The sequence below is a fragment of the Pan paniscus genome, chromosome 3 (assembly GCF_029289425.2).
Source record: "Pan paniscus chromosome 3, NHGRI_mPanPan1-v2.0_pri, whole genome shotgun sequence".
Classification (NCBI taxonomy): domain Eukaryota; kingdom Metazoa; phylum Chordata; class Mammalia; order Primates; family Hominidae; genus Pan; species Pan paniscus.
In genome coordinates this window covers 27,098,882-27,387,239 of record NC_073252.2, presented here as the reverse complement: position 1 = coordinate 27,387,239, position 288,358 = coordinate 27,098,882, and the positions used below count along the sequence as shown (strand labels likewise).

At 39.3% G+C, this 288,358-nt stretch overlaps 1 protein-coding gene and 1 pseudogene across 7 annotated transcripts; one reads left to right on the top strand and one right to left on the bottom strand.

The window, feature by feature from the left end:
* Positions 1-109,840: 109,840 nt before the first annotated feature.
* On the bottom strand, positions 109,841-271,172 carry STIM2 (stromal interaction molecule 2). Of its 7 annotated transcripts, none has more exons than XM_055111261.2 (14): positions 271,007-271,172; positions 270,432-270,580; positions 209,523-209,653; positions 176,225-176,339; positions 138,501-138,612; positions 134,648-134,763; positions 131,604-131,781; positions 130,895-131,072; positions 126,297-126,464; positions 125,991-126,014; positions 125,469-125,569; positions 124,994-125,232; positions 116,045-116,318; positions 109,841-111,510 (listed from the first exon to the last, which is right to left on the bottom strand). In XM_055111261.2, the coding sequence occupies exons 3-14, from the start codon at positions 209,643-209,645 to the stop codon at positions 111,033-111,035; spliced, it is 2,106 nt and encodes a 701-aa protein (XP_054967236.1). In that variant the 5' UTR covers positions 209,646-209,653; positions 270,432-270,580; positions 271,007-271,172; the 3' UTR covers positions 109,841-111,032. The 7 variants fall into 7 exon arrangements, with proteins under 7 accessions (XP_054967236.1, XP_034814295.1, XP_034814292.1 ...); XM_034958404.3 differs by having other exon boundaries at positions 271,034-271,171; XM_034958405.3 differs by lacking the exons at positions 270,432-270,580; positions 271,007-271,172 and adding exons at positions 112,961-113,034; positions 267,383-267,965 and having other exon boundaries at positions 111,377-111,510.
* LOC100996167 (protein PIMREG-like) lies at positions 254,335-267,376 on the top strand (annotated as a pseudogene).
* Positions 271,173-288,358: the final 17,186 nt, after the last annotated feature.

The following is a 288,358-nucleotide window of genomic DNA, read 5'->3' as shown; positions in this document are numbered from 1 at the left end:
AAGAATACTGAAGAAGCTCTCCAAGGTCCAGCCCAAGTCTAGCATTCTGTGACTTTAATTCCAGACCGACTGCAACTTCTGGCATCATGGTACAAAGGTGCAAGCCATCCCACCCCCACCCTCCTTTCAGGTACTATAAAATTTTAAGGCCAGGTGAGGTGGCTCATGCCTATAATCCCGACTCTTTGGGAGGCCTAGGTTGAGGGATTGCTTGAGGCAAGGAATTCAAGGCTAGTCTGGGCAAAATAACAAGACACTGTCTCTACAAAAAAAAAAAAAAAAAAAAAGATTAAAAAAAAGTAGCCAAGTGTGGGATGTGCACCTGTAGTCCCAGCTACTTGAGAGGCTGAGGCAGGAGATTGCTTGAGCCCAGAAGTTCGAGGCTGCAGTAAGCCATGATCCCACCACTGTACTGCAGCCTGGGTGACAGAGCAAAACTCTGTCTCAACAAAAAAAAGGATTCCCTGGAATTCTCAGGAAAGATGGTATCCTGGGACACTGAAATATTTTTTCAGTTGCAGGACCAAGACAAAGGCCAAAAAACAGAAATTTTTCACCAAACCTTTTACAAATTCTCCCTGAAATATCTATAGACCATTGTAACTTACTAAGTGGAGCCATATAAACATAAAAAAAAACTTTGATATTCTGAATCATGTGGCACCTGAGGGTCATCATTCTTTTTTTTTTTTTTTGAGATGGAGTCTCGCTCTGTCCCCCAGGCTGGAGTGCAGTGGCGCGATCTCAGCTCACTGCAAGCTCCACCTCCCGGGTTCACGCCATTCTCCTGCCTCAGCCTCCTGAGTAGCTGGGACTACAGGCTCCCGCCACCACGCCCGGCTAATTTTTTGCATTTTTAGTAGAGACGGGGTTTCACCGTGTTCGCCAGGATGGTCTCAATCTCCTGACCTCGTGATCTGCCCGCCTCAGCCGGGTCATCATTCTTAACAAGACACTGTACTTGGAGTAGGAGTAGCCCTCCCAAAGCAGGAGGAAAATACTTCACCCTGAGGGACTCAAATCACGGAATTGTTCCAGGTGAGTTCTCGCCTTCCAAAAATTATTTGGAATCACACCTATCCTATTTAATCCAGGTCTCAGGAGCCTGAATCCAATCCAAGTTTCCTTCTCACCATTTTCAAACAACAACAGCAAAATCTGGATCGCAATAATTACCACTGAGTATGATTTAGGGGAAAAAAAGTAAACAGTCTTCAAATTGCGATCTGCCGCAATTTCCAGCTGAGGTAAACAAGCTTCACAAACACAGACGTTTGCAGAAAATTCTTCCTGTGCTGGTAAAAAATGTTTTCAAATGGATGCAGGTGGTCCTGGTGAGATTCCAGCACAGCATTGGGTATTCCCTTAAGGGCATGTTCCCTTCCTGATACTTAACTGTTATTTTTGTCTACAAATTAATAGGTGCAGTTAACCCAGAGTTGGGATTTAACCAGTGAATGGGAAATTGGAACCTCAGAGATTGCTGCACAAAGGAGAGAAACTAGGTTGTTCCCACAAGCCCTGTCAGCTCCGGGTAATGACGCCTTAAGGTCAGAAATAAATGTCTTTCTTTCCAAGGCAATTGGCCTGAAGGAAGAGCAAAGGAGAGCTCATTTACCCTACAGCAAACTATCCAAAAATGGTGGAACTTATTAGAAGACATGTCATGTCCTGTCCCCAGCCTTGCATTGTGCTACTTGCTACCCATTTAAAGCAGGGAATCTAGAGACCTCTACTTTCTATCTTCATTCAATGGCATGGTTGGACACCACAATGAACAAGGTCCCGAAGGCTGCTGCACAAAGAAGAGTAAACCAGATTCTGCCCCAAAAGACTAGCTAAAGAGGTAACACTTATCTAGATAATTGATTAAAGAGAAACAAGAGGCCGGGCGCGGTATATGATCTTAATTTCCCAACCTTAAAATCTCTGGCAACAGGATTTTCTGAACTTTAATTCTAAGTTTGATAAGGGATAATGTTTACATTTATCAGGCCAGGAGCGGTGGCTCACGCCTGTAATCCAGCACTTTGGAAGGCCGAGGTGAGTGAATCATGTGAGGTCAGGAGTTAGAGACCAGCCTGGCCAACATGGTGAAACTCCATCTCTACTAAAAATGCAAACATTAGCTGGGCATGGTGGTGTGTGCCTGTAATCCCAGCTACTCGGGAGGCTGAGGCAGAAGAATCACTTGAACCCTGGAGGCGGAGGTTGCAGTGAACTGAGATGACACCATTGCACTCCAGCCTGGGTGACAGAGCAAGACTCCATCTCAGGAAAAAAAAAAAAAAAGAAAGAAAACAAGAGTGCTGCATGTGTCCATGGGTAACTTTCTTATGGTTAGTTTAGACTTGAAAACAAGGCGTTAATACTAAAGCTTCTGAACAGACCTGGTTTTTCAGGCATTCTTAGTCCATATTGACTGAATGAAGGTGAATGTGATGCTTTATCTTCTCAACAGATTCTGCTGAGGGTTTGATAAATCCAAATGATAGCCCAAATTTAAATGATCCAGATTAATCTATCAATAAATGATTACCTACTACCTATTGTGATAGACTAGCCAGGATTCTTCACTCTTTCATGGAAACAACATCCCAACTTTGTTCAGTGAAATACTCTTTCCTTCAATCTCATTTGATGAGTTTACATCAGTGGTCCCCAACCTTTTTGCCACCAGGGGCCAGTTTCATGGAAGACAATTTTTCCACGGACCAGGGCAGTGAGGATGGTTTTGGGATGATTTAAGTGCATTACATTTATTGTGCACTTTATTTCTATTATTATTACATTATAATATATAATGAAATAATTATACAACTCACCATAATGTAGAATCAGTAGGAGCCTTGCACTTGTTTTCCTGCAACTACATGGTTCCATCTGGGGGTGATGGGAGACAATGACAGATCATCAGGCATTAGATTTTCATAAGAAGCACATGACCTAGATCCCTTGTATGCCCAGTTCACAGTAGGGCTCACACTCCTATAAGAATCTAATGCCACCACTGATCTGACAGGAGGCGGAGCTCAGGCAGTAATGTGAGCAATGGGGAGCAGCTGTAAATACAGATGACGCTTCACTTGCTCACCTACCACTCACCTCCTGCTGTGCAGCCCAGTTCCTACCAGGCCATGGACTGGTACTGGTCCATGGCCCTGGGGGTTGGGGAGCCCTGGTTTAGATGGTATTAAACCCACACCTGGCCTGGCTGATGAGAACATTACATCCTTCAGCTGCCAGGATGGACCAACATAAGCGATCCAACTAAAACCAATGACTTTTGCTGGGAAGACAGGTGAAGAGACAGAGAGAAAAAAACAGAGAGAAACTGTTTTGTCTTCTCATTTTCTTGTCATCCAGAAGCCTGGATTAATCGGAACCAGGTTGCCACCCAGAGGGAGAGGCCTGAACTGAGTGATCACAGAGATAAACCAAGGGAAGTAGAACTGAAGGATGGAGAGAAACCAGGACCTGACAATTACTGGTGACATCATTTGAGCCCAAATCCAGCCATGTCTACAGGTGAGCTCCCCAAAACTTTTCAGTTAAGTCAATAAATTTCCTTTTTTTGAAGTTGTTTAAATATATTCAGATAGGAGATTTTTGTTACTCCACACTGAATTAGTAAAACTTTGCATAAGTATGTGTTTAACACTGGGAAAGTAATTTTAAAATATGAAATACATAGACTCTTCCAAAAAGAAATTTACATGCTAGTTAATAGAACACATATTATGGTACACAGGAGTAGACACTCATTGTTATGGTTTAAACAACCTGGCACTCTGATAAGTTTTCAGAAAAATAGAGCCTGACAAGTTATTATAGTTCCACGGGAAAAGGAAGTGGGGTTACCCAAGGTCCTGTTTTAAATTCTAGCTATTGAGTACAAAAAGGACCCATTACAATGATGATTTGAGAGTCTTTTTAGAGCAGATTTAGAGACCTTGAAACCTCCACCCACCACCATAATTTCTTGCTTTATTGTTCAGAGTGCCTGAAGCTTTAGATTCTGAATTCTAAGTTCTTCAGGGTAAAGACCTGACATTGGAATCTCAGCTACACAAAGCACAAAGAATGTCAGAGATGCTATATAAATTATACACAGCAGCAGTGATGACAGAAAAGGAGTTACAAAGAAATTGTACTCCTCAGAGTTTTATGAAAATAATATTTCACACTGAAACAAGAAAATCTGGGAAACAGTTTGTACTGCATAGAAGTGGAAAATTGGGAAGTTAAGATCTGTGTTTTTAACATGTCATGATTAACTTAGGAATGGAAATTGGAAATTTATGATCTGGATCACTCTCCCTCAGTGAAATAATGCCTTGTGCTTATTTTTGTAAACTATATAGAAATGAATCTTTAGGTTAAAAGCCCAAATCCTTTCATGGAGCCATTTCTTCCTTTAGTGATCTATGCATTTAGAAAATTGGTATATAAAGTAATATATTAAGATGAAAACTATAAAACATTTTTAAAAGTATTCAGAGTTTTGATGTATTTCAGAAAAATATATAAAATTACAAAGTTTTACAGACATAGGAAATGATACAAGCAAAAATAGAAGATCCTAAGAGATATTTACAAATGATAAACACATGTGAGGTATAGACAAAAACTAATTGACATTGGCATCCTCTGAAGTTTTCCTATTTTCTCTTTCACCTATCCTCCCCTTCTGCCTATCCTCGCCACCAAAAAACAGATAAAAATGCCCCATAATACAGATAACCAAAGGGCAATTACATATATCCTATAAAATGTTCAAGCTACCGCTAGCTCTTTGTGACATTCAATAAATCAAGAAGGAAAAATTGATCATCAGACTTTTTTAAAATAACAGCTTCATTGAGATATAATTCACATGCAGCTAAAGTTTACCGTTTTAAAGTTTACAACTCATTGGTTTATCATATATTCACAAACTACTGAAACTGCCTCAGGAAAGTCTGTAAAGAGATTAGTATTTGTCCAATTCATTGAGGTTATCTAATTTGTTGCCATGCAATTATTCATAATATTCCATTATAAACCTTTTTCTGTAAATCAGTAGTTATTTCCCTTTACTGTCCCTAATTCAAATAAGTTTAATCTTTTCTCTTTTTTTCTTGGCCAGTTTAAAGTTTGCCAATTTAAGTGACCTTTACAAATAACCAATTTTTTGTTTCAATTATTTTCTCTATTGTTTTTCTGTTCTTTCTTAATTTCTGCCCTGGTCTTTATTATTTGCTTCCTTCTGTTTGCTTTGGGTTTAGTTTGCTTTTCTTTTTATAGTTGCTTAAGTTAGAAGGTTAGGATATTGATTTGAAATCGTCATTTTTAATATAGGTAGTTAAAGCTATAAATTTTCTTATAAGCACTGTTTAAGTTGCATCCCATAAGTTTTGGTACGTGTGTTTTTGTTTTCATTCATTTCAAATTATTTTCTAATTCTCCTTGTGATTTCTTCTTTGACCCATTAGTTATTTAGGAGTGTTTTGTTTAATTCCCATTTATGTGTAAGCTTCCCAAATTTCCTTCTATTACTGATTTCATTTTTGTCCTTTTAATCCTTTTGTCATTTTAATCCTTTAAAATTTATTGAGGCTTATTTTATGGCCTAACATATAGTCTGTTCTGGAGATAGTTCCATGTGTGCTTCAGACAAATATGCATGTTGCTGTTGTTGAGTGTGGTGCTCTATATAAATGTCTGTTGAGTCTAGTTGTAGTCTTGTTCAGGTCTTTCATTTTCTTATGGATCTTAAGTCTGGTTGTTCTATCCATTATTAAGAATGGGTTATGAAATCCTCCAACTATTACTGTTAGATTGTCTATTTCTCCCTTTGATTCGATCAGTTTTTGCTTCATGTATTTTTGGTGCTCTGTTGTTAGGTGCATATATGTTTATAATTAGTATATCTTCCTGATGAATTCACCCTTTTATTATTATAAAATGTCTTTATCTCTAGTAACAATTTTTATCTTAAAGTCCATTTTGTCTCATAATGTAGCCACTCTAGCACTCTTTTAAGGATTGTATGCATGGTATATATTTTCCATCCTTTTATTTTCAACCTATTTGTGTCTTTGATCCTAAAGTATGTCTCTTATAGAAGCATACATGTGGATCACAGAGGGTTTGTCCAGTCTGCCAATGTCCGCCTTTAATTGGAGAATTTAATCCATTTACATTTAATTAATTACTGATAATGTAGGATTTATGTCTGCCATTTGCTGAGGCAGGAGAGTTCTGTGTATCTTATGTCTGTTTTTTGTTCCTCTATTCCTCTAATACTGCCTTTTTGTGTTAAATAGATATTTTCTTGTGTATCATTTTAATTCACTTGTTGTTTCTTTTACTATATCTTAGAAGTTATTTCCTCAGTAGTTTTCATGAGGAATACAATTAACATCTAAAAACAATCTAATCACATTAATACCAATTTAACTTTAATAGTATAGAAAAACTTTGCTTCAATACAGTCCCATTTCCTCCACCCCCCTTTGTAGGACAGGTCTGCTGGTGATACATTCTCTCAGATTTTGTTTTGGTTTTCTAGAAATACCTTAATACCCCCTTTATTTGTGAAAGATAGTTTTGCTTGATATAGAATTATTGATTGACAGGTATTTTTCTTTCAGCAGTTTGGATATGTCATTCCACTGCCTTCTGGCCTCCACAATAGGAGGTGAGTTGTTAATCTCCTTGAAGATCCCTTGAACATGATGAGTCACTTCTGTCTTGATATTTGCAAGATTCTTTGTCTTTGTCTTTTTCTTTTTCTTTTTCTTTTTTTTTTTGAGACAGAGGACAGAGTCTCGCTCTGTCACCCAGGCTGGAGTACAGTGGCATAATCTCAGCTCACTGCAACCTCCGCTTCCTGGGTTCAAGTGATTCTCATGTCTCAACCTCTCAAGTAGCTGGGACTGCAGGCATGCACCACCATGCCCGATAATTTTTTTGTATTTTTAGTAGAGATGGGGTTTCACCATGTTGACCAGGCTGGCCTTGAGCTCCTGGCCTCAAGTGATCCCCCCACCTCAGCCTCCCAAAATGCTGGGATTACAGGTGTGAGCCACCATGTCCGGCCTCCTTGTCTTTGTCTTTAGATAGTTTGGTTATCATGTGTTTGTTGTGGATCTCTTTGGGTTTATGTTCTTGAAGTTTAATGAGCTTCTTGAATGTACGGATTAAATTTTTATCAGATTTGGAAAGTTTTGGATATTATTTCTTCAAACACTTTCTGCCCCTTTCTCTCTCTGCCTCTCCTTCTAGATCTCCTACTATGCATGCATTAATACATTTGATGATGTCTCTCAGGTCTCTAAGGCTCTATTCACCTTTTTATCTTATTGTTTCTCAGACTGGATAGTCTCAATTTACCTGTCTTCAAGTTCACTTATCCTTTCCTTGTTTGGTTCAAGTCTAGTACTTCTCATAAATTTTTCATTTTAATTATTGTTCTCAACTCCAGAATTTCTATTTGGTTCTGCTTTTTTTTTCTTTTGGTAATTTCTATCACTTTGCTGATATTCTCTATTTGGTGAAGTATCATTCTCATACTTTCTTTTTGGTTCTTTAGACACTGATAGCAGCAAGGGGCAGACAAATGCCTATGCAAATGGGGCACATCCCTGGTGAAACACACCTTCAAGCTAAAAAACAACCTGAAGGCTGAAAGACTGGACTCCTGGTCCTGGATGAAACCCAGACCCAGAGTGAGAACTTCTGTTTGTGTTTGCCTGCCCTTTCCTGATTGATTCTTTCTGAATAATGCCTTTTAACCAATCAAATGTTGCCTTTCCATTACTACCTATGGCCTGCCCCTCCCCTATTCTAAGCCCATAAAAGCCCAAGACTCAACCACATTGGGGGTACTTTCCTGCCTTTTAGAGGGACCACCCCCATATTCCCTCTCCCTGGAAAGCTGTTTTGTCACTGAATAAAACTCTCCACCTTGCCCACTCTTTGACTGTCAGTGTATCTTCATTCTTCTTGGACACTGGACAAGAACTCAGGAACTAGTGCACAAACCAGAGTCAGCCTGGGTAGGATGATTTGACAGAGCACCTCCTACAGCAGGTAGCATGCCTCTGGCATTGCTGACTGGAGGTCCCTGACTGGCAAAGGGACAAAGAAATATCCTGTATCACTGTCAATTAACAAGAAAGATTTTGTTACAATAGTATGATAAAAATAAAGTCTCAATGGCTTAATCTTCATATTGTATATCTTATTCCTGCTACACATCTAGAAGTAGGGTGAGGGGAGATCTATGGCCATCACACAGAGACCCAGGCTAATAGAGGCTTCATTTCTGCAGGTGATTTCAACATTAACATGGTAAAGTGAATCTCCCACTGGTTCTTTTTTAAAAAATTTTTCCATAAAGTGAAAGTAAGTTTATTAAGAAGATAAAGGAATAAAGAATGGCTATACCATAGGCAGAGCAGCCCCCACAATGGTTCTTAAAGAGCTTGGATTTCATTGGCCCAAACAAATCACTTGACCATACCTAACTCTGAGTGGATCAGAGGTGTGTAATTCTATCATATAACAGGAAGAAGAGAAAAGCCAGTTTATGAACAGTTAAAATGTCTATGACCATGAGTCTTATCATTGTATTCTTTATCATTCTTAATTTAACAAGGACTATTTAGTGCTAAGTATAGATGTCAGTTTTCAGAAGTCTGCTTAACAAGTAAACACAGAGAAAAACTGCCTAGTAATATATTAAATTTTGGTCACCACTCAGTTTATTTCCCTAGAGAAATCTGGTATAATAAATTCCACTAGCAGAATTCTGGATTCCCCTGTTAGAGTTGGCAATGATGATAACTCTGGGGATATTGTGCCCCCAAATGATACCATTTAGTGTGGAAAAAAAAGGGAGGCAGATTTTCAGTGTCATTCTTAATATCTATTCCTTCATTTAACAGACAATGATTGGCCAGCACACACTAGTCTATTTCACTCATTTAAAAAGCATTCCATAGCAGTGTATTATTTGGCAGATTCTGTTCTACAAATATGCATTGCACCTGCAATGTACTAGAAACAAGCAATGCCGAGATGAATTCAATCCAACTCTACCCTGAAAAAAGTACACAGACCAATGGAAGATAGTGGTCATGTCAGACAAATGGAAGATAGCGGTCATGTGATTAATAGACTACAATGCAAGGGTAGTGTTTGACAGCCAAGTTTTACTCTCTCAGTAAAACTGAGTTTTACTCTCTCAGTAAAACTGATCTTCCAGACCCATGGAAAGCCTCAGAATGTCTGCCCTCCTACCAAAACTACAGTAGAGAAAATAGGTAATTGGTTAGGATAAAGTAATGGCCCCACTTCTAGGTCATTGATTTTCAAATTTTCATACATAACAGAAGTACCTAGAAAAACTGATATCAATGTAGATTCTCAGGGCCCATCTCAAATGTTCAGATTCAGTTGATACAGTCTTTGCTGTCAGACCCATGGGTGACAGTTATGGATTTTACTGTGTCTTCCAAAAACTTCATATGCTGATGTTCTATCCTTTGGTATTCCAATATGTGAGCTTATTTGGAAGTGAGGTTGCTGCAAATATAATTAGCTAAGATGAGTTCATATTAGGGGTGGGCCCTAGTCCAATACGACTGTTACCTTTACATATTACTCTGCTTGGGCCCCCATAACAAAATAGCACAGACTGAGTAGCTCAAACAACAGAAACGTGCTTCCTCACTGTCTTGATGCTGATGGTCCAAGATCAAGGTTAGTTTACCATCAGCAGGCCTAGTTTCCTCTGAAGCTTCTTTCAGTGGCACCTCCTTCTCACGTAGACCTCTTTCGGGTCCTCACATGGCCATCTCTCTGTGTGCCCATATCCCTGGTGTCTTTCTGTGTGTCCAAATTTTCTCTCCATATAAGGACACCCATCAGATTGGACTAGGGCCCATCCTAACCTCATTTTAACTTAATCATCTCTTTAAAGGACCTACCTCCAAATATAGTCACATTCTAAGGTACCAAGGTTAGAGTTTCAACATATAAATTGGGCAGAGGGAAGGCAAACATAATAGAGCCTATACACCTTATAAAAAGGGAAAATGTAGACATAAATGCACACAGGGAGAATGCCATGTGAAGATGAAGGCAGAGATCTGGTGACATAGCTAAGGCCAAGGACACCAAAGACTGCCAGCAACCCATCAGAAGCTAGAGGAGAGACCTGAAACAGATTCTCCCTCATGCGCGCAGAGGGAGCCAACCCTGCCAACGCCTGGATCTCAGACTTCTAGTTTCAGAATGGTGAGACGATCCACTTGTGTGTAGTCCACCGTTTGTGGTCCTTTGTCACAGCAGCCCTAGCCAACTGATCCACTCTCCTTTCCCGCCACAGTCAATGTCACTAGACGTCCTGGTTAATAGTCCTGAATTTCTTTGCCTGAGACCTTTCCCTGGCTGCCAGAGTTTACAGGCTGGGGTATTAATGCTCCAGAAGCCGCCTTCAAATAAGAAGTGATGGAAGTTGATGTGTAAATACCCCAGATCCCTGCCCCTCAGGAGTAATAAATGTTCTGTAGCACAGAGTTCCTCTAGAGTATTAACCTTCAGTTGCCCCAGCCATAGGGGGCTTGATAACATACCTAAAATCAACTGACTCATCTTCTCTGCCCTCTTCCCCACTCCCCTACTGGGGTTTCCTTCACTGCCCCCACTTTACTCAATGCTTGCCTCAGGCTCTGTTCCTAGGGGCTGCAAATTAAGATATCGTTCCGGGGTAGGGCCTTGAGATTTTCATTTTTTTAAATTATACTTTAAGTTCTAGGGTACATGTGCACAACGTGCAGATTTGTTACATAGGTATACATGTGCCATATTGGTCTGCTGCACCCATCAACTCGTCATTTTAACAAGCTCCCCTGTCACTGGAATGCAGGTAGTTTGTGGATCACCACTGGAGGCATGCTGTTTTGGGGAATCCAAGTTCTATCCCTGAGGCCAGTGAGAGAAACCCAAGGCTACAAAATTAACTCCTATTGATTCCTATCTGGCACAACCGTTGTGCTGAACTGAGCTTTTATGTGACATCCTTGATCATTATAAGTGAAATAGGAGTTAAAAATAAGTCCTAAATTCATCATAAAACTCTATTTCTAAATTCATTATAAAACTCTCACCATATATATAAAATTCCTCCCAAGATTTTTTTTTCTCTAAGAATTTTATGCCAGAAAACATTAAATTTCCTCTAAGAACCCAGAATGCTTCTCTGTAATAATGAGAGGTGTGGATTTGCTCTTTTTCCCTTTTCGGCCTGGCGACCAGGAAGCTCTAAGGCAAATCAGATGCTCAGTCACTATAATTATGGAGGCCACATTCATATTTGCTTCCCATCTCTTTCATGCTCTTACATTTCAATTCTACCTATATTTCTTCTTTGAAAGAGTCAAGGGAAAGGGAATAAAACAAACATTAGAGTGTGAATGAAGAATAATAAATTTTCTAAGGTTACCGAGGCAGCAAGCCAAACAGCTTTTCCTCTACATTTTCTATGATGGAGTTTCTCCCAAGGAAATTTTATGTGGAGCACTTCATTGGCAAAGAATACCTAGGTGAAAGGGACTCTGAGTAAAAATGATTAATGGCATTTGACCTGAGCCAGTCCCCCAGTTACACCTATTTGGCCTCTAAATCTGAATACATTCTGTGCTAGAAAAAAATATGTCCAGGAAAAGAAAAAGATTGACTCAGTCAATAGGATCCCCAAAGGGAAATTTTACCATTGCTGCAGAACCGTGGTTGGGAAAGAAAGTACCCATGCACATTTCCTCTTGGGAAACCCCTGTTGAGAAGACAAGAGTTCTATTTTCCTTTCAGTTCAACTCCAGAGTGGCCCACTTCAGACAACTGCAATTCTCTCTACTGAGTCACACTCCCCAAGCCCAAATTCCTGCCAGCCCCATGGGGGCTTCGAAGAAAGCTTAGAGGCTTTACTGTGCAGAGAACATGCCCAATGGTACCCTGAAAGTGATAGCTTCTCTTCATAAGGAGAGACACAGAGAAAAGACACAGGGACTGATACTCAAATAGAGACAGAGTGTGCAAAGCACAGCTTCATCTTCTCTAGCAGTTGTCTTTGCAGAATGTTCAGCATATTGTAGGCATTCAACATTTTGAGTTTGAGACATAATTTATTGATTCAACAACACATTATTTAATTCTTTCAACGACATCCTCACAAGACAGATAAGAGAGAAAACCATTTGTATCTCAGAGGTGGGCAAAAAGAGCACAGAAAGATTGTGACTTATTTGAAGTCATATATGGCAAATGACTTAGGACTATTTATTCCCAGTCATTCCCTAGCAACCTGCACCTCCTCTTGGGTTTGATATCTCAGTTGATATCATCGCCACCCACACAACCTCTTTGGCTGAAATTCTCAGAATCAAGCGCAGCCCCTCCTGCTCCTTACCCTCCTATATGAATTGCCACTAATTGCTTCTGTCTACCCCGGAGTCTAGCCCCTCTTCTCTGTCCTCATGGCCATGACCTGGCTCCCTCTTTGTCTCTCATCAGGACATTCAGCCAGTCAGGTGGTTTCCAGTCCATTCCATTTTGAGACCATGTTTGCAGAATCTGAACTAAGGGACTAAGCAATTGTGTTAAAGGAAGGAGAGGAGTGTTCCCTGCTCCAAAGGAACTTACAGTTGTGAGAAGACAGACAGAAAATTCCAGCGTGTGAAAGTGCTAAAATGGGGCCATGGTGCCACAAGGCACAGGCATCCATTAATTCATTCATTGAACAAATACTTACACAAACATTGAACAAACTCTATGCCAGACACTAGGCGAGGTGCTGGAGATCATCTGTGAGTAAGACCATCCAAAGACCCCGTACCCATGGAGCTTGTACTTTCATGGAGGAGACAAACAAAAATACTCCATTGATGATAGATGAGATAAATGATAGATGAATAGAGAGAGGGTAATATAAATTACTGTAAATTAAAAGGAAGCCAGAGGGGTATCAGTGTAGGTTCTAATATAAACAGGGTGATCGAAGAAAGCCTCTCTGAAGATGCCGTGGGAGCTGAGACTGGAAGAAGTGAAGCAGTGCACCGAACACCAGTGCAAAAGCTTCCAGGCAGAGTGAATGGTAAGTATGCAAACTGTGCAACAGGAATGTGCATTTCCCTCCAGCCAGAGCCATAGCCCAGGAAATCCTCATGGAGAAGACAAATGTGGGCTGACTGAAAGAATGAATGAGGCAGCCAGGGATGGTGGCTCATGCCTGTAATCCCAGCACTTTGGGAGGTCAAGGAGGGTGGATCACCAGAGGTCAGGCATTCGAGACCAGCCTGGCCAACATGGGGAAACCCTGTCTCTACTAAACATACAAAAATTAGGCAAGCATGGTGGCATGAGCCTGTAGTCCCAGCTACTCCAGAGGCTGAGGCAGGAGAATCACTTGCACCCGGGAGGCAGAGGTTGCAGGGAGCCAAGATACCACTGCATTCCAGCCTGGCGACAGAGTGAGACTCCGTCTCAAAAAAAAAAAAAAAAGGAATGATGCCGGGCGCTATGGCTCACGCCTGTAATCCCAACACTTTGGGAGGCCAAGGTGGGTGGATTGCCTGAGCTCAGGGGTTCGAGACCAGCCTGGGCAACATGGCAAAACCCCCTCTCTACTAAAAATACAGAAAATTAGCCAGGCGTGGTGGTGCGTGCCTGTAATCCCAGCTACTTGGGAGGTTGAAGCACAAGAATCGTTTGAACCCCAAGACGGGGAGGTTGCAGTGAGCCGAGATCGTGCCACTGCACTCCAGCCTAAGAGGACACAACGAGACTGTCTCAAAAAATAAATACATAAATAAAAGAATGAGTTGCTGCCAGATGGAAAAGGACAAAGAGCGACCAGCTGAGGGCAGACACAGGCAGAGCACAAAGCCAGGAAAAAGGAGTGCTTTCTCCTGGGATCTCAACATAGAAATATCTGGCCACCAAACGGCTTTGAACTGTGACACCAGCTTCCTATCCCATGAACTCTCCAGGCTTTTTGCCTCATCTTTGTTCAATTTGAGCCATCTTTTTACACAGGCATTTCACCAAGAGAAGCTCTTTGAGATCGGAAGCTCCTATTAAAAGCTGGCCCACTCGCACCACAGTGAGGGGTTTGGCCCATTTCCACACGCTGGACTGGCCTGAGGGTCCTGATGAGAAGAAAGGAGGTGGGGAAACCACAACCCTGGCCCACAGGTTCCCGGGGAGGTGCGCTGCAGCTTTCAGGGGTGCTTGCCCTCCATTCTGGGCATTAGCTCAGGATATGGGCTTGGACATCGCTTTGCTTCACTGACTTTTTTGCAACGCTAAGCACTGCCTCAGTGTCTCCATCTGTTACACTAGGACCAAAAGTCTGTGCCCTCCCCTTGCTTTTCAGAGCCCTGTAAGATTATTTATGCATAGCCTATAAAGCCTGGTAAACTCCTCCAAGCACAGCTTTATGCAAATACAAGATTAAGCCTTCATCGGCAAGCAGAAGGTCGGTTTTCATTTCTACATCAGCTCTCTTTATTTTTTTGCTGTAGAAGGAAATCTATCACTCCAGTATTCACAACTGGAGGGGGAAAAAATTCCTAATTTTACTTCCATATAATCCAGAAGCCTATGGCTCCCAGAACTATTGCGGAAGAAGCAAGAAGAGGCCAGATGAGGCCTCGCCAGGCAGAAGGAGCACAGCAGGGGCAAGCACTAGGACAAACAGCAGTAAAAGAAAGAAGTAATGGCCAGGTGCAATGACTCATGCCTCTAATCCCAGCACTTTGGGAGGCAGAGGCGGGTGAATCACCTGAGGTCAGGAGTCCAAGACCAGCCTGGCCAACATAGTGAAACCCTGTCTCTAATAAAAATACAAAAAATTAGCCGAGCGTGGTAGCAGGTGCCTGTAATCCCAGCTACTCAGGAGGCTGAGGCAGGAGAATCACTTGAACCTGGGAGGCAGAGATTGCAGTGAGCTGAGATCGTGCCATTGTACTCCAGCCTGGGCAACAAGAGCAAAATTCCGTCTCAAAAAAAAAGAAAAAGAAAAAGAAGAAAAAGAAGTAATTAGGCCAGGCTGCAAGAGGAGAAGGGAAAGAAAGTAGGACACACAGCAGAGGTGGACAACCAGCGCTTACCATGCACACATCCCCAGGATCAGGAGGCTTAGAGGAGGCACCAGGCGAAAAACCAGCAGCTCATTGCCTTATCTCATAAACCAACTACTTCTGCGTGACCCCCTGCAATCCGCGGAACCATCTGAGTCTCAATCATCTTGCTGAGAACTTGGGTATCATCTTTGGGTCTCCCTGTCATCTCACAGTCTAGTTAAGGAAGCTTGTGAGGCACAAAGTAGGGCTTTAAAGACAACCCTTAAATACAAAGGTTAGCCAGAGTGGTGGTGGGTGCCTGTAATCCCAGCTACTTGGGAAGCTGAGGCAGGAGAATTGCTTGAACCTGGGAGGCAGAGGTTGCAGTGAGCTGAGATCATGCCATCGCACTCCAGCCTGGGTAACAGAGTGAGATCTTGTCTCAAGAATTGAAAATAAATAAAAATAATAAATCAAAAGTTAAAGACAACCCTTAACTGGAAAACAAGACTATTCTACCCATGAAGTACCCAAAGCCAGACCACACCTATCTCCTGGAATGAGTTCTCCCATCAAGAAGTGACTCCTGTCTCCAGTCGCCTCATCTGTTTCCCAGACCCACTCTCCACTCCCACCTCCCCATCTGAGGTTTACACCTGCCCTACGGGACCCTTGACTTCTCAGCCAAGAACCAAGCCCCATCCATGCATGTCTGGCACTGACGCTCTATATTCAGGCTTGTTATGTCTCATGTGGAGGGAGGCATGCCAAATTCTACCTCTGCAGTAACTACTGAGTCTTTTATCCACTTACTCTCATGCATTTAACAAATAGGCACACCACTCCTACCATGTGTCACAAACAATTGTGAACACTAGGACTCAGATGCACAAGGAGCAGAAGATTCCTGCTCTCAGCTTAGCACTGGAGACAGAAGAAATGCCAATAGGACAGGGGTAGTTGATGGGTATCTGGACCGCTAAACACAGGTGGTCAAGGAAGCCCTCTCAGAAGAGGTGATATGTGACAGATGAGAGAGAGCCCGCCATGCAGAGATGTGGGGGGAGAGAGGTGGGGCATGAAGGAGGACAGCCAGTTCAAAGGCCCTGGGGCAGAATCAAGCTACATTCAGAAACCAGAAGGAGCTATGTGGCTGGAGCAGAGGGAAAGGGGGGAATTGAGATGAGAGCAGAGAAGTTCCTCAGGCACCAGATATTCTAGGGCCCTGTTGGCTATGGTAAGGATTGAGGGTTTCGTAAGCGAAACTGGAAGGCATTCAAAGGTTTAAAACAAAGGAGTGATTTGTTCTGATCTGGGTATATATTTAAAGATCACCATGGCTGCCGTTTGGAGGGAACAAAAGGAAGAAGAGAGGCCTATAGGGGCAGTTGCGGGGTCCAGGTAAGGGAGATGATGGCTCTGGAGAGGGTGCAGCCATGGAGATGGTGGTCCTTCCTGCTGTTCACCTGCCTTCATGCAGACCCTCCTCACTTCTTGCCCAGACTATTACAGTAGCTTCTGAATTCTTTATCCTTCTTCCCCAATCTCTCCCACATCAAATCAGCTCTAACACCATTACCTGGTAATGCATCCTAATGATAGTTGTGGAGCCACTGCTGGATGCCTATGGAATCTGATTCACCTCCTCCTTATTTGCACATCACCGTCACCCAGTTTAGGTTAATGAGAGGCATATGAGCGCCTACAGGGTGGCGCCTCCCAGAAACCTATTGCTTTCCTGAGATAAACAATAACAGACTTGGCTGATATGAGATCTTGGCCCTGTTTTTGCCTATGGTACAGGCACCATGCCCAGAGGTGGCATGACCACCTCTTAAGGATGGTGAAGCTCAAAGCTAGAAGAGACCTAGTTCCCAAGAGCATCTTTGAGCCCCTGGAGCATCCCCTGGATAGCCTGCCTCTGAATTCTTTTTTTAGCTGAGGAAAATGAACCTCTATTTGTTTAAGCCACTGTAGTTGAATTTCTATTAAGAGCAGCTGAACACATTTTCTCACCAAAGCAAGAAGCTCAGGGAATGAATTCACCTACAGCAATAGAAGATGTTAGCCCCAAGCATGTGGCTCATAAAACAGAGGGAGAATCGGGTTCTGATGAAAGCTAAGTCACTATCACATAAGGATTTTCAATAATACAAACTCTTAGTTTCTGTGGGGTAGTTGCTAGAATTCCACGATCTCCATATGGGCAGATGTGCTAATAGAAGAACATTGGGCCAAGGCCCAATGGCTCAGCTCCCCAGGGGAGTTTGTTCTGGATGCCCAGGTTCACTCCCCTAAACTCTGTGCATCGTGGGAGCATCCAGAGAGGCCTCAGAATGTGAGCTCCAAAGCAGTCACCTGAAAACAAATCATGGCCAGGCACAGTAGCTTACGCCTATAATCTCAGCACTTTGGGAGGCAGAGGCAGGTGGATCACTTGAGCCCAGGAGTTCAAGACCAGCCTGGGTAACATGGCAAAACCTCATCTCTACTAAAAAATAAAAAACTAGCCAGATATGGTGGTGCATGCCTGTATAGTACCAGCTACTCGGGAGGCTGAGGCAGGGGGATCGCTTGAGTCTGGGGAGGTCAAGACTGCAGTGAGACAAGATTACGCCACTGGACTCTGCCTGGGCAACAGAGTGAGACCTTGTCTCAAAAAAAAAAAAAAAATCACTTCCGTTAACTGTTGGGTGTCAGAAGGCTAGATAGGGTCTGGAACAGAGACAACTCCTTCTCCTATAATTGTAATAGGTAAATTGTAACCATAATAGGTTCATTGCCTGAAGCACATGGCAAGTCAGTGCACCAAGGCATTGAGTTGTAGCAGAGAAAGAGGTTTAATCACAGGGTCACCAAACAAGGAGACAGCAGGAAACCTCAAGTCTGTCTCCTTGAGGAGTTTGGGGCCAAAGTTTTTAAGGGTTTTGGAGTGGGCCAAAGTGTGGAGATCATTGATTGGTCTGAGAGTGAAGGATTTAAGTCACGGGTCAAGGAGGTAAAGAAGCTGTATTCTCATGCTGATTTGGTTCCTCTGTGAAGGTCTTTTAACTGGTTGGCATCAGCTGTTTTGCTGGAATTCAGGATCTGCTTAAGCAATTCTGAAACAAAAGGCTTAGGATTCTAACATCAGAAATCCTAGCTACAGAAATAATGGCGATGCAAATAGCCAGTGTCTAGCATTGAGTGCCTTTCAGTTACACGGAAGTGGGTCAAAGTGCAGCCTGGTTAATGCTTATAACTATATTTCTGTCCAGAATTCTTGTTAACCATGTGAGAACAGCTCCACTCCAAGGTCCAAAAGAAACTCAGAGGTGGGGCCAGGGGCATCCATGGAGGCCACCAGTCAGGCTGAAGCATAACATTACAGGCTCTGGGGGTCGGTCCAGACACAGGCAGGCAGCATCTCGAGGCCCTGTGTTGGAAAAAGGAAGGTTTCCCAGCAGGGAGAGGGCAGAGTATATGAGTCACCAGGGAACTCGTTAAAATACAGATTCCAAGTCAGTTGGTCTGGAGTGAAACCTGAGAGTTGCTAACAAGCTCAGAGGACGCTGAGGCTGCTCAACAGGTGACCACACTTTGAATAATGAGGAGTAAGAACACAGAATAGGGAGTGTGCCCTATGGGTATAACCAGGAAGCTACTGGGAGGTATGTGTGTGTGTTGTGCAGATGTGTGTGCTCATATTTTGACAATTGGGATGAGCAGGGACTCAGTAGGAATCAGATGAGTGAGAAATGGCATTTAACACTGGGCAGGTTACCTATTGTTGACAAGAATTAAATCCTGTAAAAATATTTAAAGAGGTTTATTCTGAGCTGAATATGAGTGACCATGGCTCTATTTACAGTCCCAAGAGGTCCTGAGAACATGTGTCCAAGGTGGTTGGTTTACAGCTTGGTTTTATTCATTTTTGGGAGACATAAGGCATCAATCAATACATGTGAGGTATACACTGGTTTGGTCCAGAAAGGCAGGCTCACCCTTCCAAACTGAACCAACGTATACCTCACATGGTTTGGTGGGGGTGGGTAGGGAGGAAGCCTACAGATCACAGGTGGATTCACAGATTTTTCCGATTGGCTGTTGGTTGAAAGAGTTATTGAAAAACCTGGAATCAATAGAAAGGACTGTCTAGGGTAAGTTAAGAAGTTGTGGAGACTGAGATTCTTGTTATATAGATGAAGTCTCAATAGGTGGCCACCCTCAGAAGCAATAGATGGCAAATGTTTCCTATTCAGACCACTAAAAGGTGATAGACTCTAAGTCAATCTCTTCAGGATTGGGAGGCCCTGGAAGGGGAAAGATCTAGTTACCTTAACAGAGATTCTTTACAGATGCAAATTTTCTCCCACAAAAGATGGTTCTGGAGGGTCATTTCAAAATATATCAAAAAAAATCTGGGGATAAAGAAGTTTGATTTTCTTTTTTATCTGTCACATGATGTTATGCCAGAGTCGGGTTGGAAAGTAAGTCATGTTATAAAGGGTTAAATAAAACCCATCTGATGAGATTTTATGGTTTGTAGGGCATGACAAACCTTGGTCCCTCAGATAGGAATTTGGGCAAGAGACGAAAAGGTCAGAGTTTAGTCCTCACTATGCAGAAAAGACATTGCTGAAGAATGTCCCAGGACAAGAGACACCCTTAGGAGCCCTGCCCGGCTGCCATCACTGCAGCTGTGAGCACTGCAGCACATGACTGGGGCCAGCATCCTCTTCAGATCCTCAATCTGTGTGGCTGCAATACACAAACTAGAGAAGCTGTCAGTTTCTTCCTATGCAGTTCAGGTCTTCCTATGCAGCTGCCAGTTTCTTCTTGTGCACTCGGTTCCGACTGTGGTAACTGAAACTGAGTGCTAGGACTGAGTAAGGTCCTTGGAGTTCTTGGACTTGACACAGAAAAAAATAAAATAACCCAGAAAGGTCAATACATTCCTGCAGAGCAAGCTGGTGCTCAAGCCATGTGATCTAAATATAAGAAGGGATTTGACCTCAGTTTGAATTCTAAGCCAGTAAAGCCAGACAGATTGCTTACCTCTATAATCAGTGAAAACAATAAAGCTATTTTCATTTGAAAGAAAGTAAAAATGCATAAAGGGCCTGGCCTTCTGAAAATTGCTCTAGATTGACTGCAAAACCAAGCATGCCCACGCTTTGCCAAAACTTAACCTGTACCAGCAGCTCAAATACTTAAAAGTCACAAGAATGTTCTTCTTAGCTCTTAAATGTGGACATGGGGGGAAAATGAGGAAGAAAAGGAGGCTGGATCTAGAGGAAATATAAAAGCTGGAGTGGATTTTTCCTCTCCTCTTTCAAGTTTGTTTGGAACTTTGTGAAGAAAATGTCCTGGTCTGTTCCATCACCCTCGGTTCTCATTTAAGCTGCACTGAGACTGTGTTTTGAATAAACAGAGCACAAGAGCAGTGCTTCGGAAAGAGCTTCATAGAGATTGAATGGATAGCAGAGAAAAGAGCCTAAAGCATGAAGATCTTGGGGCTCAGAATCAAACCTGAGTGTCCTAGGAAGCCTGTGTTTTCTTTCTCAAAAGTTTCATTTTTCTTCTCATCTCAAATTCTGATATCATCAGTTTGGGGTGGAAAGAGTAAATCTGGGAAGGATTGAGCCCCAGGAAGGAGCCCATTCGATCTGGTGCTGTCCCCAACCTACCCCACATGCATACAAACCTCCAGCTCAGCCCGCAACAGCCCTGACTCTATCTTGCTGGCTGCCAGGAAGTCAACCCAATGAGGCTGGAGGCCACACTTGCTATCTCCCTCCATATTTGTTCAATAACTTTGTTCTGGGATTCTCCGTTGAGGCCTTCGAATCTTTTTTCTCAGGAGATACGTGTAAAAGTGTCCTTAGGCTGGGCACACTGGCTCACACCTAAAAAAAGTGTCTTTATGAGCAAAAGAAATTCCCTTTTATCCTTCTGATATGGTTTGGCTGTGTCTCCATGCAAATCTCATCTTGATTTGTAGCTCCCATAATTCCCCCGTGTTGTGGGAGGGACCCAGTGGGAGATAATTGAATCATAGGGGTGGTTTCCCCCATATTGTTCTCTTGGTAGTGAATAAGTCTCACAAGATCTGGTGGTTTTCTAAGGGGAAACCTCATTTGCTTGGTTCTTTCATTTCTCTCTTGCCTGCCACCATGTAACACATGCCTTTCACCTTGCGCCATGATTGCGAGGCCTCCCTAGCCACATGGAACTGTTTAAACCTCTTTTTCTTTATAAATCATCCAGTATTGGGTATGTCTTTATCAGCAGCATGAAAATGGACTAATACACCTTCCTTCTTCTCATTGGCATAAACCTATCTGCAGAAAGCTAAGACAGACCAGAGCATGTCAATCACCATAAAGAAGGAAAAAAATTTAACATTGATATCATATAGATAAGGAAGGTTGAAAGATTTCTGGAAGTTTTTTAAGCAATATAGCAAAAATGTAAACTTTATAAAAAGTAAACTTGTGGACATAGAATTGTTGTGAATCACATTCTTTTTTTTCTTTTTTGGTGGGGGAGGCAGTTAAGGAAATAGAAACTGGCAAAGCATTAAGCTGTTCACTCAGTTTGCTCTTGTGTTGCTTTCAAGTAGTGACCACAGCCTTGCACATTGCTGCTTGGGGTTCTGGGGTTTCAATTGCAGCTCTTGTTAAATGCATGTTTCATGGTCAATTAGAGCTTGAAAAAAATTGAAGTAGGAGACAGGGGCCGTCCAAGTGAGTAAGTTCAATTGATAAAAGCCAAAGGAAAAGATCTACTTTCATATTCCAAAGCATGTAGAAAAGTGTCTTATGTTCAGCCCCTCTGATAATAATTAACCCAAGAAGCCACTCAAAAGATGTACCACAAAACGTGACTTGTAAAGCAAAAGTAAAACGTAAAGAAGCGGAAGATGAAACTAGAAAGAATAACTCAAGGGATGAGGCTAACTAGATCAAAAAGATTTATAGTGTGGAAGATGACAGACATAACAGGATTGAGGAGAGCCCCGAGTCTAGCTCATAGCTGACACAGTTTCTCCAAGTCCCTCTAGGAGAGGCTGGAGGGGGCTGTGGGTAGACCTGTGGTGTGCTGTAGTGAAAAGAAAACCAGAATTAGTGATTTCAGGGCCAGTCTTAGATGGTGGTAGTTAAACGTCTCACCCAGTATCCATTCTAGAACTACCTACTGAGGATCTGCTAGGAGCCAAGCTCTGAGATGGACATTATGGTTCTGTCATGAACAGTATAGACAGGCCTAGAAGAATGCATATATATATATATATTTGCATGTGTAAATGTGTATATGTGCATATTTATGCCCCTGTGCATACAAATATGCACATACACATACAATCACAGAGAAAGTCATGGAATGGAATGGACAGCTCTAGGGAAATGCTTATTGAGGAGCACTGACCTGACCTAAGGTTAAGGAAGCCTCCCTGAGGACGTGATGTTTAAACTGAGCCCCAAACCTTATAGAAGGAGGAGGAGGAGGAGGAGGAGGAGAAGGAGGAGGAGAAAAAGAGTCAGTTGTTGGGTACTTACAATGCATACAGCACTGTCGTAAACATTTAGCATGTACGAACTCATTTAATTCTTGCAACTTTACAAAGCATGTACTATTATTATCCCCATTGGGTAGATAGGGAAACTGAGGCACAGGGATGTAAGTAGCTTGGCTAAAGTATCCTCTCTGATGTATCAGTGATGTTCCTAGTCACCTGCACTGACTTTAAAAAATCTCCAAAGAATAACTAAAGTAAACATGATGCTATGGACAAACTCAAATGCCACTTTGCATTTTTAATCTCTTCAACCCCCAAATCATTCTCTGCAATAGGAAGAGGCAACAGCCATGTGGCTGTGAGGGCTGGGCTGTGGGGGCTGCCCGGGAGCTGTGCAGCCTATGATGGGATGCTCTCCTGTGCCCTTCAGTCACAGTCAATACATGAGTGGACTCTGGGGCCAGCCTGCCTGGGCTCCAATCCCAACTCCAGGACTTAGCTGAGAGGAGTGGGTGACTTATTTCTCTCTGTGTGCCTCTGTTTTGTCATCTGTAAAATGGGAATAAGTATAGCACCTTATTATTATAAGGTACTTACTATAAGGTATTACTATAAGGAAGCCTTGCCTTTGAACTGGGGTGGAAAATCATTCAACACTAATTTATGTAGTTTTGTCCAAAAATTCAATGCTTTTCCAAAAGGGGTCATATGTGTAAGCCAGAGGTAAAGTCAGGCAAGGCTTCATGGAGGAGGCAGAACATCATGCATTCATTCAGCAAAGATTTCCTGAGCAGCTGCTAAGTGCAGGCCATTCAATATTCTAACAGGAAGAGAACAGATAACAGCTAGTGAATTGCTGTTGCTCCAAGCCTCCAGGCCACCCCTGCCCGAGGGCTTCTCCTTCAGGATCCTGGGACTTACCCCCAATCCACCAACCAAAGAGGCAGAAAGAGACTTCCAGAACCTCAGGACCTGCTCTGAGGCTCCCATACCCATGCTCTTTAGCAGGAGAACACAGTCTAGTGGAGAAGATAAAGAAGTAAACAGCTTCATCCATGTCCCTACAAAGGACATGAACTCATTTTTTATGGCTGCATAGTATTCCATGGTGTATATGTGCCACATTTTCTTAATCCAGTCTATCATTGTTGGTCATTTGGGTTGGTTCCAAGTCTTTGCTATTGTGAATAGTGCTGCAATAAACATACGTGTGCATGTGTCTTTATAGCAGCATGATTTATAATCCTATGGGTATATACTCAGTTGTGGGGTGGGGAGAGGGGGGAGGGATAGCATTAGGAGATATACCTAATGTTAAATGATGAGTTAATGGGTGCAGCACACCAACACGGCACATGTATACATATGTAACAAACCTGCACGTTGTGCACATGTACCCTAAAACTTAAAGTATAATAAATAAAAAAAAAGAAGTAAACAACAAGTTACCAAACAGTGTGGCAAGATCAGAAATAGAACTGCTCACAGAAGGGAGCACCGGCCAACAGCCTCATGGGTGGGGCATGATAACTGGCTTTACCAAGGAGGCAATTACTGACACCAGGCATAACTAGGAGCCACAGAGAATCAGCACCCCAGGCCAAGGGGACAGCAGCAGAAGAGTCCCAGAGGTGAGAAGGAGCAGACTCTGACATGTTAAGAGGTCCAAGAAGCAAGATTATGGGGCATCTGTTAAGAGTATTTTGAGGCAAGGAGAATAGGAAGGTGAGTGGGGGCTAAATACTGGCCAGCCTGGGATGCAATGAGAAGTCATTCAGGGACAGGAAGCTGGGGAGTGGGTTTTGATAAAATCGCCCTTGCAGTGGAGTGGGAAATGGACCAGAGGTACAAGAGGATGGAGACAGAGAAGTTGGTAAAGGAATCGGGATAAGAAATGACAAGGTTCCCAATCTAAGTAGGGACAGAGTGGGTGAAAGCTGACAGGGGAATTGCAAAAGAAGCAGAAAGAATGGGTGCAGCTGCTGAATGGAGAGTATAAGTGAGGTCGGGCAGTTCAAGGAAGGTGTCCAGATTTCTACCCGATCACACAGTACATGGGATGCCACCTCCCAAGTCAGGGTACCCCAATGGGAAAGATGATGGCCAATGATATATATACGGAGAGGACAAGAGATCATGCAGCCACTGCCATTGTGAGATGGCAGCCAGGGGGATTTTTAACAAATGTGCAAAAGATGACATCACTCCTGTGTAAAATTCCTACAATGTCTCTCTCTCCCTCAGAATAAGATCTAAGTCCTTTGTTCCCTTAATCACATAATCAGGCCCCGGCATTTCTCTAACCTCATTACCTATCCTCGGCTTACTGTTCTTCAGGGACACTGGTCTCTTTCTTTTCCTTTTTATTTTTATTTTTAGTTTTTGAGATGGAGTTTTGCTCTTGTCACCCAGGCTGGAGTACAATGGCACGATCTCAGCTCACTGCAACCTCCGCCTCCCAGGTTCAAGTGATTCTCCTGCCTCAGCCTCCCAAGTAGCTGGGATTACAGGCACGCGCCAACATGCCTGGCTAATTTTTGTATTTTTATTAGAGACGGGGTTTCACCATGTTGGCCAGGCTAGTCTCGAACTGCTGACCTCAGGTGATCCACCTGCCTCAGCCTCCCAAAGTGCTGGAATTACAGGCATGAGCCACCATGCCCAGCCCTCTTTCTTTTCTTTATAGCAAACTCATTCTTTCTCCTAGATACTTGTCCTTTGCTGTCCCTTTCATGTAATTTGTGTTTCTCCCTATTTTTCTTGTCATCCAGAACTCCTCCTAATGGTCATCTTCCCAGAACAACTCTCTCTGACCACATGACCTGAGGTTGCCGACCCACCTACACCCACCCAGCTATTCGCTGTCACCTTTCTTTCTTTGTTTTCTTTATAGTCTGAACAACCATCTGAGATGATCTCAAGGGTGCGCGATTGATTAGTCTTTTTCTAGTCTCCCCCACTGAGATGTAAGTGCCATGAGGGTAAAGGCTGGGTCTGCCATTTTGCCCCTGTCCTCCTCAATGCTCAGAACAGTCCTGGCTTACAGTAAATAGTCGGTAAATATCTCTGAATGAATGAAGGGACCCACGTGGGGCATGGGACCATCCACAGTGTTTGGTTTTGACTTTGGGGGAATACTGAGGGGGGAATGGGGTATACAGTATTATCAATCAAGTTGATAATAAGAAACAGACATCACACTCATGGGATGTTTGAGGTGAGCTTAGTAAAGAGACTCTTTAAAAAGAGGTGTGCAGAATGGAGGAAATTTACAAGGGGTGAGGAAGAACCCCAAGGTTAAGAATAGCCAGAAGCTGTTACTTCTCCTGGTGAAAGGTATAAGGGAGACAGTTCCTAGAACCCAGAGGCAGTTGCAGGCACCTGCATGAGCTGGGAGCAACCCAGAGAGAAAGAGCCTGAGAAATAACCTCATCCTCCCAGCACTGGTCTCCTGTCGGTGCCTCTCATTGGATGAATCCAACCAGAAGCCAAGGAGAAGGGAGCCCAGGTGATGAGATTCCTATAGCTCAGCCCCTCAGGCAAAGAATGTGGAAAAAAAAAAAGAAAAAAGAAAAAGTAGAATGTGGCCCTGAAGGACAAAAGGAAGTAACCTGTGCATGGTTTTATCAGCACCGTCAGAACACATACAATAGAGAAGAAGTGATTCATCAAAATGAGGCTGGACGAACAACAAAAGCAACATATTTCCACCATGCATACAGAGTGACAAAAAAGAGCCTCATTTTTCATCACCTCTTTCTTGTTCCTTTGGACTCCAGCCTTCTCTTTCTTCCTGGAGCCCCACCCCCTAACCCCCCACAGCTTTGCACTGCCCTTTGCTTGTCAGACATGGGAGCAGCACAGTGCTGCAATCTGTAGAATCATCCTTTACATGTTGGCATTGCCTTGGGTTGTGGTGCAGAATAAACTGGAGGCATAAAAACAGATCGCTGCTCTGAAATTCTCACTGAGCTCAAAAGCAGCAGGAGACAGTAGAATAAGAGATTTGAATTTCATGCCGTCATCACCTGGGCCACGAGTTTTGAAAATGCAGAATTTTTAAAATGCTTACCTTGGAAATGACAGGACTCAAGCTTGGAATCCTCAGGAGGATTTGGGCTGCCCCGTGTGTTCCCCCACAGATCTGGGCATCTGCTTTTTCAGCACAGAGTTAAAGCCTGCAGACGTGGGTACACATATTCCATGATTTCGTTGAAGTATTTTGTGTCATTTGATTCTTAGGCATCTAATTCTGTGTTTTGTCACAGTCTCTACATCATAGGCATAATCAAGAATTACCTATTAAAATCTTTAAATGTAGTAGTGTTTAAAGTCCCTTTCTTTCACGTAATAGAAACTATGTGGAAGGGAGAAGAGAGGGAAAAGTTTAAATTCCATCTTCCTCTTGTCTAAGGAGGCATACGCCCTGTGGGGATGGACATCTTCTACCTTAGGAAGAGTTGGTGCACGAAAATATTCCTGCTTTCAGGACTTGCACTTCAGTGAATGGCAGTGCCAAGCAAGCCTGACCCCCAGAGCTCCAGGCCCTCAGGGGTTACCATTTGCTCCTGGGATCCCCCATCACTGTGAAGACACCTCCCTAATGGGGCCCCCACCATTGAAGGATATCTGTTTTCTTCCCTTTACATCATTAAAATCAAAGATCGATGCTGTGCTCTGGGAGGGATTTTGCAGGGCCAATTGGTGCCCCTGATAGATTAAGCAGCAGTGCCTGATAATCAAAAAGTTTTCTCTTTGCAGAGTCACCCTCAGGCTTTAGAAATAGCCTGGAGTTGGACTGGGAGAGCTGTACGCAGGCCCTGGGCAAACGCTGGGCCCTGTGATGGCCCCGCTAGAGGCTGCGTGTGAATAGTTAAGAAGCAAAAGTGGAAAGAGAGAAAATGAGAAAATTGGGGTGGTGGGGGAGAAAAGGAAGCAGAAAAGAGAAGGGAATAAAATAAAGATTAACATAATGTGTCCATGGTCACTCATCTAGAAAGTAGGACAGGCAGGACTTAGATTCAAACCTGGGTCTAGTTGACTCCAAAGTCTATCTTCCTTCCTCTGTAACAGGAGAGGAGCCACAGGCTAGTCCCAGCATATGAAGGGTACTCTTACAAGGAGAATTCCCAGTTGATCTGTCTAGTTCTCCTGACTTCCACAAAAGCATTTTCAGTGTGAGCCAGACAATGGGCTGGTGTTTGAGGCCCAAACATAAACAAGACATAGTTCCTACCCTTGAGGAATCCACAGTTGCACAGAGAGGTAAATGTGCCAACAAATAACTACATCCAAAAAATGTAGTAAAAATAAGAACACAAACAAGTATAAAATGCCAACAGATCACAGATGGAGGAATAACAATTGATCTAGAGAATACGACAATGATATATAAAGATGGGGTTATTTGATATGGGTTTCAAGGAATGATTAGGAATTTCAACAACAGACGATGGCAAGAAAAGATATTACCAGCAAAGGAAGAGTTATTCCAAAAGGGAAATATGGGAACAATATGTGGACATGATGAAGTGACAGATTTGGTTCCATAAAAGCATGAACGGCCCCAAAATGGAGAAACTGTCCTAGAAAATAAGAAATTCCCCATTGCTGCAAAGGTCCAAGCAAAGTGTAGACCAATCGTGTGTCAATAAAAGGGCATCATGGGGAATTCTGCTTAGATTCCTTGATGCTCTTTGCAGTGTTCCTGATTCCCTCTGTCTGTGACTGAACCTTGGCTCACTCTGGAATTGGAATATGGTGCCCTGATGAAGGGCACAGTCTTGAAATCAGACAGTCCTGAATTGGAACCCCAGCTCTTCACTTGCCCGGGGTCATGTGACTGAACCTCTCTGAGCCTCAGATTCTGCACCTATGGACACTATCGCCTACCTCACCTGTTAGAATTAAATGAATTTGTGGTGTAGAGAACTCAGTAGTGTCTGGAGTGGAATATGAGTCCACAATATATAACCACGAACAAAGACATTATGATTACAGCAAAAGGTGGTGATATGATTAGGCTTTGTGTCCCCACCAAAACCTCATCTTGAATTGTAATCCCCATAATCCCCACATATCAAGAGATGAGGTGAAGGTAGTTGAATCATGGGGGTGGTTTCCCCCATGCTGGTCTCGTGATAATGAGTGAGTTCTCATGAGATCTGCTGGTTTTATAAGGTGTTCTTCCCTTCCTGCCCTGCCAGCTTGTAAAGAAGGTGCCTTGCTTCCCCTTCACCTTCTGCCATGATTGTAAGTCTCTTGAGGCCTCCCCAGCCATGCTGAACTGTGAGTCAATTTAGCCTCTTTCTTTATAAACTACCCAGTCTTGGGCAGCTCTTTATAGCAATATGGAAATGGACTGATACAGGTGGGAACACCACCGAGGAAGAGTAGAAGATAGCTTTGACCTGCTTTATCACCTACGACACTCTTAGGTGCTGGGGTGGCAGTCACTGATAAGTAGGCACCATGGACAGGGCAGGGAAGGGTAGAGGAGGGTGACTTGTCTGAGTGCAGGGGTTGATCCTATCTTTATTTAAAATTTTATGTTTTGTTTCTTATAGATTATTTTTGCATTCATTTTGATTTTTTAAATATTGCGTTAATATATTATTTATATTGATTCTTGGTCTTTTTTAGTGCTGTCTTAAATTTAGGCAAATGCCTCACTCTCCAAGACTAAATGAAAACAGCTTTTAAGTTTGTGTTAATACCTGACTTCACTTGCTTCATCTTTTTCTTCTTTCTTTCTTTTTTTGCCTGCCCTATTATGAATTTTATAAAATAAAATAAAAAAACTTCAGAATTGGAAGGTAAGAGCTTTCCACTCAAAAATCAGCCTGAATTGTGTCATTACCTTGAGAAACCAAAGGAGTGAATTGAAACTAATACATACAATTCACATAACCTCCAAATGAGTAGTCTTCATGCAATTTTTGCCAAGAGCCTATGCTCAAAGGGCTTGTTTTCCAGGTGTAAAGTGCAGCAGGCTTCTACTAAGCGATGGCCAGGCATGTTTTGCAAAGTATAGAAGGCTTAATAAGTCTCCACGTTAGCAACTTCCTTAAGTCCTGGTCCTGCTGACTTCTCTCCCTCTGCACCAGCCCTAAACGATGTTGTTAAGTAATTCAGTTTGAAGAACTCTTATGGAGATCAATTTTACTAATGCACACACAGCATAATAGAGACTCAGCTAGTGTAAAGAGAGGAATCACTTTTTTTTTTTTTTAAATCAGAGAACAAGAACAGGAATTACCGATCAGGTTGGAGCCGTGGCCTAGGGATGGCTTCCCTATGGATTAACATTTCCTGACTTTGCACTTTGCAGAAAGGTTACAACTATTTATGTTATGTGCAAGCTATGCATAGTAATTAGAACTTCTGCACAGCTTTAACCGTGACAGTTTGTGGGATTTCAATGCAGACATCAAAGGGCCTGAATTTCTGATGACAGTTGTCACTCAGAATTGGCAGCAAGAGCCTAGAAGAAGCCTACACTTCTCTCCCTCTCTGCATCACTCTCTCTTTATATATAAAAAGCAGTATATATTTTATATACTGCATATATATGTATGTATGATAGCTTCTATCATTCCAACGTAGTCTTGATTCTTTTCTCAATTAACCCTTCTGTTATACATTTTTATTTTCCGAATGTAAACAGTTGCATTGTGAAGTCTGCAACTTAGCGACTATTTGCAAGATAGAGATCTAGTTCAAAGCCAAACCTTGGTCAGTGTAATGACTTATTCAAAACGTGCTGTGTTAATAGAAGGCAGGCATCAACAAATGGCAAACCATATAGAAACAAAGCATTTTAAAAGATGTGGCCTTAAATGCTTTTAAAAAAGCATTTAAAAGATATTCTAGAAACGACTCACAGAATCATTTTGGACAAAGACCAAGTGACTGCCTTGGTCTATTTGGGCTGCTATAACTGAAAGATTCTACCTGGGGCCTGAAAGCTTAAGGGAATGAATAATTCCTCCCTTCTCAGGCCCAGTCTCAAGGCGCAAAACTACTTGCACCAGCAGCGTGCACCAGCAAGATAGCAGAAGCAGGAAGAGAGCCAGCTGGAAGACATATACCCTGGCTGGAAGACACCTACCCTTGAAGATCGAGAAAGAGGCCATCTGGGTACCACATAGCAGTTATGTCAGGCTAGGACACTTCCTGTTTACAGGAGACTATGAAACCCCTGCCCCGTCCTCACTTGGGGCTGACACCATTTTAGGCCTCAGCCCGCCTCCACCCAGGCGCTCATTAAAACAGCATGTTGCTCCACACCGCCTCGTGTTGTCTGTTGGCGCGCTCTTGGGGTTCGAACCAATACAAGAAACTTTCAATAACAAAATGCCATAAACTGGGTAGCTTATAAACAACAAAATGTTGTTTCTCACAGTTCTGGAGGCTTGAAAATCCAAGATCAGGTTACCAGGAGTTTCAGTGTCTGGTGAGAGACCATCTTCTGCTTCATAGATGGCACCTTCTGGCTGCACCCTCAGATAGTATAAGGGACAAGGGTCTCTCTGGGAATCCCACTCAGGAGGGTGGGACCCTCATGACCTAATCACCTCCCAAAGGCTCCACCTCCTAATACCATCCATTTGGAGGTTTGGGTTTCAGCATATTAGTTTTGGGGAGACACAAACATTCAGACCATAGCAGTGACCTGTGAAGTTTATGCACATTAAGCCGAGCAGTTTCTGATTATGTGAGCAATCAGACTAAGATCCTGTGTATCTTCTGGTGTGCCCAAGTGTTCTATAGAAAATCTATTCTCTTAAAAGCCATGATTTTCCAGTAACAGAGCTCCCCATTTATATGCCTCCGTGACTCAGATTTTCCCAATATAATTTTGGCTATATGTTAAGTGCATTTGCAGCTTGAGCCCACGAAAAAGTAGGACATCAGAGAAGCATTAGATCACCCGGGCTACTTCATACCACTTAGAAGATTAGTAATCTACAAGGACACACAAAACTTGTTTTAAAATGCCTTTTGCTTTCCGGCATCTAACTTGAAATAGATTTCCAGGAAGAGAAGATAAAGGGATGAGAGGACAGGACGAAAACTAACATGGATGGGGCTCTGTTAAGCATCACACACTTTACTAGGCACTCACAGGCCTTCTCACATACGCTAGGTTGTAATGATTTGGAATAATCAATCTTTTTGCCTTTTTCTTTATTTTCAGAGAAACCCATTTACTCAAAGTACCTTGTGTATCTCATTTTAATGAACGCTTTGTATTAGTTTGGTTGCAAGTGACAGAATCTCAATTCAAACCAGTTTTGGCAAAAATGGAAATTTATTGGCTTTACTGCAAATAAAAATTGAGAAAGCAGATACGGGGGAAGAGCAGGCATGCAGCCCAGTTTGATGAAAACTGGAAAAGCCTGGAGATTGAATCTCATCAGGATTTTTTCCCTAAATCTTCTTTTTTCCTTTTGCTGTTGGTTTATTCCTCTTCAATGCACACTGCTTTTATCCTCATGTTGGAGGCTGGGGGAGGGGGGACGTGCCCTCCGCACCCCCACCCCAAGCACTTAAGCGTAACATCATACAGCCTCTACTTCAGGAGGGGGACTAACCAATGTCTCTTAAGACCAAAAATCCCAGAGAGAAGATCCATTGACCTAGCCTGGGTCAGGTGCTCAAAGTGAGGGTTCAAGATGGACATGACTGTGTTGGTAGTCACCATGGTGATGGGACGTGAGCACTTTCCCAGGAGAAAGGGGACAGTCTGCATGAGGCCCCTTTGAGTTCCCTCGACCCATCCAGAATATCTCTCTCTCCTTGGTAAATGCCTAGTTTTATTCCTAACACATGAAAGGCTTCAGTAAGTATTTGTTGAATGTCAAGGGTTAAAAAACTGGAAGTAGAAGAAAGGAAAATGAGCAGAATAGACAAAATCCAGGGCTGACGATGATACCAGTTCAAAGTAATATCTCTTTCCTGCAGGGGAGCTCACTACCTACAAAAGTGCCATTGAAAGCCCCAGGGGAAGTCACTCAAGGGTGTTCAGAAGAAGTGAGGATGCCTCTCCCCTCTGCTGGCTCTCAGCTGGAGCAGACCCTCGGTCCATACGGATAAGATGCTCCAGCTGCCAATGTTCCCAGGCTTATTTTATCTTCCCCCGCAACAATATTATTTTTCTTCCTTTTAGCAGCTGGTATGAGAATCCTTCCCCCAGGGAGAGACCCAGTTTTGTCAGGCAAGTGCTTTGATCAACGCACGAAGGGGCTTGGGTCAGCTGGTGCTGGGATCAGAGGAGCAGGTGGGGCTGCTTTCCTCCTGAGAGGAGGGAGAGGTGGAGGAGCAGAAGGAGGAGACAACAAGTCATTGGCACTTCCAAGGAAGCCTCAGAAGAAAAAAGGCTCTAATGGTGTGAGGTGCCTGGGCTCCAGTATGTGAGCTCTCCCCATGACTCCCTGCATCCTTTACAAAACATCAGCAAGCCTCATTCACTCAGGAGGGTGGACTTCTTGAGGAAGCCTGAGAAGGGAATAGATTTTGTGGCAAAGTCTGAGTGGGGCACATGAAGAGTCTGACTGCATGGGCAAAGGAGGCAGCACTTGGCTTAGGTTCCCAACGCACAGATGTGAAAATGATCTGCATGCCATGCCATACTGTGCACCTGCTGGGGCCCATGCAGGGCAACACTGCAAGTGTCCAAGGTGAGGACAGCTGGCCTGCCCTTTCTGTTCTGTAAGGGAACAAGTCCAAGTTCTAACAAGTCCATCTGTTATGTCTAGTCCTTGTAAACAGGTCCCAATTTCCTGTTACTTTGCTGGGTGTTCTGACCTGAGGTCTTTGACCCTCTCCTCTTCTCTCTCTATTATCTCTCTCTCTCCCTCTCTCTCTCTCTCTCTCCCTCTCTCCTCCAATCCACTGTGCTGTGCCTCCCTGTTTGCTGTTTATCCCACTGTTGTCTGGAAAACTCTTCTTTCTCTTTCAGATCTCTCTCTCTGTCTCTCTCTCTCTCTCTCTGTATGTGTGTATATATATATATATATATATTTTTTTTTAATTCTAGGGTACATGTGCACAACGTGCAGCTTTGTTACATAAGTATGCATGTGCCATGTTGGTTTGCTGCACCCATTAACTCGTCATTTACATTTGGTATTTCTCCTAATGCTATCCTTCCCCCTGCCCCCACCCCACGACAGGCCCCAGTGTGTGATACTCCCCGCCCTGTGTCCAAGTGTTCTCATTGTTCAATTCCCACCTGAGTGAGAACATGCAGTGTTTGATTTTCTGTCCTTGTGATAGTTTGCTCAGAATGATGGTTTCCAGCTTCATCCATGTCCCTACAAAGGATATGAACTCATCCATTTTTATGGCTGCGTAGTATTCCATTGTGTACATGTGCCACATTTTCTTAATCCAGTCTATCACTGATGGACATTTGGGTTGGTTCCAAGTTTTTGCTATTGTGAATAGTGCCGCAATAAATATATGTGTGCATGTGTCTTTATAGTAGCATGATTTATAATCCTTTGGGTATATACCCAGTAATGGGATCACTGGGTCAAATGGTATTTCTAGTTCTAGATCTTTGAGGAATCTCCACACTGTCTTCCACAATGGTTGAACTAGTTTACACTCCCACCAACAGTGTAAAAGCATTCCTATTTCTCTGCATCCTCTCCAGCATCTGCTGTTTCCTGGCTTTTTAATGACTGCCATTCTAACTAGTGTGAGATGGTGTAGTTTTGATTTGCATTTCTCTGATGGCCAGTGATGATGAGCATTTTTTCATGTGTCTGTTGGCTGCATAAATGTCTTCTTTTGAGAAGTGTCTGTTCATATCTTTTCCACACTTTTGATGGGGTTGTTTGCTTTTATCTTGTAAATTTGTATAAGTTCTTTGTAGATTCTGGATATTAGCCCTTTGTCAGATGGGTAGATTGCAAAAATTTCCTCCCATTCTGTAGGTTGCCTGCTCACTCTGATGGTAGTTTCTTTTGCTGTGTAGAACCTCTTTAGTTTAATTAGATCCCATTTGTCAATTTTGGCTTTTGTTGCCATTGCTTTTGGTGTTTTAGACATGAATTCCTTGCCCATGCCTATGTCCTGAATGGTATTGCCTAGGTTTTCTTCTAGGGTTTTTATGGTTGCAGGTCTAACATTTAAGTCTTTAATCCATCTTGAATTAATTTTTGTATAAGGTGTAAGGAAGGGATCCAGTTTCAGCTTTCCACATATGGCTAGCCAGTTTTCCCAGCACCATTTCTTAAATAGGGAATCCTTTTCCCATTTCTTGTTTTTGTCAGGTTTGTCAAAGATCAAATGGTTGTAGATGTGTGGTGTTATTTCTGAGGCCTCTGTTCTGTTCCATTGGTCTATCTCTCTGTTTTGGTACCAGTACCATGCTGTTTTGGTTACTGTAGCCTTCTAATATAGTTTGAAGTCAGGTAGTGTGATGCCTCCAGCTTTGTTCTTTTTGCTTAGGATTGCCTTGGCAATGAGGGCTCTTTTTAGTTCCATATGAACTTTAAAGTAGTTTTTTTCCAATTCTGTGAAGAAAGTCATTGGTAGCTTGATGGGGATGGCATTGAATCTATAAATTACCTTGGGCAGTATGGCCATTTTCACAATATTGATTCTTCCTATCCATGAGCGTGGAATGTTCTTCCATTGTTTGTGTCCTCTTTTATTTCCTTCAGCAGTGGTTTGTAGTTCTCCTTGAAGAGGTCCTTCACATCCCTTGTAAGTTGGATTCCTAGGTATCTTATTATCTTTGAATCAATTGTGAATGGGAGTTCACTCATGATTTGGCTGTTTGTCTGTTAATGGTGTACAGGAATGCTTGTGATTTTTGCACATTGATTTGTATCCTGAAACTTTGCTGAAGTTGCTTATCAACTTAAGGAGATTTTGGGCTGACAAGATGGGGTTTTCTAAACATACAATCATGTCATCTGCAAACAGGGACAATTTGACTTCCTCTTTTCCTAATTGAATACCCTTTATTTCTTTCTCTTGCCTGATTGCCCTGGCCAGCCCTTCCAACACTATGTTGAATAGGGGTGGTGAGAGAGGGCATCCCTACATTATGCCACTTTTCAAAGGGAATGCTTCCAGTTTTTGCCCATTCAGTATGATATTGGCTGTGGGTTTGTCATAAATAGCTCTTATTATTTTGAGATACATTCCATCAATACCTAGTTTATTTAGAGTTTTTAGCATAAAGAGCTGTTGAATTTTGTCAAAGGCCTTTTCTGCATCTATTGAGATAATCATGTGGTTTTTGTCATTGGTTCTGTTTATGTGAATGGATTACGTTTATTGATTTGCGTATGTTGAACCAGCCTTGCATCCCAGGGATGAAGCCAACTTGATCATGGTGGATAAGTTTTTGATGTGCTGCTGGATTCGGTTTGCAAGTATTTTATTGAGGATTTTTGCATCGATGTTCATCAGGGATATTGGTATAAAATTCTCTTTTTTGTTGTGTCTCTGCCAGGCTTTGGTATCAGGATGATGTTGGCCTCATAAAATGAGTTAGGGAGGACTCCCTCTTTTTCTATTTATTGGAATAATTTCAGAAGGAATGGTATCAGCTCCTCTTTGTACATCTGGTAGAATTCAGCTGTGAATCCATCTGGTCCTGGACTTTTTTTGGTTGGTAGACTATTAATTATTGCTTCAATTTCAGAGCCGGTTATTGGTCTATTTAGAGATTCAACTTCTTTTTTTTTTTTTTTTTTTTTTGTGAGACAGAGTCTTGCTCTGTCATCCAGGCTGGAAGCACGATCTCCGCTCACTGCAACCTCTGCACTCTGGGTTCAAGCAATTCTCTTGCCTCAACTTCCTGAATAGCTGGGATTCCATGTGTGTGCAACCATGCCTGACTAATTTTTGTATTTCTAGTGGAGACGGGGTTTCACCGTGTTGGCCAGGCTGGTCTCGAACTCCTGATCTTAAGTGAACCACTCACCATGGTCTCCCAAAGTGCTGGGATTAGAGGCACAAGCCACTGCGCCCTGCCCAGATTTCATCTTTAAGGATCCTTTTTCTAGGGAAGCTTTCCCTATCTCCCCAAAGCTAAGTCCATGTTCCTTTTATGTGATCAGAGTCTCCTGGCTCATCTCAAACATCACCTTGACCATGTTGAGTTATGATGGTTTACTTGGAAGTTATCTACCTGTCTCTCCTACTAGACTATAAATGCAAGGAGGACAAGAGCTAGGTGTCTGCTTTGTTTGCTATGCCATCCCTAGCCCTCTCCAAAGTACAGTGCCTGCCACATAGCAGGTGCTCAATAAATATTTGTTGAATTTATTGAAGAAACCTACTGATCTGCTAACTCTTATGATCCACCTGGCCACTGTGACAACTTCCAGGAAACAAATACATGAGCCCTGATGGCATCAAATATGTGCTTTCTCTAGGGCAGCTGTGTGAAACCATAGAAGCAATGGCAGAACCTTCTAGGAGCCTCTTCATTGTCCTTGCTCTCTAAGCACATGAAACAGACACAGTACGGTCCTTATTCTCAAACAAGCCTGAACTCCCACGAAGGATAATGGACACACAGAAAGCCAAGGCGCACCCACAAAAGACAACAGCAGAGAGAAGGCAGTGAGCAGTTAAAGCCCACAGAAGAGTGGTCTCTTCCAAGAAGAGGCAGGGACCATCCCCAGAGGACGTGGCAAACAGATAGCATCTGAAAAGGTGGATTAAATTGGCAAAGTGTTGAAAACATGCAGACTCTACTCTTCAAGTCTCTGCAAAAAGGTAGCCATGGGAAAACCAGAGCCGCCCTGAGGTGGGGGAAACCCTTGTAGCTAGAACCGATGATTCACAAAGGAAGAGGAGAAGAACGGAAAGCCTAGAAACAGCTCAGATAGATCATGGAAGTCTGAACTCCAGGTTATAGAGTTTGCACCCTGATCTCTAGGTAATAGAGAGCCTTGGAGAGTATTAGGGGCATGTTTCCCTCAAAGTAGAGGTTGGGGACAATTAATCTGGCAAGATGAAGGAAGTGTCAGAAGAAGGAGGCTCCAGCAGCAGAGGGGTAGGCTAGGAGGCTGCAGTAGTGGTAGTGAGGTCAGAAGGGACTCATCTCTTCCAGATCAATCTGGACCATGGAGGCCAAGTGAGGAAGAAATGAGGTGAAGGGAAAGGAGGGCCAGGCTTGGGGGTGCATTGTGAGTAAAGAAAGATTTGATTTTTTTTTTTTTGAGACGGAGTTTCACTCTTGTTGCCCAAGCTGGAGTGCAAGGCATGATCTTGGCTCACTGCAACCTCTGACTCCCCAGTTCAAGCAATTCTCTTGCCTCAGCCTCCTGAGTACCTGGGATTACAGGTGTGCACCACCACGCCCAGCTAATTTTTTGTATTTTTAGTAGAAACAGGGTTTCACCATGTTAGCCAGCCTAGTCTCAAACTCCAGACCTCAGGTGATCTGCCTGCCTCGGCCTCCCAAAGTGCTGGGATCACAGGCGTGAGCCACCACACCTGGCCAAGAAGGATTTGATTTTACCTGAAGTATTTTAATTCTTTACAATAAAAATGTATTTATGTGAAACTTAAGTGATTAAAAAGTATTAAAAATTTTTGAAGGAACAAGCAAGGGAAATAATAAGAAAGAAAGAACTAAAGGAAGTTGAAAGAAAAAGAAAGATTGAGGCAGAGCAGGAAGAAAGGAAGACAGGGAAGAAAGAAGATAAGAAAGTATAATTCAGTAGATTCAGGAGGATTACTCATTGAGAAATATTTACTGGGTGCCTTCGATGTGCCAAGTGCTCTTATAGGCACTAGGGTAAAATAATAGATAGGATAGAAAAAATTTCTCCCCTCGTGGAACTTATATTTAATGGAAAAGACAGATAATAAACAAGCTGATGCATAATTCCAAATAGTGATATGAAAATTTTTTAAAAAGCTAGCAGTATAAAAGGAGAGAGAATGTTCCTGCTATCTATTATTATATAAATATCAACCACCAAAGAGTGGGTTTTAATAATCATCATCCTTTGTTTTTTGTCTTGATTCTGCAGGTTGGGCAGAGCTGAGTGGGGACAGCCCATCTCAGCTCTACTCAGCATCTCTGGAGCAGCTCTGAGGTTAGAGGCTGGAACCATCTGGAGCCTTTTTCTCTCACCTGTCTGGAGTTGATGCTGGCTGGCAGCTGGCACCTGACACGGTACTGTTGGCTGGAACATCACATGGCCTCTCCACGTAGTATAGGCTTCCTCACAATATGGTAGGTAAATCCCAAGTGCAAACATCCTAAGATAGATGAGAGACAGGGACAGAAAGGGGGCATGAGCGGCAGGCTGGCACTACCTTGCATCTTCTAATCTAGACTCAGGGGTCCTCCAGCACCACTTCCATTGCATTCTCTTCCTAGAGGTGAGTCACTAAAGCCAGTCCATATTCAAGAAGTGGAAAATTGGATTCCACCTTTTTATAGGAGGCGTGCTAAATAATTTGTAGATGTCACAGACAACAATGTGAGAGAATGGTATGTATACAAGATGGTTAGTAAAGGGGACTCCAAATTCCATATCAGTCAGGATTCTCCAGAAAAACAGAACCAATAGGAAATTAGATAGATAAATAGATAGACAGATAGATTGATAGATATGATACACACATACATATATGCACAGATCTATGTAGATACACATGTACAGTACCTATATAAGCCTATATACATATGTATATGTATATGCAGGCATATGTGTGTGCGTGTGTGTGTGCAGGTATATGTAGATATAAAGAGTTATATTTTAAGGAGTTGGCACATACAATTGTGGGAGCTGGCAAGTCTGAAATTCACAGGTCAGGCCAATAGACTGGAAACTTGGGCAGAAGTTAGAGGATTGGGAACCACTGGAAGATTCTGGGCAGGGGAGTAGTACGATCCACTTCACTCCATTTAAAGACAGCACTGGCTGCCGGGGAGGAGGTATGCTGGAAGGATTGCCAAGTGTGAGCAGCTCCCAGGCCCAGGAGTGGGGAAGGATGAGTCAAAGAGGCACCGTGCAGGACAGCCCTGAGCTTCCCATGCCCACTGATGGAGCACAGTCGCCATGAGACAGAAACGAAGAAATCATCCTGGGGAGTGGCTTAGGGATTCTGTTAGAGAAAAGTTAGTTTTGAAACAAAAACTGTACAACCCTCTAGAATAAAAGCAGTGGGGATTCAGGCCTAGAGCTGGCCTGCTGGCTCAGGGCTGCAGGTACGCTTCTCAAAGGCAGGGCTTAGAGGTGGTGTCTGAAACCATGGGCCTGAGGGGCTCAGGAAGGGCGAGAGAGGGAAGAGGGCACAGGACCTCCCAGCCACCAGCTCCTTAGGATTATCTATTCATGGCCACAGACAGAGGTTTCACGTGTTGAGGGAAGAAAAAGAAAACAGTTTGAAGAGAACACTCCTCTGTTCTCAGCCTCCTGAAAAGGTCACGCGTGTGATGAGGTATTAAAGGCAGTCCGGGAGACAGTTGAGGGCCAGCAGTATGCAGGCATGCATTACTTATGAGACTCCACTGAAATGTAAATTGGGGTGAGTTTATTGGTTCCCTTGGTCTTAAATGGAATCATAAAGTATTCACTGGGTCCAGCGAAGGCCTTTGAGATCTGGAGCTCTGCAAGAAATATGCGGCATACTAAGGTTACATTAATAAAAAATAAATAAATCCCTGTCCAAGAAACTCTTGCTTGTGCACTATAAAACTGCCCATTCTGTAGATATTAATGTTTAATGTGTTTGTAAAAAGCAGTCGGCTTTGCCGAGCACAGCAACAAAAACATCCCTCACCCCTCAGTACTTAACATCTCAGCACGTCTCCTAAGTGCTCTGGTGGAGAACACGCCAGGCTGGGTGGGAAAAGAGAGTTCTGGACAGTGCCTACTGGAGCCACAATAAAACACTCTTTCCCTAAGAGAAAACGTGCTCGTTTCCTCACCCATCAGCCGCTGCTACTGATGTAAGGGCGAGTCAGACTTGCATGCCCCCCTCCACATACGACTGGCCTGCCGTGCTCAGGAGAAATGGTAAGAGAAATTGCTGTTCTCAACTGAATACATAATGACTAGAAATCTGTTTAGAGAAAGGCACTCAAAAGATAACTGCTTCAAAACAAACCAGGTTTGTTTTATGGAAAAGATCTGATAAACACCTGACTCAGAGGAGCACAAATATTTCTTTTGCTTCAGACCACAGACGCAACCCCACCTGTTTCCTAGACGTTTCTAGAAAGTTCACACCAATCGATGGGCATCATCGCTTTCCTAGGCACGTCTGATCGGCTGCACTTGGTAGCTGTGATGTTCTGCTTTTGGTCCCAACTCAGTGCAAAGAAATTTCTGCTTCCCCTAAGCTGATCTGCAGTTGGGAAACAGGCTGCCACACCTAGACCTGCTGACCAAGCCTTACCGTGTTACCTTTCACCTTGAGGAGCCACTTGGAACTAAATGGTAAAATAAGAACGGACAGTTACACAGAACAGAGCTAAACACTCAGGAATGGGAATAGATCCTTAAACCCAGCATCAGGTGCCCCACCCCACTCACCAGCAAACTGTAGCAAGGATCTGCAAAAAAGGAGTGGGAACAACAGCTAGAGACAGTCTCTCTCTCTCTCTGTCTCTGTCTCTCTCTCTCTCTCTGTATCTCTGTCTCTCTGTCTCTCTCTCTCTGTCTCTCTGTCTCTCTCTCTCTGTCTCTCTGTCTCTCTGTCTCTGTCTCTCTCTCTTTCTCTCTGTGTCTTTCTCCACATTCTGGAATTCAGCAGATCCATTTTCATTTCTGTCTAGACTTCAGCACCCACTGACTGTCTACCTGATGTCACGGACCAAGCTCTCCCTGACAGAACAAGCCTTCTAGCTTTAGAAGTGCTGGGAGAAACTTGGGGCCCTGCTTCTTATATGATAAGTGGAAGTCAGGCTTAACATGCTCCAAAGGAAAAGCTTTGCTTCTCACATCCAGTATTGTGGAGTCAATCGTATTCCCCAAAATATGTGCTGAAGTCTGAATCCCTGGTACTTGTGAATGTGACCTTATTTGGAAACAGGGTCTTTAGAGATGTAATCAAATTAAGATAAACCCCTCCTGGCTTAGAATGGGCCTTAAATCCAATGACTGGTATCCTTGCAAGGAGAGGGAATGGGAGACACACAGACATACAGGGGGAAAGACCGTGTGAAGATGGCAGCAGAGACTGGAGGGACGCTGCCACAACCAACAAATGCCAAGGACTGCCTGCAACCACAAGAAGCTAGAAGAGCCAAGGAAGGATTCTCCCCTAGAGACTTCAGAGAAATGATGGCTCTGCCAACATCTAGATTTCAGACTTTAGTCCTGTAAAACTGTAAGACAATACATGTCTGTCGCTATAAGCCACCCAGCTTGCAGCAGTGTGTTATGGAAGTCCTACAACACGAATGCACCCAGGGATACATGTGGGAAAGCTTAGGAATAAAAAAAGAGAAATGCCTGAGCTCAGTGGCACCAATGAGCTCACGGTGAACATGAAGATATTCAGAACTGGCCCCAAAGAGGCCTCCCATTAGGGCCACACTGAGGTTGCCAATAAAGCCCAACCAGGCAGGATGTGCTCAGGACATATCTGTCCTCCTGAAGTTTCCAGGCAGTGTCAGCCACAAGAAAGGTGTCTCCAAGAGCCTTACCAAGGCAACAGAAGAACTGAGATGAGAGAAGTTGAACGCCCAGAGAGGTTGGGAACAGGGAGGAGGCTCAAACAGCTGTGTGCCCAGACAGCCACGTCGCATCATAGTCTGCTCCAAGGAGGGGGGCTGACTATCCCCAAATAGTTCCCCTCCAGCCTGCCACTAAATTGTTGTTTATTTCTAAAATGCCTTAGCTAAGAAGCACATAAACCACTCTCCACTGGTGCCATGACTCTTCCCCACTGGGACCCAGGAGCTGGAGCAGGACCTAGTAGAGACTAGACACTCCATAGCAATGAGCTGAATGACTGCACTGTGAAGGAATGCATGATTTGGTAAAAGCAGAGAGAAGAGAGGAGCCCCCTTAGATCCCAGAAAGTTAAGCGGAGGAGAGTCGAGGGCTGCAGGAAGCACAGCAGAGAGGGGCTTCTGGAAATGGTGAGCAGAATGGGTGCCTTGGAGGGTGGCTCTGAAATGCCAGGGTCACTTAGTGACCCAGACTTTGCTAACCCTCCAGCCTTCTCTCACTCCCTTCTCTTACGTTTTATGCCCAATTCCTAATTGTTTCCAGTTGTCTGCACTTGCCTTGCTATTTTGGGCATCAGGCCTTTGCGCATGCTGTTCCCTGAGCCTGGAAGGCTGTCCTGTTGCATTCTCCAATACCATTGCTTGTCATCCCCTCCTCTAGGAAGCCCTCCTGGATAACCCCATCCAGTGCCTACTTGCACATCCCATGGTATTGCAACAGCCTGGGGCCTTCCAGGGCTCCCTCTTTAGCTCACCTCTATAACTTCAGAAACTAAGACAAACTCCAGGTGAATGTCTCACTTAACTGGGGTGGGATGGGATGGGATGGACAGGATGGGACAGGATGGGATGGGAGTAGGGGGATGTGGAGAGGCAAGAAGGACAAGGATGTGGATGGGGCTGGCCCAAAGAGGGGAAATACCAAATGAGGAATGGGCCAATAACCAAGACAGATTTGGGGAAATACCAAATGAGGAATGGGCCAATAACCAAGACAGATTTGGGGTCTGAAGGGATTCTGCCTGGAATAAACCTGGTTTTGAGTCGTCCATGAATGTCCTTTAAAACAGAGTGTGGACATATTTATTTAGGGAAGAAACTAAAGTAACGTGATTCGCCCCGTTTTTTGCTCCAAGTCCTCCTGGTTTGGCTTCTGGGATCTGCTTTCCCCAGACAGCCTCACGCTGGCATCCGGCAGCAAACAATCTTGTGGACAATTAATGTCAGCTGTTCTAGAAAGTCAAACCATGACTTCTTGGAATCAAGTCTGCCATCAGCTCATTGAAATGGACCTGCCTCCTTCCTCTTTTCTCTCTTGAATGATGAGGAAGTGAATGAATGAGTGAATGAATGAATGAATGAATGTGGTTTATCATGGCAGGATAAATAATACTTGGCCCTAACAACAAGCATAGCAGTGTGGAAACAGCACAGGTTTTGGAGTCAGATGGGCCCAGTTTAATGTCACTTCCTAGCTCCATGACCTTCTGCAAATGGCTGTCCCTCTGAGGGGCCCCAGTCTCTCAGCAGCAATATGGTTGTTAGCGAGAATTAAAGATCAATATATAGTTTCCAGCACTTAACAGGTGTTTCGTATCAAGAGTTTCCTTCCTCATTCCTCCATCCTCTCCTTCCTCTCTCCTTTGTTCCTTCCTTACAATCACTAACATTTGATAAACACCTGCCAGATGGCAAGCCTTGCATGCAAGGGGCTTTCCTGTACATCATCTCATTTAATCATTGCTCACATCCTTATAGAGTGAAGGCTAAGGTTAAATACTCTCCTGCATTCGTTGTCTAGGGCTGTTGTAACGAAGTACCACACACCAGGTGCTGAAAATCACAGAAATTTATTATTTGACAGTCTGGAAGCTGCAAGTCCAAGATCAAGGTGTTGGCAGGGTTGCCTCCTTCTGAGTGCTGTGAGGGAGAATCTGTTCCACACTCTCCCATCGCCTCTGGTGGCTGCTGGCATTCCTTCGCTTGTCGATACATCACCCCAGTCCCTGCCTTCACCTTCACATGATGTTCCCATTGTCTGTGTCTATCTCTGCATATAAATTTCCCTTTTATAAAGAACACAGTCATATTAGCTTAGGGCCCATCCTCATGATGTCGCCTTAACTTGATCATCTGCACCGCCCCTATCACCAAATAAGGCTACATTCACCGGTCCTGAGACTTCAACATCTTTTGGGGGACACGATTAGACCCATAACACCTCCCAAAGGGGAGAACCAAGACTCATGCCCGTATCCTTCTGTCTCTCTGCCTTTCTCCCAGAATTGCCTTGAGTTTAGCTTTTCGTGCAACAGTTCAGGAAAAATGCAGTGTGAGCGCTCTCACCACAGGGAGACTGCTTGGGGGACAGCAGGTCAGACTGGAAAGAGATCTTAAGTGTCTTCCAGTACGATACTATCATTTTACAAATAAGTATATTGAGGTCCGAAGAGGGACAGCAACTTGTCCAAGGTCACACTGCTGGATAGAAATGAGCCAGGGCTAGGACTCAGGTCCCAGATTCCCCCTGCAGACCTTCTCTCTGCTGCAGAAAATTCCTCCACTAATCCCGCACCAAAAAGCTGCTAGCTCTTACGTTCACACTCCCCATTAATGTTGAGAAAGAAAACATTTCTTAAACACAAATTTCTGGATAAAAGTCTTAAATGCTCAGTTGCATCAAATGACTGCAGTAAGCGAAGTGTCTGTTTTAACCAGATGAAGAGACTATTATTATTATTATCATTATTATTACAATTCTAATACTCAGGTCAAAATTGTCAGCAAGTCCAAGAATGCCACTTCTGTCCAGTTTGAAGAAAACAGGTGTAGAAAACGACTCGCAGAAATCGAGTCACAGTTTCAGCTAAACACATTTTTAATTCCTTATGTATTTTTTATATTTTGTTTTGTACAGGACTGTTTACTCAGTTAATGGTGAAGTGGAATGTATTGTCACCAAGTTGCTGGGGGTTTTTTCTTACTCAGTCTTGAAGTGCCCCCTAGTGAAATGTTTTTACATTTAAAAAGTTGAGAATTAAGCCAAAAATAAGATTTTCAAAAAGCGGAAGAACATTTTAGAAAAAAATGGGGACAAATTGGAGGTGGAGGGATGGCTCCTTTGTTTTAAGGGGATTTGAAAGTGATTATTTTACAATCCATTCCTGAGCCCTTTTCTATATGCGCCTTCACGCCGGTTGCCTTGTAGACTCATCCCTGAGAAAGGAGGGTTTTACCTACAGAGCGCACAGCAGAGAAATCTTGCAAGCTGACTTGCAGCCAGGCAGAGGGGAGTAGCCAGCCCACCAAAGACACACCGTGGCCACAAAAAGGCCAGGGATTCCGCCATTTTTCCAAAGAGGTATTGTGAAACCTATGCCAACACTAGGTTTGTGCTTAGGCAGTTTTAGGGAGCATCTTGTGATGTGAGGAAATCTGAGAGTCTTTCCTTGGTCACTGCAAACCATGCAATGCTGTTTGTATGGAAAACAGCATTTGAAAGGGGAGCTTGCGGAGGGAAAGGGAGAAGGGAGGAGGGTATATTGGAATTCCCTCTACTTTCTGCTCATTTTTGCTATAAACCTAAAATTGCTCTTAAAAAAGTGTGTTAATTTTTAAACAACATTTGACAGAGCAAATAAAACCCAAAGAAAGTGGTCTTAAAAGGCAACTAAACATCAGCTCCACCTAATTGACAGTTTGCAACCTTGACTATAAAAAATGTGCATTTCCAGTACCCACCTTCAGAGGTTCACATTTAATTGGTTTACGGTGGAGCAGGCATTAGTCTTTCAAAAGCTCCCTCAAGCAACCTGATATGCAGCCTTGGTTGAGAAACATGGACCAAAATGAGGCCCCCTGCCAAGACACAAAGCTCTCACCAAGTTTCTTCTGGAATGTGCTTTGGGTTCCCTTGGGGTCCTCCTCCTGCAGGCAGGAGGACAGAAGCCACTGGCCATGCAGAAGGGAAGGACATGCGGTATGCCCTATCCCCTGAGCCCCTGTGGCAAGTCACTAAAGTGGCTTCCCAGGTAAGCAGCTCACAAGAGAATTCAGCTGTCCACGTCAACTCAAATAATCTGGGTAATTTGATAAATGGGGACGGGCCACAAAGTAGTGCTGCAGTATGGGTTCCTCCCCAACCAGAATGCAATGCTCAAGAGGGCAGTGTGCCTCCCAGGAAATGCACCTGATACTGATGAGGCTGCTGGGAACAGCCCAGGGGCCACAGGCACACCACACAGGCTGAGGTCCTAGCCATGTGTCTGTCCTCAGCATTTCCTGGCCTCCGTCTGTTCCATCACCACAGGTCTCAGGCCTGGACACTCCCCTTGTTCTTTGCAGGATGGAGAAGGAGAGGCTGGTGGGAAACCCTGCTGATGACTTCATATAAAAACAAGAGCTTCTCAACAGTTCTCTCTTTTTCTCCCTTTTAAGAGAAATTGCCATAGGATTCAGCTGTAGATTGGATATGGGAACAAGCCAAGGGAATGTCCAAGGTCAAACCAGAAAAATGGTGGCAACTACCAGTTTCAGTGGTTCCCAAATGCTAATGCTCTTAAGAATCACCTGCAGCTCTTCAGAAAGATTCCCAGATTCCTAGTCCCATAGAGAGACGCTAATTCAGTAGGCCTGGGCTGGTTTCCAAGAATCCATTCAATCGTTCAGCAAATATTTAATAAGTTCCTACTATATGCCAAGCTCTGTTTCTGGGCCTAGGGACGTGGTATTGAACAAATAGCCCTTTGCTGTTGTGGAGATTACATTCTAGTGAATGCGATCTGCATTTTTAACAAGCTGTGTATGTGTTTTAGGTGCAGGAAGTTCCAGATCATGCTCTAAGAAGTGCTAATCATTCAACGTACTCACATTACAGACATGGAAGTTAAGGACCAGACAGGGAGGTAACTCATCATGAATTCCTCTGTCCTGTCTGTGGGCCAGTTCTGCCAACACCAGCCCCTCTTCTTGGCCACACTGCCTAGAGCCATCCAAACATTCTGCATATGAGACTTTTGTTTTGGTCACTCCTTTCCATATCAGAATCGAATAAAGGAAACACCTGCATTAGCTGCTAATCTTATATGTCTGAAAATCAAACGACCAATGGTATGGTTGTCTGATCAGCAGTCACACAGCAAATCAATGTCAGAGGTGCCAAGAATGTGAAGGGTTGTACTTCCCACCCTCTCTCAGGAGCACAGTCCCTGCCCAGGGCAACTGCAGCCTTCCTCTGGCCTTAGGATCGCCACACTCATTGCACTGTGGCGTGGGGCAGCAGTTCCTGTTACTGAAAGGCTTCTGCAAAATGCTGATTCCCAGGCCTGCCCCAGCCATCTCTGGGGATGAGACTTAAGAATCTATATTTTATAAATGCTCCCTGGGTAGTTCAGATGTTATTTCCAGGTGTGGAAACAATCAATATAGGAGGAAAAGCACAAGATTGTATTATGTCAGAAAGATCCAGGGTCAAGCCCCAGCTCTGCCACCTATTAGCTGCGTGGCCAGGGATAAGTTGTTTGACTTCTCTGAGATTCAATTCCTTTATCTGTTAAACTGGAGTAAATATACCTTCCCTCACAGAGTTGAGGGTGAGGATGAAATTTAAGAGTGTTTGCAGGTGTCTGGCTGGAGGTCCCCCATGTGCAGTGGGGCGCAGTCAACAGATACATTTACTGATAAATTGCAGCCCTGACCAGGCCTGGGAGTAGCTCAGAGTAAGGTTCTAGACCCACTCAACTTTGGGCAAGTTATTTCACTTATCTGAAACTCAGCTTTCTCACATTAAAATGAAGATGATGCTAGTCATCATAATAAATTATTGAGTTGTTTTGAGGATTAGATGAAGGGTGAAGCAAATGTTGGCTGCTTTTATCACGTACTCCTTCTGTACCATTGCTCATTCCATTAACTATTTTTTTTTGTATTTTTTTAATTTTTATTTTACTTTAAGTTCCAGGATACATGTGCAGAATGTGCAGGTTTGTTACATAGGTATACTTGTGCCATGTGGTTTGCTGCACCTATTGACCCGTTCTCTAAGCTCCCTCCCCTCACCCCCCACCCTGCAACAGGCCCCAGTGTGTGTTGCTCCCCTCCCTGTGTCCATGCATTCTCATTGTTCAACTCCTACTTATGAGCAACAACATGCAGTGTTTGGTTTTCTCTTCCTGTGTTAGTTTGCTGAGGATGATGGATGAAGCTGGAAGCCATTAACTCTTTTTAAAGCCTAACAATCATTCTACCGCCTCTGTTTATCCAAGCCAGCTGCAAGAAGCCATCAAGATGTAATGGGAAAACCAGAGGCTAAGGAAGCCAAAAGTTCTGGGTTTGAATCTCAGCACATGGTCTTTGCAGTATGTGTCTTTGATTGTTTGCATAACATCTCCGAACCTCAGTTTAAATGCCATCAGTGAAACAGGCATACAACGTTCTCCAGACTTCAGGAATAACTTTCGATACTCATCTAATGCAGTCTGACCCCTCTGCTATGACTTTTATGAGCTTCCTCTCTCATTGTATTCCTGAGAGCCTGTAGGGAACCTTTCCATGTTACAAAAAGCAGCCCCTGCTGCTGCTTGGCAGCCCTCACTTCAGACCCCTGAGCCAGCACCTCTGCTGCTCCCCTCTTGCTGTCATGCTAGAATTGCCTCTTCAAGCCAATATCCTCTACATTCTTCTGTATCTCAAGCATGGGACATCCCCTTTCTATTTTTCCTGCAAGCACCAGTAGCATAAGTTGTGGTGTTTTTGTCTTGACCAAAGGCCTGAGCAACGCATCAAGAAGTCTCAATATTAAAAAACACTCTCAGTTTCTATCAGCTCTGTCAACTGCCCCTGCCCCCAAAATCCATCAGCTTTGCCCCTTCTTGGGGACTCCACTGAGAAAGAAAAAGGGACTAGAACTTCTTGGAGGATGGAGGGACAATGTCTAAAGAGGCCTCGGTCGTGGAGCAACAGCCTAGAACATACACGCTTTGACAACTGATTTGAGATTGTCACCCAAGAAAAAAGGAGGAGTCTCTACCCAAGAAAAGCTGAGTAAGGGGATCCAGAGAATGACCACTGCAGAGGCTTTGCAGAGGAGGCCCAGTGGCCACATGGAAACCGAGAATTCACTGCTGTCGATGACCACTGGCTCCACAGGCCCTACGGCTCTTGTCAGTGCAGGAGAGGCCAGATCCCTAGCCACTGACTGTCCAGCCAGAGTGACACCTGTCCATGCCACAGCACTGCCTGGCATCATCCAAGACCCCATGTGAATACACAAGAATACCCCAAGACACCTGGGAACACAAAGGTTGATGGACAGGGACATTTCACTGGGTGATGAGAGGACAGAAAGCCTCCCTACTTGTTTCAGAGGGAATTCCACACCTCTCCTAGTGACCTCTATCAGGGGTTAGTGACAGCACTCTTTGTGTCTGAGGCCAGCTCTGCTCTTTCCCCACCCCACAGGGAGAAGCATCATTGTTCTCTGACACTTGGCACCCAGCAGACAAGGGCTCCAGCCAGAACCAATGTGCTGCTTGGCGGAGGTGCTCAGCTCCCTGCTCTCAGGAGGTCCCTCGTTTCTGTATGGAATGGTGGATAAAAGACATCACACATTTGACAAGAACTATGGAACTGTACAACACACAGAGTGAACTCTAACATAATTTTAGTTATTACTACTGTACTAATATAGGTTCATCAACTGTAACAAACATCCCACACCAAGGCAAGATATTAACAGTAGGAGTGCCAGCTGCAGTGGCTCACATCGCTAATCCCAGCACTTCTGGAGACTGAAAGTGAGGATTGCTTGACCCCAGGAGTTCAAGACCAGCCTGTGCAACAGAGTGAGACCCCATATCTACAAAAAAATAAAGCAGGAGGATCACTTGAGCCCAGGAGTTCAAGACCAGCCTGGCCAGCATAGTGAGACCCCATCTCTACAAAAAATCAAAAAATTAGCCAGGCATGGTGGCACACACCTGTGGTCCCAGCTACTCAGGAGGCTGAGGTGGGAGGATACCTTGAGCACAGAAGGTCGAGGCTGCAGTGAGCCGTGATCCTGCCACTGCACTCCAGCCTATGCGACAGAGTGAGATCCTTCTCAAAAACAAAACAAAAATAATAGGGGGAACTGGAGAGAAGAGGCCACAGAGAATATGCTGCAATCTCTGTATTTTCTGCTCACTTTCTATAAGACTAAAACTGTTAAATTGTAAAAAGTGGGGGAGCATTGGCCAGGTGAGCTTCCCTTGCAATGGAACGTATGGTCTCACCCATCAGAGTAAGAATCAGTTTAAATGTCAGCCAGGCAAATATATACTCATCCCTGTGCAGAAAAATGAAGCCCACCTGAGCAAATACACACATGTGTATGCCCACCCACTCCAGCCCTTCTGGGACCCCAGCACAGTGGCCCCACAATGAGACCACTAAGTTCGGGGGGCGTGGGGCCACCCTTCATGCACTCCACCCCTGAGGTCAGAGAGGCCCTGGCACCTCCTTAATCGTAATGAGCAGTAAAATCAGTGTAAATGAACCAGCCCACAGGAGACCACCAGTGGGGGCTTTGTATTATATCCCAGCCGCTCTCAGGGCTGAGAATTATTTACTCACAAAGGTGACTACTTTCTCTGGGGCTGCTTCCTGCCAGCAACATTTCCCCGCGTCTGCCTCCTGATAAATGTGTACAGAAGATCGCAGCCAGAAAGTCTGCATGCCCCAGTGGGCGAGCCCCCGTTAAATCTATCCAGGGCTGGTGAAAGCCACGTCTGCCCACCCTGACTTAGTCAATTTGTCGGCTCTAAGGGGGAAAAAATTACACGGAAAAGAATGGCCAATTTTAAGACAGAGGTTGCTTTTTCATTATTGTAAAACGTTTAGTGTAAAGGGGTATTTATCACCCTTTGCTTACCGCATTCGGCTCTGCTTGCTAAAAATAAGGAGCACAACATTCCCATTATCCTGCAGGTGGTTACGTTTGCCTTAGCAAAGCTACCAGGGAGTTGAGTAGCATCCCCCCCTTTGCCAGGAACACAGCTGAGGGAAGTTTCTGTGCAGCCACCCCACCAGGTGCCTTAACAAATGCAAAATGACACCACATGATGACAATAATCAAGTAGGAGGAAAGCCTTTGGTGGTTTTAAAAAGATGAAAGCATCCCTAACGCAAAATTTTCTCTCTGTGCAGAACGCCAACAGAAATATTTCCAGGACATGCCTGTCCTCTTGGTGCCTCCAGATCACCCGCTTGCTCACCACTCTCCCAACGCCCCTCACACATTCCAGGTGGGTATAGGATTCTCCACTCTCTGCTCACATATGTGCCCTTTTAAAAGAAATCATTAGGCATTTACTACAACTTCCTCTCCCCACCCATGTCCAGGAAGAGCACTGCACCTCACAGAAGGCCTGGCCCATAGACGATGCTCAATAGATATTTGTTGCCAGAGCAGAGAAGGGAGGAACAGTAGCAGAGAAAGGTGGGCAACTCGGGCTCCATATACAGGTAGGGAGAAAGCAACTCTCTCCCTAAGCAATCTGGCCATGGTAACAGCCAGGGAAAAGTGATGGTGTTAGAGTAGGTGGCTAGGCTGACATGAGCAGGGCAGAAGAGGCACCCTGCCCTGCCCCCATGCCAGCCCCTGGCCACCAGGAATGTCAGCCAACCATCAAGAGCTTATGTCCAGTTGGTTGTTAAACTGTCTCTGTAAAATAATTGGTTGCTGCCACTGCCAGGGAAAAGCAGTCTCCTAGTAGACAGAAAACACCTGAAGCTGGTGATCAGCCGCTTCCCAAAAAGATCTCAGGAGCTGGGCAAGTGGGCTCAGGCATGTGCACTAAGAGGCAAAATGGCAGAGTTTAACTGGTACATGACCTTCCTCTAGGAACACTAAACTGCTAAGGGAAGAACGCCTCAAGTGAGCACATGCCAGTGTGCTCATGAGAATACTGGGAAAAGCCATCTCAACAGCAGAACGAACAAGAGCAGAAGACCTGAGCATGGAGCGAGTGTGGCATGTTTGGAGAAAAGCAGTCACCAGTATGAGTAGAGGATGGTGAGAGGGGCAGGGTGTAAGAGGTGAGGACTGGGGACATAGGGGTAGGCAGGGGCTAGGTCAAGGCCTCAGCCAGAATTCTGACACTGCACTCAGGGTCCTGCTCAGCCGAGCCTTTAGTGACTTGCATTGTCACTCCCTGTTCTCAACATCTAAAGATTTCCATCACAAATAAAGTTTGAATGGGGCAGGAAGTGGGGAAGCCTGGATTAACCAAAATGCAAATTTTCAAAAGGAACAAGGAGCAGCTCCAGATGAAGTTTGTTGGGTTCAACTCTGAGCCCCACATTTAAGAAGGACAATGATAAACCAGAACACAATCAGGGAAGATGACTGGGTTGTCAGGGAATAGTCTGAGAAATCATATCATGTGAGAAACTTGTCCAAATGTTAGAGGAGTGTGAACCAGAGCAACTCCATCTTGAATAGGGGCTAGGTAAAATAAGACTAAGACCTGCTGGGCTGCATTCCCAGACGGTTAAGGCATTTTTAGTCACAGGATGAGACAGGAGGTCAGCACAAGATACAGGTCATAAAGACCTTGCCAATAAAACAGGTGGCAGTAAAGAAGCCGGCTGAAACCCACCAAAACCAAGATGGCGATGAGAGTGACCTCTGGTCATCCTCACTGCTACACTCCCACCAGCGCGTGACAGTTTACAGATGTGATGGCAACGTCAGAAAGTTACCCTATATGGTCTAAAAACAGAAGGCATGAATAATCCACCCCTAGTTTAGCATATCATCAAGAAATAACCATTAAAATGGGTAACCAGCAGCCCTTGGGGCTGCTCTGCTTCTGGAGCAGCCATTCTTTTATTCGTCTACTCTCTTAATAAACTTGCTTTCACTTTACTGTATGGACTCACCCTAAATTCTTTCTTGTGCAAGATCCAAGAACCCTCTCTCAGGGTCTGGATCTGGACTCCTTTCTGGTAACTCAAATACCTGAGGCTACTTATTTTAAAAAGCAGAATGGGTGGTAAAAAATGGAAATAATCCCTGATCCAGTGCAAGCAGTGAAGTCAGTGGACAGGAGACCTTCTCTTGCCTTTGCCTTATACTCTTGCCAAAAGACACCTACACCTGTTGGGTATCAATTGGACAACCAGCTTGCAAATCCTATCTTATTCAATCTCAACCAGCTATTACGATCTCATCATCCAGATATCAGAGAAACTACTTGAAGAAGTTCATATTACTGTAACAACAAACATTGATTAAGCACTTATGCTAGGTCAAACATGTTCTAAGCACCAGTCAAAAATCATTTGCTCTTACCACTTTATGAGGTGAGTTCTTTTGCTGTCCCCATTTTAGAGACAAGAAAACTGAGGCTTAGAGGAGTGGTAACTTAGAAATAAGATATGGTTCCAGGATTTGAACCAAGGCTGTTGGATTCTGGGATCCTTATTCATAGCCACTAAGCAATACCGCTGCCCATAAGTGGAGGAAGAATGCTAAATTTGGAGCCCTAGAGTAGCTAGCCATGGTCCCTTCACTCCTCCCCACTGCCTTCATGCCAAGTGACTAGCTAGTCAAGAATTCTAGAAAGGTTAATAGTCAAGGAAAATAGGAATGGGAGACAGAAGAAGGACAAGAATTTTAAAAAGGAAAATAGCCCCATGTGGTTAGAGGTTGCCGAGGGCTGAAAGGAGAGTGGTGCTCCATGAACATGGGGTTTCCTCTGGAGATGATGGAAATGTTCTAGAACTAAACAGTGGTGATGACTGCACAACATTGTGAAGGTGTAAAATACTACTGAATTGCACACTTTAAAATCGTTAAAATGATCAATGTTCTGTTGTGTGTATTTTATCACAATTTTTTAAAGCATGGCATGCACTCATTACTAAGCACCTTTGAATTCCTGCCAAGTCCCTTCTTGCCCTGTAAGTCTTTTCCAGTTCCCTCCTTAGACTGCAAAAGAGAAGCAGTTGACTCTTCATCAGGTTGGCTTCCACACTATTTTAGGAGTAGTCATCAAGATCCTAGGATAGTGGGCCAATGTGGGCTGGACAAATGCACAGAACGGGAGCCCTGGCTTTCCTTTAAAAATGTTTGGAATTTGCTTCTTAGCTTAATATATCATGAACAGTTTCTCCTATTAATATCTGCATAATATTCCATTTTTGGTTATATCTTATTATGCCTTAATGTTCTGGTTGGTTCACTTTTACAAATGCACTGCAGTGAACATCATCATGTATACATCTTTGTGCCCTCCTCTGGATATTTTTAGGCTCTTTTTCGTGTCTACAGAAAGAGCCAATCTCCTTGGACTCTGCCATCTGTCTTCCCCAGTTCCTACCCAACGAGGATCCCAGGAGCTCACTTCGGCTTCAGCACACAGCAGAAGACCCTGAGAGATTTGCGCAGAATTTCCTCTCAGCCCTAGATCTTCATTGAGAAATATACTCATTCTTTTAGAGGGCATTCATTGATCTTCATTTGCAATTCGAATCATTCATTTAGAAAGCATTTGCAGACATTGTTCTAGGACATTAAACCAGGGCACGGGCGGCAAGGAAGGTAAACCCACTATTTAATCAAAGGAATTTAATCAAAGGGGAAAAAAGGAAAAACATTTTACTGGGGGCTCCCTAAGCTCACTGGATAGTTTCTTTCTTTGTAATAAATTCATCTGAGAATTGTACTTAGCCACGGTCATTTCTGAAGCTCTTTTTCTTTTAAAAAGAAAAAGGGAAGGGGATGTGCGTTTTATGCAATGAGATCGCTGCAAAAGGTTTGTATTCGTTTTGCTCAGTGCTAATCCCCACATTCAACCTCCACGCTGCTGTCGCTGAGTCAGCGCCGTTCCTTTAAGTGACCTGATTCTGTAATTCCATTATTAATATTATGAAAATGGCTTTCCTCTACAATATTTTGTGCTATCAATGGAAAAACCACAGTTCCAAAATGCATTAGCCGTTGCAGGCTCCGGCAGGATTATTTGCATCAATATAAACCGAGTTAATCATCGGCCCATTTGAATAATCAGTCACGTGGCGCCCGCCCCTCGCCGGTGGCTCTGCGGCACCCGCCGCGGGGAGACGCGGAATTTCATTTGGGTCCCGCATTCTCCTAAGCACTGCAGATTTTCCTGCTCGCTATCGCGGCAACATCTTGCCATTTACTTTGCAATTTTTCCTCTCCTGCCCTGACAGTGATGTAAGCCCGTTTCCAGCCCCCTAATCAGCGGGTCGGAGGTGGTAAATGGCATGTGTTAAAACCGATAAGCGTAAGGAGAGAAAGAAACGTTCATTAGGAAAAATAACGAGTCCGGGAATAATAAATGTCAGAACAGCGAAGATGCCTCTTATTTTTTCATAGTATTAAATTGTCCTTGCTATCTGAGGCCTTGAGCTAATACTTAACTGATTTACAATTTTCAAAACCAAAATTAAGGCAGAAGGGAATCTGGGGCAAGGTGGAGGTGCAAATTAGATGCTGAGAGGGAGGCTTTTGATGAGCTCCGACCTAGGCATCTCTCCTTGCTTAAGCCTCCCTGTATTGCCAGGGATTTCCCACCGACAATATTGTTGGCAATTATTACAAAATTAAGGAGTTGAAGGCCGGGGAGAAAAAAAAAAAAAAAACAGGAGCCAAAGAAATCTTTTTAAAATGCGAATCAGATCACTTTACTCCACTTAAAACCATACTACAAAGTCCCATCGCTGCCGCAGTGGAATCCAAAGCTCTGCACAAGGCCACATGGGCTGGAAGATCAGAACCCACCTGTCTCTCTGTATTGCTCCACTCTCTGCCCCTCCACGGCCTCCACACAGCCTCTGTGTTCCAGCCACGCTGAGCTGCAAGATCAGAACCCACCTGTCTCTCTGTATTGCTCCACTCTCTGCCCCTCCACAGACTCCACACAGCCTCTGTGTTCCAGCCACGCTGAGCTGCAAGATCAGAACCCACCTGTCTCTCTGTATTGCTCCACTCTCTGCCCCTCCACGGACTCCACACAGCCTCTGTGTTCCAGCCACGCTGGGCTTGCCTCTTACCCTGGGAGCTGTTTGCTCTCTTGGGCCTCTTTCTTTCTTTGAGCCTATCTGCCTGCCTGCAGTTTAGCAGGGGCTTACTCTGCCTTCTGCTTCCAGGTGATACCACTTCCTCTGATGCCTAAAGAAGAGGTTGTCCCACCAATTTTTCGAACACCCTACGAGTCCCCTTTGTAACACTCTCCACACTAACAAGTGTTCACCCTCTGTAGTGAGTGGAATGGTGGCTCCTACAAAGATTTGTCCATGTCCTTACCTCTGGAAACTGATAATGTGACTTTATTGGGAAGAAGGGTCTTTGCAGATGTTTCTCTTAAGGAACTCAAGATGAGATCATCCTGGATTATTGTGGTGAGCCCTAAACTCAATAAAGTGTCCTTATAGGAGACACACAGAGAGAAAAAGGAAAACACCATGTGAAGTCAGAGGCAGAGACTGGAGTGATGCAGCCACAGCCAAGGAATGTCTGGAGCCACCAGAAGCTGGAAGAGGTAAGAAAGGATTCTCCCCTAGAGACTTCAGAAGGAGGATGGCCCTGCTGACACCTTGACATTAGACTTCTGACCTCCAGAACTGTAAGTGAATACATTTCTGCTGCTTTAAGCCTCCAAGTTTGTAGTAACTAACTTGCCAGCCGCAGACAACAAATCTACTATCTCTCTTCCGCAGACTGTAAGCTTCTTGAGGCCAGGTTATGTCTACACTGGTCACCAGTCCCTCCAAAGAGATTAGCACAGTTCCCAGCACATAGTACAGCTCAATATATCTCTGTTAAATCAATGGATGGATGGATGGATGGATGGATGGATGCATGCATGAATGAATGAACAGTGGTAAAGTGCACAGTAGTATAGGAAGAAATAATTTTCTTCAGCATACGTCTCCAGCCTATACGTATCTAAGTAGAATAACTGAGTACCCTAATGGAAAGAGCTATTTTGTTTGCTAGTGAGAGAAACTAACCCAAGCTATGGGACAGTGTCTTGAGAACAGAAATGGAGCCAGACCTCGGAGGACCCAGGAAGAGGAACTGGGAGCAGTGTTATTGCTCTCTCTCTCATCTCAGCAACCCCCACCCCAAAAAACACACACATAGCTGCTTCATTCTTCTCTCTTGCAACGTAAGTTTTTTCTGCTTCTGCCTGGGAGAATCCGCCAAGCAAACCTTGTCTTTGGGGCAATCCAACTACCCAGAAAGAGTGACTCTCTTTCTCCATCCCAATCTAAATTCTCAGGGAAAAAATCTCTGATTGGTTAAACTTGGGTCAAGTGTCCACCTTTTGTTAATCAGGGGCAAAGAAGCAAACATGGCTATAAGGAGTGGCCTACCTTTGCAGTTCTTAAAACAGAGGGACTGAGCAGGTAATGCAGTAGACACCCTCTCCAGCTACTCTGAGCTTGTCCTATATCGCAAATATCTGGGTGGCCTAATGTCTCTGGAGGCACCACAGCCTTCACAAGCTAGCAGCCTTGTGAACAGGTGGACATTCGGTACTTGAGAGTAGACTTTGATAGTCAGGTTGCACTCAGTCCTAATACACCCAGACTTATGCATGTTACCTTTGAATAACTGCAAACCACAGCTGCACATGCAGTACGGACATGTTTCCTGGGAAATCTCAAGGAAGCTACACCCAGAGCTGCATCAGCCTGAGCAGGAGCTGGAGGCCAGCCCTAAAGCTGGAAGATGATTTCCTCATGCACGGCACGCTCACTGCTAACTGGCCAGTGCAGAGTGCAAGAAACACGACCCACAAGAGGACATGCTGGAATTGATGTCTCCCTGAGAAATGAAACCCCCAGAAGCCTTTGCAAAGGACTAAGAGTGAGGTTAGTTTCTGTCTGTACAAGCCAGAGACTCAGGCTTTTGCAGATATGATTATACCATAGGGGAAAGCCACGTTAAAAAAAAAAAAATCCAGAATCAGAGAAAACTACTTAGAGGCACTTATCATAATGAAGCTACATTAAATTACAACAAATAGATGTCCTCTTGAAAGAACTTGCACAGATAAAATGCCTTAACTGGCTGAGGGGGACTAAGAGTGTCAGAACCAGAAATGTCAAAACCAAAAGGGAAACTAACAGGAATCTAATTCAGGGGCCTCGCTTGACAGATGGTGAATTTCCAAGGGGATGAAGGAACTTGCCCTCTCTCATAATAGCTAGTGAGAAAGCCCTGGTTAGAAGTTAACTCTGCCAGGTCTCTAGTGGGTCCTATTATTGCCTCTCTTTCCCCATACAGCAGTGAGTAAAACCAAGAGAGAGGGTAATTAAAGAGTGTTAAAGCAAAGGAAGAACAGAAACCAGGAGAAAGCAAACAAACTCATCCAAACAAACCAGAATGCAGTAGTCAAGAAATAACATAGTCGTTCCCTCTGAAACCAACCTGGGATATGGTAAGTGTGCAGTGAAGAGCATTTCATCAATTGCTAATTGCTAATACAGGGTAGGGCTCATAGTATACACACGACAAAGTCTCTTTTGAAAGGACAACAGTCAGTTTACAAGAATATTCCGTAAGGTCATTTTCTCTTTGCTTCTTTCACAAAACAACTATGTTCTTTTTTGCATGAAGACAAAGACTAACAAACTCTTACTAGAGGGAGGAGTGGCCAGTGGAGGGGGCTCTTTGAGGGAGTGCCCAAGCCATCCTCCCAGGATGCTGACTCTTGATGACCTTCCCTAAGAAGCTAGGGCAGGTCTACAGGGTGGACAGCTGTTCTACATTTGCTGAATTAAAATAGGAGCACCCCTAACCCAAGCCTGTTGCAGCTGGTCATTGCCACTGGAATCGTGGGTCAAGTTGAGCTAGCTAATGAGCTGCATGAACCAGGCCTAGACATGAACTAGGAAATGTGTCCATAGAAATTAATATATCCGTTTTTGCCAATGAAAATTTTAAACGGTTAACTCCAGTCATCAAATCCATTTGGTGCACACTGATCCTATTGCCTTCCAAACCAAACTTCCCTCACTTCTCTTCCAATTAACTTCCCAGAGGGCAGCTGTGGTTTGGGTAGAACTTCAGAGAATCAGCTCCTCTCCAAAACCTAAAGAGAACACAAGCTGAGCTCTTGTGCCAAGTTACTACATTTTGCCTGTCTGGGGGTGAAGGCTTCACATACAGAGATGAGAAGGAGAAGCCGCCACCGGGCCCTGTTCTGTCTCATGTTGCACAACACTCAGGATAGTTGGGTGTCATGTGTACAGAATAGGAAGGTGCCAGCCATGTTGTGTTCGGTGCTCTGGAAATAGCCACCTTGCTCCCATATCTTGCTCCTAAATTTCTGGGTCCCATTCTCTTGGCACCTTCTTTTTAATTAAAGAACTAAAACTTAATGAAGGTCCTCAACATGGAAAGAGACAGGACCCCAAGGAAACAGAGAAAAAGCAGATGCATTTGGATGGGCAAGGAGAAGTAGGGCCAGAGGATGGGAGGTCAGCAGGCACAAGAGGGTGTGCTCACAAGAGAGTGGGAACAGATAGAGCTAATGGGATTGAAGTTGTGAGTCTACCCTGAGGCAGACTGAAGAGTCTGGCTGTCAGGAATATCCTTCTGTGCTGTGCAGAATGGAGGTGATAACCTGTGAGGTCCAATGGGGCCATGGAAGACAACACACGGGCAAAAAGATTCATAGGAAAAATGTATCTTACATTCTTGCCATCTGCAATAGGAAGGCAGAAGATGCTGTTAAGTCCCATACAAGTTCCAGGCCAGGTTCCAGCAACCATGACATCTCAGATCCAGGATGACCATGCCTGATTCTTCCTTCCTGATCCTGGCCAGCCCACTGATCCCAACTCTCCAGCCTGATAGTAAAATTTTTCAAGGACTCTGTTGCCCTTCACTGTCCCTGGGCCTTGGTTGGAATCACCCTCCCCTAATGTCAACTTTTGGGCAGCAGAGGTTGAGGTATGGGTGCTTTAATGCCCAGAAGGCAGCTGGACTCCTTGTCTGTGCAGGCACCTTCCCTCCTAGAACTCTGAAGGGGGAGGCAACATTTGCCAAAAGCACAAAGCAATAGTTATAACCAGTTCTCAGGAAAATGGGAGTGTCTTCCCATTACTGGTTCTATGATCCCTGGATCTATCAAAGAAAACAACCTACTGAGTCTGTTTTCTTTTTTGCCAAATGAAAATAACAATAGAGAGTTATTTTGTAAATTTAGATGAGATAATCCATGTAATGCACTGTGCATACACATGCTCCGTGAATGCTGGGTATTATATAAAATGCTGCATCAGGCCAAGCACAGTGGCTCACGCCTATAATCCCAGCACTTAGGGAGGCCAAGGCAGGTAGATCACTTGAGGTCAGGAGTTTGAGACCAGCCTGGCCAACATGGCAAAACCCCGTCTCTACTAAAAATACAAAAAAATTAGCCGGACGTGGTGGTGCACTCCTGTAATCCTAGCTACTCAGGAGAACTGCGGTGGGAGGATCAAGTGAACCTGGGAGGCAGAGGTTGCAGTGAGCTGAGATCACACCACTGCACTCCAGCCTGGGTGACAGAGTGAGACTCAGTCTCAAAAATAAAATAAAATAAAATGCTATATCATTATCATTCACCTACAGTTGTGTAAATAAGGATTTTCAAAAGACCCTCTGGGAATGAAGAACTGCTTCAAACTGGCTGTATGCCTCAGCCTATTCCTTTTGCAATTGGAATCTTCTCTTAGCTAATGCCTGACCTCTTCAACACTTGTGCCAATTGACGGCCCCAGCACCCTGGCTACATCAAGAGTTAATGCAGACTTTTCATTAGATTGCTGTCTGGAGGTTATTCTGCATATCTATGCACTTCGCCATTCATTCATCTCTGACCCCCTTCCACACTCACAAGCACAGCAGCTACTTAAAAAAGAAAATAAATAAAAGGCTTTCAGGAGACAGAAAAAATGTCTCATGTAATCCCTGTTCTAGTCTCATGATGCACTGACACAGAGGAGTGTACTAGAGCCCATGTTTAAGTCCATTTGAATTAAATCGTGCATTTGCTGTGTCTCTGTACTACCTAGCACACAAGGGTCTCTGTCCAATAATAAAGGTTGCCCACACTTTTGTAGTTCAAACCTGGGGACAGCAACCACTTTGTAAGCATCCAGGATCACCTATGCATTCATTTATCTCCTTACAAAATAGGTCCTTTGCAATTGTCACTTAAATCTGATTAGGATGAGGAAATAAAAGGAAGCCAGGATTTAAACAGGCTAGTGAGCTTAAATGAGATTCTATCGAACACACAAAATCATTAGCAAATGTGAATGTGATTGATGTAATATTGCATTAAGAGCTGTTTTAAAAAGCGTTCCTTTTGCAGTGTTTATTTATGGGAAGGCCGTTGATCTCTTTCCCTATACATTTCCTCCTCACCACCCACTTCAGTGTTTGATTTGTTTTCCCTCTAAGATGTTGATACAAGAGAATCATTCATTCTAACTGGCTTCCGTTAGGCCCCTGTGATGTTCCCTGAACTGTGCCAACATTGAGACCCAGAAATGAAAACGTCACGGGCCCTGCCTCACCGGGACAGTGGTGGAGTGTGCAGCTGTGCAGGCTAAGGGCTAGAATGCAGACACAGGGAAAATGTTTAGGGTTGCAGACAAGGAAGAGAGTTGCTCATTTCAGAACCCTAAGAAGACATCACCGAGAACACATTTCGGAAGAGCTTTTAGGGGTGAGGAGTTCACCAGGAAGAGAAGAGACCTTGTATGTGGAGGAAATAGTAGAGATTGGAAGGAGAGAAAGGGCTTAATGTTTTCATAGATGGCAATCCCAACAATAAGCCTAAAAGGAAAGTGATTCGCATTATGTATCAGGTAAGTTATTGACCACAAGTAATGGAAAGCAATACCACCAGTAAGTTGCCTGAACCATTAAGACAATTATAGTTTCTTTAAGAAACAATCTAGGAGTCTGTGGTTTCTACCTGGTTCCAGGGTCCACTCTGTGCCTCAGCTGTCATCAGATACCCAGGCTCTGACTATTCTTTTCTTCTACCATCCTCAGCTTGTTGGCTCTCTGCGCTCTTGCTTTGAATTTGCATTTGCCTTGCTTGTCACCTCATGATTGCAAGATGGCTGCCACAGCTGCAGACATCACATCCTCATGTTAGTGTCCCAAGAAGGAAGGAAGAGGTGGAGCCAATAGGATTTTTTTAAATCTGAAAGTAAAAGCTTTCCAGAACCATGCTCTCCTCCTCCAACTGACTTCTTCTTAGGTCTAAAAATAGATAATTGTCCACTCCTTATATATAAAGGGAGAAGGGATAAATGAGTATGTGGCAAAGGGAAATGGAATACTGTGACTGGATTGAATCAATCCTGATTTGTCCCTGAGGAAGGATACATGTTTGGGTTGATAACCAACAGTGCTGTTGAATTTATTATGGAATATCTAAGACATACAAAACAGCTTAAACGATAACGTAATAAGTAACCCAGTATTCATCATCCAACTTCAAAACTAATTCATAGCCAACATAGTTAAATCCCCCATATAGGACCCTTCTAGATTCCTCCCCTGTTTCTTTCCTCCCAGGAAGAACCCCGTCCTGATTTTAGAGATTTATCATTTATTTGCATTTATTTTTTTCTTCTTTTCTCTCTCATTCGATAGCTCTCTCTCTCTTTCCATCTATCTACCTATTGAGAGAGAGAGAGAAAGATCTCTACTCAACTTACAGAACTTTTGAATACATTGAACTTTCATGTAGATATTATTACTACAAATATTTATTTGCAAATTGCTTTCTTTAATCAACATTATGTCTGTGGAGTTAGTCAATATTGATTCATGTAAGCTCTAGTTCATTCTTTTTCACTGCGATATAAAATTCCATCATAGAGCTTAATTTATTTCTCCCCAAATGGACACTAGGAAGTTTCCAATATTTTACTATTGTAAATCATACTTTTATGATAATTTTTAATGTTTCCTGACATATATGTGTGTGTGTGTATATATATATATATCTCTATATGTAGATATATGTATGGATATGCACGTATATCTATATGAATGTGTGTATATGTATGCATGCACATTATATATATGAATTCATATCAGGTATGTATCTAGAAGTGTAATTCTTAGTAATAGTGTATGAATATCTTCAACTTTACTGGATGTTGCCAAATTTTTCTCCAAAGTGGCTGTAACAATTTTCATTTCTACCAACAATGGATAAGAGGTCCCATTACCCCATATCCTAACCAAAACTTGGTACCATCATACTTTTTAGTTTGAGTTTTTGTCAACCTGATGGTGTGAAATAATGCCTAATTTTAGCTTGCTTCCTTTATTTATTTATTTATTTTTTATTATTTATTTTTTTTGAGACGGAGTCTCGCTCTGTTGCCGAGGCTGGAGTGCAGTGTTGCAATCTTGGCTCAGCGCAACCTCCACCTCCTGGGTTCAAGTGATTCTCCTGCCCCAGCCTCCTGAGTAGCTGGGATTACAGGTGCACGTCACCATGCTAGGCTAATTTTTTTGTGTTTTTAGTAGAGAAGGGGTTTCACCATGTTGGTCAAGCTGGTCTCAAACTCCTGACTTTGGATAATCCACCCCCCTTGGCCTCCCAAAGTGCTGGGATTACAGGCAAGAGCCACCGTGACTGGCTTAATTTTAACTTTAATTTGCATTTTCCTTATTACTTGTAAGGTTAGACATCTTTACACGTGTTTATTAGCAATTGATGTTTCCACTTCAGTAAATTATCTCTTAACCATTTTGCCCATTTTAACTAAACTGTTTGTCTTTTGCCTTTTGAATTTAAGAAGTTGTTTATGTATTCTAGATATTAATTCTTTCTTTCTTCCTGTGAGTTATCTTTTTATTTTCTTAAAGGTAACTTTTGACAACCACGTTTTGTTTTAATGCAAATCAAATTTTTCCATTTTCGCTGTGGTTTGCAAGTTTGGAATACTATGAAATTCTTTTCAACATTATGTTTACAAAGATGTTCTATTTTCTTATAACCGTATTTAAAGTTTCATATTTAAGTCTTTCCATAATTAGGTCTTTAAGCCACATGATGTTAGGAATCTCATTTGATTATTCTCCATATTAATAACCAATTGCCAAGAAATAAAAACATATTATTGATAAATGCCCAGTTTCCCACCGCTCTGTAATGCTCACCACGCGTGCATGGAATTGTGTCTGGCCTCTCCCTCCTGTGCCAGTGACCTAGTTACCTGCGCCAACACTCTTCATCTGTACTCCAGCTTCACCTCGGTCTTGCTATCTGGGAGGAAAACTCCCCACGCCTTGTCCTTCCCCTCCACAGTTGTCTTGTCCAGGCATGGCCTTTAGCACAGACTAGAATGTGGAGGCACCCCTGTTCCCATTCAGCCTCTTCCAGCAAGTCTCCACCACTCTGGCTTCTTTACTGTTTAACCCATTAAGAGCATCCCTCACCTTTTCCTTTGCACAGTAAGCAAAGAGCAGGTCATTTTGCACTTCTTCAAGTTGAAAGATTCGTTTCCCATTTGAAGCCCCATCTGAAAACCTACCCCATAAATAAGCAGAATTGCATTCACCAGTACAACGCCAGCATAGCAGTGAAACATGCCCTGAGCTCACTAGTGAGAATTCAGGAGGGGAGTTTGAATTCTCTCATGCTTAACTGCAGCATCCCCCAACAAAAGCCAAGCAAAGCCACCGTGTAGGGGGACTTCAGGAAATCTCAGAGTCAGATGAATAGCAGGAAAGAATGGGGATTGGAGTGGAGGAGTTTTATTGTGACTCCATGTTTCCCCTCTGTCATCATGGGCTAGCCCAAGCCCCACCGGCACCCTCAATTCACTCTCTTCCCATTTTTTCTTTAACCTGATTGGGCAAGAAAGAACTTTCGGATCCACCTCTTCCAGGCCTTCCCAGGATGTCCAAGGTCTCAGGATCTAATTTAATGTACAGATTTTCTAATCCAGTTCCCTGCCATTAATCTCTGTTCAATTCTCCTAAGAAACTCCTCATTTCTGTTTATATATTTCTAACTTCTACTTGACAAGTACTCAAATTATAAGCATCTTCCAAAATGTTTTAGGGGAAGGTATAATCTAGATATATGTTCCATTTCACAGAGAAGGAGCTGAGTGTCAGGGACATGAAGCAACTCGCTCCAAGATTTGTGACATATCCAGGGCTGGAATGTCCAGGCCAAGCTCTTTTCTCTTCTTACACATCCCTCCTCTCTCATTGGCCTTCTGGCCCAGGGAACAAAAACTCCTGTGCCCAGTTAGGCTGACCTGCCATGCCCTTCTTTGCTAAGAGCTTTCCAGGAAACCACAGTGAAGTGGAACTTGGCTTCAAAGAACAAGGAAGTTGTTGCCCCAGCTGTGCGGGGTGTGTATGTGCGTGTCGTGTGTATGCACTTTAATAATTAAGTGTGTGCCTGAAACTCTGCAGCAATGGTGACCCCTCACGCCAATTCCCTTTTAATTCCTATGCCCTTAGCACTCCACCTAAGGCAAGGAGTTTTTTAAGCTTTTCACGCAAGGAGGAAAAATCTTGACACCAACTTAAAAGCTCTATTCACCCAGCAGGAACCATCATTTTGCTATTGGCGTGGAGACCTTGACTGATAAGCAGGGCCAGCTGCCCTGTCCAGAGTTCAGAAGCAAGAATTGTGGAGTGTGTTAGCGCAGGTGACAAGGGTCGCAGGGCAGGCTTGCTCAAAGATCTCAGCGGCCACAGGTAGACTCTCTCAAAGGGCAAGCAGGTTGAGCTGGTTGGAACATGTTCATTCCAGCAAGGGCGGGGTGGCCCCTTCGCATCTGTGTGTGTGCAAATGGTTATCAGGTTCCCCAGCCCTGAGTTCCCTCTCCCATGTGCATCTCATGTCTAATCCAAAGGGCTTGGGGTGAGGTCCAATAATTTGCATTTCTAGCTTGTTCCCAGGAAAGCAGATGCTACTGGAACATGAGCCACCCTGTGAGGACCACAGCTCCAATTAATTCAATTAAACATGGAAAGCACCTCAAATCTGATGATAGCTCTCCGGCTCCATGGGAACAGAGAAATAAATAGGACACAGTCCGTTCCTCGAGGAGCCTCAAGAATCAAACACCTCCCCTGTCTGCTTGGGGGGTTGCTTCTTATGCTTTCGAGATAAGCCTGTGTTTCCAAATCCCGGCTAATCAAAAGAGCCATCCAGGAAGTGAGTCCATGAGCAATTACAAGGGTGACTGCACCTGTAAACTTCAAGGGGTCTGAATAAGGATAGGCATCATCCTTACAAACTAACACAGGAAGCTGATGGCCTGATGGCCAGGAAGCTTGAAAATACACAGAAGCCCAGGCTTCTTCCAGAAAATAGAGAATTAGTACATCTGTGATGGAATCTGGGAATCTATATTTTCAACAAGCTCCCAAGATAATTTTCATGATAGTGAGAATTTAAGACAGACTTGATGACTGGGTGTGGTAATCCCAGCACTTTGGGAAGCCGAGGTGGGCAGATTGATTTGAGTTCAGGAGTTCAAGACCAGCCTGGGCAATATGGCAAAACCCCATCTCTACAAAAGAAAATTAGCCGGGCACGGTGGCCCATGCCTGCTGTCCCAGCTACTTGGGAGGCTGAGGGAGGAGAATCGCTTGAGCCTGGGAAGCAGAGGTTGCAGTGAGCCAAGATAGTGCCATTGTACTCCAGCCTGGGTGACAGATCAAGACCCAGTCTCAAAAAAAAAAAAAAAAAAAAAAAGACAGACTTGAATTAAGTCACAGAGTTTTTAAAAGCCCAGAACTTCTACTACCAGGAATGTCTTAAAGTAACCCTTTAGTACTCTCACTTCTATTATCTATTACCTGGCACGAATTATTTCTAAAATAAGCTGGATCTCTCCCATAAAAAAAAAAAATCCTGAATAAAGAGCCCTGGAATAACAGGGAGAAGACAAAAAAAAAATGGGTGAGACCAAGGACAGGTACTCTTAGTAGGCCTGGGTGGAAGGCACTGGTAGATTGCAGATGGCCACAATGCTTCAGAGCCCCTCCCAAAAAGAAGTGAAGTCTACCCACCCCTTGAATCTGAGATGTCCTTGTGACCTGCTTTGAGCAACTGAGTATGACAGAAGGGACACTGGACAAGTTCCAATCCTAGGTCCCAACAGGTCTGACAGCTTCCCTTTTTGCAGGACTTGAAACCCTGCTATCACCCTGGGAACAAGGCCAGGCTAGCCGCTGGAAGTTGAGTAAGACCTCATGGGGAAACTGCAGTCAAAAACCACCCTGATCCTTCCTAAGCCAGCAAGCCCCAGCCTCTAGCCACAAATGCTTGAACAAGATGGACCAGACACGCTGGAGCACAGTCCAAATTACCCGCAGAGTCAGGAGCTAAATGGATGGCCCTTGTTTTAAGCCACCAAGTTCTGGGGTGGTTGTTACATAGCATAAGTTGACTGATACAGGAAAGACACCAGGGAATGTCAGGGCAATCCTAAAAACCAATTCCATCACTGGACCATTTTGCCTTGGGCCAGATCTAAGCATTGTGCCCCTGCTATGTGATAAAGCCACCCTCTGGGTCCCCGACGCCTTGCTTCCCCAAAAGTTCAAAGCTTTTCTCTGAGTAGTAAACTGGAAAACTCATCCTTCTAATAACCCAGCTTTGCTCATTGCCCCATTGCCCTAAACCCAGCCATAAGATTCATGAGAGAAGGGAAACAGCAGCCATTACATCACTTGCTTCAATTTCCATATAAGAAAACAGAGCAGGTCTGTCCTCAGTGTACACACATCTGAGTGTTCTGCAGCATCAAAGATTCTCCATGCAGTGGGGCACTCATGCTGAGCTAACTCTTAGCAAATGGGGTTGCTGCCTAAGCAGGTGGCAAAGTGATACGGTACAGTAAGCAGTGGGCCACGGATCTGGAAACCTGGATTCCAGTCCTGCCTGTCATCTTGGGCTCTCTGGATGGGCACTTACCCTCCCTGAATTCCAGGTCTTCAATGGTTGGATTTGATCACCAACACATTTCTAGGGTACCATAGAACAAGACATGAAGCTCAGGTAAGAGATCTGAGCCCCAGTTCTTGACAGAGCTGGCTTTGTGTATATGCGACTGTCATGCCAGACCCCTGTTGATGCCAGCAGGGATGGCACCGTGTCCAAGAGGCCAAGGAAGAGACCTGGAGCTGGCAAACGAGATATAGGGTATAAACAGTGCAGTCCAGGACCAGCGAGCTGGACAGGAAAACTGCTCTTGTTTGTAAAAAAACATACAAGTTATGTGGCATTTTCACTTAGGAACCTCCATCTGGCAACTTCTATTTAACCCAGAACAAAGAGCCTCAATCCCCTGTCCAGCATGTGTTCCAAGGGATGGGCCCTAGGGGTTCAGATGGCCTTATAAATAAGGAGTGAGTTTCTGGGTTGGCCACTCCTGGATTCCTTAGCTGAGAGCTCTGAATACACATTGTTCTGAGACCATAGGGTCATTCTCAGGGTATGATTGAGTTATTGCTGTCAGGTGTATCTGCCATACAGCCACCCAGGCAAGTTGCACAGGGCTCCAGGCTCAGAAGATCCCCATACTTGGTTTAATACTCAATTATTGCTATCTTACAATCTTCGTAATTTTATCTTTGAACTTGGTGTTTTTTATTGTGTTTGGTTTTGGATTTTGGAGTTTTGTTTGTTTGTTTTTTGTTTTTTGTTTTGAGACAGAGTTTCGCTCTTGTTGCCCAGGCTGGAGTGCAATGGCACAGTCTTGGCTCACTGCAACTTCCACCTCCCGGGTTCAAGCGATTCTCCTGCCACAGGCACCTGCCACCATGCCTGGCTAATTTTTGTGTTTTTAGTTGAGACAGGGTTTCACCATGTTGGCCAGGCTGGTCTCGAACTCCTGACCTCAGGGGATCCACCTGCCTCGGCCTCCCAAAGTGCTGGCATTACAGGTGTGAGCCACTGCGCCTGGCCTGAACTTGGGTTTTATAAGTGAAGTCCAAAGAGACAGTAGAGCATGCACAAGAGCCCAGGAAACACATGAAATATGCATATCTGCCTCTGTTCCTTGGTAGTACATTTGCATACAATGTTCATGGTTCCCAATGAGCACAGAATTCCAGTGCATCCAAGATGTGTGGGACTTCAGCAAAACTCAGGTCTACGACTGAATATGGGAGACACTGACAGCACTGAGAAGTCATGCTTTCTGTTCAAACCACAACTTGCTTCAAGAGCAGAAGGAAAGCAATAGTGTTTTATGGCATCCAAACAACCAAAGAGCTTGCTGTGGGTTCAGTTGTGTCCCTTGCTCCCCCAAAATTCATATGTTAAAGCCCTAACCTTGAGCACCTCTCAATGAAACCGTATTTGGAAATAGGGTTTTTGCAGATGGTAATTAGGATCAATTAAATCAGGATGAGGTCATACCGGGATAGGAGGCCCTACTGCAATATGGCTGATGGCCTTAGAAAAAGGGGCAGTGTGGGCACAGCACACAGACGGGGAGAATGCTATGTGAAGATTAGAGTTATGCTGCCACAAACCAACCAACTGCCAGGAGCTAGGAGGGAGACCTGGAAGATCCTTCCCTATCCCTTTCAGAGGGAGCAAAATCTTGCAAACACCTTGATCTCCGATTTCCAGCTTCCGGAATTGTTAGACAGTAAATTTTGGTTGTATAAGCCACACAGCTGATACTTTGTTATGGCAGCCCCAGCAAACAGATACAGAACACACTATTTTTTCTTCTTCACATTACCTCCCTGTTAGTCAACCACTACTGCAGAAAATGATGACACAGAAGGAAAGGGAAAGACATGCGACTTATAAATCCTTTTCCTTTCTGTCCTTCCTTATGCATCAGTAAGCAAAATGTGGAGAGTGTTGGTAGAATGTGTGCATATCAAACAGTGAAATAGCCAGGCACGGTGGCTCACACCTGTAATCCTAGTACTATGGGAGGCCGAGGTGGGTAGATCACTTGAGCCCAGGATTTCAAGACCAACCTGGGCAACACAGCGAGACCCCGCCTCTACAAAAAATCAAAAAACTAGGCGGGCATGGTGGCATGTGCCTGTGGTCACAGCTATTCAGGCAGCTGAGGCAGGAGGATCACTTGAGCCCAGAGGGTCAAGGCTGCAGTGAGCCATGATCCCACTGCTGCTCTCTAGCCTGGGCAACCAAGCAAAACCCTATCTCAAAAAAAAGTAAAAAAATAAAAAAAAGTAAAATAAAAACAATTGAGTTAGTTTTGTGCAGCATTTCTACTGTACTGTTGAGAACAAAATATATATGCATTTACAAACTATGAACGAATTATATAATTTTGATGATTCTACATTCAAGTTAAATGCTATTATGTTTGCATTTAAAAGTGGCATTGTACAATATAAAGATGAACAGTGAAATTCATGTAAATAATGCAAATTTTAATTTTTCTTTCCTTAGAACAACATTAAAGAGCAAATATGAAACACCGTGACAAGTTCAAAAAGAGACCAGGGAAAACAGGAAACAGCTTTTTCTATTTCACTACTTTTAACAGCATGTTTGCCCCTGCTTTTAAAAAGGGGGACCTGCATTCCATTTGCATTGGGCCCTTCAAATTATGTAGTCAAGAGCTATAGGAGGGCCGCGTGCAGTGGCTCATGTCTGTAATCCCAGCACTTTGGGAGGCCGAGGTAGGCAGATCACCTGAGGTCAGGAGTTTGAGACCAGCCTGGCCACCATGGCAAAACTCTATCTCTACTACTAAAAATACAAAAGTTAGCCAGGCATACTGGCAGGCACCTGTAATCCCAGCTACTCAGGAGGCTGAGGCAGGAGAATCGCTTAAACCTGGGAGGCAGAGGTTGCAGTGAGCCAAGATCACACCACTGCACTCCAGCCTGGGCAACAGAGTGAGACTCCATCTCAAAAAAAAAAAAAACAAAAAAAAAAAAACACAACTCTAGGAAATGCTGTTTCTACTCAGGTGCTCTAAACTTTGCTCTTCTCCAACTCCTAAGTCTGGATCTTTCTGATTTTACCTCTTAATAACTTTACATTCATATAGAAAACAAATGTTATATAATCACAATGCTCAGGTATGCAAAAATTCACATTTTTTATTTCTCCATGACTGATACTTAGTTGTTGAGACTCCGTTTACCATTTAATGATAGAGGAAAAAATTTTGAAAACTCAAAGAAACTCAGTGATGTGGAGATTTGAGTTCGGTCAATTCAGGATACTCTCTCTTTCGCTATTTACATGAATTTCACTGTTCGTCTTTGTATTGTAAAATGCCACTTTTAAATGCAAATATAACAGCATTTAACTTGGAAGCAGAATTACCAAAGTTATATAAATTGTTCCCAAGGGAGAGATTAAAATCTAAGATGAAATCCTTGACCTCCCACGTTTATCCATGCTGATTTATGTTGAGATCTACAATTCCAGTTAGCCTTTGGTCATCAGTCCTCCTGCCACCGCAGATGTGGCGAAATGCTCACATCCTGGTCTGCGCTCCAGTCCACCCAGGTTCTCTGCATCCTTTTCTCGCTCACTGAGAGGTCAGGTCCAGCAGTTTGTCTCAGCTTCTTCTTGCTTCTCTTGGGTCTGTTAGAGATTCAGGGGTTTGACTTAAGTCTTCCTACCCTGGACCAGGGGTTGGCAAACTATTGCCCAGGAGCCAAATCTGGCCCACTCCCTGTGTTTATAAATAAAGTTTTACTAGAACACAGTCATGCCCATTCATTTACATTTTGTCCATGGCTGCCTGCACTCTACAACTAGAGTTGCAACTGAGACTATATGGCCCACAGCCTAAAATACATATCATCTGTCTCTTTATAGAAGAAGTTTGCCAGCCCGTGACTTAGATACACTGGCTGTTATCTTACCTTCTGTCATTTCAATGAAGTAGCTACTATTTTCTTTAGGAAGCTTTCTGCTTCCTTGAGAAGCAAGACTTAAGTCTTTTTTACTTTGCAGAATCCTACAGACTTGCCAGGATTTTCCATCAACTCCAGGGACAATTGCCTATGTCCCAAGATGAAGAACCATCATTGCCTTAACCCGAGTGACATTCTCTCTGCCTGTCGTCTATCATCAACAAGTCTTCAGGTCTTTCTCACCACTTTGGACAAGAAAACTGGCTTTACATCACTGTGCATTGCGCACTTGTATTAGTTATCTATCGGCATATAATACATTTACCCCAAAACATAGCAGCTCAGAAAAACAAACACTTAGGATCTCATGGTTTCTCTGGGTGAGGAATTGTGCATGACTCCGCTGGAGGCCTCTGGGGCTCATTGTCTCTCATGAGAGTGTGTCAATCTGTTTTTGACTCTGCCACCGTCATCTCAAGGCTCCACTGGGTGAGCATCTGCTTTCAGGACTACCAGCAAGTCTCAAAAGGTCTGCTTCCAAACTCACTCACATCTTCTCTCCACAGGGCTGCCTCGTGACACAGCAGCTGGCTTCCCCCAGAGAGAGAAACAGCTCCCAAGACGAAAGCCACAGTCTTTTAATACGCTACTTTTGATGTGATGTCCTGTCCCTTCTGCCATGTTCTCTTTGTTACAAGAAAGTCGGAAGTCCAGTCCACACTCAAAGCAAGGGGAATCGAGCTCCACTTCTAAAAGGGAGGAGTATCAAAGAATGTGTGGACATGGTCTTAAAACCACCACATCCCAGCACTCTTAGGCTCATGACAAACTCTGGCCTCAAAACACCTTTTCCAAAAAACCCTGGGCTATCAAGACAATTGTGTCTACCACGATCTCTAAAACTCCATTCAGAAACCTGTTTGAAAACCATTTGGGAGCATCTTTTTTTTTTTTCTTTTTTTTTTTTTTTTTTTTTTTTTTGAGTCAAAGCCTGTCTCTATCACCCTGGCTGGAGTCCTGTGGCATGATGTCAGATTGCTGCAGCCTCTACCTCCCAGGCTCAAACCATCCTCTCACCTCAGCCTCCCAAGTAGCTGGGACTACAGGCGAGCATTACCATGCTGGCTAATTTTTTTTTTTTTTTTTTTAATAGAGACAGGGCTTCACCATGTTGCCCAGGTTGGTCTCAAACTCAGGACCTCAAGCAATTGGCCAGCCTCAGCCTCCCAAAATGTTGAGATTACAAGCAGGAAACACTGCGCATAGCCCATTTGGTGACATCTTAATGCTCCCTTCATCTCACTCTTCCCATAGAAACAATGAATAGTTTGGGGGCAAAAAAAAAAAAAAAGCCGGCAAGAAAAACCTTGGTTATTATCTTCTAATTTTATCCTATGGTATTTACTTGAAAAAGCGTTTTGGATGTCTAAAATCTATCTGCTCAGACAAATAAATCAAGCTGATAAGATGAAATAAATGAATACAGGTAGCCATAGCAATGCACAATAAATGCTCCGCAGTTCTAAGCACATGATTATTTGAGTAAACATTTAGATCCACATAAAAATATTAGCAAGCCAGTCTTTCAGAATCAGATCACTGGAAAGAATTAACTGAAGAAAATCAAAGCCACTGCTCAAATAGAGTCCATTCTTTACAAATATATATATTTTCTTCTCTCTTCCAGGGTCCTTGCTCAACCCCACAACAACGACCCTGGAATTGTAGAAGTTTCATAATGTCCAATTTTAAGATCTCAGCCATGATTAAGACTAGAGTAATCAAGAAGATTAAAAATATTTCTTCACTTTCCTCCTTCTAAGAATAAGTAAGCATAAAAGTAATAGCCGCTAATTCTTATGTGCATGTTACCAGTTACTTTGTTGGGCACTTTACATACATTATCTCAAGTAATTCTCATCTTCACAACACCCGTGCCAGAGAAATATTGCTATCTTGTTGGGTTTTTTTTTTTCAGATGAGAAAACAGGCTCAGATAAATTATTTTCCCCAGGTCACATGCTATAAAATAATGAAGCCAGATTTCTAACCCATGTCTATCTGAGTCCTGAGTCTATTCTCTTAACAGTATTACCACACAAGGAATAAACCTGATACACACATCTTCCCGGAACATCAGTAATGTATGAAGATGAAGACAGAAATACTGTTTCCATATTAAAATAAATATGACTATATTATGTATAGGAAAAATTAATATGCATTAAGATCAAATCAATGTCATGCTTTCAGCCTGTGGATTTGGACCACACATCAACATCTCTGAAAAGATTGGTTTCTCTGGGTTGCAGTCGAGGTTTCCAGCCAGAAAAGAAAGTTAAAGAAGCCCAGCACCCCACACCTCTCCCAAGTGAGTAAATAGCAAACTGAGAAGAATATCAAGATACTACATAAAGTTTTTTGATTTTTCATTTTAAATACTGTCTTGATTCCTCCTGGGACTTTCCCAACGCAGAAACAGCGATGACTGTACAAGGGAAAACAGATGATTATTTTGCTCGTTCCTGTCCCACCCTGCCCTCCTTGCCTTTGAGTTCTCATGCAATCCTATTGGGATCTTTGCAGGGGAATGAAACATTTTGATTTGCTTGTTGATTTCAAAGACAGCTCCCTGGGAAATACCACAGCGATTGTGTTCAAATTCACCTGAGTAAAATGTTTTTGCTTATTAGAAAACAATCTTTGCAACAGGAGCAAGCCATACATGAGATGCAGAGATCAGAAATGAGAGTCTTTCAGAAGGTTACTGATATTTCCTGAGATGTGCTCATGTGTCATATTTGACAGGAAGGTGAAGAGAGCAAAGTGGGGCCACCTGAAAGAGCACAACTCAATCACTTAGACCCCATTCACTGAAAATTCAGACGTGCCTGAGCTAATAGACAACTGCCTGCCATTTAGAGAGTGAGGATGTGTTACAAACGCTGCAGACGTGGACCTCATCTATTCCTCACGACAACCACTGTGGGGAAAGAATTGCCATCCCCATTTCGCACATGAGGAAAATCATGTGTAAAAATGATGCAAGAGATCTGGGAATTTCCATAGGTCACTGAGCTAAAAAGTAGCAAGGCTGAGCCCCCAGCTGGTTCTGCAGGGCCATCAATCACAGAGGCCCGCTAGACCCCAGAAGGTCCTGTATTATAACAGTCATGGCATTCTAATTTCTGATGTAATTGGAAGTCTTTTCTACCAGAGGCTTTCACATCCTTTGGAAGGCCTGGGGAAGCAGAGGCCAGCAAAGCAACTGCTTGAGTTCCTGAACCCATGAAGCGCCAGAGCCGTGGAGAAGCAGCAGGCAGTCCCTGGTGTTGTCACCACCAGGGAGGTGTATTTTCACAGCAACATCCAATTAGAAGATAAATGCAGATTTGCTTTTCTAAACAGAATGCACTTACACCAACACTCAGCAATCCTTCCCTTAGCAGCTGAACAAATTCTCAGGGAAAGCTACTGGCTACAGAGGAGCCTTTGAGATCACTTTCAGGTATTGTTTGGTGAGTGATTCCTGCAGGCTCACCCAGAAGCTGCTGCAAACCCCATGATGATCCCACACTTCTGCTGACAGTAACCCTGAAGGATGATAGCTTCACCTGTTCTTCCACTTTCCAGACCTCATTCCAGTGCCTCTGATTGGCTGAATATAACCCAAAACCAAGCTGGAAACCATCATTCTCAGCAAACTATCGCAAGGACAAAAAAACAAACACCACATGTTCTCACTCATAGGTGGGAATTGAACAATAAGAACACATGGACACAGGAAGGGGGACATCACACACCGGGGCCTGTTGTGGGGTGGGGGGAGGGGGGAGTGGGGAGGGATAGCATTAAATGACGAGTTAATGGGTGCAGTACACCAACATGGCACATGTATACATATGTAACAAATCTGCACGTGTGCACATGTACCCTAAAACTTAAAGTATAATAAAAAAAGAATTGGGGGGCATGTAAGTAGTCCCTGATTCTTCCTTGCAATGCAGAAGAGAGCGGACAAAGACACAGTAATGGTATTGAGCTGACCACAGCCAATAGTATTAATAAATAGTATATGCATCACCAATTTATTATCCCAATGTATAGATCTGGAACTATTAAAGGGAATTTTTAAAATGGCTGCCACCGTTGTATCATTAATCTATGGCTGCGTAAGAAACCACTCAAAAATTAGTGCCTAAAGCAACAACTGTTTACTTGGCTCACAGTTCTCAAGGTCAGCAATTTGGGCTGTGCTCAGCTGGTCCTTCTTGTGTGTCTGTGGTCGGCTTCCAATAAGTCAGGTGGCTCCATTTCTCAGGGTGCACGTCTGGTGGCCGGGACGGTGGGGATACTGGGCCACATTTCTCTCATCTTCCAGAAGATTACCCAGGCTTACTCCCACAGAAGCTGGCAGAGTTCCAAGGGTGTGAACAAAAGCTGCCAAATCTTTTGAGGGCCGGGCTCAGAATTGCTATCATGTCATTTCTGCCATATTCTACTGCACAAAGTGAGTCACAGGGCCCACTCCACTTCAGAGGACAGAGAAACAGACTCTGCTCCTGAAGAGAGAAGCCACAAACCCACATTCCAATGGGGCGGCATTCACAGAGTGGAATCACGGCGACTTTCGCAGACATTTTGGGAAAGAGTAAGGCAAATAAAGTTCAACATGTTTTTCAAGCCCCTTGCAGGACTTTAATACAAGGAAGTAGATGATCAGTCTCCAAGAAGAAGGCGTAATGTGTAGGGTCCCCACAACTTAGGTAGCCACAAAGCCCTTTTGGTTTGGGGCATCTTGTGGGCCAGTTGCTCTGGGAATCATCTCTGTGAAATACCACTCAGCCCCATTGTGAATTTCCAGTCTGAATCAAGGAAGAGGTCTATTTTCATCACTGAGAGGATGGAATGTCATCAGCGGGGTAGACGTTGTGTGGGGGAGAATGCTTTGTTTTATAGCGGGGCAGAGCGGGGAAATAAAGTGCCCTGTAGTACCTTAACCTTTGGTTTCCAGCCTGGAAAGACCACAACATGTGTTCAACGCCTCCCTGAAGTCATTATTGCTTCCGAGCCAGCTGAATTGCTCGATAATAACAATTCTTTGCACTTATGGAATGCGTTTCCTCCGAGGAGAGCCAAGTAATTTAGAATCACTTATTAATTAATCCTCAGCCCCCACATGAGATGAGGATGGGTTATTATGCATCTTTAACGGATGTGTGAAGTGGGTAAAGGGAAACAAAATGACATTAACCGTCTGCCCAAGGTCACTGTGTTGTCAAACTCACTGGACACCCTCCCAGCTCCGTAGACCTCACTCTTCATTTTGGGTGCCTCTCTCACAGTGGCAGCGGAATTCCTCGGAGCTGGGTTCCGGCCATTTCAGCAAAGTCTGTGTTTACTGAATCAACCATGAGGATTTTGCTGTTTCATTTCATGGGGGGGCAGGGGGTGGGGTGGGGGCTTCATTTTTACTATTCCGCTTTTGGGTTTAGTGTTGATTTGAAAATTTAGTGTTCGGGTGTCCAAGAAGAGCTGGTTCTAATTGCACTTATCTTGCATTTTGTTCACAGAGACGTCACTTACTCGGGGAGAATATGCACTCACCAAGCTGAAACAGGGTGCCGCTGCCCACCGCACGCGAAAGCAGGACTCAGAAAGGAGGAGGGAAGCATGTGTTGTCCCCACCAGGGCCGCGTATTTTCACAGCAAAATCCAGTTAGGAGATACATGCAGACTGGCTTTTCTGAACAGAATGCACTTACCCCAGCACGCAGCTCTCCCGGGGTCCACTTCCCTTAGCAGCTGAACAAATTCTCAGGGAAAGCCCCTGACCACGGAGGAGCCTGCGCGATCACTTTCAGTCACCGTTTCCAATCTGTTTCCGAAAGGAGTTCTTCCCTAAATGTGTGTTTTTCCACACATACAAACCAAACCAACCTTAGTGGGTTTATTTTTGTAAAGGGAAGGGAGAACCTGTCACATCGAAATAGCTACAAAGCTCATCGAAAACTTAGACACTGTGGGGTCTAGTTAAAACACGTGTTTTAACTAATATCCCCATGGCCAGGTAATGAGAGCCAAGGCCAGGCTTCTGAGTTGCACAAAACCAGCTGCAGCTACCCCTGGTGAATGAGAATAGGCACTTCAGAGGACACAAAAATCTAGGAGCTGGTAAGGAGCTCTTCTTGCACATGGTCACTTTCAGGGTCAACTCAAGGGAAGAAAATTCTGCAACGTTTAGAACTTGGAGAAACACTCTTTTGATTCGATGCGGTTCAGGTTGTGCAGACTGACGGAACTTCATCTGTCCTTCATTCATTCCCTCTTTCATCAAATGTTTATTGATGTTACTTTGCTGAAGGCCTGGTTCTGGGGCTCTTGGAGGATGGATCCAAAGCCTGCGGCCTGGAATGAAACTTTCAATGAATTCCTTTTCTCTCTCTCTCTTCAGGTCTGTGTGCCAGGCCCAGTGTCAGGCTCTGCCTGGGTACCTTATGATTCCCACTCCCAGAAGCTTAGGGTGCAAATCAGAACTGTCTAGGAAGCAATCTAATTAAGGCTTCCTGGTAGACCCAAATGCCCCAGGTCTCAAAGGAAGAAGACAATGATGGTGGAGCAGGAGTTAGAAGAGTAGAGTCCACCATGCGTCCAGATCATGGCGTGTTGTAAAAGGGGATCTCAGGCAAAGAGGGGCACTAGAGGGCCAGGGGACAAGTGTATCATTGTGCCTGAGGACTGGCCTGCAGCTGGCAGCTGTTGGCTCACATGGTGAGATTCCCACGGGACTACACCAGCATCTTTTCTTACTTTCTCTCACTGTGAGCCACAACACTGCTTTTTTTGTTCCTGGGTCCTGAGATTAATCTTGCATGTCTGTGTGTGACAGGTGGAAGTATGTCCTTACACGTGTTTTAACTAATGGCTCATTACTGGCTGAAATTTATCATCTTCAGCCCATCCTTGTCCCTCCCATCTGCCTTCACCTGCTAAATCCTCTTGATCATATTCCAAAGCTATATTTTACTGGTTTGAATCTCGTCTCTGCCACCACACGGCCCTGGGTAAAAGACTTAACTTCTGAGTTTCACCGCTTGCATCTGATAACATTGTGAAGAAGAAATGAAACAACCTACATAAAGCACTTGGCACAGAGTTGGTAGCCAGTAAATGTTAATTCTTTTTTATCCCCCTTGCAACTTCTTCCTCTGTGTTCCCACCGCGGGTTGCTTATCCAGCTATATTTGACTAAGGTTAGAGGCTGCTTTGTATAACTGGTCCATTACATTGATGATGAATAATTTAAAGGGAAGAAGAATCTATATTGACTATAAGGTACCAGAGATAGAAATAAAAGCCCAGCCTTGGAGTGGGGGCAGGGCGGGAATCATAGCTGATTTGCATATGCACATTCACCAGGGAGTTAGAACCAGTCATTTGTTTATAACCCAATCCTATAATTTCGAATATTTACAAAGCATTCATCAAATCATACACAACCCTATTTTAGAAGAAAATCTTCCAGACATTGGCCACATAAGAAACTTACTCTATGTTCCAAGGGACAAAAGTAATTGATGGATGATGATAAAACAAATTGCTACCAAAAGGGGACATAAATGTGGAACCAAAGAACCCATGAGAGGATGAACATGTGACACTGCCGAAGGATTTGCTGGCTTTGGCTGGATCCCTGGGTGACTGCCAACGTTAGTGTATATGTAAGTTTCTAAAATATGTACCACATAGAGTGCAAAGTTTGGCAGACACCTGAGAAACAGCAACTAGTGGATAATGAATTAACACATATACCTTTTGGAGACGACTCCATTTTTTTCTGACCCATTTGGAAATGAAGCATTAAAAAGGAGATCCTGTAAGAAGCAAACAGAAATGCCAGCTCTCTACCAATGTTGTCTTTCAAGAATTCTTCCCAAATTTGGTGTGTTAATGACTTGTTAAGAATCAAGTGACCCAATATAAGACGGCAGTTATCTACTGAGTCTGATTTTTCAAAGACCACCCATTTCATGAACCAAGTTGAAAAATATCTTTCCCTTATGAGCAAATAAGACTATTTGGGGAAAACAATAAGAGAGTAATAAATTTAACATCTTTTTCGACTCCACTTCTTACACCATGAAGAATGTTTTTGCATCTTCAGCAGGGAGGTTCTTGGTCTAAGTCACCAACCAGGTGCCTAAGCCACAAAAGTACCAGAGAAGGACTAGCCAGCACCTAAATTATCCACCAACCCTTCCCTGTAACTGGCTGGAGAAAAACCAGAAGCAAATCTTCAAATACCTACCCACTCTGAGCCCTGCTCAGCACAACAGTATTGTTATAATTCCATGCTCTTAAGGGAAGAAATGTACCTTCACCTGAATTGTATTTTGAATCAAATACACTCTGGGCAATCAAAAAGAGATGATTAGTAATTGCCCCCACCTGGCAATGTCTTGGGGCTTAATTCAGAACAGTAATGGCTCTGGGGATAGAAAACATGTTCGAATTCTAAGTCAGCCCTAGCTTAACACGTTCCCTCACCAAGCAGGAATCAGGAAAAGTGGTGAGATAGCAAGACAAGGCACAAGGTCACTAGAAGGCGACCTTCCAGTTGGAGGAAGGTGACCACATTTCAGTGGTGAGGGAGAGGTGTCCACCTTCCAGTGGTGGGGTGGGGAGGTGACCACCTTCCAGTTCTAAAGAGAGCAGCAGAAAAAGCAAGAATCAGCGGCTGTTCACCCACAGAGCTGTACTTATATATGACCAGGGAGACACAGACACACAAATTACAGATATACTCACATGTGCAATACACACGCTCAGCAGTGTGAACCACAATAAGGATAGCCCTGTTGGTAAGATGAGTGGGCTTCACACACACATACACACACACAGAATGCATGCTTTCTGATACACGCACATGTGCACAGATCAGAAACATTTTCTTTAAAGAGATTCATAAATGAAGAAATACGCTTTTTCTCTGCAAATTTGGACCTCTGTGACCTTCTGCACTGAAGGCATGGTATGACTCATCTGAGCTAACGCAAGCCTGGTCACGTTAAGGGTGTGTGCCCACCTCAGTTCGGCGACCTCCACATTTTCCATCATAATAAGAGATCCTTACATCGTTGCAGCTCTACTTAGCATTTGGGGTGTCAAAATCCCCTGGGACCCCAAAAGCCCCCTTTCTGTCACTTATCACAGTGTAGTAGGGCAAACATAATAGATTTCATCCAACCCAACTGCACAATTGGGAGATAGTTTTTAAATTTTATTCAGTAACGAGAGTGGTTTTATTGTTGTAGATACTGGAGGAATACAAATCGGCCAGATTTCTCGTCCATAAAAAAAGCCGGCATTAGAGTTGGGAGGAATGTGAAGTCGAAAAAGAAGAATTCTTCTCAAGATTTACATGTAAATAAAGTTAAAGCACAAAACGGGGAAACTGGACTCTTTAATATGGCTCTCCTTTAGAAATATTTATACAAGCCTTTGAACCGAGCCCAACAATTCAGAGTTGACGCCATGCGGTGTTCTCAACATCTTATCAAATATTAAAAACCCCATTCTGCAGAACAACGACACTTTACATGCCGAAAAGGCAAAATAATATTTGAGCAAACTCCCCTTTGTTTCCACCAAGAGAAACTTGAGCACTTTTTTTCACCTTTTACATTTTCAGAAGAAACATCTTTTCCTTTGCTGCAGAATCTATAAGAAGCTGGCAACCTGGAAACGCTTATTGCACTCATCCTGGATTCCCCCCACAGGACCTCAGGATCTCAGGCTCTGAGCAGTGCTTAAGCACAATCCCAGGGCCTGGGCCAGATATGGAGGAGGCAACCAGTCTCCACGGCCCTCCTGTCTCCTATCCTATCTCACTCGGTAAGAATGAGACAGGTAGGCTGGGCGCGGTGGCTCAGCCTTTAATCCCAGCATTTTGAGAGGCAAGGCGGGAGGATCACTTGAGGTCAGGAGTTTGAGACCAGCCTGGCCAAATGGTGAAACCTCATCTCTACTAAAAACACAAAAAGTAGCCGTCCATGGTGGTGCACATTTGTAATCCCAGCTACTTGGGAGGCTGAGACAGGAGAATCACGTGAACCTGGGAGGCAGAGGTTGCAGTGAGCCGAGATCGCACCACTGCACTCCAGCCTGGGTGACAGAGCGACTCTGTCTCAAAATAAAAGAACAAGACAGTTAACAACAGTGAAAGTCACCGTGGCCTGAGATGATCTGGGAAAGCTTTCTGAAAAAGGCAGGAACGTAGCTGAGCCTAGAAGCAAAGGGTGTACCTAGACAGCTGTTTCAAATTCCACGTCTTACGTATACTATTCCCTCTACTGAACGGCCTCTTTTATCTTCTCAGAAAATACCTATGTAAGTCTAAACACAGGACGTCTCTCCACTGACCTACCTCTCAGCCCAGTTCTTCCCGTCCTGCTCCCTCCAGCCATTCAACTTTTGCAAATTCTGCCGATTACACAGCCAGCGCTTTGACAAGAGAGCTTGATTTCACATGAGGCCTCCAGACCTGAGGTGAGAGGAGATTGTCCCCAGGTGGAAATAAAGATCTGGTGCTTCCCATAACAAGTTCTCATTAGCCAAAGGCTATAGTGTTGAAAATACATGCTATGTATAAAAGGTGACTTGTCTTCAAATTTCTCTTGTAACTAGAAAGATTGTCAGAATTTTAAATGCTCCACCACCCTAGCCAACGTGGTAAAACCCCATCTCTACTAAAAATACAAAAATCAGCCAGGCGTGGTGGCACGTGCCTATAGTCCCAGCTACTTGGGAGGCTGAGGCATAAGAATCACTTGAACCCAAGAGGTGGAGTTTGCACTGAGCTGAGATCCAGCCACTGCACACCAGCCTGGGCAATAAAGTGAGACTGTGTCTCAAAAAAAAAAAAAAAAAAGGGAAGAATGTGGATATTTATTTGCTTGAATTCAGAATCCATTTACCTGGAGTTGAGGCCTATGAAAACCTGGACAAAAAGATCACCAGGCCCCATGCCTATCGGGGAAATCTTTGGAATGACTGCTAATGGGGTGGAGCTGGGCACTGGAGGCACTGAGTGGGAGGAGAAATTCTGTCATGGAGACAGAGGTGTGTCCAGGTAGGCTTGGTGAGAGACACACAGATTCGACATGGGTCCTGAAGGATGCAGAAGGGGGAGGGTGGTGGAGAGGAGGTGAGAAGGGCGTCTGGAAGGGCCAGGAACAGTGTGGATGGGTCAGCATGATCCCTGGTCAGGGGTGAGGGAGGAGCCTCTGTGACAAGATTGGGCTGCTTCTCCATGTTGGGCTGCTCTTGCTAACAGGGGAGATGACTGAGAGCAAAGGTTACTTAATGAGATTTTTCTAGACATCTAATATGAGTGTCGCCCAACTGGAACCACAGGCCAGAGTCCATGTAGGCTGTGGGAAGTGGGGTATGGCCATAGTGGAACAATGGGAAAACCATCTAAGATTCAGGGCATTTAACTTAGGGGTAGAGAGGAGTGTCGCGCTGAACCCCTATTGACTCCAGTGGGGAAGGTACCAGGTTCAAGAGGCTGGAGAGGAGACCCAGCACCAGCAAACGAAACATGAAATTTTTGGGGCGTTTTTTGAGACAGAGTCTCCCTCTGTTGCCCAGGCTGGAGAAAGTGGTGCCCTCTGAGCTCACTGCAGCCTCCACCTCCTGGGTTCAAGCAATTCTCCTGCTGCAGCCTCCTGAGTAGCTGGGATTACAAGCGTGCACCACCATGCCCAGCTAATTTTTGCATTTTTGTAGAGATGGGGTTTTACCGTGTTAGCCAGGCTGGTCTCGAACTCCTGACCTCAAGTGATCTGCCTGCCTCTGCCTCCCAAAGTGCTGGGATTACATGCGTGAGCCACCGCACCCAGCCCATGAGATTTTATTGGAGGCTTACATACAGGGGAGAGGGTCCAGTGGCCGTGGGCTGGGCAAGATATCGGCCTTCCCTACAGTAAAGTGGTGGCGGCTAGGCAGGAAAACCACAGCTCCTTGCAAAAAGCCCACAGTTTATGTAGCATTTCCACTTAACACTTTCTCCCTAACAACCTCCACCTGGCAATCCTCACTCAACCCAAAACTCAGGGCCTGAATCCCCGTGTTCCATGGCGTGGGCCAGGGGCTCAGATGTTCCTGATAGACATGGAACAAATCTCTGAGTTCGCCACTCCTGGATTCCCTAGCTCAGAACACACATTCAGGTGCATCTGCCATACAGAGTCCTTCTCAGGGTACACTTAAATTATTGCTATCATGTGCACTTACCTACAAGGAGTCAGGGCTCAGTAGAAGTAAGGCTGTCTTTCTCATAATAGAAGGGCCAGGTCATGGCAGACTTTGCACCTGGGTTAAGTCGAGGCAGAGAGGTTTCCTCTCATGTGCCATTTCTGAGGAAATCATAGCACCTGCCTGGAGGGCTGTGCTGAGAAGGACATCAGCTCCTCAGAATTTCCCACAGGCCTCTGCGTGAACAGCCCTGTTCCCCTCCCTGACTGCATTTCCCACCGCTGTGCTGAGCTGGGCTCATCATGGGGAAAAATGGCCCAACGGTTAGCCCTACCCCTCAGTGGGGCCATCTTTACGTTGACACAATGCCAACCACAACATTCCCATCCCTGAGCAAGTTTATGCAGCAACTGTAACACTTGAACCCTGGCTGGGAGAGGTCCCTGTGGAGCTTTTCCAACTCTAACGTTTTAGGATGGAACCAAGGTGATAAAAACACAAAAGCTTAACTCCTACTTAGATGGGGCCAAGATGAAATTGACCAGGCTTTTATAACAGAGAACTGCAGAGTCCCTGTTCACCTTCGGCTGTCAAGTGGATTAACCAGTACTCAAAAGGTGTTTCAAAACCCAAATCACCACACCAAAGAATTCAACCAGTGAAATATTAATGGGTTGTGCTGGAAGATAAAATTAAATACTTAGTATTTGTCGAATACCAAAGCAAATTACACCAAATAACAAAACGAAATATTTAATTAGCTGCTCTGAAACGGATTTGTTCCGAAACCATTAATCTCATTAACACACACAACTTCCCTTTCACAGTACCTGCTTTGTTTTTGTATGAAGCCGACACGCAGCTCACATTTGTCTACTTGTGTATGTGGATATCTCTAAGAGCCTCCTCGTAATACAAACTGTGTTTCTGCTTCCTTGCTTCCCATATTTGTGGGTAACATTCATTACCCACAAAACAAAATAAAGAAATTGCTCCAAATGAGAAACAGTCGATGTTTCCAACTGCACAGAGAAGGGGCTATTTTTCCAACGTGCACTGCAGATGTGGCAGCTGAATGCATGTGCACACGAAAACGCTAAATGAACAGCCCGCATAATCGTGACAATTATACGTTGCAATATGTTCTGTTTCTACTCATTAACTCGGGAAGTTCCAAGGAGGGGTAAAAAGTCGGTCGTTCTGTTCTCTTAAAACTGCAGCTTTGTGGACTCTACCTGCTTACTGATAAATTTGACATTATTGAAAAAATACTGTAATAAATTTAGAAACAAAGATTATTCCCACTGAAAAATTATATAATTAACATTTTGAAAGCAGCTGGAATCGGGAGTATTGGAAATAATACCAATACAATACTGCCATCTAGAGGAAACTGGGAGAAACCACAGCCCTTTTTTATTTTTCTGATTGCCGTCTTCCCAGTTGTAAAATCAGCAGCGTAATAAAAGGGTTTGCTGGCTGTTATAACGATGGGGTATAACGATGGTGATAACGATGGGGAAGGGAGACTCACAGTTCCAAATAATGCAATCTTTAGATGAGAGATCTCAAAATTTTTCTTCACATCCCTGAACTCTGAGGCGTCGGAGACGTTGAGGAGGGGCATGTTAACCAGAAAAAGAGGGGCAAACTCAGATCTCCACGAGACCCGCCAAGAGCCTGAATGCATGTGCAGCCCAGTCTTAGTATTGCCCTTCCTTTTTCTGCGTGTTTTTGGTTGTTTGTTTAAGGAAAGCTGAAAATGTGTACGTGTGTGAAATCTCCAGATATTTTAATTTGGCAACTTCTAAAAAATTGAGCTGCGCGGTCTGAATAAAACATGTCTGAGGACCAGCTTTGGCTCAAAGACAGCCAGTTTGTGACAGCCAGTTTGTGATCTTTGGGATAGAAGAAAAAATATTGCCAGTGAATACTGACCAAATGAGAAAGGAAGAGAGAACCCAGGGGGCTGTTACCAGCTTAGAAATGTGTCAAGTGCTTATGTGCCACACTGAAATGCCAGTCTAGTCAAGTGAGAAGACAAGATTCGAACACAGCATTGGATTTAGCTGTCCTGCCCTCTGTAATTTATACACCTGTGCAGTGTAAGGCTTAATGAAACCGTGCACCGTCTTTATTTATTATTATTATTATTACTTATTTAGTTATTTGAGATGGAGTTTCACTCTTGTCACCCAGGCTGGAGTGCAAGGGTGCGATCTTGGCTCACTGCAACCTCTGCCTCCCAGGTTCAAGTGATTCTCCTCCCTCAACCTCCGGAGCAGTTGGGATTACAGGCGCGTGCCAGCACGCCTGGCTAATTTTTGTATTTTTAGTAGATGGGGTTTCATCACATTGGCCAGGCTGGTCTCGAACTCCTGACCTCAGGTGATCTGCCCGCCTCGGCCTCCCAAAGTGCTGGGATTACAGGCATGAGCCACCATGCCCGACCTGTGCACCATCTATCTGCAAATGCAGTAAGCGGTTTCCCCACTCACATGCTGATTCATCAGTAGGTTAGGCCAGTCCTTTCTCTAACCCTGGTTACACCTGAGAAATCTCCCCCAGGAGTTCATCACCAGGTAATGGAAGACACAATGGGAGAGAAAGAAAGGAGAAGAAAGCACTAAAATAAAGTCAAAGACAGAAATTGCCAAAGAAGACAGGGGCTGTTGTTCTGATGTTTTCAAATAATCACATCATTGAACAAGGAAAAAAAATCATAACTAATAGTGGCCACAATGTCAAATAACCAAAAGAGACTTAGAGAAAAAAATGTGTACAAAGTGATGCCAGGCTCTGTATGTGTCTCTATTGAGTAAATAAATTTTTGCAGGTAGGAAACACAGTGCCAAACAAGTTGAGAGGTTGCCATTGATTTGCACTCTCAGCTAATTTGCACTGAGGTGCTCCAGCTCGTTTTCCCTCTTGGTTAAATAATTGAGGGGTTATAACTGTCACAAAACAAAGAAAACCATGACATGTGTATCACAACTTTTGTATCTGATTCCACATACTTCTGACAAACAGATTAAGGAAGGACATTTCAAATACGTGTATGGGAGAGATCGGGAGGGAAAGGTTCACGGGCATGAGCAGTCAGAGAGGTGAGGCAGGTGCAGCTTCCCAACTCGCCCTTCTCTTCCTTGTTCCATTGTTTCAATGTATGAAAAAGGAGTGTTGAAATGTACTCTTGTAATTGTGGATTTGTCTGGTTCTTGCCTTAATTCCATGAGTTTTTGTTTCATGCATTTTGAAGCTCTGTTATCATGTACTTCTTATATAAACATATTTAGGATGTGTGTGCTTTGTTGGTAAATTAACCCTTTCTTCAATATGAAATGTCCCTCTTTATATGTAGTAACAATCTTTGTCTTGAAGGCTACTTTGTGTGAAATTGATATAAGCATACCAGCTTGCTTATGCCTACTATTTTGTAATACATAATTTCCCCCTCCTTTTTGACATGTGTATTTATACTTACATTTCATCATTTATGAGCAACACACTGTGGGTCTTACATTTTTATTCGGTCAGAAGTTCTCTGCCTCTTGAATAAAGAGTTTAGGCAGTTCACTTTCAGTAATTATTAATATGACTGGGTTTAATTGTATTATCTTGCTATTTGTTTTGTGTTTTTCCAGTTGTTGTTTTTTTTTCTTTTTCTGAGACGGAGTCTTGTTCGGTCACCCAGGCTGGAGTGCAGTGGCGCAATCTCAGCTCACTGCAAACTCCGCCCCCCAGGTTTAAGCAATTCTCCTGCCTTAGCTTCTGAAGTAGCTGGGATTACAGGCACGTGCCACCACACCTGGCTAGTTTTTGTATTTTTAGTAGAGGCGGGGTTTCACCATGTTGGCTAGGCTGGTCTCGAACTCCTAACCTCGTGATCTGCCCAACTCAGCCTCCCAAAGTGCTGGGATTACAGACATGAGCCACCGCGCGCGGCCTTTCCATTCTTTTTTGTTTGTTCTTGTTCCTCCATCTCTCCTTGCTTGTTTTCTTTTGAAGTAACCAGATTTTTAATATTCTGTGTCTTCCATTGAGGTTTTAGCTATGTCTTATTTTTTATAGCAGCTACTCTAGTGAGTACAACATTCACCCTTACCTTATTACACACTACAGAGTAATATTCCACTTCATGTGAAGTGCAAGGTGCTTTCAAGAGTATAGTTTCATTTTTGTCCCCTGAGCTATTATTGTCATATTTTGTTCAACATATATTGTAAATTTGAAATGCAATATTACCTTTGCTTCAAAGTGTTACATGTTTCTTAAAGAACTTGAGAAGTAAGGTTGGACATAGTGGCTCATTCCTTTAATCCCAGCACTTTGGGAGGCCAAGGCAGGAGGATCACTTGAGGCCAGGAGTTCAAGACCAGCCTGGCCAACATAACAAGACCCTGGATAAAATAACTTTTCATCTTCCAATTGATCTCAATTTTTAAAAAGATAAAGAAAAAAAGAAATTGAGAACAAAACAGTATTTTATATATTTATCCATGTATTTAAAATTTCTGGTCCTTGCTTTACTTCCGTAGGTCTGAGTTTTCATCTAATGTCATTTATTTGGAGGCTAAAGAACTTCCGTTAGCATTTCTCATAGTGTAGATCTGCTGGCAACATATCTTTTCAGCTTTTTAAAAATGGATCTGAAAATCTATTTTATTCTAATTTTTGAAGGATATTCATGCTGGATAAAGTTAGCACGAAAACACCTGTCTTTGCTGACAGTTTTCCTTCTTCTTTCAATGAGTTTAAGAAGTTCTTATATGTCTTCTGGCCCTCATTGCTTCCCAGTAGAAGGCATTTGTCATATGCATCTTTGTTCTCCTGTGTTGGGTCTTTTATTCTTTGGCTTCTTTTAAGATTTTCTAAGTGGAGTTCTCTTTGTACTTATCTTGTTTGGGATTTACTGAGCGTCTTGGATGAATATTAATTTTTTACTACCCAATTTTGGGGGTTTTCAGGTATTATTTTCTCAAATATTTTTTCTGCCCATTCCCTCCCTTCTCCCTTTCTTGAATCCCAATTATGTGGATGTTAGACAACTTAATAATCTCACATGATCACTAAGTCTCTGTTCATTGTTTCCATCTTTCCACTTTTTTCTCATTCTTCTTCAGATGGAATAATTTTTATTGATTTCTCTTCAAGTTCACTGTACCTTTTCTTGTGAAGTCTCCAATCTGCTGTCAAACCCCTCCAGTAAAGTCTTCATTTCTAACAGCACACCTTTTGGTTATAGAATTTTCATTTGTTTCTTTTTATAATGCTCATTGCTCTATTGAGGTTTTCCATTTGAGGTTTTCCACCTGTTCACTTATTGTGGCCATTTTTTCCTTTTTACCTCTGAACATATTTGTAATGGCAATCTTAAGATTTTAGTCTTTACAACATCTGAACTCTATAGTTCAGTTTAGTCTTTACAACATATAAAACTCTATTCCCATTAACTGGGTTTTGTTCCCTTGATCATGAGTAACATAATTCTAACTTCTTATATGTCTAGAAATTTTTTATTGTATGCTGGGCATTAGGTGTGATACATTATGAAGAGTCTAGATTATGTTGTCTTCTTTAAAGAATGTTAGTTTTGTTCTGCAAAGCAGTCAGTTGGTGCCAAGTTCCCCTACTCTGGCTTGGTTTTATTCCTTTTTCAGGGTGGTTCTGTTTTACATTTATTCCTAGTCCAGGACATTATTGCAGGAGTTGGCAAATATTGTGTGCATAGGACCAGGTAGTAAATATTTTGGCCTTTGTGAGTCAAATATGGTCTCTGTCTCATTTTCCTTCTTCCTCTCCTTTCCCCCCTCCTCCTCTTCCTTCGCCTTCTCCTGATGCTGCTGCTTCTAAAATGCAGAATTATTCTTGGATTGTGGGGTGCACAAATCAAGCCCAGAAGCCAGATTTGGCCACAGTTTTCTGACCTCTTCCCTAGAACATGATCCGACTCCTAGCATGTGGCCTTTATGAGGTTTGAAGCATTCACTGAAAACATTCCATCTGGTTTGTCCAAAACTCCAATGTCTCACAGTACCATACAACCCCTAGCCAATCAAAAGCCACTCTCTGCTAAGCCTCATGAAGCCTCACTCGGTGTATCTGCCTCCTAGCCCTGAGTGAGGGACCCGTAAGAAACCCATATCCTCCTTACCTGCACTAAAGTCCATAAAATGCACCAGACAGAAAGCTGCAGTGACTGTGTGGTTCATTTCTCTCAAGGAATATGGTCTCGCGTTACTTGTTTTTCAGTGCGTGAAACTAACTTCCTCATATTTATTGACCTGTTTTATATTTGCTTGTGGCAGATCAGTTACTCTTATCAGAGCCAGAAATGGAAGTCCCTATATGTTATGCTTTGAACACGTTGTGTTTTAGTGACTCTGAAACCTACAAGTGGAGCTGTATAGGGGGCAGATTATAAGGAATGGGTGGGATGTATAAAAATACAAACTGTTAGTACAGGACACTTGATATTACATCAAGGGGTAAAACTTCACAGGGAAAACACACAGTTGATAAGAGAAAAGGGTGAAGGACTGGATCAGGATAAACACAAAGATGAGAGCTACCTGAGAGCTAAATGGGGAGAGTTGTCCAGTGGAAGAGAGCTCAGCCTTCTCTGGCTTAATTTTTTTCTCTGAGGTTTTACATTTTAGGAATGTCCCAAAGAGTTGTCAGTGTCCTCACTGTCTGTAGTATGTCCTTACCCTCAGGGGACATAGTGATTCAAATCTTACAAAATGGTTATTCATTGCATCTTTGTAAATGATTTTGCTCTCTTCCATTCCAGTATGATCAATTACTGTAATAAAAAAAAGAGTCCCACCACCATTGAGTCCTGTCATCAACTTCTGGTTTTTCTCTCATACTTCCCTGAAGGTTCTGCTACAAGCTACAAGCTAAAAAGTAGTCTTTGAACAGACAGACATCCTCAGAACCTCAATGAAAAGGATGAGGTACTTTTACCCACCAATACTTTAAGTTAATAGACTCATTACTTAAATGAGTACAGACTTCCAAGCAGATACCACTTAAACAACTACAGATTGTAGCAAGGGAGTCAGGATTTTTAGGGCTCTGTTTTAGTACGGAAGCAGCAACTTTGTAAAAGCAGAATGTAGTCTCTAGAGCCAGTGCAAATAATAATTACATGAGACTGAATGAACTGATAAAATGAATATAATTGTGGTTGTGATATTTGTAATTTACTTATTGTGTATTAACATTTTTAATATTCTAGTTTATTATAGGCATACAGTGAAGCCCTTTTTCTTTCTTCTTGCCCTATCCCTAGCCTTTAAACTAAGGGTCATTGAACTATGGTCCATGGGCTAAATCCAGCTCACTACAGGTCAAATGCAGCCTATGACAGGCAAAATCCAGATATGCCCCCTTTTTATACACTGTCTATGGCTGCTTTCACGTTACAATGGCGGATTTGAGCATAAGTCTTACATCAGACACTCATGGCCTGCAAAACTGAAAACATTGTGGTGGCACATGCCAGTAGTCCCAGCTACTCAGGAGGCTGAGGCAGGAGAATCGCTTGAACCCAGAAGGCAGAGGTTGCAGTGAGCCAAGATTGCACCACTGCACTCCAGCCTGGCGACAGAGCAAGACTCCGTGTCAAAAAAAAAAAAAAAAAAACTGAAAACTTTTATTATCTGGCCCTAACAATGAGATCATCACATGGACACAGGAAGGGGAACATCACACTCTGGGGCCTGTTGTGGGGTGGGGGGAGGGGGGAGGGATAGCATTGGGAGATAGACCTAATGCTAGATGACGAGTTAGTGGGTGCAGCGCACCAGCGTGGCACATGTATACATATGTAACTAACCTGCACAATGTGCACATGTACCCTAAAACTTAAAGTATAATAATAAAAGAAAAAAAAAGTTTGCTGACCCCTGTTTTAAACTATGCTTTCTCATGCTAAAATGAAATATTATTAAAATCGTGTTTTATTCTCACTGACAGCTCAAAATTCAGGGACAAATAGTTTTAAGTTTCTTTTCCTTTAAGAGCAGGGTAGTATTTGCAAGGAGCCAATAAGAAGCTCTTGTTGTTGTTGTCGTTAATCAAGATAAAGTCAGGAAAAAAATCAATTGTATAACCAAAGCCTTAAAGTGTTATATCAGAATAAATCTTATTTAAGCAGGTATGGCAAGTCCCCATTGATAAAAGGAGTTGTGTTTCATATGTGGAACCAAGGCTCACAAAGCCCTCCCGGGAGATTGGTCTATTCTATGGCTTTTGGAGTTCTGGATATTTAGTTAGAGGAGAGAATGACTTCCTAGCAGACTAAGTACCTTAGCAGATTGGAAGTGGGAGGAGGAAGAGGTCAAGAAAATAAATTCATCAACATTTACAGGTACTCTAAGCAACGCTGGTAGAAATTAATTTCTTGGGGTTGGTTTCCTAGCTTCAGGACATGAGCACAAATGAGTGATACAAAGTTCTCTGGAATAATATAGCCTGTTGAAAACACAACACTAGATTCCCTGTTAGTTCTTATGACAGAGGTTAATTTTTTGGCCTTATTAGTTGCTTAACACTATATGGCACTGAATTTACTGACCATAGTTCAAAGAAATTTACATATACTAATTAACACGTCTTGCTGCATTGTTAACTAACAGGACAAAATAAAATAAAAACAGCTTTTGAGATCAAGGATAATATTCAGGGATTATTTATGATCACAGAGGATGGCTGTTAGAAAAAGTATCCAACAAAGGAGAAAAACTGCAGCTAGGAGGCAGGACTATCAGCCCCCACTTGGACAGATGGAACAGTGTGTGGAGACTCACATTGTGAACTTTTACTCCAAGAACTACTGCAGGAACATACCAGGAAAACCAAAATAATTCACAGACCCTTTGAAGGAAGCGGCTTGCTGCTGCAAGCTCCCTAAGATAGACATAAAACTGTGAGTGCCCAAAGTGTGAAAAGGGGAAGGCTGCCTCCAAACACACATCTTCACTAGAGGACCTGAAAATCCAGATCACCAGAGAAGGATTTAACCTTACCTAGAGCTGAAATAAACTTAGAGAGCCCAGTGAAATATAAAGGTAGAAGAAGCAGTGAGAAGAGCCCTGTGGGTACTCCCAGTCCCCAGGGAAGCCATTTCTGACTTTGTCTCACAGGGGTCCTTGGGGAGGGCTGCCAGTAGAACTGAGGAAGGGCCATAGGCGGAAGGAAACTTCCAGATGAATTTTGTAATAATTTCATGAGCATGAACCTTCCTGGGCAGAACCTTCCAGGGCAGCAAACAGGAAGTACAGATATGAGCACAGAAACAAGTGGGGAAGGGTGGGGCCTGAAAGCCCTGCCTGCATTCTCAGTGGGGAGGCTTGTAGGTTGGTGCAAGATCTCAGCCCTGCTCGGCCGCTGCCTGGATATAAATTTGGTGCTGGTGGCGAGAGTGAGACTAGCCTTACTGGCTGTGTGGGAACTGGGTGAGGCCTATCACTGCTGGTTTTCCCCCACTTCCCTGGCGACCTGTATGACCCAGCAAAGGCAGCCGTAATCCTTCTGGGAATATAATTCTGTTGGCCTGAGAACCATTCCCCCATCTCCCATAGTGGCCACAGCAAGCCCCACCCAAGGGAAGTTGAAGCTCAGGCTTGCTTATCCCTGCTCCCACTTGATGGTTTTTCTCTACCTGCTGTGGTAGCTGAAGACAAAAGACATAATCTTTTGTGATTTCTATGGCCCTGCCCATTACCTGAGAAACCTGAATACCTATCCAGGTGAACTTAGGGCAAGCCTGTATCAGCTGATGCTCTCTTGAAAGCAAAACCTGGCTGGGCACGGTGGCTCACGCCTGTAATCCCAGAACTTTGGGAGGCCGAGGCAGGCGGATCACGAGGTCAGGAGATCGAGACCATCCTGGCTAACACGGTGAAACCCCGTCTCTACTAAAATAACAAAAAATTAGCCGGGCGTGGTGGTGGGCACCTGTGGTCCCAGGTACTTGGGAGGCTGAGGCAGGAGAATGGCGTGAACCCAGGAGGCGGAGCTTGCAGTGAGCCAAGATCACGCCACTGCACTCCAGCCTGGGCAACAGAGTGAGACTCCATTTCAAGAAAAAAGAAAAAGACAGCAAAACCTCCTGGCTGGAGGCCAACCAAATGCTACCACAACCAGCTTTGAGAAAACCAGCGCACGAAACAAAACTACAACCAAGGACCCTCACAGAGTCCACTTCACTCCCCTGCTACCTCCACCAGAGCAGATGCTAATATCCACCGCTGAAAAACCTGAAGATGAATCACATTACAGAACTCTTTACAGACACTGTCCAGTACCAGCCCAGAGCCCTATAGCTCTGCTGTGTGGTAGACCCAGAAAAGCAATAACAATCACTGTAGTCTGGTTCTCAGGAAGCCCCAGCCCTAGTGGAAGGGGGAGAGGGCCACATCAAGGGACCACCCAATGGGACAAAAGAATCTGAACAGCAGCCCTTGAACACCAGATCTTTCCTCTGACATAGTCTACCCAAATAAGAAGGAAGCAGAAAAACAAATCTGGTAATATGATGAAGAAAGGTTTTTAACACCCCTAAAAGATCAGACTAGCTCATGAGCAATGGATCCAAATCAAGAAATTTCTGAGTTGCAAGAAAAAGAATTCCTACGTTCGATTATTAAGCTATTCAAAGAGGAATCAGAGAAAGGTGAAAACCAATTTAAATAAATTTTTTAAATAATACAGAATATGGACCAGGACAATCTCCAGAGAAATAAATAGCACCAATAGAAAACAATCACAATTTCTGGAAACAAAGAAACACAGAAAAATGCAAAATACACCGCAAAGTTTCAACAATAGAACTGAACAAGTAGAAGAAAGAACTTCAGAGCTCAAAGACAAGTCTTTCAAATTAACCAATCTGACAAAGACAAAGAGAAAAGAATCAAAAGAAATGAACAAAGCCTCCAAGAAGTTTGGGATTATGTTAAATAACCAAATCTAAGAATAATTGGTGTTCCTGACAAAGACGAAAAATCTAAAAGTCTAGAAAACTTATTTGAGGGAATGGTTGAGGAAAACTTCCCTGGCCTTACTAGACAGCTAGACATCCAAATAGAATAAGCTCAAAGAACCTCTGGGTAATTCATTGCAAAAAGATCATCACCTAGACATATAGTCATCAGATTATCTAAAGTCAAGATAAAGGAAAGAATCTTAAGAGCTGTGAGGCAAAAGCATCAGGTAATCTATAAAGGATTATCAGATTAACGGCAGATTTCTCAGCAGAAACCCTACAAGCTAGGAGAGAGTAGGGTCCTATCTTTAGCATCCTTAAACAAAACCATTGTCACCGAATCATCCTGTATCCAGTGAAACTAAGTTTCATAAATAAGGGAAAGATAAAGTCTTTTTCAGACAAACAAGTGCTGAGAGAATTCACCACTACCAAGCTAGCACTACAAGAACTGCTAAAAGGAGCTCTAAGTCTTGAAACAAAGTCTCAAAATATACCAAAATAGAACCTCCATAAGGCATAAATCCCACAGGGCCTATAAAACAATAGCTCAATGGAAAAAAAAAAAACAAGGTATTTGGGCAACAACTAGTAATATGAACAGAATAGCACCTCACATCTCAATACTGATGTAGAATGGCAGAATGGATAAGAATTCACAGAAATTCACAAGTATCTGCTGTCTTCCAGAAACTCACCTAACACACAAGGACTCACATAAACTTAAGGTAAATATAAACTTCAGGGTAAAGGTGGAAAAAGATATTCCATGCAAATGGACACCAAAAGCAAGCAAGAGTAGCTATTCTCATAACAGACAAAAACAGACTTTAAAGCAACAACAGCTAAAAAAACTCAAAGAGGGACATTATATAATGATAAAAGGACTAGTCCAACAGGCAAAGATCACAATCCTAAATATATATGCACCAAATACTGGAGCTCCCAAATTTATAAAACATTTACTACTAGACCTAAGAAATGAGATAGATTGCCACACAATAATAGTGGGGAATTTCAATACTCCACTGACAGCACTAGGCAGGTCATCAAGACAGAAAGTCAACAAAGAAACAATGGATTTAAACTATACCCTGCCACAAATGGACTTAAGAGATTTTTACAGAACATTCCACCCAACAACTGCAGAATATACATTCTATTCTTCAGCACATAGAACATGAGCATATGGTCTACAAGATAGACCATATGATAGGCCACAAAACAAGTCTCAACAAATTTAAGAAAATCAAAATTATATCAAGTACTCTATCAGACCACAGTAGAATAAAACTGAAAATCAACTCCAAAAGGAACCCTCAAAACCATGCAAATATATGGAAATTAAATAATCCTCTCCTCAATGATCATTGGGTCAATGATCTTGAAATCAAAAAGGAAATTTAAAAAACTCCTTGAACTGAATAATAGTGACACAATCCATCATAACCTCTGGGATACAGCAAAAGCAGGGCTAAGAGGAAAGTTCATAGCATTAAATGCCTATATCACAAAGTCTGAAAGAGCACAAACAGACAATCTAAGGTCACACCTCAAGGAACTAGAGAAACAAGAACAAACCAAACCTAAACCCAGCAGAAAAATAGAAATAGCCAACATCAGAGCAGAACTGAATGAAATTGAAACAAAAAAATACAAAACATAAATGAAATAAAAAGCTGGTTATTTGAAAAGATAAATAAAATTGATAGACCATTAGTGAGATTAACCAAGAAAAGAAGACACAAGATCCAAATAAGCTCATGTAGAAATGAAATGGGAGATATTACAACTGATAACACAGAAATACAAAAGATCATTCAAGGCTACTATGAATACCTTCACAAGCACAAACTAGAAAACCTAGAGAAGATGGATAAATTCCTGGAAATATACCACCCTCCTAGATTAAACCAGGAAGAAATAGAAACTCTGAACAGATCAATAACAAGCAGTGAGATTGAAATGGTAATAAAAAATTGTCAACAAAACATAGTCCAGGACCAGATGGATTCACAGCTGAATTCTATCAGACATTCAAGGAAGAATTGGTACTAATTCCATTGAAACTATTCCAAAATATAGAGAAAGAGGAATCATCCCTAAATCATTCTATGAAGCCAGTATCACACTAATACCAAAATCAGGAAAGGACATAACAAAAAAGAGAAAACTACATACCAATATCTCAGATGAGCATAGATGCACAAGTCCTCAACAAAATACTAGCTGAGTCCAACAGCATATCAAAAAGATAATCCACCATGATCAAGTGGGTTTCATACCAAGAATGCAGGGATGGTTTAACATATGCAAGTCAATAAATGTGATACCCCACATAAACAGAATCAAAAACAAAAATCACATGATCATCTCAATAGACACAGAAAAAGCATTTGACAAACTCTAGCATCACTTTATGATTAAAACCTTCAACAAAATCAACATAGAAAGGACAAACCTTAAGGTAATAAAAGCTATCTATGACAAACCCACAGCCAACATTATACTGAATGGGGAAAAGTTGAAACTATTCCGCTGGAGAACTGGAACAAGACAAGGATGACCACTTTCACCACTTCTATTCAACATAGCTCTGGAAGTCCTAGCCAGAGCAATCAGACAAGAGAAAGAAATAAAGAGCATTCAAATAGGTAAAGAGGAAGTCAAACTCTCGCTGTTTGCCAATGATATGATCATATACCTAGAAAACCCCAAACACACATCCAAAAAGCTTCTAGAACTGATAAATGAATTCAGCAAAGTTTCAGGATACAAAATCAAGGTACGCAAATCAGTAGCACTGCTATACACCAACAGCAACTAAGCTGAGAATCAAATCAAGAAATCAATTCCTTTTACAATGGCTGCAAAATAAAATAAAATACTTAAGAATACACGTAACCAAGGAGGTGAAAGACCTCTACAAAGAAAACTACAAAACACTGTTGAAATAAATCATAGATTATACAAACAAATGAAAACACACCCCATACTCACGGATGGGTAGAATCAATATTGTGAAAATGACCATACTGCCAAAAGCAATCTACAAATTCAACGCAGTTCCCATCAAAATACCATCATTATTCTTCATAGAACTAGAAAAAACAACCCTAAAATACATATGGAACTAAAAATGAGGCCACATAGCCAAAGCAAGACTAAGCAAAAAGAACAAAGCTGGAGCCATCACATTACCCAACTTCAAACTATACTATAAGGCAATAGTCACCAAAACAGCATGGTACTGGTATAAAAATAGGCACATATGGCTGAGTGCAGTGGCTCACTCCTGTAATCCCAGCACTTTGGGAAGCCAAGGAGGGAGGATCACCTGAGGGTGCGAGTTCAAGACTAGCCTGGCCAACATGTTGAAACCCCATCTCTACTAAAAATACAAAAAAATAGCCTGGCGTGGTGGTGGGCACCTGCATCCCAGCTACTCAGGAGGCTGAGGCATGAGAATCTCTTGAATCCGGGAGGCGGAGTTTGCACTGAGCTGAGATGGCACCAATGCCCTCCAACCTGGGCAACAGAGTGAGACTCTGTCTCAAAAATAAATAAATAAATAAATAAATAAATAAAAATTTAGAAATAATAATAATAATAGGCACATAAACCAATGGAACAGAATAGAGAACCCAGAAATAAAGCCAAATACTTACAGCCAACTGATCTTCAAAAAGCAAACAAAAACATAATAAAATAGGGAAAAGACAACCTATTCAACAAATGGTTCTGGGATAATTGGCAAGCCACATCTACAAGAATGAAACTGGATCCTCATTTCTCACTTTATACAAGAATCAACTCAAGATGGATCAAAGACTTAAATCTAAGACCTGAAACCAAAAATAGTCTAGAAGATAACAGAAAAATCCTCTAGATATCAGCTTAGGCAAAGACTTCATGATCAAAAACCCAAAGGCAAATGCAACATAAACAAAGATAAATAGATGGTACTTAATTACAAAAGAAGAAATAATCAGCAGAGTTAACAGGCAACCCACAGAGTGGGAGGAAATATTCGCAAATTGTGCATCTGACAAAGGACTAATATCCAGAATCTACAAGGAACTCAAGCAAGTCTCCAAGAAAAAAAAATAATCCCATCAAAAAGTGGGCTAAGGACATGAATAGACAATTCTCAAAAGAAGATATACAAATGGCCAACAAACATAAAAAATGCTTGACATCACTAATGATCAGGGAAATGCAAATCAAAATCACAATGTGATACCACCTTACTGATGCAAGAATGGCCATGATTAAAAAACCAAAAAAATAATATATGTTGGCATGGATATGGTTAAAAGGGAACACTTTTACACTGCTGGTGGGAATGTAAACTAGTACAACCATTATGGAAAACAGTGTGGAGATTCCTTAAAGAACTAAAAGTAGAACTACCATTTGATCCAGCAATCCCACTACTGGGTGTCTACCTAGAAGAAAAGAAGTCATTATATGAAAAAGACACACGCACACACGTTTATAGCAGCACAATTCACAACTGCAAAAATATGGAACCAGCTCACAATGAGTGAATAAAGAAAAATGTGGTATATATATACCATGGAATATATACCAGCCATAAAAAGGAACGAAACAATGGCATTTGCAGCAACCTAGATGGAGAGGGAGACCATTATTCTAAGTGAAGTAATTAGGAATGGAAAACCAAACAGCCTATGTTCTCACTTTTAAGTAGGAGCTAAGCTATGAGGATGCAAAGGCATGAGGATGCAAAGGCACAAGAATGATTTAATGGACTACAGGGACTCAGAGGGAAGTGTAGCGGTGGAGGAGGATAAAGGACTGCAAATTGGGTACAGTGTACACGGCTCGGGGGGTGGGTGCACCAAAATTTCTGAAATCACCACTGAAGAACTTATCCATGTAACCAAACACCACCTGTTCTCCCAAAACCCACTGAAATAAAAAATATATTTCAAAAAGAAATTGACATAGAAGCCTAACACCTGCCCCCTCCAAATTTGGAGTATGGACAGACATGGATGTCAGGTGGGGAAATGGTTTTCTCTAAGTGGCTGTGTTGGTCTGAATTCAGATTTCCTTTATTGAGCAGTGGACTTTGGCTGGCTGCTAGGATTCATGGAGTGGCTCCTCAACTCTACATTTCAGTCATAAAAGAACTTGCAAGTTGCTTCATCTCAGAGAATTTTGAACTGGAAAGAAGCTTATGAGGTCATCCTTCTCCCTTACCTCATGTCATCTTTTCATCTTTTGGAAGAATTTCCATTTAGTGGTCTCTGACCTAGAGTTGCCTGTACTTTCTTCTAAGATCTTCCTGGAAACTGACGTGCAAAATCAGCAGCAGTGGCAGCAACTCACCTTTCTCCTGTCCACATTGGTACACATTTGAACATTTTACTGAGTAGCTCCATAGCTATCTTTTATCTAGATTAAATAAACTTTTTATTTTCCTAAAAAAAAAACAGTGTTCAAAACCTGGAATTAAGCAAAAGAGATTTTTACATGTCCTTTTAGTGTTGTGTTGAACATTGCATAGTAGGCCTGCCCAGAGTTCTGATTCTCTAGGAGTGTATGCCTTTATTTGACTTGCTATTTACTATTTAGGATATTTTTCAACTTTGTAAGGGTGGATATTAATTGGAAAGAAAGCTGATAGAAATATAAGTTATTCTTGTTCAATAGGAAGGAAAATGAAACTCATCCCTGGAGAGATGCAAACAAAAATATTATAAGGTTATGGTTTATTTTGTATGTAATTAAACTATCTTATTCCAATGACTTTATATGCCCAGTTCTTTAGGTTTTCTTTAATTCAGCTTTACCATGCTGCTGGCCCTTTCATTAATGAGTTTAATGATTCTTTGACATCACTTCCCTTAAAAAAAAAAAAACTTAGATATATAATCATTGGCTATCTTCCTAGATGCTTGGATGAGATATGAAAGCAAGAGAGTAAAGAATTTTTTTCTTTTAAGATAAAGATTTGAGCTTATTTCATAATGTGAAAAAAAGCCATGGAAAGAGAGATGTTAGAGAAACAGTAAAGATGAGACAATTAATGAATCAAATCCCAGAAAGAGCAGGAGGGCAAAAAATTCAAAACATGAATGTCTGGATGACTCTTGGTTACAAAAATAACTTTTCCTCTGATAGTGAAGAAAGGAAGAAAGGCTGGCTGTATGTGTATACACACACACACACACACACACACACAATTTTGTAAGTTAAGGGCAAGAATTTGAAGACGTTCATACCAAATGAGCAGTCTTACTGAGAGTCAGGATTGGGTGGTGCAGCACCCGATGTGAAGAGATCATATGGATTTGAATATTCACTGATGGAAACAGGAAAGGGATCTTATTGGAAAAACCGGGGAGTACGGGTAAAAAGAGAGTTGGCTGTACTCATCTGTGGCGGGAAATCAGGGATGTGTGGGAAAAGTTGGGATGATTGCAGTGATGTGCTGTGGGATTGAGGTAGGTCAACATAGGAAGGAAAGCCAGTGTATGGCAAATGGACACAGAAAACGTGGGTGATATCAAGAGTAGGATCCATGAGGCCAGGCGCAGTGGCTCACGCCTGTAATCACGAGGCAGATCACGAGGTCAGGAGATCGAGACCATCCTGGCTAACATGGTGAAACCCCGTCTCTATTAAAAATTACAAAAAATTAGCCAGGCATGGTGGCAGGTGCCTGTAGTCCCAGCTACTCGGGAGGCTGAGGCAGGAGAATGGTGTGAACCTGGGAGGCGGAGCTTGCAGTGAGCCGAGATCCGGCCACTGCACTCCGGCCTGGGCAACAGAGAGAGACTCTGTCTCAAAAAAAAAAAAAAAAAGGTAGGATCCACGACAAGGCTGAAAAGAAGTGGAAGCAAAGGAGTGGCTCCCTGGAAGAGTAGGCAGTTTTGGCCAAAAAGGCACAGGAAGAGGTTGGGTATAATGAGTCCACAGGTAGACAGTTCCAGAAGATGACAAGATTTCCATGTGAGCATCATTGGTGTCTGTCACTCAAGTAATACAAAGGTCTTATCTCAACCTCTGAAAAGACTTTGGGATGGGATGCCGGAACAGGCTGGGAAATACGACTTCATTGAAGAACTTCAGTGTGACATGGAGCTCTCACACACTGGTAAGGAGTTAAGAGGTGCTTTTTTCATAGAATCAGCATTTGACCTACCCCCAAGACACTCCATGTGACACAGGGCTGAAGATCACAGGTAGGGGGAGAAGGGTTCAGTGGACTTACTTGCAAAGGACACACTTAAGAGGGACCCAGCACTGTGGTAAGCCTTTCTCAGGCATCATCTCATGTAATACCCACAGCAATAGTGAAGGAGCATTATTAGCATCCCTACTTCATCCATAAGAAAACAGGCTCTGAGAGGTAAGTTATTTGTCCCATGTCATAGGTAAGAAACGCCAGGGGTCTCATGCTGAGAACTATCAGACTCTGAAGTCTATTTTCATAATTACTACAGCACATAATCCCCCAAAAATAAGGAAACAGGATCCAGGAGAGGGAGAGAAGTGGGAAAAGGCACTTAACGATTTATCAAGATGAGCATTCAGGCACTTTGTTTTTTCCAAAGGGGGAGGAAAGCCCTAGGTACCACTACAGAGGTTCCCTTCTACACGTAGTAAAACTGTACCCATGTCCACAGGAAGAAATAATGTTTTTAAAAATTGAGAATCCATTAAACAAACATACACCAGGAATACAAAGGAAACCCAAAGCCTTTGTACCTGTTGCTCCTGACTGTTCCATCTCTGCCTGGGATGTTCTTTTCTAGCTATTTCCATGACTGTCACTCACTTCCTTCATCTCATTACTCAGATGCCACCATCTACTTAACACAGGTCTTCTCTGACCACCCAAGTTAAAACCGAGACCCACTATCTCCACCATCACTACTTGGGCACTCCCTATTACCTTCGTCTAACATATTGCGTATTTTATTTGATTACCGTCTGCACCACTAGCATGTAAGCCCCAAGGGTGAGGGGCTTTTTTCTGTTTTGTTTACTGCTATACTCCTGGCATCTAGAAAGATTTCTGGCCCATGACAGAAACGCAAATATTTTAAAATTTATCTCAAGGCCAAGCAAGGGTCCATTGACACCCCTGCATTCATACACATGCACACGCACATGCATACATGCACACGCACACACACTTGTCCTGAAGAGCAAAGTTCCCAGGTAAAGCTAAACATGAGAACTCGGCTTGCGCCTGTGGCATACATTTCTAACTCTACTCAAAACCCACTCCCTCCTTCTTTCTTATCAGTAGAACCCCAATTGTGTTTGAGGGCAGAAGCATACAATCAGTCAAGCAATGAATCAGTGCTAACCTGCTATATTTATCAGCTTCTGTAGCTGACGATGACTACATGGCATCTCAGTTCCGGCCAACAAGCTGAAAAGTGAGGTTGTCGGGTGAGGCTTCGCAAAAAGCTCTTTACAAGGGAGTAGCATCACTGGCACACACCATCCTGCCTTTGCCCTTCTTCTTCCTGCCATATGAATGTGATGTCAGAGGTTACCTTGGGCCATCAGGCAATTCAGGATGGGTAAGTCTGCTTAGTTTTCTGTGACTTGCAGCTGAATGTGATCCTGTCAAAAACCCTGAGGTCAAAGTTGTGCTTTCCACTCTTCTCTCTTTAGCAAAAATGCCACTTCTTCAGCAAAGCCTGTCCCTGCCTTCAAGTTAAGTTAGGCCCCCTTTAAGTAGTCTCACAGCCCTGTGAACCCTTTTTTCATAGCACTAATAACAAGCATGGTAATTTAATTACTTGTGAATTTGTTCAACAAAGTAGGAAAGGGCTGTGCTTTTTGTATTGTTTGCCCTGCACACAGCACATTGTATTCTCTCACTATTCAATAATTATTGAAATAAGATTGAATTAATGTAAGAAATCACATTAATTATCAGATATGTAGTATAGCCATTTCTGGTCATTCCATTTGCAATGGCCTTTACCAACCTGGACGTGGAAGGCAGCAATACTGTCTGTTGTTCATTTATTCACTCATCAGGCATGCAATGTATTCAGTGCCTAAAGTGCCAGTTCTTGGGAGTTCGAAGCTACACAAAGCAAAGTCTCTGCTTTTAGGTAATTCGGTCTGTTGGGCAAACAAGTAAACAGGTCATTACAATACGATGTGTCAAGTGCCGCAATAAATACAGAAAATTCTGCACATCTAATGGCTTCAGCACAGGAATTCAAGACTAGCCTGGACAGCATGGAGAAACATCTCTACAACAAAGAAATACAAAAGAAGCCGGGGGACTGGGTGCGGTGGCTCATGCCTGTAATCCCAGCACTTTGGGAGGCCGAGGTGGGCGGATCGCCTGAGTTCAGGAGTTCGAAACCACCTTGGGCAACAGGGTGAAACCCCGTCTGTACTAAAATACAAAAATAAAATAAAAATAGCTGGGCATGGTGGTGCGCGCCTGTCGTCCCAGCTACTTGGGAGGCTGAGGCACGAGAATCGCTTGAGCCTTGGAGGCGGAGGTTGCAGTGAGCCAAGATCGCGCCACTGCACTCCAGCTTGGGGGAAAGAGAATCTGTCTCAAAAATAAATAAATAAATAAATAATAATAATAATAATAATAAAAGAAACCTGGTGTGATGGCGCACACCTGAAGTCCCAGCTACTTGGAGACCGAGGTGTGAGGACCTCCTGAGCACCCAGGGAAGTTGAGGCGACAGTGTTTCATGATTGCACCATTGCACTCCAGCCTAGGCAAGAGTAAGACCCTGTCCCAAAACAAAAAACAAACAAAAACAAAAACAAAAAACGGGGGCAGGGGGAAGAAAAATTCTGCACATCACAGAAATGGTATCTCACCCAGGTTGGGGGCATGCATGGAAGGCTTCCTAGAGATATCGGAGTTAAAGGTTTAGCGTTAGTTGCCTAAGATGGAAGAGGACGTTCCAGGCAAAAGCAGCAGCTTGCCTTACTTCAGAAATTGCATGAAGTTCTGTGTGACTGATTAGGTTATGTCCACAAAAGCCATGAGGCCAGAGGAGTAAGCAGGGTACAGAACATCAAGGGCCTTTGCTAGTCTTGGTTAAGTTTATATTTTATCCCACAGGCAACAAAAGGCATAGAAAAATTGTATTCAGAGAAAATCCACTGTGCAACTTAGAGAGCTCACCAATGAAAGGATGAAGCGGGTGGTGAGGCTGGGTTCAGTTTGCTTTTTGAAGTGAATAATATGAGAAATGGAGAAACAAAGCCCCAGGGCAGTAGAGAAGTGGGGAATTCACTGAGATATTTGGGGAACGAAATGGACAAGATTTGGTGAGTTGACAACAAATGTACCCTTCCCCTCCTCTCTCCTTCCCAAGGTCTCATGCCCAGGCCTAGTTACAGGTTCATTTTCTTACCTTTAAGTCAAAGGCAACCTCTAGTAGAGCAGTTCACTGTTGCACCCAGGCTCCGTTTTACACCCCACACACCCAACACCCCTTTTTAATTTGTCATTGTACTTTTTGCTACAGATACACATCTTAAGTAACAGAAAGCTTTTTTTTGTGGAGAACAATCAAGCAACAAAGCCACATTTCTTATTCTGGAAACGTTTTCCAGTACCTCAGAGCTGGTGACCTTAAATTTCCCTAAAATCTGATGCCACCACACCCTAAGAAGCCAGAGGTCTGTAGAAATAGTTCAGCAGTTGATGTTTTCACACATGGGAAAATTAGCCTATGTAGATATTTTAGAGCTAAGATGCCTCCATTAAAGAGGTGGTGCTTTAAGGAGTACACAGAGGATGTTTTTAAGAATGAGAACTGCAACACTGGATGGCTGCTAGCAATAAAAGCGATATCAAACTGAGCAAATCTGAAGCAAGAGATGAACTATTTTGATCCACATAAGATTTCTTAGAGTTCTACTTTTATAGGGAACTAGAACCTGGCAGGGCAAAACAGCACCATGTGGGAAGCAGATGCTTGGCTGTTGCTTCAAGGTCTGGTGATTGAGAATGGCTGAGCCACTGTGACTTCCTGGGGCAGAGCAGCTCTCACCAGGAGGTGGTGCATCGCCCTCCTTCCCTTCAGCTGGCTGCTCTCCCTCACTTTTGGAGGTTAATGAAGATACCGCAACATATCTAGTAAAAATTGTATCGCTTCACTGCTGGAGACTCTGGCCATCAAAATGCTGCAACTCATGAAAGACTGTAAGGCGTTTGTCTCAATCCCATCACTCTAACAGGAAATCAAGATGTGGACTGAGGCTTCTCCATGATCTCCTATCTGGGCCTATATGGAACACTGCCCTAGAGAGGACCCTTTGAGAGTCACTTCAGAGACTTTGTAGATACCCAGAAAAGCCCAATCACAGGACTGAGGTCAAATCCTGAAATCTGGCCGGAAGCTCACTTGACATCAGCTGATTGAAGATAGCATCAGGGCTACCCTGACAAATCTGAAGGACAGTGTCTTTCAACAAAGACACTGTTTGAGAGGGGATGAACTGTCTTTAATCCGTACTATCCAGGCTTACATGAGATTGCTCAAATGCGGTGTTTCTGGCAAACACTTTGCTCCAAAATAAGCACCCCCACAGCTAGCAGCAGGTGTTTCCCTGGAGCTCAGTAACTACAAGCTCATTTGCCAGAACCAGGCCGCTAGTGAGTAGAAACCCTAAAACTAACTTGCCCTTGGTCCTATACGTTTCTGTCACAGCCAGTCTCTCCATGTCCTCAACAAAACAGCACCATTAAATTATCCTTGATTTAATAAATACTTTTGAACTATACAATCCCTCTCCCCACTGGGCCCCACCTCCCCAATATTTGCTTTTCATTTCTATCACTCCACTCATTACAAGGACTTTAGACTGATCTGTCTCCTCTATTAGATAGCAAGTTCCTTTAAAGAAGGCACCTGTCACCTTAGTCGTTATACCTTCAGAGTTTATCATGGTGCTTGGTATGTGGTAGACTATTAAACATTTGTTGAATGAGTTAAGCAGATCCTATATTGTCTCTTGCCTGTAATTTTTTGGGGAAAATCCACCTTGACCATATAAACAATGTGAAACTCTCCCATTCAAGACCCCAAATCAGGAGATCAATAAGACTAAAACTTAAATCTAGGTTTTCTTTCATTTACTTTTTAAATCACTATGAAAAATGCATGTATCATTTTTTGAAATCACTGAATAGTTACTAAATGAAGAATACAAGAATAGCTATATTTCAAAGACTAGCTAACTGTGCCAAAGATTCAGAAAAACAGTAGGACCCCAAGAACTTAATGGGCACAAAAACAAACAATTCACTAAAATAAAAAATACACAAGGCTAAGAAAACAGGAAAAAAACCCTCCAACCTTAATAGACATTATTTACCTATTAAATTAACAAAGTTTTAACCAAATGGTAATTCGGAAAAGGTAGTGTGAAGTCAAAGAGCACTCATACACATTCAAACATTGAATGGAGGGTGGTTATCAACATGGTTATATGAATAAGAAACCTTAAAAAGTTATGTCCAAGGCATGTGAGACTACATGTGTGTATATATACATACACAGGTACATATATATTAAAATGTAAACTAAAAATCCTTATATTTTTCTGTAAACTTCTAAAACTATATGCCCTAGGAAACCAAAGTGTTGATTAGACTTTATGCAGTATGACTTAGAAATTAAGAACATGGCTCTATCACTAACTAGCTATATGACCATCAGCAAGTTGACTTTTGGGGCTTAGTTTCATCAGTAAAATGGTAATAATAATAAAAGTACCTACCTGACAGAGTTGGTGTAAAGATTAAATGAGAATATAAATTAAGAGTGTACAACAGTGCCTGGCATATAGAGTGCTCAATAAATGTGAAATGCTCTTACTCCACATATCAGAAATTTAGAAACAGCCAAATGTTTAATGACAGAATACTTCAAAAGATTATGGTAAATTTATACAATAGCATATTATTATACAGTCATTAAAATGTTGCTCATGAAGTTTTTTAATGATGTTGGGATAATGCTTATATTAAGTGAAAAAGCATGATATAAAATTGAATATATAGTATGATTTCAATTATGTAAAATATACATCAATATGTAGAAAAAGATCTAGCAGAAAGCATACTAAAATATTAAAAGTGATTATTTTGGATAGTAGTATTTGACCTGCTTGCTATTTTCTTCTTTATACTTTTCTATCATCGATCTTTTTTTTTTTTTATAGTAAGGAAAATATTGCTCTTAAAATCAGGAAAACACCATAATTTTAAAATGTTAAAGTAACAAATGGATAATTTTAAAAACTTACAGAAATGTCCAACTTTTCACATATAAATGATGTAATACAGAAATTACTGTAGCTTTCCAAAACTCAATAATTTCCTGTTGAATTTACAAATGTGTATACTGTATTAATGCAAAATAATTATCATAAGCAACATAAAGCAGTAAATATCCCTTGGTTGAATTTGTTTATAAATGAGTGTCTGAAATTGAGCACAAACAATGCACACGCTCCCTGACTGAAAACAGCCCACAGTCTCTTTGGCCAGCCTCCTCCACTCTAAGCAGCAGTGCCGGCCCCCAGCTGGTCCTGCTCCAGAGCTCCCTTCTAACCCAGGAGCAGCAGTGGGCCTTGCTAACAGCTCCTCCCATCTTCACTCCGTGCTCCAGCAACTTTTCCCTTCTCTATTCATCCAACTGCAAAGTTCTCATTCCTTTTGCAATTTTCAAAGGGAAGAACTACTCCTGTCTCGTTATAAGAAAAAGAAGGATAAGGTTTTCCCTTCACTCTGAATGAATACTCCAGAACCCTTTTCAGTTCTTTATGCACAACGTTTCCCCTCTTCAACAGCTTTCAACCCTGTGTTCCTCAACCTTACCTCTCAGGTTATCTTACCTTATCATTAGTGCAAAACGCTATGTTCATTTCAATCCGTTTTTGCCCTTACAGAACTCAATCTATTAAGTATATAAATATCAGCCAATATAAATACCATTCAAGTTTTTAACAATAGTAATAGAATAAACAATCACAATTTATAGGAGACATCAGGAAATTGTTCATATTCTTACTAAAGCATTTCTTTAAAGCAAATCTCAAAAGAAACTTCTGGTTTATCAATTAGCATTTTCACCTAAATAGCACTGGGTTAGACATATATTTTAGCCATAATGCTGAAAAAGCATTCTAACTAAAATGTATCAGTTGTTCATCCAAACATCCATCTGCATTGCAGTAACCAAATCACTTATGATTGCATATTTTTAAAGTGGTATAAGCAGAAACTCCCTAGATGTTAACATACTTTGTTGCTATATGGAACTTAACTCTCTACTGTTTTTTTAACAACAAAAGCTACCCTTATACAACCCACCAATTTAATGAACACCATACTTTATAAATTAATACAACACAATCTAAATGCACCATAAATTTATATTTGTTAATCTTGATATTAGAACATTTTTACATTTCAAACTACATAAAAATATAACAATATAAAATAGAAATTTGTTGACAACTTACGTCCAAAACATCACTATTTCTTATATTGCAACTAAGCAACAAGACAGCTTACACAGCTCTCCAGAAAACATACAGTGTTTTTTGTGGAGTGTTATCAACAAAAATCAGAACAATCCCACACAATAATGTCTCCAATTTATTATCTTTTCCACAGTACACATTTTTCACAAACCGTAAATCCTTTGCAGTTATTCAAAGTGTGTAAACAATTGCCTGAATCCCCATATCCCCCCACCTCGGCTTAAGGTTGTGAATGTTTTAAGTCCTTCAATCAAGTTTCAACTCTTCCACTTGCATAAGGAATCAAGAGGCTTCTCTCTTTAAATTATGTGTGTTTTATCATACAGCCTGCAATGCAGTAAATCACAGTGAAAGCCCTGGGGAAAACAAAACAACATGATCTTTACAGCGGGACTTGAAACTTCACAATAGTAAATGCAGTTCAAGAAGCTTCCCATAATAAAAGCGTGGGTTTTCATTTCCAGAAATCAAGTCAATTAGAAACCCTAGGTTCTACTTAAAAACCCATTTTGATCTAAAAGTGAAAACAGTCCCCTATCCATAGTCATTTTATAAACTCTATACAGTTTCACTTGCAGAGATTTTTTTTTTTCCAGTCTGGAAAACAGTAGTGCAATTAGTTTTATTTCTTTTAAGTTATATAGTCCAGGATGTAAATAGCTCTGTGGAAAGATAAGAAGATGCTCTGGTAAACAAGAAATTTTTGCAAGCCCATGCTGGCTTACGAGTCCATTAAAGCTTGTAAGTCCATAGTGGCTTTCAACAAAATGTTGCATATACATCACTGAGAACAAAGCAGAAATAAATAGGCAGAAATGACTGTAAACTGTCTCATTTCAATGATTTTTCAGTAATAACTGGCTTGATGAATTGATTATATATATAGTCACTTAAATAAGCAGACAGTAGACAGTTGCCCTTCTGGATGTTCCACTATGGCATCAGGCCTGGAAAGCCCCAATGGAGTTACATTCCTAAAATTAAACCAAAAAAAAGGTGGGGAGTGGAGGGTGGGGGATAATAGTTTACAGATGCCACTTGAACATGATTCCATCAAGTCAGCCAGTTCACTTAGATTTCTTCTTAAAAAGGCTTTTGATTTTTGATGGCTTTTTGCTTTTCTCTCCATTATGACAAAGGTCATGTGGGATGCTGCTTATTCTGGCAACACTTGGGGCTTCCTGAACTGGTTTACTGTCGTTGCCAGCTGAGGAACATGATGTGTGGCGAGGTTTAGGCACCGGGATGCCACTGGAAAGCTGGTTCATGCTACAGGATTTCTCCAAAATGCCATTGTACACTTTGCTTGCAGGACTGAAGATCATACTCTTAGTTTCTGTCAGACCTACACAGTCGGGAGAACCCCAAGACACATCCACAGTTACAGGTGAATCCCCTCGGGAGGAATCCTCTAGGGACACCTCATCTCTTGATATCTTTCGCGGAGATAATGTTTGGTATATCTCGAGGCTTAAAGGAGGAGACTGTTTCCTTCCAATGGAAGAATTTAAGGAGTCACATTCTGAAGCTGTGTCTGGCACTTCCCTGAATGAAACACAAACAAAGGTACAAATTTTAAATCAGTATGTTCTTAAGAGTACTAGCAGACATTCTAACTAAAACAACTTTCATTGCTTTCTGAAATTTAAAAGAGGGAAATGATATGATTCTATATACATTTCAGCAAAATTAGAACATTACTTCTTTAAATAATATGGCTTCTCAAAACTCAATGCTGGATTTTTAACATAAACCATAATAAAGAAATCTTACAAACTACAGACAATATAAGGTACACCTCCTTTTTGTCAAATAAATTAAAATGTTAAATTTTACGGGTGATTCAGCTATCATCTCAGCTACTTTTATGTTTTGTTTCAATACTATTTTTCTTTCTAAATCAGAGTTAACGCTATTTTAAAAGATGAATTTTAGTCACTGCCTCTCCCTTTGTCATTAACTTGATGAACTATAGCTTTGTTAGGAAGGAAGAAATATACATGAAAGGAATTACACTAAAATATAAGTTCTACCAAATTTAAAAGGGGGGCAGGGAATCGAGGCACATCAGAGTATGGCAGTGGAGGGGAGGGGCAAACATATGATGCTATTTTTAAAAAAAACAGACATTCAGTAAATTCTCACAGCATTCTTACTTTTGAATGTTTTCCTCCTTTTCTCCACAGTGGAAAAATAAATTTTGTAACCCCAAAACCAACATATAGTAAATGCCATCACCCATTCCTTCAAATCTCTCTCAAATCCACCATTCCTTATTATGTCCCCTGCTCCCATCCTTCCTCTGCAACAGCCAGGAACTCAACTAAATGATTGCAACGGCTTCCTAATCGGTCTTCCTGCTTTCATTCTCATTCTTCCCTCCCAGCTACTTCTCTACACAGCCATTAAAGTGATTTTTAAAAACTCAAGCAAAACATATCATTCACTTACTCGAAACTTCCCAGTGCTTTCTCTCATACTCAGAGTAAGATCCAAAGTCCTTGTCAAAGCGTACCAGGCCGTGTACATGTGGTCCCTGGCTGTCTCCAACTGCACACTCCCTTGTGTTCCTGTAACATGCCAACCTCGAGACCCCTCAGGGCCCTGCATTTGCTGTTCCCTCTGCTTGGTGTTATCTACTCTCCATCTCCACGTGGCTTACTTCTCCAGGGTACGCAGGTTACTGCTGCCTACCCTAACCACCTTGTCTGAAACAGCATTCTCTTTCCTTTTACCTGTCTTTGTTTGCAACCCCAAAACTTACCAAAACCTAAAATGATATTTTATATTAACTTGTTTATAGGCAGAATCCCAGAAAAAAAGAAATAAATAAGGACAAGGAGCCTTATTAACTTCTGTCTTCTCTGCACTAGAAGAGTGGCAAGCTTATGGTAGGTACTTCATAAAAATGTGTTGGATGAATGAATGGAAGGGTGGGTGAATGAATGAATGAACAGAGTGAGATATTAAAGAACAGGGATCACATCTTACTCACTTTTTTTTTTGAGAGCTTTACTACTTAGTCTCATTCACTTTTGCACGCACCGAGCCCAAGGTGAATATTGTTCACTCCATGAAAGGAAATGATTGAGAAATGAAAGGGAGAGTCAAGGTAAAAAGTGGCAAAAGAAATACAGTGTGAGAAGGGAACAGAGCTGAAGGCAGAACAGAAAGGCAAGAGCACATATGATTATAACCCAGCAGCTGGAACTAGGCCAGGTCCTTGTCTCACTTGTCTTGGCAGCTCATGTTATAGGCAAATGCACCTCTCATAGCAAGGACTAAATTCGTATTTACAAAATGAATAAACTAAATGATCTCTTACCTTAGATGGCCTATGATTAATATCATTTTCATGTTACTGATGTACACATTTACTGGAGGTCTGGCACTTAATTTTGATGAATATTCTATGTTAATACCACATTTTAGATACATATTAAGATTGCTGAATTTAGTCATTTCTATGTACTTTACTCACATATGTCTATGAAGATCGTCTTTACTGCACTACAAGCTCTCGAAAGGTACAAAATCCCCTAAATAACGACCTAATGGTTTCACATAATACACCTACGTGTGCTGCATAATTCTCAAATGCTTTTATAATTCAATAATGGGTAGTGCTAACAGAAAGCAAGAAGCAGTTCAGATATGAGGAAATGATCAGACTCAGAAATCAATCATTGATAGAGGCATTTCTGCAAAGCCTTTTTTTGGAATGGCTGTCCATTAATTGAACAGAATATATCACTGTTCCCTGAAGCTGTTCAGCTTCCAAAGTCAGAAGCTGATTCAGTTATAATTTTATGAATATTTTCTCTTCTGTTATGTGGCTTTGCTGCGTTGTGTGTGAAATTCTAAGCTAGGCTAAAAATATTTTTAAAACTAGCCTCTAAACTCTAAACAATGTGTGAAAAGAATACTGATTTAAGTCAGGAGACTTGGGTTCCTAAGATGGTCCTACCATTAATCAGTTGTAAAAGCCTCAGTAAATCACTTGATCTCTTGAGGTCTCAATTTTCCTATCTGTTAAAGTAAGAAAATTTGATTAATCACTAATGTTACCTTCTAGTTCTAACATTTGAATTGCGTAATGACAATAATCCAAAGTGTTGCTTCTTCTGCATAACTAATCTGACTTGGATAATAAGACATAATACAAGCTCAAATTTTATTTTCTTGCAGAGTACATACTCTTTGGAATGTTGAACTATCTGTACCACTTATGCTATTTTTTTCTATTTCTTTTTTTCCCCAGAGTGACATGGAGTTGAATTCACATGTAAGAAAACTCAAAATGAGGTTTAAATGAGCATATATGTGCATAAGGCATAGAACATTCCAACAGAGCAAGACTCCGTCTCACAAAAAAAAAAGAAAAATCAGTAAATATTCAACATTATTATTTTGTAAGGATTCTGGTGGTTCAATAGAGGAGAGACTGAAAATGAAGAGGAAGAAAAGTTTTCCAAATTCAAATTATTCTCTTATTTATGAGAGCTAGCTACGAAACTTTGACATTGCTATTGAAATGAGAACTGAACGTTCCATCAATGCAGGAAGTTTTATTAGACAGTGCAGCTCTCGAGTTTTCCTTCTGATTTCCAGAAACCACACAAGACCAGTTCTGTCAGTAAAGGCATCTTGCTGGTGACTATGATCATACTGCAAAGACAGACGAAAAGCTAGTCATAAAGTGTTAACCAAGCAAAGTCGCATCAGATTCTCCAACTGCAATGAAGATATAAAGCCTGCATTATCTCCTTAGGAATATGCTGCACTGATCACTTGCAAATCATAAAATTTTCTTTTACTACTAGATAATTATGAATGAAAAATGATTATTGATGATAATGTCACCTAAAGAGTCACATGATAAAGAGTGTAGACCACTCCCTTTTGCTTCTCATAGAAGAGGGTAAAGCCTTTGGGGACACATAGCTACTCAGTGGCAATACCTGAAACTAACACTCAATACCATACTGCTTTTAAAGAGGAATGTGGTTTAAGAACAGAGCTCCTCAAGTTAAGAGTTTCATGGAGCACTGATGTCATTAAGTTGGACTGAAATACGCTGCTGCTATGCCCATTTTGTTAAGTTACTAATTTACTTTTCTAAGTTCCTGACATTTTCTTAAACCTTTGGCATATGATACTGCTTATGTGTTAGCAAGTACCAGCACATAACAGAATAAATCATTAAGTGACAACAAATATTTTTAAGTCAGTCATATCCGATATTTCTTCGTGTTCAAGTATATTCAAGCTCATGCTTTTCCATTTTACATATAAAATTGTTCATGACAAGTTTATGCTCTGAGATCTGAGTCAACTGTGTCCAGTGACCTCTAAGCAGTTACATCTCAAAATATCTACCTACATGTCTGTGGTAGGCAGAATTCTAAGATGGCTCCCAAATTCCCAGCCCCTGGTGTACACACACCTTCTTCCAGTTTTCCAATCAAACATAAAAATAGATGCTGCTGTAAAGGGATTCTGAAGATAAAATTAAGGCCCCAAACTAGTTGATGTTAATATAGAGAGATTATTATCCAGGGGAGCCTTTTACATTTTAGTCTAGAGATCAGAGAGACGGAAGTTGGAGACTCAAAGCAAAGGAGGAATCTACAGCAGAGAAATTCTCTATTGCTGGCTTTGAAGATGGAGATCCTGTGGCAAGGAATAGTGGACAGCCTCCAGGACCTGAGAGCAGCCGCCATGCAGCTGACAGAAAGCACAGACACGGGGACCTCCGTCCTGGAGCCACAGGAAATGAAGTTCGCCACAACCACATGAACTTTGAGAACTGCAAGCTCCAGATGAGAATGCAGCCTGGCCAACACCAAGATTTTAGCCTTGTAAGGCCCTGAGCAAAAACCCCAGTCACACCAGGCTTGGAATTCTGATGTACAGAACTAAGAGCTAAAAAATGGGTGATGTCTGAGGCTGCAAAGTCTGTGGTACCTTGATATGTAGCAACAGAAAATGGAAACATGCACCACTCCTCCCACCCCCTCCTCACACCTTACCCCCAACCCAGCCCCAACATGCCCTGTAGATTATCCACTGCCAATACCATTGCTTTTCAGCAGAGAAGTAAATGGCCTCTTCCTCCTCTTCATTCCGATAAAGCGCAGGGCAACTTGACACTGAGAGGATATCTGGATCAGGGGAAGGCAAGGAGTGTGGTGTGTGTTGGGGGTGGTGAGGGTGCCGAGGGTGTGACGGGTGGGGGGCGTGTGGAGCAAGCTGAGCTCGCTGAGGCTGAGGCGAGGACGGCACAATGCTGCGGCGTGAACGGCACAGGCTGCTGCTTCTGGCTAATGATCCAGGAGGTTTAGCCATGGTCCCTGAAAAACACCAAGAAAGAAACATGCTCATGAAGTCCAGGGTTCCCTTTACAGTCACCACAAATACATACACACAAGAGAACTGATGTCACTAATATGTCACTGTTTCATCTCCCTTTATTGAAGTTACTGTACAGTTATTACCATTCTCTACTACCTACACTAGGAAAGTTAAGAAATAGAAACAAAAAAAAAACAGGTTTAAAAAACAAACAGAAGTGAACATAAACATGAGGTTTTAACAGAAAATCTAAATGTACTAACCAAAAAGGCTTAAAAATTTACCTAAGACAACAAATCTTTAAATTTAAAAACCTGTATTGTATCACAAATTTTTTATGACTGTTAACATAAAGAAAGGACAACAGAATAAAGCAGGCTGCAATGGTATCTCTTGAAATATCACAAGTTCTTTGAACTCAATCAGTTTTAAATCAAGGAAATCACTTAACTACTGTATGCACAGTCTCACAGCTGGTTAGGCAGAGTTCAGAGCAAAACTTGTTTCTTGAACACCCACTACTGTGGAACTAAACAGAAGTCTTAGATCCAACTATTTCTGCTACCAGTCTCAGTCAAGACTCATGCAGGTGGGTAAACAAACTTCCCCTACATCTTCAATGTCCTCACTAAATGGGCATTCCATTTCTTACTGTTAACTGAACGAACATAACTCACCTAATAACAACCTTCTCAAGCTGAAGCTATTCGCTCCTGCATGGTTCAGATGCTATAGCATCAGAACAAAAGGTGGGTGGCTTCGCTCCCCAGTACTGTCTGCACACCCTTACTTCTACATCCTTTTATACAAATGCATTCCTGCTGAAGCGAACACTATTAAGGGACATGACTGAATCTTCCACCTCCACTTCACTAGTCACTTCCTGGACATTCTCTCTCTTACTGGTCCTTACAACCCATCATCAGCACGGGCAACTTCACTTGTAAGATTAGGCTTTGGGCCCACGTTAGGTATTGGATTAATGAGTCAGTGCTCTGGATAAAAGCCTGGACCTATAAGGGCTACATTCCTCAGTGAAAGGGTAAAATTCTAACCAATGAGCAAGCAGATTTATTTTATTTCAAGATCTCTAAATATAGCCATTTTAAAGGGCTTCTGTGAAAAACTCAATACTCTGAGCCTACATCTCATATTAGATTGGAGTGCAAGTTCATACTACCAGAGGGTCTATGAAACTGTATTCCAAAGAGTTAACATAAAAAACTGCTCCCAACTTGGTGATATCCTTGAAACTACTGCCAGAAGCAAAGAAAGGCATTTTGAGGGGCACTTTACCACTCACACAGTATTTTCCAGGGTGGAATAATGCCAATCTCCTTAACAATAGCTAAATAAAACATTATAAAACAGGAGAGAGAAAGCAATCCGCTATGCAAACACAAGATACTGCTGTAACAATTGACCAAGAATATCAAATAAGAGGATTATCAAATGAAAACTAAAAAATAGGGATTTTTTTACATCATGAAACTATATAACAATAAATTGAAAATATAAGAAAAGAAAGCATTAAAACATAGAGTTGATGAAGAATCAAAGATAACTAATAGAAATGAAAAACAGTAGAGTTAAAAATTCAAAGGATGAGTTAAAACTAGAACTGAAGAAATAATTAGTAAGCTAGAAGGCAGATCTGAGGAAATGTCTCTAAATGCAGCATAGATAGATAAAAAGACTATAAAAAGAAAGGTTAAGAAATGTGGAAGATAAGATGCAATATATAAATAATAAACTAATATTAGTACTAATATTTCTACATAACTAATATTCCAGAAGGCATGAAGAAAAAATAATATTCAAAGAGATAATGGCTAGTGTTTTTTTTTTCAGAACTGATAAAAGACACATCCTTCAGATTCAAGAAACACACCAAATATTAGCAAAAAAAAAAAAAAAACTGTTTAAATCCACACCCAATCATATTATAGGGAAACCATATGACAACAAAGACAATGAGAATATTTTTCAAGCAATCAGAGAAATGGCAGCTTATCTAAAAAGAACCCGAACCAAGTTGACTGACTACAAACTTCTCAACAGCAACAATGACAACCTCAAAATAACTGAGAAATAATTATTGAAAACTAATTATTAATCTGGAATTTTATATCTAGTTACATTATTACTTTCAAGTGAGACTGAAAATAAAGTATTTTCAGGCAAAGACTAAGAGAATTTATCATTCCCAGCTGCTCACTGAAGTAGCTCTTACTGAAGAACATATTTTTAAGAAAGAAAAAAAAGAAATGAATAACAAGCAAAATGCAATGATAAACAGAGAAATAAACACATAAGTATATCTAAATTATGACTGAAAGAAACAACAAAAACAGTGACTGTTTTGAGAGACATTTGAAACAAAACAAAATACCAGACAACGTTAACACATAATTTAAGATGGGAGAGCAGTGGCTAAAATTAAAGCCTCTGAAGATCCTGAATTGTTCAAGAGAATGAGAGAAGATAAAAGGTGTGAAAAACAGAAACCACAAAACAAGATTCCAGAGATAAATTCAAACAGATCAGCAAGGAGAGTAAATATATTTGGATTAAATTTGACTTAGCCAGAAACATATTCTCAAATAGGATACAAAATAAAACCAGTTACTGCTATTTTCTTATAGAGATATATCTAGTGTCTAATAATGGGAAAATTTTGAAGAACGTGAAAAAGATACACTAGGCAAATATTAATCAAAAGAAAGCTATTATAGGTATTTCAATATCAGGTAGTATAAACTTAAAGGCAAAAAGTATTAGCCATAAAGCAGTGTCCACATAACTATAAAAGGAACAGTTAAATCTGTAAAGAAGGTATTATACCTGAACTTGTATTCACCAATATAACTTAGTACAAACTATATAAAACAGAAATGGGCAGAATTGTAAGGAGAAACTGACCACCATGGGAGATTTTAACAAACATCTCTCTGCAACTCATAGAAGAACAGACAAAAATGTGTAAGTATACAGAAGATTTTATCGTAACACCTGATTTAACAGACTGTATAGTACCCTGTAACTAACAATTAAGAAAATGTAATTTCCAGATACAGACAGAACCATTAAAATATACGACCAATAAATACTAAGTCACAAGGCAAGTATCAGGAAATACAAAAAAAGTCATATTAACCTATTCTCTAATCACGCACAAGTAGAAATCAATAGGCAAAGATGTTTTTAAAACCCAACAGACAACAACAACAAAAAACATACATACATATTTGGAAATTAAAACATATGCTTCTAGATAATTCATATTTCAAGGAAGTGACATATTAGTAATTAAAAACCTTTTAATATTTGATGATCATAATCAAATTAATATATCAAAACTTGTGGAGGTGGCTAAGGTAGTTCTTAGAGAGAAAATTCATAGCCTTAAAATAATATGAGAGAAAACAAAGACTCAAAATTCATGTGGGAGGTGTATAAATATTAAAACAATAACTAAAAAAGTAAATTCCAAGAAAGGAAATAAAAGAGCAGAAATAAACAGACAATATTAACAAAACAAACAGGATTTCGACAAGAGTGAAATAAAATAGACAAACTGTCAGCCTGATAAAGGACACAAAAGAAGATATAGATAAGTAATTATTAGGAACAAAAAAATTTAAAGATGTAACTGAGATTTTTTAAATCATATAAAATAGTATAAACAACTTAAAGCCAATAAATTTTAAAACTCAGATAAAACACAATATTCTAGAAACATGTAACTTCACAAATCTACACTTTTAATCATTAAAGAAATTAAATTAATACTATAGTTTAAAACTCTGTTCCTTGCCAAAACATATATACATCAAGGTCAATCTATAGGCAATGTATTTAAAATCCTCAAAGAATAAATAATCCATACGTTAGACTATTTCAAGGTACAGAATAAAAATCATACCATTTAATGGGTGATCATTGTAGCCCAGGGGCTGGTTCCAAGTGTTTTACAGGTATTACTTAATTTAAATTTTGACATATCTCCACAAGGTAGGCTACATTTTACAGAAAAGGAAGCTGAAACTCAGGAGAGTGCCTCCCACTCAGTGTCCTGAGTAAAAGGTAATAGAATTACTACAAGGTGAAGCAAAGAATCAAACCCAAGCAGTCTTGTTCCAGAATTCCACATCTTAACCCTACTTTATATTGCTGCCTCTCTAAAAGTAGAAAAGAATGGAATGAAAGAATAAGGAGTATAGTATCCCCCCTTATCCTTGGCAGATACATTCTAAGACCCCAGTGGATGCCTGAAACCATGGATAGTCCCAAACTCTATACATACTATGTTTTTCCTATGCATACATACCTATAATAAAGTTTAATTTATAAATTAAGCACAGCAAGAGATTAATAACAGATAATAAAAAAGAACAATTATAATAATATACTGTAATAAAAGTTATGTAAATGTGGTTTCCCCCCACCCCCACCTCGAAATACCTTATTGTACTCTACTCACTATTTTCAGACCACAGTTGACCACAGGTAACTAGAAACCATGAAAAGCAAAACCACATATATGGGCAGAGGGGGACTACTCTTTGATTTATTTTATGATGTTAATATAATCTTGATACCAAAATCTAAGATAGTGTCAGGAAGAAAAATTACTGGCTAATCCAATGTGTGGTTAAAGATGCAAAAATCCTAAATAACGAACCAAACCCAACTCATTCTAAAAATTGTACATTGTGACAAATATAGTTTCACTGACACTTAAAGGATTTATTTAAACAGATTAAAATTCAGCAGAATAAAAAACGAATGATCACTTCAAATTACACAGAAAAATAATTTGGTAAAATTTAATATCCACTGATTAACCAAAAAAAAAACATTCTTAGCAAGACAGAAATAGAAATGACTTTCCTTAACTTAAAAGTAATCTACCAAAAACATAAAAAAAAATACTTCCTGGTGAAATTCTGGCAGCATTCTCTTTAAAGTCAGAAATGGCAATCCCTATTGCCTGCAGTCACCACTTTCATTCAATATTTTACTGGAGGTCTTAGCTTGGGCAATAAAGAGGAAAAAATCTACTAGTATTAACATGAAAAATCCAAGACTACCATAAAATACTTAAATATATGTTTCTGTATTTGGTATTCTGTATTCAGCACACCAAATCCAACGGCATTTCCTCATCAGCAACAAGCAATCTGAAATACAGTTTTATAAGAAAGGTAACATATATACCTACCAAAAATTTATTAAGGTACCTAGAAATTAATCTTTTTTTAAAAAAAGCAAGACCTGCACAGAGAAAATAAATTATCAATTTTACTTAAAGATCTAAAAGATCTCGATAAATGGAATTTATTAATAATTCTCCACAAATAAATTCACAAATTCAAAAAAAATTTTTTTAAACCCAATGGAACCTTTCATGGAATTTCATAAGCTGATCTTAAAATTCAGAAGATTAGTTAAGGGTAGAAATTCTGAATTTGAACAATAAAGGAAGACTTGGTCTTATCAAATATCAAAACTTTTTATAAAACTCTAGAAACTAAAGCAGAACAGGGCCAGTGAAACAAAATGGGAGAGCTGGGAGCACTTATGTATCTATGGAGAGAAGTGGTATTATAAGTCAGCAAGGATAGAACAGGAATGAAGCTGAGACAACTGTTTACCCATATATCAAGAGATATATTTAGATTCCAACTTCACACTATGAACAAAAATAACTTCTAGGTGGATTAAAGGGCTAATGGATTAAAGAAAAACTTAAAAACTCTAAGGAGAGCAAACAACAACCTATCATCTGCTGAAAAAGACATAAAAAACACAAATCAGATTCACAATTTGCCATTAAAAAAGCCAAAGTTTAGAAGATATTTGCAACTCTCAAATAACCAGAAAATAGAAAGAACACTTCCACATCAGTATGGAATCTTGCAGGGATTCCACAGCAAGAACAAGCAACTCAGGAAGAAATCTGAACAACAAATGCCAATAAAGGAAATGGTACTCAACCTCAACAGTCATCAAGGAAATAAAAATTTTCATAATTGTGAGGTATCATTTCATACCCATTCGAGTTGCAAAACAAGTAAATCGGGTTATTCCAAGTACTGATGAGGATACAGGCACACAGGCACCCTTATAAAACAGTGGGTATGTAAACTATTTTGAGAGCAACTTGACAATGACTAGTAAAAGGTGCCTTCCCAATGACCCAGCAGTCCATTTCTAGGTGTCCACACAGAGAAACTCTCAAAGTTATGCACAAGGAAATACAGGTAAAGATGCTTGTTGCACATTGTTTGTAAGGGCCAAGAAAGTAGAAAGTAGAAAAACGGATAAACTATGGATTTTTAAATACAATAAATAAACATATAAATTATGGTTAACTCATTAAGCAGTGACTTTAATTCATCTCTACATAAACATGAAAAAATTTTGAAACATAACTTTTGTGCAAAAAGAGTTGTAAAATATCACCTAGTTTGATAACATTTATATACACTTCTAAACACGCAACAATTGTATATAATGTTATGGATATATATGTATGTAATAAAAGTACAACAGGCTTTAGCATAAGTCACAACTTTAAAACAGTGGGGAAGGGGAGGCAATGTGGTTTAAGTGTATTTGTAATAGTTTATTTCAGAGAAAAAGATAAAGAAAAATGTTAAAACCTGTTTATCTTTTTGGTAGGTGGGCATATTATTTTCAGTCACTTTAAGTGTGTGTGGATGGCTTTATAAGAAAGTTTAAATAAATTGTTATCACATTCTCACCAAGGAAAGCATTTAGCAGATATTTAAGAATAGGAAAAGACATTTTAAAAAGTAATAGGAAAACAACAATCACCCATTCCCCTATCTACACAGAGCTAACCATTGATATTTTCTGTGTTTTTTCTTTCCATATAATTGAACATAGACAATATTATTCTGTGTATATTGTTACAACCTTTTACTTTGTTCTTAACATACTACAGGCATGTTTCCTTGTCATTATTTCAAACTTGTAAAATTTACACATATCCATGTGTAAAGTCCTTCCCTAGACTTCCATTGCCGAGAGTTTCCCATTTATCAGGTCCAGAAATTAGGCTTTTGTAACTAAGCAGAGTGGAGTACCTCTGTGGTGCCACTGGGTGGAGGCAGAGCTCTCAAATTGTAATCTTTGGCATGAGTTATTTTTTAGAGATAATAAATTTGATCACAGCATTTCTTTCTTTTTCTTTTTCTTTTTCTTTTTTGAGACTGAGTCTTGCTCTGTCGCCCAGGCTGGAGTGCAGTGGCACAATCTCGGCTCACTGCAGCCTCCGCCTCCAGGGTTCAAGCGTTTTTCCTGCCTCAGCCTCCCGAGTAGCTGAGATTACAGGCGCACACCACCACGCCCAGCTAATTTTTGTATTTTTAGTAGAGACAGGATTTCATCATGTTGGCCAGGCTGGTCTTGAACTCCTGACCTAGTGAGCTGCCTGCCTCAGCCTCCCAAAGTGCCGGGATTATAGGCCACCGTGCCTGGCCTGATCACAACATTTCTAAAACATTAAATTTAAAATCAACTCTTGTACTTTTTTCTGATTTAAAAGTTTAAATTTGCCTGTATTCCACAATCACTTAACACTAGAATAATTATTCACATTTAGTACAATTGTTTCCTTTTAACGGACATATGGATATCCAATACCTCCGCCCCCAACCCAAAAAGTGTTTTTTAAAAAGCAAAGAAAAAAACTAGTTAATCTAGATAATGCACTTTCATGCACAATTCAGATATTAAACATGGATTTTAAGGAGGAAATTCAACTTTTAAAAGCTATAGTTTTCAAACAAAAGCGTGTACTTATGAATCAGTGTTGCATTTGGCAAGCTTAAGTGCATATAATTCAAATAAACAAATACAAACTGAGAATATTCTAACTGCAGAGCTAGCCCAGATCTAGACCTAACTTTGCAACCATCACGACCTTGCAGTGTGGAGCAAGTGAAATGAATGCAGTCACACACTTCTAGCTTTGCTGTATTTACAATCTGTCCACTCTTCCTGCCTCTTTTAAGAGTTGAGTGCCGCCTCACTCTCCTTGCATTAACTGTCTGCTGTCAAACCAGAGAAGTAAAACCAGCAAAATAATACAAGTACATACCTGGAGTTAGTTAGTGGTAGAGCTAGGATTCAAATCCCTGTTTCCAAGATCTTCCCCTAATTTTTATTCCTACTATACATTAAGCGGCCATTTGAAAGGATATTTTCCCTGAAAGCTCAGCACTTCATTCCCGCACTGATTTGGCATTTATAGTATGCTATCTTTACTGTCAATTATGTTTTCATATGACTCCTCATTTCAATTTAATTACAAGCAATGTTTTAAAAAAAGTCTTATATTCAACAATATAATGTTATATATAACAGTTGCTCAAATAAACATTTAATAATCAAATTTATAAAGCATTCAGATTTCTTTAAAGTGTGTGTATAAATATATAATATAAATATACACAAAGTATTGATATATGCATTTCATATGGTATTCTCAAATAGTAAATATTTAAATTACTAACAAAAAGAGAAAATGAAGGATAAACCAAATTTTTTCTCATAGATTTCGAAGTACATGATTCCTAAAAGGACATAGGAGAAAATTACTTTAAAACCTGTACCAACACTTTTTGTTGAAATTGCCACTTACCGGGAAATTGTGACACTATTGGGGGTGTGTCTTCATCTAAGTCATCAACTCCTCCAGCAATCGGATAGGGTGGAATGGAGACTCTGGGCATCACCACCCAGCTGTGATCAGAATAAAGGGAAGAGGTCAGGCTGGGGAGTCCTGAGTTATGGGCTATCTGAAAGCCACAGATCTTCTCAATTTGTTGCCAGCGAAAAAGTCGTTCTCGTAAACAAGTTGTCAACTCAGAGAGAGCTTTCCTGGAAAAGCCAATAAAGAAATTACTTACTGCATCAAAAGGTCTTTAATATGGCACTGAAAAAAGGCAATACATGAACAGACCATGGCAATTAACTAATTTCAAGAAGAAATAACCCACTCTTAAAACTAATGTAAATTATGTAATTATATAAATGATAAATATAAATTGTTTACAAATTACTCATTTTAACACAATAAACAATAAAGCAAATAAAAGTGAAAACAACATTCTTACTTTGCTTCCAGAATTTTGTGGTCTACCTCATCTAGGGAGGAGCTGTGTGCAACGTGCAGAGTCCCAAAGACTGTGCTTCTCTTCTTTTTAATTTTTTCTGCCTAGAAACCCAAAAGGACTAAATAAGGCTAGGTTTGAAAAAAATACAGACATTTTTGTATATATAACATAATAAAGTTTGTTTTGGTTTTGAATATATTAGCAATCATAAAACCAGTAGAGAATTACTAGCCAAGATATCCCTGCATTCCAAAAAACAAAACAGACGAGGGAGAAAACGTGCTTTCCTAAGCCAATCGATGTAATTCAAAACTTTATTCTGGAGAATTTTTCTCTTATTTCTATGGTTCAGGAAGACCCGAATCTTGTACTAGAAGTAACAGAAGAACATTAACTATATCATACTACAATGGTGCTAGTGAGTGAACTAAGCTTTTAAATTTTTTTGCTAGAATTCAGATTAAGACTTATTCTCATTCCACACAATTTAAGTGTCAAAATTAATTTCCAGTAACTACTAACCTGAATCAGATATGAAGCAGCAACCTAGAGGAAAAAAGCTCTGTATAAAACTTTTATGATAATGATAAAAAAGAATAATGTTTAAATCACTAAGGTCACTTTGAAAAGTATACACTTCTCCAAATGCAGTAATTTTAATTTAAAGCTTATGATTACTAGAGTCTATTTACACAATAAGTTCCAGTTTGAAAAAAGAATCTGTAATAATAAAACTTTTATTCAGATCTGTGTATCCCAGCTGAGTAATCCCTCTAAGAATGCAGCCTAAGAAACAAATTTAGTAAATTTTGAAATACAAGAGAGTACCTCATCTTTAGCAATAGCTAGCTGCATTTCAGCGTTTTGTCTTTTAATATTGTAGTATTGCACTTCTACTTCATGTGTTAACTGAAGCCATTTCTGAAGTGCATCTGGAACAGACCAACTGCTTCTCAGTTCAAATTCTTTTTCGGCTTTTTTCAGAGCCATGCGAACCTAGAAGAAGGAAAGGAAGGAGGCAAGAAAGGAGAGAGGGAAGAAGGAAGGATTAAAATATTTTTTAGAACCCAAACTAAAAAAAAAAAAAGCTATTTTAATTATGCTCTTTGTAAACATCGTTTTAAACTGCAAAGTCTAAATACAATAGATTTCTAGCATTAAAATTAAGGCTGACAACAGAGCGAGACTCCGTCTCAAAAAAAAAAAAAAAAAAAAAAATGAAGGCTGAGCTTCAAGTGCATCTTAAATCCACTAAGCAAAGTTGTGGAGGAGGGTAGAGAGGGCTTATTTATATCTTAAGTTGCAATATTTAGTTTTGTATGTTATGAAAACCAGACTCACTGAGGGGGAAAAAAAATCAAGGGTATATGCAAATTAAAACTGATCACATTTTTCCCATAATGCATATTTCATTTATGAAGTATTATATAAAGAAATGTCCAAAATTGGGTGGATACACGTTCTACTCCTCCTCCTAATGTTTCCAGAAGAGCCTACTGTAGCTCCTTCACTATATACTCACTTTTTAAAAATTGTATTTTTCTGTAGTTTTTCATGACATCCTCTTTATGGCCAGTTATTTCTTACTGCTTCCAAGTATATCTGCCTATTATTGTCTGTTTTACCACTTCTGCTACATAATTCACTGCTTTGAATACACCAGAAACTAGCTAAGTGAACATCTGCAGAGCATGTACAGATTTTGAGAAAACAGATTCTGAGAGTCTACTTGATTTTTCTCATGAGAAACTATGCATAGTCTTCAGCATAACGATGTCATAGTATTTCTTCCACCTGCCCTTTAATGGAGCCAGACAATAAGCAGAGAAAAACCAAAATGCTTGGTGGTTAGGTGATAAGTGCTAAGAAAAAGTATCATAAGGAAAGCCTCACTAAGGAAAGACACAAAAGGAATAGATAATTCATTCTTGGAATGATTTACTTAAAAACTAGCAAGAGCTTTCAAACTAAAGATATATAAAGACACAGGATGTAATTATGAAATTGTGCACATACACTCACACTCAAGACCTTGAGGCAAAGCTACGAGCGACTACGGAGCATCCTGCGTGTCGAGCACCACCCCGCAGATTAATTTTCCCCAAAGCTAACTAAGGACACTGAAGAGCAAAGGAATGTTTGATCTGAACAAACCCAACTTATTTGAATAAACTTTATAGTGTGCCAGAATAAACCAACAAGAGTACTATACACAAACTTCTGATAAAGAAATAGAACAGCTGTCAGTTAGTGTGAAAACAAAGAATTGCGTAGAAAAATATATTTTAAGATTCCAAAATTAAAAACAAAATTCACAATGCAACACTAGGTGACAGTTCAAAAAGACACATTAAAGTAAGGGGAAGAGCACTAACTCACTGCAAACAAATCCCGAGCAACATCTGCCTACATAACTAACTGCAATGTCTTGGGACAATATGTGTTTAATAAGTCAGTTGGGTAAGCTGTGTGGCGTCCCTGCTAATCTCTCAGGGAGATAAAATTTAAGCTCAGGTTCATGCAGACCTGCATAACACCACAAAAGGTAAGTCCGCAAGCCCTTCTTCTCAGAAGATTTTAAAGCTAAAATTTCTATACAATTTTCACTTCCAAGGAATTATACAGAGAATCTCAACAAAATTCATTCAAGTTACTCTCTTTAATCATAGATTTTTCTTAATATTTCCATAAATGTATTTCCCCTAAAAGAGCTCAAAGGAAACACATTTAACACAAAAACTACTTATATATTTTTAGCATAAATTGAAGCTGAACAATGTTCAGATTGATTGCCAAATAATGACTCAAACCTGTGGAAAGTCTGACCTTCCAATAGTGGCAACTATTTAACTGTTTTCTCTGCTATTACTCATGAATGTTTCATTTGATCTAAATCCCAACCCTTAGTTTAAATCACATTGTTGTTTACAGGGGAATGAACACAGAAAAAAATCGAGTAATAAACAGCTTTTGCAAACAATAAATAACTGTTTAAAATGTAATAATTATTTACATGATTTTTGTATCTTTGGAATAAAAACAACAGTAAGTAAAAACATGATGTCACAAAAACAGCCTAAACATCTGAAAACTTCTAGACCCAACTGTATTATTTATCATCTCTGTAACCTTCAGTAAGTTCCTAAGGCTTATTGTCTCACGTATAATAGGGGTATTATCATTTGCCCTGATTAAAGGCTTCCTGAGACTTTTTCTAAGAAACTAATTTGTGAAAACTACTTAAATCAGACAAAACATAAAGCAGTACTATTAGTCACCCAAAGTCTCTGTTCTAGGAAAAATAACACTATATAAAAAACATACCAGATTTTCCTGACTTCTAAATTTATGTTGATTATTCTCCAGACAAAATACAGTAGTTCCTTGAACTACGTGGAATTGTGGGTTATGTCATATTATACATCATTTCTCAGTTAAACTTATTTCTACAAGCAAAGCTTTTAATAGCAGTATAAGAAGACACAGACTTTGGAATATGACACACAAAATCCTGCCTTTACCAGTTAATAGCTGTGTAACCCAAGGCAAATAAGTTATCTAGCCTCTCTACACAGCTCATTTGTAAATGAAGATAATACCTTTGTGTTGTGAGGATTAAAATTTATGAGCAAACCACTGGCAATGTGTGTAGCATACACTTCTGGCACACAGTAAGCCCTCAGAAAATTGTGTTTCTTATTAATACGATCATGCCAGACAGTGTTCTTTTTAAAATACCAATTTCCTTCCTTTAAACCACCTTTTATCGACCAAGGATCTAATGAGATTATTCATACCAATAATACCAATACATCATATTTTGGTAACTTCGGGGTCTACTGAGGTGTGCATGGTCTCTCTCCCAAAGCTTCAAGTTAGAATGTCCACAATTCTTGGGCCCTTTTTTTATATTGTCTCTTCTCCCTCACTGTGAGGCAGGCACCTGTGAAGTACTACCATCAGTTTATATCTCTGTAGAAGAATTCCAAACTACTGTTTTCTGATTCGCTCTTTTTTATGTACAAAGTTTAGAAAGACAGAAATATACCAGAACAAACCGAGAGTTGGATGTCTTGGTGGAAAAAGGCAGGGAGTTCTTACAGGAGTGCAAAGGGCATAGTACCCACTTCTCGGATACCGTATGATTTCGACTAGGCCTTTTTTGTCAACTCCCTGATTCTTTGCTACATTCTGTGCTGATATGGTTTGTTAGTTGAATGAGGCATGACTGTAAAATACATCTAAGAGTCCTTAGAGGGAAGAGCTCCAAAAAACAGACATCTGGGGGTGTGAGAGAAGGAGTGGTTAACAGTTATAAAAAAGATGGCTGCGTTCAGTCAGACATATTCTCATAAAATGACAATCTTGAAGGAAACAGTAATGTATTCTCATGAGTTGACCTTATGTCATTCATCACTTAATTTGCATTTCTTATTTAGCACTCTATTAAGAAGGCAGCAACAGCGCATAAAACAAAGTGGAGGCAGAACATCTAAGTTCTTGCCCCTGCTTTATAACTGAGTCACCTCTAATTTTGAGCAAGTTTTATAATCCTCATTTTGTTCTTCAGTTTCATTATCAGTAAAGAAAGCATCAAAGTCAGAAGGAGGAGATGAGACCACAGAAGTAGAGGCTGGAATGATGCGCTTTCAAGACAGACGAAGGGGCCATGAGCTGAGAAATGTGGGTGGCCTTTACCAGTGGAGAAGGCAAGGAAACACGTCCTCCCCTACAGCCTGCAGAGGAACACAGTCCTGCAGGCTCGCCTCAACTCACTCTGACCTCCAGAACTTTACAATGATAAATTTCTGTTTATTTAAACCACTAAGTTTGTGGCTTTTTTTTTTTTCTTTTTACAGCAGGAACAGGAAACTAATGCATCTGTCTATAATTAAATTCTGCCAGCACCTCACCTTCTCCAAAGGACTCTGTGCAATGCCTAAATGCCTATATTCTATCTTAAGTAACTGAACAGGAGAAGCAGGTATTGGAAAGGAGCTTCAGAACTTTTAGCAGATTATGTTCTAAAACTATTTAACAGGATTCAAATGGATGTTTAATAGAGATCCTTTACCTTTGCAGAGAAGTTCAAAATTAGATATACTTTATATCTTACTACATTATAGTCAGAAACTTAAACATATTACAGATGTTAAACAAACACCTTAAATTTACTCAAGACAGTGAAGATGGCAAGGTAAGATTTCATGAATGAGTGAACATGATGGTAACTATCTTTCAGTTACTACTGTGTTATTTTGCTATATGAACTTTGATCAATGCTAACAACATAAACAAATGAGTCTTTTAACAACTGACGAACTACAGTGGAACTAAATGTAGGAAACTGAAGAAAAACAGGACCTGGCTCCTCAGAGTGGCAATGTTAACATCTTTACAAGTGATTTTTTTTTTAATGTAAATACCTGTTCCAATTCCTGTTCTGCATACTGACGTCTACTCAATTCACATTCAGCTCCCTCCCTTAGCTCTCTCAGCCGACAAGCCTCCTCCTTTGCATAATTGATTTCATCCATCATTTTGCGCTCTAAATTTTGCTTTTCTACAGCAACATTTCTGTTTTCTTCCTGTGCCTTTTCAAGCCTTATAGAACAATAAAAATAAAAATTCCTCACAAAAATTTCCAGTTTTATTTTTTTTACAAAATAATGAATACTGTGTCAAGCAATTAAATACATATTTCAATCAGAAATCATAGCATTTTTCATTAGCCTTAAGTTTGGTTAATACAAATATCAGGCAACTTACTATACAGCTATTTTGGTTATCCTGGGTTCAAATGACAGGGAAAGCAGGGAAATACTCTTCCACAAAAAGCTTTTCAAAAATTCCTAATTATTTAAATCAAGTTAAAAATAAAATTTAACTACACATCTAATTCCACTATATTTGACTTACCTCCACTGTTCTTCTACTCATTTATTCTCAAGTATACACATTTATAATAAATCTGTAATTATAAAAGCATACTTTTCTAAAAATGTGAAATCAAATATGCATCTATTCCTGATGTGTATAATAACCTAAATCTAAGTATTTAAGCACATGCCCATATTACTTTTTTTACAAATTGTATTTGCCTACATAAATGAGTTATGATTTTTCTGAACTTACCTCTCTTGTAAGTCCATTAGACTTTGCTCTGCAGTTTGTAAGCTCTCTAAATCTTTCATCATTTTTGCAACATGTTCTTTTGATGTCTTATTCTGCGTATAAGCAAACCAGCACCCTCCAACACCAATTACTATAGAAACTGTGAGGATAAAATCTTTCATCCAGTTATGAGGTGGGCCTATTAAAAGAATTACAGATGATTAAATTAATCTTTGAGTATGACAGGACCTCAATACAAAAAGACACTTTTTAAGTAGTATCTAAAACAAAACCAAAAATTGGAGATCTCTTTCCCATGCACAAGCTCTAGCCTTTTAAAAATCTTTCTTCAAATAATGACTGTGCTTCTTGTAACTCTTTGATATACTAGACTTATAGAAGGGCAGAGGTAAACCCATATAGACACACCATGCCCCTGCTGGTGGGAGAAGGAGTGGTCAAAGTCATGGGGACCCTTGAAAGAGCAACAGCACCTCCAATCATATGCTGCCAGAATGGTCCTCTGTGGGGTGAAGGGAGTCATCAAAAGTATCACCACCATCATCCCAACTCCCTTCCTTCAGTCAAGCTAGGCAGCTGTCATGTTTCTCTCACACTTATAAACCTGATCACTCACCAAAATGTATTTTCCCCAAGGAGGCAGCTATATAACTAATTAGGTTAGGTTAATCAGTGGTTCTCAAGGCTGGTGATAATTCCTCACCCACCCCTAGCAGACATTTGACAATTTTGGGTTGTCTCAACTTGGGGGAGTGGTTACTGGCACCTAGTGGGCAGACACCAGAAGTATTGCTGAACACCCTACAGTGCGCAAGACAACCTCCTCCCTGTGTCCCCTCTGCTGATAACAAAGACTTAACCAGGAACTATCCAGCCCAAAGAGTGACTAGTGCTAAGGCTGATAAAGCCTGGGTTAAATAGCAATAACAATTATTCAATTTTAGGTGTCTATGCCAGAGATATGGGGGTTACTGGCATGATGTTAATCCCCAGCCTTATGTCTAAAACAAAGAGTGAGGAGCCAGGGCCTACTGCCTTCAGTGATACAAAACACAGAAATCACTATTCAGATTTCCTGATTTAGCCCAGTCAGTACACGCTAATTTTCATGGGGCTCTCTGGAACAGAGACACAATGATAGCTAATATATTATTTTAATGCTCCAAAGAGATACACCTCACAGTGAAAAACTGCCTAAATGCCCAGGCCTCCGGCAGAAACATATTTTGAAGTTTGGTGACATAAAAGAGTTCTACAGAAGTTCCTAGGCTGACAAGTCTGGGGTTTGGCTATGTTTGTGTAGTGTGATATGTAGCATGCTCTATGTCAGAGACTCTCAGTTCTCCATATTGCCAGAGTGTACACCTTCACCCTTCCACCTGTAGTGGAAGAAATGTACTGCTGAAAGCTACAATCTCAAAAGCATTTTTTATTTCTGCCTCACACTGAGATGTTCAATTCAGGTTCTCCTTCAACTGTGAGCCCTATTCTCTGACCATAAATAACAATAAATAGATAAATAAGGTCCTACACTCAATAATAAGCACCACAGACTGGAAAAGATTAAAAAAAAACTCCTTTAAAATGTATCTCTGTTCATTTGACAATGCTGGTTTTTAAAATAAATCTAACATAAGTGTTCTGACTATGGGGCACATTCACCCAACCATTCTAAGACAAACATATTTAAAATCATTAACTTTTTAATTGGTTTATTTAAATATTTGTTTACAATCTTTTTTGAGACTAGTTTGATTTCTTTTCAAATGACTTGGTAATATAATTTTGGGGGCTTAGAAAGGGGTTAGTTCCAAGATTAATAAAATATGAGTATTCCTGATCAAGTTGTAAATAGAAACAAATTCTATACTTTAATTCCTATTTTTACCAACCACTCACATGAGAAAAATTGGACAGAATCCCACAGAAGACAATCCCCCAATGGATTCAGTCTGGAAGTGAGGACAAGGAAAAGGTTGGAAAGGGCATCATCTCTATGGAACGCTCGGCATTTCAGTAGTGTTCTATTTCCTAGGGTTTGTAATTTCCACCAACAGTGCATTTCCACCAACTCTCATATGGGGAGTTCCAGCTGTTTTACCAGCTGCTCTTTTAGCCCAAGCCAAAAAAGAACCACCAGTAAAGTCATAAAATCTATTCAACCAATTCTAGTTACCCTTTTTAGAAGGGCCATTCCCAAGATAGTATCATAGAAACCTGAAAATCTCCTAACTCCAAGAATTCAGGGAGAATAAACATTAGTTTCCTACTTTATAACTTGTGGAAGCCATTTTTCTTGTATTAATTTTGTTATACTTTTTTGACTAAAAAAAAAAAACATAATTCCTTTAAAAGGTGTACTTTTCAAACACTTTCTCCCAAAGCTTTCTGAAAAAATTGAAATTAAATAAAACAAACATATCAAACTTCTCTTCTGGGGAAAAAATATTCCTGTCAAAGTAAATAAATACAAGGTTTATTTTCTTTACAGATATTGCATAACACTTTCTCAAATGTTTCTCTTCAAAACAATCAAATAACATTTTCTACTTCTTGCTCCTGCCAGTAGAGTTCCTTAATTTATAAAGCTTCAAGTGAGTCTTTGCTTTCCATCTATACCTAAAAATCCATTTTCTTGGTGTTTAGTGAAAACTGTTAGGCTCTATTGCTTCATGCCATCAAGATGGTTAGACTGTATTATTTTTTAAGAGATTCCTCAGTGAATATCCAATTATAGTAACATCAACATTAAAACTCCTCCAAAGATCCAAAGTTTTAGATCTAAAAATTCTAAATTAACAGCTAAATATAGTTTTTTTATATAACTTCTTACATTAGTAACCAGCTTTGAAAATTTCACACTCATGTTTCAATGACAGAAAATCCTATCTTATAAATCTTTTAAGATAGTATTACACTTCTTTCACAGGTAATAGATGATTCTTCTTAGAGGCCTACTATCTTATTTTTCTCTTTCCTTAAATAACACAGAGATGATCAGGATATTCTTTTACATCATCCTCTGAGTGAGAGAGAATACTAACGTGTTAGAGGTCCAAACAAAACCACATCCAATGCCTTGAGCTGAAGTTTTTGTCTGTGACTCCGGTCACTGATTTTCAACTGGGAGATCATAAATGAAGGTTCGTGCACTGCTATCCTGTTTATTTGAAAAACACACACACACATATATATATAAAATGAAAATATTTCTAGTATACAAATTTAAATATTTGAGCAACACATTTAACACTTTACATATTATTGATGATCACTTTTGGAGCTCATCCATGTGTGATTTAATAATTTGTTACATGTTTCAAAAACCTCTTCAGTGCAAACTTAGCTGTAGAAAGACCCCTGTATGTTAATAATTTAGTAGCTACATTGAAAAAGTTTTGGTTTTCTAAGGTCACTTTCTGTTATGACTTACTATGATTTAGAAATTTATAAAGTTGAAAAAAAAATTTTTTTTTTTTTTTTTTGAGACAGAGTCTCATTCCGTCACCCAGGCTGGAGTGCAGTGGTTCGATCTCGGCTCTCTGCAACCTCCGCCTCCCGGGTTCAAGCAATTCTCCTGCCTCAGCCTCCCAAGTAGCTGGGACTACAGGCGCGTCCCACCACGCCTGGGTAATTTTTTGTATTTTTAGTAGAGATGGGGTTTCACCATGTTGGCCAGGATGGTCTCGATCTCCTGACCTCGTGATCCGCCCGCCTCGGCCTCCCAAAGTGCTGAGATTACAGGCATGAGCCACTGCGCCCAGCCTAAAGTTGAAAATATTTTATAGTCATTAATTACTTCTGTCATTTATTATCCTTTCACAAAGGATAATAAACCATAAGTAACTTAATTTAACATCTATAGCAGACTTTAAAAAACAATTAAGTTTTCAATTTAGATCATATTGATTTTCTTTAAAAGTATCAAGAAATCTACACTTTTAACGTTCTAATGTTTAACTGTTTAAAAATTGAACAAAGTACATTGAAGTCACAAGTGGGAAATAAAAAGACTTCATGGATTGAGGTAAGTAGGTAGAGGAATTTATATAATAAGAAGTACTAAACCATTTTATTAGCTATGAAGAAAGCACGTAGGAGGCACAGGTAAAATAAGGAAATAAAATCACTTTATTATGGACTGTAAATACAAGCAACCCAGTACTCAACTAAGATTTCTTAACAACCAAGTATGATGCTAGTAAAGATTTCATTACACAAAGTCTAATAATAATAACAATGACAATAAACACAGGCATATAATATATGCTGGGTCCTGTATCAATGGCTTAATGCTCAAGAAAACCTTATAATAGTATTTCCATTTTATAGGTGAAGATACTTGTGAGAGGTTGAGTAACTTGCCTAAGGTTACATAATTAGCAATAGGTAAGGCAAGGATTCAAACCCAAATATGTACGATTCCAAAGACTACTTTGAAACACTACATTTTGTATAGAAAGATATCAGTACTAAGTATGGAAAAATTACAGGAACTCCTATGAGGCTTCTATAAAACCTTAAAGAGCAAAGAACTGTAACATTCCCTCTCTGAAATGCCTTCCTTTATCTTCTCCACAGGTACTTTCGTATAATGCTTCCCTTACACCTTTAACATGACACTTATCAAACTGCATGAAGGCAAAGACTATGTCTTATCTCTGTATCCCCAAAGCCTAATGTAGTACTTGCCAAAAGTAGAAGCTTGATAAATGTTTGTATAATAGCTGAATGAATATATGTATGTATGGATGCATGAATTAATAGCAAACTATCAATAGACTAAGAAAGACAATGAGATGTAGTAAAAAAGAAAATACGTAACAAAATTTTATGCGAGATTCAATATGAGTCCAGAGGTAAAAATGATTCCACCTGAGTGGGTGAGGGTGTCAGGGAAGGCCACATAGGCCTGAAAGAAATGAGGTGGTATGTGTCAGGTGAAGACAGCCTTAGTATAATGTTTGGCAGTAAGAATTACAGAGTATAGAAAACACAGCGAAAGGTTTAAGATAACCACTACAGCCAACATAAAACATAGTTTTGGCCACCTTTAGCAGATGTAAAGGGTTTTAATGTCACAGAAAAGAAACATCATAATGAACTGTTGTAGGCCAACCACCTATAGAATATGTAATACATTTTCTTATACATTCTTGTAACTAGTTCTTATGTCTACAGATACCATACAAAGAGCTCTGGAACTTACATAATAATTGAAATTAATTGGTATTGCCCCTTTAAGTTGACTCATCTAATTTCCATTACTATATAATAGGGGCTTAAGGAAGAGTTTACTGTTCTCCTTTCCCCTCCACTAAAAAAGGTTCCAATGGGCTGACCTGAAAACTGAACTTATAATGTTTTTCTATAGTAACATGTTCACTATTTAAGGAGTTGATCTTGACAAGTGTGTGATGTCACAATTTTACCAGAATTGGAAGCATCTCTAATCATCTTTACTTAACCAAAGGAAATGAGTAGCTATAACACTGACTGTCAAAACTCAGATTAGCCTATTTTATTTCATGTTGTTGTTATACAAAGAAGTTTCTCAAAAGGCAACAAGAAAATTCCTATTGTTCCTCATACCCAGGGCAACATATATAAATAAATAAATTCTAATCTCATTTCAATGTTTGACTCTGTTTTAAGAACTTGTTTTAATTAAAATAACTATATTTTATTTGATTTTTGTCTTCTTTCAAGCATCTAGTTGTACCATGAACATAAAAGATATTCAGTAAGTACTTATCAAATTGACTCTTATCCCTATAATTTCATCATTCTAGTCATGTGTATAATAAAATCAGAAATACTAATGTTGATGTTCAGAATACATTTAAAAGAGATTTGAAAACTTTCAACTTGATCCAAAATACAAACCTCAAAGCAACAAAGGATACTTATCTAAATAGGGCACGTAAGGAAGTTGACTAGGGACACAATGTATATATTTCATTACATATAACGATTAGGTTGTAATAACTGATTAGAGTCTTTTTGGATGTAGGAAATCATCCAGGGAAAAATAAAACTTAAGAAGCAATCTTGTAAGGGTAAAAAATTCTGGTAGAATCATTGCAAATTTTGACATTTAAATCCTTCAAGATTATTAAGTTAATTAAATTAATGAGAAATTATAATTTCTAAATTATATCATTTGGTACTTGCAAATGATACAATTTAGATATAATTTAGAAAATAAAATTTAGAAAACAAATGGATTCAGACACCTAAGGGATAAACTGGCAACCTGGACTTTGCTATCAAATCTATCTGGGTTTAAATGCTGCCTTGGGCGAAATGTTTAACTTGTCTCTGACTTGGTTTTTTTAACCTGTAAAATGGGAAGGACAATATATACCTCATTTTAATCATGAGGGTTAAATGAGATAATTTAAAGTACTTCTATGTAGCATACATTTTTAAATGGTTGCTATTTTTTATTAATTTCATTTTTAAAATTCAGGTATAATGTATAGACACCATAATTCGATGGTTATTGTCATTTAAAATGTCACAAGAAAGAGATGCACATTAATCCATTCAAGTAGATGTGTTCATAAAAATGAATCACTATCAAATAAAAAAGTTTTTCTTAGATTGGCCAAAAGTTGACCCTTGATGTTATTTACAAATGATATAGTTGACCCATCTTCTGAAACTCAAAATCATGTTCCTTGGAAATAATTTTTCCAAGAGCCTGATTATTTAGACAAGAAAAACTGATTAAAACTTGAAAATGCATAATTTAGAAAGACTAAAGAAGGGATATATTTATATTTCCTTTGTGCCCTCAGCCACGGAAGTAACTTGTAGATTCAGTATGGGGAAATGACATCTAGCATATAATTCTCCCTGAGTGGAAAATACATTTGCATAACAAAGACTCACCTGGGAAGTGTCGTTCCTTTGACATTGTTGTCTCTAAAATTCTTCTCATATTGGGGTAGTTCAACAAACTCTATCAACCACTGAAGAGTGTCTTCAAGGGTCCAATTATGAACTGCAGGAGATAAAAGGGGAATGCATATTTTAAACACACCTGCTTTCAGAAATACATATTCTATAATTTCAGAGAATATAAAGATGTTAGATTGCATTTTCAATTTAATCAACATTAAGTACCAAAACTGTATCTAGCACTCTATGAGAAGAAGAAAGCCTTACAATCAAAAACAGAAGTGATAGTAAAAGCAATTAGGACAAAGATTAGCAGGATTAATTCTAAAATAAACACCTATACAAAGTTTGTAAGAATGAAATAATCTATCATTTTTCTGGTTGTAGAAAAATTACCAGATACATACTTGTTCATTCTTTCATCTAGCCATCCACCCATATAGTATTGTAATACCGAAAACATTCTGAATACCAGATTTCATTCTAAGCACTGGGCATATGGCAGTGAATAAAACGGATAAAGTCCTTGTATGGAACTTAAATTCCTTTGGGTTTGGGGAGGGGCACTTTATGAAAGAAGGAAGAAGAGGAAGGGAAATTTCAGATAGTGATTAACTTAAGAAAAGCAGGAAAGATGTCAGGGTAAGCCTCTCTAAGGAGCTGACATCTGAGACCTAAAAATTGCAAGGAGCCCCATTGTGAAGATATGAGTGAAAAATATCCCAAAGAGAGGAAAAGGCTGTAAAAAAAAAAAGCCTTCAGATGGAATGAACTAGCAGTGTTTGAGAGACTGGCAGAAAGTCAGAGAGGAGCTAGGTCATGAAAGGCTTTCAAGAACTCTGGATAGTTTTCTAATTTCAATAAAAAGAAGGGGAATAATCTTTTTTTAGAATGTTGTTCTTCAATGTGGAGAACAGATTGTTCATGATAAGACTAAAAATGGTCCAGTCTTATCGTGAAATACGGAGAAATAAGAAGACCATTCCTTACATAATTGCCTAGACAGGAAAGGGTCATCGTCTTAGACTATGATAGTAGTAGATAAGATGACAACAAGGAGTCAGATTCAGGATATATTCTGGGGATAATGCTACTAAGATGGGCTGATGAAATGGACAGGGGCTGGTAGCTAAACAAAAGCCAAAAGTACAGAGGGTGCTACCATTAACTGAGATAGAAAAGAATGGGGAGGAAAAGATTGGGGAAACGAGCAGGGGCCGGTGACAGAGATCAAAAGTTGTTTTAAGACACGTTATGTTTGAAGTATGCATTTGACATTTAAGTGTAGATAATAGAGCAGCAGTCAGATCTGCAAGTCTGGAGCTTAGGAAAAAGTGAGGTTAGGAACAGAGGTATTGGTGGGAAGTCATCAACATACAGATGATCTTTAGACTAAATGACATCAACCAGAAAAGACAGCTATTAATAGATTCTAGAAGACTGGACCTAAATCAAGAATAAAATAACTAGCATCTCTTCTCCTGGATATTTATTTTAAATTAAATCCTTTGTATGCATTTTCTTAAGTCTTAAAAAAAACTTACGAGGTTCTAACATAATTATCTTTATTTTGGAAGTTAAAAACTAAAAAGCTTATGGAACCAACAAAGTAAGCAGCAGGACTGGATTTGAACTCAGGCAAACTGTCCACAGAACAAAACTTTATACTACTCTGAAGGTAGTAATACTAAATAACAGTAAAGATATAAACAAGCAGTTAAGCGCTGGACGCAGTTCAGAGGTTTCTGCTTATGAAGAGTAATGATGAGTTTATGCAAAGGGAAGGATGTAAGTGTGCTTACAAATGAATAGTTCTATACTGTCTGCATTTAATTTGAGGGTTAATGCTTATAGACTACAGAAGAGATCAAGGGAGAGTGAAGAAAACGTGAGCAATAAAAGCAGATCTGGGAATCCATCTGTATATAAATAAATCTGAAAAAATCTTTCTGATAAGCTACATAAAAATATGAATTCATACTTGCAAGCAAAGCTAGGTTTCCATTAATCTGCCTTTTTTATTAAGTGTTCTTTAGAGAAAAGCTTAAATAAACCACAAACAAAACCCAAAAACATTTAAAACTAGATGTGGTAACTGATAGTTTTATATTGAAACAAAGCCTTGACTGTTCTCCCCTTCATGTGTTCCTACCATAAAACCTGGACATGGGCCTGAGGCTGCTGTATCCATTTAACCAAGTAACAGGATGTCAGCTGAAGGTTCAGGCCCTGGGTGTTTTCCACTGATTTTAGGGCATTCAAAGTAGACTTTTTACTCTTAAGTTTCTTCCTATTCAAGATGAACTGCATTGAGAATTGCCCTGTCCTCACTGCCAAAAAACTCATGGTGCAGCTGTACCTCACACACCCACACAAAATCCCCAGCCAAGAAAACAAGATAAGATTCTCTCTATGACTGTTCAACAGTGAAAATTCCTGATCTAAACACTTCAGCACATCAAAGTCATCCCACAATTTCCAGTAAGTCAGTATAGAAAGGAAGAAAAATCAAATGAAAAAGAACATATTAAAACTGCCCAAATGTTAGTAATACTCTGCTTAGCAAATTGAAAACTGTAGTGGTCTTGACAACGAAGCTTTAAAACAACAGATCTAACAGAACCATTTATTTTAGGGGGAGATTCACTTCTCCTTTTGCTGTGGTTTCCTTGGTGATACTTAGTAAACACCTTCACTTCTCTTCTCATGACCAGGACTTGCATTTTTTATTAGCATTCTCTGTTCCAAATACTCTGGTTGTCTTTAATTTCTTAGGACAGATCATACTATGTCCTTCTTCAGGGCCTCTGTACGTGCTGTTTGCTGAGTATAAGCTCCTTTTTGCTATCCCTCCACCTTTTTGTTTCATTAAACCTTCATATCTCAGCTAAAACTTTAATTCTTCAAGTGAACCTTTCTGAACATTACTATATAACCTTTTTTTTCCTTTTTTTGTAGAGATAGGGTCTTGCTATGTTGCATAGGCTGAACTCCTCTGCCTCTCAAAGTGCTGAGATTACAGGTATGAGACACCACACCCGGCCCCTGATTATTAATCCCTTAGTAGCTTTTATGCATAGCATTTAAATAACTATAACTACTTATCTGTATGATTATTACTTCAACAACTGTTTATTTCAGTAAAGTATAAGTCTTCTGCTCATCACTCTAACCCTAGTACTTGGTATAAAGGCACTCAACAAATTATTTGTTGGATGCTGTTGAATGAAGTAGAACATGTTTAATTAATAAGTCTTATGAAAATCTAATTTTACATTTTAATGGTGAGACAAGGATTTGTATGTGTAAGAAATTCTTTTTTAACATTTTCTAAATTTCAATAGCTTTTGGGGTACAAGTGATTTTTCATTACATAAGAAATTCTTGATGGTAAAAGAATTACTCATTTAAGAATTATCTGGTTCCTTATTACCTGCCTCTCACTGGTCTTTTATAGATGCTGTTGCTAAACAACACTTCCATCAGAGGGCAAGCAGAGAGAGACACACCATTCCTTTTAAAGGTATCTTTCCCAATCTGCAGAACTACAGAAATGCCAGCTTCTAAAATGTTAACTTATATTGTTTCTGCTTGAAATTGTGGCCAGTGCTACAGGTCAGTGTCTCAAAGGGATTTTTGGCCATTTATTCTAAGACTAATGAAAAGAACTCTGGAATGGAAACAGACCTGATTTTACTCCCAGCTGTGCCACTGATTCAGGATAATATCATAGCCACATTATTTAACTACAGCTCAGATTCTCTTTTTTAAATTGATGTTATACATATTTTGGGAGTACATATGGTATTTTGATACACGTATACGACGTGTAATGATCAAATCAGGGTAACTGAGATATCCATCACCTCAAACATTTATCTTTTCTCCATGTTGGAACCATTATAATTACCTTCCAGCTATTTGGAAACACACAATAAATTACTGTTAACTTTAATTTCCCTACTTTAGTATCAAATACTAGAACTTATTCCTTCTACCTAACTGCATTTTTGTACCCATTAACCAACTTCTCTTCATTCCCCTCTTCGCTTCCCAGCCTGTGGTAACCACCATTCTACTCTCTACTTCCATAAAATCCACTTTTTTAGCTCCTATATCTGAGGAAGAACGTGTGATACTTGTCTTTCTGTGCCTGGTTTATTTCACTTAACATAATGATCTTCAGTTCCATTTTGCTGTAAATAACGGGATTTTATTCTTTTTTATGGCTGAATAATATTCCATTGTGTATACATACCACATTTTCTTTATCCATCCACCTGATGAGGGACACTTAGGTTGATTCCACATCTTGCCTATTGTGAATAGTGCTGCAGTAAACAAGAGAGTGCAGGTATCATTTGGAACAATGATTTCCTTTCTTTTAGACATATATTCAGCAGTGAATCTGCTGAATCATATGCTAGCTCTATTTTTAGTTTTTTTGAGAAACCTCCATACTGTTTTCCTTAATAACTGTACTACTTTACATTCCCACAAATAGTATGTAAGAGTTCCCCTTTCTCCACACCTTCGACAGCATTTGTAATTTTTTGTCTTTTTGATAACAGCCATTCAAACTGGAGTGTAATATCTCATTGTAGTTTGGATTTGCATTTCCCTGATGATTAGTGATGCTGAACATTTTTTCGTATACCTGTGGGCCATTGGTATGTCTTTATGCCTACTCAGGTCTTTTGCCCATTTTTTACTCAGATTATTTGTTTTTCTGCTATTGAGCTGTTTGAGTTCCTTATATATTCTGGTTATTAATCTCTTGTCAGAAGGATAGTTTGCAAATTTTCTCCCATCCCATAGGTTGTCTCTTCACTTTGTTCATTGTTTCCTTTGCCAGGCAGAAGCTTTTTAGCTTGATACAATCCCATTTGTCTGTTTTTGCTTTTGTTGCCTATGTTTTTGAGGTCTTAACCCAAAAAGCTTCTTGTCCAGCCTAATGTCCTGAAGCCTTTCCTCGATGTTTTCTAATAGTTTCAGATCTTACATTTAAGTCTTTAATCAGTTTTGAGTTGATTTTTGCACATGGTAGAGATCTAGATTCATTCTTCTGCATAGAGATATCCAGTTTTCCTAGCACCATTTATTAAAGAGACCATTCCTTCCCCAATGCACATTTTGGGTTCCTTTGTTGAAAATGAGTTGGCTGAAAGTGTATGGATTTATTTCTGGGTTCTCTATTCTGTTTCGTTGGTATATGTGTCTGTTTTTATGCCGGTACCATGATGCTTTGGTTATTATAGCTTTGTAATATTATTTGAATTCAGGTAGTGTGATATCTCCAGCTGTGTTCTTTTTGCTCAAGATTGCTATAGATATTCATGGTCTTTTGTGGTTTCATACAAATTTTAGGATTTTTTTTTCTATTTCTGTGAAGGATATAATTGGTATTTTGATAGGGATTGTATTAAATCTGTAGATCACTTTAGGTAGTAAAGACATTTTAACAAGATGAATTCTTCCAATCCATAAGCATATCTTTCCTTTTTTGTGAATCCTCTTCAATTTCTTTAATCAGTGTTTTATAATTTTCTTTGTAGAGATTTTTCACTTCCTTGGTTAAATTCGTTTCTAGGTATATTTTTTGGTACCTATTGTAAAGAAGATTGCTTTCTTGATTTCTTTTTCAGAGTGATCTCTGCTAATGTATACAGATGCTACTGCCTTTTGTAGGTTGATTTTGTATCCTGTAACTTTACTAAATTCATTTATCAGTTCTAAGAGTTTTCTGGTGAAGTCTAGGTTTTTCTAAATATAAGATCATGTCCCCTTCAACCAAGGATAATTTGACGTCTTCCCTTTCAATTTGAATGCCTTTTATTTATTTCTTTTGCTTAATTATTCTGGTTAGTATTTCTGGTATTACACTGAATAAAAGTGGTGAAAGTGGGCATCCTTGTCTTGTTTCAGATCTTAGTGGAAAGGCTTTCAATTTTTCCCCATTCGGCACAAAACACACAGCTTTTGGGCTTGTCATATATGGCCTTTATTGTGTTGAGGTATGCTCCTTATATACCCAATTTGTTGAAGGTTTTTATCATGAAGGGATGCTGAATTTATTAAATGCTTTTTAGCATCTATTGAAAAGATCATATGGTTTTTGACCTTGATTCTATTGATGTGAGGCAGCACATTTATTGATTTGTGTGTTGAACAGTCCTTGCATCTTAACATGTAAAATAATAAAATTGATCTAGACCACCTTTAAAATTCATTTAAACTGGGCCGTGTGTGGTGGCTCATGTCTGTAATCCTAGCACTTTGGGAGACCAGGGTGGGTGGATCACCTGAGGACAAGAGTTCGAGACCAGCCTGGCCAACATGGCAAAACCCTGTCTCTACTATAAATACAAAAATTAGCCGGGCATGGTGGTATATGCTTGTAATCCCAGCTATTCAGGAGGCTGAGGCAGGAGAATCTCTTGAACCCAGGAGACAGAGGCTGCAGTGAGCCAAGACTGCGCTACTGTACCCCAGCCTGGGAGACAGAGTGAGACTCTGTCCCCCACTCCAAAGAAAAATTTCATTTAAACTGTTTCTATGATTCCATTATAATAAACAAGAGTTGGTATTTATTAATAAAACATTGCTAAAGTGTTAGCCTAGAACAGTAGATTACAGAATACTGAGAGGGAAAGAATGGCCCTAAGAACTTTCAGGATAGCGATGAAAACTGCTAACATTTATTAAGTGTTCATTAAATACCAGGAGATTTGCAAACATTATTTCAAATGATCATTGTAATAAGCCTTTTAAGCAGATACTTTTATCATCATATTGAATCTAAAAGTGTATGGAGTCGAGGTTCTTAATTAGGTATAAAAGATTCGTAAATGGTCAAACCAAGTTTCAGACCAAACCTGTTTCTAGAGTTGTTAAACATTGTGCAGGAACACCGCCTCTTCAAAATAAGCTAAGTGGTCCTAATAATCAGATAAGGTACCACAGATAGTTTATGGTCTAGTCATACTTGCAGCCATACTTGCAGCTTTCTGTACAATGTTCCCCCAGGCCCCACTGTCTCTCCTTCAATATGGAATGTTTTTCCTTTCTTCCTTCTTTGCCAGGCTCGCTCTTCTTTAAGACTTAGATAAGAAACTCCCTCCTTCATGAAGTTTTCTCTATCCATTCATTTCCAGATTAGAGCCGCTCTTCTTTGTGCTCCTTGGTCACCTATACTTATATCTGCCATAGGATTTATCATATACCATAATGTAATTGTCCATGTTCATCTTATCCTCTGGATGACGAGTTCTTAGAGGGCAGGAACTTGTTATTTTACCTAACACAGTCATGATTCACACACAAAAAAATGCCACATTCCTTTGGGACTATGGGGCTTTATATTTTACTATACATCTTTACATACATTCTCATTTAACCCCCAACATCTATCTTTGAAAGAAATCTATTATCTCTACATTCTATACAAACAACCTAGGCCAAGAGAGGCCAAGTGATCATACACATGGTCACACAGAATAACTGAGAGAGCTAGAATTGAACTCTAACCTTCTGACTGTAAGTCCACTACTAATATAGATGGCTGATTTAGAACAGCTCACTGTTTAAAACTTGAAACATATTTTCTCTTAGAAACAAACCTTTCAGACATATAGTACTAACAGTAATGCCAAAGTTAAACATTATATATGAGCAATCTGCCACAGGCAATTACATTAATGGACTCAGGATTCTCCTAGAGACATCAAGTATACATTGGGGCCTACTAAAGGCCTGGAGGGAGTAACAGAAAAGCTCAATGGAGCTACGTCAGTTCTTCATCATGGAGGTGATTCCTACAACTTGGAAGAGGGGCTCTAACAGCTCGAAAGGCAACATTTCAAACAGCCAGGAGATTCAGAACTGCAGCATGGCTCTGGAACAAAGGAGATGGTGGGGGATGGGAGAGTGGGGACAGGATGGTGTATGGAACCGAAATTCCAGGAGATGAGAGAGTATGGGGAGGTAAAATATGGGGAAGGGCGGGACTATACATTTGTGGATTTTCACAGGAACAGAGGGTTCTCCTTTTCATTACTCCTCACCCATGCTGCTATCAAAAGGGCAATTTCTACAACAGAGAATGAGGTTCCTGATTCTGCACCCAAACAGTTTCCCTTTCTTCTCCCCATCTATTTGCTACTTTCGGTCCCACCACCATGTCACTATTTTGGATCAGCACTTAAAAAGGGATGAAAACTGTGCCTAAGAGCAGAAAGCTTTTTGACAGCAGTGGGGTCCTAATCACAGGGAGAATGAAGAGATTGTAAGGGGTGAAAATAGCCACCAATAGAGAAGAAAAGCAACTGGCTGTGGCCACCCAGCTGAAGCAGCCTTCCAAAAAAGACACGAGTCATGCATAGGTACATCCCAGTTGTACAACTAGGTTTAAGTGAATGAAATACTCTAGCTGAAAGCAATCTCTTCCTCCCATGAATTTCTATACTGCTTAACTATTTCTACCAAATGGCACATCATATGGGCTGCCTTACTTTGTAACTGTTTGCTTATATCTTATGTTCCTGCGATACTGCAAGCTGCTATACGACAAGGACTGTAGAAAACACACCAAGTTGCCATTTAAGTATTAGCTGAATGTATAACTGACTTTTAGTCTTCCTTAAATAAAAGAACTTGTTTTGTTTTGTTTTTAATTATCAATTTGCTATCCCATAATTGTGTGAAAGATAAATAATACTGTCTGCCTGATATCTCACTTTAAAGCAGCACTGGTGAATCCTTGGCTCCAGAACAGAACCAAAGAGGCTTATAAATAACATAGTGGAGGTAGCAATTTAAAGTTGTGTGGTTGACAGTGGTATCGGAAGAGAATTTGTGTGCCCTGCTTTAAGCAAACCTGATATAAACAAATCAGTATAAAAGATAAACTTTAAAAGATTAAAATATATGTATTTACTTGTTCCTTTCATCTGTAAAAGGCAATCTTACAAAACCAATGCACCCAAAGCACTTAGCCATATGCCTGTATTGTTACAAGCCTAAAAAATACAAAACAGCCTAGTGAAGTACTACCATATAACTTTTCATTTGTTATATTTAATATAAGTATATACTATCCAAAATATCTTAAAGATGATCTGTGAAATCACCTAAATACTGTGGGGGAAAACCTAACTTCTAATAATAAAGCATTTTTGTGTATGTAGAGACATGTTAATAATAGTAGTACCAAACATTTTGTGAGCACTTGGCAATTTCCAGAAACTGTGCTACATGCTTTACATGAATCCTCTCATAAAACTCAAAAACCCTATGAAGTAGGTATCAGATGTAATATTATAATCCTTGGTTTATAGATTAGGAAGCTGAAGCTCAGAGTTTAAGCCACTTGCTCAAATTCACAGACCAAGTAAGTAGTGGAAACAGGATTTAGAACTACGCCCACTGAGTTCAAAGGCCAACTCTTAACCATCTCCTGCGTTCTGAGGAAACCTCAAACCTCAAGATACAGCCGAATTCACCATCAGCTGTGGCAGACCTTGGATATAACAAACATACACATTACATGTATTCTGCTTTTCATTTTTTAATAGCTTTCATACTACTTTTTTGAAACTGCTATGTCCTAAATTTATGATTTTAAAAACATTTGTAATGTCATTCTTAATGTTAAGAAAGCAACTGGCTTGTTAATAATTTTTTTAATTAAAGAAAAGCAACTGGCATAAAAGTTTCTTTGGGAAAATTAATGTATTTTAGGGAAATCAACTTCTGATATCCTGAGACAGGAGAGTAGAGTTAAAAACAGTACAGACTGTTACAAACAGTATGTGTTACAAACATATACTGCCTTCTCTTAAAGCATGAAAACATCTTTATATCTACCAAAAGGTTTGGCAAGGGGGTCAGGAAGAAGAAAGACTAAACATTATTAATAAAAGTAACTATATTTAAAGTTGGCTATATGAAATGTTGATAGAAGCTAAAAACTTATTAGCAGTTTGAAAAATATTTGTGTTATTGGAATGTTTATATAAAATACCATATTCTAAAACAACACAGGTGTACACCAGTATTGACTACTTTTAAATCCAATTTCAATTGAGTGTTACAAGTTACAAAAATCTCAGTTTCTCTTTACACTGATACACATAATTTATCACAGGAAAACTGAATTAACCTAAGGTTCAATATTGCAGGGATTTAAAAATAAGAATTTTTAAACTAATATAAAAGAAAGAAAATAATAACTTTTCAAATCTAAAAGTTGAGTAAGTTTCAGGCCTTTCACATTTCATCCTAACTCCGTTGATTTTATAGACTTCCTGGGGTCACTTCTGAATAAGACTTTAGATGCTCAGCTGCTCAGCACAGTCAAGACAGGCTTATGTTTAGAACAGTGCCAGAATGTGAGCTCCTCATTTGCACAGTGGTCAGCAGGGCATGTCTTTGTAACATGGAGTAAATTCCTGCAACATGCTATATTTGGATACCTAAAGCCACACCCTGAACTTGAGTTCAGATATTAGTAATTGTACCAAAGAGAAATATACACTTTTGCTCATGAGCTCCTTTTCTTTAATTATGCAAGAATTACATGTAATTTTTAGAGACACTAGGTAAATGCTGGCAAATGTTTGAACATTCAGAACTTAAAAATTACCAAGGTGTTTTGTTCCCAACAGTGGTACAGGGGACACTGAGGGAAGGCTTTATTACCTTTCCTATTAGAAACTCCAATCTTACTATCAATGAAACTACGTGTACTATCAATACCTAGTTCCATGAAGATGGTGAGAAATAACAAAGATATATCTTAAAATTAGAAATTGAAGGCTGGGTGCAAGTGGCTCACGCCTGTAATCCCAGCACTTTGGGAGCCAGAGGTGGGCAGATCATTTGAGGCCAGGAGTTTGAGACCAGCCTGGCCAACATGGCGAAACCCCATCTTTACTAAAAATACAAAACAAAATTAGCCAGGTGTGGTGGCATGCACCTGTAATCCCAGCTACTCAGGAGGCTGAAGCAGGAGAATCACTTGAGCCTGGGACACGGAGGTTGCAGTGAGCCGAGATCGCGCTACTGCACTCCAGCCTGGGCAACAGAGTGAGTGAGACTCCATCTCCAAAAACATAAAAAAAATTGGAGAAATAGTGGGTCTCAAAATCATATGGTTGTTCTGCAGATAGTGTTTCTTATTCATTCTATATTCCCAACATGTTATACAATGCCAAAAATACAGCAAGCACTTAACAAACATGGAATGGCAGGTACATAGTTAGTTGGAACTCAATTAGTATTTATTGGACGAGTGAATGGATGACAAAATGATTCTGTTAACCAAGACTGCCAAGGAAAATGTCACTTTCATTGATTCTTTTTAGAACCATTTCTAGATAAAACAACAAACTTTCAAAAGTGTGACTAAGCTTCATAAAATGAAGAGGGTGCTATTTTCCAAAGTATAACAATAAAGAAACATTTCAATTATAGCTTTTCAATTATAGCTTTACAAGTGTTTGCTTTAATTTTCTGCTATTAACACTTTTTTCTCTTAGAATTTGAAAGTTTCTTCAAAAGATTTTCTGTAGGCAACTTGGAATTCCTTCATGCAGCAAATATTTACTGACTGCACAGTAATTACTTTGGGCACTGGATTAAATAAATAAAACATCAGAGTCAAGGAGTTATTACCAAGACTACCAGAAAGCATGATGTAAGAAATGCATTAACTTTTAGAGGGAGTTCAACAAAAAATGAATACAAAAGCCTAGTTAATAAATACCTTCTTTATTATATCAAAGGCCAGCTAAAAATTGAGTTTTCACTCTAGTTGCCAAACAACTTCCAGGTAAGAAGACACAATACATTCAGAACTTGTAAACCTTGATTTCTTCAATAATAGAAAAATTAGCCAATTCCAATGGTAGAAATATTTTCAAGGCAACTGTACTCAGAAATTTGTTTGATCTTCAATTACATATGATTTTTCTTAGTGCATTTAGCATTTAAAAATCTAATAATTCACAAATATTATTAAGCTACATTTACCTGGTATATAACATTTTCCAACTTGGCCTTCAGCTGGTATACATAGCAGTGGTTTAACTAATATTATTAGTGGCAAAAATAACTTTTAGGAAAAGTTTGTTTAATTGTAGTACTGACACAATGGTTAAAGGATTAAATTACTAAATAGGCTCCCCATTCATAGGGGACCTTTGTCAACAGCCAGAGAATCATATGAGAAAGGCAAAATGTGAATAAAGTGCTTCAGTGATCAAACTCAAAAAGACTGATTCATTTCCACCAAGTTACTGGATAGTGTGCATTCTGATTTTTCTCCCAAGTTTATTTTCAATTTTCAAATTCATTTCAGTGTCTTTCAATTACCCAGAAGTAATCTGGTCCCACATGGGGATGAGACAGGTTAACAGCAGCTAGTATCTCTATAATGCGGACAACAGGGTGGCAGCCTTGTGAAGGCCGAGGCCCACATAAGGCAGGCCCCTGAAAGAGGTAGCAGCCCGTGGGGTCAGGACCCTGGCTACCTACAGAGGGACTGAGCAACTACGTAAACATATTAAGATAACAGAGTCAAGTTTTCACTGTCAGTGAAGTACAAATAGAAAAAGGAGTTAAGCTAGAATTAACCCAAAGTGTTGGACTGAAATTAGAGTTTATCAGGTATCAGTGTGAATTCATGATTTTCAGTATAAAAAAAAGAAATATAAGGTGTGTGCATGTTTCTTAACTCTGTCCACTGAGGTCTGGGAACAACAATATCTCAGTAGCAATGAACATACCTAGTGCCCAAATCTTGGTTTCTAAATAGCAATTCAGCTAAAAATAACCAGGGTTCCTTGGAGAAATGGCTGTTTCCAGGATTGAGGTTAAGAAATAACACAATGAGCCTGGATACCTTTTTGTGCCAATAAGTAGGGAAGAGCTCAAAAAATGATGGATATAGAAGGATATATAAAAGAATAAAGAATATCCTTAATCCTTAAAAGAGGATACAGAAGGATATAGAAGCCAGTTAGAAAAGGATATTTTAAAGAATATAGAAGCCAGTTAGAAAGGATATAAAAAGATACAGAAGCCAGTTAGAAAGGCCTCCCATTAACTAAATTTGGGACAATTTGAGCATCAAAATCATAATAGTAACAAACTCAAAACTGACTGAATAAAATAGGATATAAATGAATAAATGCAGAAGATCAATCTTCAAAGCATTCATAAGTTTTTGAGAATCAGTCTTTCTCAAATTCCTAGTTTCAAAATATGTCTTTGTTATCTCCCAGCATCTTCACGGACAAGATGTTGATATACACTCTGTTTAATTCTCTTCCTTATAGTAGAACGCCAACTAATAAGTAGAAGGAATGATGGAATTCAAAAAGTTACCATTTAGCAACCATGTGAGCAATAATTAAGTCAGGCAAAAAAAATTTATAGATGCTAGAACTAAAAAGTGAAATGAGGAATGTGATTTTAAATAGTCTTCAAGTATCTCTCCACCAAAAAAAAAAAAAAAGAATTACACATTTGTTCGGTGTGGGGTAAATACCTTTACAGTTATGGAAACACAGCAGACACTATATTCATCAAATGACAAAGATAACACCATTTGTAATAAGGCAAATGATACCAAGTGCCACCCAAAATGATATAATAAAAAGAATCACTCCTGTGATAGTCCAGCCCAAAATGCATAACCTGGGTCTAACAATGTAAAAATATCAAACAAATCCTAATTTAGTTATTTACTACAAAAGTGATGTTTTTGAAGATTACTGGCCAACGTCGTAAAAGTCCAGGCAGTATTATGGAATTTTTCCATACTGAAGACGACTAGAGAGATAGGACAACCGGGTACAATGCATCACCCTGCATCCTTTGGCTATAAAAGGCCATTATTAGGGCAAATGGTGGCACTGGAAGGGGAGGGGAGGGTATCTAGACACAGTGTATATGGGAGTTATTTGCTCTGCTCCTGCAACTTTTCTCTAAATTTGAAATCACTTTCAATTAAGAAATTAAAATTTAAAAAAGAAATCTTTCAGTTCTTCTTCAATTATGCAGGTAGAGAATTCTACTAATTGCGAGCTTCTCCATTACTTTGTAGCTTGTGATTTTCTCCAAGAAAGTATGGTAGCCTTTTAACAATATTAATAACAGCAAACATTAGGCTTTATTAGCTATCAAATACTGTTCTAAACTCTATATACTTGTTGACTCATTTAATCCTCAGCACAACCCTCTAAGGTGGGGGGTGGGTACTTATTAGCGAGATTTCACAAATAGGCAAAGTTAGGGACAGAGAGATCAAGTTATTTGTCCTGTCCGATGTCACAAATCTAGTAAGTGTTATGTAGAGACTTGAATACAGGCAGTCAAGCTCTGCGTTCTTACTCACTTTTGGATTTTGTCTATCTGGGAAAGAATAGCTGTACCTTGGGGTTTCTGTAGGTATTAGTATTTAAGAAGCCTCAGAATCCCTAAGTTTACTCGTTGCTGGATATTCATTTAGTTCAAACATCTTTTCGTGCCAGAAAGTAAGGAAGGGCTCCTTATTCACAATATTAGAAGTAAAGCTTCTAATATGTAATCTCGTCAACCCACAATATTGAAAAAGCTTCTAATATGGATTTAAGATGTTTATCTAGCAAAAAAATTAATAAAGCACTACAAAAATACTTATGATACCTTTTGAAAACTAGCCTTTAAAGGAAAACTGATTCCTTTCTTGACTCTGTTTGCATTTGGAAATAATCTGAAATTTTAGCAGTCTTTTTAGAAACACAGTGATTACATTAGTTTAAATTCTTAAAACACTTAAACTTTTCCATTTCTCAACTTTTATGGGCTAGAATTTACAACAATCTTCCCTCAACCTGTTTCAGATTATTTTTCTTTTTCTAATTGCCTATTCGATAATTCCCATTTATATTCCTTGGTAATTCTTTGTTCTCTGGCAACTGATTGATTTCCCAGATCCAGAGGCACGAACTGGTTTTAACTTTTTCCTTTTTTTTTTTTTTCCAGGCTCCCAGTTATGCCAATGAGGAAGAAAGTATTCTACTTACTCTGGTCTAACAGTGTTGGAGACAAACCAACAAGTTATTAACAAATAATTAAATTCAGAGTCCTTTTTAAATTATAAATTGCCCTTTCTTATACTTGATGTGATATGTAAACAAAATCTTTATTATCTAGGAAGTAATGATTATTTGTTTTAACGGAAGTGTTGACAAACTATAAATGATCTCTAAATCCTGCCTAAACAATTTACTTTCAAAATAAGCAAATTCTTATATTCTATAAGACAAATATAAGACCTATTTGTAATTTATACATGCCTTTAGTCTACACTAAACACTGAACCCATTTGCCATTTTAGATAATTATGATCCTTGCATTCTAATAATTTAAAGAAAAGTGGGGCTGGGCCCAGTGGCTCACGCCTGTAATCCTGGCACTTTGGGAGGCCAAGATGGGAGGATCGCTTGAGGCCAGTAGTTCGAGACCAGTCTAGTCAACACAGTGAGACCCCCATCTCTATAAAAAGAAAATAAAAAAGAAAAATAGAAAATGTTCATAATAACATCAAATGAATTTTCAAAAACATACTACCGAATCTTTCATTAACAAATATAGAAAATGAAGACAGCACAATAAACTATAAAACTACCATTTCTCATAGCAGGTGAAGTCATATAAAAGTACTGCTTTTCCTATATTTGATAACACCAAATTATTACCAGTAACTACTTAAAATTTAATAAAACTCTTTGTAATTCCATAAAGGCATGCTCTCCTAGATAATTATCTGGATGCCTTTATATGTTTTAATTATATTTGCTTTAAATGAGTATATTTAAATATTCTCACTTAAATATACCCTTTAAATTTTATAGTTGTTCCTTTTCCTCTTCAGAAGGCTTCATTTGGCAAAAATTCACCAGTAACCCAAACGACAAGAGCTCTAGTACAGTATGAAGACATGGCACTGCAAAAACCTTCCACGTTCTTAAGCTTCATTACAAAGTATAACAGTAGTTGGTATTCTTAGATATTACTGAAGTGTGACAAATACTATTTCTCTTTTGAGAGTGGTTAGGTCATGAAGAACCATCTACTCCTCAAATTTACCAGTATTCAGAAAGCATCTCTTTCTCAAGATTTTCAAACTAACTCAGCACAGACAGCACCTACTTTTTGCTGCCTCAAATTCACTTTTCTCCTCCTCCAATGATGCTTTTAAAAATACCTATGTTTCATCTTTAACAATACAGACATGTTTGGAGATTCTAGGTAAACTCACCTAGGGTTTCAAAGTAAAAAGTACCAGGCAATAGTAAAAATCTGTAATAGCCAGGAAGATTTTGGAAGTTTCCAGTGGTGAGAGTTATATTAGCTCATTTCATTAAAATACCAAAATGGGATTTAATAAAATGTCTCTATTTAGGAAGTGATACACTCAATTACCGTAAAATTCAGAGTGGGACCAAAAGAGGCCTTTCAGAAAATCCATTTATGGTCCAAAAGTTTTGAACTGCAAGTTTCAGGAACTTAGAGATGTTCTGAAAGAGTAGCTATATTTTATATCACATGACCCATGCTGCCAGACACCACCCACCCAACCCTGCATCCTTTCAAAGTTTTCTTCTACCTGCTCTTCTCAAAGTCTAGTGATTCTTGGTCATTAATCTGTAATGGCTGGCTGGCTGCTAGGTTACTCCTTCTCTCTCTTCCTTCTTTGGAGACAAGACTCCAAATCACCTGGGGTAGGCAGATGGGGAAAGAAGTAATCACAGGACCCCATTCTGGAGGTCACAGCAGCAGATCTAGATTTGGCCACAAGACCTAAGCCAGTTACTTTCTGGCATTTATCTAACTAGAACAGGCAGGGAAGACTCCTAGTTCTCTTTGGCCATGATCCTAGGAAAACATAAGCCTGCAACTGCCACCAGCCACAGAACTAGCCTCTAGGAAACACAGGAGGAGAAAATAACACCAAAATCCAGAAAGAAACAGAGAAAGACAGGACCTGGGCCAGGGTGGATTAAGCCCCTGACTATACACCAGCACTCTCCTATTAAATAGGGATAGTTTTTAAATTAAGACAGTTTGATCTTCTCCTGTATCAATTATTTCTTAACTGGGTCATTCCATATATATATCATGTATATTCATATATATAGATTTATATTTTCATAGATATGAAAATATATATATGATTTAAATATATATGTATATATGTGTGTATATGTATATATGATTAAAATCTCCTATCATTTAAAAAAATTATTCACAACATTATCTCCCTTCATGTATCAGAGTCCCATTTCTTGGCTCTTCCTTTTTAAAGTCAACAATATCTATTGTCCTTACTTCCTGTTTAATCCATTCCAATTAGACTTTTACTTCTACCCCTACAGTGAATCTGTCTCTGTTAAGATCAATAACCTTAACTTCGACTTTGCCAATCCAATTGTCAAGTCTGTGTTGTCATCTTATTCAGATTTCTGGAACATGTGACATTGCTTTTTCTTAAAATGCTTTCTTCACTAAGCATCTAGGTCCCCACATTCTCCTGGCTCTCCTCCTATCTCACTGGCCATTTCTTCCCCACCTTCTCTCCAGGGTCCTCCTCTACTTCTTGACCTCACAGCACTCAGTCCTTCACTCTTTGCGTCATGATCTCAACCAGTATTTTTCAATGTTTTCCCCCATTATTAACAACCTCCCCCATGAGACTTCAGATTTCTGGGTTTTTCCCTAATTACTCCTATTCCCAAGAAATTTCAATGCCACATAAAACCTAAGAATGAACTTTTATTCCTGTCCCTGTCCCCCACTAGTAACCTGAATTCAATTCCACAGCAAATCCTGCCAGCTATTTCTTCAAAATATATCATGAAATCAGACTTTCCAGCCATTTCCTTCTCACCAGATTACCATCACCTGTCACCAGTTCACGCGAAGCCTCAACAGGTCTTCTACTTCTACTCCTGACCCCTTCTCCTCAAGAGTCTAATATTCACACAGTAATTACAATAATAATTTTGAAAGATAAGTCACATCACTACTTTGCTCAAAACTCCTAAATGGAGTTATACTTGCAATATACTTACATTATCCATATAGTAAATCTCAAATCCTTATTGGCCCTAACAGGTCCTATGAGATCTGTCCCTGTCTGTCTCCCTGATCAATTTGTCTCCCACCACTCTTCCCATTCCTTACTACTTTCTAGCTACATGAGCCTTCCAACAGTTTCCTAAACACTTTAAGTTTGTGCCAGCCGTAAGCCTTGGCGTGGCTGGTCCCTAAACCTGGAATATACTTCACCCAGATTGTCCCCTGACTCACCCTCTAGCGCCACTCCAATCTATAACCAAAAACCTCTTCTTGGGGGACTTCTTCCTTGACCACATTATCTAACTAGCCCTTGTTCCATCTGCTCACTAACTATACTGTTACCCTGCTTTATTTTTTCACATAAATAACCTGTACCAGCAGTTGTGTGAGTGTATATGTAGCTACACACATACATACATGCAAACTTGTTCACTGTCTCTCTAAAAGAGTGTTAACTCCATCAGGGAAGAATATCTATTTTGTTCAATGCTCTATCCCCAAAGCCTAGAATAATGCCTGTCCTGTCTCACAGGAAAAATAATTTTTTTTTTTGTTTTTTTGAGACAGAGTCTCACTCTGTCACCCAGGCTGGAGTGCAGTGTTATGATCTCGGCTCACTGCAACCTATGCATCCCAGGTTGGAACAATCCTTGTGCCTCAGCCTCTCGAGTAGCTGGAATTACAGGTGCGCACCACACCCAGCTAATTTTTGTATTTTTAGTAGGACAGGGTTTCATCATGTTGGCCAGGCTGGTCTCAAACTCCTGACCTCAAGTGATCCACCTGCCTAGACCTCCCAAACTGCTGGGATTGCAGCATAAAGTTTTGATTATATATAAATAAAGAAAGCAGGTGAGTCTGATTTTTGTAACTTGCAATCAATCAAATCATTGGTGATGAAGCATCTTTACAATCAACTTCTCATTACTTGAGGTAATTTGAGTCTCCATCTCTTGCCACTAAAAAAAAAAAAAAAAAAAAAAAAGACTCCCCAGATGGCCGAATAGGAACAGCTCCAATCTGCAGCTCCCAGCGTGATCCATGCAGAAGACAGGTGATTTCTGCATTTCCAATAGGTACCTGGTTCATCTCATTGGGACTGGTTGGGCAATGCATGCAGCCAACGGAGGGCGAGCTGAAGCAGGGAAGGGCATTGCATCACCCAAGAAGTGCAAGGGGTCGGGGGATTTCCCTTTCCTAGCCAAGGGAAGCCATGACAGACTACCTGGAAAATCGGAACACTCCCGCCCAAATACTGCGCTTTCCCCAAGGTCTTAGCAACCAGCAGACAAGGAGATTCTCTCCCGTGCCTGGTTCGGCGGTCCCACACCCACGAAGCCTTGCTCACTGCTAGCGCAGCAGTCTGAGATTGAACTGCAAGGTGGCAGCCTGGCTTGGGGAGGGGTGTGTGCCATTGCTGAGGCTTGAATAGGTAAACAAAGCAGCCTGGCAGCTGGAACTGGGCGGAGCCACCACAGCTCAACAAGGCCTACTGCCTCTAGACTCCACCTCTGTGGGCAGGGCATAGCTGAACAAAAGGCAGCAGACAACTTCTGCAGACTTAAATGTCCCTGTCTGACAGCTCTGCAGAGAGCAGTGGTTCTCCCAGCACAGCGTCTGAGCTCTGAGAATGGACAGACTGCCTCAAGTGGGTCCCTGATCCCTGTGTAGCCTAACTGGGAGACATCACCCAGTAGGGGCCAACAGACACCTCATATACGCGGCTGCTCCTGTGGGACGAAGCTTCCAGAGAAAGGATCAGGCAGCAATATTTGCTGTTCTGCAATATTTGCTGTTCTGCAGCCTCCACTGGTGATACCCAGGCAAACAGGGTCTGGAATGGAACTCCAGCAAACTCCAACAGACCTGCACCTGACTGTTAGAAAGAAAACTAACAAACAGAAAGGAATAGCATCAACACCAACAAAAAGGTCATCTACACCAAAACCCCATCTGTAGGTCACCAACATCAAAGACCAAAAGTAGATAAAACCACAAAGATGGGGAAAAACCAGAGCAGAAAAGCTGAAAATTCTAAAAACCAGAGCGCCCCTTCTCCTCCAAAGGACTGCAGCTCCTCGCCAGCAATGGAACAAAGCAGGACAGAGAATGACTTTGACAAGTTGACAGAAGTAGGCTTCAGAAGGTCGGTAATAACAAACTTCTCCGAGCTAATGCAGGATGTTCGAACCCATCGCAGGGAAGCTAAAAACCTTGAAAAAAGATTAGACGAATGGCTAACTAGAATAAACAGTGTAGAGAAGACCTTAAATGACCTGATGGAGCTGAAAACTACGGCACGAGAACTTCATGACGCATGCAGAAGCTTCAATAGCCAATTTGATCAAGTGGAAGAAAGGAGATCAGTGATTGAAGATGAAATTAATGAAATAAAGTGAGAAGACAAGGTTAGAGAAAAAAGAGTAAAAAGAAACGAACAAAGCCTCCAAGAAATATGGAACTATGTGAAAAGACCAAATCTACATTTGATTGGTGTACCTGAAAGTGATGTGGGGAATGGACCCAAGTTGGAAAACACTCTTCAGGATATTATCCAGGAGAACACCCCCAACCTAGCAAGGCAGGCCAACATTCAAATTCAGGAAATACAGAGACCACCACAAAGATACTCCTTGAGATGAGCAACACCAAGACGCATAATTGTCAGATTCACCAAGGTTGAAATGAAGGAAAAAATGTTAAGGCAGCCAGAGAGAAAGGTCGGGTTACCCACAAAGGGAAGCCCATCAGACTAACAGCGAATCTCTTGGCAGAAACCCTACAAGCCACAAGAGAGTGGAGGTCGATATTCAACATTCTTAAAGAAAAGAATTTTGAACCTAGAATTTCATATCCAGCCAAACTAAGCTTCATAACTGAAGGAGAAATAAAATCCTTTACAGACAAGCAAATGCTGAGAGATTCTGTCACCACCAGGCCTGCCTGCCTTACAAGAGCTCCTGAAGGAAGCACTAAACATGGAAAGAAAAAACCGGTACCAGCCACTGCAAAAACATGCCAAATTGTAAAGACCATCAAGGCTAGGAAGAAACTGCATTAATTAACGGGCAAAATAACCAGCAAACATCATAATGAAAGGATCAAATCACACATAACAATATTAACCTTAAATATAAAAGGGCTAAATGCCCTAATTAAATGACACAGACTGGCAAATTGGATAAAGAGTCAAGACCCATCAGTGTGCTGTATTCAGGAGAACCACATCACGCGCAAAGACTTACATAGGCTCAAAATAAAGGGATGGAGGAAGATCCACCGAGCAAATGGAAAGCAAAAAAAATCAGGGGTTGCAATCCTAGTCTCTGATAAAACAGACTTTAAACCAAGAAAAATCAAAAGAAACAAGGCTGTTACATAATGGTAAAGGGATCAATTCAACAAGAAGTGCTAACTATCCTAAATATATATGCACCCAATACAGGAGCACCCAGATTCCTAAAGCAAGTCCTTAGAGAGCTACAAAGAGACTTAGACTCCCACAGAATAATAATGGAAGACTTTAACACCCCACTGTCAATATCGGACAGATCAACGAGACAGAAGGTTAATAAGGATATCCAGGACTTGAACTCAGCTCTGCACCAAGCAGACCTAATAGACATCTACAGAACTCTCCAGCCCTAATCAACAGAACATACATTCTTCTCAGCACCACATCGCACTTATTCTAAAATTGACCACATAATTGGAAGTAAAGCACTCCTCAGCAAATCTAAAGAACAGAAATCACAAAAAACTGCCTCTCAGACCATAGTGCGATCAAATTAGAACTCAGGATTAAGAAATTCACTCAAAACTGCACAACTACATGGAAACTGAACAACTTGCCCCTGAATGACTACTGGGAAAATAACGAAATGAAGGCAGAAATAAAGATGTTCTTTGAAACCAATGAGAACAAAGATACAACATACTAGGATGTGTGGGACACATTTAAAGTAGTGTGTAGAGGGAAATTTATAGCACTAAATGCCCACAAGACAAAGCAGGAAAGATCTAAAATCGACACCCTAACATCACAATTAAAAGAACTAGAGAAGCAAGAGCAAACACATTCAAAAGCAAGCAGAAGGCAAGAAATAACTAAGATCAGAGCAGAACTGAAAGAGACAGACACAAAAAACCCTTCAAAAAATCAATCAATCCAGGAGCGGGTTTTTTGAAAAGACCAACAAAATTGATAGACCACTAGCAAGATTAATAAAGAAGAAAAGACAGAAGAATCAAATAGACACAATAAAAAATGATAAAGGGGATATCACCACCGATCCCACAGAAATACAAACTACCATCAGAGAATACTATAAACACCTCTACGCAAATAAACTAGAAAATCTAGAAGAAATGGATAAATTCCTGGATGCATACACCCTCCCAAGACTAAACCAGGAAGAAGTTGAATGTCTGAATGGAACAATAACAGGCTCTGAAATTGAGGCAATAATTAATAGCCTACCAACCAAAAGAAGTCCAGGACCAGAGGGATTCACAGCTGAATTCTACCAGAGGTACAAAGAGGAGCTGGTACCATTCCTTCTGAAACTATTCCAATCAACAGGAAAAGAGGGAATCCTCCCTAACTCATTTTATGAGGCCAGCATCAACCTGATACCAAAGCCTGGCAGAGACACAACAAAAAAAGAGAATTTTAGACCAATATCCCTGATCAACATCGATGTAAAAATCCTCAATAAAATACTGGCAAACCGAATCCAGCAGCACATCAAAAAGCTTATCCACCACAATCAAGTCAGCTTCATCCCTCGGATGTAAGGCTGGTTCAACATATGCAAATCAATAAACGTAATCCAGCATATAAACAGAACCAAAGACAAAAACCACATGATTATCTCAACAGATGAAGAAAAGGGCTTCAAAAAACTCAACAGCCCTTCATGCCAAAAACTCTCAACAAACTAGGTATTAATGGAACGTATCTCAAAATAATAAGAGCTATTTATGACAAACCCACAGCCAATATCATACTGAACGGGCAAAAACTGGAATCATTCCCTTTGAAAACCAGCACAAGACAAGGATGCCCTCTCTCACCACTCCTATTCAACATAGTGTTGGGAGTTGTGGCCAGGGTAATCAGGCAAGAGAAAGAAATAAAGGGTATTCAATTAGGAAAGGAGGAAGTCAAATTGTCCCTGTTTGTAGATGACATGATTGTATATTTAGAAAATCCCATCATCTCAGCCCCAAATCTCCTTAAGCTGATAAGCAACTTCAGTAAAGTGTCAGGATACAAAATCAATGTGCAAAAATCACAAGCATTCTTATACACCAATAACAGACAAACAGAGAGCCAAATCATGAGTGAACTCCCATTCACAACTGCTTCAAAGAGAATAAAATACCTAGGAATCCAACTTACAAGGGATGGGAAGGACCTCTTCAAGGAGAACTACAAATTGCTGCTCAAGGAAATAAAAGAGGACACAAACAAATGGAAGAATATTCCATGCTCATGGATAGGAAGAATTAATATCATGAAAATGGCCATACTGCCCAAGGTAATTTATAGATTCAATGCTATCCCCATCAAGCTACCAATGACTTTCTTCACAGAATTGGAAAAAACTACTGTTCATGTGGAACCAAAAAAGAGCCCACATTGCCAAGACAATCCTAAGCAAAAAGAACAAAGCTGGAGGCATCACACTACCTGACTTCAAACTATACTACAAGGCTACAGTAGCCAAAACAGAAGGGTACTGGTACCAAAGCAGATATATAGACCAATGGAACAGAACAGAGGCCTCAGAAATAACACCACACATCTACAACCATCTGATCTTTGACAAACCTGACAAAAACAAGAAATGGAGAAAGGATTCCCTATTTAATAAATGGTGCTGGGAAAACTGGCTAGCCATATGTAGAAAGCTGAAACTGGATGCCTTCCTTACACCTTATACAAAAATTAATTCAAGATGGATTAAAGAATTAAATGTTAGACCTAAAACCATAAAAATGCTAGAAGAAAACCTAGGCAATACCATTCAGGACACAGGCACGGGCAAGGACTTCATGACCAAAACACCAAAAGCAATGGCCATAAAAGCCAAAATAGACAAATGGGATCTAATTAAACAAAAGAGCTTCTGCAGGGCGAAAGAAACTACCATCACAGTGAACAGGTAACCTACAAAATGAGAGAAAATTTTTGCAATCTAGCCATGTGACAGAAGGCTAATATCCAGAATCTACAAAGAAGTCAAACAAATTTACAAGAAAAAAGCAAACAACCCCATCAAAAAGTGGGCAAAGGATATGAACAGACACTTCTCAAAAGAAGATATCTATGCAGCCAACAGACACATGAAAAAATGTTCATCATCACTGGTCATCAGAGAAATGCAAATCAAAACCACAATGAGATACCATCTCATGCCAATCAGAATGGCAATCATTAAAAAGTCAGGAAACAACAGATGCTGGAGAGGATGTGGAGAAATAGGAACACTTTTACACTGTTGGTGGGAGTGTAAATTAGTTCAACCATTGTGGAAGACAGTGTGGTGATTCCTCAAGGATCTAGAACTAGAATTACCATTTGACCCAGCCATCCCATTACTGGGTATATACCCAAAGGACTATAGATCATGCTACTATAAAGACACATGCACACGTGTTTATTGCGGCACTACTCACAATAGCAAAGACTTGGAACCAACCCAAATGTTCAACAATGATAGAATGGATTAAGAAAATGTGGCACATATACACCATGGAATACTATGTAGCCATAAAAAAGGATGAGTTCATGTCCTTTGCAGGGACATGGATGCAGCTGGGAACCATCATTCTCAGTAAACTATCACAAGGACAGAAAACCAAACACCACATGTTCTCACTCATAGGTGGGAACTGAACAATGAGATCACTTGGACACAGGGCAGGGAACATCACACACAGGGGCCTGTCAGGGGGAAGGGTGCTAGGGGAGGGATAGCATTAGGAGAAATACCTAATGTAAATAAGTTAATGGGTGCAGCAAACCAACATGGCACACGTATACCTAGGTATCAAACCTGCACGTTGTGCACGTGTACCCTAGAACTTAAAGTATAATAAAAAAAATACATATATATATACACACTAAAACCGAAACAATATCCTAAAACAGATTGGATACAGAAGCAGCTATGAGAATCTAACTACACTCCAATAAGTCAGACATTGAAGAGGTTTGCAAAAATGCAAGACAATGTTAGTCTTCTCATTATTTTTATTTTGGAAAATATAATTTATTTTAAATAAAAAGATTACTTTTATATTTAAAAAAGACTTAGACAAACTGCTCAAATTTTAAAATGAAACTTTGTACTAAAAGAGAAGATACACTATACTGTAACTGCAAGCCACTCAACAAAGCATGTTGAACAATCAGTTATGCAGAGGAATTTATTAAGCGTTTAGTTTTGTCATAAATTCAGCCTCCCATACTTAATATACTGCAGTTCCATTAGAATCTAGAGTGATTACTCTTTTGGGCATCCTTGAAAACCACTCACAGAATCCAGACACAGTCCTAAAGCATATATTCACTAACTTAAAACTTCACCTGCCCTCATTCAAAAGCTTCCAATTTACACATCTAAAAGTTAATGCAGTCTAAGGTCATCAACAGATTCATGCAGTTGAGCATGCTCATTAAAAACAGATGAGAGAAATTTAGACAACTAACAAAGCAGATCAATCTTCAACTATCTCACACTGCAATCTGGGATATGCTTACCTTTGCTAAGGTCACAGGCTCGGGATCAGTGGGAATGCAGCTAGCACACAGAAACCTATTATTATTCATTGCAGTAGAGCTGTAGCACTATCATTAAAAGTCTCCCATAAAATATTTGGTACTGGTCAAAACAGGGAAAATAATGATGTTAGAATTCTATATGCTTACAATATATAATTTAGAAACCAAACAAATGCATAAGCCAATTTAAAAGTTAAGGAATCTCTTGGGCCTCCCTTCTCTAATTACTTGCCCCTCCACTGCCACTTTCCCCAACCCGCCTCCATCCCCTTCCACAAAGTTCAAGACATTGTTCAACAAGGATTGTCACTCAAATTCATCACAGAAAATGAATTCTAAGAAGGATTTAAAAATTGTTAGTGATATGCCTGTGAGTCACTGCCATCCAGCAATGGAGAATTATTCTGTCAGCAAGTTTCTTGCCTGTCTGAGCTTACATTATTTTCTTATTAGCCTAACAAAATCTTTTCAATCCATAAACTGACACAATTATCCATGAAGAAAAAGAAAGTTGACATGAAACAAAATATGTAATAAGGCTGACATAAAACAAAATATATAATAAGACTACCACTAACACATAGTAGGTGTTCAAAAAGTAATTGCTGAATTATTTTTTAATGTTCAACTTTAAAAATATCAGTCCAGTGCTTCCCTTTTCTCTTTTAAGCAGCCCAGATCTACCAGTTCTTAAGAAAACCTTCTACCTGATCAGACTACCCATTTAAAATTACCATTACATTTCTCTCCATTTTCTTGCCTATTCCTTAAATAGGGGGTCACCCACTGTTTCTACTTTGTACATACTCATTCTCTTAACTCCTTCATTGTGGTGAAATATCCATAACATAAAATTTACCATCCTAACCAATTTTAAGTATACAATTCAGTGGTATGAAGTATATTCATATTGTTGTGCAACCATCATCACAATCCATCTCCAGAACTCTTTTCATCTTATTACACAAAACTGAAATTCTGTATCCATTCAACAACTCCCTGTTCTCTCCTCCCCACAGACCCTGGCAACCAAACATTCTACTTTCTGTCTCTATGATTCTGACTACTCTAAGTACTTCATTGAAGTGGAATCCCGCAATATTTTTTATGTGACTGGCTTTTTTCACTTAGCATAATGTTCTCAAGGTTTATCCATGTTGTGCGTATGTCAGAATTTTCTTACTATTCCATTGTATGCATATTCCACATTTTGCTTATCCATTCATTCATCAATGGACACTTGGGTTGCTTCCACTTAAATCTTGCTCAAGATTTGAGTGTGTGTGTGTGAGTGTGCATGTACGTCACTCCGTTCCCCATACCAATATTTAAATTTCCTGAAGGTTAATGATTTTTTTTTGATACAGGGTCTCGGTCTGTCATCCAGGTTGTAGTGCAGTGGCACAAACATGGCTCACTGCAGCCTTGACCTCCTGAGTACATGTGATCCTCCTGCCTCAGCCTCCTGTGTAGCAGGGACCACAGGTGCATACTACCAAGACTGGCGAATTTTTTTCATTTTTTGTTGAGATGGAGTCTCACTTTGTTGGCCAGGCTAGTCTCAGGCTAGAACTACTGATCTTCCTGCCTGTTAATAATGATTTTATTCTTGCCAAATCTAATGGGTTTTTTCACATATATCATATTTCTCGTGTCAAGCTACTAGCCACTTTTCATCTTTCCTCTCTCTAACCCCCACTGTTGGAGGAGAGGGGAGGGGGAAGAGGAAAGTGGAGGAAAGAAATCACTTACAAAGATGCATACAATGCAAAGAGAATAAAAGATGAAAGATGTTGCTGGACCAGGAAGATAAAATGAAGCTGAGGTAAAGACACTTACAAAATATATGAGATCCTTAATAACAGTTAAAAAAGGCAGACAAAGAAGGAAGCAAAATCAGTCACAGGATTCACAATATAAACACAAAATGTCTGCTCAGCAGTACATCTATTCTTATTACTGAGACCTAAATGAAGAATTACTCAGGAGGACTCTTGGCAGACACTTTGCAATATGGCAGGTCTATGCGCCCTACTATATTACCGTCTATCCCTTCCTGAAAACACTCCCCTCTCTAGATGCTCATGACACTGTGCCTTCCTGATTCTCCCTCCATGTCTCTGATGGCCATTACTGATTTCATTCATCAATTCTTTGCCTTTGCCTTAATGCCAGTCTTCCCCAAGGCTACTCTCTCCCTTTCCTTCTTTTAGTGAACTCTCAATTTATATGACTTGAATTATTATACCTTTACGTGAGTGAATCACAAATCTCTTTGTTTGCTTTTACAACATTGCCCTTATGCAACTATAATCTCCCAGTGATAAACACCTGTTTTGCATTTTTTTTAGCTGATTACTTGGTAAGAAAATTTGCTGGAAATAAAAACGATAAATTTCCCTCTATGAAAACTACCATTCTGTTTCATTTTGTCAGACTGATCTAGATTCTTAATTTCAAACTATTAAGTAATTATCTGATTAAAACACTGAAATCAAAAGTATCTAAATGGTCTATTATTTTCAACATCCTGAAAGAATTAATGTTGATGCAAAGAGAGGGAGAAACAGAAGATTATCCAAGGGTTAGAAGAATGCTTACTGAGGACCTTTTATTGAAGAGGTTCTTATCTTTAAAATATAAAACCAGATGAGATGAGAAAGATAGAAAGATATAAGCTTTATTTGTTCTATTCTATGCAGAGTAACCATCCAGAGAGTGAAACGGTTTTTAATTATAAGATATAAAAACATGCTAAGTGATTTATTCTATTTTTTATCATTCATTTCCTCTGAGCTATACATTTATATATGTAATATATACGTAAATATACATATCAGAATCAAAGAAATGTTTAGAATTTTTAGAAAGAGCAGAGGTCATATTCAAATTCAAAAGGCTGGCTAATACTTTGGAAAGTTTTAGCTTTCATTGTATTAATATTTGTAATTTACATTATTTCTATTACATTCACTACTAAAATGCTAAGTAACATTCAGTTAAATGGGGGGGAAAAGACTTAAGTAAGCATAAGACTTGTCTGAGAAAGAAACAAAAATTAACTGACCATCTTTGAAGACAATGTCATTCTCAACAAACAAGTCCTTTATTCAAAAGCAGCAAATAAAATATTTGTTCTACATAAAGTAGAATATAATATAGTGACTCTCCTGCAATAACATACATTTCAAAATCTAAAACTATTTCCTGAGTCACTCCTTCCCACCTCTTTCCCAAAACAAAGAAGGATAAAGGAAAATGTAACACACATTCATATGCAACTGATTTCCAACTACTAGGAAAAGGGTAGAAAGGACAATATGATGTCCAAAAAAGGCTACTGTTTCCTAGATAGTCCATCACAGTGAAAAGTGGACAGCCCTCATTTTTACCTTCTGCAGAAGGTTCTTTTACTGTACTCCAAACTTGAGGTATCCCTTGAGTCTGTGAACATAGCAGAGGAGAAATGTAGAATTCAGGTGTATAGAAAACCATAATAAGGCAAACTCACAAACAATCTTAGAATAGTACCTCCTTAAATCATAAGAAAAGCTTCACATGTTGAATTATATACTGGAAAACCTGTTATGTGAGAAAAAACAAGGCTCAAAACATTTATTTCACGTGTTCCTACAGAATAGAATTGTCAAGTTTTCTACAGGACAGAGAGATGTAATAGGTAGTGGTCTCTACATCTTCTTCTGAGAGGGGGTCTCTATTTCAGAATAAAACCAAGAACAATCTACGTAAAGAAGGCAGGATTGTCTCAAAGTATCTTCCACAAACTAAAAAGACAGAATTAATCCCAGCAAATCAGCATATGCAATGATCCAAAATCTCCAAAACACAAGTGCACTTAAGTGAAAGAGGAAGAACTGAGAATAATAAAACAAAAAGAGAAAGAGAAAAAGAAGAAAATTAATAAAACCACAACAGCCCTGATGGGTAGATTTGAAGTGAAGGGAATAGAGACACTAAAATGCTAACATAAGATCATGATTAAGAGCAATCAGCAACTTACTGTGAGTGCTCTGAACTCATTTGGATAATTTTATAAAAGAAAGTTATTTGATAATAAAGGGAAAAGGGAGCAAACTCTGTATGAAGTACAAAAATCAATTATAACTAATGATTAATACAAAACAATGTTTGCCAAATTTGTAAATTAATCAAGAAAGACACTATTTTTCTAGCAAACCCATGTTAAACTCCCTTAAATGTTGGTTGACAGAGTGAATGAGCAACATACTGGTGTCACCTATTCTCTTCACAAAAGAAACCTGGACTATTAAAGACCTTTTGTTAGTGGTAGAAATGATGACATCTGTTACTCTGAAACTACACTCTACCTCAAGAATGGACCTTCCCTTGCATAAGGTGCTTTCTGTGAACAATTAAAAATCAATCCCTCCACTGTGGCTATAACAAGAGCTTCCCCTAAAGCTAAAAGCACTGTAGGAAAGTGGAAAAGTGTTAAAACCTGATTTACTAAAATAGCACAGGTATTTGTAGCATATTAACAGCCTTGTGTTTCTTCAATGCGCTACATTAAGTACAAATATCCTCCTAGCTATTAATCTAGCACAGTGTCTCTCACTGAAGGAGTGACAAAAGATGAAAGTAAATGTTCCTTAATGCAGCTCGTCTGGCTTTACTTAACTTCTGTAGGTGGATGGACATGCTTTTCCTTTTATTATCCCACAGTGCCTTCTACATAATCTCAGTTACAGATCACAGCACATCCCTTAATTACTTGTTAAAAGATCTTTCTCCAACACACTGTAGATGGGTGGAGGACAGAGAACACATTCTTCATCTGTGTATCTTTTGTACCTAGGACAAGGGCTTTCTCATAATAAGCATTTACTAGAAAATTTTTCCTGTATGAATCAGTTAAATAAACCCCCTCTCCAAGCCCAGTGGATCCAAAAATCACAGGGAGAAAAAAACTGGAATTCATTCTAAACACAGGGGAAAAGTTAACCCAAATCTTCCTTTAAAACACTGCTCAGAATTCATGTTTCATTCTTCCCACTCAAAGCCACATTATATTCAACTCAATGCTAATGTTCCTGCCAATAGTGAATTTGTCTTTTTATAACTCTTCTACATTACCAGGCCTTCTAAAGCAAGAAGCTATAGTAGCTCTTAATACTTAGTGCAATGATGATAAAATGCTAAAATACACTATCACCTCCCACACAGTAAATATTGCTAATAGATAATTGCTAAAATAATACCCTTTTTTGCTATCAAGACAGATACAGACCAAGCTTCCTTAATACAGTGCTCCAGCGAATCACTATGGATTGGTAAGCACTGGAATATGAGTGGAATCATACTTGCCACTCTTGGAGCTGCCCATCAGATTTACACAGAGACTCACTACAGTCTGGTCTCCTTCTCCGACCCAATCTCCCAGTATTCTCCAACTCAGCTGCCTCTTCCAGCAATATGAGTTTGCAATATCCCATAAATGTGCCATGGTCAGATTTACCTTCCAAAAACAGTAGTAATAGATATCTGTTCATCACTTACTATGTGGTAGACAACTTTTACTCCCATTTAACAGATGACAGAACTAAGACATGAGATGGTTATGCACTACATGGTAAGAGCAAAAGACAAAATTTTTAAAGTGTTTATTATTATCTCACATACACTAAAAATGTATTATCTCTTGTGTAAATTATGCTTATTTGAAGGATTTAGCATTTACATCTGGACCCATTTTAATGTGCTAACTTGTATATCCCTCTCTTATGTCTATGAAAATTTTATCTTTCAAAGTCTTATTGAAGAGCCATCTCCCTAATGAAGCCTTCCCTGTAATAATCTGTCCATTCTCTTAGATTCCTGCAATCGTGTCATTTATATAGTATTTAATCAAACCTTCTTGAATTGCTATTTAACATTTCATCTGCATACATGCAAAACATTGTTAAACTCCTGGAGGAGAAAGGTTGTCTCTCATACTTCCTTATTTTCTACTAATGAGTGTGATGCATATTGTAAATATACAAATAAATATTTTGTTGATGGATGCCACAAAGATAACACTACCTTATTATCTGCAAGGCTTACGTTTTAAGTTCCTCTTCTGATAATGCTAAACAATACACACTTTTCTATTTACAGTTTTTTTATTCTAGTCTCATTGCAACCCACATCATACACTTTAAAGAGCTGGTGGATTTTATCAACATTTAGAAATCCCTTTATACTTTCATACCCAGAAGAAAAATCTTATGGATATAAAGGTTCTAGATATTTTTAAAATATTTATAACTTCCCTTACTTTTAGGAATTTTATATCAATGGCCAGAAATTTTTTTCTTTATATTTCCTTTTATAAAATATTTATATTTTCGCTGTCCTAAACAAAAAGAAAATACTCTTGGTCATTTAGTCTCTGGCTAGCCTTTAGGTACACTTGAAAATAACCATTATTAAGTGCCTGTATCTTTCTTGTCTCAGACTATTTCAGTTGCTTTAAATTTTTAACCCTTAAATAAATAAACATTATCTTAAATTTCCAAATGTCTATTCAATTTGTAAAGCCCAAAATTAAACAGTGACCTTAGGTAGGTTAAGACTTGTGCTGAACAGGATGGAAAGATTACCTCATGGTTGTCACATGTTATAATAACTAACCCAGTGAGTTTTCATTTTAAAAACAGTCTTACTTAATCAGTTTTTTATCTACTATAGTCTCTAAATCTTGTATATAACAAATAATTTTCTATCTACATTTTCCTGCATTAGGTATCTGGCTACTATTTAAATACATTCAGTAATTCTCACAACGTATCCAGTTTATCAAAATCTATCTGAAATCTAACACTAGTTTTTAAATGGCTTTCATTTGCATTAGACAGCTGCCATGTGCAACTTGACCAAGCATTCTCTCTACACACAGACACAGACACACATACACACACACACACACACACACACACACACACACACTGCATTAAAGTCATTGCTGAAATTCTATTTGAGGTCAGGATCAACTTCTGCATAAAACAATTTTACTTTTCCGCAGTTGACAACATTCCAGAAAGATCTTGGGTACATTTCACTGTCCAGAGTTTGCACACAATGATGGTACATATATAGCTTAGTCTGTTCATTTTATCAATAAATATTGTGAGACTAAGTCAAAAACAGTATAAAACTTTGAATATGGCAGAACTTTTTAGTTTATTTCGCATTATTACTGAATGATAGAATCAACCTTTACTAAGTGCCTAACAGGTGTTGCCATAAATTATGTCAGGTACTTTTACTACATTACTGATTTATGTCACACAAGAATTACATTTTATAAGTGAATTTTCAAAATCTGTCCAATGCCTCACTGTTCATAAATAGAAGAGCCAGAATTTAAAGCTGTATAGTTTGAAAGCCTACATACTTTCTATAGCATGCCACCTCCACTTTCACTTCTAGCAAATTTTCAGGTAACTAAAGAAGGAGGCTGGGTGTGGTGACTCCCACCTGTAATCCCAGCACTTTAGGAAGCCAAGACAGGAGGACTGCTTGAGGCCAGGAGCTGGAGACAAGACTTGGCAACATAGTAAGATCCCGTCCCAACAAAAAATAAAAAATAAGCCAGTCGTGGTGGTATACGCCCGTAGCCTCAACTACTCTAGTGGCTCACTTGAGCCCAGGAATTTGAGGCTGCAGTGAGGTATGATCACACCACTGCACTCCGGCCTGGGTCACAGAGCAAAACCTTGTCTATTTCAAGAAAAAAAAAGATGCCATGGGGGAGCTACCATTTATGTTCTACTTCTTGTCTCCTTCTAGAACTCCTGGGTCAACCCAAACACCACCTTCTGTGTATAATAGTGAGCTAATCACTCCCTCCAGTGAGCTACCTCCATACCCTAAACTTACTTCTATTATTGTACATATCACCTTATAGTGTAATTATTTGTTTTCTTTGTCTTTCCTACTCAGCAATTTTCTCTGTATACCCCAGATTCATGTTTAACTCATCATTAATCCCCAGGATCCAATGCAGTGCTTGTTTAGCACCTAATAGATACAGTCTATTTTGCTGCACGTGCTGCTGTAACATGAATTACTTTATGTGCCAGTAGTAATTAGGGGTCACGTCAACGCAAAAGTCACATCATTTCACATGTGACTTTTCCAAACATGGTATCATTTCACATTGCCAAGTAATATCAAATGGATGCAAGGTGTACTAACTGCCAATACAGCAAGCTACAAACAGGAGCTTCCACTTACCCTCCTTCTTTATCTTTGCTCAATTTGGCCAGAGCCTCTGTCTTGGAAATGCTTGTTACTCGGTTCTCATCTTCATGCACTTTGCCCTTGTCTTCATTTTTTAGCAACCTCAACTCTACTAGAACCCCCCATCCATCCTTCTATAAAGTTATCTTCATTATTTTTTAATGTAAATTCCTATATCTACTATATAGTATGTATTGATTAGGAATTTGAAATTCTTTTTAGCGGTACAAGTTTTTTTTTTTTTGAGACGGAGTGCAGTAGCGCACTCCCAGGTTCAAGTGATTCTGCTGCCTAAGCCTCCCTAGTAGCTGGGATGACAGGAGCACGCCACCAAGCCTGGTTAATTTTTGTATTTTTAGTAGAGACAGGGTTTTGCCATGTTGGCCAGGCTGGTCTTGAACTCCTGACCTCAGGTGCTCTGCTTGCCTCGGCCTCCCAGAGTGCTGGGATTACAGGCATGAGCCACTGCGCCTGGCCTGTACTAGTATTTTTATTAATACTGTTAATGCCATGGCTAATAAGTTGTACAGGTTTTGAGTAATCTCCTTCAGTCCCATTTTTCCCATAAACTGTCATTTTTAAGTCCAAAATTTTAAAAAACGTTAAGTTTTTAAGAAATGTACATAATGTCTAATAACAGAAATGCCTGTACTCAAAACATTTGACCAACTAAATTACTAAGCATCCAATACTTATCAGGCATTACACTTTCATTCATTCAACAATTATTTACTGAATATCAAAGTGAATATTCACTACTGAATACAAAGTGAATGCACTGTGCTAGGCATGGGAGACACAACAATGATGAGCAAAGAATGAATGCATATATTTGCATGTGTATGTATGTGTGTGAGTGCGTTTTATATATACATAAATACACACACACACACACAAACATACACACTTTCTGTATAAATACATATATACACACACACACACATTTTTGTATATATTCAATTAAACAACCTTGAATTACATGTTATTGTTAGGGGTACATTCTAATCTCTACTTCAGCAGTTTTCAAACTTTTTCAGAAGAACTACTTTTCGTTTCTCCAGGGAAATTTTCAACAGAAACAAAATATAACAGATAAAAGCAGAGCCCAGCACACTCAACATGCCCTGTCTCTGGGACTCCTCCTGGAGCCTGAATGTTTTAAAAACCAGTGCTCTGGCAACAATACCCCACCCTTACATGACCGCTTTAATAAACAGAGTCTGACATGGGTTGAGAAAAATCAATTAGGTCATTATAAAGCTTCTAGTGAAAGTTTATTATCACTTGACTCCTCTCTCTTTCATCCCATACAGCTGCATTACTAGGAATCCTGAGACTACTTCTGCCAGACTCTGTAAGGTTATATAGCCAACTGGGGCTTAGAGAAAAGGAAGCAGAGAGGAGATAACTTAGGCCAACTGTTTGAACTGGGGAAATCCCTCATTATCATAATGGTTAGATCTCAAGATTAAGGTGAAAGCCTAGGGAAAAAGAGGTTTAAGAGGTCATTCAACTTGAAAAGGCCTTAGCTTAAAAAAAAAAAAAAAAATCAAGTAAACAAACATTCTCATAGATCACAAAAGATCTCACCAAAGTCACTAGGGTGGGAAAACAGAAAGGAGTTTAAGAATAGAGTCCTCTTTATTTAGGACACATTAATAAACAAAACATACAACGTTCCCCTACTCTATAACACTTACATTCTTGGAGGTGAGGCAAAGGGAGATATATATAATGAATAAGTCAATTATATAGTATCTTAGAAGGTGATACACGATGGGGAAAAGGAAAGTGTGAAGCTGAGTAAGAAAGATCAAGAGTACCAGAAAAAAAAAAATGAGTAAAAGGGGAGGTTAGCAATGTTAAATAAACAGGGTGGCCAGAGTGGTTTCACTGAGACCATAACCCTTGATAAAGACTTTAACAAAGGAGGTGATGGAGTTAGCCATGAGGATGTATGCATTCCTGCATTTGTGGAATAGCCACAGGTCCAGAATGAATGGAGCACAGTGAGCGAGAGAGATGCATGGAATAGAAGAGGTAAGAGATGAGAGAGAGGTGGAAACAGAAGGCAGAACATGTAGAGGCTTACGGGTCTTTGTAAAGATTTGGACTATTACTCTGAGTCACTACAGAGTAATGAGCAGATCTAATTTACATTTTAGAGTACTCTGCTAGGTAAAGAAGAGACTACAGCAGAGCACAAACACAGGGAGATGAATTAGGCTGTCACAATTATCCAGGCAAGAGACGATGGTGGCTGAACAAAGGTAGTACAAGACCTAAGTGGTCAAATATTTTTTTCTTCATTCAAACACAGTCAAGTGGGTTCCAATCAATGTATTACATACTTTAATCCTTAAAAAAATACTAATAGCAATAGACTCTGTAATGGATCTCCACCTCCCTTCTTAGTATCTATGGATTGCTGAGCTATATCGTGTCAATAAAATAAGTTTTTTGCTGAGTTCCCCACCATTTTCACTTTTCCTCATGAAACTGATATTTGTTTATTTCTATTCCTATCCGAGCTCATGTTATTTTAAAATGGTGTAGGGAAGAGAAATGGAGAGGTCTTTTTAAAGTCTATATATTTTTCTTTTAAGTGCATAATTGTTTTCTTCTTTCTTCCCCAACCCAAGTGTATTTCAACAGAAACACATGTAAGCAAGCTATCTACCATCTTCTACACTAAGAAAAATACTGAGCATTGGTGGGACAGTTTTCTTTATTTTCCCACTTCTAAATGTTATCATAATGACTCAAGTAAACTTTATTATTTCTTTACACTCTTAATTGGTAATCTGTCCCTTTAATTTCATTTTTCAGAGAAAAATATATGCTTACAATATAATTGCTGACTTTTATGAAAGAACAGAAGCATTAGAAAGAAGGAATTTTAGTTGAGTTACTGAAAACAAAATGTAAGTTTAGGGGACTTGTAAAATTTTTTTAATTTTAGTAACTTCCTAGTATATGGAACCAAGTTGAGATTTTTAGATCACAGACTTTTCCTGTACTAAACAATTACTGTCCATAATACACCTTGAGAACTTAACAGTAGAAAGGGAATAAAATACCAATTATCCAATTTTATCATACACCTATTACGAGACATCATAAAGGATTTACTTAAGAAAAAGCTTAACAGTAATAGCCTCCTAAAAACATTAGGAACTATTCTCCACAACTAAAAGGAAAACTTTGTGTTTCCGTATGTTTATTTGCTAAACCTTTTATAATGTCATGTAATAGCTGAAATAATGCTTTATAACTTTAGGCTCTCAGATATGCATTATCTTATTTATTCTACTATAATTATATGAGAACAGCCTGATGCTTAATGACTCTCAGAAAGATAAAAATCATCTTTCAAAAACAAGAAGGGAAAATTATTTACTAAAATATAAATATCCTCACAGAAATGTTATTTTGATTTTTTTGGTAAAAGCATACTATAAGTGAGTTGAGAACAACTAAGCAGGCTAGATGTGCAGAAGGGGAAGGAGCCAGATGACGAAGGCAGTCTTACCTTCTGACGTTTTCCATCGTTTCCATAAATCCTCAATCGTTATATGTTTATCTTCTCTGTGCAGATGGCTGTGTTTATTAGTAGCATCTTTATATTTCATATCTTCTCTGATGAACTATAGAAGAGAAAACACTAAGTTAAATATAAATTCATTACCTTAGTCTTGATAACTGGAGAAAAAGATGAAATCTGATATCCAGTGGGTGACTATTTTCAAACAGTAACTGGTAAATTTTTGGTACTGTAGTCACATTATTCTTACATGTTTGTAAAATGTATTTAATGAAATGTCTTCTGCTACTAATCGTAATGCCACCACCACCAGCAACAGCAGTAGAAGTACTTAGTCAATGTTTATTATTTACCGGGTATTATTCTAAGTTATATAACAAATAGGTGTATACAGTCACCCCCTCCTTATCTGTGGGTTCAGTATTCGTGGGATTGAAAATATTTGGGGGAAAATGGATGGCTGTGTCTGTACTGAACAGGTACAGAGTTTTAAAAATCATTATTCCCTAAACAATATATTACAACAACAACTATTTACATAGCATTTACACTGTATTAAGTACTGTAAGTAATCTAGAAACAATTTATATGGAAGGATGTCTGTAGGTTATATCCAAATGCTATATCATTTTTATATAAGGGATTTGAGTATCCATGAATTTTGGTATCCGCAGGGAAGAGGGAGTCCTGAAACTAATCCCCCACAGACACCAAGGGACCACTGTATATCTGTCCATACAGAGAAAGTCATTTACCTTTACGACAGTCCTATAAGGAAAGCATTATTTATCTTCATTCAGTAGATGAGAAACCAAGGCCCAAAGAGGCTAAGTAATTTGCCCAAGGTTGAAAAAAGAATGAATATCAGAGCTGAAATTCCAACGCAAGCCATTTGGTTATATTCAACAGCATAATATACTGCCTCAATATCACTGCATTCATTTTTACCAAATACTTGGTGACAGCGATGTTTCAAAACATAATAAATAATAATCTTCTCAATTACTGCATCATATTTCTATGTTCTTCTGCCTTTTTTAAGCTACTACTTTTAATTCAAAGACATTTGATTATGGTGTTTAGAGCTAAAGTATACTTTACAAAACTGAAGTATACCTTCTATTAATCTTACTTTGAAATATAGAGAGAGATAGGCTGAGGCAGGAGAATTGCTTGAGCCCAGGAGTTTGAGGCTGCAGTGAGCTATGATTGCACCACTGCACTCCAACCTGGGCAACAAGGCAAGAACCTGTCTCTTAAAAAAAAAAAAAAAAAGGCATTAAAATTATCTTTGCTAAAAACTAACCTGTTCTATTTTACTTTTTAAACCATTTCCCATTGTCTAACAATAAAAAGCAAACTCCATTTTATGGCTTAATACCACTTATTAATCTTATCTCTGAGAATCTTTTAGGCCTTATCTCTTGATACTTTCCTCATATATGTACCCATTGCTCTAATTATGTGAAACTAATAGTTTTTAAATTGCTTATGCTTTTTCTACCTCAATATTTTTTATTTTTCTTGCTTCGTTATTTTATGTGGTATCTTTTTTTTCTATTGTTCCAAAACTATAAGATCACATAAAAGATTTCAGAAGTCCACAATGCAGAAACTGAAAATTCCCCCACAGCTACAAATGCCAGAGGCATATTTTTCTGACTTTTACACTGGCAATGAACATCACCTTCAGACAAAACACCAAATTCTGCCTGAGTAGAGTTGCTCTCTACTGAAACTAAAAAAGAAAATTTTAACAATTGTATAATATTGAGCAAATCATTTAACTTTTCTGAGGCTCGACAACCTTGGGAGCAAAATAAAGAAACAATGTTCTAGGATCAACAACACTGTTGAACATGTGGTCATTCAGCAGAGTAGTGTCAGCATTATGGCAATTAGAAAACACTTCCACAGCAACTGGGCCAAGCATATGATAAATATGCTCACCTTGTCCACCCTGTACATATATACTGGAAATTAAACATCTGGTCTTTCGTCATCAAAAGTTTGAAAAGTACTAAACTAAAAAAATCTATGTAATCTGTTGTCTGCTCTAAATAGTGCCTTACTCCTTTTTACTAAATGCTGCCTTAAGTTATACTTAAGGGGGCCTGCCTGAATGCTACAAGTCCTCCTGTCATCCAACTCTTCTTGACTGACACCTTCAAAATCCAGTAGAGACTACCAAAGAGATGCTCAGAAATTGTCTCTATCTTGGAAAAAGTCCAAGAGCTGGAAAGAAATTCTAGACTGAAAATCATAATAATGGACACCGCGGGGAGGAAATCTGCCTTGGAAATGGTCCAATCAGTTGGAACAAATGGCAACTGTTTCATTTATGTAATATATATTAAAGACAATGTCCTAAAAAATTATCTGTACTACATGAACTCAAACAATCTAAACGTGCAGTTCTGTGATTTCAGGATCAATATATTACAGAAAATAAGCAAATTTCCACATGACTAGATGTGGTATTCTAGCCACTTAACTATTTTAGAAAAGCCAGAATGAGCTTATGGATATATGCCAAACATACTTAACAAAATAAAAGATTTGTTTAATTTTTTAAAGCTTTTGAAGATACCTATAGCTCATATGGTATAAAAGAACTCCTAAGAATTCCTAAGAATTCTTAGAAATAAAATTTCTAAGAAATTAGAAATTTTATTTCTAAGAAATTTAATTTAATTTCTAAGAAATTTCTAAGAAAAAATAATAAAGAATTCCTAAGAAATAAAATTCCTAATAAAGTTGGGTGAAAATTGAATAAACACAATGAATTGTATTTTCCCTGGAATTACCATCTAAAAATACTTCTGTTTTGAAACAGAAGTATGTCTCCAGGATATCACAATAACTCGTAACAAACCACATGAAATAAAAGTATATTCTGTATCTTACAGATCTTCAACATGCTGATCACAGAATGTGACTAGAAACCAGTATAATTAGAAATATTTTTGTTTAGAAAATGTTTAAATGAACCAAACACACTAAAAATCATCAGGTTCTATGGAACCTTTTCCCAGTATCCTAAAGAAAAAAGCATATAATTCTGACTGTTCAGACTTTTCAAAAACTTTATTAAAAACCCCTCCTCATTTTAGCAATGAAGTAGGGTAACTACAGAAATTTTAAAACAGTCACCAATAACTGAAAATGCATACACAAAAGATAAATACTTCTTCTTTGTATTCATTTGTCAAAAGACAAATAGTTCTTATTTGGAATTCATGAATTGAGAAATCTGAAAATAGGATCTGAAATTCAATGAAGTGAGTCTTCAAATAATGTATGGCAAATAATGTAGAGTTCCCTGGTAAATACACCCAATTATATGCAAACCTACTATAGGGAATCCTAAATTGACAAGGTACATATGGGAGTGCTCAGCAAATAAATGACTACTGAATATTCTTTTTAAAAGATTCGCTCAGACGATTCTTTTAAATAAACTCTTCTAGTACCACTGAAAGTTAATGCTTTACATATCCAGTTTGGGGAAGTTAGTTTTCATATAATAAACTGATTTCAGTTTCTCATACCTGTAACTTAAATGTTGTATTTGTGCTGTTATTTTTATGACACCACTTTAATAAAATCTGATATATGTTATTATAGACATATTCTGGGGCTGTATTCAGGCCATACCCTTTTCCCAAATACTCACCAACATTAGTGTAGATCCCTGTGTGTGTCTAGTCACCCCCTCTCAATCTATCATCCATAACCACAGCTATCTGATCAAAGGATTGACAGACACCTCACCTAGAGGAGAACAACCCTGAGCCTGTGCCAGGATGGCAGGATTCTTCTCACAGGAAATTATAACTGAGATCATGAAAAACTGGACCACTTGGCCATGGCTCTGGACTTTTAGGGTGATAAACACACTGATGTTGAATGTACCATTTTATGAGTAGTCGAGACAGTCTAGGTGGTAAGGCAAACAGAGGAAGCCAATAAATATGCAGAAAGAGAAAATAATGAAAGAGAACAGAGGTGACCACAGGGAAAGACAAAGCACCAAGAACAGCCTCCATTCTTGGTGATTTTCTACTTTTAGTTCCTCGGGAGGCCTGTTTTGCACAATTTTTATCCTGATTTCCATAAGTCTGTTTCCCCTTCTATTTTTAGATACATAATTTTAAGACGTCAATACTCAGGAGAGGTGATTTATCATCATAGGCATGCAGACTCAAGTCTGACATATACTCAAAACCTGACTCCGCTACTTACTATAAGACATTTGCAAGCATTTAACTGCTCATTAGCCCCATTTTTCTCTTCTGTAGAATGAGGAAAATAAAATTGTCTACTACATAAGGTTACAAAGATTAAATTAAAAGGCATACATAGTATATGCAAAAGTGTTAGACAAAATATTTTGAGTGGTTTTTATATGTCCATGTTGAATCAATGTCAAAGTTTAAAACGTGAATAAACGAGCATCACTCTGATTATATTGGAAGGCTTAATACATGTTTTGGGGAATATCAGACATTTATGTAAGGTTTCCCAATACACCCATTTCAGATATCCTGAAACAAAATACATAACAGGGATGGAGCGGAAAACCACCACAGTTTCTTTACTGACAATGTAAGCAGAGACTTTCCCAAACGACACCTGTCATCAAAACAACACAATGTCCAAGGTCTGATATGTGAGTCAGTAAAACAGATGGGTTCTTCATAAACAATTGCAAGGTCTTGAAAATACTACTAAAATAGCTTAGTATAATGTCCCAGAGGAAAAAATCCACAAGAAAAGTACTACTATTATTCCCACTTTTAAAGATGAAAAAACTAAGGCTAAGAGAGAGTCAGTAATGTATTCTATTTCATATAGCTATTTAAAAGGAGACCCAATTCTGGAAGTAAGTTTTAAAGAATTCTAAAGTCTAAGTTCTTCACCACCATGCTCACCTGGATGTTCTGTATAAATGCATGGATCCTAAACTCTTAGATGTGATAACATGTTAATAAAGCATGAACTGCCCATGTTTCTCTCTTCATCTTAAAATTGTTCTATCAAACAGATAGCACTGTGTTTGAGAGCACAGAATTGATCTAGACTACACAGATATCTCAAATCTCCTACTTGTTTTATGACTGTAGTAAGTTACTTGACTCTCTGTGCTTCAGTTTTCTCCCCTGCAAAATGGTCACCTTCAAAGGGTTATAAGGATTAAGTTCTTTATTTCACATGAAGTGCAAAAAAAAAGTGCTTGGTACATAGTCGACACTCAATGTCAACTATTTTATTGTAAATCATTTATTTTTCAAAATAATGAGCTGAATTTTTACCTTGATTTACATATTCTGTATGATTTCTTGGACACGAATGAAGACAGTGTGAGGTACTACAAACACCAGCTGATAATCACTGATCTAAGAATTAAATCTACAAACAACAGCAATACCAAATCTTAACTGAAACTCACAACCCAAGACACCGTAATTTGTATAGAGATAGAGGTTACTATTAAGACATTCCTTGTTTTAATAACCTTGATCTCATCCTCTGATATGGTTTGGATGTGTCCCCACCCAAATCTCATCTTGAATTGTACTCCCATAATTCCCACCTGTTGTGGGAGGGACCCGGTGGGAGATAATTTGAATCATGGGGGCAGTTTCCCCCATACTGTTCTCGTGGTAGTAAGTCTCACAAGATCTGATGGTCTTGGTCTTATCAGGGGTTTCTGCTTTTGAATATTCCTCATTTTCTCTTGCTGCCGCCATGTAAGAAGTCCTTTTGCCTCCCACCATGATCCAGCCAAAATCTACCATTAGGCTTTGGCCTCTGATGCCAGAACTCTGCATACCTAAATACCCACTTGAGTGTTTCTTGCCATCCATTACTTAGACATGATCAATACTCACACAATCACATAAGTTAACATTATATCCAATCACCATTACATCAAAAATATATATAGCAAGTCATTTGGAATTAACATTAATATTCATGTTAATATTCACTTTAAGTAGAGGTAAGCATTTCAGATTTAACAAATGAAAAAAATCTCCGTCTGTGTTTTATTTGCTAAACTTTAGTAAGTCAGAATTTGCATTACCAGCAAAGATGAGGTTACAGGGACTGGATTTACCATACTCACAGGCCCTCAAAAAACAACTAAAAAACAGACACAATATACAAACAACAGTTTTCAAGATACTGAACACAAGGCATGAACACAAGGCACTGAACACAATGAACAGTGATCCCTGAGATGACCAGAAACAAACAACTGTGCCGTATGACTGCCCTAAATGAGTTCCTGGAGAGAATTTCTAGGAAAAGGTGCAAGAAGAGGGAACCCAACAGTGCCAGGCAGTTTCCCTGAGTTGAAAAGATGGGACTTTGTGTGGGAAATGGCACATTCGTACATCTGTGGAAGTACAAACTAGTGTAACCTTTGCAGGGGGAAAATTCTAGCAATATCAATTAAAATGTTAAATGCTCATTACCTTTAACCAAGAATTTCTACTTTTCAGAATTTGTTCTATATAACGCTCAGATAACTGTATAAAAAGTTCAAGAGTTTTCATTGCAATATTATGAATAAAAATTTTATGACTATCCAAACTGCCCACCAGTAAGAAACATTTGACAAATTATGACACCATCAGGGCAAAATGTAAAAGCAGGTATATCCGTTTACCCTTAATAAAAAAGAAAAGCTTACAATATAGCTATCTGATATTTAATAAAATTACATCAGTTGAGTTTGATCACTCTGGAATTTGTTTCATGCTGATTAGAAGCTTTGATGGCTGATCTGATACATTTAAAAAAAAAGAACAACAAACCTATGAAAGCTTCTAATGTACATTTTCATACTCTCTCTTAACTTCTAGCCTAATGTTACTTGGGTCCACCAAGGCACTGCTTGATAACTCCCAAGAACAACACAGCATTCCCAGAGTCATAGGGTCACATGAAAGGAGGCATTCTATCAAAAAACAGCTTTGTCTTAGTCCATTTTGTGCTGCTATAACAGAATAACTGAGACTGTGTGATTATTTATAAAGAACATAAGTTTATTTTTCTCACAGTTCTGGAGGCTGGGAAGTCCAAATCAAGGCACCGGCATCATCTGGTGAGTGCCTTGTTACTACATCCTAATATAGCAGAAGGCTAAAGGGCATAAAAGAGCACCCACTCCCACAGGCCCTTTTTATTGTGGCACTAATCCCCTCATAGTCTAAGCACCTCCCATGAGGCCCCACCACCCACCACTGTTACATTGTGGATTAAGCTTCCAACACATAAATTTTGGGGAACACATTCAAGCCATAATGCTTCTTCCAATCTGAATTTATGGTTTAAGAGAGAATCAAAATTTCTATCTAGAACAGGAGTGTGTAGATTGTACCATAGGTATGCAGTTTTTGTACATAAGAGAATACCAATAAGACAAAAAGTATATATTGAAGAAGCTTTTAATTTCAACAGAGTCAACTGAAAGCTGTTTTGTGTCATAAAAACATAAAGACTACAATTAGTCTGAATGCTTAAAACATGAAATAGCTGTCACTGGTTCTTTTTGATACTAGAGCTCTAATTAAGTTGTAGAGCACTAACAGTGGAAATATATTGCAGATAAGATTATGTGTTATACGGAGGGCCAGGTAATTATTTCTAGTATCCATCACTGAGAATACCGTGTGTTACACTTACTTTCACTGTTGAGTGAGTACCTATAAGCACTTAAAAGAAAGCTATATTGTATTTATAAAATACAATTTAGAAATATTCTTCATTAAAATATTTTAAGTATTCAATTTGATTAATATTTTTATAAAGCAAAAATGTAAAAACTTATGTATATATTTGCATATGATTTTATGAACATAAAGAATGTTACAGGAGAAAAATCACAAGCAGTAACACTGATAATGAATGGGGGATGGGATGGGCCATCAGGAAGATAAGAGGAGGAGCCAAGGAGGAAATACAATATTTACACATTAAACTGTGAGCATCTGCTTAAGTTAACACACACACATACACAAATTCAACCATAAAGACCCTGAAGTAAGATGGAGGCATTTCAGAGTGAGACACAGGAAGCAGACCTAAAACTGTATCAGAACTGTTCCTCAAGCACACTGATTAGAGGTTATTACCACTTTCTTTGGAAAGAGAAGCTGGATACCAATTTCATAACCACTATAGGGCCTTTATTTCACTATACATATATATAATAAACCACACATAGTTCTCATTGAAAAAGAAACTTTACATTAGTACTTACCATTTTAATGATGAGTTATATAGTTCGTCTAGTCACCAATAAAAGAATTTTACTACTTAACTATGTTAAAATACATACAGGACTGTGAGATAAAATAAAGGTCAATAATTTAGACCATAAGACAGATCATACCAAAGTAAATTCTGGAGTTGCTACTTTTAGAAATATTTTGAATGAATACAGACATTGATAATTATGAGAAAGCTTTGTGGCACTCAGCATTCAGAGAATAACACTGGCTATAAATATGGATAATATTAATAAAACCCAAAATATAATGTATCAAAATTAATTTGTCAAGATTTACTATGTAATAGGATAAGGAAAAATAAGAGACTATCTAAACAAAAAGAAAAGCAATTCTATTCTAAGTCCGTAAAAAGTGATATTGGAAGATTAAGACTGAAGAAAAAATAATATTCTACAAAGAAACAAAATGAATACATTGTATGTACTGTGTCAATTCACTAGGGTGTGCCTTACCTATCATCACCACTTAATAGTCATTATTCTGTAGTTCTCCTCATTTTTACTTCTCAAGGAAGCTAACAAGAATCTTCTAACAACCAAAGACTTGGTTTCTGAGAAGTCACTAGCCCTTTGTTACTCAATAATCCCAAGACTACTAATGTTCACTGCAATATTAATTACAATTTCCTTTAAAAAAAAAAACTAAAGAATTAGTAATACATAATTTATCCCACAATGTCAGAAAATGAAGGCATTTCCGGAATACTGAAGGCTGCCTCTTTTAGCACCAAAACATTCTAATTATAAGCAATTTTAGTGGAAAACATTCTAAAATAAACTGCCTTATCATATGAAGTTTTGGGGAGGGGTTAAGATTTTTTTTTTATAGAGACAACGTCTCACTATGTTGCCTAGGCTGGTCTCGAACTCCTGGGCTCAAGCAATCCTTCCAACTTGCCTCCCGAAACACTAGGATTTCAGGCGTATGCCACTGTGCCTGATCAAATACAAGGCCATCATTTTGAACACTACTTCTTTTTGCAAACATGTCACGGTCTGCCAGTTCGTCCCCTCTGTGGAGATGCATGTTTGAATTGAGGAAGCCTAGCCAATAAGACTATCCCTATTCCACAGGGAGGGGCTGGAGGTAGGCATATGACGATGTCAGAACTATTAGAACCAATATGAATCCCACTCAGCACTTTCGTTGGAACACCTGGAAAAAATAAGCTCTCTCTGCTGTGGCCACAGAAAACTAGCAGGATTTGACCTAGAGCTGTTGAGAGACATACAGGGAGAACGAACCTGAGAATAATACGGCCAGCAAAGAAAGCAAAGCTGAGAGAAAGTGGCAGAGTTCTGATGACAGGTGTTCGAGCACAAGAATCCAGTCATACCTGAACAATTCTAGATTGTTCAGCTACATGACCCAATACATTTCCTTTTTGCTTTTGTAAATTAGAATGGAATTTTCACCTGCAATATCCCTATTATGGAATGTTTACAGCATGTAAAAATTTTCCTGATTATAAAGAAAGATCCCTGTATATATATATTTGCCAACTTCTGATGATTTCCTTTGGATAGGTTCTTAGAAAAAGATAGACATACGATTATAAGGCTTTTGATACACAGAGTCAAGTTGCCTCTGGAACAACTTTTATTATTTTTTTTCATGTGTGCAAAGTACAGTTGTTAAAAACAAAACAACAGAAACAGAATGAAGAGGCCGTGGCTTCCGTGGGGCAGTGCCAAAGCAGAGCCCCACACACTCAGACCTGGGGAGGAAGCGCTTTATGCTCCAACAGGTCTAGGGCTGGCAAGCAGGAAGATGGGGTCTCACGTGTTGGCCCTCGTGGCAAAGAATGGAGATCTGGTGAGGTTGATGGAGGGCTGGAGAAAGCCTGATCAAGATGCGGCTGTGGCCTCAGCCCCCTCCTCCAAGTCCCACACTTCTGACTGCAGATAATCTGCAAAGAGAGCCCTGGCCCGGCCAATTTCCCCCCCTCCCCACACTGGTATTATGAGTACCTGAATCAAGACATTTTCACAAGCTTTATCATTTTATATATATATTTGTACCATTTGAAAAATAAAATGTAATATGTTTCGATATGAATTTATTATAATTTTAAGATTATAAATTATCAAACTTTTATTAACTATTTGTATTTCGTATGTAAAATGTTTATTCCATACTTATTTTAATATGGGAATCTGTCAGTGTTCTCTCTAATAAAACAGAGAAAGAGAGACAGAGATGAAAGAAGAACAGCATCCCTCCAACCTCCTAAGTTCTGATGTTATCATGGGAGAATACAACACTTGGAGCTACTGCAGCCACGTCCAACCATGAGTAGAAAGCCAATGAAAGAAAAGCTAACGCAGAGACCTACACATCACTGAGCCTCTGTACTAACCTTAAAACCATTTAGCTCCTCACTTATGATAATGCATTTTCAAATATTAAACTCCTATTGTTCAAGCCACTTGAATTCAGGTATTCTATTACTTGCAGCCAAAATCATCCTAAAATATAGTCAAATAAAACTCTAGCTTGCTAGTCCCCATCTCTTAGGTCTAGTATACAGGGTCTGGAATCATTTAATGACCAGTAGTAAGCAAAGATGGTTTTTGACACAGGGAAATAACACAAGAGACCGCGAATTATAAGAAACCACAAAACCAAACTGGTAAACTGATGTAATAAACCAGATTATCCAACTGCATATTTTTATGTCTATGCATCCTTTTTCTAAAGATTAAGGGCTATAAAGCCATTCAAAATTTGTTTCAGCTTTGTAGGAAGCAAAAGGAAAGGGATATGCCATCGGAAAGTCAGAAAAAAAGAGTGCACAGAAGTGCAAGCACACAGGAGCATGTGGACATACATGCGTGCACGCATGCGTGCGCACACACACACACAAACTAGTCAGGTGACTACAGCAGCAAATAGTGAGGCCCCTCACACAGAGAAGAAAGATATCTGGAAGTAAGAGTCAAAGCTATGACTTGAGCAGTTCCACTCATCAGATTCTTCCTCCATTACTAATCTTAAAGAATCAGGTTTGATCAGACTACATTAAGGGAACTGACAGGTTCTTATCAGAGGTTCCAATAAGTTCTGTTAAGTAATCACCTATATTTTCTTCTAATTTTGGTATAGTTTCACATTTGTCAATTTTTTAATATATCTGGTTTATTTTTTATATAAGGTGAAAGGTCAGAATTGAGTTTCATTCTCTAAATCTTAACTCATTACTCAAGCATTACTTATTGAAATAACTTTAATATTCCCAATAATCTGCAACACTATCTTTATACAACTGAAACATGGTAGGACATCAATATTTGCCTATGGTTCAACTTAACCATAAACATACACAGTTCTGTTTCTGGGATATTCCATTTACTTTTTTCACTTTAATACTAATAGAAGAAAAATAATGATTTTTGCATGTCCAACTAACATTAATGACATCATATACAAATGCAACAATTTTACATATAAGACACATAGCACAAATCTAACTGACATCACTATAATGTTGTAAACATGCCATGGATTCCGAGACTTTATTTTCTAGAGCAGTTTTAGGTTCACAGGCTTGTTAAGTTCACAGCAACACTGAGTGAAAAGTACGAAAAGTTCCCAAATACAACTTAAATTTATGAGAAAAAAAAACCCCATTAAAAAGTGGGCAAAGTACATGAAGAGACACTTCTCAAAATACGACATACATACAGCCAACAAGCATATGAAAAAAGCTCAACATCACTGATCATAAGAGAAATGCAAATCAAAACCACAATGAGATACCATTGCACACCAGTCAGAATGGCTATTATTAAAAGTCAAAAAATAACAGATGCTGGAGAGGTTGTAGAGAAAAAGGAACACTTTTACACTGTTGGTGGGAGTGTAAATTAGTTCAACCATTGTGGAAGACAGTGTGGCCATTCCTCAAAGACCTAGAGGCAGAAATACCATTCAAACTAGTGTATCTCATTACTGGGTATACACCCAAAGGAATATAAATCATATCTATCATTATAAAGACACATGCATATGTATGTTCACTGCAGTACAATTCACAATAGTAAAGACATGGAATCAACCTAAACGCCCATCAATGAGAGACTGGATAAAGAAAATGCAGTACATTTACACCATGGATTACTATGCAGCCATAAAAAGAACAAGATCATGTCTTTTGCAGGGACACAAATGAAACTGGAGGCCACTATCCTTAGCAAACTAACACAGGAACAGAAAACCAAATACTGCATGTTCTCATTTGTAAGTGGGAGCTAAATCATGAGAACACATGGACACATGGAGGGGAACAACACACACTGGAGACTCCCAGAGGGTGGGGGATAAAAAGAGGGAGAGGATCAGGAAAAGTAACTAGTGGATACTAGGCTTAATACCTGGGTGATGAAATAATCTGTACAACAAACCCCCATGACACACATTTAATGATGTAACAAATCTGCACATCCTGCACATGTACTCCTGAACTTAAAAGTTACAAACAAAAAAGTTCCCAAATACTCTCTATTCCCACAACATACACTTTATTCATTTAAACATTCACCATGCACTATTAGATTTGAAAATCTTTATTGAACCACCTTCACAAATCCATGTACATAAGAATACATACGCATAGAGTTAACAGATAGTGTTGGGGAAAATACTATTCACGTGATTGACGAGAAAAACAGATATTCATTGATTGTTAATTGACAAACAACATTTTGTAACTTTGTGTGAGAAGCTTCTCACAAGTTACTAGAAAAGATTATTACACAATAGAAAAAAACAAACTTTTACAATACTAGTGTGAGCTCCTTGGTATCTTGTCACTCTTAATTGGAGTATTTAGTAATGGCTTCTATTTTAACAAATTTTAATTTGCATTGAGATAAAACACCATGAATGCACAATGCAATTATTCACAAAAATATTTACTGAGTATCTATTATGGACCAATGGTGGGAATAGAGCAAGACAAAAGAAACAAAAATCCCTACCCTCAGAGAGCATACTTCCTAGCATGTGAGACCCAGAAACTAAGAAAACAAGTCAAATCAAAAGTATATTGTTACTCGAAGCAAGTAAGGTTAATCTGCTAAGGAAATAGGGAATAAAAATACTTAAATATTTTGCTTGTATTTTAAAAATTAAAGAACAAATAAACCATAAAATAAGAAGGGGAAAGGTTATCTTTAAAGGGATGGAGAAAATACGGTATATGAGACAAAGACAGAAGTGATACTTTTTGCATATACTTTGTTTCATAGATTAGACTGTGGAACCATGTATATATATTTGTATAAAACAATAATTATAAAAACAAAATTAATTTTAAAAGGTAATCCTTAAAAATCACAAGTAAAATAAAACAATTAAACCTAACCACATTATCTAGATAGTGGTATAACCATACAGTTAGGAACTATCCTCACTGATTTTAATCATATTTGCCTAGAGGGATATGTCTATAAACAAAAAAAAGAACTCCAAGATAATTAAACTGTTTTTGGTAATTACACCACTGGTTTTAACGTTAGTATTCTTATCCTGACTAGTTATGCTGGTATTGTTAAGAATCAAAATTTTCAGTGTGACTACAGGAAAATACAGGGGTAAGACCAATAAAGTTAAATTAAAACCCTGTAGTACTAAATCTGAATCATAAATATCAGACTGAATTCATAGTGTATATTATCTTTGAAAAAAAGAAAGTAACAACAAAATATTTCTTAGCCCCATCCACTGAGAAGACATAGAAACAATGACTAACGGAGTGCTGCTAGCACTTGGATTGGGGTCTATCAGATACTGTTTCTGACTAAACAAAATTAAAGCTCCTTGAAGAAACAGCTGAAGAAAGCAGAACTCTGGGGCCAGAAATGTACAAGCTGGACATGGAACATTTTGTCACTGTGGAAAGCAAGAAACCTATCAAAGGCGAGGTTGTGCCTAAAGGATCCAGGTGCGAGCCTAAGTAAGTTTCCACTGGCCAAAACTGGGGCAATTTAAACAACAACAAAAAAGATAACATGGCCTGAAGCTCATTTAAAATCATGAGTTCATGATACTAAACATACACACAAGCCTGCCTCTCATCGCCTTTAGAGGATCCTTGGAAACTACCTAATTATTTTGAATATGTGTAAATAAGGGGAATCAATCAATCATTTTTCTTGCCTTTCCTATACAAACAGGAAACCAAATAATTGATGTGTTAAAATGTTTCTTTAAAGAGTATTCCAATTAATGAAAAAAAAGGATAGAATTAAAATACTGGCATTTTTTCAACCATTAATAAATTAATGAATCCCAGCAACGATCAACAATGGCAGATGAGATCACAAAACATCAAGGATGATGCCAAATTTTTGGGCCCACTCAAAGATTGTTATAATGCAGCTGTTTAAACAGCAACTCCATTGTAAAAAACAAAGACAAGAGAGAAGAGATTTGAGTCAAGCAAGAAATCAGGACTCAATTTTAAACCTTACATTTAAGATGACTAAATAGATATTTAAGTAGAGATGTTGATGCAGTTGGATATATGAAGCCAGAGCTCAGGACTCGGTTACAGGGTATGTAAAAGCCTTGAAATTAGGTAAGATAACCAAGAGGGTCAGTAAAAATAAGCAAAGCAATGTACAGACTAATACGTGTAGTCCAAGGAGATAAAGGGAAAACCAGCAAAGAAACTGAAAAGCAGCAACCAATATAGTAGAAATAAAATAAGGAGGGCATGGTTTCTCTAAGATCAAGTTTTTTAAAAAATTGCTTTAAAAAAGGAAAATATATTAAATCATATCATGACACTAGTGATATGAAGACTGAGAACTGACCACTGCATAGCCACATGGACATCACTAATAAGCACAATAAGAATAATTTTGGTGGTGTAATGAAGTCAAAAGCCTAAGTGAGCTCAAGAAAATCAAGAGGAGAGAAACAGTACAGAAGTCCTTTTGAGAGTTTTTGTTTTCTAATCAAAGGAGGGAAGAATGAGGTAATAACCAAACGGAGAAGGAGAGTCAAGAAGTTCTTCTGTTGTGTGTAAAGGTAAGAAAAATAATGCCAGGTTTGAACACATGAGCAAATTACAGTAGAAAACGGAAAATATGGTTGCTGAGGAGAGAAAAATTGCAAAAGGACTGCCTTAGAGTAGGGATAGGGGATGAGATCAAGTACACAGGTAAAGAAATTCACTTTGCAAGAACACAGACAGTGAATCCACAGTAGTAGGAGAGAAGATAAAGCTTATGGACACAAATGCAGATGGTGAGCCCCCAGTGGTTATCTGACACAGACAGTGACAGAAAAAACTTCCCAACCCCAATCGTAACATCTACAGTTAGTTGTTAGATTGCTGGGATAAGATTTTAAACATATCACCAAGTATGGGAAATAAACTAGCAATGGAATTTATTTTTAAATTAGTGACCAAACAATACACAACAGGTTTTACAGTAATACAAAGATTTCTCTTCATTGTCTTCTACAAAAGAAAGTGAAAGTTTTAAAATTTGAGAATCAAATCTCAATTAATACAATTGAGTGTGTAGTTTTCAAAATTCATCAAACTATACACCTAAAATCTCTACATTGAATTGTATATAAAATATAACTCAAAAAACTTTAAGCCATTAAGAATTTGAAGGAATTCATTATGTTATATAGGCACAATTTTATTCATTAAAAAGATACTTACCTTTAAAAGGTACTGCTCATCTCTTAGGATCTTTAAGAAAGCCAATAATTAGGAGATCCCATTAATTTGCTACATGGTATAATTTTTAAATGTCCTTTTTTAAGGGGAGAAAGTAAGAATTTAAATCTCGCTGCCATCAGTGAGATTCAGGGTAATAACTATAACCCATTTCTTTGAACGTGAAAATCCTCTATCAATATTCAGGGAATACTGGCTTATTAGGCCTTCTGCTTATAATCTACAGAAAATTTCATTTCCCCCATCACCACACATATGCTCTGCAACTAATGTGGGACAGGTAAAACACAAAGAGTGAACTGGATAAGGGATGGAAAATGGACATACGGGTCAAGCTAAACTACAAACCAACAAATAACATAAAGGAATAGTGCAATGCAAGAGATTACTTTGGCTTGGAAGAAGGATGATAGAAGAAAATACAAAAAACAAGAAACAGAGAAAAGATTCCACTTGAACTAAATCTTTAAATTAATCTTAAAAGATGGTTTGACAAGCAAGATGAAACAAGAAGAGACTGAACGAAATCCTAAGGGAAATGCCTGTATACTCATGAGAATACAGGATGTGTACAAAAAGCTGTCTGTCAGTAGTTCACTTTGGTTAAAGTAAAGAGCACACAAAGAAGCTTCACAGTAAATGATCATGGCTACAAAGGCAGAATATGACCAGACTGTAAAAGATCATGAATGTCAAACTAAGAAGCCCAAACCATATTTGGAAGACTATGGCAGCAGTTCTCAGAGCATGGTCCCTGGACCAGCAGTATCAGCACTGCCTGGGAATCTATTAGAAATGCAAATTCTTGGGTCTCATCCCAGACCTACGGAATCACAAACTCTGAGGGTGGGCCCAGCCATCTGTGTTTTAACAAGTCCTCCTGGCAATTTTAATGCATACTAAAATTTGAGACCACTGGACTATGGGGCTCTAATATAAATTTTTGAGTAGGGGAGAGAATAGCAAAATATTATGTTCTAAAATGTTTAAACTAAGTAATAATTGTCAAAATGGATTTACAAAAAGGAAAAGATAAGCAATGGCAAGACTAGTTAGAAATCAAATAATAATAATAAAACTCAACTCAGAGAGGCAGACAAAGCAGCAAACAAAGATAAGGCTGGAGCACTAAGCCTCCGTTGTAGGTAAAACAGTGATACCACTAATAAAAACACCACCACATTTAAAGAGAAATAAGAATCAGTGTTTTTAAGGAAGGCAGTGATTGGTCCAGCAAGAGACTTTCTAAAAAGAAAAGCACAGACAGAAAGCAATGTATTTCATTAGCACTTAGGACACTGAGTTGGAGATCTGCACAGGCCAAACATGAGAATGAAATTGTGGACAGAAGAAAGAACTGAATATTTGCAGAAGTGATCATTAAAACCATGGGCCTGAATAAAATGTCCTAGGAAGTGAAAGAAAGAGGCCCAAAGATAAAAATCTTACCGAAAACATACACTTACGGTGGAGGAAAAGTAAAAACAACTAAGAAATCCGAAAAGTAGGCAAGAGCAGGAAGAAGCAAAACCAAGCAGGTTCTTTTCAATCCTATCCTCAACAACATTAAGACTCCAGTCAGACCGCATGATTTGCTGCTGAGTAAACCAGCACTCAAGGGGCTTGCTTTAGTACTTCCCTGTTCTGCCCCTACATCACGGCATGTGCTTCCTATCATCTAAACCCATGAAAACTATTCCCATTTCACAAAGTCTGTCTTAACGACTCTACGCAGAGCTTTGTTTGATGCTCCCCTAACAGATGTGCATCACAAGAGCATGCCACGATTCATGCGTATTACTAGGACATCGTTTGCCGTAACATGCCTTGTGGTATATACATGCATGACATTATATGCCCTACTAGACAGTTAACTCATGGGGCCTATATTCAGTTTTTCAATCTGCCCCATATTTAGTACAGTGCTAAATATATAAACGAGAACTTCAAAATCTTACATGTGTTTTGTTTTTAACCAAGTGGTCAACAATGCCCTTAGACCTGTTTGCCAAGCCCTTCAGGAGGCCAAAGAAAAGAAAACAAAGGGAAAATGAGAACAAAACAAAAACCACGCATAAAAATTTTCAAACATCCGCAATTAACACTTAAAAGAAATTTCAGGTACTTGTATGATATTAAAAAATAATAAAGGTCAGTTAGCAAGGACTGACAATTAAAGTAAAAGGCTCTTAAATATTCATTATCAATTGTTTGTAACATTTTCAGGATCCAGGCAAAATATTCTTTAATTTTAAAAAGTTATCTTTATCCGATTCAGCCCTTTAGATCCAGTAAGATTATTAAAAGGCCAGTGGGGTGGTACAAAGCATGTCATCAATATTTGGTAGTACCAATGCTAAGTCAAGAACAGTATCAGGCCAGACCCAGAAAGGCCAAGATAGAAAGTCTAATACAGATTTAATAAGTAGGGGAAAGAGGCAAGGTGAATCCTCCAGCCAAGCTCAAGATAAGACTCAAGATAACTCTTGGTAGAGTCCTTAAGATGGACCGTGTCAAACAGGAATAGTTCTCACGAGTTTAGATGATAGGAAGCACATGCCAAGATGTAGGGGCAGGACAGGGAAAAAGTACTAAAGCAAGCCCCTAGAGTGCTAATTTACTCAGTATGGTAAGATTCAAACCAAAATACAGGGAACAAGCAGGGTATGAGGTCCTAGTAAATGAACTAAATACCCAGAAGTTTCCAATATTAACATTAACAGACCATCCAATATTAACAGAAACCCAGTTCAAGAATGTATGCAGAGAGCCTCTTTCAGCTTCCACGGCTCAAAACTGAATACAAGTTAAAAATTTAAAAATTTAAAAAAAAACAAACTGGAAATTATGCCTAAATATGTTATGAAGAATGAACAGTAGTTGGAACAGTTGGACTCTAATCCTAGTGCTCCTTACACACACTATGTAACTTAAATAACTTAATCTCTCTTAAGCCTCTGTCTCCTTATCTATAAGAGAGAACACTTCTGTCCATCTCAAAAAAGTACTGCTGAAGATAACGTGAGACAGCATTAAATGTGAGGTTATCTGAGGATAAGAACTATTTACCTTACACCTCCCTGATATAGTTTAGCACTTTACCTTACGACAATCCAAACAGCTTTCTAGAGCAGAACTCTCTCCTGAGACTATGTGATCAGTGACTGCAGCAGTCAGTGCTTGGAGAACTTCCTGCAGGCTAAATGCTGGAGAGGTTCATAGGAAAACTTAAGACTATTATATAAAATTCTTCAGATATGAAAACTTGGTTACCTTTGTTTTTGTGGTAAAAACACAAAAGATCTACTCTCCTAGCAAAGTTCAAATATATGATACAGTATTATTAACTATAGTAACTAGCTACACATTAGATCCCCAGAGTTTTTCATCTTATAACTGAAAGTTTGTACCCTTTGACATGTGAGGTGATAAGACTGCGATAATAATCATTTCACAATGTATAAAGATATCAAATCACCATATCATATACCTTACATATACACAATCTTTATTTGTTAAATATACCTCAATAAAGCTGGGGACATTTTTTTGTTTTTTAAAAAAAAAAGAAAATTTGGGAAAACCAAGAAATGTGCTACTGAAAAAAAATTCTAAAAGTCAATGAAAGAGTCAACATTATTTTAATATAAGAAAAAGCTATTTTTCTTTTAAAATTTATTTAAAAATTTTAAAAGCTACTTAAATTATTAAGCTATTTAAATTTATTTCTAGAGAAAAAAAGACAAAAAATCACTTATCTGCAAAAAAGAAAAAGGAATGGAAAGTTGCTGAGTGTTTCCGTCATGTTAGTAGAAAACAAGCTAAACAATACAAAAAGACTCAGACTGATAAACCAAACTGAGGTAGAGCCAGGGTTTAGCAGTAGCAGAAATCTTGGCACAAAACTTAGATCAATTTAATAACAACTTAGTGAGGGAGCAAGACAAAGATAAAGGTAAGTACAACTGAAGCAGGCTGATAAGCCATATGGCGAAGGTGATTATATGGCCCATTTGCTTAGGACAGTCCTCGTTTACACCCTTTGTCTGGATGTAATTATTAATAACACTCTCTTTCACTCAGAAAAAATGCCAGTTGGGATAATAAATTATATGGCCATCCTATCTATAATAACAATAATACAAGGCTAATAATGTTAATGTTACAGTAAAGGCACAATTCAATTCATTTGTGAAATGGGAATAAATAGGTCTGTACTCATCAAAACATCTTTAAGGTGAGACACTATGTGAAGTGTCCTAAACTCGCAAAAAAGTATATTAGATCAATGCAATGCCGTGCTGTGATGCTGAAAAGGCTGAGGGAAGGAGTGGGGAGATGGCAGCACTGGCAGTACCATCAGGCTGGAACTGAAAAAGGGAAGTGCAGACACACTGTCCTGTCCTAATTCACAACCCTACTCCCACTGCTCTGCCCCCTTCCGGTCTGTAACAATGTTTAATAGGAAATTCTTGTTGCGGTAAACTAAAAATTAATGAAACAGAAATGAGAAATAATTTTTAATAAAAAATACATAATTACCATATGGTCTGACTAATGAAAGCAAAAATAATTTGGGAAAGGGGCTAAAAGAGTCATTAGTTGAAGCAGGGGTTGTGGCAACTCCCAGAAAAAAGCAAAAGGCACCAGGCACAGTGGCTCATGCCTGTAATTCTAACACTTTGAGAGGTTGAGGCAGGTGAATCGCTTGAGCCCAGAAGTTCCAGACCAGCCTGGCAACACGCTGGAACCCCATCTCTACAAAAAATATAAAAATTAGCCAGGCATGGTGGCTCATGACTGTATCCCAGCTACTTGGAAGGCTGAGGTGGGAGGATGCCTGGAGCCCAGGAGGTCAAGGCTGTGGTGAGTCATGTTCATGCCACTGAACTCCAGCCTGGGTGACAGAGCGACATGCTGTCTCAAACAAAAAAGGCAAAAGGCACTGGGTTGAATGTTTCGATGCTCCATACTATGAAATGATTTCAGAAGTTTTTGGTTCTTCATACACAGATCTCATACTACAGTCAGTTATTCTCAGTTTATAAGTAGGTTGCATTTAAGAGTATGTATCCACTAAGTGAAGCATATCTTTCCACAGAAACTATGTTATGGTGTTTAATTTCCTAGTTCACAAAATCCTATTTAATCTGTATATAACTGAACTATATACAACCAATGGTGTTTCTCAAATGGCCTATGACTAAGACAGCCTCAACAAGAGGGAACCCCCAATAATAAATCAGAACTCAAGCATAGAGATTAGATAGTCTGGATGATAAGAAACAGTAGAATAAGAGAAAGCTGTTTTCTATTGTGGTTGCTTTGAGGGACAAGCAGATACATGACCACAAATGCTCTGGGAGGATCAGCTCTTATCAAATGTCATAAACAAAAAGATAACTCAACAGCAGTTGGTAAATGAACTGGAAAAGCAAGAGACAGAGAAGAAACTCCAGTAAATAGGTTACTATAATTGTCAGGACATAAGGACATAAGTACTAAACTAAATAAATGCTGGGACCAGGTAGAAGTTTCACAATTTAAGTAAGAAATATTCTAAGTATAATATAAAATCATCAGATGTTTTCTTAAAATCTGTCTCAATAACTTGCACAATGATTCTTAACCATCTAGGTTACAGAACCATCTTACTTTAAAAACCAAAAGATCCTCCCCCACATAAAAAAGACAAATACAACCCTGCTTTATAGTAACTGAATGTCAATGACTTCCTATAAAACATACAAAGAAATTTTTAAGGTTGAACTTGGCAAAAGTAAAGTCACAAAATACAGGAGCAGAAAACAAGGTATCTAGCAAGAGCATCACAGTAGTATTTATATTTATAAATATTGTGCCTGAGATTAAAAAAACTGTAAAAATATAATGCAAAACTATAAGATTTATCAAGGTACAAAGAGTAAGTCATGAACCATATTTTCAAAGACCTAATCATAAAAAAAGTAAGATTTGTAACTATACTGTCTACTCATAAAAGGTCAAGATAAAGAGCTTCTGGCTACTATCAGAGTCCTGAAAGTCTAGTGGTTCTCAAACTTCATCAGAATCACCCAGAGGATTTGTTAAAACGGATTGCTAGGTCCCATCCCCAAGCTGCTGATTCAGTAGGGTTGGCGTGGGGCTCAAGAATTTGCATTTCTAACAAGTTTTCATGTCAAGTTAATACTGCTTGTCAAGGGAGCATCAATTTATTTACTCCTTAGAGCAATTTCTTGGAACTACACCAACTCCATTTTCATCTACTTCTTTCCCTCCTTTCTCACTCTGTAAGCTAAATGAGAAGTATTAGGGTGGCCCTAACCTTTTTCTATTTAATATCTTGCTTCTAAAAGATGTATAGAGTGCCTATCTCATTTTGAATAATTTAAACTATAGTTACATATACGTAAACAAAGAAGAGGTAACCAAAATGACAAACAAGTATGTAATGCTCAGCACGCTTTGGTGAGTTGCTGAAGACCAAAATACCTTACACATACCCTATAAGATGACTTCCACCTACATAAGAATCTTTCTTCCAGATTCCTAATCAATGGCGTCCAAAATCATTACTCCCTGGGTCTCTTCAGATCAACAGACATCCACAATCCAGATATAAATTAAATTTTAAAATAGAATTTGCAGCTAAAATATAAAGACATAGTGGCAAATTTATAGAAAAAGATATTTTAAAAAGTTTAATCATGTCTTCCCTTATCAAAATGATATCTACACTTTCTGCCTCACTCATTCTCTGCTTTTTTCCCCTAAACTAGTATAAATAAGTGAACTTTGTTCTTTTTTTTTTTTTTTTTTGAGATGGAGTTTCGCTCTTATTGCCCAGGCTGTAGTGCAATGGCGCGATCTCGGCTCACTACAACCTCCACCTCCCGGGTTCAAGTGATTCTCCTGCCTCAGCCTCCCGAGTAGCTGGGATTGCACGCATGTGCCAATATGCCCATCTAATTTTGTATTTTGTGTAGAGACAGGGTTTCTCCATGTTGGTCAGGCTAGTCTCAAACTCCTGACCTCAGGAGATCCACCCACCTCGGCCTCCCAAAGTGCTGGGACTGCAGGCATGAGCCACCGCGCCTAGCCTTGTTCTATTCTTATATTACCACTTCTTACAGGTATCACAAGTATCAGAACTAATTTTAATCATAAAATGCACAGTGGACATCATTAAAAGGTCAGCAACTAATGTGCTATATGATGAAGAAACCTGTAAACAGTGACCATGAAAATTAGAGAAGAATAAATATTAACATTAGCAAGTGTCTCTAGAACTTGCTTTCTTGAGAAATTCTCACAATTGTCTGTTCTTATGAAAATGGAATGAAATCTGTGTGACTTATAATATGACATTGCTTTACAATTCATTAGCACAGTGGTCTCCAAATTTGGGTTGCCGACACCCAAAAAGGATGTATAATCTAATCCACTTGAAATTTTGAGAAAATATTAGAATTTACATTTACATTTAATTTTATCTCATTTTTTTAATTTATATTTTTGTGGGTATTTTTTTTTTCTTTTTTTGAGATAGTCTCGCTCTTTTGCCCAGGCCAGAGGGCAGGGGCGTGATCTCGGCTCACTGCAAACTCCACCTCCTGGGTTCAAGTGATTCTTCTGCCTCAGCCTCCCAAGTAGCTGGAATTACAGGCACGTGCCACCACGCCCGGCTAAATTTTTATATTTTTAGTAGAGATGAGGTTTCAGCAAGTTGGCCAGGGTGGTCTCAAATGCCTGACTTCAAGTGATCCTCTCCCCTCAGCCTCCCAAAGTGCTGGGATTACAGGCGTGAGCCAATGCACCCGGCCGTATTTTTGCGGGTATTTTAAAAACATGTAACATTAGTACAATAGTTTGAATGTGTTTATATATGTTATATATGTATCTATACACACTACTTATATACAGCTATTTATTTTAAAATTATATCAGGAAGCACATACTCAAAAACCTTTTTTTTCTTGTTTTTTTTTTTTTTTTTTTTTTTGAGATCAGGTCTCGTTATACTGCCCAGGCTAGTCTCCAACTCTTTAGCTCAAGTGATCTTCCTACCTTAGCCTCCTGAGTTGGCTGAGATTACAAGTGTGTGCTACCACCCTCTGCAAAACCCGAAGCATATGATAAAAAACAGTCTGGAAAAATATGAGGATGATAATATAAAAACAGTTTGGAAAAATATGACAGTAGAGCCACTTTTGACCTATAGAAAGTCATTTTCCTTTTTGCTGCTATCAGAAATGCTAATTGATTCAACAATGCCATTTGAAGGACTGTATTTGAACCACAGGTTTCTCCACATTTGCATCAAATCTACTAGGTATCTTTCACCTTTTCCTCAACTTGTAAATCTGTTCAGCAGAAGACTCACTTCTATATCTAAAAATCCATAATTTTCTTCAACATATAATAACTTTTCTGTTAACTTTCCAACTTCCCCTTAATATTTACCTTTAAGTAAGATAAAATGTTTTCATAAGAACAGATATGAAAAAATGAAGAATTCCAGACACGAACTTTTTTTTTTTTTTTTGAGCTCTCAATAGCAGTTCTGCAGACTAGAAGTGCTGGCCTATGACTTGCGTGCCCTCTGCATTAAGCGCTAATATATCCGGGGTACAGAGACCTCTTACCTCAGATTCACTCTCCCACAAGCTCTTTTATGTTTTCCACTGTTGCCTTACTTTCTTGATATCCACAGATCATACCAGCATTAATCTGCTGCTTTCTCATGTCTTTTCTCACTTCTAGTCTCTCATGTACACATTGATTCTTTATTACTTCTCAGTTCTTTCAGGACAAGTCGTTATGTGTTTTTTCCATGAAATGACCAGATGCCTTTGTTTATCTTTGCAAAGCCAACATCTAGCACACTGTCTGGCAGACAATAGGTGCTCAATAAAAGACTGCTGAACCGAAGTTAGTTTCTTCAGCTCTTAATTATTTTTCTGTTGTTGACAAGTACTAAGCAGTTGCTGCTGCTGCTTAGCTCCAGAGAGTGATCCTAACCCATGATCACCATGGGCTCTCCATGGTCACTTACAGGCCCAGGCCATTCCAAAAGTTTGATTTTCCAATATTCATTCGTTAAACAAACATTTATTAGATGCTTATTAAGTACTATTTAGACATTTATAGCCAAGATATACTACCGTGAAAAATTTAATAAATGCAAAACAAAAGCATCAAATTTAGCAAACGATGTTCAATTTATCAATTGCTAAAATGACTTTATCTTTGATCAGATGCTACAGTAAGTTTAGTGTCAGTACTAACGAGTTATGTTAAAGTCACTGAAAAATCTGTGTGGTGTTATTTTGGTAGCAATTATCAATTTTCAGGAAAAAAAACTCAAACAAAAACCGACTGACCACTTACATTATGCCAAACTTAAGAGACAGTTTGTATTACAAAAGTTCCTTGTCAAACAGACGTTAAGATTCACCATCCTTTGAAGATTAATAATCTACATTAACACAGAGAAACAAGAAACACTAGAAATCAAGAACATGGGTTCTGGAGTTGGCCTGGCTTCAAAACCTCAACTCTATCATTTACAAGCTTGTAACTATGGGCATATTGCCTAATCCACCAAACTGTTTCCTCATCTGCATATAAGATAAGAGTAGATTCTTAGCTAATAGAGTTGTTATAAGGAGTCCATACCATAGTACATACAAAAGTGCTTATACGATGGAACAAATAGTAAATGCTCAATAAATGTTATCTTAGTATATAAATCTATAAATTTAAGTTTAAGAAGTCCTACAAAACTAATCCAGCATTTCCCAATTTTGACCACGTAATCCATTTTCCCATAAAACACTTACTAACATTCTCTGCTACTTTAATTGTGTGCTGATTGCCATTATTTTCCAGAAAGAATTAAAGTCTCTATTTTTATGGTATCGTTATATTAACTAAACAAATCATGAAATTATGAAAATTTCAGTATATAGGAAAGTACCTCAGTAACTGTAAGTTAACAGACAGCAAGACTTCTCTAGCACCTATGCCCTTCCCTTCGCCCTGCTTGTTCTTTCAGAAGAATGTCAAGTGATCCTTTAGTCAAACAAATTACACTGGTACATTTGTGCATGTAATTAGAGTCACCATTCACTGCAAAGCTCTACTCAATAGATAACTTTTAACCAGGCTTTAAAATTCTACACATATCCTATTACAAAGATGAACACAATGGGTTTTATTGTGGGACATTTCCAAAACAAAGCCTTTTAAAGGAAATTTTATAACTTTACTGCTTTTATACTCTATATTTCTATGGCTTGAGAATCTCCCATCAAATATTTCTAGTTAGTAAATTATCAAAATAAACTGTGGTAAGCAGTCTCTGAAATGGCTCCCAATGATCCCCACATCCTTGTATTTGTCTCCCCGTGATGGTTGGCTGGACCTAGTAACTCACTTCCCATGAGTAGAATACAGCAAAAGTGATGGGACGTCACTTCCAGCATGAGTCACAAAAAGATTATGACGTCCACATTACTGCCCCTTCTCTTTCTCTCAGAGCTCCCTCTCACTCTGAGAGCGCGAAACAGTGGGCTGAGGGAACCCCATTGTCATGTTATAAACTGCCTACAGAGAGACTTATACGGCAGAAAACTGGTATCTCCAACAGCCATTGAGGACCTGTGAGACTAACAGCTATATGAGTAGGTTTTTAAGTGGATCCTCCCCTAATCAGGCCTTGAGATGACACAACCCCAGCTGATATCTTAATTGCAGCCCTGTGAAAGACCCAGAGCCAGAAGACCCACCTAAGCTGCACTAAGATTTCTGACCCACAGAAACCATGAAATGAGAAATGTGTGTTGCTTTAAGCCACTAAGTTTTGGGGTCATTTGTTACATAGCAATAAACTAATACATAAGTTAAAAGTTAACCTTAGAAAACTTCAGCAAAAAATATATGTATTTAATCTTTTGGACACAATACCCCACATAATTCAAAACACACTGTTCAATTTTAAAATGCATTGCCTTCTTTTTTGTCTAATCCTAATTTTGCCTATTTTCTTAAGTGACTCTCCACAGACACATCTGTGTTGTTAACTAAGCTTTCCAACAGGTATAAAAATTATGGCAAAGAATGTATTGTGAAGGCAGCGTATGTAACATAAGGAATACTGAAATACTAGGTACAATGGACTTTTCGGATAAGTAGGTCTTAAAGTTGATTTTGTTTTATATATGTATATCAAACAAACTGATAAGAAAAAAACCTCTAAAACTACCTATTCCAGGTGGTAAAATGAAAAAGAATAAATAAAAACAAAGAAAAACTAGAACAAGGAAAGGAATGAAAAAAATGTTCATTCAAAGAAAAAGAGGGAAAGGTAAGAACAGAAAACAAAATTCATATACACTAGAATCTATGATAAAACTTTTCAGTCACAAAATGAGCAATAACAATGTGAACTCCACTGCTGTGCTCAGGGCAACAAAACCATTAATTTATCTTATTTAAATTATTTGTTGACCAAATACCTACACTTTCCAAAATTTCACTAAAATTGACAGACCGTGCAGCCTTGAATGCAATCAACAATTCAATCTTAACAGGTCACAGATTCTGCACACATTGACATCTAACCTTTTTTATGTTGGTCCAGAAGACGATGACCTAGACAGCAAAAGCTTTATATCCTATTCCTGATCTGAAGCACCCCAAGTACTCCAAATTCAGTTTTAACATAGCCCTGGAAAGTTATCAGACATTTATTCTCTTATTTGTCCAAGTACTGTACACATGATACGCTTTAAGTGTTACCCTCACTTTGCCTGCCACCCTATAGAACATTACAGCCCCCATCATCTCTAACTGATAATGATCCCCCTGCCCCTGCTTACTTATTTTGTTTAGTCTCCTTCCCACAAGCCCTACCTGAATGTTCACTTAAAGGCACAGATTTTGTCTATCTTGTTCCTAATCTATTCCAAGCAACTATTTGAGTATCTGGTATAAAATAGGCCATCAGATATTAGCTCAATATTAAATAAATTATAAAAATAAAGAATTTTTCATATGACCAAATACAAAACAGAGGATACTAAAGAGAAAAAAAAAAAATAAGTTTTTAAACAGAATTTTCAAATGCTAAATACTTTTCTGAATTTTTTTAAGAAAAGCAACATTTCAAAACAAAACAAAAATCACAAGAAATTAAGTACTTTAAAATTTGGGCTAAAATCACAAGAAATTAAGTACTTTAAAATTTGGGCTAAGGTTTCCTATCAAACGTATAAAGTCTCCTAGTGAAGGCCAGTAAAGGTCCATAAAATAATTATTGCTTATTTCTTTCAAAAAGACACCTTAACAAGAAATACAAATCAAAATGCACCTATATTGAACTGAAGGACTATAGTACAAGAACTGCAGAATTAATAATTCATCCTTTAAAGCATACAAACACATCACACAGAGTCTAGATCAGTGCTGTCTAATAGAAATAAAATGTGAGCTACATACATAATTTTGTTTTCTAGAAGTTACACTGAGTAAAAACAAAGGAAGTAAATTTTAATATTATATTTCATGTAACCCAATATGTCTAAAATATCTCCAACAGGTAATCAATATTTTCAAATTAGATATTTAATATTATTCTTCTCATATAAGCCTTCAAAATTTCAAGTGTGTTTTATACTTTATAGCACACCTCAACTTCGAATGCTCAATAGCCAAATATGGCTAGTGGCTACCACACTGGACAGTGGATTTCTACATTCTTTTAGGTAATAGTAAAATATAAAGGCATGTTGTGTTTGCATTTAAATAGTAAGAGAAATACAGAAAGATATCATCTTCTGTTTTTAAATATTAAAATTCACCTCTCATATCAAAGAATTCTAAGCTCTACTTTTTAAGCCTAAGTTTTATTTAGTTCTAACTTTTATTACAACATGCCTAAAATTCCACTGAAATTTAAAAGACTCAATAAGATTTCCACTGAAATATAAATTACACAGCCATGTATGCTTAATTTGTTTTGCAGAGTGGTAATAACACTTTGCACATGTGCATTTAATATCTGATAAAGGCTGGTGCATGCCTGTCATCCAAGCACTTTGGGAGGCCGAGGCAGGAATATTGCTTGAGACCAGGCTTTTGAAACCAGCCTGAGCCACACAGCAAGACTCTCATCTCTATAAAAGTAAAAAAAATTAAAAATTAAAAAAGTGTTATCTGATGAGGTAAAAAAGATTAAAATAACTTGTACTTCTAAGAATTATAATGCTCAATTACAAATAGGCTGTCAAATATCTGTAAAAGCTTCCTTGATACTTTCTCTGTGTATATATCATGCACAATTTTAACTGCTCTTTCCTTTGAAGGTATTTTTAATGATTCAGGAAATGTGGATTTCTGCTATTTTTCATATTTAAATATTTTTGTAATTGTGGTGTGCTATGATTTGAATGTTTGTCCCCTCCAAAACTCATATTGAAATTTGCCATTGTGGCAGTGTTAGGAAGTAAGAAGTAACAGGGAGGTTCTGGGAGGTAATAGGACCATAAGGGCCCAACCCTCAGGAGAGGAATTAATGCCCTTATAAAAGGGCAAGTTACACACCTTTTGCCTCTTGGGCCTTCTACTTCCACCCCATAAAAAGAAAACAGTCCTCCCTCCAGGCAACGCAGCATTCAAGGAGCCATCTTGAAATCAGAATCACCAAACCTGCCAGCACCTTGATGTTGGACTTCCCAACTTCCACAACTGTGAGTCAATAAATTTCTGTTCATTATAGATTACCCAGTCTATAGTACCCTGCTACAGCAGCACCAGACTAAGAAATATATTAATATATATTTATATTATATATTAATATATAATTTATATAATAATTATATATTAATATATAATTTATATAATTACATATTTTTAATAGATTTTATAATTACATTATATTTATATATTTTATTATATTAATAATATGTTAATATATAATATATATAATGAGAAATATATTTGGTCTTTGTCCTAGGTTCCAGGCACAGAGATCCTAAAACCCTGGAAATTTCCTGATAGGTGAGTCTTTTGTTATTCACTATTGCCCCCATCCGCCAACCTGAGTTTATGCTAACAAAGTGATTTAGGATAGGGCCCTAAATAGTTTCAGGATAAAGCTGGTTACTAGAAAGACCAAGTAATTAGAGGGTTGTAACTTTAAGTCCCACCCACTGACCTCCAGGAAAACTGAGCTCTACAAAAACTCTGTTACAAGGTTCAAGATTCAAAGAGCTTCCAGGCTGGTGGGCATATCAAGGTGCTGGGAGGGTGGAATGAAGAAGACATGGAAGCTCTGAGCACACCGCCCCCATACCTTGCCCTATGCATTTCTTCTATTTGGATGTTCCTGAGTTGTATACTTTAAAATAAACCAGTAAAGTGTTTTCCTGAGTTCTGTGAGCCATTTTAGCAAGTCATTGAAACTGCAGAAGCTCAGTTTTTGGGTTAAAATCTAAAACTGCACAGAGCATTCATCTACTTAACACTGTATACTCTCAGAGTTGACATGGAATTTGTTTGACAAAGCTAATCCTGTCATATTGTAAATGACTAAGAAAATGTACAATAATAATTTTAGAAAATCTCTTTGGTTTAGAGAATAAATTACCTCTATAAATTACCTCTATTTTATAAAAATATAAATACAAATATATAATACAAAGAGAGAAAAGGAGTAATGATAATGATGTTGAGAGAATGAATTATCCACTCATTTTAATAAAACGGCCCACAATAAATGACAACTAGTTTACGTTGTTTTCCAATAACAATAAAACTCTTAATAATCCATCAGTTTTACCTCACTCTTCCTTATGACCAACAGAATATATAGTTCAAATACTTTTTAAGTTGGAAGCTATGTAAGATAGAATTATCATATAGTCGGCGGTTCTAGAAATAAATAAATTGATCTACTTTGAATCGAAAGTAATGATTTTGGTATCGCTGGTACTGACTGAGCTCTAATCGGATGATTTTAATCATGATAAATAGCAGAAATCAACTGATGCAGAGACATTATAAGACTGAAGATTTAATATCTGACCTAATAAGCAATTAGAAATCACTAAGTCTCTTAGCTATCACACTCTCAAAGTGATAATCATGATGGATTAGAAAGGAAAAACTTAGAGACAGTAATCTAGACACAAGATTATAAATACCTAGATTAGAACAGAACAAGCAAATAACTAGAATGGATAAAAGGTAGTGGGGAAAGGAAGAAAAAGGAACATATTTTAAGAACACAGGAGCTTAATTTACAGCAGGGGTTGGCAAACTACAGCATGCAGGCCAAATATGGCTGGCTGCTTGTTTTTGCAAATAAAGTTTTATTGGAAAACAGCCATGCCCGTTAGTTCTTGTACTGTCTATGGCCGCTTCACACTATAGTGGCAGAGTTGAATAGTTACAACAGCAACTGCATGGCCCACTAAAGCTAAATAATTTGCCAACTGGCCTGTATTTGTTTCCATTCATTATAGTACTGCCATAATAAAGTACCATAAATTGGATGGCTTACCACGATAGAAATTTATTCTCTTACAGATCTGAAGGCTAGAAAGAAGTTCAAAATCAATGTGTCCACAGAATCATGCTCTCTCAAAGGCTCTAGGGGAGAATCTGTTCCATGCCTTTCTCTTAGCTTCTGGTGTTGGCAGCAATCCTTAGCATTCCTTGATTTGCAGTTATATAAAACTAATCTCTGCCTCCACTGTCACAGAGTCATCTTCTCTCCTGTTCTGTGACTCCACATGGTGTTCTCCTCTCTTAGCAGAACACTAGTCATATTGAATTACAGGCCCACCCAACTCCAGTATGACTTTATCTTAACTACAACCGCAATGACCCTATTTCTAAATAAGGTCACATTCTGAGGTGCTGGGGTTTAGGACTTCAACATGTTTTTAGAGAACACATTTCAACCCGTATCTTGGCCCTTTGCAGAAAAAGTCTGCCAACATCTACTTTAGAAGAAGAAGAATCGAGAAATAGGTCCAGAGGTGCAACTGAACAACAAGAGATTTAAAATAGAAAAACTGAGATTTTGTTTTACACATACTAAATTTAAAGCAACAGTAAGAGCCCTCTAAAAACATCAGGCAGAAAGCAAAAGGTCAGGGATCTGGACTGGCCTAGAGATAGAGGAATCGGGGCAATCTGAAAACAGATGGGCATTCTCAAATAAACGTTTTGTATAGCAAGCCAAGAAGTGATCTTCAGAGAATGTCTCCGTTAGATAACAATGTTACTAGACACTGTCACTGTTACATCACGAGATAATAATGTAGAAAATAATGTAATTTACTATAATATAATCTGAAAGAGAAGCAATTCAACAGTGACAAATCCAACAAAGGGACTGAAGAGGCCTGAAAAATGACCAGGGGATTTGGTTAGAATGAGACAACACTCAAAGAAGCCAACTTTTAGGGAGAAACTAAGACAGAAACCAGACCGGTAGGGTAAATGGGAATGCTTAAAAACTAAAGACAGTAGGTACAGTAAATTACCATGCTGGTGGTCTCCAGTGAATCACATTTCCTGGTTATCTATATCTTTGTAGAATCTTCTTCCACACAGATTCTGAGCTTAGCCAAATGACTTGTCTTGGCCAATAAATTAGCAACCATTGGCAAGCAGAGGCATGATAAACACTTGCACATGGGAACTTACCCTCTTGGAACACTAGCTGCCGTGCTGTAATAAAGTTTCAGCTAGGCTCCTGAATGATGAGAGGTAACATAGAAAGACATTATGCAGAATAAGAGGCTGTCTTAGATACTCCAGCCCCAACAGAGCTCCCAAGAGAATGCAACTTCCATAGTGACCTCGGCCCATATCTAAGGGTATAGAAAAACTGCGCAGCTGGGGCCAGTGATCCCACAGAATCAGGAGAAATAATAAACTGTTGTCATTTTAAACCACTACATTTGGAGTGGTTTGTAAAGCAACAATAGGTAAAATACAGTCAGAATAGGATACATGTTTGAGAAATACAGGAACATGAGATGGAAAATTTTTATAAAACTGGGAAGACTTATATCCAAATGGGGGGAAAAACAGAAAAACCATGTAAATGTTTATAAAGGGTAAAATTAACATGTAAAAAGAAAAACTAAAGATGTTGAAGATGAAGGCAATGAGCCACATGAGGAAAGAGAAAATTGAAGACCAGAAACAGAAATGCAGTCATTCTGTTCTAAGACAATAGCAAGGAAAACATTTTTCCACCTACTTCATCACTTTCCTCTACTTCAATTCCACCATCTTTGTCATCATCCATTTGTTTATGTATTGTTTGAAGAGCTTCCAGACTAAATCTGTCTTCTTCTGTAAAGCATGGTGGACTCAGTGACATGCAGGGATCTGAAAGAGAACAAAGGGCAATTACTAACTTGCCATACCAAAACAAAGGCTATAGTTAGAGAGTATAATTTAAAAGAAAAACCAACGGAATTAAACTTCAGACTAAGTTAAACTAAGAGACTTTAAAACGTCTAACAGAATATTCTTCACATCAAAAGTATAATATATGAACTGACTAAAAATAAATAATCCAATTTAACTAACATCAGGCAACTACAACCAGGAGTTATGTCAGTACTAACTTCAGGTTATCTAAAATCTCTACATCTTTAACCATTTCTTCTTATCCAACCTGAATATTTACTAATCATGATTTACTAATCATTGCCCCTACCAAAAAAACAAATGATCTCCTTCCATTAAAAAAAAAAAAACACTAAAAAAGCACAGAATACAAAGTGCTATTTTTGCACAATCCAGTTTAATCAAAATGAGTCCTAGAAAATATCACCAAAAAAAGGGAAAGGAAATGTAAAATAGTCACATGACCCTTTTGTTTCCATTTTTCTATTTAAGATAATCCAAGAGTCTACCCATATAGCTTTTTTCAAAATACATAAGTTCTTAGGTTCAACTATGACAACAACAAACAAAAGAAAAAGACTAACCAGATTTTTTAAAATCTTGTTCTTCATGTTATCTTTAATACACATTTACTGGTCAACCCTTTCCCTGTGGAATATATGTGAATCCCCACATTCAGGTTGTCAAAAACTAAGTTAGAAAGCATGAAACATTTTTCAATGGCTTAAAATGACTGATGGAAATTACTTCCTGTGCACATAACTAGCTAACAACCTATATACCAAAATGGGAAAGTACTGCCGCAGCTTCACTTACACCCAGTCTGGCTGACTGGTGGACTGACAGAATTCTAGGAACTTACTTCTCTTCTACCAAGTCACTACAATAACATTTCTTTAAAATGCCATCAGAACCACATATATTTCCAGAAATAGTATGGCCTTAAAGTTGAAAGTGGTTAGCATAAGACAGAGGTTAGCCACAGCTTAGTTATCTCATCGATAGTTAGTCTATCATCTGGCCCTACTATCAATTAGCTGTCATTAGTTAATTGTGGACAAATCACTTGTCCTTGCGTCTTAGTTGCCTCATCCCTAAAATAAAGCAAGTAGAGATACTTACTAAGATCTATTGCAGCTATAAGGGCCTAAGAATATCTAATTCTGTGCTTAGGAGAAAAAAAGCTGGGAGAAGAGAAGCCAATATTTGAGGCCCACAGATAATTTTATTTTCTAAAAAGAAAAAAAAAGTCAAACTGATATTACCTAACATGTTCCAATTACAGCTGAAAAAATATTTTGGTGATTTAACATTTTTAATAGTTTTAATTCAAAATCTAATTTTAATTTCTTTAGTCTTAGAAGGGAAGTAATCAGAAAAGAAAGGAAACTATAAAAGTAGGAAATGCAATTATAAGTTCTGTGTGATATATAAATACATGTACATACAAATATTTGAAACGCCATTCAAGATTTGCTAAAATCCAAGAACTTAGAGGCATAATGGTCAATTATGATCCCTAATTCACAGAACAATCAAGACCCTGATATGCCCGTAAGTTTGAATTTATTTGCAATTATTTAAAAGATGCAAAATAGAAGATAAGAGCTCAGGTACCAAAACAACATATAGTGTAAAGATCTGTATACAATACGTAGTTGCCTCCAGCAGACCTATTTTTTACACATAGTTTAATCTGCTAAAAAACAAAGTGAAGGTGTTCATTGCAACTGGTATATAAGGAAAGGGCCAGCATCTCTCACTCTGGTTAAATAGGCTTTGTTGTGAAAGTCTCTAAGAGGAGTCAACAGTGAGGACCATATAACCACAGGAAGCTTTAAGAGAAATTAGGAGCAACATGACTTGAAAAAGTCATAGGAAAATAAAATTGGTAATTATTTATTTAAATAGGTATATTTCATAAACACTAGCTAATCTAATAAAATACTCTCTCTCAAGTCTACTTCAAGATGTTAAGACTTCTCCATGAAGTCTTTCATAAACACTATTTCCTAGTGATCACTTCCTTCTCTGCACTCCATTCAATCCACTCAACAACTATCTAATGAGCACCTACCACATGTCAGGCACCAGAAATACCATGGTGAACAAAACAGACAAAAATCCTCATAAAACTTATATTTTACTGGGGACTATGAACCTAACAAGATAAATAAGTAAACAGTATAGGCATGTTAGTAGTGGTAAACATTTAAGGAGAAAGTGAAAAGCAGATATGAAATGTCAAGGGATTTGAAATTTTCAATTTTATCTTCATTTTCTAATCATTCTACCTAAGTCCTCACTTAATGCTGTACTTGATTAAGCTTTAATTGCCTTATGTGTCATTTTTGTCCACACAACTAAGATTATGAACAGGGCAGGGACCATGTTTCTCCACTTCTCACATAATACCCATTTTAGCTGAACATATTTTAAGCCTCTGATAAATTCTGTTACTTCATATATTAACTAAATTACAAACTTCTAGGCTTCTATCCTGTGCAAGGCAGTGACAGGCATTAGGAATTAAAGAGATAAGAGAGTATCCATACTCAAAAAAGCTCACAGTTTTGTGAAAAGGAAGACATGTAGACTCCTACAATGTATCATGTTAGGTAAAAGTTTTCTAGAGGTAAACTTGAAGAATTTTAAATCATCTGTAGCTGATAACCTTGAGAAGAGAGAACAGCATGCCTAGAAGCAGCATCATACATTCAGTGACATAGAAAAAAAAACATAAAACATTCAGAAAAATGCAAGTGGTTTAATATGTCTGTAGTACAAAGATACCAACATACAGAAAAAAGAAGATCAGGTAGAGACTGCTAAAAGGCCAGATCTCTAAAAGCTCTGTTTTTCATACCAGGATATTTGGATTTTTATCCTAAAAACACTGCGAAGCTATTAATGGATTTCAAGGAGGGGAATAACACAATCAGATTCATTTAAAATCTGATAACTCTGGTGACAATGGAATGGGATGATGGCAATTCACCAGATCCCTCTGGTGACAGTTGAATAGGATGGTGACAAGACTGAGAGACACAGCTGACAGTCAGCCTGGCAGCACTCAACAGACCATGCCTCCAAGGAACAGAAACGGTAGATGATGAGACTGCTCTAGGGTTTGGTGTTTTGCCAAGTTTGAGCAGCAGAGGAAAGACAGGAGTTGAAGTTATGGCAACAGTGATCCATTTCTTCACATGAAATTGTATTTCCTTTAAAGTAAGACTCAAGGCTTTTACAAATCTAATTTAGAATAGCTGTGAATTCTGAACTCTATTACCTGTTCTAATGTCTCTTTTCATTTTTAGTTGTTTACCTTCTAGTTAATTCAGCACATGTGATCATTTTAACTCAAATTAGCTGGCCTATACTTATTTTAAAATATACAACCTGCTAAAAAAGGTCTGTGCCTATAATTATAATGGTTTCAAAGGCAACTGCTACCAATATTGTTCTCCTTTGCTTATATTTTATAGACACTTTCTTTAGCTACCCAAAATGCCCCAGTGGACATCAGGTACTCCATACTAGTACATCCTCCTCATCTAAACAGAATTCACTCGCTAATTTAAACATGATATGCAGTGCCTACAATACATCAGGCTCTGTGCTTGGTGCTGGGCACACAAGGCAACAACTAAGACAAATGTCCTCCCCTCAGTGCCCTCACCTTGTGTTAAATGCAACATAGTGTGATACAGCTTTTGAGTATTATATGCTAAGCATTCTTTTCTCTGGATTAACAGCAGCACTTTGCGCTGAGGGAAAAGGAACCAGCTGCAACAGAATGAGACCTAACCCAAGTCAGCTATCAACACCATTATTAAATTCCACCTTGTTTTCCTGTAATTAGAGCCAAACGCTCAGTATGGTTCTACAGAAATAAAGTAAAATGAATTAAAATTATTTCACCCACCAAGAAATATCTACTACAGGCTGGGCACAGTGGCTCAACGCCTGTAATCCCAGCACTTTGGGAAGCTGAGGCAGGCGGATCACCTGAGGTCAGGAGTTCATGACCAGCCTGGACAACAATGGCAAAACCCTATCCCTACGAAAAATACAAAAATTAGCCGGGCATAGTGGCATGCTCCTGTAGTCCCAGCTACTCGGGAGGCTGAGACACGAGAATCGCTTGACCTTGGGAGGCGAAGGTTGCAGTCAGTCAAGATCATGCCACTGCACTCCACCCTGGGTAACAGAGTGAGACTCTGTCTCAAAAAATATATACAAATAAAAAATAAAAAAGGAAGAAATATTATCCACTACATTCTAGAAACCAATACTATTTTATCTTCATAATTTATTCTCTGCAACCCTGTATGGTGCAGATAATATCTCTATTTTCCAGATGAGGAAGTAAGACTCATGAGTAACTTGCTTAAGATCACACTCCTAGAAATGACAACTGGGATTCTAAGTATTCACAACTCCAAATCCATGCTCAAGTGTCAGTATAACGAACATAAATGGGTCAGTGTCACCAGCATCAGAGAATTAAGTACCGCTATCACAGATATTGCCAGGACCTGGCTGAGGAGCTGACTGCACCAAGAAGCATAAATGTGCCCCGTGGAAGGAGATCATCAGACACTTGTGGAATGATATTCACAATCTAGAATACGTATCTATACTTCCTGCCTTACTTTTCCTTTAGATAATCTATCTCCACTTTAATTCACACTCCCCTTGAACAAACCATTATATTAAGTATATTATATTGTATCGTAACTTTACCCTAAACTTGACTGAGAACATGCATTGTATTAATTTTTTATTCTCAGTATCTACCACAGTGACATATTTGTTGAATGGTTTAAGTATATGTAAATATTAGACGCCAAATGAATTAGCTTCTAAATACAATTCATTTATGTAGCAAATATCTAAATGCCAGAGTCTAGGTTAGAAGCTGGGTACACAAAAGGTAAAAACAAATAAATAAAGTTAAAGATGGCAGATGCAATGACAGATATACAAATAAACAATGGTGACAAAACTAAGGGAATAGTCATGTCTACATGCACAGCAAGAAAGGCTTCAAAGAGAAAGTGACATTTACACTGATTCTTGAAAGATGAGCAAGTGTTCTCTAGGAAGACAGGTATAGGCAAGAACATAAGCTAATGATTATTATATAACAAAAGGGTGATAATAACTATCAATATGGAGCATCCTTGTATTTATATTGCATAAAATATACTTATATAAAAATTAAGTGTTACACATTTCACTTTGCCCACAAAGTAGGCATTATTCCCACTTAATTAGAAAATTAACAGAAAAAGTATAAGCAAAGGCCAGATCATGGAGGGATCTACAGATTATCCTAAAGTGACAATAAAGGAGAAAAAAAATTAATAAATTATTCACTGAAAGCCCTAACTTGCAGTTTCCTCCATCGGCAAAGCTCTTTCTTCCAAATACATCCATGGTTGGTTAACTCCTTTCATTCCAACTTAAATGATCCTCCTCAGGGGCTGTCTTATTTCCCTATGTAAGACAGCCTTCTCCTTCACTCTTTCTACTTGTTTAATTTTTCTTCACAGCGCTTTATCACAGGGCAGTATATGAGTTGATTCATTTGCTTCCTAACTCTCCCGCCATAATGCAACCATGAGATCACAGGCTTTGTTTTGATCATTCCTCTTTGCCCAGTGCCTAAACCAGTATCTGGCACACAGTAAGTGCTCAAAATATATTTGTTTACTAAATTACTTATCTAACAGGACTTTCAATATAAATATAGTTGTTTACTAAATTACTTACCTAATTGGATTTCCAAAATGTTTGAAAGAAAAAAGCTTTTCAAGAAATAATTTGGCTGATTAGAAAAGCAGGATGGAGAAATTAACAAAACTCACCTTTTAACACTGAATTTAAACCTAAGTAGTTAGTAGAAATCTAATAACATTACTCTTCTGCTTAAAACTATTCAGTATTCCCCAGGCCTAAAGTATAAATTCTATTCACTGTCATATAGTATTGTTTAAATACTTATTGAACAAAATATGCAACATACCATACAAAAATAACCAAGCGGAACTTTAAAATATTTAAGACAGTGCTTAAGGCTCTCATACTCTCGTGATAGAGTGAAAACTCCATGAAGTCGAAAATAAAGTCTGTTTTATTGATTACTATACAATATTACTATGTATAGTTACTATACGTAGTATAATACTATATTACTATATATAATTACTACTGTTATACATCTTATATGTAAATTATTATTGTATGTTACCAAATCTAATACACACTTTGCCTGACTTTTACATGTAAGCAATTGCATTTTCAGTGACCTTATGAAAGTGAAACTGGATTTTGGTAATTGGGAGTAGAAAAAGGGAAAACAAGAATAAACATAAACAGGAAATAAGATGAGCTCTGGAACCCACAATAAGCACAGACTGGCTAAGCAGACTAGTTCTCAACTGAGAGTGGTAAGGCCTCCTCCCTGCTAACTCACCCTCTCTCAGCTGCTACTGGCGGTCAATGGCGGGGGTGTTGTGGAGGGCAAGAATACTGAGTTAACTGCAATGCACAAGCCTGACAAGTCCCACACAACAAAGAACTGTCCTCTGCTATACCAACAGTACTCCCCAATGGAAAGAAGAAACACCAGCAAAAGACAGGTGAAGTAGCAATCAAAGGTGAATGTGTCCGTTTCATTTTTAATCTACAGCATATGTTTGCTACCAAAGAATGCCTATCACAACAGTCTAGGCAAGAAGTAATAGAATATAAACTACAAAAATGATAGTGGGGACAGAAAGAAAAGATCATACTGAAGTGAGAACTAAATATATTAAGAGAAAACAGACAAATATGACTGGCATTTCAGGCCTAAAAGTCATCCTAGGTAAAACAAGGTACATTTTCATCTATCTAGCTGAGCCACACCAAACACAGAATTACAAAATGCATCAAATGCTATTCCCTTTGCCTTCACTAGAGGAATAAATATGGCATATTCTATACTTTGTCATCCTAGTCAATTGATATATGTGGGGAATACAGTTCAGAAACTTATGAAATTAAGAGCTTAAGAAAGAAATGAAGCTGAAAAAAGTGAAGTCTTTAGAGCTAGGTTCCCTCCTATAATATTATTTAAGTCAGCAAATTTCATGCAGAAAAGAACAACTAAGAAGGGGAGCCAGGTGACTCAATCACAAACTAAGGACTGCAGCCCACTAACAGTGTTTAACAGCATATGCCGCCGAGAACTTGGCTTACCACACTGGCAACTATTTAATGAATCTCATGATTAGGATTTTCTTAATTACTACCACTGAGAGAACTTTTTAAATAAGTATTGTTTGTATTTAGTACTTCCACTAATCGCTCAAGCATTTACCGAATCAAATACTTCAATACTTCAAATATTCAATGTGAGTATTTTCAGAGTAAATTCTCGAGAAAATTTTCAGGTGTCATTTTTCAATATACCAAAGACCTGATTCAAACTCAAAAGGAAAGTGAATAACATCTTCCTTCTCTTCTGATACCCTCTCTAGGGCAAAGTCTTTTTCATATTCCTAGTATTCCCTTATATTTCTAGTATCTAGCATACTACAAACACCTAGCACATAACAGGATTAATGGCTATTTCTCCAAAAAGAGTAATGCATAAATAATAAAAGCTGCTGCATATTTTTTAGAGAAAAATGAGTTTCAGCCTTTTGTACATGTTACCTGTTACATGATGATAGGCATTCAAAAAATACTAATATTTATTGAGAGCATATATTACATGCTAGAACAGCAAATAAGAAAGGGAAAGTTGTAACTGGACTAGATATACCAAATGCTATACCAGGAATGCTATAAAAATGCAGGAAGAAGACTCTAGATAATCTCTGATTATCTATTCAGACTTTTCAAAAGTTCAACAATTAAAGGAGACAGACTTTACCAACAGAGGGCTCAGAAACCACTGCAGATGTTCTCTAATTATGGCTTAAGTACTATTCTAAACAGAAAATACAGGACCTTTGGTGAAAACTCCTTCTGACTGATGACTGCCTCTTAGAACTCTGTATCTCTGTAATCACTCACTTTGCATAAAAAGTACCTGCTAATTTACCTGGACCCTAGCAAAAACAAAGTAGTTTCCCTGATTGTTAGCTAAAAGTTCCCCTAAATGATTGCTAACTTCATCTATACCTTTCAAATGTTTTATTTCATATTTTAATTTTATTTCATTTCATTTTATTTATTTATTTATTTATTTTTTGAGACACACTGTCGCCCAGGCTAGAGTGCAGTGGCATGATCCCAGCTCACTGCAACCTACACCTCCTGGGTTCAAGCGATTCTCCTGCCTCAGCCTCCTGAGTAGCTGGGACTACAGGCGCCCACCACCACGCCTGGCTCATTTTTGTATTTTTAGTAGAGATGGGGTTTCACCATGTTGGCCAGGCTGGTCTCGAACTCCTGACCTCAGGTGATCTGCCCGCCTCAGCCTCTCAAAGTGCTGGGATTACAGGCGTGAGCCACTGCACCCGACCTCAAATGTTTTAAATAGACTATCATACAAACTCAATTCCTTAGGTCCCTTCCCACCTTCCAGAGACATTTAAAAAGTTACCATATTCTGATTATTTCACTCCTACATATTTCCCCACCTGTACCCCACCACACCACCACCAAGCAACTTAAATTCCTGCTGATCTCAGAGCCTCTCTATAGGTGGGAACCAGAAGGTAATGCCTCTACCTCAACAACTGTCTTATTAATATGCAATTCATTTACTAACATACTCCTCTATCCAAAAAGTATCTACACTTACATTCATGGTTAACCAATATGCTCTTTCAGTGTATCTAAATAAGCGAGTAGGTGTATTCATACAGCTGTATTTATCTCTATATTCACTGACAGCTATCTAATTTTTTTATTTTAGTTTGGCTTTTTGTTTGTTTTTTGTTTTTTTGTTTTTTTGAGACAGTCTCACTCCATCACCCAGGCTGGAGTGCAGTGGCATGATCTCAGCTCACTGTAACCTCTGCCTCCGGAGTTCAGGCAATTCTCCTGCCGCAGCCTCCCAAGTAACTGGAATTATAGGCGCTCGCCGACACGCTCAGATAATGTTTATTTTTTTTTAGTAAAGAGGGGATTTCACCATGTTTGGCTAGGCTGGTCTTGAACTCCTGACCACAAGTGATCCACCTGCCTTGGCCTCCCAAAGCGCTGGAATTATAAGCGTGAGCCACCGTGACCAGCCAGCTTTCTAATTTTCTCCACTGTTTTATACTATAAATTCCTAGAAAACAATGATGTTTCTGTATATAACATTGTAGCATCTATCATTATCTTAGAAAATAGTTGACTAGGTGCAAAAAAAGAAAGTTAACAGGTGCATGCAAATTTCTTGACTCCTGGTTTCCAGGGATGCTATTGAAAATTTAATGAAAAATGTCTTAAGCAAAAGATTTGGGTGCACACATATATAGAATCACAGAAGCAGTTCTCAACTTCTCTCCAAAGATGATAAAAATCTCACTGACTTATACAAGTGAAACCAAAGTGACCAAAATAATTAAGAACCAGGATTCCAAGCAGCAGTGGCCCTTTTGAGACCCTAGCTCATGCTACTAACATTTTCATTAACCAAGTTATGAGCACAGAGTAGTGGAAGAGCTTTGCTTATTTCTATTTATTTTGTGTTATTTTGGAAGGCAGAATATGATAATTCCAAGCTACAACCACAACATTATGATGTACGCAGTGCTACTGAATTGTATGCTCAAAAACGGTTAAAATGATCAATTTTATGTTACGTATATTTTACCACAATAAAAGCTACAACCAAACACAAGCTACAGTGAACAAAGATGATTAATACTATCTTAACTATATCAACACTAGAGAAATAAAGAGAATATTGTTGTTAGTTCCAGGCATTGATCCAAGTGCAATACGTTGTTTTACTTCTCTCTCAGTACAAGGACTTTTAACAACAATCATGCAAAATAAAGTAAGTTTCACAATTTTACAGATGAGAAAGGTTGAATACTCCATAGAGAAAAAAAGAACTTCAATTCATTCTCACCCTGCCACTTACTATATAACTTCGGGAAAGTTATAACTACTTTGCCTTAATTTCCTCACCTGTAGAATGGAAATAATAGCACCCTTGCAAGGCTATTGTTAGAATTACATGATATATCAATGTATAAAACACCTAACAGAGTATGGCACATATTTGTAACTCAATAGATAACTAAATACTATCATGGAGAGAGAGGAGTAAGGTGCCTACAGTAATTAGTTAATAAACGACACAGTCGGAATTCAATGCTAAGTCTCCTGAAATCTAAGTCTAGCTTTTTGTTGTATTACTGTTACCTTAACAGTTATCAAAAATAGCTTTTATTTTCCTAAGAGACAAGGTCTCACTCTGTTGCCAAGGCTGAAGCACAGTGGCGCAATCATAGCTCACTGCAGCCTCAAATGCCTGGGCTCAAGCAATCCTCATGCCTCAATTTCCCAAAGTGCTGGGATTACAGGCATGAGCCAACATGCCTGGCCCAAAAATATCATTCTTTCATTTAGAATGAAAATTAGACTTTGTTCTAAATCTTTTGACTGATTCCAAAACCAAATATAGTCTAAAATACAAAGAGAGAGGATAAAGTGGAAATAGAGCATTTACTGTATTATATAAAACAATGACTGTGGCCGGGTGCAGTGGCTCACGCCTCTAATCCCAACACCTTGGGAGGCCGAGACGGGTGGATCACTTGAGGTCAGGAGTTCGACACCAGCCTGGCCAACATGGTGAAACTCTGTCTCTACTAAAAATACAAAAATGAGCCGGGCGTGGTAGCATGTGCCTGTAATCCCAGCTACTTGGGAGGCTGAGGCTGGAGAATCGCTTGAACCCAAGAGGCGGAGGTTGCAGTGAGCTGAGATTGCACCATTGCACTCCAGGCTGGGCGACAGCAAGACTCTGTCTCAAAACAAGCAAACAAACAAACAAACAAACAAACAAAATGACTGGGTGCTTTACTTGATTATCTAATTCAAATGCTGTGTTAGTCTCATACTACCACTTCTCATGATGACTAAACCAAGATTCTCATAGGAAAAGCAATTTGCCCAAGGTTAAACACCTGGTTAACTGTTTTGCTGAAATTCAGCCCAGGTCTGTCCAAATCCAAAGAACTCTATCTTTCCCTATATCTCACAACCTGTCAAGAAAAAGGTTTTCTAGTTTTAAAAATACCCAAAAGAGAATATTCTGAAAGTAAATTCCAAAACAGGAACTCTAAAAGCAGGTTCATTAAAGCTATCACTTCCTAGAAGTATAACCTCCAAAGCACTACTTTCAAAAAGGAAATGTTCATTTGAGACGTAAGTGTTGCTATGTGTTTACTGGATTTTTTTTGAACAATTATTTTAGAAAGTTCTTAATGTTTCTAAGTGAAAACATTTCCAACTGAGAAGCAGAGTCCCACCAATTTGGTCTCGGCAACAAAAATGGGTAATTCCCCTTCCGTGTACTGTTCCAAGCTAACAGATTTACAAAGCTATGCTACAATCATAAGGGAAGAGGGGAGAATCAGACATATGTGCACTGTGCCAGCCGCATAACAAGGGAAATGAGGCCAGACCAGGGACTTGATGTTCAGTGATATTTGTAAATTAAGTATTTTTAAGTTGGGAACTGCTTATACAACATGGAAAGAAACAGCCAACCAATCCCTTTTCTCATGAATAAACCTCCAAAAATAGAAAGCCTCTGTTTTGTTTTGTTTTGTTTTGTTTTGTTTTGTTTGGGGAGGGGGAAGTCTTACAAAACCCTTCCATATTAAAGTACGATAATTTAGCTTCCAACACACAAGGCTCTAAAGTAATGCACAGTTGCAAAGTGTACTGAAATCTTTATTGATAATTAAAACATCAAAGCAGAAAATGTAATTGTGTCTCTCAATGTTAAAGAAACTATTTTCCAAGTTTTTTTTAATACCCTCTTTAAGATATCCAAAAGCAAGAGGGAGAAAATGGAGACTTCAGTACTTGTTAACAGCCTGCAAAAAGCCTTCACGCAAAAGCTGAATCAGGCAAAGCATCTGTTTAATAGTTTAAGAGAGAAGTGACAGCTAACTCTAAGCTCACTAACTTCATTCTTCACTATGGTCCTTTCTACCTATCCTTTTTCACATAATGTTTTTATACCATATAGTTCTAACTATATGTTCTAAGAACTATATAGTTCTAAGTGTTTACTTCAACTCTTACATGATAATGATTTAGGGACTCTCTCTCTCAACACCAAGTTTTACTGAAAATAACACTAAAAATAATGAAATAATTTAATTAATACATCAAAATATATGCATATAAGTTAATATTGCCCTTCCTATTCAAAAAATTCTCCTTAGGAAGATATCTGCACTTACTCCAACAACTCAGCCACTATCCCAAACGCCTGAGACTCATTAATTACCCAAAACAATTACACCAAAGCACATGTAATGTTTTCTGCGTATTCTTTTTTTTTTTTTGAGACGGAGTCTCACTCTATCGCGCAGGCTGGAGTGCAGTGATGCGATCTCGGCTCACTGCAAGCTCCACCTCCCAGATTCACGCCATTCTCCTGCCTCAGTCTCCCGAATAGCTGGGACTACAGGCGCCCACCACCATGCCTAATTTTTTTGTATTTTTAGTAGAGATGGGGTTTCACTGCATGTGCTTAATAATAGCATAATTTCTTACATTCAGTGTGTCTTTAAACTTTGGAAACTGCTCAGGCAATCAATCTACAGAATATCATTTCCAGTCCAAATGAGGTATCACATGCTAGGAAAGAAAAATAGATATTCTCATGTGGTCCACAAACTGTAAAATAAATTCCAATTCATTAGCCCTCAAATTTACTAACATTTTATATTTTTTAGAAGATACTATTAATATCTTAAATTTTTTTGAGATGACACTGCATCTTCATTATGATCGCACTAGTCCAATCATTATATCACCTATTGCTGAAACACTGCAATAGCTTTTTAAAAAAAAAAAAAAAACTTGTATTTTGGGTTCATGGATACATCAGCAGGTTTGTTACACAGGTAAACTGTGTGTCACAGGGGTTTGGTGTACAGATTAGCATAATACCCAGGTAATAAGCAAAGCACCCAATAGGTGGTTTTTCAATCTTCACCTCCCTCCCACCCTCCACCCTCAAGTTGACCCAGTGTCTGTTGTTCCCTTCTTTGTGTCCATATGTACTCAATGTTTAGCTCCCGCTTATAAGTGAGAACATACAGTATTTGGTTTTCTGTGTCTGTATTAGTTCGCTTAGGGTAACAGCCTCCAGCTCTATCCATGTTGCTGCAAATGACATGATCTTGTTCTTTTTATGGCTGCATAGTATTCTATGATACCTTAATTTTTAAAAAATAATGATCTAAAAATAACTTCATAAATTTCTGGATTAAAGATATAAAACTGGCCTTATATGTATTTTTACGTCTATATATTTTATGTATATATACGTATATATATACATATACACACACACATAAACAGCCAACTAAACCAGTTATTAACAGTTAAATACAAAAACAATATAATTTAAGATACAGTAATCCCTTTTATCTCATACATTTTCCAAAATGCTATTTTCTCTGTGTGAACTAAAAGTAATGCAAGTTCTTGATGTATGTGTTTTGTTCAGTGCTATATTCCTACCCAGAACACCACTTGGCACATAGCACTCAGTAAGTATTTACTGAATAAATAAATCAGCATAGAAATTTAATACATAGCCATGGATTTAGCCGATTTATATTTTTCTATGTTAATTATGCTACAAAATTTTCTCTTTTTTATAAGGATCAACAAAACACGACCAAGACTGTAAGAAAGGACTAGCACATCAGTTGACAGCAACTCCATTCCTAAAACTGCTCAGGTCAAACACTCTTTCTTGATTATTCTTCCCACACACATCCATCCAACTTCAGGAAATCTGGCTCTATCTTCAAAATATTAACCAGAGTCTGCCCTTTACTAAGCCACCAACATCTCTTGCATAGATTACTGTCGCTCACCCTTTGATGTCCTCTCTTGCTTCCTTTCACAGCTTAACCCATGGCCACTCATAATCACCCACCCACAAACACCCTCGACTTTCTTGCCCTTCTCTTATTTCATCATACTTGGCTAGCAAAGCCATAACCTGGTTAAATCTAATTCGTCAACTACTCTTTATCTCAATATGGCTAATCATGATGCTTTAAATTAATAACCACAGACTGCAACTGAACCCTTAATGCTGCCAGCCAAACATACCATAACTTTCAGGTCTATTCACTCTCCCATTCTACTTCGTATCTTCTTGATCCTCAACTCCAATGCCTCCTTCCTATCCTTTTTCACAGTGAAGACTTTGCTTCCTATACTTCACTGAAAGAAAATATTTTTCATGAAGCTATTTGAAGAGAACTTCCATAAACTCCCACAACCCACTCAACCACCTTCCATTGTCTACACTTTCAAACTGTATCTCTGCCCACTGACACAGATAAATTATCCAAGTTTCTATATGCCAATCCCTACACTTGTAAACTAAATCTCTTAGCCCCTCAAGGGTATCACTCCAGGAACTAATTCATCCTTTACATTTTTCTCACAGTGAATTGTTGCCATTCGCATATAAACATGCTGGGCTTTTGTTCCCATCCTTTAAAAAAAAAAAAAAAAAAAGACAAAACACTCTCAACCCCACTTCACTACTTCTCCATTTCTTTCTTCCCTTTGCAGAAAATCTTAAAAATATTCCCGCTGGCTGTCTCTAATTTTTCTCCTCCCTTTCTCTCTTAAAATCCACTCTAGTCAGGCCTCTGCTCTCACCACTCCACCAAAACTGGCCTGGTCAAGATCACCTATAACCTCAACATTACTAAATCCAATGGACAATCTCATTTCTCATGTTATCGTGCCTATAAGTAAGCATTTGCCACAGCTGATCATTTTCTTCCTCATTTAATTTCCAGGACAGCACAATAGCCTTGTTCTCCTTACTGACTGCTCCTTCTCAGTCACCTCTAACAAAGGGCATGAGACAACTTTTGGGAATGATAATTATGTTCATTATACTGACTATGGTGATGGCTTCATGAGTATATACATATATTAACACTTAGCAAATTGTACACTTTAAATATGAACTATTTATTGTCTGTCAATTATACCTGAAAAATGTTTAAAAAACAAAACAAAGAAACAAACAAAAAACCTGCCAGCCTGTACATGCCATTCCTAGTCTCCAAGATTGCTCAGAGATCATGAAAACAGATTTATTAATTAGAACACATGGACATAGGAAGGGGAACATCACACTCTGGGGACTGTTGTAGGGTGGGGGAGGGGGGAGGGATAGCATTAGGAGATATACCTAATGCTAAATGACGAGTTAATGGGTGCAGCACACCAGCATGGCACAGGTATACATATGTAACTAAACTGCACATTATGCACATGTACCCTAAAACTTAAAGTATAATAAAAAAAAAAAAGTTGTTTTTAGACCCTAAGATTAAAAAAAAATCCTAGCCACTGAGAAGAGTTAGCTCCTTTCTCATCCAATTATTTCTCAATAACTTGGCTCTACCATTTTCAATTAAACAATTATTTTCCTAACAAAAAAAAGAATCAGATGGGTGGTATCGAATTTGACATTCTTTTTGTCATCTATTATCATTACAGGATCAGAAATAACCTGCTGCCTTCTTTGTTTTTTCTCCAAACCTAACATCTGAAAATGTCTTTTATTATTCTTAGTATTCTTTGCAGGCCTCAGCTGAGCTAGCCTTTAGTATTATGAAGACAGCTGTCAAGAGATTTGTGCCATTTTCTTATTTATTATAAGTTATATATCCTCTTTTCTATCTTTTTATAATTTTATACTCTTGTCTCAATTAACATTTACCAGTATCAGGTACTTCAATAAATGCCATTAAGAAACAAGTAAATAAGTAAAAGAGTACATGAAGCATATAGAAATAACTAGTTCATTAAAATGTTTTGCAAAAATCAAGTACATGTATGCACGTGTGTATAAACAAAACCGTTGAGCTAGTGAGACTTCACGAAAATCAGATGTCCAAGGAGCCTCTCTGGTTACAACTCCAAGCATTTAACAGAACTCATTAGCAATAAGAGATGCAAGGAGACACATGTTGGACAATGTCAGATTTGTATTTTGTAACAAATATTCATACAGTTGCAGAGTATGGATTTAAGGACAACAGACTAGAGGTAGGGGGCCAAGTTATTTTATTATCCCAAGCAATGAAAGTCTAAACTAAGGCTGTGCTAATGAGGTAAGGCCAAAAAAAACTTTTTTACAAGGTACATTTTACTATTTCGTAGAACTCTCACTAGTTCCACTACAGTATGCAGCCTCCATAATACAGAGATGTCACCAAGCAGGAAAAGACCTTATTCATTATCAAGCACAAAGACGGCTACCATTTCCCTTTGTATTTTGTAATATTAGAGAAAGACACATCTAGGTAGTTAAACTAAATTTCTGAATGATTAGATACTAAAAACTAAACACATACTATCACAAACTTTTATTTTTGGCCCCATAAACAACAGGAAGAGTGTTCTTATAGACAATCCAAGAAAACTCCACCTACCACATAGTAGACTGGAACTCTGCAATAGTTCCCCTCCAGCTCAGGACATGAGGAAAGGACAAGATGCAGTGTGGCATCAAATGGATAGAAATGGGCCTTGGAGGACACACTGTCAAAAGACTGACAATTATCGCATTCTTCCTGCCTGCAGAACTCAAATCAGAAATTTCTAAGAAATGATTTTGAATGATCTAGAATGAAAGAAGTCATTCATAAAACAGTGCTGATCATTTTAAAGTAATATTAGCTTTGCTTCCTGAACTGCTGTTACTGTGTAGGTCCTATACTGAAAAGTCTTATTCCATTATTACCATAATCCAGGCATAAATTTGGCTTCCATCTGGAGACACGGCTTTGTCAAGAAAGACGTGAGTTCTCTCCTAAATGTAGCTATACTCTTAACACTTAGGATTAAAGTTCTTTGCAGATCAGTAATTTGAAGGTAATCACAAGACTAGGACAATCTTCTAAACACAAACATTTGGTTCTTACTATTTCTGACAGCGTGAGAAAATAAGTGAGAACGACATCTGCATATTGTCTAATTATTAAAAGTTCAAAGCCAGTTCCCTCCTCTCCATCTCTCTACCACTTCCCTAAGAAACAACCTCATCCCTTCTCCCAAAGTGTTCCTGTAATGGTCTCCCTATCTCTAGCACCACCACGCTACATTGTATTCCCCTTTACAGCTACCATATCTCTTCAGAATATGAATCCGGTCACATCACCACTTCTGTTGAAACCCTTCAGTGCCTCCCATTCCCCCAAAAAGAATAAAGACCAACCTCCACAGCATGAAATACAGGCAAACTGTGATCCCTGAAGAATCACTTCACCATTGATTCACTCTATAAAGCCATCCTGACCTTCCTAACAGTTAGATGCTTCCTACTCTGCACTCTTAATAACATTTTATGCATAACTATTATAGTTGCAAGTAACTGTTTACCTATCAACCCATATCCTCCTCCAAATAATCAGTCTCTCAAAGGGATAAGAAGAATTTCACAAAGACCACCAAGTCTGGAGTCAGACCTAAGCTCAAATCGCAATTCCACTATTTACTAAAGATGTAATCTTCGGCAAACTTCTTAACATCTTTGGATCTTAGCTTCCTCCACCACAAAATTAGCATAAAATATTCACCCTCATGGGTTCCTGTGAATAATTTTAAAAATAAAGAATAATAAATAGTTCTAGAAAACCACAGATTTAATATCGCTAACAACATCTATAAGGCCCAAAATGGAAAATTTATTTAAAGGACAAACTCTTCTCTGTGGCAGACACAAGTTATACCTTTGCAGTGAGGGTATGTAATAAATGTTTTTAAAAGAAAATGTTCTGATTTTCCAAAGAAAAAAGTCACAAGCCTATAAAACAGCTAAAACAGCATTAAATCTTCCCTTCAGCTTTAAGTCAATAAAAGCATAATGAATTTAATATGTTTATTGAATCCTCATAGAAATTAGTATTTAAACAGAAAGAACATAACCTCAGTTCCTAGAAATTTTTTATTCAAAACACTTGACAAATTTAGCATTTGATGGTGTTACCTCCAAAAAAAACTACAAGTGTGTTGAAAATTACCTAAGTAAAAATTTTTAAAACTTACTGAAAATGTGCAAAACATATTTTCTACAAAGCTACACGGACAAGCACGCTTGAGATTTTAAAACTGCCTCTGCAAACTTGGGCCTCTCCTTGTAGCATGTCCTGGGTGTCTCCCCATCTCTCAGGCAGCAAACACCCTGGAGAGGAAACGCAAGAAGGGAAGGAAAGAGGAAATTCTTAAATGAGATCAGACACAGACCAAGGGACAAGGATCAGCAACTGAAATATGTGCTGTGCCTTTTGAAGGGTGTGGGGAGAAAAGACAATGCTGGAGAGAAGAGGGGTCCGCAGTCTGGGATTTCCTTTTCCTGCTCTTGGCTTCAGTAAGCTACAGCAGTGACAGAGAGGAATGAAGTCCCCTTCCAGGGGATAAGACACTACAAACACTGTGCAATATATTGAGCCTTCAATGCTGAGATAATGATAAACCCTTCCATTTGTAGTATTGACTTCAAGAATTTAAAGAAAATATTAATTTTCCAGAGTACACCTGGAGAAAATAAGGAATTAAGTAGAAAAACTGGATTCCAAGAAACTATCTCTAACAATTAGCTTGGAAGTTTCATGCCAATTATAAATCAAGAATTTACTAAAATTATACTTTAGTAATAGTTTTTAAAGTAAAATTTCAACTGAATTTCTAGTACAAAGCGATGCAGTAACCACACAGGACTTTACTTCTTACTGTATTAGATGAATTTTAATCCCTGAAAAGTATAACAAGGCTCTCTTTGTCTAGATTCTGAGCGGGAAAAAAATTCAATAATTACTTTGACAGCAGTTTTAATTATTAGTAACTTAAGAAACTAAAGTCTTAAAATTCCTCTTTCCCCCTAATGTCATGTATACTTTTCTACTTAACTCTTGGGGATAATACACTCAGCTATGTACCTGGAAAAGTCAAAGCTTCTCTCAATTACCTAGTATTTCATTTGAAGAAAGGCAAAACTGAAAAAGCCCACTGCTTTGGAAAGCAGGAAGACTGGGTTGCAAGGTCAGTTCTGTACACTAGCTACTTAGAGATAACCTTGGGCGTTTCTCTAGCTTCTGTGGCTTCTATTTCCTATAAACTGGAGGGACTCACACAGATTTCAAAGGCTCCTTCTACTCCCTCTCTTTGAACATTTTGCCTACATTCCCTAATTTCAAAACTTTCCGTTTATGGTTAATAAAAGACTTCTCAGTTTATCCTCATGAAAACTATATGAAATAGATAGATACTTGTTTTACAAATGCAAAATGTGAGGCCCAGAAAATAAGAGACATACTCAAGACAGTAATTGGCAGAGCCAGAAGTAGAACCTAGCTCAAAAGCCCTTCAAAGATTCCTTAAAAATTCATTATTCAGAAATTTTACAAGTGTGAAAAGCTTAAAACACAAATCTAAACAATTGTATTAAAGTAATATATAGTACAAAGTCTATTTTTAAAATGTAATTTTATTCAATATGCTAAATAGTTGTTTACAGACAAAATGTATGTAGCATATACCTCAAAAAATAGACACAAAACAGATCAATTCAAACTACTCAGGAAAAAGTATTCATCAGTGACTGAATTTTTCACTTATAATTATCAGCTCTGTCATCAAAGAAAGATACTTTTACCCTATATTCTTCAAAGAACTAAAAACTAAACTATCTAGGAATTTCTCCCACAAAGAAACTTCTAAACCTTGATTGTTTCATTAGTGAGTTCTAACAAAAATCAAGGAAAGAAGAATTCCACTCTCAAACTCTTCCAGAGATTTGAAAGAAGAAACTTACTTAAAAAGGTAGTGAAACACTTATACCAAAACCAACAGAACAGTACTAGACATGAAAATTATAAAGCCAGCCTCATTCATGAACATAAATGTAAAGCTCTAAAAATATTTGTAAATTAAATTTAACCACAAAAAGGATAATAATACATCATGACAGTTGAGCTCATTCCAGGGACGGAAGATTGGTTTAACATTAGAAAATAATTTAACATAATTCACATTAACAGGTTAAAGGTAGAAAACTCATGTAATCATGGGAATAGACGTAAAACAGTAGCCCATAAAATTAAACATTAATGCTTGATAAAATGTATAGAAATATAAGGGAATACCTTAATCTTAATAAATAATCTATAGCAAAATAAAGCCATTAGTGAGGAACAAGAGAAGGGTTGTATTATCTTCATTTCTATTCAAACATTTACTAAGGTTCTATTCTACAGTAAGGAAAAAAAAGAAATCCAAGGTATAAAGACTTGGGATTAAAAAAAAAAAACTGTCATTTGCAGAGGAATAATCTAGAAATAAAATTAACAAGAATTTAGAAAGATTGCTAAATTTTTTCAAATGTGTAAAAATTAATTGTATTTCTAAATGCCTGCAGACAGAAAAATGAATTTTTAATGTCATCAAAATGCATCAAATGCCTTTTTAAAAATTTACAAATTCAAAATGATACATAAAGAAATGAAAGGAAAAATATCCCATTGGTGTCTTCTGTAGATTGCAAGGATATCAACTCATTAATCTAAAAATTGATACATAAGAGTGGAAAAAAAATGAGCATTTCTCCTGCCTTTTATCAACTGTATTTCATGAAAACCAAAATATTGATCAAAGTTCTTGACAGTCCAGCTACTAAATGCAGAATAAATCAGAAAATCACTATTTTGCAACACCAATATATTGGATCTAGGCAACAACCATCAATAGTGATGATTAGATGAAAGACTAATGGAAAACCACAGTCACTACATGAAGGATAAATGAAAACTTTTTAAATGGAGGAATGGAGTTGACAATACCTGAACCCACTGATCAAACTTAGTAATTCAAAAAGTGGGAAAACCAAACATGATGTGACTCCTGATGTAATATAACAGGAAGTACACAGTACTTCTACAAGATATTCTTGTCTAAAAACTTAAGACCAAATCTAACCAAGCTGCTAAATCTTACTATCAGTTTAGAGGAAATGAGATAGAACAAGTTAAATGACACAATAAGGAAGGAATCAGCCAAATCCAAATTAGTCCAGAAGACAAATCAATTGCCTGAGGGAAAAAGAAGTGCTGTCTGAAAAGTGAACATAACTAAATGCAATCAATCTTATGTGAATTCTCATTTCCATCAACCATTTTTTAAAATACATGTTTGGGACCAAGCACAGTGACTAATGTCTATAATCCCAGCACTTTGGGAAGCCAAGGTGGGCAGACAGCTTTAGCCCAAGAATTCAAGACCAGCTTGGGCAACACAGGCAAACCTCGTCTCTACAAAAATTTCTATAAAAATTAGTCAGGCATGGTGGTGCACCTGTGGTCCCAGCTATTTGGGAGGCTGAGGCAGAAAGATCGCTTGACCCCAGAAGGTCAAGGCTACAGTGAGCCATGTTCACACCTCTGCACTCCAGCCTAAGTAACAGAGCAAGACCGTGTCTCAAAAAATAAATAAAATACATATTTGAGAGAGAAAATGTAAATATGGACTAAGTATTAGATGATATTAAGGAATTATTTTTAAATTAAATATGATGCTATCCTTGTGGTTACAGTTTTCAAATGTCCTAATAAAGGACAGCAATGCACAGTCAGGTATTTACAAGTGAAATGTCATGATATTTATATATCTGATTTTCTTTGAAATACTCAAAAGAAACAAAAGAGCAAAAACGTCATAACTCTTGAAGCTTGATAATAGAAATTCATTATACTACTGTGTCAACTTTTGTTTTACCTGAAAATGTCCATAGTAAAATCCAATCAAATTCCAATTAGAAAAGCAGTGAAAGACATGAAAAAAGAGGATACAGAGATGACAGATAAACATATGAAAAGATGTTTAACACTGCTGGCCATTAGGGAAATTCAAATTATGACCACAAGGAGATAGCCACCATAGGCCTATTACAACTAAAGTAAAACATACAGAAAGTACCAAATGCTGGTGAGGATGCAGAGAAACTCTCTCTCTCATACTTTGCTGCTGGGAATGTAAAATGGTACTGCCACTCTGGAGATCAGTCTGGTAGTTTCTTAAAAAGTTAAACATCACTCCTGGACATGAATGTTCATAAGCATTTTATTTGTAAATAGGCCCATAGTGAAAACAACTCAAATGGACTTCCATGGGTGAATGGTTAAACAAACTGAGGTACCTCCATACAATGAAATATTTACTCATCAATAAAAAGGAACAAACAATTGATACTCTCAACAATTTGAATGGATCTTAAGAGTATTATGCTGAATGAAAAGGGCCACCATCAGAACATTTCATAATCTAGGATTCCATTAACATAACATTCTCGATATGGCAAAAGTATAAAAGTGGAAAACAGGATTTAGGAATAGGGTTTGACTATAAAGGGGAAGCATGAGGGAATTCCTTTGTGATGACAGAGCAGTCCTGTGTCTTGAAATGTGATGGTTATATGAATCTATACAAAGAATTATACACAAAGAAATACCAATGCCTGCAAAAACTGGTGAAGTTGAAGTCTGTAGTTTACTTAATTGTATTATGCTACTATCAGTTTTCCCCGGTTTTGATAATGTACTATATTTATGTAAGATGTCACATCTGGGGAAAACTTCCAATTTTAAAATTGGAAGATTCGATATTACAATGTACACATAAAACTGCTTGTGAGAATACAGTTAGTTCAAAATAAAAGTGTTTTTTAAAAAAATTCAGGCAAGAAGAGTCAAGGCATCATCTCATATGAAGATACGAAATTTTCATGTATGGATGAGAGTGTGGAAGACAGAATTCTAAATTGTTCCCAAGATTCCTGTCCCCTGTTGATACACCCTGTATAATTTAGGACTTGTGAATATGATGGGATTATCACTACTGTGATTATGATACATTACATGGCAGAAAGGATTTTACAAATGTAATTCAGAGCCCTAATCAATTGACTTCACTTCAAAAGGAAATTTATCCCAGGTGGGCATGACCTTACCTAATGAGCTCTTAAAAGCAGTCAAAGAGATGAAAAGTGTGAAAGAGATTCACCTGCTGGCCTGGAAGGTGCAAACTACCATGTTGTGGAGTCATGTATCAGGCAACAACAGGCTATTCCTAGGAGCAACAAGTGGTCAAATCAAGCAGTTGAAGACCTCAGTACTACAACAAGGAACTGAATTACCTCAACAACCTGAATAAGCCTGGAAGAGGACTCCATGCTCCAGATGAGGACATGGCCCAACCAACACCTCGATTTCAGCCTTGTGAGAATCTGAGAATTGAGGTAAACCATGCCCAGACTCATCACCAACAGAAACTCTTAGATAAAAAGCATATGATGTTTTGAGATGCTGAGTGTATGGTAATTCATTATGCAGCAGTAGAAAACTAACACACTGAGTTTGATTATTACTCTTCAAACAGCCTTACAAAGAGAATGACTTTGAGGTAGTAGATAAGCCAAAAATAGATCCACTTACTTTTCCAAACTAATTTAAAATTTCTCTGAAACTCAGGCCCTCCTGTTCTGGCTGAATGTTTCATGAGAACAAACTACACAAAGAAGTTCCATGGTTTGGGACTGCAACTCTAGTTTGCTCTCATAAATGACAGTGCAAGATGGAGACTTAAAACTGATGAAACTGGGTTATGGCCAAATTCAACAACATAAAAAAAAGTTTTTTGCATTTCTCATCGCAACTTAAGGTCAAAATCTTGCCTTTCTCTAGCCATACTAAAAAAAGTTAGGAAAAGGAGAAAAATATTTGCAAGTTCATGCTTCCTAACATGCAAAAAAACTCAAAACGTATGGATCCATGATAGTATTTGTTATCGTAAACATTGGGAACTGGCAAAACCATTTTGAAAATAAAAACGTTTATGTTTTGAATCAAAAGATAAAGTACCTAAGAATAAATATAGTACCTAGGAATAAATACAACAAGCTGCAAGACCTCTAGGGAAAAACTATAAAATTTTATGAGAGCCATTAAAACAGACTTAAATAGAAATAATTATCAAATACTTATTTATGTATTTATTAATTTATTTTGGAGACAGAGTCTCACTCTGTCGCCTAGGCTGGAGTGCAGTGGCGCAATCTCAGCTCACTGCAACCTCTGCCTCCCAAGTTCAAGCAATTCTCCTAACTCACCCTCCTGGATAGCTGAGATTTCAGGCGTGCGCCATCATGCCCAGCTAATTTTTGTATTTTTAGTAGAGACGAAGTTTCACCATGTTGGCCAGGCTGGTCTCGAATTCCTGGCCTCAGGTGATCCACCCACCTTGGCCTTCCAAAGTGCTGGCATTACAGATGTGAGCCACCGCACCCGGCAGAAATAATTATCAAATTTTTAGACTGGACGACTGAATGTTATGTCAACTGCCTCCAAATCAATTTAATAGAACCAGTGCAGTTCCAATAGGTTTTTTTCCATGCAGCTTCACAAGCTAATTGCAAAGTTTATATGAATATGCAAAGGGCAAAGAATAGCCCAGTCTTGAAAAAGAACAAATAAAACTTGCTATACCAAATATTAAGACATATAAGATGACAGTGACTTAAAAACACTGTGAGTATTGTCAAAGCAACAGAAAAATAGATCAGTGAAAAAATAAGAGCCCAGAACAGACCCACACACATACAGACACTTGCTATACGACACAACTAGCACCACAGATTAGTGGGGAAAATTCAAACTTGTTAAAAAAAAAAAAAAATGGTGCTGCAATTGGCTGAACATCCACATGGAAGGGAAAAAAATGGAAATCAGACCTGATTCTCAAAAAACACAAAATCAATTCTCAGTGAATAAAAACGTGAATTTGAAATACAAACTAAGTTAAACTAAAGACAATAAAAGACAGAATAGAAAAGGATTACTTCAGTAAGACACAAAAAGCTTTAACTATAAAGGGAAAATCCAGTTAATTTGGCAGTACTGTCATTAAGAACTTCTGTTTATTAATACACCATATATATATATACACACATAAGTATATAAAAAGACAAGGCAAAAATTCGGAAGAGATATTGCAATTGTGATCAAATATAACAGAAATATAAAGAATTAGGCCAGGTGCAGTGGCTCACGTCTGTAATCTCAGCACTTTGGGAGGCCGAGGCGGGTGGATCACCAAGTCAGGAGTTCCAGCCCAGTCTGGCCAAGATGGTGAAACCCCATTTTTACTGAAAATATAAAAATTAGCCTGGCGCAGTGGCGGGCACCTGTAATCCCAGCTACTCGGGAAGCTGAGGAAGGAGAATCGCTTGAACCCGGGAGGCAGAGGTTGCAGTGAGCTGAAATCACGCCACTGCACTCTAGCCTGGGCGACAGAACAAGACTCTGTCTCAAAAAAGAATTATCTGTAAGAAAAAAACACACCAACTCAATAAAAAAATGAACAGAAGACTTAAATAGACAATCTCCAAAAGAGGAAATCTAGATAACTAGTAATATGAAATGATGCTCAACTTAAAAAAAAAATGAATGTTTAATACCAATGTTCGTGATACTGGGAAAGTAAACTGATACATCCGCTTTGGCAAATAATTTGGCATTACTAAGTAAAGCTGATATCACCTAACTCAGCAACCTCCTTGGTTACACACCCTTGAAAAATTCACTCAAAAAATGTGCAATAAAGAAATATTCACAGAAGTACTGTTCATAACAGGGCAAAATTAGAAACAAAATCTTCATAAGAAAAGTGGATAAACTACAGTGTATTCAAAATTGGAATACAGCAATAAAAATGAATGAACGCAGCTACACAGAACAAAATGGACAAATCTCACACTTTTTTGAGCAAAAGCAAGACAGGCAAAAAGCACATACAATGATTTTATTAATATACAGTTCAAAAAAGACAAAACTAAATAATATTATCTAGGTAAACATACACAAATTGTAAAAAGTAAAAAGAAAGGAAAGTATCATGCCAGAAATAATGACAACTCTGGCAGTAGGAGAGGTTGTGATTAAGAAGAGGGACTATGGGGAGGGGGAAATTCTAGGGGTGTTGATGAAGTTCTATTTCGTGACCTGAAGGTGGTTTAATGGTTCCCTTTATTATTCATTAGACTACATAAACATTAATGTTCTTCTGTGTATTTTATATGTCACTCCAAATATGTTTCACTCTAAAACTGCATACATTAGTGCCACTATCAAGGACCTGAAGGATGCAGGGGTAGTGATTCTAACACATCTCCATTCAACTCACCTGTTTACCTCATGCAGAAAACAGATGAATTTTGGAGAATGACAGTGCATTATTATAAACTTAACTAGGTAACTCCAATTCTAATTGCTGTACCAGATGTGGTTTCACTGCTTGAGCAAACTAACACATACCCTGGTAACTGGTTTGCAAATATGGATCTGAAAAATGCTTTTTTTCCTCAACGTGTGTTAATAAAAACTGCCAGAAGTAGTTTGTTTTTAGCTAGCAAGATTGAAAGGCAATACACTTTCAGTCTTACCTCAGGGTTATATCAACTTTCCAGCCCTACGTCATAATTTAATCCAGAGACCTTGATCAACTTTCCCTTCCACAAGACACCACAACAACCCATTATATTCATGCATGACCTTATGCTAATTGGACCTAGTGAGCAAGAAACTGCAATTACTCTAAGCTTATTGGTAAAACATCTGCATGTCAGAAGGTAAGAAATGAGTAAGACAAAAATCCAGGGGTGTCATGGACTGAATATATGCGTCCCCCTCCAAAAAAAATTCATATGTTAAAATCCTAACTCCCAAAGTAATAATAGGAATTGAGACCTTTGGGAGGTCTGTCAGTCATGAGGGTGGTGCCATCTTGAATAGGATTAGTGCTCTTATGAAACAGGAGCTCACTCGCTCTCTCTGCTGTCCACCACATGAAGATACAAAAAGATGGCCGCAAAACAGAAGAGTGCCCTCACTAGACAATGGATCTGCCAGCACCTTGATCTTGGATTTCTCAGCCTCCAGAGCTGTGAGAAATAAATGTTTGATGTTTAAGCCACGCAGTCTTTGGTAATTTCTTAAAGCCTGATGTATTCGTTCATTTTCACGCTGCTGATAAAGATATACCCAAGACTGGGCAATTTACAAAAGAAAGAGGTTTATTGGACTTACAGTTCTGCATGGCTGGGGAGGCCTCACAATTATGGCAGAAGGTAGGAGGAGCAAGTCACATCTTACACAGATAGCGGCAGACAGAGAGAGCTTGTGCAGAGAAACTCCCATTTTAAAACCATCAGATCTCACAAGACCCATTCACTATCATGAGAACAGCATGGGAAAGACCCACCCCCAAGATTCAATCATCTCCCACTGGGTCCCTCCCACAACACATAGGAATTATGGGAGCCGCAAGATGAGACTTGGGTAGAGACACAGAGCCAACCCACATCACCTGAACAGACAAGGAGCCTTCCACCTCGGTGAAATTTCTAAGGGTCTAGTGATGTGGTACATGTTGACATATCCCTTCTAATGTGAAGTAAAAGTTGTTTTAGCTAGTCCCTCCTAAAATCAAGACAGACAGAATGTCTAGTAGGCCTCTTTGTATTTGGAAGGCAACATATTCCTTATTTGGGTGTGCTACTCTAGCCCATTTACTGAGTGTATCAGTCAGGGTTTTCTAGAAAAACAGAATCAATAACCAAAAGGGTGTGTGTGTGTGTGTGTGTATGTATACACATATCTTCATATGTACATATACATGCACAAACACACATATATGTGTATAAATATAGAGATTTATTTTAAGGAACTAGTTCACAAGATTATACAGGCTGACAAGTCTGAAATCTGTAGTGCAGGCAAGAGTTTATGTTTTACTTGAGTCCAAATTCTGTCACAAGAGCAAGCTAGCAAGCTAGAAACTCAGGCAAAATGTCTAGGTTACAGTCTTAAGGCAGAAATACTTCTTTTTCAGGAAACCTCAGTTTCTGCTCCTAAGGCCTTCAACTGATTGGATAAGGCCCATTCATATCATCAAGGGCAATCTCTCAGCATCAACTACTTACAGATACTAATCATATCTACAAATTACTTTCATGCAACATCTAGACTAGTGTTTGACCAAACAACTGGACACCACAGACCAGCCAAGTTGACACACACAAAAAATTATCCATCACACAAACTGAACTATAAAGCTATTAGTTCTGAATGTGGCCCAGAACAAGAAAAGGCTTTGCAACAGACTAGGCTGCCATTGTAAGCTGCTGTGCCACTTGGGACATACGATCCAGTAGATCCAATAGTGCTTCAAGTTTCAGAGGCAGATAGAGCTTCTGTGTGAAGCCTCTACTGACAGGCTCATATAGGTTAATCAGAGTGAAGACCCTTAGGATCTTAGAGCAAAGCTCTGCCATCCTCTCTGGAAAAGTACTCTCCTTTTGAGAAACAGATTTTGGCTTGCTACGGGGCCTTATTAGAGACTAAATGCTGAACAATGTGCCAAGGAGTTGCCATGAGACCTGAGCTGCCCATTATGAACTGGGTGCTATCTGGCCCCACGATTCATAAAGTGGGGCATGCATGGCAGTACTCCATCACTGAATGAAAATGGAATATGACAGATCAAGATCAAGCAGGCCCTGAAGGTTCAAGTAAGTTATATGAAGAAGTTGTACAAATGTCCACGATCCCCATTCCTGCCACATTCCCTTCTCTCTCCCAGCCCACACCTATGACCTCAGGGGAAGTTTCCTACTATCAGTTGACCGAAGAAAAAAAAGTGGGCCTAGTTTACAGATGACTGTGGACAATATGCACAAACCATCACAAAGCAGATGGCTGTAGCACTAACTGCCTTTCTGGGACAGTCCTTAAGGATAGTAATGAGGGAAAACTCTCCTGTGGACAGAACTTTGGGCAGCACGCTTGGCTCTCATTTTGCTTGGAAGAAGAAATGGCCAGAGGTGCCACCGTGTACACCAATTCATAGGATGTGGCCTACTGTTTAGCTAGATGGTCACAGAATTGGAAGGACATAATTGGGAAAATGGTAACAAGAGGATCTGGAGAAATAATGTAGATAGACCTCTTTGGGCAAAAAATGTGAAGGAATCTGTGTCCCATGTGAATGCTGACCAAAAGGTGACCTCAGCAGAGCAGGATTTTAATAATCAAGTAGATAGAATAACTCATTCTGCAGATCCCAGCCAGCTTCCTTCCCTAGCCACTTCTGTCATGAACGAAGAGGCCATAGGAAGGAGGAAGGTGGCTCAGCAACATGAACTTCTATGTACCAAGGCCGACCTGGCTACAGGTACTAATGAGGCCCAATCTGCCAGTTACAGAAACCAATAATGAGTCCCTGATATGGCACCGTTCCCCAGAGTGATCAGCCAACTATCTCATGAAAGGCTGATTATATTGGACCACTGCCATCATGAATGGGGCACTGTTTTGTTCTTATTACAACAGATACTCTAGATATGGATTTCTCTTTCCTGCATGCAAGCATTCTGCCAAACCCACAGAATGCCTTATCCACCATCTAGGTGCTTCACACAGCATTGCTTCTGATCAAGGAACACACTTTACAGCACATGAAGTGTAACAGTGGACCCATACTCATAAAATTCACTGGTCTTACCATGTTCCTCATCATCCTGAAGCAGCTGGCTTAATAGAATGGTAGAATGGATTTTTGAAGACTCAGTTACGTTGTCAGCAAGGTGACAAAAACTTATGCAATGTTTTCCATGAGGCTATGTATGCTCTAAATCAGCATCCAATGTATGGTACTATTTCTCCCATGGCCAGGATTCATGGATCCCAGAATCCAGAGAGAGAAATAAGAGTGGGGCCACTCACTATTATCCCTATTGTTTCACTAGCGAAATTTTTGTTGCCTATTCTTTAACCTTATCCTCTGCTGGTCTAGAGGCCTTATTTCCAAAAAGAGGACTGTTTCCACTGGGAGATAGAATGATTCCACTGAACCGACATTAAGACTACCACCTGGCCACTTTGAACTCCTCATGCCTCAGAATGAACAGGCAAAGAAGACCCAGGGTTACTGTACTGACCAGGGTTGCTGGTTACTAAGAAGAAATTCAACTGCTACCATACAATGGAGGTATGAAAGACTAAGTCCAGAATACAAGAGATCTTGTAATTACTTCCACGCTCTGTGATTAAAAGACTAAGTCCGGAATACAAGAGATCTTGTAATTACTGCCATGCTCTGTGATTAAAGTCAATGGAAAACTACAATAACCCAATTTAAGGACTACTTAAATTGGGTATGCCCAGACCCTTCAGGAACGAAGTTTTGGATCACCCCAGCAGGCAAAGAACCACAAAGAGCTAAGGTGCTTGCTAAGGGAAAGGGAAAAATGGAATGGATAGTGGAAGAAGGTAATCATAAATAAAAACCAGCTACAACCATGTGACCAGCCACAGAAAACTGTAACTGTTATGTCTTCCTTATTTTGTAACGAATGTATTCAAATATTTAGCAAATATCTTTGTTTTCTTGCTCTTTAATCGCTTTATCATCTGACATAAGATATATTAATAATAGCTAACTTTACATCATGATATTTAAGTTATAGCTTATTAGGGAGAATGAACATTACCCAGGGACTCCGCATCCTCTTCTGGGGAAAGGGTTGGCATGTTTTCAGTTGTTTGAAGGATATTCATATTATGTTAGGCAGAAGTATGACTTTGTTATTGCATTCATTTGGAGATTAAGTATCATTTAAGAAGATGTGTATGGGCGCCAAGTTGACAAGGATGGACTATGACAGTCTTATGTATCAACTTGTCTAAACTATAGTATCCAGTTATTCAATCAAACACTAACCTGGGTGCTACTGTGATGGTATTTTGTAAACACAGTTAACATCTACAATCAGTTGACTTTAAGCAAAGGAAATTATTCTTGGAAATGAGGGTGGGCCTGATCCAATCAGCAGGAAAGCCTTTTCTGAGAAAGAAATATTCTGCCCCACGACTGCAGCATCATCACCTGCCCAAGAGTTTCCAATCTGCCAGCCTATCCTATGGATTTTGGATTTGGATTTGGATCTTTTCAATCACCTCAGCCAATTCCTTGAAATAAGTCTCTATGTTTTACCTATGTCTATCTATGTAGATATGTAGATACATGTATAAAACAATTAATTATTTTAAGTTACATCTTTGAGTATTTTAAATGCAACTAAATAATTGGTAATATAATTACAGATATGCACTATATAAAATTATATTATTAATTTGTAATAATGAACATATACATTCATTCTTCTGGTTCTATTTCTGTACAGAACCCTAACACAGGGTCTTTTAAAACATTAAGAGAAAAAATAGCCACTCTTTGCTTCAAAGGATACATCTAGAACCCAAAGAAAGTACTGAAAGATTTTAGTTTAATGTAACAAAGAACTTCTCACAAACCAGAACTGCCTACTAATGGAAAAGTTGTTCAGGAGCAATAAGTTCCCAACCACCCAAAGTATCTGAGGAGCTAATGAATGACAGTCTATAAGGGATACACCAGAGAAGTTCCTGTAATTAGCAGATAGTTTGAGCATTAGGCCTTGTCCACTTCTTTGAGTTCAATCGAAGTCTGTAATTCTGTAACAGCATGGTGTGATCTTAGATTATCAGCAAGATACATCTTAACCCAAGTAGAAAATGAAAGCAATATCAAACAAAACAGTAAAGAAAAAAAGCTCAAATAAATTCTAAGTTTTAAAGGGATCAGGGACAAGGCAAGAGGCAAAAAAAAAAAAAAAAGTTTAATTATTTGGTTTGGTGCTTATTGTATCTTGTAACATTCAGCAGTTGAACACTACGGGTTGTTCCAATTTCCTAGCTCTTTAAATTATATCCTATAAAGGCATAAGCTTTTATGTCTTTACTTCACAATAAAGTTCATATGACAATGAACTTGATTTTCGGGATAACAGAACAGAAAGGCTTTCACTGTATTTAGTATCCACATATAGCTCCACCTATACCACCTATTACCACCTCCATAGCTAACAAGGGAGCTCTAGCACTTTCTCTCCCCGGACAAAAGCCTACTAATTCGTCTCCCTGCTCTAAGACTAGACCTTCTAGAGTGTCATTTCAGTGAAAAAGCTGAAGTGATCATTTCCAAACATAAATCAAATCATGTCACACTTCTTCTCAAAAACCCTGCAGTAGCTCCCCATCTCAGAGTACATGACATACAATGACAATGTCCTCACATCTTGTAGATGATGTCTACAAGACTCTGTACATTCTAGCCTAGACAACCTCTCTGATCTATCTATTACTCTCTCCATTGCTTACTCTACACCAGCCCTGTGGTCTCCTGGAAGTTTCTCCAAAAATCCAACAATGCTATCCATCAGGGCCCATGCACATGCCATTCTCTCCTCCTGAAGGGTCTCATCCCTCTGTCTCTCCCTTCCCTCTTGTCAAATGTCAACTATGAAGATTTCCCTGACCACCTTAAATAACAGCAAACACACATATACTTTCCCTAACATTCTCTACCTTCTCACCTATTTTATTTTCCTTCATTGCATTTATCATCTCCTGATAATTATTTGTCTACTTGTTAACTGTCTTAACCTCAGTGAAATTAAGCTCATTGTTTTCTTCATTGCTCCAATACCTACAACAATATCTGTAAGTGTTCAATGAGTATATATTGAAATAATATATTAGCCTTAAGCTAAAATTTCAAACAATCTTCTCAGTTATACGAATATGCTCCTACACAGATAAAGCTTTAAGAAGGAAAAAGTTCATATACTGTCCTAGTTCTCCTTGCATCCTTCTCACTGATTTGGTTTTACAGAGAATATGAAAGTAAATGTTCTGCCCGTCACAGTTCTCCTCTGTTCCACTGAACCTCAAATTATGAGCTCACATAGCCACAACTTCCTTGTTTGTCAAATAAGAGGAATTGGCCCATGGTGATCAGCTTCTTAAAAATCAAGTATCTAAAAATCAGATTTAAAATAAGGTTTATATGTAATTTTCAATAAGCCATAATGGAATGTCTCAGTAATTAGGATAAATCAACACTGCATATTTACATGAATAGACATATACATACATATATATAACCTGAGGTGCTAAATTTGGCTTCATTCTCATAATACAACTACCACTGAATGCTATATTTTCAGTTTTACTGCTCTTATAAACTACATAGCCTGGTAACCAAGGTAAACAATTTGTATACCTGAAAGTTACATTCTGAATTCACCCAGGCAAAACATAAACCTGAAAAAATAGTCAGAAATGAAAACTAGTCGCAAATATCACACATTAAAATCCTACATGCTTTAGTTAAAAGAGGATCCTTCAGACCATCAAGATTTACAATTCAAGCCTTGATACCCCTATTTTCCAGTCTTAGCAGATACCAAAAAATAAAATGACAGCTGTCCAGTAAATAAGCTGATATAATCATATGCTGATGACTCCATTTATTCACATTCAAAAATAGGGAAGCAAATCTACGGTATTAAAGTAAGGACAGTGGTTAACCTTAGGCAAAGGCACATACTGATTTCAAGAGGACATGAAGGACTTCTGGGTAAAGGCAACATTATGTTTCTCGATCTGGGTGCTAATAACATGTGAGTATTCACTTTGTTAAAAATGGTTGAAATGAGCTGTATACTGATGATTTCAGCCCTTTCCTGTACTGTTATACTGTATTTAAGTAAAAAGCTTTTGGAAAACTAGATATTACAGCAATTCAAAACCATGAAAAATAAGGTTGAACATGAACAGCGGAACACAAATCAACAATCCTTAAGAGTATCTGTTTTTGCATGTGTACTAACCCTAATATTGTACCCATTAACTGTACCCAATACATTCTGATTAAGAAAGTAGAGAAATAAGTAACACATTTTAGAAATAATTTGACTCCAAAATGTTTGAAATAAAGCAAGTTTTATAATTCAAAGGATTCAAGGTTCAATTACTCAAGAGGCAAGAGTACTGGTTAAGGATGTGAATCTTGTTGTGAGAATTCTGTCTCACCCACTTGCCAGTTCTGTGAACTCGTGTTTAACCTCTCTGGGTCTCCGTTACATTACCTATAAGATAGGGATCTACCCCATAAGCTTGTGAGGACTAAATGAGTTATTTCGTGTGAAGCATTCAGAACAGTTGCCTGATATACGTAAGTACTCAAATGGCTGTTCACTCATGTGGGATACTTAATCCCCCAATGGTGCTAAATAAACAGGGTGTTTCTACTACAGCGAACTGACAGATGAACACTGAAATGCAAAGAGCCCCTTCTTAAAATAGCTTGTACATTACCCTGCCTATACAACGAGACAATTTCCTGTTAGTTTTCTTTATATTTAAATTTCCTAAAGCAGTTGCAGTAGAAGCAGTAAGTCACACTCCAGCCCTATTCGGGTTCTTTTCTAAACCTTTATTACAAACAGGTTTAAGAATTAAATAACCATTTCGAGCAGAGCATCATCATAGAAGGAAACTGTAGGATTTTAAAATACAGTAACAGCTAATGCTTTCTAAGAGTTATTATGTGGCAAACACTGTACTAAACATTTTCCTATACTGATCTTTATTGCTCACAACAACCCTATTAAGTGGGTATGTTGTTCACCCTGACTAAAATGGCCTAAGTCTCTTTTACTGGAGAACACATTTTATTTCATTTTTTTCACCTTCCTAACCAGGCACACACAGTCTCCCACATCGAAGGGGCTCAGGACTGTTTGCAGGAACTGGTTCGTTATAAAGATGATTGCCTGTAACTCTCAAGCCCAACTTGCATTTGGGTGAGTTCTACAGTGAGCACCTTCTTTTCCAGAGAAATATAAGGAACTCAGGTATCTAATCCCATTATTTCAGTCCCATTTGAGATAACTTCCTTGGTTTGCTGAGAGGCTCATCCATTTGTGACGTATTAATCAGGTAACAATCTGATAATACTACTGTTCACAGTAACTTTTCAAAGACTAAGATAAATGCTGAGGATCAATTTCATGGCTATATAATATGAAAATAAGCTATCACCATCATACCAAAATACATAACCTTGCAGATTTACATGGCTCACTCAGCACAGCTACACACTCTAACACTGTACATGGTGCTTTGTTTCTGTCAATTACAAAAGGAACATTTGATACAGCATTAAGTCTCCTTCAAAGAGATTAATAAACACAGCAGTAAATTTTCATTTTTAAATTAACCTTCAAAGAGTCTTTTCATATCTTATTTTAATTATACAATTCTATTTTTACTGCAATTGTGTTACAAAGAATGGATCTGTTAAACTGCTTTGCCCACCATAATGTAACTTATTATACACTTTCAGCACCTCAGGCAATGTCCTAGCATATACTAATATACCTCATTCCTGTGTTTCTATAATACAGTAATTCCAAGACATTGTGCCAATCCCTCTATTTTCCAAGGGAAAAAAATACCTAATTCACTGAACACCAAATTATATACAATATAAGACAGGTATATATGTGCATACATATGTTTCCAATTTAATCCTTACCATGACCTTGAAAGATAGTGATTATCTCTTTATTTTTAACCCAAGGAAAAATTGAGGCAAAGAGATTCTGAGTTAGCAAATAATATACCATTTACATGCAAGTTTATTTATAAAGCCTAGTTTATTCCTTTATTTCACACACTGTTTCCCTCCCAACCCTCCCCTCTTTCTCATGCTTCAGGGCAGGCTTCTCTGATCATCAGTCCCCATGGCAGAAAAGACACACAAGCCGGGTACAGTGGCTCATGCCTGTAATCCCAGCACTTTGGGAGGCCAAGGTGGGCGGATCACCGGAGGTCAGGAGTTCGAGACCAGCCTGGCCAATATGGTGAAACCCCGTCTCTGCTAAAAATACAAAAAAAAAAAAAAAAATTAGCCAGGTATGGTGGCGCATGCCTGTAGTCCCAGCTACTCGGGAGGCTGAGGCATGAGAATCACTTGAACCCAGGCAGCGGAGGTTGCAGTGAGCCGAGATCGCGCCACTGCACTCCAGCCTGGGTGACAGAGGGAGATTCCATCTCAATTAAAAAAAAAGAAAAAGAAAAAGAAAACAAGAAAAGACACACAGATAGCACCTGGATTTACATATAATAGTTCAAGCCATAAAAAGAGACTAATGGGCCAGGTACAGTGGCTCATGTAATACCAGCACTTTGGGAGGTCAAGGCAGAAGGACTGCTTGAGCCTGGGAGTTCAAGACCAACTTGGGCAATATAGGGAGATCCTGTCCCTACAAAAAATACAAAAATTAGCTGGGTATGGTGGCACATGCCTGAATTCACCTCCAGCAACTAGGGAGACTGAGGCAGGAGGATCACTTGAGCCTGGGAGGCAGAGGTTGCAGTGAGCTACAATGGCACCACTGCACTCCAGCCTGGGTGACAGAGCCAGACCCTGTCTCAAAAAAAAAAAAAGAAAGAAAGAAAGTAAGAAATTTAAGAAACTAGGTTTCTAGATAAAACCAGAATTACAAGGGGGCATTGCTTCTTGGCCTTTTGGCTAAGATCAGGAGTAGAATTACAATTGGGAGAAAAAAAATTAGCAACTGAAGCTTTACAAAACTGGAAAAAATGAAACCACAATTAACTTATTATTAATAGAAAGCTCAACCCTTTTCATGATATCACATTTTTACAAGAATCACCATAAGAGAATGTCAGAAAAGAATCAGTCTTCATCTTCTCATTAGTTTAACACATCTTTTGCCAGAGCAATCTCAACCCCCAATTACAAGGGACAGTGTATTTAACAACACAGAAAAGGGAAACCAATCATACTCTAAATAATCAAAGAAATAAAAACATGACATCACTGAAAATACCAAAGATTATTTTTCAATAAAAACACTATTGGGCACTCAAAAACACAATCCTTCCAGAAAGCAATCTGTCAGTAAATACATACAAATAGATAATTTTTAAACCTTAAAATATTCATATCTTTTAACTTAATAGTATGCTTCTAGGAAGCTGCCCTTAAAATCCACAGTGGAGAAAAGATTTAGGCAAATAAATGTCTACAACAATATTTTTTAAAGAAAAACTGAAAACTATCCAACAATGAGAATCTACCTAACAATGAGGAAATAATTTATATCTTCCATTCAATAGTTAAGAAAAAGCTCAGGATACGTTGGATTTTTAAAAGATGCAAAATTCCATCTAAAAGGATTGCAACTTGTCTTAGTCCACTCAGGTTGCTATAACAAAATACTTTATACTGGGTAATTTAGAAAGAACAGAAATTTTTTTGCTTACAGTTCTAAAGGCTGGGAAGTCCAAGATAAAGGCACCAGCAGATTCAGTGTCTGGTGAGGGCTCTCTTGCTTTACAGGTGGCACCTTGTTGCTATATCCTTACATGACAGAAGGGAAGGGCAAAAGTGGCTTTTTTTTTTTTTTGAGATGGAGTCTCACTGTGTTGCCCAGGCTAGAGTGCAGCAGTGCAATCTCAGCTCACTGCAACCTCTGCCTCCAGAGTTCAAGCCATTATTCTGCCTCAGCCTCCCAAGTAGCTGGGACTACAGACATGCACCACCACACCGGGCTAATTTTTGTATTTTTAGTAAAGACGGGGTGTCACCATATTGGCCAGGCTGGTCTCAAACTCCTGACCTCAGATGATCTGCCTGCCTAGGCCTCCCAAAGAACTGGGATTACGGGCATGAGCCACTGAGCCCAGCCCCCTCTGGCCTCTTTTATAAGGGCACTAATCCCATTCATAAGGGTTTTGTCCTTATGATCTAATCACTTCCCAAACGCTATAACTCTTAGTACCACCATCACCTTGAGGTTTAGGTTTCAACATATAAATTTTGAGGAGACACATACATTCAGAACATAGCACAACTACATAAAATAATACTACATATACATATAAAAAAGAACAATACCAAAATGGTTCTTTCTGAAGAGTAAAATTTGTTTTATTCTCTTGTCTACACTTGCATATATTTTCCAAGTTCAAAATAAGAGAACCTATGTATACAAGAGAAGAATAAAATAAAAATAACAAAGTACCAATTTTAAGAATTCTAAGATCTTTGAAAAAAATCACTTCTAAAACATTTAAGTTACCGTATCTGGTTTAAAATGCATTAAATATTTCCTCTAGCTTAATTCTAATTTGGCTGTCTATCCTCAGGAAAAAGAAAATTAGATGTGTGTGTGTGTGTGTGTGTATATATATATATATATATTTACATATATATATATTTATATATATGAAGGTTTATGCACAAAAGGTATGAACCAAGGCATTCATCCAAAAAGTTTTATGGAGTTACCTATGAGACACTGTGTACTATCTAGATACTACATGAGTACAAGGGCCCAATCCTTTTACAGCTTATATTTCTGTGGATAAGTACAGATAACAAGTTAATAAGCATATTAAAATGTAATTTCTGGTTTTAAGTATTATAAAGGAAATTAACAAAATACTGTGTATGTTTATCAGGGACAGCAAAGACAGAGCCTGCTCCTATAGGAAGTCACCAAAAAAAGTCCTGAAAAAATACAAAACCAAAAATATACTGCATCCAGACATGCAAAAAGATGAGAAGGAACAATCAAGATGTGGGAAACCTCAAGTGCCAGGGCCCAGAAACAGAGAAAGAGTTTCACATACTTCAGCAGCAGAAAGGAAGCTGGGTAGATGGAAATGGTAAAAACAGATGAAGCTACAAAGGTAGACAGGGGCCAGATCATGCAGCAATTTGCAGGCCAGCATAAAAGGTTTCTATTCTATCATAATTACATAAGCCTCTAAAGCGGGGGGGGGGGGGGGGGGGGGGGGGGGGGGGCGGAAATTATCTTATGTGTACTTCTGAGATTAGACTGCAGAAGGTAAAGAATGATAATAAGAAGTTAGGAAGGTACTGCAGGAATCCCAGTAAGAGGGGATGGTAGCCCAGACCAGAGTGATGGCAATGAAAATAGAAAAAAGCAGAGAAACTCAAGACATAATGTGGTGGCTAGAACCCATAGTATTTACTGGCAGGAGGTCAGAATGTGGGCGATGAGGGCCCAGAACAATCAAGTATACCTCTTAGGACTCTGGCTGAATCATTACTTACAAAGCTAAAACTTAAAGTGTGTTTCTAATGACAAGGAATAGTTACATGTATTACGAAGTATCCATGAGATGGAATATTACTAATGTTTGTGGAAGGCTTGCTTCTCTTTACTGTCTATGAGATAATGGGCATGATACTTATATAGTCCTTCGGTTTCCTCAAATAATTACTACAAATAATACCTACTGCTCTCATAGAGTTGTTGGGAGAATTAAATGTGAACCTAGGAAAAACTTAACACAATGACTGTGTAAAGCTATCAGAATTCACAGTAATAATATCTCACCACCCAGAATAAAAAAGGTATTCAATAAATGTTTTGTAATTGAATAGACAAGCAGATAAAAGAAATGGTATAATATCCCAGGTCACCTGACTCAATCCCATAATCCTTCTACAAAACTATGCATTCTTCACCACAGGCAGGTAAAAAAAAAAAAAAGATTAACAGTTTCACAACCATTAGATTGTGAAATCAACTAAGTGAAACCATGAAATCCTCGTTAGAGATTTTTGGTACAAACTATACAAAAATGGAAGATCTATGCTGTCATGTCGATTACATAATTAAGTAACTACATAGTCAAGTAGATTAACTAGAATTATAGGTAAGTTTCTGAGTCACAAAAGTAATTGAAAAGTTTACTGGCCTACTTACAGGCTGATGAGTCAATCTGAATGCAATACAAAAAGAGCACACGACAGGGGAGACAAAGCAGCAAGAAAATATTAAAATAAAGTCAAAAGTTAGATGGTGATAAGGTTTGGCTCTGTGTCCCCACCCAAATCTGACCCCCAATTGTAATCCTCATGTGTGGGGGGAGGATCCTGATGGGAGGTGACTGGCCCAAAGGGGTAGTTTCCCCCATGCTGTTCTCATGATAGGAGTTCTCATGAGAGCCGATAGTTTTAAGTGTGGCACTTCCTTGCTCTTGCTCTCTCTCTCCTGCCACCATGTAAGATGTGCCTTGCTTCCCCTTCGCCTTCTGCCATGATTGTAAGTTTCCTGAGACCTCCCAAGCCAGGTGGAAATGTGAGTCAGTTAAACCCCTTTTGTTCATAAATTACCCAGTCTCAGGTAGTATCTTTATAGCAGTGTGAAAATGAACTAATACAGATGGGGAATACAAGTGAGTGGCTAAATAAGAGAACAGAACACAAAACCTGGAAGGAAAGGAAAAAGAGATATACCAAAAATCAGGATTAGTCAGAGTCTGAGAGACAATTACAGACTAGGAGAAGCAGGTAATTACCTCTCCCACCCACAAGGCCCAGGCAAAGATCCACTGCTCCTAGGGGAGAGATAGAAGTAAAAGCCTACTATGCTTCAAGGACACAGAGACCCTCCTGACCCATGATCCCATACCAAAACTAATCAGAAGTATACTACTGCTAGGGGAAGGACAGAAAACTCTCTGTCCCAAGTACTACCTCAGTCACAAGGCAAAATTTGGCTGCCATGGGAGGGAAAAGATTAGGGGGAGAAGGGACGACCGAAAAGGTTCTACTCTCAAGACTCAGGCTTACGAGCCCTACCTAAGACTGAGGGTAGACCAGGAAAACCAAGAACTTCTCCACCCCCGTCACAAACCTAGCACATATAAAAAAGAATCCACTATAGAACAGGATGTTGCTGATAGCTGCCAACAGAGCAGTGTCTTAGTCCCTTTGTGCAGCCATAACAGAATATCTGAGACAGTGTAATTTATAAGGCACAGCAATCCATTTATATTTCCTCACTGTTCTGGAGGCTGGGAAGTCCAAGATGAAGACACCAGCATCTAGTGACAGCCTTCTTGCTGCATCACTACATGGCAGATGGGCAAAGAGAGAGACACAAAAGGGAGCCACGCTTGCCCTATATTTTATAACAACATTAATCCCACCTATGAGGGTAGAGCTCTCATGGCCTAAGCACCTCTTAAAGGTCCCATTTCTCAGTACTGTCACAAGGGCAATTAAATTTCAACAGGAGTTTTGGAGAGGACAAATTTTCAAACCATAGCAAGTAGGAACACCACTCAGTCCACCTAAAGCACAAAATAACAGCAACTCGCCGCCAGAGAAATTTAGGTCTGTGGTGCACTGAAGGTGATGGTAGTAACAACAGAGCCATACCCAGCCCAAGCAGTGACAAAACTAACTCAACCTACCATACCAACAGTGTGACAGAGGAGGTATACGCATTTCTAGACACAGGTTCTTCTATCATTCAAAAAGTATGACACATTTAAAGAAGGAAAAACAAAAAACCCATCGTCAAGAGATAAAGCAAACAACAGAACCAAACAGAGATTACCCAGATGTTGGAACTAATCAGACATGCTATAATATGATTCATAAATATGTTAAAAAAGGTAAAGGAAAAGATTAATATGTTAAAGGATCTGGACAACATAAGAACAGACAGGAAATTTTAGCAGGGATACGAAAACTATAAGAGAGTCAAATGGCAATGCTAAAATTAAAAATAAGAATTTATCAAAGATGGAGAATCCCTTTGACAGGATTCTTCATGAACTTAGGTCAACAGAAGTCATCCAAACTGAAACAGAAAAAAAAGGGAAGGGGTGTTTTTTAAAATAAAGAAACCATAAAGGAACACCATTATCAAACAGTCTAACATATACTTAATTGGTGTCCCAAAGGGAGAATAGAGAAAGCAAAGGAAAAAAGAATTATCTGAAAAGATAATAGCCAAGATTTTCCAAAATTAACAAAAGACAACCAAGATCCAAAGAGGTCAGAAAGCCCTCTTAAAATTGGTTAAGTTATAGTTACCTTAAATCAGGCAAGTCAAAGCAAAAGGTTAATACAAAAAAATACAGCTTGAAATAACTAACTATTGGAAAGTATATATGTAACAGATAATGTAAAAATATTTTCTATCACCTATAAAAAGATGACATTCTATTTACCATCTCCACATGAAAATAAACTCAAATGGTCTAAAACAGAAAAAAAGACAGTAAGAGACAGAAAAAACCTGAACTGTAAAGTATAATCCAATAATTAAACACATACTATAGTTTTCTGCCAAAAGCCACTAATCCAATGAAGACATTGACTATACTGCTTTGGCCAAAAAACTGTCAATTTTCAGCAAGTACATTAAATAAAGGCATTTGGTTATGAGTTACAAAAACTATTATATATAAATTTAATAAATCCTCTAGATGATAATTCCACTTTGTGAAAATTCTAATACCCACAAATTTATTTAGGGTTTCTCATTTCCACTATTGTGAGACTTTTTATGTTAGAGTAACTGGAAAAAGAAGGGATCTAGAGATTGATAAGAGTAAAGCAAGGCAGAGCAAGTTTTAAGACTTTTAAAATGCAACCCTGAGTTAAAGGAAACCTAGGTAAAGTCCACTTGACCTTAAAAGTGTATTCCTGTGACTCAAAAGTGGGAAGTGCTACGATCCAAAGACCTACCTAAGTGGTGGGAACAGAGCCAGGAGAGACTGTCTAACAACTTCATGTCTTAATATAAAGGCTCTACAGGAAGAATTCTAATTTTACCAATACCCTGTTACTGAAGTGGTTTCATCCATAGTAGCGGAGAAATTAAAGACTTCTTAAATAAGTTTACCCCAAACCTTTTTCATTTGATTCATCCAAATCAGTCAACATGTCTGAGACTGTGTGGACCCCCAAGACATGTGAATCAACAATTCCAAGTAACAAAAACAAGACATCTAGCTTTTCCATGGACTGGATACTGAGCCACTAATATGCTCCTTTGTGTACATACTATATACTACAAGCGAAAATGGGTTTTCAAACATCTCATAAGCTACAGAAGGAAATACTGAACTCTTCCTAATAATAAAAGGATGATAAATGGAAACTAACTTTTCTGAATTACTAATTCAGAACACGCAAATGATTACTATGGTACTTTCTTTTAGCAAATATAAATATTAGTAAGGGCTTTTGTGGGGCTACAGTATCTCTAAAGCCTATTTTTCCCAAAGGTCTGTTTTTCAATTTGAAATTCTGCTAGTATAAGATTTTTCAAGAACATCCCCATAATAATTAGAAAGGAATTGTCTATAAATATGTCATGTCTTGCTTGGGAATTTGTATTTAACTAAAAACAGCTCCCGTTTATCTAGAAATCTTGAAGACTGACAAAATACAAAGACTTATTATCTTTTCATTCCTACAGAGTCTGTTCTCACGTTTTTACATTATAAATTTACATACAGGCTTCCTACTCCTTTACTAATCTAGAATATAAAGAAAAAATAATCCTAATTATTAACATATTTAGGGCTTATGATGAATCTATCATGACTACCAGCCACCTGCTTGAAAACAAACTTAAAGACCTCAAAATGTAAAACTAAATTTTTAGTACACTATAAAAGTTACCAGATAATTTTATAAACACGTTTAAACAACTCATCATAGATTATTCATATATAAGTTTGGTTACATTCAGAGGACCGGCATATGTGCATATTTCTATAAGATTTTTAAACAGATCTCATAAAAAATACTATATAGCATATGGCAAAAATAACACAAAACTAGGAGTTAATAGATCTGAGTTCTAATTTTAGGTCTATTACACTAAGTTAAACTTGATAGTAAGTTAAGAATATGGATATGCTTTGTATAAAACTCAAAGAGATTTATCATTGTGAATTATATAACTGATACTATGAGTTAAAAGATTAATCAATAAAACCAATATGCCATTCGGCTTCAATTAAAGGAATCTGCAAACTAGTGAGTACTGGAATCCGTAGCAATCATAATACGAAGAAGCTGCCAATTTTATTCTAAGATCACATACTGCATGTAGCAAAACTACATTTGCCCAACAAATAACCACAGCATTAAAAGTAAAATTATGACAGCAGCACCTTCATTAGTTTAGTTTTCTCCTACTTCTCCGGTACCTAAAAAGTGTCTGCTGTCTAGCACACAGCAGACATTCAAACATTTGTTTAATAAATATCCTCCACAACTAAGTGGCACAATGTAACTTCACAGTCTATGCCTAATACTTACTGATTTTACTACTTCCAATTTCATATTAACCAGCACTTTTTTAATGTTCTTAAAATCTGTGAGACTATAAATCAAATATAATTGTAACCTTTTAAATAATCCCATTCTTTTATTTCCCCAAACTCGAAAAGATATGAAATTATCCATTAAAAGAGGAGAGTTCATACTTAAGCAAAATGAGTAATATATTAACAATAACTGCTTGGTTTATGTAAATGAAGAACTGAAAGCTGATCCTATAACATTTGTCCACTAGAAGTTACCAGTCACCAATAAAGATGTGCCACAGTTCTTCCTAAAAGTACTTTACAGTACTTGGCGTCGGGCAGACGTTGGGGGTGCTGGGGCCTAGTGGTCAGACAAGACTCTTGGGCAGGCAGATGGCTTCTCAGCGGCAGGGTGTAGGGGCCTCTGTGCGCCGGAGATCTCTCCAGTACCAGGAGCAGCTCAAGAACAGCAAGGAGCTGCAGCCTGTGGCCAGCCATCCAGGAGACCCCTGCCGCAGCCCTGGGTTCCCTGTGCAGACAGTTCCAAAGGAGGCTGCCCCTGACAGCCGTCAACCTCAATCTCTGGGGAGACCCCTCCTGCAAACACTTGGAAACCCCAGAGTCAGGGCAGCAGAGCCTCCAAGCTGCAGCTCGCTCAGCTAAGAGTGCCTCAGGTGCCAAGTCCCAGAGAATCCAGGAGTCCTGACACCAAGTGGCTGGTGGAGACTCAGGTGAAGGCCAGGAGGAGAAAGAGAGGGGCACAGAAGAGCAGTGGATCCCTGACTCACAGCCTGAGCCAGAAGAGCACCCAGCTGTCTGGAGGCGCCCCTGTCCACTCAGCCGCAGACCCCTGGGAGAAGAAGCATCACTGCCTCTCTGCCCGGATGGGTTCACGTACCCACCCACTACGGCGGTTGAGGCGGGAGTCTGCCTTGTAGAGCCCCTTACCCCTTGACAGAGCCCCTCTGCTCTCCCAGTGAATCTGACAGTGACCTAGAGCCTGTGGAGGCAGAAATTCAGCATCTCCACAAGCTGTCCCAAGAGCTGGATGAAGCCATTATGGCAGAAGAGAGTGGTGACATGAGCGTCTCTCTCATTCATGACTGAGGAAGTGCCCTGCAGGAAACAAGCCCTGTCTGATCACCAAAACTTCACACCCAGTATGTCTGTGCTTCCCCATGAGCTTCCTGGACAAAGGAGTCATAGTTACCCTGGGCCACTGCTAACAAGGAAATAACAAGGGACCCAGAGCCCCCCTGCTCTGGCCACATCTAGCCACAATGATTTAGTTCAGAACTAACACAGTAGCGATGAGAATGGAAAGAATTTTTTTTTTTTTTTAAAAGACGGAGTCTCACTCTGTCGCCCAGGCTGGAGTGGAGTGCAATGGCATGATCTCAGCTCACTGCAACCTCCACCTCCAGGGTTCAAGCGAGTTTCCTGCCTCAGCCTCCCACGTAGCTGGGATTACAGGCACTCACCATCATGCCTGGCTAATCGTTGTATTTTTGTAGAGATGGGGTTTCACCATGTTGGCCAGGCTGGGCTTCAACTTCTGACCTCAGGTGATCCGCCCGCCTCGGCCTCCCAAAGTGTTGGGATTACAGGTGTGAGCCACCACACCCGGCCTGTTACCCTCTGAATTAAACCCAAACAAGGTAACAAGGTAACAAGGTCTATGAGGCTCTGTACCATCCAGCCCTTCCCTTTTCTATAGCCAGATCTCATCCAACATTCCCCCTCCCTCAAGATGCTGGGTCAAAATGATACTCTTTCATTTCTTCAAATAATTCCAATTCTTTCTTGCCTCACAGTCTTTGTCCATGTGGAATGCTATTCCCCAATTCTTCAGACTTGGCTCTTTATTGTCCTTCAAGATGCCACCTTAAATGTGACCTTCTCAGAAGCCTTCTCTAACTAGCCTACCTAAATTAAAAAGTGCCCCACATTATTTTCTATTTTATGTCTCTTTTGTTCCTTAATAGCATTTCTCACAACTCAAAATAGTATTTGTATTTTCTATCTTCCCAACTGAAATGCAAGCTCCATGAGAACAAAAACCTCAATCTCATTCATCTTTGTGTCCCCAATACTTATCATATGCTTGTAATATACTTGGCATTCAAATATTTACTAAGTAATTTCACATTTTTAAAAAATCACTCTATGAGCCTATTATTAAATATATCAATATGCATACATATCTATAAAAGATTGTAAAAAACAAAATTTCGATGTTATCTTTGTTATTTTTAGCTGTTGAAGTAGATGTATTTCCTATATTTACTTTTCAGTATGTTCTAAATTTTTTATAGTAAACCTTTAAACTCAGAAATTAAAGATTTTAAAGTCTAACATTTCAACTGCAAAATGCTTTAAATCTTTAAATCATATAAAATAATAAAGGTACAAAATGACTCAGGCTTATGATACAACTAATTTTTTTTAATATCACGCTGCTTCTCAATGTCACTGTCTATACTTAGCTTCATATTTCTACAGAGTTTTAACTAATCTCGGACCACTCATGGTCCGGTTATTTAGATCAACTAACTGCCTCAAACTATGTGTTCATACTTTTTTAAAATGCAACATAAAATATCTTAATAACACTCAATAAATCAAAGCACATTTCTACAACTATCCTACCTCTGTATCTATAGATAAAAAGAATAACGGTTAAGTCAATAATACCTGAATACTTACCCTTGCCAGGCTCTATTCTAAGCACACACAGAGTAATTCATTTATTCTTTGCATCCCATTTTAGAGATAAGGAAATTTAGGCACTAACAGACTAAATCATCTACCCAAAATTACAAAACCACTGTCAGACTGTCAGACTGGGATTCAAACTCAGGAAATCCTGCCCTAGTCTAGAGGCTATGCTCTTCATCACACTATACAAAAGTGGAAACAGGCCAGGCATGGCGGCTCACACTCATAATCTAATTACTTTGCGGGGCCGAGGTGGGAGGATTGCCTAAGCCCAGGAATTTGAGATCAGCCCTGGGCAACATACTCAGACTCTTGTCTCTACCAAAAAATAAAAGGGGGGGGGGGGTGAAAACAGACTTATGGGCCAGATAAAAGTTCAAGATATAAGATGCTATGCTTCTTAAAAATTACATTCCGTCATCCTTGTATTTATGAAAAGAAAGCACAAACAGAAATTATGCACTTATTGAAAAGCCGAGTCAAACTGAACAAATCGAGTCAAAGTTTAATTTTAAAAAGGACAAATTATTGGGCCTCAGATATATTTTATAGGAGTCGTATTCCAAGATTTCAGAATATTTAATAGCAAAATTTTGTTATTTACCAAAAATAAATGAAGGAGAAACTCATAAGGCCATTGGACAATAAAGATCTACAATGTAACATTAATCACAATGTTTGTATCTGCTACTTCTCCAGCCTCATTTCCTGATTCAACTCCATATATACCTTATGCTTTAACATAAAGATCCTTAGCACAGGGGGGATTTTTAAAGTACGAACTATTTGAGAGCAATCCTAAATTTCTGTTATATGTACTAACTCATAGAGATAACCTCACAGGGATTCTCTAAGGATTAAATTGGATGAAACATACAAAATGCCTGGCAAAAATTTAAATCCCACATGCAAATATGGATGATGCTGCACTGCGAACGGGCCCAGCATTGACTCTGTCATCCTGGGTATTTGGTAATTCACAACCACATTTAGCATTCTCAAATGTCAATGCCTATAATAATCTCACTCCCCACCCAGCTTCCTCACTTCACACCTATGGTTTTCCACCATGCCTTTCTCTATCTGACAAACTCATACGTTCTCGGCACATACTTCTACTCTGGATATTTAAAGAAAAAAAAAAAGGATTCACTAATAACCTACTAATAACCTGCATCTCCACATCGAAATTAGTAACTCCATCTTTGTAATTCAGTAAAATACAGCACGTAGCCTTAGGCCCTTTTACCCTTATCACAATGTTATCATCACCCTTTAAGTGGGTATGCCTTCTAGTAGACTACAAGGTAGGGTGAATATCTTACTGATCTTGAAATTCCAAACACCCAACTGGTGTCCGGCACATGGGACTCACTGAAATTTTTTGTTTGCTTGCTTGTTTTTTAATAAAGTATACAAAAGAGTGAAAAAGGAATGATACCTGAAAACATGTACATCTATCATATCTCAGTTAAAATTTTTTTAAATTATAGTTATTTATAATTATACTTTGTTCCAAAGAAGGGGGAAGGGAGACTTATTTTTCAATACTGCAAATGTATAACAAAAACTTCCATTAAATATTCTAATATATATTTTGTTATAACTTCAGTAAGGCATAATGACAAAAAGTAGATATATTTAAGGTATACAATTTGATTTGATATATGCATACATTATGAAATATTCACCACAATGAAGCTAATTCACATAATCCATCACATCACATCCTTACCTTTTTTTTTTTTTTTTGGTATGTTAAGAACTCTTAAGGTCTACCCTCTTCACAAATGTGAAGTACAGTATATGATACTATTAACTACAGTCATACTGTTGTACATTAGATCTCTGAACTTATTTATGTTGCATAACTGAATCTTTGTACTTGAAGTTTCAACATCTCTCCATTTACTCCTTTCCCTAGCCCCTGGTAACCACCATTCTACTCTGTAAGTTTGTTATTTTCAGATTCCATGCAGTATTTGTCTTTCTATGGCTGCGTTATTTCACTTAGCAAAATGTCCTCCACGTTCATCCATGTTGCCGCAAATGGCAGGATTTTCTTCTTTTTTAATGCTGAATAATATTTCATGGTGCAAGTGCGTATGTATCACATTTTCTTTATGCATTCATTGATGAACGTTTAGGTTGTTTCCATATCTTGGCTATTGTGAAAAATGCTGAAAAGAACATAGCAGTGCAGATATCTCTAACAGATATTTTCAGTAAATGTAGCAAGGATACTAGATAAGCTACCACAGTAGTGGCCTTTTAAGAAACAAAATATTTATACATATTTTCGTATTTTTAGATTATGCAATCCACTCTCAGGCAATTTTCAGGTTTACATTTTAAAAAGTTTTTTTTAATTAGCCATCTGTGGTGCCTCACAGGCTGGGAGGCTAAGGCGGGAAGATTGATTGAGTCCAGGAGTTTGAGGCTGCAGTGAGCTATGATCATGTCACTGCACTCCAGCCTGGGCAACAGAGTGAGACTACATCTCTAAAAATAAATAAATACATAAATGTTTTTAAATAGTCAATTTCAGCATCTTTATATTTCCAGTTACTCATACCATAGCTGGCACAAAACAGTCACTAAATAATGTTTAAAACGCTATGCACACACAGACATATTCACCAACGACTGGCTTTCTCACTTTAACCCTCTATAGTTCTTTTTAGGACCCATATGTAACAGACCTAGAACCAAACAAACTTTTTTCTTCCTTTTTTTTTTTTTTTTGGAGACAGGGTCTCACTCCGCCGTCCAGGCCAGAGTGCAGTGGCCTGATCAGGGCTTGCTGCAGACTTAACTTCCCCCAGGCTCAGGTGATTCTCCCATTTCAGCCTCCTGAGTAGCCAGGAATACAGGCGCACATCATCACACCCAGCTAATTTTTTTGTATTTTTTGAGGAGATGGGATTTCACCGTGTTGCCCAGACTGGTCTCGAACTCCTGGGCTCAAGTGATCTGCCCATCTTGGCCTCGAAAAGTGCTGGGATTACAGGCATAAGCTACAGCGTACGACCCCAAACAAACACGGAATAAACATCAGAGAGTATAGTTACAAATGCAAATTCAAAAATAGCCAGGGGTACCTATAATTGCACTTTAGCTTTTCTTTCTTAATGTGGTACCCAGAAGAAAGAAACGGCGAGGATTAATACAGTCTGAATATGTGTGGCAAAGCAGAAATAAGAGCTAAACATGACAACGGTTCAAGGCATCAGGGAAACAGAGCAAAAATTACATACACGTCATTAATGAAAACGTTAGAGATGTACTGCTGGACAATAGGAATAAAGAAGGGGGATTAAGATTATCTAGTTATCCAACATCAGATTTTTTAAAAAAGAAAAAAAAGACAGTAATAGAAAACATGGGCCTGTGCAACTTGCAGTGTCCTGAGTAGGAGACAAAAACTTCAAACAAGGGTTTAAAAAGCCTTTTTACTTAATGAGAATATTGTAAGAAACTACAAATCACTTTCACTACCCTAGGGGGTTTTGATGAGGCTGCTTATGATAAGGCTGTTTAGTATTCTGTAATCACATAAATGAGATATTCATTTCAAGCATTTTTTAAATTAAAATCCCAGCACTTAATTAAACAAAACAGTTTTTGAGGTGTTTCAGTTCCGTATAATGTCAAGTTTAGGAAGATCAAAAAGAGGTAAAGAAAATGAAAATGACTAGAGAAAAAAGTTACACAGAGGTCAAGATCCATAAGCACACAAAAAAATAAATCCATACGCAAAAAGAAACACTTGGACAGATACAGGTACTTGGGCTCTGAGATGAATGTTAGTCCAAGTAAACTGCGCTTGCCAGGCTCTGTGGCTCCAATCAGCCTGTGTGTACTGGAGGGGAGTTACCACTATCTTATGAAAACATTATTAAACATTCTGCAACTGCTCCTAGCCTTAATCCTGAAATTGTTTCACTTTAAAGGATATGGCTGACAAAGCCTAGTAGAAAGGAAATTACTCTCGGGACTGCAGCCATGATGCTTGTGCTATATCACACCAAGGGCCAAAGGAAATAAAGCCAAAAATCAAATCACTCATTGGCCTGGGGTTCCCTACCCCCAATTTAGAACTTTCCTAGTAATGAAGTTCTCTGAGGAGGAAATGTTCAGCTAGACTAGAGGAACAGGAGGCTGAGAACAGAGACTTAAGAGGGAACCACCCTTAAAATCAGCAACAATGAAACCAGTCAAGGAAAACAGTTACAGAAGGTAGAATTAGACAGTGTCAAGAAAGACTGAATATCCAATGTATACTAATATAAAGATCTAGATAGCTAAAGAACAGAACAAACCTTTTAGATTTGGCCTTAGAAATCATCAACTATAGATTAAGCTTGAAATTCACACAACAATGAAATTTAGGAGTTAATATTGAAACAAGTAATATGCCAGTAGTCTGAAATATTGTTATTCACAGCTAAGGGGTCGGGGAGACTTCGACTCTTGACTTATAACTTTAGTTTAATCTGGAAACACTTATCCTTTTTATACATGGAATTCTAAAAGCTTTATATAAGCATTTTATGGCAAATATATTGTCTTTGGATGTCAAAAGTTGTTTGGTTTTATTTGTCAAACAACTGGCAAATACATTTGCACCTGTTTTTCTGTCGACAACTTTGTAAATCATCACATAAGCCCAATTATATTTTTTTAAAAACTAATCTTTATATTAAGAAATGGGCACATTTGAAATAAAGAAGATTCTCTATCACAAATAGTGTGTTTCTTCTTGGATTTTTCAAAGGCTTATACTAATTTAAATCATTCTATAAATTCTGTATGCTTAATGCTAAAGGTAATTTTTATATCTTAAACTTCATATAAACAGCCAGATTCCTAAGCTAAGAATAAAGTCGATTTTATAAAATTTCATCTAAACATTTTCATAGCCACTCCATAATTAGAATTCTCAAGACCTCTCCTTCTAAATAGTTTCCTGACATCCTTATCTCTGTTATCTCCTCATTGCCATCCACCCAGAATTAGCTTTCTCAAACACAAAGGACATGTCACCCCCATCTTCAAAAACCACAATGCCTCTCACCTCCTAATGACAGGATATAGATTTGCAACTTCAAGAGTTTATTAACAAAACACTCTGAAAGTTCAAAATGCCTTTTAACTTAAAAATTAAAATATATGTACATTTTCCCTAACGTGCATATTTAGAAACCTTCAAATAGTTTTATATCTCTCAAATAATCTAATAAAATGGATATGCCAAGAAAAGGTATCATATTTGTCCTGGATGTCTCATTCTTGCCAGTATACAGCCGAGTACCCCAGTTTTAAATGTGCTGACATTTTGATACATACTGAATACACTAGGGAACTGTAAAGCTCTTGATAATTTGGCCCCAATCTTCTTCCTTCTTGCATTCCCCACTACTCTACATATACCTTACACTTAACTCTAAAGAAAAGTATTTACCCCCTATTCTTGCATATGCCTCCTCCCAGAAAGCCTTTTCACTTATCTCCACAAGAAGTCCTACCTATACATCAAGGTCCAGCTCAAATCCTGCCCTCCTCCACGTAATACTCTCTAACAGCCTCTTCCTTTCTCCTACACTTTGCAGTCCCTTGTGGTGCTAATCACAATCCATCGCATATTGTTTGTATAAGGATGCATACAACATATCAGCTAAGAATCCAAGCTTTGGAACCAGAGAAACCCTGGTCAACCTCTAACTCTGCTACCTACTAGATGTGAGCTTGGGCAAGTTACTTAAGATCATCCAGCATGTTTCCTAATCTACTATATGAAGATAAAGACAGCAACAATAGAAACTGAGGACTACTTGTGGGGGAGGTAAGAGGAGGGGTAAGGGTTGAAAAACTATTGAGTACTATGCTCAGTACCTGGGTGACAAGATCATTGGTAACTAAAATCTCAATATCATGCAATAAACCCAGGCAATGAACCTGCATATGAATCTAAAATAAAAGTTGGAATCTAAAATGAATCTAAAATAAAAGTTAGAAGGAAAAAAAAACAGTAGCTATCTAACAGGATTAGTCTCAGAGTCAAAAACAGTGATGTATAATATAAAAAGCACTTAGCACAATGCTAACACATAGGAACAGTTTAATAAATGTGCCTATTATTACCTAGTCTGAGTCCAAAATGGTCAGACCTACATCTTATTCTTTTTTTTAATTCTTTCCCACTTCTCTTTTGTGTTATGCTGCTTGTACTTAATAATTATTTAGTTAATAAAATCTCATCAATTCAGAAGTAAATTCCTAGGTAGATCTTAACAAGGTGAAGTCCAAACTCCAGTAAATGTCAAAAAATGGCTTATTATCCATATTATTAGCAGTTAGTTTTAGTATTAGCTTAGCCAATATATACATTAACTATCATATTACATAAATGCAGACGTCCGACAATCATTGTGAAAGTGTTCACACCACAATTATCATCAATGATTAGGCCACTATCAAAAATCCTTGATATCATTGCGCAAAAAGAGCCTAAATTAATCTGAAAATACTAGCATGTATCCAGCCACAAAGCAAGCCTTTGGCAAGCTAAATCATCCTGTGTCCTCCTTTTGCATAAAAGGAAGCTAAATCTTGGATCCACTTTTCTAACTGGCCCTCTGAATGCTTCCTGTGCTATGAGATTCCCAACAGAGGCCAGTTCTGCCATGTATTCTTAAGAGTACCAAGGGATGCAATGTTTCCAGACCAATTAGATTACTATCAATTCTTAAATGTTCAGAATCGACTAGATCAAATGGATATGAAGAGATTCTTTAATCCTGTAGTTAGCAACAATAATACAACTACAGCAATGACCAAAGACTGGTGAAGAAAAGCACTGGTAATGATACTAAAGGGGAAAGAGAAAGAGAATACAGTAAATGATGGCTTTAGGAAGTTCAGAAAGAGCAACGTCACAAGAGGAACAAAGGTCTCTCAGGCTATGTGAATCCACTTTGAGTCTACGGTCACAATGGAAACACTAACATGTGCAAGTTATTCGTAAAATATTACTGAAAGCAACATATATATCCCACAGGCAAACCAACTACTAATAAAAATAAATAAGGAATACAACTGATTTCATTAAAAGTTCAGTTTCACATTTTGCCAATGACAATCATGCTAATTTGAGATATTTCCATCTAAATTAATGAAAGCCCCACAACACAGATGTGTGTAACAGTACTGGGTAAAGTGGCCATTCTAAATGGTATTATATGTGGTATTATATGTTGAGCTAAGAATATATTAAATCTTAATTGAGATTTTAATACTTCCAAGAGACATGTTTTTATATATGTATATTTCTAATAACATGCCAAATCAGTGAAATGGTATTACAGTTAAGATAAAACCTTCACATAGGCACTAAAGAATGTTACTTTAATTCATTCTTTAAAAGGATAGAGGCAAATATTTTCAGTTAAAATTTGTTTCCAAAAATTCTGAAACAATTCCATAAGAAATAATGTAATGTTTCAATTATTCGGCATTTTTTTGTTTGTTTGTTTCCCTTTCATAAGCTATTTCTCAGGGACCCTATCTGGATGAGATTGGTCACTCCCTACCGGGATCAATTCACCAACTCTAAATCTGTTAGACAAAGAAGGAAAAAAAAAAGTATTGTTTTGAGTTATTAAAGCACTGCTTTAGAATACAATCACCAAGCTCTCAGTCACCTATCCCTAACTTGCTTTAAATTTCAATCACTTTCAAAGTAAGTGCCCTAAATATATAAGCGCTGTATATGTAATTTAAAACCCTTACTATATCATGTTATGAATATTGGTTCTGTCTCATCAAAAACATTTGCACACTGAATTCTGAAAAGGTAATATTTAAAAAGGAAAAGAAAATATAAACCTATATTCATTATGACAATGGGTCTGTTTATTTGGATGATTTGTATAGTTTTGAGCAATAACAGTTTATTTGAGCAAATAAACACAGGATAATTTAAAGGCAATTTACTCTTAAAGTACACTAAATCCCTAAAGTAAAACACTTGAGAGGCAAGCTGCAGTGAAAAAGAATGTTTTATACATTTTATTAGTCAAAGGCTAACTCTTACGGAGCTTCTAAAGGTAAGTATTAAAAATGCCAATCTCGAGAAGAAAAGAGAAAAGTGATTTTGGCTGTCATTTTGCAGAGCTATTGAGAATACTCACAGCTAAATCACAACTTTAATCAGGAGACAAACAGACCAATTCTTCTCTCAGAATGCTTTCAAAAATTTTCAATTTTCAAAATTCACGTGAGGTTTAGTTCTCTTACTACTGATGCTCTACTCCATCTCTATCCATTAACGCTGCCTACAATATGATACCACACCACAGTATTTTGTAAATTCAGTCTACGGTTTTACTTCCTGAAGTGTACACTAATGCTAATAAATTAGGTTCTAGGCTTTGCATAACATTTACAAATAGAATCATAAAAGAAAGCACTAGTCATACACTCTTAAGAATGGGAAAGAGCCCTATAGAGGCCATATAGTTCAAAGAAATTTTCAATATTTTCTAACTTCATCATAGATTTTCAATTTACCTTTACCAAGATATGGGTGCTATTGACTGTATTTACATAAACTTATTAAAATAACAATTTAATTTGTATATTGTGTAGTTTTATGATTTAAACTTTAAGTGGAAACGTTTAACTTGTTAAAAATCAATATTCTGACAAAAGGAAAGTAAAAGAACATCAGAAATAATTCCAGGGTATTCTTCTAGCAAACTTATTTTAAAGCCCTATGGCACAAACTCATTTTGTGTGATACATCGGATTTTTTTTCCAATAAGAATCACCTTTTTCCCCCATGCCTTAAATAAGTATAGAGAAATTTAAGTCTTAAAAGGGATTGTAAATGGCTTATTAAAATTCCATCTGAGCAATTTTCTTGATGTGATCTACACAGTATAAATTTATTAGCAGTCAATAAATACTAAATTTTCTGAATTGCTTGCCTTTTTACCAATTACTTTTTGACAGAGCATTAGCCAATTATGTATTAACCAAATTTTTCTGCTTGAGAAACCTAGGACCACTTATACCTTCTAGAAGCCTAAATATTCCTGCTCCTTCCCTTCCTGCATGAGGCATTAAATCTTCAAATTATAGTCTTATCTATCAACTTTCCTAATAATCACTATTCTTCACTATACTGTTACTTGCCACATTTTTATTTGGAGAATAAATACTATTCAAGCATAAAGCTGTCTGATCTATCTTCTCACTCAAACTGTACTATGCTCGTAATACTGATTATTCTATAATCACTTTATCCCAGTTACCCAATTGGTAGGTTTGATGTATCAAGTTCCATTTAATAGGGCTTGATATGCTTCAGGGTAAAGTTAAACATGCTGACCATTATGTTCTATACTCTACATCCTCCAAAGCTTTTAAAGTTTACGAACATCCTTCTTCTCTCTAGAATAGTAAATATCCTATCATAGAAATCAGAGAAACTGCTTGGCTTTAAAGAATACAGTTTCTGAGCACTTGTCAGAGAAGCTGTTAGTAACTTCCAGACGCCCGCAGGACTATCATTTTGGTTAAATTAATCACGGGTCATCTTCTGCCACTTTAAACTTTTTGGTCTTACAATTATTGTAGGAAATCTACAGATCTACTTTAAAAATAAGTGAAATACTAAAAAAAAAAAAAAAAATCATTATTTTAGCTCCATTACTTTTCCCAAAGAAATCATTTCAGGGTCCTTACATAATAACTTTTACTTAAACCACAACTGATCAGTTGTACATAACACCGGAAGGCTTTAAAAAGGATACAATTCTGCACTTAACCTTACAAAACACGTTTCCAAGTTTTCAATTACGAGAACGTTCTATATATTAAAAAAAAGGTGCTGGTGCAGTCTATCAGAACTGTGCTGCTAGCTGCAAGCCCCGAGTATGCTGCACTTTGCAAATTTTAGGTATAATTTCTGGTTACCTGCTGAGGTTTCTGCACCCTTTGTCACCCAGTGATGCTCCCACCACCAAACACTTTCCATCACCACTTAAAACGGCCTCCTTCCACCCCGCAAAAAATGCACTGTAAACTTAGGCATTTCTGCATACTAACACGGAACCACTAATATCACTAGGTATTATGGCTCTCAAAGAATCCCCTTTAGCAGGCTCCCCTGGGACGCTGTGCTCAAGCGGGGCTTTGAACCGGTGAGACTCGCTGCCAGCTGCCTTTGCAAAAGCAGCACCAGAGGTACACTCAATACCGCAATGCCGCTGCTGACTTTTTCTAGCAGCTTCAAAAAAAAAAAAAAATCAGCCCAGTCCCCTGCAGACCCTGCTGGCACTTCTGCAGCACGAAAGAGAAACCACCGCATTGCTCAGCTTGGAAGATCGGAGAGCCCGACTGAAGGGAGGGGAATCAGTGCCGTCGAGAGGCTCGGCGAGGGCGGGGTGTCGGGGTGAAAAGGAAAGACGTCCGGAGTGCAGGGGACCGCGACGAAGCAGCAGCCAGGGCTCCGCATCGCGCCCTGGCCGGGGCCGCGGAATAGCGGACGTCCGGCGGAGATGCTGACCTCTGCACGGGTTGGGGGTCCCACCGCTGCCGGCCGAGCCCCGCCCGCCGCCCCCCGGCCCCTCACCTGTCATGAGCGCCGGGCTATCGCCGGCCGCCGCGGCGGGAGAGGAGGCGGCAGTTGCGGCAGAGCCAGTCGCCCGCCGCCCGCGGAGGTGCCGGGGCACAAGCTCGCATCCGTCCGCCGCTCCGGCTACCAGCAGCCCGAGCACCAGCAACGCAGCCCAGCGCCGCCGCCGCAGCAGCCAGCCCCAGGCTGGGCCAGGAGTCGAGGCGGGATGAAGGCGCCGAGGAGAAGCCGGGTGAAAGCGCAGCGGCGCCCCGGCCGCCTGCAGCTCGCCCGCTCCGCGAGGCGCCGCCACCGCCGCCGGCGACTCCTCCGGCCGCCCCCGCCGCCTCAGACACGGGCTCCCGCCGGGCGCCAGCCTGGTCCCATCGGCACCGGCGGCCTCCGGAGCTCTGATCCCGGCTGCGTTCATTGGTTCCGGTTATTTAAAAAAAAAAAAAAAAAAAGGTGGGGGGTAGAAAGGTACGGCGTCTTCAGGCGGTGCACGACACCCGCGCTGCTGCTGCTGCTGCGGCGAGACCGGGATCCGCTGCTCTGGCGCCGCCAAACACCAGCCCCAGCGCCCGCGCCGCCGCCGCCGCCACCGCCGCCGCCGCCGCCGCGGCGCATCCCCCCGCCCCCTCCGGCCCGCGCTGGTCGTAGTACCACGCTCCGCCGGGACGCCTCCCTCCCCTCGCACATTCGCTCGCATACCAATCCCCCGCCTCCCTCAGGCTCTCCACGGCGCAGGCGCGGCGCTGCTGTACTGCGCGTGCGCGGCATCCCAGCCCCGCCCAGGAGGCGTTCCTGGACAGACGGTAGTACCGCGGGGCGGTTGATAACGCTTTAGCGAGCCGCGAAGCCAGGGGGCGGGGAAGAAGGGGGACGTGTACCCCTCCCTCATTCACGGTACCACCGCGAGGGGGAGTGGGGGGCTACAAGGGGGCGGAGAGAAGAGTCCAGACGTCCCACATCCTGAGGGCGAGTTTCAGCCTCGTGGAGGGCAGCGAAAGTAATTGCATGGATCAGGAAAATCTTGCAATCGGAAAACAGCAGCGTCCCCGTAATTTCAATATAGGTGGGGCTTACAAGTGGCTGGCTGTTTAGACGCGGTTAGCCTAGCTTAGCGTTTTATTTACTTGCCAAACATTTCACAAAGCGCGTGCTATGTGTGAGTGTACCAGGCATTGCTCTAACCGTTTTACACATTTACATGCTATAACTCCAAAATTATCGTTACTCCCTTTTACGAATGAGGAGACGAAGACCCAGAAATGTGAAGTAAGTTGTCCCCAATATCCCACAGCTAATTCATGGGAAATGAGCGAGATTTAGCAGCCACTGAAAAGGCCTATTTAAGAGAATTTACTTTAGCCTCTGACTCTCCTAGGTACATTTACCTGAACTCATCACCTTCCCACCCCCATCCCATCGACTCTGTGCTGTATCCTGAACCGGCTGACAGAACAATGATGTAGACTTGACTTGTTTTCGCCAACCTGGAATGAAGCAAAGCTCTTGTGCACCCAAGATCTGCTCTCTGTTGTAAATCCTGTTCAGACCTGGTCTAATTGGTTTGAATAAATAAAGAACCGGAATCTCTCTCATCCAAACTAGTTGCCAGCATATTTTTAAGGCCACCTCCCTTCAAATTTAAAAGGAAGTGTTGAATGTAATGTCACTATAAATTAAAAGCCCTGGAAATTCACACGCAAGGAGGCATTCTTTCTCCCAGGGGCACAAAATTGTTTAAAATTTGCAGATAGGGTTATTAAACACGAAGATACTTTTGCTATTGGGTTTTGTTGGTTTCATTCTGCTTATTGGTTTGTTTGCTTGCTTTCTCAAGCCAAGAAGATACTCAAATTACATTCTCCTAAAGTATTTCTTAGGTAGCCTGGCCAAGATAACCACAAATACCGTTTATTGTGGAAGGGCAGATGCACACTTTAGAAAAGAATCAAGGATGTCTTTGAGGCTAAGTCAATCTATCAACAGTTATTTCTCAGCAGACTTCTTGTGGGCATAGTGTTCAGGTGGCAATTCTTTATAGGGCAACCGGGAGATTATGTTTCCCCTGCTGAAAGGCACAGCAATGAAGTCACACCAGAGTGCTGAGTGCCCACCAGAGAAGATAATTCTGCTAGGGGACCAGAACAATATAAATAACAAGCTTGTTCCTGCTCTCCAGGAGCCATTTCATTTATTAAATGTTTACTGAGTACCTAGTATGTGCCAGGCAGGGTACCGAGTGGTGAGGGTTAGGCAAGAGAGACAATTGAAAAAGGCAATTAAGTCAGCAGTCAGAGCTATGAGATAAACAGCACAGTCCCATGACTAAGGCATCTAACAATCTTTTTAAGCAGATAAAATGTACACCCATTAAACAATTAGAGGCTAATACAAGGTAGTAATCAGTTGCTAAATGGTGTAGTGCAAACTGTTACAGTAGTAACAGTATAAAACCACGAACAAATTAACAAATCACAGGGGCCAGGATTCTTTAAACAAAGATGATTTAGTATTTTTTTCTTCTTTTAAAGATAGGGTGGGTGTTGACATTGAGAGTGTACTGGATTGGAGTTTTAAGTGTTTATTCCTCTCACTACTGGAACCGGAAAGGAACTAGGGATCAGGCAAGCACTAAAAAGACCCAAGGCCAGGCAGGCCAGGGGCCAGGAATAAACCCTCCACCGCAGATCATCTTTGCCACAGGTATAGAACTTTCCAGCTGTTAAATGAATAGCCAAAATGCACCTTGCTGAACAGAGAGAGGTACGTGTCACTGTGCATCACAGCATAAACCTAAGAACAGAAAGGAGAAAATCCATTCCTTGGCAAGAAAAGCCCAACCCTAGAATTATATATGCTTCTATTTGCAAGCCAAACATAAACACAAGACTCCAAATGAGGCAATCGCTTACCTTTCTCCCCAGGTTTCCTTTCCCACCTCCACGCTTTTGTTTTCCCTTTCCTTTCCCTTGTTCTCACCACCCCAAAGCTTTCTCTCCTTCCCTGTCGCCAAATCCCATTCAAAATCTACCCTGAGGCCCTTTTCCTTGGCACTTACCCGACTCCTACAGCCAGCCTATACCTCTCAATGTCCAAACCTCATGATATGCCTTTTTTTTTTTTCAGAACGTCTTCACTGTCCCATTTTCACCAAATCATGACTTCAAACACCTGATGGGCAGCATTGAGCTCTAGAATCAGGCAAACCTGAAAGAAATAGCAATTCCACCACTTTTCAGCTGTGTTACGTGCAGACAGGTTAATCTGTCCTCAGTTTCCCCACTTTTAAATTGGGGATCCAACCATGCCCGCCCCACAAGGTTGTTAGCGGCGGCGGGAGAATAAACAGGGAAAGCCCTTGCGCGGAGCCCGGCACACAGGTGCGTTGCCATCCCTTGGGGAGAACTGGCTCTGGGCGTGCATTCTAAGCGTGTTCTTGGCTTAGGATAAACGCATCGCACTTTGTCTGCCCATGTTGTTTCATTGCATTTTCTTGCAAATCCCAAACTACTGGGCGCGCCTGCATAGACGCACAGCAGGATCCGTGCACCGGCTCCTCCCCATCCCAGAGGCAAGCCTGCCCTTCCCAAATGTCGGGCTCCCTATCTCCCTCTTCTCCCCTCGCTCCCGCACAGCCCACAGCGCGCCGCCAGCTCGGACTCGGAGAACCGGTTCCCGACCGGCGGGCGCGGCAGGGCGCCTGCGCCACCGCAGCCCCGCGCATGCCCGCTGCCTCCTGCCGGCTTCCCCCAGGTGCGCGAGTTCTCAAGCTGCTGGGTTCCGGGACGCCGCGCGCCGCTGCCCGCCCGGCTTCCGGCTCCCACTCTGTGGGCGGGGCGCCCGGCCGCCGCGAGATGGCGTCACCGCGTGGGCGGGCGCGGCGGGCTGTCAGTGGGTAGGGTGGTGGACGTGGGGCGGTAGTAGGGGTGGAGGTATAGAAGTGGGGAATTCCGGCGCCTCGCCCTCCCCACTGATCTTCTCCTTCCCGTCTTTGACTTCCCTGCGTGGCCCTGGAATGTCGGGACAGACCCAGCAGGGTGGTCCAGCCTGGTTCGCTTGCTCTTGATGGTGAAGCCCCTCGGAGAGCTGCCTTTGGTGGAAACGCTGTTAGGTATCGAGTTTTCCCGCTGACTCTCGACAGACACTAACAAGGGACTCGAAGTGCTGAGAACTTTGGAAACACCTCTAAAGTGTTATAGACAATGTGATGGCTCCATTCGATCAGTGAAGCCCTAGCATAAAAATGGGGTCCTCAGATTGTTTAATAAAGCACTAGGAATAAAAGTGACACAGTGGAAGTAACTCATTAGCAAGACCCTTGCTCCCTAAACCCAATAAAACATGAGATAGTCCTCAAGTGGTGTAGTGAAGGTGGAAAATTTTATTGCTGCTTTCTCTGGGAGCAGAGGAAGGAAGTCTTTTTAAGTGTCTTGCATCCAGGATAGGGAGTTAAAAACTCTAGATTTAACTAACATAGTTTTTTAAAAGCCACTCAACAGAAGCAAGTTAACTTTGCCCGCTAAAGCCCGGTGCAGTCAGAGGGCGTGTGGGGTGAGTCGTTTATATTATTAAATAGGATGTGTTTGCTCTATACTGCTTAATTTGAGGTGTTACATGAATATTATTGATCACATGATAACTGACAGATGCTGAAGCAGTAGGAATGTTGACATTTTCCACAAAAAGAGGACTAGAATTGTGATGGAGCTAAAGATCATAACAATTGAAAATGGTGAGAAAATGATGGCTATTATCAAAAAGACAAATAAGTGTTGATGAGGATGTGGAGAAAAGGAAACCCTGGTATACTGTTAGTGGAAATGTAAATTAGTGTACCCATTTTGGAAAGTAGTATGGAGGTTCCTAAAAAAACTAGGAATAGAATTATCATATGATCCAGCAATCCCACCTCTGAGTATATATCCAAAGGAATGGAAATCAGTATGTCAATGAGATATCTGCACTCCCATGTTCATTTCAGCATTATTTACAATAGCCAAGATATGGAAGCAAACTAAATGTCCATCAACAGATGAATGGATAAGGAAAATAGGGTATATATACACACAGTGGAATACTATAGAGCCTTAAAAAAGAAGGAAATTCTTCATTCACTGCAACATGGATGGAACTGGAGGACATTAGGCTAAGTGAAATAAGCCAGGCGTAGAAAAACAAACATTGTATGACCCCACATATGTGGAACCTAAAAAAAAGTTCATCTCATAGAAACAGTATAAAGGTGATTACCAGAGGCTGGTAAGTGTGAATGGGGGGAGGGATGGGGAAAGGGAAGATGCTGACCAAAGGGTACAAGGTTACTGTTAGACTGGAGGAATATGTTTGAGTGATCTATTGTACTTCACAATAACCACAGTTAATGTCTATTTCAAAATTGCTAAAAAGATAGATTTTTAACATTCTCACTACAAAAAAAGGTTAAGTCAGTGAGATAATAGATATGTTAGCTCAGTTGAATTGTTCTGCAATGTACATATAGCTCAAAACATTGTACCCCATAAATATACACAATTAATATTTGTCAATTAAAAATTAATTTTAAAAACGTTCATAATGTCTGTGAGTTATGAGGCAGGAAGCTGCCAAGGGGTTCCCTACAGCACTTGAAGAGATTATCTAAAAAGGAATTACCTACTTTCAATCTTAAAGTATACAAAACACCTACTTTAGAAAAAGATGCCACAGAAACATATATCAGCAAGGAGAAGAAAAGTGGGCCGTTTAAAAGCTTCAAAGGGCTGCCCACCTCCCTCTTCTTTTGTGGAAAATCCATCCAGGGACTGGAAATTTCAACTCCTTAAGTTTGAATGTATAAAAAAAAATGGCCATAAGTACACCCATCTGAAACGAAAACCCTTCGTAAGGTGAGGAACTCCGGTATTTTAGTTCCAGTAAAACCATGTCCTTATGCTAATACCTAGATAGAGGGTTGTTGTAAAGTAAAAATGATTGTAAAGGTGCCTGGTGCATAGTTAGCTATTATTATTTAAACCCTTAAGGTATGAAAAACAAGAGCTCGTTTTGAGTTGAATTGTGCAAAAAAGGAAAGTAGAAAAAAAGAATACACGAACAATCTACAAGAGCACATACAACAAAGGTACGTACACAGAAATCTTTACAGGGCCATATGCCTAAAGTGACAGTCAAAAGTTCTCTAGAAAATAGGACCCGATGCAAAGGCCCATATAACAGTTCCTTAGAGAGTAGGATTTCCTTCAACAATTCCTTCAACCCCAGTGAAGCAAAAGTGAGGGGAAGGGAGACATGAGCCACGCACAGAAGGAGGCAGAAAAATATCCAGGCGATGCACCACTGAGCTGGCTGCTCAGTCTCTCACGATGCCTCCATAGTGGAGACCACTCTGTTTTGGAACAGTGCGAGAAGAAGGGAGAGAAATGGAACTTTTGGCTCCCATCAGTCAAAGGTTTCTGCAGGAGATGCAAACTCCCCCGCACTTTTCAGTCATGCCACCTGCCGCTCCAGGCAGCTGCCAGAGAAGCCAGATCCCTGAACAGCAGTGGCATTATCCATGCATGAGCTGAGCCAGCAAGTGAATGGGTGCCAGGAGCACTCCCCACTGTCCACCTGCAGCCTGCAGTTTCCCAGGAGCGTCTACCACCTCTGTAACAAAAGGGAAGCCCCAGGGGAAAAAAAAAAAAAAAGGCTGGAGATTCAAGGCATTAACCAGGCATTATTAAAGTTGTGCCCTAAAGCAGCATGAGAGACCTGGAGCAAGGGGAACATCACATCTTGGCCCCTACCACCAAGGCAGCCACAGAGCTCAACAAGTCACGCTCCAAGGAAGATTGAAACATCCCTTCTGCAACATGTAAGGATGCTGTTATGGTGTAAAGTTCCTGGATAGTAATAGTAGCATTCAACATAAAACTATTACCAAGTAAATCCAGGGAGGCACATAAGCTGGGTTCAACTTTATGATAATGGCAGAGACATAGGAGAGCCAAGGCATTGTGAACTAAGAGAAGCCTTTTGTGTTCATACATCAAATACTGAATGCATTTTAGGGTCAGGTACTATATTAGGTGCTAAGATCAAAAATTAGTAAGATAATTTCTAGTCCAGAATCCAAGGAGCTCACAGCCATACAATAGCACCAAAAAGATATGTATTTCTTTTATTTATTTATGCTTTGTTATTTGTTTAAAAATATCTGTCACCATGAAATGCTGGTTCCACAGTCTCTGGTATAGTTAAATCATTTTAAGGAAATAGTTTATTTCAAGATGTTCTTGCCTCAAAATTTAATGTCAAGTGAAGAAATGATCTCATATTTCACATAATGTAGCTGCCAGGAGCTGGTAAAATCAGGCGTTTGTCTTGATGTGTTTATATTTACACAAAGGTGTTTCAGAATGTGTTTGCAATGAGGAAGAAGAATAATTAAAAGAGAGTTTGAGGACAAGCCTTCTGACATGGAAACGAAGGAAAACAGAAAGTCTGGAAATGTGGATGTTTGAATTACGGATGAGCACATTCCCAGAGCATTATTGTAAATACGAAAGAAAGAAGATCAGATTTTAAAAGTTGTTTCTTGGCCAGGCGCGGTGGCTCACGCCTGTAATTCCAGCACTTTGGGAGGCCAAGCTGGACAGATCATGAGGTCAGGAGTTCGAGACCAGCCTGACCAACATGGTGAAACTCCATCTCTACTAAAATACAAAAATTAGCCAGGCATGGTGGTACACACCTGTAATACCAGCTACTGAGGAGGCTGAGCCAGGAGAATGGCTTGAAACTGGGAGGCAGAGATTGCAGTGAGCCGAGATCGCACCACTGCATTCCAGCCTGGGCGACAGAGCGAGACTCTGTCTCAAAAAAAAAAAACAAAAAAACAAAAAAGTTGTTTCTCTAACTGGGACAAAGTAGTGCTATTTAGCCAAATTTATTGGGCCCGCTACTATGTGACAATAAGAAAAGAAAATGTCTGCTTTGAAGGAATTTTATATTCTAATTGGGAAGCTGAAAATATGGGAGATGAAAAAGTAAAATATATTGTATATTAGATAAGTGCTAAGTGGGTGGGGAGCCGGAAGGGGGGAGATAACTTTTGACCTGAACAAAATGAGAGAATTGTACAGATGTCTGGGGAGAGAGGATTTCAGCCCACAGAAAAGTTTTGGGGAAAGGATGTGTGTGGTTTGTTCAGAAATACCAGTGAGATCGATCTAGCTAGAGCATCTGAGAGAGAAAATAGTGGATAATGAAAGAAAAGTGATAGGGGCCAGAACATGCAGGGCTCTTACAGCTTTTTCCTCTGAATGAGTTTGGAAACCCTGAAAGGTTTTGAGTAGAATCATGGCATCTGACATATGTGTTTACAGGATCGCTCTGGGTGCTTCATGGTAGGAGCGGGGATGCCATTGCAGAGGCTGCTGCACAGTCCAGACAAGAGATGATGTAGTTTAGGCCAGAATAGTGGCAGAAGTGATGGTTAAAAGTGGTGGAATTCAGCCGGGTGCAGTGGCTCACGCCTGTAATCCCAGCACTTTGGGAGGCCGAAGCAGGTGGATCATGAGGTCAGGAGATCGAGACCATCCTGGCTAACACAGTGAAACCCCGTCTCTACTAAAAATACAAAAATTAGCTGGGCATGGTGGCAGGCACCTGTAGTCCCAGCTATCGGGAGGCTGAGGCAGGAGAATCATTTGAACCTGGGAGGCGGAGGTTGCAGTAAGCCAAGATCGTACCATTGCACTCCAGCCTGGGCGACAGAGTGATACTCCATCTTAAACAAAAAATAAAAATAAAAAAAGAACTCGTACTTCTCACAGCAAGGTACACATTTATAGACATCACTACTCATAGAAATACTGTAGTACAAAATAAATATTTAAATAGAAAATAAGGTTTAGTTTAATGGCCAAAAAGTAAGTTTATGAAGCGGAATTCAGTAGCTTGAGTTTACATCCTTTGCACCCTCCACCTGAAGTTTGAGGTATTAAGGAGATCATTTCACAGTAATAGAAAAAGTCTTTGGAACCGTTCAACCCTGGAATCAGTCCACTCTCTTTGCTATTAAGAAAGGAATTACATGTCTGTATTAGTTTGCTAGGGTTGTGTATTAGAGTTCTCCACAGAGATAGAACCAATAGGATGGATGGATGGATGGATAGATAGATAGATAGATAGATAGATAGATAGATAGATAGATAGATAGATAAAGAGGGTATTTATTAGGGGAATTGGCTCATGCCATTATGGAGGCTGCGAAATCCCATGACAGGCCCTCTGCAATCTGAAGACCCAGGAAAGCTGATAGTGTGGCTCAGTCCACATCTGAAAGCCTCAGAACGAGAGAAGTCAATGGCGTAACTCAATCTGAAGCCAAAGCCCTGCGAACTTGAGGGATTGGGGGTTGCTAGTGCCAGTCCCAGAGTCTAAAGGCTGGGAAACCTGAAGTTGTGATGTCCAAGGGCAGCAGAAGAAGGGTGTCCCAGCTCTAGAAGAGAAAGAAACAGAATTTGCCCTTTCCTTTCCTTTTTGTTTCATCCAGGCCCCTAAGCAATTGGATGGTGCCTGCTCACATTGAGGGTGGATCTTTCCCACTCAGTCCACCAACTCACATACCAGTCTCCTCCAGAAACACCCTCACAGACAAGCCCAGAAACAATGCCTTACCAGCTATCTAGGTGTCCCTTAGTTCAATCAAGCCAACACCTAAAATTAACCATCACAGGCTGCATAAAAGTACCACAGACTGGGTGGCTTAACCAACAGAAATTTTTTGTCTCACAGTTCTGCAGCTACAACTCCAAATCCAGATGTCAGCAGAATTGGTTCCTTCTGAGGACTGTGAGCAAGGGATCTGTCCAGGCCTCTCTCCTGGGCTTGTAGATGAACATCTCCTTACATCATCTTCCTGCATGTCTGTCTCTAAATTTCCCCTTTTTCTTTTTCTTTCTTTCTTCTTTTTTTTTTTTTTTTTTTTTTGAGACAGGGTCTCGCTCAAGCTGCAGTGCAGTGGCACGATCATGGCTCACTGCAGCCTCAACCCCTCTTGGTTCAGGCAGTCCTCCCACCTCAGCCTCCCAAGTAGCCAGGACTACAGGCGTGTGCCACCAAGCCTGGCTAATTTTTCTATTTTTTGTGGAGATGAGGTTTCACCATGTTGCCCAGGCTGTCTGGAGCTCCTGGGCTCAAGCGATCCACCTGCCTCAGCCTCCCAAAGTGCTGGGATTATAGGTGTGAGTCACCGCACCAGGCCCAAATTTCCCCATTTTATTAATATAAGGACACTAGCCTATTTCAGTGGGACACTGAATTAGGACCCACCCTAATGACCTCATTTTAAGTTGATTACCTCTGTAAATAAACTATCTCCAAATATAGTCACACTCTGGGGTACGGGGAATTGGGACTTCAACATATGAATTTGGGAGGGGGCACAATACAACCCACAAAATGCCTAAGTAAAGCAATAAACCTAAATCTCAAGACTGTCTTGAGGTTTAAATGAGATACTTACAGTATCTGATCCTGTACCTGGCATATAGCAGCCAATCAAATGGTAGAGTGGCAGAGAATATGATTTAACCACCAATAGTAATCTAAGTACAATCCCTAAAAAAACTTTCTACATAAGTTGGCTATAAAAAATAATGAAAATGTTACTTTCTCTTAGAGCCAACCAAATGTTGCAGGTGTGAGTATGTTTGGGTGACCCTAAAACCTGAGAAATGGATTTAGGATTTAAAGTTGGCATAATATGGATTTAGTGGTTCACCCAACAACAAGAGGATCTCCATTTATCTGTGTGGTAATTTGAAATGAAAGCTCTTTCATTTGCAAAGGGCATTAATCTTTCATCATATATGTATCAAGTGACTACTAATGCCAGTCACTTGCTGGGCATCTGAGGTTAAAGAGACAGATCACCTACTCCCAAGATATGTTCCATCTAATGATGGAGACAGATTAACAAGTATTTACAGTAAAAATGTGATATTCAGGATAAAAATAGAATGCTACATAACCACAGTCCAACTGGGGCACTAGGGAAGATTTCTTAGAGGAAATAACAGTTGAGATGACTTTGAAGGTCAAGAAGGTATTACCAAATTAAAGGCTAACCAGAAAAAGAGGAAGGAAAGACATCCTAATCAGAAGTAATATCTGAACCTTTTTAAATACATAAAGTGAAACTTTCTTACAGAAGAGTAAATATGCAGTCTTTGAAGAACAGCCATATTGTGTTCAACACTTTCATGTGAATAATTAGATAATAGATCTTTCTTGGCATTATGAGGCCCGTGTGTGTGTGTGTGTGTGTGTGTGTGTGTGTGTGTGTGTGTGTGTGTATCATTTATTTTGACACAAAGTCTTGCTCTGTCATCCAGGCTGGAGTGCAGTGGCACAGTCTCAGCTCACTGCAGCCTCAACCTCCTGGGCTCAAGTAATCCTCCCACCTCCTCAGCCTCCTGAGTAGCCGAGACTACAGGCATGCAACATGATGGCCCAGCTAATTTTTGTTTATTTTTTGTGGAGACAGGGTCTCAAACTCCGGGACCCAAGCAATCTACCTACCTCAGCCTCCCAAAGTGCTGGTATTACAGGTGTGAGACACCACACACAGCCACTGTTTGTGTATTTTAATACTGAACCACTTGGAAAGCACCTAGTACACCATATTATCTGAAAGATGTAAGCCTAAAAGCCTATTTCTATATAATAAGCAATGTGGTTAGACAGATGAAAGAAAGCTACATTAATGTGTACAAACAGGAGAAGAAATGGGTGGGACAGGATCTTTGGAGAAGCTAGCAGCTTACTGTTATAAAGTGGTAGAAAGAAGTAACAACAGCAAAAGAGCTTCTGAGAATTTGATAAATGGCATTTATTTTTGGCTGCCAGGGAGCTCAAAGCTAACTTTGCTGTAAAATTTTAATAACCATGTAGAAACTTAAACCTATGTAACAGTTTACTCTTTTGTCTCAGTGTTCATTCCTGTTCTATGAAAATGGTGGTTCTACAGATACAAGTGAAGAATAAAAAAGAAGAATCTATTGAATTTGGGTTATGTTTAGTTGCACATGTCCTTAGTACATGCAGGAGCAAAAGTGCAGTAAGCATTTAAATGTAATATGGAGAGACAGAGATTTAGTGTAAGAAATTGGCTACATGATTATGAAAGCTAAAACCCATAGTCTGTAGTTGACAAGCTGGAGACCCAGGAGAGTCAGTCGTATGGCTTAGTCTGAGGGCAGAAGAAAACTGAAGTCTCTGCTCAAGCAGCCATGCAGAGAGGGAGTGAATCTTCTTTTCCTCACCTTTTCATTCTATTCAGACCCTGGACAGATTGGGTGATGCCCAGCCATATTTGGGAGAGCAGTCTTTACTCAGTCTACCAATTCCAATGCTAACGTTTAACCAAATATCTGGGCACCTTGTGGCCCCGTCATATTAAAATTAACCACCATATCACAGTATCTTAATGACTACCAAATCCGTTACTGCAGCTGAGAGCTGGACTCATACTGATAGTGGATAGTGATAGTTCCACTTGGATGCATAATTAGCATCTCAAATTCACATGCTCAAAAACCATGCTCCTGATATTTTCCCCAAAACCTACTTCTCCTGATAGTCCCCATCTTAGTCAATGACTGCTCTGTCCTTCTTCACGTTTACCAAATCCTGTTGACCCTATCAATGAAATAGAAAAGTCATCTGATCTTTTCTTACCACCTTACAGGTACCACTCTGGTACAAGCAAACATCAACTCTTGCCTGGGCTATTGCGATTTTCTCTTAAATGCTTTCCCTGTTTTGCCTGTGCCCTCCAGTGTCTATTTCTGATGCATCTGCAAGAGGTCATGTTCTCTCTTTAAGACCCTTAAACAGCTTGGAGTAAAAGCAATAATGATCAACAGGCCCCTGCATGATCTGGCCCCAGTTACCTTTCTGACCTCATTTCCTATTGCTCTCCTTCCCATTCAGTCTGCTGGAGCCATTCACTCTCATCACCGGTCCTAGAACAAACTAGGCACAACCTTTCTTCAGGGACTTTGCATTTGCTTTTCCTTCTGCCTAGAACGTTCTTTGAACAGATACTCACAATAGTTACTTTCTAATCTTTCTCCTTCAGCTCTTTGCACAGATGTCCCTTCTCAGTGGAGCCTTGTCTGACAACTCACTTTAAAATTGTAACCCTCACATCCACCCACAGATGCTTCTTAACTTCCATGCCTGCATTGGCCTTCTCCATAGCCCTTATCACTACCTAAAATATTATAGATTGCTTGAGCTTATAATATTGTTCGTCTCTCCCATGAGAATGTGAGTTCCATCAAGGTAGGCATTTTATCCCCTGAGGCTAGAAGAGTGTGTGGTAGCATAGGCATTCAGTTACTATTTGGTGGATATTAAACAAATCAATGACTGAACACATAGATTCAAAACCCAAGTAGGAGTTTCTGCCAAAAAAAGGGGGTGTCATTCACATATGGGTGTATGGGTGGAAGCTGGAATTGTGATCAAGTGGCAGGTTACCGAGTAGAGAGAATGTACAAAAAGAAGATTAAAGGGTTGAAATCCATCTTAGGAGCAGGCAGAGAAAGTTAGAATGAAGGAGCCTGAAAATCAGTAACAAGAGTGTAGAAGGAGAACCAGGAGAGAGTGAGCAAAAAGAAGGTAGACATACTCTCAATAAGAGTGGTTGGCAGTGTCCAGTGTAGCAGAAAGGTTAAGACTAGCACTAAAAAGTATCCATAGATATTGCTTAGTTTTTAAGAAAATAAATAAATAAATGGAGATCATCTTACACCATATATCCAACTCCAGATGGGTAAAGTGTTGAATGCAAAAATTTGATAAAGAAATATAATCTTGATGGGAAATAATCTTCTAAGCTTAAAATAAATTATATAATTTACAAACTGATAAATTTGACTCCGTTAAAATGAAAAACATTCTCCATATCAAAAAGAAGCTCAAAATGAAAATGCTAAAATAAACTGTAAAAATATGTGCAATCCATTTGACAATGGGAGAATTTTTTATATTTGAAAAAGCTCTTACAATAAGAAAAATCTTAAGATTCTGATGCCTAAAAAGGTAAAAATGTAAACAAACATTCCACAAAAGTATAAATATAAGTAGTTGAAAAATGATCTACTTGACTAATGAAGTGCCAATTAAGACAATAAGATTTTTTTCTCCTATTAACAAGGTTTAAAAATATAATTATGGCATATGAACTGAAACAGAATTACTTATATTCTATCAGTAAAACTGAATGTGTACAATCCATTTTACACAGCCATTAAAAAATATAAGATATTCACAATAGCCAAAAGGTAGAAACCACTCAAATGTCCATCAACGGTTAAATGGATAAATGAAATGTGGTGTAGATTTAGATATATACACGATGGCATATTATTCAGTCTTAAAAAGGAATAAAATTCTGATACATGCTACAACATGTATGAACCTTGAGAACATTATGTTAAGTGAAAAAAGCCAAACACAAAAGGATAAATATTATATGATTCCACTTATAGGAGTGATATGGTTTGGCTGTGTCCCCACCTAAATCTCATCTTAAATTGTACCTCCCATAATTCCCACATGTTATGGGAGAGACTTGGTGGGAGATAATTGAATCATGGGGGCAGTTTCCCCCATACTGTTCCCATGGTAGTAAATAAGTCTCATAAGATCTGATGGTTTTATAAGGAGAAGTCCTTTTCACTTGGTCCTCATTCTCCTCTTGCCTGCCACCATATAAGATGTGCCTTTGCTGCTCCTTCACCTTCTGCCACGATTGTGAGGCTTCCCCAGCCATGGGGAACTGTGAGTCCATTAAACCTCTTTTTCTTTATAAATTACCCAGTCTCAGGTATGTCTTTATTAGCAGCATGAGAAAAGACTAATACAATGAGATACCTAGAATAGTCAAATTTCTAGAGAAAGAAAGTAGAGTAGTGGTTGCCAAGGTCAGGGGAGGAGGGAATGGGAAGTTACTGTTAACAGAAGTTCAGTTTGGGATGATGAAAAAGTTCTGGAGATGGATAATAGTGATAGTTGCCCAACATTGTGAATGTATCTAATGCCACTAAATTGTACACTTAAAAATAGTTTAAATTGTCAATATTATATTATTTATTTTATATTTTACCACAATAAGGAAAGTCTTGAAAAAACATAGAAGTTTACAATAACCCAGTAATTACACTTTTTGAAATGACTCTTGTAGAAATAGACCAAAATTTAAGTAAAGATGTTTATCAGAAAGTTATTTATAAGTGCAAAACAACTCTCAGAAGCAATATAATGGTAAAATAAATGATGGCACATTCCCACTAACCTGGCAGCCCCAGGACATCAGGGACCTTGGCTGTTCTTGTTCTCCATCTCATCTCCACCACCTTCCTGTACTTGACACGTAGAAGATAATTGTTAATTTCATTAATATGGTGAAACGCTATGTATGAGAATATTTATACAGGATTTTAATGATAGGAAAATGGTCTGTTATAATAAGTGAAAAAAACAGGATAAGACTTGTATATATAATTTAATTTCAACTATACAAAACAGAGGTTCTTGGTATGTGAAATAATGAATTCCCTCATTGTTTCAGCCAATCTGAACTGTGGTTTATAACACCTGAAAACATCCCAAGGGATCCTTCCACCCACACAAGAACTTTACTCATAAAGAGTTCCTCATGCTTTCTCGTAGGTTATTACGGAGAAAAGCGGAAAGTAGAAAAAAACAGTGGTACCATTAATAAAAGTTACCTGACAGCAAAGGAAAAAACAGGAAAATATTTAAATAAAACACAAAAAAAGCAACTGTATCCCCATAAAACACAGCTGGCTGCAGCCATTTAGCATAGGATCGCAGTTTTACAGACTTGAATAACTTCTTCAGCTATTCTGACAATAATGGATATTTGTAATAATGATCCTGAGTCACTAATACAAATGTCCAGTTTGTGCAATATATTTTGTTTGAGAAGACGGAGCATTCTATAACACAGTTTAGAAGGATTTTCATTACAATGCTTTAAATATTTCAAAGTTTTGGGACTTATGAAATTAAATTCTTCTGGAAAATCCACTTAGCTAGAACTTCTCATTTTCCCGATAATATTCAAGAGAAATGAAAAGCTATTTTATTTGACGATCTAAAATTCTTGTATTTATGTTGGAAGTTGGGTTTTCCTAAAACCTGGAGTACGTAATAGGTCACCTAGGATGGGGCAGAGGGCTGATTTAAAATGCAGTTTTCTCAACTCGTCCCCTAAAGATTCTAATTTAGTGGGTCTGGGATGATGTTGAAGTACTGGCACTTCTAACAGACACTTCAGATGTTTTGGCCTAGACCTGAAATAATGGAATCAAGATATGAAGACTTAATTTAGGAATTGCTGGAGAGTTACCTGCTTTATTTTATTTTAAGGTTATATAGTTTGGATGTCCCCTCCAAATCCCATTTTAAAATATTTTCCTCAGTGTTGGAGGTGGACATGGTAGGAGGTGTTTGGATCGTGGGGCCGGGTCCCTCATGAAAGGCTTGGTGCCATCCCCTTGATGATGTGTGAGTTCACACGAGATCTGGTTGTTTGAGAGTGTGTGGCACTTCCACACTCTATTTCTCTTGCTCCCTCTCTTGCCCTGTGACAGGCCTGTTCCTGCTTCACCTTCTGTCATGGGTAAAAGCTCTCCAAGGCCTCCCCAGAAGCTGAGCAGGTGCTGGTGCCATGCTTGTACAGCCTGCAGAATCATGATTCAATTAAACCTCTTTTCTTTGTAAATTACCTGGTCTCGGGTACACCTTTATAGCAACACAAATAACTGCTTGACACAAAGGTAGTTGAGGATCGTATCTGTCTTGACTTTACCAAGATTATATGATTCCGTTTTTAACTGGAAATAACTCTTGCTCTGCTATTAATAAAGTTTAAAATTTAGTTTGGGTTAACAACTTTATCTCAGATGTCATATTTACTGTTGATAAATAGTATATGCCATTAATGGTCTCCGATGTCAATGCTACATTTTACCAGATGTCTTCATGGTCAGAACCATCTCTTCTTTCTCTATTTGAGATGTTGAATCCCAACCTCTGATACCTAGATGAAGGATGGGTTATCTGTAAGACACTGGGAAAAGCATTATGTGAATATAGAAGAGTCGTAATGAAATGTATTATGTGACTGAAAAGTTTGGGGAGACATAGATTTACTTGGATGTGACATTGATATGTATGGACCTTAACCAAACAAGCATGAAGCTTTAAAAAGTGTCATGTGAACACGTTCCAAAAAATTTTTAATACAGGAATTATTTTGCAACTCATTAATTTCAGTTATGTTTTATGTTTCTGGCAGTGGAAGAATTTTTGTTCCTGCTTCTTCTCCTTCCCCTTTTCTTCTCCATGACAAGCCTGTGCTCAGAAATAACCTCTAATCACCCAGATAGCTGTAGAAACGTATCATGCATGCTGCCTGAAAGACTTGTTCATTCTTAAAACCACAGATCATATATTACCTCCTCCAAGAGCCTTTTCCTAATTGCCCAGGAAGACTTAGTTCTTCCTTTTTCTGTGAAAGAACAGAGAAAAATGAAAATGTTTCTACGATTTCATTCATTCATTCAACAATTTAGCAACTACTCTGTTACAAATGTGTGTCGAGATGATATTTCATTAAGAAAACATGGAAATAGGCCAGTCGCTGTGGCTCACGCCTATAATCCTAATCCCAGCATTTGGGGAGGCTGAGGCAGGCAAATTGCTTGAGCCCAGGAGTTCAAGACCAGCCGGGGCAACATGGTGAAACCCCATCTTTACAAAAAAATAAGAGAAAGAAAGGAAAGAAAGAAAGAAAGAAAGAAAGAAAGAAAGAAAGAAAGAAAGAAAGAAAGAAAGAAAGAAAGAAAGAAAAGAAAGAAAGAAAGAAAGATGGGGGGAGGGAGGAAGGAAAAGGAAAGAAAAGAAAAGGAAAGAAAGAGGGAGGGAGGGAGGGAGGGAAGGAAAGGAAGAAAGGGAAGGAAGGAGAAGGAAAGCCAGGTGTGGTGGTGCATGCCTATAGTCCCAGCTACCCTGTGGTGGGGGGATCACCTGTGCCCAGGAGTTGGAGGCTGCAGTGAGCCATGATCGCACCACTGCACTCCAGCCTGGGTGACAGAGTAAGACCCTGTCTCAAAAAAAAAAAGAAAAGAAAAGAAAAGGAAAAGGAAAACAAAGAAATGTAAAGGGAGAAACACACTTGAGGGATGACGTCAGGTGAGAACATGTTGAGCTTGAGTTGCCTGCAAACCCCCAAGATACAGCAGGTCTGGAGAGGAGATGCAGAATCCAGACTGAAGATGTAGTGGGGAGCCATCAGCAAAAGCAGGCCTGGGCAGAACCAGGTATACAATTTGTGGGGCCTGATAAAAAATAAAAATTTGGTGGCCTTTGTTCAAAGAGCAGGAAAAAAGTGCCATTAAAATGACTAAAGATACTAAGGTCCTAAAATATAAAATATTCCCTTTCCTCCAAGATCTCTCTTTCTCTCTCAACATGTCATGGTGAGTTTTTAATTCACTATTTAATATTGCTCTAAATAAAGATTTTAAATTACTGGCATGAATTTTACTGTTCATCTTTATATTGTGCAATGCCAGTTCTAGATGTAAATATTAGAACATTGAGCTCCTGTCAGAATCACTGACATCACACCATTCATATTTTATAGCTTGACCCCGGATGGTGTGTCAAGCTGGTCAGAAGAAATGAACACAAGCCAGACTCAGAGAAGCTAAAAGGAGAAAGAAAAGGTTCTCACAGGCACAGAGTGGGCCAAAGGATCCAAAAATACGCTTAGGGTAAGTTCAGACTCTCCCAGATGCTCTGGTTCCTGCCGTGGGACTTGGAAGTTCCATATGCACTTGAGCCTGACAGCTGCCATGCTCCCCCTCCCACCAGCCCGCATGCACCACACCTCAGTGAGGGGCTGGGAAGTCAAGTCAGGCATCTCCACTTTCCATGAGTCAGTTGTCCCAGCCCATAGCAGATGGGCAATCCCAAGGATATTGCAACCTCTGCATCAAGATGTGCTAGGGACTTGGATCACAGGTGGTAACAGGCTGACCCTCAACAAGTCATACACTTTTTTTTTTTTTTTGAGACAGAGTCTCACTCTGTCACCCAGCCTGGAGTGCAGTGGTGTGATCTCAGCTCACTGCAGCATCTACCTCCCAGGTTCAAGCAATTCTCTTGCTCAGCATCCCGAGTAGCTGGGACTACAGGCACACGACACCATGCCTGGCTAATTTTTGTATTTTTGGTAGAGAATTTTGTATTTTTGGTTTCTCCATGTTGGCCAGGGTGGGCTCAAACTCCTGACCTCAGGTGATCCACCCACCTCAGCCTCCGAAAGTGCTGGGATTACAGGCATGAGCCACTGTACCCGGCCTTATGCACTCAGGCTAGGGTGAGGACAGCCACTGTTGCCAGGCCTTGACTAGAGATGCAGGTGCAAGGACCCCAACCCTTCTTGCACCTGCACTGAGCTTCCTGCCAGGGTGGAGGATAACGTCAGGCTTGGGGGGAAGGGTTAGAGGAGGAGAGTGACAGGACCTGGGTGGGGGAAGGTGGAAGGAACAGGTGGCCAAGAACTCTTCTCAGGCTGAGAAGTGAGAAGAAGGGCAGTGAGAAGGACAGCGCTTGAGCTGAAATGCTAAGTCCCTGGCACATGCTCATTATCCCATCATATTTCACTCACAAAACATAAATTCAGAGATAACGTAAGAATTTCAAGACAGCAGCTGCAGAGCACTAACCCATGAGCATGGAGCCCTTCTGAATGTGGGGCCCAGGGCAACTGCACTGACTGCAAGCCCAGGAAGCTAGCCCTGGGTCTACAACATTTCCCACGAGGAGGAGAAGATAGAAGGGGACGAAGAAGGAACACAGGGAGCCTCAATATGATTGAGGTAGGTATGGGGGCCAGGGGAACAGCAGAAAAATGGGCAGAAACAAATAGGCAGAACCTATAAAGAACCAGGCCCAGAGGGCAAGAGAACCATAGACTCATCTACAGTACAGTCTTCTCCTCGGAGGTCTACAGTGATGTCTACTTTCCCTACAAGCATTAAACGAAAATTGAGCCAATAGTTAGAAATTAGAGGCTGGGCGCAGTGGCTCACACCTGTAATCCCAGCACTTTGGGAGGCCAAGGCAGGCAGATTGCCTGAGGTCAGGAGTTTGAGACCATCCTGGCCAACATGGTAAGACCCCATCTCTACTAAAAATACAAAAATTGGCTGGGCATGATGGTGGGCACGTGTAATCCCAGCTACTCAGGAGGCTGAGGCAGGAGAATCACTTGAACCCAGGAGGCGGAGGTTGCAGTGAGCTGAGGTCACACCACTGCACTCCAGCCTGGGCGACAAAGTATAACTCAGTCAAAAAGAAAGAAAGAAAGAAAGAGAGAAAGAGAGAGAGAGAGAGAAAGAAGAATTATAAACATTCTCATAAAAACCAAGCTTTTCTTTAAAAAAAAAAAATCAAAATATTTATCAATGCAGTGTCCACATTCCTCCATGACCAAAATCAACCAGAGACAGCAGCAGCTGCTACCTTAGAAGGGACACATGCCCACAGTTTGACAGGCTTCCTGTGACTCACCCTACGCAATACCAAACCCAGCTTCACCTGTGTAGACTGCAGCCAGCCTATGGGCATGTGAGTTTGGAGCCTCGGGTCTGCATTGCATGTGCAGTGCCGCAGAAGGTCAATCAGGAGGAGACCTAAAAATAGGTCATTGGATCTGGCAAGGAGGAAAGCATTGGTGATCTTAATGAGAACAATCTGAATGGAGTTTTGGGATGGAAGCCAGATGGCAGTGGGCAGATAAGTGAATGGGAGGTGATGAAGTTGAGCCAGCAAGTGTAGAGACTAATTTTTTCAGCATTTTTTTTTTGACAGAAAGGGCGGGGGGGTGATGGA

What these genes read in the sequence shown, in the direction of transcription:
- STIM2 (XM_034958401.3), bottom strand. Translation starts at nt 267,794, where the DNA reads ATGAACGCAGCCGGGATCAGAGCTCCGGAGGCCGCCGGTGCCGATGGG. An exon ending in TAGCCCGGCGCTCATGACAG is followed by an intron (nt 209,654 to 267,382) that starts GTGAGGGGCCGG and finishes GTTCTCTTTCAG; the next exon opens with ATCCCTGCATGTCACTGAGT. An exon ending in TAGCTATTGCTAAAGATGAG is followed by an intron (nt 126,015 to 126,296) that starts GTACTCTCTTGT and finishes TTTTTCCTCTAG; the next exon opens with GTTGCTGCTTCATATCTGAT.